The 254,012-nt window shown below is 40.9% G+C and overlaps 1 protein-coding gene across 12 annotated transcripts; it reads left to right on the forward strand.

The window, feature by feature from the left end:
* Positions 1 to 2,508: 2,508 nt before the first annotated feature.
* Positions 2,509 to 165,225, forward strand: kirrel3b (kirre like nephrin family adhesion molecule 3b). Of its 12 annotated transcripts, none has more exons than XM_065960375.1 (16): positions 2,509 to 3,044; positions 99,399 to 99,548; positions 104,416 to 104,565; positions 117,030 to 117,199; positions 123,968 to 124,118; positions 133,134 to 133,239; positions 140,708 to 140,856; positions 141,024 to 141,151; positions 142,263 to 142,389; positions 150,726 to 150,826; positions 154,483 to 154,693; positions 156,039 to 156,146; positions 156,700 to 156,783; positions 157,114 to 157,229; positions 158,686 to 158,772; positions 160,274 to 165,225. In XM_065960375.1, the coding sequence occupies exons 1-16, from the start codon at positions 3,002 to 3,004 to the stop codon at positions 160,733 to 160,735; spliced, it is 2,343 nt and encodes a 780-aa protein (XP_065816447.1). In that variant the 5' UTR covers positions 2,509 to 3,001; the 3' UTR covers positions 160,736 to 165,225. The 12 variants fall into 12 exon arrangements, with proteins under 12 accessions (XP_065816447.1, XP_065816448.1, XP_065816452.1 ...); XM_065960376.1 differs by having other exon boundaries at positions 157,114 to 157,223; XM_065960378.1 differs by having other exon boundaries at positions 2,510 to 3,044; positions 154,483 to 154,681.
* Positions 165,226 to 254,012: the final 88,787 nt, after the last annotated feature.

Genomic DNA, 254,012 nt, shown 5'->3' on the forward strand with positions numbered 1-254,012 from the left:
CATCAAACTGTCCATCTGCTTTAGTTGCAATCGGGGTTATGTCGACGTCAACTTTTGATGAGGAAGAAGTATGCACGGAAAAGTATTTCAAAAACATGTCCGGTTATGTTTTTTGAATTGTCAAACTTAGTAAAAAAAGATAGTAAAACACATATTATTTATATAAATTACATATCAGCCTATCAAATATGGGTAAACTTTTTGTAAATATTATGACTCAAAACATGTTTGGGTGAAATCTAACCCCTTATTGTGGGTTTTTGGACCAGTTCAGGTCCTCATTTTCAACAGATATCGCAGAAATTAATCCACTCTATGTGGTTTATAGTACCAAGCAGGGGGTTGGGGATTGTGGACGTCAAATATTCCAATGTTTACCTCTTTACTAGCTGTATTCAACCTCCAGGCACTTAAGCTCCATTGTTATTCTTTGGCCCTACTCATCATGTTCTTAGGCAGCATGCAAATCTGTTATCCTCTGATTCGGCCGCACGGGGGTTGTTTTTGTGTGTAGCTGTTATTTGCACTGATGAAAAGACCACCTGTCATCCTCTGGCCCTTTGATTAGATTAGGAAGTCAAAGAGATGGATTAAATTAATATGTTGTGGACTAGAGCCTCATGTTGTGCTTACTGTGTCATTATCGGACTTCTAATCTAAGCACATTTCTGTACATCTTAAATTAATATTTGATCAGCCCCCACCACTCCAGTTTGTAATTTTAATAAATTCTAATACAAAAAAAAAAAAAAAGAGAGGGTAAAGCCTAGCAATCATGTTGCACCCCCCATTAATGGAGGCTATAGCCCATGTTGGAGCAGCTGTGGGTTCTAATCCGACCTGGGTGCACTGCTGTATGTCACCCCCCACTCTTTTAGCTGTCCTGACCAATTAAGGCAGAAATGGCCCAAAAATTAAGGGAGTTCCTCTTACAAGCAACATTTATTTACTCATGCTTTAGTAATGGCGCTCTATTCTTCCAACCATCCATCCATCCAGATAGATAGTGGAGGGGCGGCAGTGGGTAGGTCATAGGTTTGATCAAAAGGGTTGAGGTGTCCTTGAGGAAGACCTGTGTCCTTGTATGCATGTGATTTTTCAATACTCATGGATACTTTACATAGCAACTTCTCCCATCTGTGTGTGAATGGCCGGAGCTGGCGATCAAACCCCTGACCTTCATGACCGAGAGATGACCGACTCTACCACTGAGCCAATGTCGCCCCTATAGATAGATCTATCCATCTATAGGCCTTTTTGGACTGCAGGAACTTTTTCATAATTCTAGGAGCTTTTGGAACCCTCCCCCTTCTTTATTCATTCAACAGAGCAGGAACTACGAACTATTTAAGTTCCTAGAACCCAGTTAAGAGGAATCTTTTTAGCTTTGCTTCAGAGTAGATACTCTCCAAGAGCAAACGGGACTTTAGGTGACATAAGCGCACAGTGATTGGTCCATATTTCATTGCATGTTGAATATACGAGCCAATCCAGTACCTCCAACCCTCCATTTTTAAATCCCACTGTAAACACAAGCAAATAACAGTTGGTAAAACCTCTTCAAATCATTAAAAGTGGAAAAAAAATATGGACAAATGGACCAACGATGTGCAGGCATTATTATATCTTTGAGAGAGCAGAGAGAGAGAAAAACAACTCCCCATGGTGTGTAGTTCTCAGGGAAGTCTGTAATGGATAGTCTTCAAAAATTCACCAGAACTCTTCGTTCCAAAAAACACCTTATCTGTCTGTCAGTCTGCTGATAGGTCCGTCTATCTAAGTCTTTAACTTTCATAATGAAATATACAAAACTGAATGTGAAGTGCAAATCATTTGGTTATTTCTCTATAGTTTTATAAAATCAAGCATTGTGTTTGTGTAGTCAGACACACAGCCGAAAGAAAACCCCCTCTTTAATAAACATAACCAGGAGGAAACCTTGTTACTAAGTATGCAGTGCATTTAGCCTTTTTATGACGTCTTGCATCATGGCTCCTTGAGTGAGTGACTATGAATCTAATTCAGCCCTGATAAAAAATTGGATAGGAATGAACACTATGGCTTGGGTCTTGAATGCTAATGTAGCCTTTATCCATTTTCAGCTCACGGTTTCCAAAATTCAGCTCCGTACGTAGATTCTTAAAAAAGGCAGGGGTCTTTATGGGAATGGAAGGGAGTGGGGGTGGGGGGAAACTGCACTTTTTGTTAAGTGGACGTCTGTGTTATTTGTAGCTATAGATGCCAAGTTGCACCTATTCTCATTCTAATTGGAACTTCAGCCTCTCTGTTTCTCCCATGGCAGCCCTCGTTCCCAGAGTGAGGATCCGAGTCTCCCAGCCTCACAATCAGCCACAGCCACCCAGACAGTCAGCCTGAGAGCGAGAGAGAAGAGAGCGAGAGAGAGAGAGAGAGAGATAGGGATAGAAGGGAGGGGGGGGGGGAGGAGTCTCCTTGTTCAGCTCCATCCCCTGACTGTGTCTGCTATACGTGAGTGGTAGAGCAAGAGAGGGGGGAGAGAGAGAGAGCATGAGAGAGAAAGAGAAGGAGGAGGGGGGGTAAGTGTGGGATGAGGAGACTGAGGATGGATAGGCAACGGGAAACTGTGCGAGCGAGAGAGAGAAAGAGTGAGCGTGTGTAGGCTCAGAGTCAGCAGCGGAGACACAGAAAGTCTACAAGCGCACATCAACAAGAGAGCATGAGAGAGCTGACCACCGGCAACTCTGAAGACTGACACGGACAGAGAGACACAGAGAGACCAAGGACAAGAAGAATCAAAAGAAGAAGGACTGAAGACTGACTAGCTGCCTTCCACTATAGGGTAGTTAAAGGAGACACCACTGAGGGACTGTAGCATCCGCCCCCCCCCCCCCCCCCCCCCCCAGCAGCACAGAGGAGCACTGTCTCATCTCGTGCATGCGTTAGTGCCTGCCAACTCCAATTTCACAGTCGACCACTGTTTTCTCGTAGGTTTTGCCCCCCCCCCCCCCTGCACTCCCAAGTCATGATCCCTTGGGTCCTCCTGCTCCTGTGGATCTCCGGACATGGTGAGTTTTTTCCCAGATTAAGTTGCTTGTTTATCAAAATTTCATGTGCTTGTGATTTGCTATGTGGCTTGCTGGCTGGGATCTGTCTCTGAAAATCATTCTTGTACTGTCTGAGCTTGTTGCTGCCATCTGTGTTTTTTTAACTGTTTATAATAAAACACAGTTTACTACATCTGGTGTCATAGAAGAAATGAGGAAGAACACGCCTGCGTGGTTGTTCTAGAGCTGAGGAGATGTGAACAGTAGTCGACACTTTTCTGTCATAGCTTTGAGACTTTGAGAGTTAAATACTTCCTATGCGGGGGTTAAAAACGCCTGTCACACACACACAGACACACACCAACAGCACCCTGTGACCCTAGTCCAGTTCAGTCAAGCGTTCACTCCTGAGTCACATTGTTTGGAACTGACAGCCCTTTCCCCTATTGAGTCCAACTACAGGGGGTCTGCTTGGAAGAATAGAGAGAGGAAAAAGTTAACAGTGAAGTGATTCAGAGGGCAGACTCTAGAGCTAAGCTTTTCCATCTCGAGCCCTTTGGAGAGCCTCGGCTGTTGTTATTTTTATTCCTAGACAGTCTGTTTGTGGACAGAATGAGGATGAATTGGTTGTTTCCCCAGCTTACCACCAGGTGGTTGTCTTTGGAAAACAATAGAGGTGAGGAAAGTACAGCGAAAACTCTTCCCTCTGTTGTGTCTGAGCAAGAGAAGGACACACACTGAATCAGACAGTGGATGCTTGTCTCAGAGCATCATCTGCGTCCTACAACATCGCCCTGGTTTACTACACCCCCCCCCCCCCCCCCCCCCCATAGGGTTGGGGTCACTGACACTGCCGCCACCTCTTTTCAAAGCCTGATCCTGTCACATTGGACTACATCCTAAGGAGGTCATGTCTGTGTCTCCACATATGTGTGTGTGTGTGTGTGTGTGTGCGCGCTGATTTGTACAGCCGTGTCCCAGAGGGAGTTGTAACCATTTCATTGAAAAGAGCACAGAAAATGCTAAATTAAGTTTGTTGACATGTTTTTGCTAAAACTGACAACTTAAGACTTTGCAACATGCTGCTGACACAGCAGCAACAAATGAAACTCGGTAAACAAGCTCATTTGCTACATCTTGGAATTTAGCTGTTTCACATTTTGATTTATTGGATGCAATGAAAAAGAAGGGAGCAAACTCATCAAATTGCTGTGTTTATACTTTTTTTCTGCTAACTACTTGTAGAAAGAAGATTGTCACAACGGACTATTTTTAACTAAAGTGATGTCGCTTTGAATTCTCTTCAGCAGCCGAGTTTTAATGTGTAGATCGCTTCCATAGAGGGTGTCAGCTGTATTTTCTGTTTTATCACGACTGTGTATGACTTGGGATTGTGACCCAAGTTGTGTAAGTGGACCCACAGTGAGTCGAGACATTTTAAGCTTCTCTGTCTTGATCACATCAGCCTTTTGTTACGTTGCTGTGAAAGGACATAATTCGCTGTACTGCTGATGCTGTAACTGTTCCTGATGTTGAGGCTTTGCTCTGTTCCTGTGATTTTATTGTCAAGTCTTTCTGCACCATCTGTGCTTACTGCGATGCAGAAATACATGATCAGTCATTAGTTTTTTTTTTTTTTCTCCTGCACTCTGTTAAGCATCTGCTATGTTTTATAACCACGTCTGACTTCTACAGCATCTCAAACACCCAGCACTGTATTTCTCTATCTTTGCAAGAGGCATTAAAATCTGTAGGAGAGGGTTGTACTCTGATTTGGGCTTTTGTCCTGGGTCCGTCACATTTACATCCACATGCCTTCACGGCATTAAAAAAAAGTTCTATAGGGAAAATCCCAGACCATATTTTAGACCGTATTTGCTGGAATGAGGCGATTGCAACAACTGGAAAGAGAGCCGATTGCTGTGCATTTCTGCACAGTTGGTTATTACCATAATATAAAATAGTGCTTTTTCCTGCCAGGTAAACAGGGGATAACAACCTTCCTCCTCTATGCATGCCTCAGGGGAGGAAAAAGTGCTTCCCTGTAGCTTACTGTTGTTGTACAAATTACGGCTCTGTTTATGTGCCAAGCCGGTGTCAGCAGAAAGCTGCGGAAAACAATCTAGTTTTTATGAACAGGGGGGGACAGAGGGGAGTTGTGGCCATAGCTCTCATATACTTAGACGCAGCAGCTCTCCTGCGAGAGAGAAAGAGAGCGTGAAAATGAGGGAATAAGTAAGAGAGAAGCAGAGAGAGGAGTCAGTTCATATGCAGAGGCGCTGAGCAATTTATTTTCTCACAACTTAGAGGAATAAATGGTCCAGAGTGGAAAAAAAGATGGAGCGGAGGAGAATAAGGGGGAATGAAAGCCGTTGGGAAATGCTCTCCAACCCCGACTGTGCTGCTGGCGCGTGGACCGTACTTTTTTTTTTTCTTCACTGTCACGTCTCCTGCCTGTGACAGATGACACTGCAACAGTCAGGAAGATCTGGGACAGCCTCCAGATAAACATTCACTTCAGGCCAAACTTGTCTAAGACTGGGTCCATTCCTTTGCAACACCTCCTCTCGATACCTCCTCCCATTCAATCTACACAGTGTCGCAAACATCTCTCACTTGATTTCACTTTTCTCACAATCTCTCTCTCTGTCTCCCAGACCCGTCCCCCTTATTTGTCCGTCTTTTCTTCTCTTTCGCTGTGAGATGCATTGTGATTGAGAACCCCAGCCTGTGTCAGGCAGAGGGTGAAATATTTGTGAAAGCATGATGTCTCGGTGGAGGAGGGGCAGTTTAAGAATAGTCTTGTACTGAATGTGCCGGGCGCTAAAGAAAATGTGCTACAGAAAAAATAAATCACACATTGTCAATGTTAAGCGTATGGGCTCCCTCAGTCTCTTCCCCCTTCCTCTCTTCCCGTGTCTCTCCAGCTCTCCTTTTATTGTCTCTGAATGACCCTCATGAAATTAGCATGCAAACTGCCTTGGCTAGTGGGTTTCTGGACTACTTTCTCAGGGAAGTAAGATCTTGTTTTGGGGCTGTCTCTAACAGAATTCGTCCACTAGGGGCAGTGTTGCTGCACAGGAACAGTATCCCAATCTTGTCTAAAAAAAAATCTCCTAACCCCCTCGAGCCACCCCATCGCCCTTCATTATCCCCCACCCTCTAATATATCTTGTGTCAGAACTCCTGATTTCAGCACCCAGCCAGACTAAGCTGTTTCTTAGTCCTGGAAAGCATGTCTTAGTACCCCCAACCGCCACTATTTCATTTACTGCTGTCTATTAACTGCTGTCTGACGACTCTAAATCCGCTTTTCATGGGCGGCAGGCTTTGATACATATTTCTCAACCAAAGTATAATTAAATGTCTTTCCAATGTCATGTCTAGTTGTGTGGATTTTTTTTTTATAGACGGAGAAATCATTCTCGCTTTTCCAAAGGGGAAAAAAAAATACAAGAAAGAAATACAGCCCATTACATTGCAAACAGAAATACCAATTTTCAGCTTCATAATTATGAATGGTTATTTGTAAGCAAGACACAGTGCTGTGTAATGCACAGATTATGACCATAATAACTCAGAGGTAATTAATTAATTTATTGCCCTTAATGGGAATGCAACATAAAATCTTGCAGAAGTCTGCTTCAGGATATTTAAGATGCCTGTTATAAGAAACACAAAAAAATGTCCTTGTCCTGTTCCTATGACTTACCCAGTCACCATTCATGACACTTGGCTTGAGTAATAACTAACCCTGGCTGGATCATGCCATGCAAACACAGTGAGTGACAGATGATGTCATCAGTTCATGATTGAGCCTGGTGGCGTGCAGTTTGTTTTCTTGTTTGTGCTGCATGTCCCATCAAGGCTAGCCAGCTTAAGTCACCTCAGCCGCCGTGACCCCTGCTCATTTCTGTGCCACGATAAATTAAGCCTACTGTAATCCCCCTGAGCCGAGTGCCCTGTTGGATATTTATGGTAATAAGTAAACATATGAATAAATAATCTCAGAGACTGCTGCTTGACAGCTGGAATTTCTAAGTCCCTATGTGTGGCAGTTGTTTTGTCAGTAATGACTAGAGATGCTTTTTTCAAGAAAGACTGGTGGCTTTTCTATGGATTTTCAAAAAACAGAAAAAAATCTATATATTGCTCATGAAATGCATAAATAGAGCTCACATTACAGCACGTTGTTCCTCTAAAGCACAGAATCGAGTTCATGTTTTATTTGAAGAAACCATCAAAATGAGAATGCCGATGTAAGTAAGTACAGAATATCCAATGAAAGCAGTTTGGATCAAAGCTTCATTTGGAGTCTGTCAGGATTCAGGTCAGCTGGGGAAAGGAATATGATTGGTCTGGAGTGTTCTTGGAAAAAACCAGGCAGTGATCTCCCTCGCCTGTAGTCAGTCAGGCAGTCAACAAAATCAAGCTGTTTACTGTGGGGCTTCATTATCCATCGAGAAGACTCTCTTCTCAGCCCCAACAGTCTTCTTTAGTACCAACCAATCAACCCCACAAGCCCCTCATCTCCTCGCTCTCTCTCCCCGAGACTCTGCCGCTGGATCTCATTCCTCGGGGGATGAATTTATCCAGATTGGAGCACTCAGCAAAAGGGCATTATCCCGGATTACATGTCTGTTGGGCGGCAGTGTTAAAGTAATTCAAACAGATGCTGTAGTGATCACTAGGTCACCTGTGAAGGCAGGGTTAGCATCTGCAATATCTCACTCAGTCCTTATTGTTGCTACTTCATCCTTCTGAGATTGTGTACATGGAAGACAGCATTAAAGATCTTTTACATGGGATGAATAAAAACAAAAATCTTGATGTAGAGATCTGTTGTTAAATGTAGAGACATGTTTGGAAGCCCTCTCTGATCCCAGTCAGGATTTTATTTGGTGACGGATTATGGGATGGATTAATGGCTTCTAAATTGCAGTTTAATGCACAGGAAACAGGAGACTGTTTTTTTCCCCAATAAAGTAACTGAAGACCAGCTCCACATGGCTGTGTGTTCAGATGCTACGGGTGCTGTTAGTAGAGTAGTGGAGTATCATACAGTGCTGTTTTTCCTTTCAGAGGACAAAGCGTCGACACAGCATGGACTAAAGGGAAAAAAAATGGTGTTTTGTGCTTTGACTGTGTCCTTTGTGTGCTAATCTCGACTCCACCTAGGCAAGGCTCTGATAGATAGATTATTTTTTCTTGCTACTGAGATTTGTGATTGTTTGTAAGACACAGGTGGGTTCAAACAATGAAGGACACAAAGTTTGTTCCTTTCTTTGTCAAAGCCCTGCTTTAAAAAACCTGAGGAATTAATAAGACGTGATGTTCATTTTGTGTCACATTCAGCCTTGCACATCCATCCCCCCTTTTTTACAGACCAATTCAATAACAAGGAGGATTAAAATTATTTTTTATTTCAAATACATTTTGTCCTGTCAAGTAGTTTTTGAAAAACAATATCCCATTTCCAGAAAGGATTCATAGAACATAGATATTCTATTGTAAGACGTCTGTTTTTAGAAATACAGTGCATGTTGTTTACTCTGCATGGGTGAGACCACTGTGCTTGACTCAACATCTGTCATGGAAACAGGCAAACAAAACAACAACACAAGGTTTTGCAGGTGAAAATGTGAAATGTGCGAACAAAAGGATGCAGAGACATTATCTGTGGCTGTGATGCAAATAGTATCTTATCTATATAACTCTTAAACTACATTTATGTTGGTGGTAATGACGATAGCGACTTCAATCAGGAGAGACTGAAGTAAGAGTTTAAGATTATGTATTTAACAGTTTAAGAAAAGATAAATATGCAATGTTTTTGTGCATTAGACTCCGTCATGATGACTTCATGCAGTCAGAGGGGTAGAGAGGCTGACAGCAGGATAGGATATCCCCCCTGTGGAGTGTAGAGACTGGTGGTGGTGATGATGATAAAAGAATGCAGGATGTGATGAGGAGTGGGTTTCTGAGGCTGTATCTGAACTCTGCTGAGCTGGAATGGAGGTGACCTGGGTGGAGGAGGGTCACAGCGATCTCACTGGAATGACAAACTGACTTTAGTAGAGAGAAAACAGGTTTTAAAATGTGACAAGCAGCAGGATGATTGGGTGAAATAGGTTGATTTATTACTTAAAGAGTTAACGACCAAAAACATCTGATCACCAGAGCAGGTAGACGGTGAAGTCGTAGAGAGGGAGTGACTAAATTGAATGAATGTTTGAGAGAATATAACCAGTCTCCCTGCTTGAACTTACACTGAGCTCCATATGTCAAGCTTGCGCTAAAATGTTAAGTTCTAAGTTAAGAGTTCTATGCAATTAATTCACCATGAATATACCTGTTCTGTGGAAAACAGCATGTAGGACAGTTGCTCAGATGCTCTCCATTGTCCTGGTTCACACCAACTAACTTGTCATTGCCAATTTGGAAGTTGAACTTAGGGTTATACATCCATTTAAATGTATCTAACTAATTGTTCAATGGCAATTCACTGCATCCTGTGTGCAGACTTACATATTGCAGCTTCAAAAAAACAAGGTTTTCCTAGTTATGCAATATGCTTAAATAATTAAATGTATCAGCCTCACAGAAGTAACTGAATATGCTTCACATTTAAATTTGACACCTGGGCAAATGCAGCTTTTAGTGTGAAGATTAAAGTTAAATTCAATTAGGTGCATGCCCTGTGTTGCTGCTGGAGCTAAGTAATATTCACTAACGTCCTACCATATTATGAAATATGGCCACTAATGTATTTTGCTTTACTCCTGAGGTTGAAACATGTCCATTATTGAACATGTAACCGATGAAAAGAGCTTTGCAGCTAAAAAAAAAAAAAAAAAAAAAAAAGCCAGATAGACTCATGTGTATGTGGAAGAAGGTTCATTGACTGTCCTGGTCTGAAACATTCTGTCCCATTTCTTGGGTGGTTGGTGCCATCTGTGCTGATCTACAGATAGACGAGTAAAGTCTCATGCAAGTCTTGCTACAGCACAGTTCTGCTACCAAACTCATGCAACATGTCCCAGTATTGCTTTAATCACTTGTGAGTAAATCATGCTGCGAATGCGTTGTCATGATTGTGAAAGGCTGCGTTGGATAGAGCCCAGAAGATGCATGCGGTGCTTCAGCGCAGGAGGCACTTGAGAAATTGGGTTGCAGATCTGATAAGGACCTAGCTAGTGTTTGGTGGGAAGTTTCTGGGACAGCTCAATATTAAACCTGGATGAACTCATCCCTTCCTCCTCTCTCTCTCTGCTTCTCAGTCCAAAGATTCATAACAATATGCTCATGTAGGAGATGTTCATACTGCCCGCTTTACCAAAAGTATGTGTTTGTGTGCAGGTGAGCTTGTGTGGTGTCTGTGCATTTTCTACCGTGCCACGACAATTACAGCTGCGAGCCTTGAATGGCAATATAAATGCAAATCAGCCTTTTAACTTGTACAAGCAGAATCTGTGGAGGTAGAAGCTTCTCACCTGTGGATGAATGTGGTTGTGTCTCTGCCTGCCATTACAGCTCCTGTGCATGTTCTGACAAAGGCAGTGGCATGTGCAATACTTCCATTTTATTAGCAAACCTTGAGGCTGTTGTATGTGTCTGGACTTCAGTATAATAAAAGGTCGATGGTCACACAGTCACACATAGTGATGCGCCTCTGGCATTACCTCCCTACTTGTGTGCTTCCGTTTTGATAGTTAACCAAATTTTTTGCTCAGTATTCTCAAATGGGAAGCCTTGGTGGCCTCTATTTATTAAACTAATAGGAAAACAGTCATCTCTGTGGCAGCAGTGAGAGACATGGCTTTTTGAAAGGCTATTTGATCTGGCACTGATACCAAAAGATGTTTTATTCAGCAAGGCACATCAGTCACAATAGTAGCACAAACTTGCTCCTGATCCAAGCCAAAACTTTTTTGAAATCTGCCAAGGGGGGTACTGTGTAGCTTTGAAAATGAAAAATGCAACCCTCCCCCAACACTCCCATGCACTATGTAGATGTGATTTTTTTTTTCTTTTTCACCAGATGCCAAATGAGGCTTTGAGCCACCTGCCTGTCCCACTAAGACAATTAAGCAATTGGGAAGAAAGGGCCATTCACTAGTCGGGATTGCAATGTTAGCATAGGAGCCAGAAACTGCCCTGCACACTGCCCCTCCCCCCACAATACACTCTTTCAGCACCACTTATGTTGGCGCTGTGCCAACTCCGTTCCTATTTGAGTATTTGTTGCGGGAAATGAGGGAGCGTTTGACACCAGTCTTAGGAAATCTCTGACATGAAATACTTGCTTTGAATGTTGATAGAAAAATCCTTCTATTGGTCTCCGTGCCCATTCAGTGCAAGGCCTGTTGCTGTGTGTCATTATAATTGTTTACGAGGCAAAGCTTTATCCGGCACAGCCATCATACAGAAAGACATGCCGTAAAAGACACACACATACATTCATACCGTCTCTTGCATTACCAAGAGCAATCTGCCTGAGCAGAATAATAAATGGAAAAAGCTACCGAGAATGTAGACAGCTCAACAGTATTAGTGAGCCCTATACCATGCTATAAATATATATATATATGGACTGATCATGAAACATTAATATCTGTATGAAGGACTGAGGCTGTATTGATTGTGAGCTGTTGTTTCTGATGCTTCTTTAATATGGTGGTGCTTGGAGTCACTGTGCCTACTTTAATTCATGGCCTATTTTTAAATGCAATAATAATGTGGTGTCACAAGCAGGATCAGCTGAAGGCAAACCTAAAATATATGAGACCGAGTCTCTGCCGCTACACGTATTTCAATGCCTTAACACCTGGTATCTTCAGTACATTAATTTTCAGCTGTGCTCTTCAAGTAGATATCAGAAACCTGGTCGAGTAAACAAAGAGAATTAAAGAATAATGAATTATCTAAAGGCCACTCCAGTATTCACTTGGCTGATTTGGAAGCTGAAGAGCTCTTGTCGCACTCTCTGATTTTTTTATTTTATTTTATCAAGTGCGATTTAATATTGTGGAGGCTGGCCCGGGCACTGAAAAAAAAAAATGCTAATGCACATTGGGGAGTTTAAATGATTTGCTATCCTTTCAAATGTGTTGGCAGGGGTTTTCAATCTGGCTGGCGTCCTGGGGGAATTCGCAGTGGTCATTGCTCAATCCCTAGGGGACATTAGTGCAAATCACAAAGGAGCACAGAAGTCATTTCAGTTTTTCAGCTTTTCGTTTGGCCACCGCCCAATACTAAATGGCAGAGGAACCGCTCACAATACTGGGCAGGGCAAACCCCATTGCCTTCTTCCGTCTCTAACCCATTAAACCTGATTTAATCAAATCAAAAATACCACAGGGCAGACCCATTTGAGACAACCTGAAGACAAACAGTTGAGGAAGAACCAGAAGGCCTTGGGGTGAACCAAGGGCACGGCCATCCATTACTTCTCTGTGCAACGAAGAGCGCAGGGACATGGCAGATGCCTGCGGTGCACAATGATGAACAGACTCCACATCAAAGATTGGATTAGAGTGGCAGGAGAGAGAACCCTAAAAGCCATGCGTACTTATTGAACCCTTATCTAAAGCGATAATGTTTCAGGAGAAAGGCCCATGTAACGACAGATGAGTGGACAGTGACCTGTAAAGAACTAACATCAGGTAAAATGGAGACGGCGGCTAGACAGGTCCGGCATGGTCAACTCATCTTCTTTAAAGAGCAGGAAGCAGAACCAGAGGATAGCTGCTGCAAAATGGACTGTCAATTGCATTGTCATCATCACAGGTGTGTCTATTTTAGAGTGGCTTGGTGCTCTGGTTCACTGTCATTTTTGTCCCATTCATCACTGATGCATTTTGGGAAAATAGCTGTAGTGTTATTTCTAAAAATGTGGATTCTCTGAAAGGACTGTTTAGTGTAGTGGTTGGGTTTGTGATGAAATCTAAATTTGACCGTGCACTTTGTTTGTATGTTAAAAAAATGTAATTTCAAAGGAGTATTGGGAGCACAATTGTCAATACTGGTGCAGATAGCAAAACAAAGGGAAAGAAGTTGAATATAAATAGAACGTGCATCTGAAGGATTTCGTAAAGTCACTGGAGGAAAGCAAAGCAGCATTTAGGCAAAGTCCTGCTCTCATTTTTTTTTTCAGAATGACTAGAGGATTTTCTCCCTGCTGGAAGGCAATGTTATCTTATATTAGATGGATGATGGTAATGACAACACAATGCCTTCCAAGGTAAACAAAATATATCCAGCGCTTGGGAGAGTAAGTGAAAGGAGAAGAAAGCACGACAATGAGAGAAAAAGCAAAAAAGCAATCTCAAAGGGAAAGCATTCTTGTCACAAATTAAAACATATCTGCTTCTTGCAGCCCTAATCCTTAATACCAGTGTATTAGCTGTCTGAGAAGTGCATATGTGCAAACAAGCACAAATGTTATTATTCCTCACTTGCGTTGTATGCTAATTTTATTACTTCACATTGTTTGTCTATTGACTCCAAAAAGCTTTGGTTCAAAGTGCTTATCAATGTTTTTCTTTTTTCCAAAGGACTCCAAGAGACTCTTTTCTAGAAGAGTAGTAGATTAATACTGTTTATGTATTTAAGTATTTTGAAAAACGGTGAATGGATTGCACTTAAATGGTTCCTTTCTTGTCTCCCAACCACTCAAAGCTCTTAACACCACTGCCACATTAACCCCTTCATTCTCAAACATTCATACTCTGATCAGAGAGGATTCTATGTGAAGTGCCAACCCGCCTATAACAATAGAAATCAAAATCACAATCTCATACTCATATACCAGCTTGGGGTCCAATGTCTCCCTCAAGAACACCATGATAAGTCGAGTGGAGGTGCCATTCATTGTACTGGATCTACAAACAGGTGGACAACCTGCTCAGAAAGACAACGTGCCCCTGTGTGACTGTTAACTTATGTCTCACTGGGATCTACTTGAAGCAGTCAGTGTCACTATCCCAATAGTGTGTGACATCGCCACAGCGCAGAAAGGAATCTAAAGATGATCGTGGCAGCACACAGTGGGATGTTAAAGGGTGTCACCATTACCCCCCATCACCTCAACTTAAAATTGTTATGAGATTGAGTTATTGAATTATTTACAAGGCTATGATTTAAAAAAAAAAAAAAAAACACCAAAAAACGGTTGAATCTACAAATTCGAGCACAGCCTCATTTTAAGCACGGTGAAAACGATCTTGTAAAATAATGTTGTATCTCCTGCCGCCCCAAAGAGTGTCCTCCAGATGGGTGCACTTCACATTGAGTGGAGAGTTAATGGCTTGGAATCTACTGTCAGTCCTCATCTGCAGGCTCTCTGTAACTGCTTAATGCTATCATATTTCTCTCTGTCTTTTTTTTAGATGTCTAAATAAAAATGGATTGGAGGGATTGATTCTGTTCAGAAGAAAAAATATGCATTTGAGCTTATACATCAAGTAAAAACTATGAGATATAAATAACACAATTCGCAACCACGAGACATTATTACGTTCAGAAATAGTCCTATGTGCAGTTTCTCGGGCATTAGCTGAAGGACAATCATTAAATGAGAGCCCGGTGTAGGTCCAGGGGATTGGTATTGTTGTTTACTCCAAAGCAGACATATTTTAGCTTATCCCTCAGCTCTGATCCTTTTGATCATCACCTTCCATATTGGATATGAAATGGAGAACGAACAGCTCCGCAACACAAGTGACTTTCAGAGTTCTGTGACTCTTTGAAGGCTGCCAAACAAGTGTCTTTCATCTCCAAAAACCAGCAACCGCCTTCTACAAAAGGAGAACAGGACAAAATGAGAGAGGAGGAAGTATCCAGGGCTTGGAAATGAGAAAAAAAAAGAAAAAAAAGTAAAGATTGTGGGGTCTCTTTGTGATCGTATTTCCTCTAAGGTCTCATGTGAGGGGAATGACATGTACTTCACACAGGCACAGTGATTCTCGGGCATCCGTCAAACATCGTGAGCTGGGGGGAAAAAAATCCGGTTTATCAGGACTTACAGACTTATTTACTCGCTGAAAAGTCAGGCTAATTTCTTCCTTGATTAATGAGGTGACAAAACGGAACGGCGCTGATGCATGGATGAGCCTCAACAGGAAATCTAGAATGAATCTCAGAGGCAAATTGATGCTTTTGAAATCTGTCTCTAATTTGATTCACCTGCCTGCTGCAGCAGAAGCCATTATATCCTCCCCTTTGTGTCAATTTACGAGGGGCTATCAGGCTTTTAAGAATCCAATACTGTTGGGTGGCTGATGCATTAGGCTGCATGCATCATGTTGATCTCAATAAGAAGGATCCTGAGCATTTTTATTGAGTGAGAAAAAGAAAATAGGCTGTGAATTCTAAAGAGAGAGGATAAAGAAAAACAACGAATGATCAAGTTTTGTTGTGTAGGAGCCTTCAGTGGAGGGAGGGAGGGAGGGAGAAGAAGAAAAGACGAAAAAAAAGGCCTATACTTCCTGAATCAGTTATCCTTGAATTAATGATGGAACGGGAGCGATCGTGTCTCCCCACAGAGACATGAACCAGATTTCAACCCAGAGCTCCCTAGAGGTGGAGGGCCAGCATCTCTCTGACAGGACATCTGGTCCCTGAGCATTGGCCACTAGGGGGTCCATGTCGCCACCTTAATTGTAATGTCTTCCTCTCGAAAAAAACTAGGGCAGCTTTCCATAAAAAGGGGAGGAGGAAGAGGGGAGCCTCTATCTGCTGGGGCCGTGTCGGCATGCCACATCATTTAAGCTGAAAGCTCTAATAAATTACAGCAACAGATCGCTGTGAACAAACAAAGCTTAATGGAAATAAATAGAGAATTATCAGCCGAGAAATAAAAGGGAAAAAAAAAAGAATTAAATTAGTGCAAAGAGGGTGGATGAAAGGATGTCAGGCCTACATAACACAAGCATTAAATGGGCAAATTGCCACTTTAAGAGATAGGAAATGTTTCGTTCTCATCATTGCTTCTGTTGAAAATGGAGAATAATGAGAGAATCCCTGAGCAGGCCTAACACCCTCATCCCTTATCTGACTCTTTAAAAATGTCCCTTCTCCATTGCCGTTCTCCTCCCTCTCTCCTTGTTTTTCCTTCACAAAAAGAAAAAAAAATGTCTGCAGATTGTTCTGCTTGAGGACCTTTTGTTCCATCATTGCAGCCAGGCTAGAGAAAGCCTTGAACTTTCGTGGTTTAAAATGCTTAGGCATGTGGAAAAGACAGAAAGAGATGGAAGGAGGAGGAAATGTCTGTCAGGGGGAAACGTTAGTCAGGTGCCATCAGCATTAAAACTGTCCATCTAGGGAACCCTTGAAAGAAATGCAGGTCCCTGAGGCTCTGAGCCAACTTTACTCCAACTATGTGACCAATCTTTTTTGGGGAAAAAGCCAGAAGCAAAGGCATGTACAGCCACAGCCAAAATGTCAAAAAAGGCCCCGAAATGTGAAACAAGCCAATCAGAACCTGAACTGTCAGGTGCACAGTACATGCAGTTAAACTTAATTTAAAAGCCTGAAAGCTCCCGGCCTGCAGGGTGAACACACCGCCTCTGAGAGAAGACAGGGATCAGACTCTGAACTGTGGCTGAGTCATATTCATCTGATAGCATACAGCTAATTGAAGCTGTCCTCGTTGAGTTTAATAATTTGGCTCCATGGAGATTGAAGGTCAATCACAGAGGTTTCAGTGTATCCTGTGTAACTTTCTACAAAGACGTCTTAAAGCCTCCCTGTTACTCATTTATGAAGTTATTGGGTTTGAATTAATAACATTGTATTGGTTACATTTGAATTAGTTTACATTTAAAAAAGGGCGATCCTCAGCTTTGTTAGAAATTATATCTGGCCTTTTAGAAAAGGCTCACTGTCTTAAGTTTAATCAGGTCCCAAAAGGAGAGGTCGAGGTATAGTGCCATTTTGCTCTCCCTGACAATAAAAAAATCGTATGGTTTCTGAGTTTAAGTGCCACAGGGGTGCTGTTGTGTTGCTGAATTAAACAGCGTAGCATCTTTAATCCTGCAGGGAGGTCCTTAACCACAGGCTGAAGTTTTCTCCATCCCACTTTGCTGTAGCCAGAATCTATTGGACCTGAGCCGAGGTTAGACCGTGCCATGGACATAGCATCCCATTGCTTTTATAATGAGCTCTAAAAAAAAAAGGAACTCGAGAGGTCAGACACCACGAGACTCCTGATGAAAACTAATTGAGAGTGTCACTCAACAACAATAAACCAATAAGTAGAACTGCTTTGGCTTTATGCATGAGAGCTATTTGAGTAAGCACTTAAAAGAAGAACACGGAGCATCACTAGGGGAGAGGGGTGTGAGGCATAATAGCTGTATCTGGGGGATCGCACGCCCTGCTTTTCAGACATACTTTGTGTATCTATGTTGCCGCAATGCTCCCGTGTTGGTGTGTGTTTCTGCATGTGTACCTGTGTGCGTGTGCATATCTTGAGTGTGGTTGTGTATTCTCTGGAGTTGGTGCACTTAGGTTTTTGTGTATGCTCGTGTGTTGAGTGTGACGAGACCACAGAGGGTTTGTCCACAACAGAGAGCAGTGCATTTTTCGAAAGGTGCCAGAATGAGTTTGTCACAGAGAGCGTAAACTTGAGGAGAAAGGGGGACTGCGTAGAGAGAGAGAGAGACTTTCCCCAGGCCCCCAGAGTCTGTCAGACTGATTAAGTCACAGGGCTGGAGTGAGTGTTGGGAAACTGAACCAGAGCATGCTAGGGGAGCATGCTATGACAGCAGGGGGGGAAATAAAGAAATAAATAGCAACATGTGAGTACTAATATGGCTGCACATGTGCACTTACTTATACCTGACCCCTGGGACTCACGCTGGGCACACTGTACACCAGCTTGCATCCCTTCATCCCACCCCCCCCCCCCCAGCCTCTACACCCCGAGGCGACATAAAGCAGGTCAGGGGCGTCTTAAAGTTCACAAAATGCGACATGACAGGACAACTCCAACATATGCCTCTGTGACAGTGAAGCAAATAGATGACGGATGGCAGTGTACTGTGTCTTAAGGGGGAAGAGGAAAATGCAAAAAGGAACACGTAGCCTACCTTATCTTCCCCCTCTCGGTTGCGTTAGATCTTGCACGGAGACAGAACACAGAGGAAAGAAAAAAGGCTAAAACAGTGCAAGTTTTAAACTCGAGAAAGTATGGATCTATACTTGTTACTGAAATAATAAACCATAGAAAAACCTCAGCCCACTCGCAGGCCCTGCCTGTCTGTCACCGCTGCTTTATTTGCCAGAAATGCCAAGTGCCTTTGAACCCTCCAGAAAGAAGGGCAGACAACCATTCCACGAAGCACGATCATCCACCAGACTAAAAGATGAGCTCTCGTTCTTTGTTCAGGGGACCCCGGCTGCTCTGAAGTGCCCTACTTGCTCTCTGTCTCTGTATATCCATCTCTCCCTGCCACACAGAGGCCTGCTGCAGACTTGTTGGTATATAGCAGAAGGGCAGCATCATTAGCTATACAGCAGGCTGCCCACATAGGAAAACTTTTGGCAGTACAATCACAAATGACACAAGAGCTGTAGAGGATTGCTTCCCCGTAAAAACCATCAATAAACCCAGGTACTGTACGTGGTGGTTATTGCTCACTAGCTGGAAATGTTAAAAAAAGGCTGCCATCTCAACTTTGTCCTCCCACGACTGGCCACCCCCGTACTGAAATTAACATCACTCGTCCTCTCCTCCACAGGCTCTACAGTCCCATTGCTATGCCAAAGCACAATCTATAGCACCTCTAGCAGCACATGCTAATTGCTCGCTATTCGCAGAGAGAAAAGGGGCTCCCTGAATTAAGAGTCATTTAGCGAGGGACTGAGTTGAGCACAGCGCTTTGCGATGCCTACGAGCTAATGTCTCTGCTATCTCGCATAAAGCTCTAAAAATGTAGTGTCGAGTGAAAACTGGCTCTCTCCACATTATGATGCAAATTCAAACCTGTGCTTAGCTTCATGGGTAATTACTGTGCCAGAACAAAATAGCACAGCTAATAGGTTCAAAGTAGTCCATCAAACAAGAAACAAGAACACTGCCTTTGTGAGAAAATGTTGCTTTTGTCTGTGTTAAGGACCCAGAATCAATGTGTGCTAAACAACACTTTGGTCTTTGCACAGATTTTTATTTGTCAGACAAGAACTTGATTTGGCTGTGTTTCTTTCAAAGGCAATTCAAAAAAATAGATTCCTCAGTATTGAGGAGCTCTGCAGGAAGTATCCCCCCCCCCCCCCCTTAAGGGGGGGGATAAAACAGTGCAAACAGTGGGGGCAGTGTGCCCCTTTGATCAAGGGCATGTCTATGTTGATGACAATGAGAAATCTGCGGGCTGTCCCAAGAGTGTTGTAACCCTACCTTCAAAGTACACTTGTTTTTCCTTTTTGCAACATCCTCTTTTCTGCTGCTTTCTTCAACTGTGTTAACTGATGCTTTTATTTGTTGAGATCAGACAAAGCATCAAATAACAGGAAGTCCTGATTAAACATTTGATGCATTGATGTTTTTTTTTCAACTTGCAGTGCAAATAGACAAAAAAACAAAACTAGTGGAATTGACCTACTAACTGCACATGCCATTGACAATATCTACATGTACATTGAAGCTATAGATGTATATCTGCAAATGTTGTCACTAAGTCTACAAAGCGTCATTTTGAATATTCCAGTGAGTGCATGTGTATGTGTGAGTGTTTGGTAGAGATCTGATATGTGAGAGGACAGCTTCTCTTTCTGGTCTCTCCCCGGTTTTCTTAAGGCCATTCACTGGCACTCCACTGTGCCTTCTGTGCGAGCCATATCAGCAAGACGGGCATAAAGAGCAATCCTCTATGACTGGGACCGACCCCGGTGCTGTTGCTGGGTCAAGGTCTGAGCCATTGACACCAGCTGGGTCCCTCTGCCACTTGCAATACATACTCAGATAGCATCATGTTGTGTGGGTCTTTGGGAGACATACTTGTACATCACGGTGATGCTATCATAGAGTTCTGATCTGATCCATCCATCCATCCTTTCTTACTTTCATCCTTTCCGTCCGTCCATCCATCCATCTTGCTTGCTGTGTAGCTATCTAGGTATCTATCTGTCTTTCTGTGTGACTTTGAATTTAATTGGATATCCCCTCTAACTGACAATAGCCTAATCACCTGAATTAGGCAGATACACTGATGTGTATCAGTGTATAATGTAGCCCATTGTTTTCAACATATAGAGGCTTAATTAAGAACCCTTCCAATGTTAGTGCCTTAAGTAAGTGTTTAATTGAGACTACAATTAGGCTTTAAGTGCTTGCAAATTAGAAGTTGCTCAAATATAAAAATACAGGTACCCAAGACTTAATGCACCAAGCACCATTTAACAAGAGCTTTTATTTAACTACAGAAGGAAAGATTATCCAACCATGAAAATAAAATAAAGCCATGCTCTTTAAAATAAACAGAAAATAGATATTGTGATCAGATAAAGTTGTCTCTAGAGACACACCAAAATTCAAACCTGTGGTCTAAAGAGGATGTAATATTCACTGCAATGGACAACACGATAGTATCCAAATGGATCAAATAACAGTCTGATTATTCCTTCTTTTTGATTTTTAACTTGTTAATTGGAGATAAGACAGTAGAATGCATTGTGCATAGTTTGAACTTATTGGACATGAATATATGCAGCACAACATATCTGACTGGAACTGGCCTGTTGGATAATGTCTAACAGTGTTGAAATTTGGGGTTTAAATAAAAAATTGTCAAGGGTGCATTTAAAAAAAAAAAAAAAAAACATTGCCAGAATTGTTGAAGTACTGTGGGTTGCTTTGGTTGAACAGTCCAAACAACACACATAAATAGCATAAATAGCTAAAAACATTACTATCCCTTGGCTTGGGCAGAAACATGGATTATCATCAAGAATGAGAAGAAAAAAATCAGTCTGGCTTGTGTGCCTAGTTAGGCTTATTATTGACGTATAGGTCTTTCAAACATTTCAAACCAATTATGTTCCTCGACAATTTAACATAGCGTGCAAAAATATTGTTTCAAAAACCTTCGAGTGGCGCTGCACTGTATATTTACATGTTCAGTTTCACTGTCAGCTGGTCAATAAAACAATAAAACACAGCAGTGTAATGAAAAGAATATGCCCACTGAGCCAGACACAGAGCCACAGAGCCAACTCCACTCTTTAATCCAGACACCCTCTTTTCTCTCGCTTCTCCTTGCAGAGTGCTCTGAACCAGCTGCGAAATTGAATTTTCCACCCCTGTGTGTACGTGAACCAGCCAAGCACCGCATTGTCAGAGTACTCAATTAGCTCCCAAGGCGGAAGCCAAAATGTTTTCCAACAGCAAATGTATTCTTCACAGGGCAAGCGCTCATTAGCATAATGCTTCTATTCCTATAACGCACTGAGTAAGAATGCCTTCCCAAGGTTGAAAACAAAACCTGCAAAAAAAAACAAAAAAAACTGCCTGAAGTGTTAATATCGGTGACCCTCCATGCCATATCATATGAAACTTTGGGGGTACTGCAGCCTTCAGTGAAGAGATGTGTTAGCCTCATGCCTAAAATTGCTTATTAATACTGCCCTTCCTGGTGAGTGTAGCATCTAGCGGAGGCATTCTGCAAGGGCCTGCATTTCCTCCTTTCCTTCTCATACTGAGGTTTGATCTAAATTCACATGATACAGTGAGCACTCCGAGGGCTTCCTCATGAAAACAAATGCTGACATGATGTTGTCCTATTTTTCACTGAGAAAAAGCCACATATAAAAGAAGCACATCCTTTTCTTTTTTTTAATCTGGAGAACAAAAAAAAAAAGAGCCAAGCTTTAAAGACCTTATAATGCTCAGTGAAAGTTGCTGTAAGTTTGCGGAAAATGAATCACGTTGTTTACTGAATGTGCTGACATTGAAACAGTTGGCTGAAGCATTAGAAATAATCTGCACTGACAAGTAGCTGAACAGTTCTCTGACAAAGTGACATTGAAGTCACACTACATAAACTTTTTTCCCCCCCCCTTTTTTTTTCTTCCCGGCTGAACTGATGAAAGGTTGCACTAGCAGAGAAAAAAACATACAAGCAAAAGTATTTCTCAGCAACTGCAGCAACTCCAGAGCAATGGCGACTCATCTCACTTTGAATCTACGGACTCGCTTTAGTTTGACTTAAATGGAAGTGTGGCAGTGTTCAGTGTAGGCGAGCTAAGAGTCAGGGGGTTGTAATCTTGCCTGCCGGTGCCCTATAGTACCCTCTCACTCTCATTATTGAGGTGCCACCGAATCCAAATTTAGAGCTCCTGTTTGTCACCTGCCCTGGGCCTTATATATCAGCCCTGACACACACACACACACACACACACACACACACACACACACACACACACACACACACACACATTCCATAAAAGCTCCCATCACACGGACAAGTCGTGGATATCAAATGGGATATGGGGCTTTTTTGATAATGGTTTTCGGTGGTGGGAGTCTCAATCACACCTTACGCTGGTGTTAATGTGCCGACAGCCTTACTCACAAAGGGTCCTGTCACAAAGATTGGGCCGATATCAAAGTGAAGTGAAGTGTCGCTCTGCCAAAGAAGCTTAATGCGACAAGTGGGACTGCAGGCGAAGCAAGGTGACATGGGAAACCATGTTTCATGGGGGTTTTTGTTTTCCAGTTCGACTTTTTAAATCCAACCTTATCTTTCACTTACGATTGTGTCACATTTATTTTAACAACATTTCTAAAGGAAATAAGACTGTGTGTGTGTGTGTGTGTGTGTGTGTGTGTGTGTGTGTGTGTGTGTGTGTGTGCGTGTGGATGAATGAGTATCAAACTCCAACACAAAACACAAACAAACAAGTGCTAACAGCAGAATGCAGGAGAGAAGAGAGTGAGTAGATTGAGCAGGTCTGCTTTGTAGACTCCCAAAACCAGCCTGCTCAGGTGTGCTCCATTAGAGTCCTCCCTGACTCTGCCCACATCTACCTGCAACAAGGAGAACACATCCAGCAAAGGGAAACAAACAGGAAGAGGCCAACCTTAAGGCCGTCACAAAATTTAAAAAAACTGTTAATGACTTACATTAATTCCCTCACAATACTTAATGATAATCCTGCATTTATTTATTTTGAAGTTATCAGATGGAAAATAGCGTAAAAAGAAAGAAAGGATGGACTGCTTTTTCATCCTCGGGAGAAATCGGAGCCTTAACAACATTTATAAACTCTGAGATTTTAAACCTAGTGAATTACATTTGAAAAACATTGTCCTGTCTGTATTGCTGAAGGCTAAAGCGTTGATACACACTATAAAAAATTAGGTGTATGTGTAAATGTGTGCTTATGTAGGCATGTCTTTCAAAGCAGGCGTTTGTGTCTGTACTAAAGCCTCTGAGTTAACCTTCCCGAGGCTTTTAATGGAGCACTCAGATTAGTGCGCCCTCTATAAGGCGAGAGACAGCACCGGGATTAACCTTGTTTTAAATGTGCCGTTCGAGAAAGATTGGTTGACCTTACTGTGACCTAGGCTTTGGACCAACCATCGCACTTGATAGAAACTGGCTGTTAATGGACTTCACAGTGCCAAGAAACACCCTGACGACATATGCTCATGTTTGAGATTAATATCGTTTGCCTTCCAACACTCACTTCTTGCTATAGCTTCAAATTAATTTCCTTCTTTGGCAAGTCGCTTTGGCCCCTGTCCCTTGGCAGACCTTCTCCGAGCAGTTTTTTTTTTTTCTTCTTTTCAAAATGACTATGATCTAATTTTGTGATTTGCTCTGATCTCACCTGCCTTCGCCAGGAACTAAATCTCTTTAGCTAGGAGTCAACAGTTTCTGCACCACTGGGGTCAAGGCTGTTATTCTATTTTGAAAAGGAATGTCTCAGGATACAAACAAACCCCCCAAAAAAAGGACAGGTTTATTCGATCAGAAGGCTTTCACGTCATACCGACTCCAAGTGATGACTTTGGACCAAAGACGACCCTCATGAGGACAGGAGAGTAACAGAAGCATGCAAAGAGGTACCTTTGATCCCTCCATTAACACAGTCCATTGCCTGAGATTGGGGCGGTCGGACTCTGTCTGAGATGAGCCGCACTCCCTGAGAAAAAGAAACAGGATGATGGAGATCAGTGACAATACCGGCTGGATAATCGTGCCCAAATCACAGCAATCTGCTCTCAATCTCCACCCAGATCCACACGCACTACCGTCAATCTCTCCCCACCAAATCCCTAAATCCTGACAATCTGTAGCACTCAGCTTAGAACCTCTGTTAATCCACCTAGCAAACCCACATTACTGGACAGGAAGGTACATGATCCTCTGGACCCCCACCTCCCTCTAGAAACCAAATTTGGCACTATATGTACTATTTTTATACTCAGAGTCACTGACCCATTACTTTTTATGGTTGCCTAAGGCAACCAGTTAAAAACAAAATGAATATAGTCATATCTACACTGATACTGTACATTAACTGCAAAACAAAGATGATGATGATCCTGTAACTCTTGAGCATCTATTTATTGACAAAAAAACTACTGGAATGTCAAGTTAAATACAAGCAATGTAGGGTGAAAATGCAACATGAGCACTTTCAGATTACAAGAAGCCTTGACAGCAAGCCTGATGTGGGTGGAATATGTTAGGTTTATGAAAAAATGTGTACTTGTGGATGGTGTGATCTAAATACATATTGGCAACAGAGGATAAGGGAGTGCACTGTATTTCTACTACATGATCTTTTTTTTTTGGGCGACAAAGTTTAACCAACAGTGTTGCACGTCACAAGAGTGATTGTATTGCTTGTGCATTTGTTGGGAACAAAAGGTCCTTGCCTTGTGGCTAAAGGGCAATTTAAAGGAACCTGAAATACCAATTGGCTCACTGTTGAGTTTGATAGGATGAGAAATCTTGATGAATGAAATGCACCTTGACTTAGCCTGATGAATCCACTCGGCTGCAAACCTCAAAGCCAGCACCTTCATTGCCTTGTAGCCCACTGTTTTTGATTGGTGTGACCGCCACAGAGGTCAGCTAGCAATAATTCTCTCCCAAGTGTTGCGAGATCCAAGATCTTTTTGACATCTAGAACATGTTTTGATGTAATAACTAGAATATCTTTCCATGGGCTGTTTTTTGTACAATATCGGACAGAGAAAAAAAAAGGATCAGTGATCAATCTGACAACTTGTCGGTGCCAACCATTCTCATTATACTCTCTGTTAATGCTTATGTTTAAGTGTTTAGGTGTAAATCTGTACCCATGATACAAAAGGCTGACTGCAGCATTTTGTGGCTATATCTTCACTGGGGGGCCATCTCAAGGTCCCTCGGGCCATGTTCATGCCATATAGCATGTGATGTGTTTCTTGTACTACTCTCAATAGTCGGTCCTTTAAAGGAACATCAGGAAACAATAAGCCAGCTCTTTTCACATCTTCAGTGCTGCCACTCTCTGATTGGGAGGTCAAACCTTTTTAGCACAATAGCACTGCTAATATTGCAAAATAGCATTATACAAAGAAAATGGAGGTTAGTAATACACACGTCATGTAGGTGCAGGGCAGTGCAAAAACAGCAGACTGACGAAGAAGAAGATAGGCCTGCAAACCTGCTCAAATGCAATAAAAAGTTTTGATCGCAACGTGTCGACCAGAGGTCTTCTTCAGGTGATAATTATTGAACAAAAAATTTGCACCTGAAGAATTGCATTTGAGCAAGTGTGCCGGCCTATCTTCTTCCTCATAATAGCATTATACCACATATGGTGGTATAATGTGATATAATCTATCTTGTTTTGTTATTTTTCCACTTTTGTGTGATTTGACAGATAATTTAAAGTTGCAGATTTTCACCGGGGCCTATGCATGAATTCCTCAACCGTCTTTATCAAGCTGCTTTTAATCACTTGTAATGTATCACAGTCCAGTTAGAGTGTTTGTGGTTTTTTAACCACCTTTAAAATTGCCAAATTCTTTCCTTTAAATAATATGTTATTTATATCACGTATTGAGTCATCATGAGTGCATTATAGATGTTTTCGTTTCATCAATATTTAATGTTCATGCTCAAAATAAAATGGCAAACTATCATTAAAAATCTCTCTCATTTGAAGTGTAAGATTTAACACATTTTTAATCTGCATCCAAATACTCCCTGCTCACTCCTTCTGGGGACCTATTTTTCCTTTATACTGATAAACACTTGTGTTAAGTTCCACTAGATTTGTTGCCTTGTTTATTCATCTTAACTTCAAACACACAGCGCTATCTCAAGTGCATTCTGCAAACTTGCCGGAGATAGACGGGTTCTTGTCCTTGCTGAATAAAAGCACTGACCGTCTCATTGAAGGGAGCTTATACTCTTCACATCTTCTTTCGAGACGGCAGAATCTCAAAGAAACTGGCAAACATCTATTGTTTCTTTTCCAACAAAAGCACCCCTAGAGCATTGAACTTAAGGAGGATTAGACTGCAGAATACAGTCAAGTTAGTTTATGTGAGTCCTCGCACTGAATGGAAGGAAGTGTGCTTTGTTAGAGTCAAGGAAAGAGTGAAAACATCCTTTAGTAAAGAAGTCTTTAATTGCAATACATCAAATTTAAACACATAAATATCATCTAAAAGCCGAAATTTTTAACTGCATTTCCATCCTACACCTTGGTTCATCGACATGATATTTGGAAAGTTTGAAAATGTTACATTTTTGGGGGTTTAAGTATCGAAACATGTAAATTAAATGAACTGTTGTGTAGCTGCTTTGTAGTTGCTAATCAAAGCTTTGCTTGCTGGCAATCTTTAAGTTGGCTTTTAATGTTTTTCTTGAATAGCATAAAAGAACATTATAAAAGATTCAAACAAAGAACATATATATTAGTCCTGCAAGAAATAAATGCAGTCATCCAGAAGGATATCTTAAAATGTAAAGCTCATAAACAACAGATTATAAGTTGTGTCTGTAGAAAACTTGTTACCAGAGGGTTGCATTTGTCCAATGGTAAATACAAGTTCTAAGGTTTTCACTAATACATTACATAAAACCGGCTGACTTTTTCATTTTTGGCCAATGACCCTGAACAACAGAGGCTGTACTGCACTAACCTGATATTCTGTACCAAGAAGCACATGTGCTTCAGGTGTCCTGAGACTTTCCCTTCCAGGCATATATCAGGCAGAGTTCAACCTTTTAATGTGAGCCTTCCTCTAAGACGAGACTTTTCACAATACTATCTTGCTCTTCGTCTTGCCAAGTCGCAGTCGCTGTCACTAAATTGAAAAAAAAAAAAAAAAACTCTGCCATTCAACAAATGCATATCATCGTCTTTTGAATCCTAAAGCTCCATCTTGTCTCCTTCACAGCTGTGAGTTCAGCAACGCTAACCCGAGATGACAACCCAAGTTACTTGGTATCTTTTGTCAGTTTGTCCCAGCATGTTAGCTCTGCTTTTGATCATTTAGCATGCATTTTTCAGTAAGAAAAAAGAAAAGTAAATCGTAAGTGCACCCAATAATACCATCTGCAACATCTGCTCCATGTGTAAACAAACAGCAGCTGCCAACAACTGCGGTGGATTAGTCTTGAAACACCCTAAATGCTGTGTGGAATAGGGTTGATTTTGATGTGACTGTTTGAGGGAATCATTTTACACTTTATCTAGCTGTGTGCAGTGAATAAAGTCGATATAAAAGAGGCAATATTAACTCCACATTAGTCGTTAAGGATTTGCTAGTTATCGCCGGCTAGCGTTATCTGTAGATTTGTATCTTTGTGAAGCTTCAGGGTGCTCAGTCTTCACATTTGCATAAACTATCTAGCACGAGACAAGAAGAGTTTGACACAGTATGTTTTAGGAATTATCAGGATCAATTCTGGGGTTTTTGCTCAGTAAATTATCATATGCTTATGAAGAGGATATGGAACCAGAAAGCCTGGACTTAACTTTGTAGACACCAAAATGTTCACTGTGAGTGAGGGAGTGCTTTAGTGCAAGTTGCCATGGCAATAAGCGTTGCAGGCAGGCATGTTGTTGGGGGAATTCAAAGTGGGGCGCGATATGGATGACTAACATGTTCTGTGCTCAACTGGCTTTGTAGATGCAGAGATCATATCCTTACGCAAGATTGGGCCTGCCTCCATTAAGCATGAGCTGGATTAGAAGGGTGCAAATACATAACCCTTCCCATTTGATGGTACTCAGGGGATGATGTGTGGAACATGCTTAAAAAAAACCCATCTGATAGCTTAAATATTTTGCACATATTATTTGAGTGGACTATAGTACTATCCATGGAGTTATGTTTTTATGCCTTAGATAGAAACATATAGAGAAAATGTTATGTAAGAATGCAAAGGAGCCTAGAACACTGTCTTTTTTTTTCCTGCGAATTCAGTCATTGTCAGTTTAAAAATGGACCTTATTTATTTGATGATTGATTTCTTTGTTTTAATTCAGAAGAACACAACTTTGTGGCTTCCTTTCATGTGACTTCAGAACAACCAAGACTACAATTAAGCTGCAAACCTTTCTGGCATTGTCAAATCTACTGAGTCTTATTTATACCCACTGGTCATACTACTTTAAACCTTGCAAATAACTGCAGCTTAGGCAGAAGCAGCATGCAATCAAATCACTTAATAAAAAAGCAGGAACGTTTTATTTGCTTGTCATGTTCTTCAGGAGACAGCCCAGCGTGGTTTAATCAGCGCTCACAGATGCACAATACAGAAAGCACTCGTTCTAATAAATTGACTTTCATATTTACTGTTCTCTGCAACATGCATCACAGGGGTAGTTACAAAGTCAAGGTGAGCATTTGAAGTAGTGGAACACCCAACGACTGTTCTTCGGTTGAAGATTATCACGCACCAGCCCAAGAGCCATCCATTTAAGTGACTTTATCATTACGAGGCACGGAGTATGGATCCACAGAGCGAAATGGAATAGCTCGGAAAACTAATGGCACTTGACAGATACTGGTGCGAGATAACATGCTTATCTTTTTTTTTATTATGTGAAAAGAAGGCATTTTCACCAGATTGTAGTGTGTGCGGTGGAATGTGGGGGAAGTTGTGGTGGGTGGGTGGGGGGAGGGGGGGCGAGGGAAGGGGGATGGCAAGAAGAAAGATATAATGGAACATCCCAATTTGTCACTTTCAAACCAGTGATTTGTAACGCTTGGTTAAATTTGACTTACTATCCATTCTCGAGATGTTTTTTTTTTTTTTTCCTTTTTTAAGATGAAACATGAAACCCAGTAAAAAAAAAAGTGTTTTTGCTTCATAAAATTGCAGTACATCATCTACACTACATTTCTTATCCCGTTTTTTTAATTATTATTATTTTTTTGTGTGTTCACTTGAAAGCAATCAAACCCCCACTATGGCTTCCCCCAGAGCAATAGATTTGTCTGTGATGGTGTAATGTGAACATGGGTTTAAAAAAAAAAAAGGCAGAATCCAGTCAGAGGTAGAAGCAGTGTGTTGAATGAATTGGCCTGTTCCCATTAACATTTAAGAGTTGATTTTTTTTTTTTTTTTACGAGATGTGTCATCGCTCCTAAAGCAATAAGTTAACGTATGCCTTATTAATTCCGCTGTATGCATAAGATGATTGATTCATTTTCCATCTGATGAGATTGACGAGCAGCAAAAGTGACAGCGCCGACGGTAGATGTACTACTCTCTACAAGGTGGGTGGTTCCACCTCTTGATTGCTCATTACAATTAGTTACAATTTAATTACAACAAGGTCAGTGACTAAATCAATCTCTGGCAGACTCAGTTCTGTGTCAGGCTCTTGACGTAGGGGGTACAGCTCGACACAGACAGACGTGTTATTTTAATATGTCCTCCGCATCTGAATCACCATATGAAAAAAACCTACACAACTGTCATAAATAAAAGGAGGACGGAGGCTGTAATATATGGGCTTTCCTCTCAACGTCACCTCTAAGGGTAGCTACTTTGTCATGAGTGATGGACTGGGGAAATGGGGTGTGTCGTTCTCTCTCTCTCTCTCTCTCTCTCTCTCTCTTGTTTTTTTTTTTCTCACCGATCTGAGACTTGAGTGAGCAGCACCGGAGATTGCATTACCTCCCCATTGGCTGTTTACAAAGCCTAAGTGATAAGAGAAATGACTTAGTAAATAACTAAGACGTCCCTGTAAGCTCTCCTCCTTCTGTGTGTGTGTGTGTGTGTGTGTGTGTGTGTGTGTGTGTGTGTGTGTGTGTGTGTGTGTGTGTTTGATACACTCATCTACTAAACTGCTCTCAATTAACTGGGTGATTGTTTTCACCAGATTGGCCTCCGTGATTAGACTTGTGTATCCTGGGTTTGCGTGTGTGTTTGTGTGTACACGTGGGTGTGTTTGTGCTTTAACAGTTTAAAGGATGCTCTCTCTGATCAAGGTCATTCTGGAGGAAAGCCTGCTTAGAATCGTACAAGACGATACATATATATGACATTTCAGTAACACTCCCCTATATGCCGTCTGTGTTGCCTACTGAACACTGTCATTACAGTGAAATCTGCTTGTTTTGATTTAATAAACTGTGAAGTCAGGCACACTGATCTTACTTAGATATCGCTGATCATTCAATGAAAAAGCTCATAAATCTTACACTGCTTTATGAGGTCATTTAAATGCATAGCAGGACATTCTGTTAAACACCCAGAAAATGATTTTCAGGCTCTCTGTGTGTGCAATGCATAATGCAATTCCACTTTTACTGCAGCCATGTGTTATTGGCTCTCTAATTTAAAGCTACTTAGACTGACCATTGGTTCCACAACACATTTTTTTTTTAATTCAGCCTGACTAAACGTCTTTCCTCTGAAGTAATTGGCATCCATTATTGGTCTCTTTGCCATCATTGCTTTTCAATATCATAACTTCTTGGACTTCTCTTTATACCTGAATGAATTCCCCCCCCCCTTCATTTTTTTTCTGTTCCAGCACCTCCTGTTCGTTTGCGTTTAACAAGCAGCGTGGTAACAATTCACCCAAAATCAAAGCTCTCCTATTTCTCCTTGCTGCACAGATTAATCTGAGGCACTCAGCATGAAATTAAGAATTGATTATTGTAAGACGATTCTGCTTGGTTAACTCGATTCAGTGACATTCTTACGCACTGACACGCCATCCTGTCCCTGAAGCCCGAGCATTAATTCTCTTAAATCTGTGCAGGTGACCTCACTGTTTAAAGATTTACACTGGTAGAGTCTTTGCACCCAGTGTCCTTGCCAATGAGAGCGTTGCAGCTCACGAGTGACGTCCGCTGCTTTTTGTTGCCACAATATATAAAGAGCCGAGGAGTCAGCTGCGGAGGCTTTCATACATCTCCTCTTCAATTACAGCTGGGTATGCTTGAGATGCACTGCATTGTGGTGGCAGGCAGCCAGTCAGTGAGAGGTATGACAGCGGTGTTCTCAGAAGTTACATTTTCAGGATAAAGCTGTTGCATCTTTGATGAGTTGTGGTACCTCGCTCACTGTTGTGGCTCAAAACTCTGAAATTCTCAATAAAGCAGATGCCTCTGCGGTGATGAATGACTGCAATCAAAGTGACATTTCTCTCCCCCCCCCGAACGTACAGCTAAACTTTGTCTGGTTAAATTACACCCTGCACGAGTTAGTTTGTGTCTGCACATTTTTGAAACTGCAGCCCCAGAACTCTTAACACAGAAAAGCAGAAATAGGTAGCAAATATCTCTACATGGATAAGTCAGGCTGAGTGTGCCTGTCTGTCACCCTCACCTCATATGTCTATTAGTCACAGATCATCCTCACACCTTGGTCCTAATCCTACACAGCGTGTGGTTCAGACAGGGGGCTAAAATCTTGAGATAAGTCTTTACGGGGGGTTTTTATGGACACACACAGAGATCCATCCAGGGTGCACCTTACTGGTGTCCCTAATTCTTTATCCAACTATAGTCTTCCTTAAATCGCCATCCTTGAACTAATCTGAAGAAAATCTGCTTCCATAGATGATGATAAGCAGATTCTACTCTTTAAGAAGACAAATCAGATAAATGCTGACATGTCGATGAGAGGGGAGAGGGGTACACTAGAAAAACAAGTGAATAATCAGCCTGTCAGGTTATTTTATTTTTCCTTTATTACTCTTAATTTAAATCATAATAGAATCCTGTATCAGAATCAAAAATACTTCATGAATCCCAGAGGGAGATTCTGTATGAATTTAAATGTTTTATTTTTATTTTTTTTAATATTCTGATAAAAAAGAATATGTAAGGAAGATACTACTGCATATCAAAGAATCATATCTACCATGGGGCAGTCTCAATGACTACACAGTTTTAATTGAAAGGATTCCAAGTGTCCCCGCAGGTAAACTAGCTTTGCATACTTTACGACAACCGCATACTGTCAATCATATACAGAAATTACCAGAAATAAAAGACAAAGAGTTTTGGCTCTGAAGGCTTTCTTATCTGACTATGCATTGCTTACGTGCGGTCTAAAAAGGATCCAGGCACACAGTTTTTCTATTGTTCTCTTGTGTTTTTTTGTCTGATGAATAGTGAGTGGCAGGTAAGCAGGTCTCCAAGATGATTGACGGACTATTAATAGCAGCTTAAAGTGGATGGCTCATTGACACTTTTTTTTCAACGTCTCCTGGACCACATAATGAAAACCTCTGGTGATCATTTTTCACATGTCCATCCCGACTGATTTTTTCTTGATCCATAACTGTGTCTGTATCTAGACCCCCATCCTCTTTTTTTCCTTTGGATTCCCATCTTAGCTCTCCCCACATTCAGGTAAGCCAGTCATCAGATGACCACCCGCTTGCTGTGTGCTCCCTGATACAATAATTCCACCCCATGCACTGGCCTGATATTTGTCGGCTTAAGGGCTATGAGGGGGCTCAGTCTGTCATTTATCATGACAGCAGTGCATACTTATTTTCCATTCTATTTTGAGGTTTGATTGACGGGCTAGCAGCCTTGACATTCTTGCAGGCGTTGTGGAGCCTGTTATTATGCATACATTAACATTCTGATAAACACATGGTTGGCCATTGAGGAAATAATTACATGCCATCACTCTACAGTCTGGAAAGAGTGTGCTCTGTTGTGTGTGTGTGCGTTTGGGCGCACACACATTCATCTCCATGTTTCATCCCATAAATATGATCTCTGTTCCTCTTCTTCCTCCCCGTCCATTAATTAGTTCAAATTCTGCACCTCTCATTTTGAAGGCACTCTGCCCAAAGCTCATCGTGTACTACATGTCTCTAAAACCGACGCAAAAATACTAATAGATTCCCCCCCCCCCCGAACGCCGTTTCCAAATAGTGTTCTAGGGTAAAAGCACATAATGTAATACTTCACGTCATCAAGTACAGTATTTCTTCTTCTGTAACACAATACAATATGACAACTTTGTCAAACCCTCACGTTTCAAAACACATACGCAGATGAGAGTTGACAATTGACTCCCCATGTTACCTTGCCCCAGCACAAAAGGACCCACTGGGCTAATTATAGATTGGCAAGCAACATATTGACAAACTTCCCAGCGGCTTTCAGTCACCACCTAAATCGAATTCTGTTCACAGCACAATGACACATAGTATCAATCAAGCAGCCTGTATCTCCCGACACTTCCCATCTGATTGATGGGTCTTGGCAGTGAGTGATTATCAGAGTGTCAGTGGGCTGTCCTTAATAATCTGTAAAACCCTCAGATTATTATTTTTTAAATACCAGTAAATAAACAGCTCATTTCATATAAACAAGTGAAGACTCTATTATTGCAGTGTTTTCTAAAAAGTAATATTATTTGCCCCCCTTTCCTCCCTCGTCCTCACTTCTTGATCTGCAGCCCTGACACTTTGTAAAATATACATGTGTCAGCAAATGCACAATGCACATCTCCCACAGCACTCCTAAAATACCTGTATAAAAACCATGAAGCAAACAATAAAAAAAGGCCAAGAGTTGCAAGTCTGGCAGAAGGTGTCAGATTATGCTATAGTCAGCCAAGCTAATTTAGCGGTACCTCCTGAATTTTTTGGTGCACTTGCACAATGTTCCCTTGCTTGTGTATGTATGTGTGTGGGTGTTTACATAGATGATTCAATATGTGTGTGGTTGGTGCATTTGAAGGCTTGGGATTTGACTACAGCCTGGGGTCAGATGACACTTTGGCCCAATTTGTAATCCTGTGAAACCTGCAACACCGATGGATTCCCCATCCCTATGGAGCCTCTATAAAAGAGGAGAGCCCTCTGGAGGCCCCATAGGAAGAAAAACCCTTTGAGTAATAGTGCAAATGGCAACATTGAAGTATGTCAAGCTGACAAGTAGGACCCACAGTTCCTGAGGGAATCTTGTCGGTTAACTGCTGTCTACTAAGCCCGGTACTTGGTGCAGTTTGACTCCCAAGATCCTTTTTATCTTATGGGGCCCCCATCGGTAAATCAAAGACTGCAAACACTATCTCCCCTTTGTACCTTGACTAGAGCTCAGGCACTCATGGGGGAAGCGGGGGCTTACGTGAAAGAATATCTAATGCCTGTGTGCCGACAGGGGGCTGCCCGGCACTAGAGCGGAAACCGACTGGAAAAGTGAAAGCAATGTGATGTGATCGTCGAGCTCTTTTAACACATAGTCCTAGCGAGAGTGGGGCTTTCAATTATTCACCCTTTTGCTTTGCCCTTGAAGTGTACATTAGTCTTGTTTCATTCTGTGTGTGTTAACAAGCGATGTCTGGCCTGCGCCGGCAAGGATGTGGCTGTCACAAGCATTTCACTTCATCGCTTTTTTTTGGGTGTGTATGGGGGGGGGGGGTGGAATAAAAGGCTAAGGTAGAGTGTTGTCGTCTAACATCAGCTAAAAGCAGCCATGATGACAAATAAATGGAACTTCTCTTTTCATACATTAGCCTTCGGAATAATAATCACAGACACCCTGAGAAAACGCTCGAGAGGAACGAGACAATGGCTGTGTGTTTGAGAAAATAGCCATTCAGAATGTGTGCGAAGTATTCAAATCTCTGCTTAATCACTCAGCCAGGGGCCCCTGGTAGATACTGAATTGGTTATGACTGTACCATGATTTCTCATAACATGTTTACATTCTATATGTGATTAATTAAAACCCTAATACTACCAGAAAGAAAACATGTTATATATCAACCTATTGAATTTGTTCACCCTTTTACATTTTATGGAACTACTCCGGCTAAGTCATTACAGAGCATTATCTTGTCATCGATTGCTTTGATTTCAGAGTATGAAACTCAAAGGACATTGGATTTTCCCAACATGTCAGTTTCTTAACCAATAAACCGTTACATGCTAAGACATTCATGTAAAGGCAAAGTGACAATAAAAATTCTACCGAAAACTGATTTTATTTTTTACCAAGAGAGTATCCTTTTATAGAGTATATTTGTATATATACCAAGCTAGAAGAAGATTTTTTACTCATCAAATCCTATTGGTTTAACATATAGCAAAAACACATGTTTACCCCTTATGTAATAATCTTATATAAACAACAACAACAGTTTCAGCCTCTTATTTCAGTCATGCACCTCACTGTGGAACAATATTCATCTCCGTTAATGATCTTTTTTTTAATGCACAAATCAAATTGTGGAGAGTTAATTACTGTGAGGAACAGCTTATAGCTTACAGAAAAGCTGTCTCCTCCTGACCTGGATTTCAACATTGTCTCAAGACTAGGTCTTCAGCGTGTGCCAGCCAGCACAGCTTGAGTGCTTATATTTAGACAAGACTGCCTTCTGCCCCAAAATTACTCATGCTGTGGCTCCCCTGGGATTCCTGTTAGCTCATCCACTGCTTCTTTCTTTAAAAAAAAGGCAAAGGGGCTCTGACCTTTCCTCGCTGCCTGTGGTGTTTGTCCTTTGCATGGTGCCATACCTTGACCTTTTCAGTCCTTTTAGATTGCAGCAGGTAATCAATTAGCTGCTACTTAGATTATCACAGCCAAAGGTGAATAAGACTGCGCTGGTTTTGCTTTGTATGAAATATTGTTTTTTAACGATTTCTCGGCTTCTCTAGTCCCCGGGGTGTTCTGGGTGCACTGAGGTATGAAGTTTCTGTCTGTTACTTTCTGGTTGTGCACATGGATTAGGAGCGGTGTTGTGCTGAGATTCGTCCTTGAAGACAAAGAAAGGGCACTAAGCAAAATGTCTAAAGGTGTTTTTAGAGTAAGGCTCAGACTTGGCTGTGTTTGTCGTTGCTAAGGGTTTTTGGATTCAGGCAACAAAAATGGTCCAGTAAAATTTGGAATATTTTTCAGTCTCCGCTATGTTAATTAAGATCACAATCAAAAGCCTGATAATTCTATGTGTCGAGCTTTATCTAATGAGCCCTTTTTTTTCACCTTGAGAAGGCAGTTCTAGATTTGGCCTGTTTTTAAAACGCACTGCATGTGGTTGTTTTTTTTTAATTACTGTCCTTGACAGTCTCATCTTTAAACGAGTCAGTGGAGAGTCTGTAAATAATTTTGGGAAGCGACATTAGCTTTCTTTTGCTGGCTGGAACAACGCACTGATTAGGGCAGCCGGGCCTCTCTGGTGAGCACAAAGCCTGTTAGGTGCAGCATCGACCTTCAGCCTGTAAAGGAGGTCCAGATCTCTGTTGGGACAACAGAGCCGATACTAATGGCTGCTTCCTCTCGAGTGGGTGTGCTGGCTTATAGATTTGCCAATGTTTATATGCAAGTATGAAAGTCATTTTGCCTGAATAACAGTATGTGCACAATTGATGCAAAACTTGGAGGGGGAGGACAAAGCTCTGTGTGAGTTAGAGATTCATGGTGTGGCAGAAGGGAGAAGTCAAAAACTGCTGAAGTCAAATGGAAAGGACAGGTAGGTGGAGACTGGATCCAAAAACATGCCTGTTGCTGTCTGAAATCATACAATGAACTGGAAGAGTGTGTTTGGATGAGGCCTGTTGAAAGGTGTAACATCAGTGCTGAAATAAAATCTAAATCAGGTTTTCCACATATTGGGAGAGAATGCCAAATTGTCAGACAGATTGTCAGTTTACTTCGGTCAAGATTGAAATGTCTTAATCAGAATCAGAATCAGGGTTTATTGCTAAGTACATTTACACATACAAGGAATTTGACTTGGTGTATTGGTGCTAAACAATTAACAAGGAAATAAAGCAGAACTAGCAACAACTTAAATAATACAGTATAAGAAGATATTACATAACGCTAGATGGGCATATTACATTTTGCCACCCTTTGTTTCCAGAGGATGAACCCCAATAACAATCTAACCAGTAGGTTGACAATGTTAACCAACCAGTAGAACATATCAAAAACTTTGAAATGTATCGGCAAAGTTTTCGAGACGTTTGCGGTTCCAAGATTATGTGTCATAATCCAGGATCAACAATGGGCTAAAAATAAGTTTCTAAGCGTAAATTCTCATCATCAGTTGGTTGGATTTTTTATTAAATTAGATCCAACAATCAAATCCCTCACTAGAATTTGAACTGAATTATATTTAGGCTCTAGGACTTTCCTACTGCCCAGCAAGAATTCAGTAAGAATGTGATTTATGACAAATTATTGACGTCCTAATCAAACTGTATCAAACCTTTCTTTTAAATTAAGCGCATTATTAGCATCATTAGCATTAGCATGTGTTACTGAAAAATTGAGAAACAAATATGTTTACCCTCTTCCAATTAGCGTCATCATCTTGAGCTTTATTGAGGGATAATGTTAGCATTTAGCTCAAAGCACCCATGTGCCTTATTGTTTTTGCCCAAGGTCTTTTTAACTTAACAAGAGCAGACACAGTCATCACTGGTACGATCAATGTGCCAAGAGGTAAAGGCCAAGTCTACGCTAAAGTTCCCCCAACACCTATTCCTACACTGCACAACATTATTGATTGGATTCTCCCTATAAACACACGCTTTGAGTTTCAAGGCTCAACACAAACAAGTCAACACATAATATTCTATGCTCATGTGCCTGTCGTCAGGAGAGACCCTCTTCCCCTCTCATTTCATTTTTTTACTGTCTTTCTCACTCTTTCTGTCTCTGCATCTTAGACTCTTTTCCCTCCACTCTCCTGCCCGTCCCAAGGCTTCCTTTAAAGCGTACACACACACACTTTATCACACTGATGAATCTGGTGGGCTTCTCAAGGAGAGGCTGTCCGCCAGTAATGCAAAGACAAATGCCCCCCTGTCCTCCGCAAGCAGCTTCTTATGTTTAAGGTGATGCAGAGGGACAGGTTGATTAAAAGAAGGTTAAGAGATGCGCTGGGGCCTTCGCTCAGCCATCATGACGGATTGGTGACAAGCAGGTCAAGGGTGTTTCAGCCCAGCAATGGGTGGTAGAAGAATGAAAACAGTCCCCCATAGAACACCCCCCTTACCTACATACACACACAGAGCGTCCTCTCCTTTCTTTCCCCTCGCTCTCACCCGTGCCACCGCAGTGCAGACAGATTTACGATCGTACAGGTGTTCACAGAGAGACACCTCACTCGTGTTTTAATTAAGCCAGACATTTACTCAGGAACAGAGGCAAAGTCACATGGAGGGGAATGGGACCTGAAGGGATGAGGGTGTTGACCTTTTCTCAGTTTGTCTTACTGAATGATTCAAATTCAGCGTGTTCCATAATTCATGCAAAAATCATTTAGTATTTGGCATATCCCTTTTTCTTGTGGGTTGAGGATTACTGTTCCTGTGTCAGAGAGAAGCACATTGGAGGACAGAATTTGGCTTGATTTTTTTGTTTTTTTTAATGATACATGGTTGTGCAATCAGTCAGTATAAAAATAGGATAAATCAAAATACGGTCATTTATATCAACTGCTGCACCATGTGTCTTGTGTTTTATATTGGAAACTGTGACTGTTTTCTCAGGTACTTTGTTTGACCTTCAATACACATTTGCTGTGAAAAATAGCCTCGGTAAAAGAAAAAAAGGGAGAGGGAGTAATTCCCCCTGCAGCCATTCAACCATATCTGGACCACAGATCCATGCTGTCACTGCAGAATAACGTATACCGAGAGTCAAATGCGCACACAAACGTATAGGCATATAACTGTATGAGCATGCACTCACACATTCATATGAATAAGACGTGCAACATGCAAAAACGATTATGAGCAACATGCGTAGTCTCTCTGCTGAAGCACCCCATCTCAAACGGGCATAGGCTGAAACCTTGAAGAAATAAATTGGTTTGTGATTATTACAGTTTGCTCAACTTGAGTAAATCCAGACAAAGCAAAGAACATTTAAAATTGATCTTTTTATTTCCAAACAACTTGATGAAGTCAGATTAATTGAAAATTAAACCGTTTATTGGAGGGCATGTGATAACTGTTGGTTAACATTCACTGATAATAGACCGTAAGGGGTCCTGGCAGTACACCAGAATAAATTGATATAGAATATTCAAACTGCCCTACATCCAGCAGAGATAGTTTAGACTAATACAAGCAGACATTTTGGGCTTCAAAACCTCCAAGTATGCAAAGTTAAATACAAAAACCAAGGCTGCTGTCACTGTGTTGTTGTCTTGCCGAAGCTAATGTAATGATTCTTGCCGATGTTCTGCAGCTGTTTCCTTCCTGTCCTCATCACGCATTGGAGTAGACTTCGGGCCTGTTGTTATTTTGGAAGCGGTTGGCCTTGCTACATCAAACACGGCGACTTAAGGGAGGACGCAGGCAGCACATCCAACTCGTCTAATCTCAGCAGCCATCTGTCTGTCACAAGGCCTCGTGAGGAAAGAATCAAACCAGACAAAGACTGGATTGTTACTTTTCTGGATTCCAATTCAGAGCGGCGCGAGCGCGCACTCACATCCTTGTTTAGCACCTGAGAATTTCACAGCAGAGCCACACTGTTGGCTGAGAACAGTTTATCTAAGATTCTCATCACTTTTCTTGTATTTATTTTGCTACCGAGTTTCTCTCAGGGATAAACCCCCGAGTTGAAATTCTGAGTAAAGTTTTGGGGCTTATTGAATAGTAAAGTTGTATACAAGTTAGATGAAGCAGGCACCAGTCTAGCTCGCTCCGCTCTGTCTCAAATGACCACAACATCGTGCGTTCCACGAGCCTGGCTCTGGCACCAGTAATGTGGAACAGCCTGTCTGTGGATTTCCATGCATTACTCTGGGAAAAGTTCTCTCTTCATTTCAGTCAAAAATAGGAAAAGATGAGGAGGAGATCTATCTTTTTCTATTTTTTTTCCCACCTTTCCCAGTGGCATCTGAGGTATGCTTATCTGAAGCAGCAGATGCACGGAGCTCATGGGACCTCATCAGAGAGGCTCTGTGAAGGTATACCTTCTGCCGGTGAACCGTTACCTCCATTCCTTCCCTATCCTTTTGAGCCCCCTAACCCCCTAGCCTCCTGGGCTCTGGGACAGGCACACCAATTACCTAAACCAGGAAGGAAGCTAATGGCATATGTAGTGAAGTGACAACTTACCTAACATAAGAAAAGGTCCCCTCTAGCCTCGATCAGGTTTTTTTTTTTCTTTTTTTCCTTGAGCGCAAATGCATAACAAGTGGTGCCTCGAGAGAGAGAGAGAGAGAGAGAGAGAGAGAGAGAGAGAGAGAGAGAGAGAGAGAGAGAGAGAGAGAGAGAGAGAGAGAGAGAGAGAGAGAGAGAGAGCGGAGCAGTGATTGCTTATATGCCACCCACTTGTATACATCCCAAAGCTGCAAATTAGGAGAAGATTTTTGGGGAGTGTTTTAGGCAGGTAATTACTTTGTCCTCCGAGGGGATAAATTGTTTATATTCTTGTGTCACAACTCATATCAATTAGATCAGTGTCTGTATCGGGGTGGGGAGGGGCTCTTGGGCATGAGTCAAAGTCAAGCAGCTACCTCTGGTGCTGAAATACACACCCATTAGAAAAAGCCAGTTTAACAGCAGAACTTAGCATGTTTACAGCCTGGTTTGAAAAAATAAATTGGACTAATTAGCTCACATCTTGATCGACACACGTTGTACCTGAGGGTGATTTTTTTAATTTTTTAAACCCATCCATTTTGATTTGATGAAGGATAAGTGTTATTCACAATAAGGCGTTTAGCTGTCATGATTGACAGACTAGCACGGTGTTTGTCTAGAGACTAAAACTCGCCTCAGCTCCAGCTCTCACCCGGTCGTAAGGTTGACTCAAAGTTGAGGTTGCGATGGCATCTCCAGCAAGGCGACCGCCATCAAAGAGCATCCAAAGCCCACTCTAGTAACAGATGGGTGATGTCACTCAGGCTTCATGCATTAATATTCACAGTCTGTGGTCAAAGTGCTCATTTAACTTGTTCGGTGAATCCTAATGGAAAATTTAAATTTAGACATTTTAAAACCTTCCAAACCGCAGTATTTTCAAAAAAATCCTACATTTCCATCATTTGGTACGAGGATTAAACTAAACCCTCCAAATGGGTTGAAATGGTCTGTTAGGCATCTTGCTCCGTTCTGGTGCATTTTCAGTGTCAGGGAGGTCATGGCTGAAGTAGAGCACCAATCTGCTCACCCCCCGAATATAACACATTTTTCTCTTTGGACGATGTATATGACTATTGGTTGGTAATGTGTGTGCAGTACATATTTGTTTGGACACTTCTGCAGAGAAAGGATTGATCTTATTGTGAATAGTATTTAACCTTGAAGAAGATGGTCCACACAAGGTGATTGATTTGGGCCGTCATGGATACAAAAATCACACATCTTAAATGGATCTTGAACTGTGTATGGGGGTGAGAGGGAGCTTGTTTTAGCTTGACCACTCATGCATGTGCATGTTTGTTATTCCTACATATTACACATGTGACACTCATTTTACAGCTGTTCAACTGGCCAAGCCTTTCAGAAGTTCCCTTCTGACTTTCTCACTTTTTTTTTTTTTTTTGTGTTTTCTTCATCAAAGCAAAAAACTATGTCCAGCTTCCAGCCCTGCTCATATCACCCCACCAGTATGTGTTGTGATGGGGAAACAGTGGCTTGTTCTCTGTGCCACCATTATCACAATGGGAAACCACTGTGTTCTGTAAATCTCTGCAATCTCTCTTCCCTTTATCAGGAAATTGCAGGTATACAGTTCAGACTGTACGTCAGCACATAGAGAGTCTCTAAATGCTCGGGGGGGTGAAGAGAATGCGTTTGCTCCAATTATCCCGTGTTTCTGCGGGACTCGTCCGCACTCAGCCCACAACCGGTGGTGCAGTGTGGTGGCGATTGTTTAAAGGCAACTAACCTTTCTGTTGCCTTGAATAAAGCTGTCTTATAATAAAATCTACCGCCTGTGAATAGATATGATGGATCAAAAAAAGGCACTAAAACATAAATCACAGGAACAAAGCAATTTCATGAACAAGCAACAAAAAAAGCCCAATGTTTTTCATTCAACACAGGACCTAACAGTTTCTAACATCAGGTAACAAAACCATCATGGATTTGGATTATTTAGTTTTATTATGTGTAGCAGATAAAGACTTTTTTTTAAGCCTGCTGAATCAGGACCACTTTGCCCACAAAACTTCACACTTATACCTGTTAAATCCAATCTGATTTTCCAGGTCTATTCTCGGTCATTGAGTAGCTGTACTGGAGCATATCAGGGTTAAGTGCCCTGCTCCTGCTTTTCGCTCTAAGTTAGAGTCAATTTTTGAATAAGTTCAGTGTTTCTGAGTGTTACTGATTCACTTCCTCTGCACAGTTTTTTTCCCTTTTTTTCTCTTTCATTCGTGTTGAACCAGTGACCTTTACGCTAAAAACCTCTGGCTATCAGTGAACTGCTTGTCTGTGTGTGTGTGTGTGTGTGTGTGTGTGTGTGTGTGTGTGTGTGTGTGTAAATGTGCTTGGTAAAAATGAACAGGAAAAGAAAAGCACCAACACATCATACTTATTTGGAAGAAAAGATATAGTGAATACAAGGGAATGGTCTACTGTTGAAACATCTGCAATAGTAATTGTTTCTCTGCTTTGTGTGTGTGTGTGTGTGTGTGTGTGTGTGTGTGTGTGCGTGTGTGTGTGTGTGTGTGTGTGTGTGTGTGAGTGTTCCCTAAAGAGCCCTTTCCACTTACTGTAGCAAAAGCAAGACTCTTAATTGCTGACATTGTTGTGCTGCACTGCACAGGATTTGTTTAGACATTCTGCTTCTCTGGCAGGTGTGAACTGATCACCCTTTAAAATATATATTTTTTGACTCGAAGAAGAAAAAGAGAGAAAGTACAAGTTGTTACTGTTGGAACTTCTTTTAATTAAAATGTAACTTTTCTGGCGCTCTGCAGTCATTAAGAACAAATGGGGCTAAATTACAAGTGCTAAATAATGGCATCCAGTGCATTTGCTGAGCTGACGTGTTAATGGATTTGTTGGAGTGTGAAACAGGCAAGTTGACTTACATACATTAAAACCCTTAAAAAGGCAAGGGCTGTCAATCAGACAAAAAGTGTACTTAATCTTTTCTTAAATACTCTCTTGACATTATTCCTAAATTACATTTACTGTTCTGTGAAATGTGGCAAAGTCCATTTAGGTTTCATAATTATTCAGGTAAGAAAAATAAAGGTTTGGCCTACTGGCTGCTCAACATCAGAATCAAATAATTTTCTTGTCTCTTTTGGGAGATGAGAAATATTTGATCTGTCAAAACCTTAAAGGAGCAATACATGTATGTAACTCTGACACGTTGCATTTAAAATGGGTACTGCAGGGCAAATGTAAAACATTGAAGAGAGCTGTCCCCTCCGCCACCCTCCGTAGAGTCAATATGCACACAGGTTGCCATGTCGCGGACACCAAAGTGTTTAGCCAGCTCTGCATTGGACTTGAAACCTTTATGAATTCTAACCTCTCTCCATCTTTCAAAAGCATCTCCAATATTTCTCCTTGTTTTACCACGTTTCTGGTCAAATCAGGTCAAATCAGCTATATCTGAACCAGTTCACTTGCCCGCCTTCATCACTGGAACACTAGTTGGTTTGCAGTTTGCCTGGCAAACTGTGGGGAGTGGGGCAAAGCGCCTGTGTGGGGGGTGCCTTAAAACTGCTCACTTCCCTGGTCAAAACAAAAACAAACCATTCCGGACCTAAATGGAAACATAGAAGGAGGACATACTGGCTGCTGTATTGTTGTCAGAGAAGCCAGTATATCCTACAAAGCATGTTTCCTTAATGTCTGATAAAGTAAGGTCATTGTATGACTTAAATCAGTAGATATCTTACATATTGGACATTTAAAGGTCAAATGATTCAACAACCTATGTGGACCCCAATCTTGTAACCCTCTAACTGTCATTCCCTGTGTTTAATCCACTAGGATGTTCATATTTGGGAACAAGCACAAATCCAGCGCTAGCAAAGCCCTTGGACGGTGGGTAGTGGGTGTAGCTGGTAGCCGCAGAAGGTGAAGCTTAATGGAAGCTGGAGAAGGGGAAGTGGGAAAGCTGTACTTGAGATAGGGCCAAGGAGGAGTTGTCAGCTTTGATTTATTAAGTGCAGCTCCTGCTCTGACTGCTGGTAACTTGTCAGTCCCCACATAATGGATGGGGCTCACAGCTCACTGCTCAGTGATTGGCTTTTTTTTCCGAGGACCCTGTCCGTCGGGCTTCTCATCCATTGCTATCTTGCTCCCATTTCTAATTAATTTGTTATTCACAACCTCCTCTACTTTTCCTGTTTGCCCTGGTACAGAGGAGCCAGCAGGCTGCTCTGTTTGTCTCACTTTCTCTCTTCCTTACACTTTCCTCATTCAATATTCTCACCCGTGTTTGACAATGCTTCCCCATGGTGTCAAGAGTTGGCAAATGACTATTCCCCTCCCAGTCCCATTCTTTTTACATGGTGTCACTCCACAGCAATGCAACTGCGCTCATCTTTCACTCACCAGAGCTGCTTGGAAGCTTTTGTCTCAATCAAGTGATATCACAAGCTGAGAGCCACACAGAGCCCTCTTACCCATCTTATCCTGGGAAGGTATGTTAGTCCAAAAAAAAGAGACAAACTTCTTAAGATCTTTCCTGTGTTAAATGGGCCTTGAGTAAATCCAAACCTTGCCTATTATCCCAAGAGCTCTCTATAATTTCAAACATGGACCTGAGGAATGAAATACATATTGATGCTGGAGTACAAAAGGAGCATGGTGGCAGAAAAGGCAGAGGAAAAGGATATTGTTAAGTTGGAACGCCTTGGATTTTTTTCCATTTCCAGAGCCCTACAGGTCATATGAGAACAGGCTTGAGTGTCTCTTTCCAAACAGAATGCAGTGTGCGATGAACGCATAGCATGCTCATGATTGCAAGTCTTGTCAGCTCATGTAAGGGATGCTCTAAAAACATGCAAGTCATATAAAAAGAAAGCGACAATGTAGCCCAATTTATTCGGAATTGCATGTAGCCAAAGCGACAGCAGCGACTGTCGAGTCTGACTAATGTTGTTTGTCTTATGAACAGTCACTTACAGAAAATGGGCGAAAGTATGTCTTTTATGCTTGGTGAAGCAATCGCAGCTCTGGGTGGTCTTGGCTTTTAAGGCAAAACTTGCAAACACCAATACCTCCTTCCACAAAAAAAAAAAAAGAAAGCCACAAACACAAGATGCAAAGTCTGAGGTAAACCACTGTGATGTTTCTGCTATGACCCCCCACACTGAGCTCATGATCGAATCTGTGCACACACACATTTACACACACAAACATCACACCCAGCGTGAGCGTAGCTGCCCTGCGGTGGGGCCCATCCACCGCCATCCCTCACATTGCCGTCCTCCACGATTAGCTTTGTCTTTGGCCAGATGCAGTGCAGCGGGCCTGGAGGATCTAAAACAGTGTGTGGAGCTATTACTCAAAAACAATCAGTCATAACCCACTCTGATTTCTTGTTTTTTTCCCTCTCTCCTCTGTTCTCTGTACTTTAACTGCTTTGCAAGATCTGAGCACAGCAGGAAAGGCTTCCTTTGAGTGTACATGATTTTTTTTTTCCCCAATATAATGACACATTTGTCTTTCCAAATGTTATGCTTTGGCCCATATATCGGTTCCTCCTGACACTGTGACACACTTTACTTAAGACAGCGAGTTCCTTTGGGTGGTGAGCATCTTGGCCTCTGGTGCGTTCAGCTTTTTCTCTGGTATTTTACATTGAGGAGACCAGATTACCACTGCCACGACTGTTTCAAATGACAATTAGATCAGTGCTCTTACTCAATGCTCGGAATGTACTGTTTTCTTTTTTTGTGATCAGCTATATTTTATGCTATGGAACTTAAACTCAAATTCTGAAAAGATTTAGGCTAATTTCAGTCGAATGTCCTTTTATTAAGAAGGATTTAGACAATCAATTAATTTTACAATAACATCAACTTCATAAATTGGTGTTTTTGAGGGTTGGCTGACCAACTGTCCAAAACCAAACATATTGTATATTAAAGCAAAAAAAAATATATATATATTTGAATAGTTGAAACAAGACAATATATGGTTCTTGACCGATACAGGATTTTTTTGGGCAGATATTGATATGGATATCAGGGAGAGAAAAAATCAGATACCGATATATTGGCCAATATGTTTCTTTGATCGATGTTCATTCTGTAGGTCTGGATAGATATAGATATACACATTTCTAGTGTTGATCCCCTAAATGCAGTTATCAAACACTTCTTGAAAAGATATAACAACGACTACAAGATGGTCACTCAACTGGAAGGTAACTGCATATGTACATGCGTCCCCTCTTGACACTCTGGAGGGTGATATTGCTTGTTGTAATCCATATAGCGCCTTCTGCTGGTGACGGCCAGAAAGAGAACTGTAAGTGTAATACAATTCAACTCAAATGAAATGCTTTTTGCCTGGTAAATGAATCAAGCAATATTGGTGCATAGCTGCAATAAAATTAGCCAATACAATAGTCTCTTCATATGCTAATATTGGCCTTTATTATCGGCTGGCCGATTCATCGGTCAAGCTGCAGTTCTTAGGCTGAGTATGCATTTTCAAAAACTTGATTGATTATTTTATTAATAGCTTGGCATGATCTGTCTATCAACAATATCTATTATTTCAGCAGAAATATCTAATATGCAGCTGGAAGGATGAAAGTGAATGATGGTTTTTCCTGGATGGTTTTTACTTATTATACAGCAACCCAAACAGCAGCTTTAAAGAAGGCTTGGCAGGTCGTGCACTTGCAGTCACTTATAACCCACACAGTACATACATAAGATGGAGGAGGACAAGCCTGATATGAAAGTGACAAGGTAAACAAACAGAGGTCTCATTATCTGTCAGATCTGGCCCTCAGGGGAAGTCTTACTACAGCAGGACAGGAGTTATTGATTTGAATAACTCGACCCTATACCTAATTGGCTGCGTCATTTGGCGCTGCACCCAAGGCATCCGCAATCCATCTCTTATCTGTCAAACTGTGGCATTGTGGTGCACACCTTTTGTTTGTGTGATTTATGAAGAATTCCACGGCAGGGACAGTTTGTCAGTTAAGTGCGTCAGGTGGTTGGTATGTCGATATATACCCATGGTAGCCTCAGAGAGGAAGGATAAGAGAAGAAAGGGAATAGGAATGAGAGGATTTTAAAGTTCTGCGATGCCAACAAGGAAGCAGAAATCAATACTTTTTAATGCTCTCTGAGATGAAGGGCAAGTTCAAAATGCAATGATTTTAAGTTAGCCGAATAATGACCCAATCCACATAACTATTTTATCACTCATAGCATTAAGAAATCCACTTTTCCTCATTAGAATGACAGGAGTTTTCTTCTCACACTCAGATATCAGACTCTGTTTTTTGTCAGTATATGTTTAATATTAAATGGCTTCATAGAAAACTTAACACAAAATAAATTCTCTACAAAACAGAACAAGCAAAGAAGGTTATTCTTTCTGATATAGGTCTATTTGACACGCGAAGGTCAGCACACAAACTGCGGATTAACACTTGTAAGGAGCTTTTGAGGGCCGCCAGTAACTCTTTTGTCTTGCTTTCTTTTTTTACCTGCAAAAACTTTTTGGAGTACACTTTCTGCAGTATAAATGTTACAACATTTATTTTTGCTAAGTTGAAGACTTTTTGCCCTTAATGCAACACATAATTAACAATGTTAACTTTCATTTTACTGCACTGTCACTTGTATGTGCAATATACTTTCCTCTAAAAACCTGTAAGGCAGAAAGGCAGCAGCAGTTGCAACTTATGTAATTTGAACATCCTTCATGTTGGTTTATAAAGTGATCAATGGGAAATGTTGCAGGAATACATTTAGCAAAGGAAGTCAAAGTCAGTAACAAATCACTGTTTGGTTATTTTCTAACTGTCAGGTAAAATAGGTCTTTAATTGTGTTGATTGAAAATGTGAGATGTTTTTTTTCCTCGAAAAAGGAGAGAAACAAGACTCTGTTGTGGAAGGATTTCTTTTTCAAAGCCAAAAACTCATTATGGCATCAATTTGGACTTGGATGTACCCTTAAGTAAATGACGCATACAAAGCAGTCACACTAGGGACTAAGAAAAACCCTGAGAACCTCCTGAGAAACGTCACATAAAAGACATGATGTACAGTTGAAATGTATTCCCAGCTTTGGCAAACTGTGCTCTACTTCTGCTGTATGCTTACATTAGGCCTTGGAAATCCATAATAAAAATCAGAAGTTTTATGTCATAGCTATTTTAGCATCAGTTAGCTGACCAGGTGGAATTGATGGGCTAGTTAAGCGTTCAATGATTCATTGTAAGTTCTGTTGGATTGCAGCCAGTGAGGCTCAGACGGTATGCTTACCAATGATACCCCCATGCCTTAATGCACTTTTGAAAGATGCTTCCAAAAAACCTGAGAAACATTTTCTTCAAACAAATTCTTGGCTCGGCCATCAATCTCACTGAGTTATTTTACAAGTGGTCGACCTGTATGAGATTAAGATGCAATAAAATAGAAATGTTGAGTCTGAGTAAAAGTTTGAGGAAAAGTGTGACAAAGATACTGAGCAGTTACCTCATGATCACTGAGCACAAACTGAGCTTTTTCAGACACCTGAGTAATTGCTTTGGGTCCTGCACACGCTCAGGTGCCAAGCACTGCAATGCAACATGATGCCATTTAAATCCAAATGAATGCTTTTCTCCCCATGATGTTATTAATTCCCCTCTCCCTTCAACTGCCCCTTCATTTGCTCAGGGGGCCCTCCAATTTGATTAATACATGCCGCCCAAATTATTTCTTGGAATATAATCATTATTTAGTGCAGCTTTGAAGTGAGTCTTTTGGAAGGACCATTATCCCGGAAAAGCAGGATTTATTTCCCCACCTGAAGTGAACTGCCCATCGGTCACTAGTACAAGACCGTTTTACTGGATGACTGACTGAAGTGCAATCAGTTTGACCTTAGCTTGGGCATTTCCTCTTCTAGATTGAACAAATGCATAGACTCCCAAATCTGAGTCTGTAAGTTTAATTGCACAACTGAGAGCTTCAGGTGGAGAATTCTTTTCATATTGATTTTTCTACAATGAGGACACCAATTTTTCTTATCCACCATATCTTGTTGTTATTACTCCTCTCGGGGTTCATGCTATGCAAGGTGCGGCAGATACAATATCTGCCCCAGAATGAAGGATGGAAAACAGTGGAGAAATGCCTTAAATGGCCAGAAGGTTAATCTTTGTACACTCAAACAGCCCTCTGCGGGACAGATTCCTGCAACCCCGGTGAAACTCCCATTAACATAGAGGTTGCTGATGACACTGCATCTAGTGTACAGCGTAAAGGAGCTGAAATTAATCAGAGGGGGATAAAAGATTGTCCTATGTGTTATCGCTCACCGCTTGTCCTTGACTGGGCTTTCTGTTCTCTATGATTGCCTTTTGTTTTCATCGGGCTGCTTTTTCTTTTTTTTTTTTATCACAGTAATTTAGTCACATTTTCCCTGTATGGTCAGCAACTATCAGCACCTTAGTGGTGCACAACAAATTAGGCCCCAGTCCACTGGAGTTTTGGGTTTTGCTATGTTATTCTGTAATCTCCAATACTGCTAAAGCAGCCTTGGGAAATGCAAGGGAAGGGGCATTCAATTATGTGCTTCTTAAACAACCTCAAACATTATTAAGTGTCTGGGAAATGATGATTCATTTTGGTCTCTTATTGAACAGAGCATTGCTAGCAGTGAACAGAAAACTTGTGCAACATAACAGCATGTTTTAAGTGGTTGGATTTTCCTAGGGTCGTTAGGAAAAGGTCACATACTATCGATACAGAGGTGAGAGTAAATTAAATTCATTTGGCCACAGTCAATACAAAATTGACTGTCATGGGTGAAATAGTCAGTATATAAACTTCTTTTGTCATGACCAAGGACAAGCTGTTTCTGTAGGTAAACGGTGAAAATCAGAGACTGTAAATATTAATGGAAGAAGCCAGAGTGACTTCGCCCATCCGTTACTGCAGGGAGGGCTTTGGAAGCCCGCCGATGGCTGTCGCCATGCTGGCTCTCTCTTGACTTTCAGTCAACCTAACGAAAGGCTTAGACATGAGCTAAACAGGCCAAATTAAATTTTTGAACCAGGCTGTAAACATGTTAATTTCTACTGTAAAAACAGGCTTGTTTTGAATGGGTGTGTATGTGACTTCCTGTGCTTATGCAGCCAGCCTCAAGTGGACACTCAACAAACTACAGGCTTTTGCACTTCCGCAATCGGCTTCATTTTTCAAGATTAATTTCTCTTGTTAAAAAAATCGGAGGCAGCAACAAAAAACAGCATGTTTTGCCCCCTTTTCCTGCTGTTCACGCCGTTTTCCCTTCAACTCCTTCTCATCGCCTCCATTCCCCTTGCCCGCTCATTTGCCAGCCGCCGTTTATCTCGACAATCCAATAATTTATACTTAGAAGCGACCGGGCCAAGGGAAGCAGCCGAGGGTGAGCCAAAAGAGCTAGCGATAGTGGCTAATTAGCTACAGCTGCTGATGGGACTGCTCCTCGCCGGCTGCCAGAGAAACCTTGACAAAATTGTTATCAAATGCAATCAGAAAAGACGAGATATATTTTTTTTCAGCGTATTAAGATCCTTGGTAAATTGGAGATAGGGGATGTGAGAGAGGAATAGGATGACAAAAAGCTGCTCTGTGAGAGAAGACATTTGTGTATAGGTATGTGTGAGTGAGTGTGTGCTACAGAAATTGGCTTATAAAAACACTTTTGATTATAACATCGTCTTATGCTACTTTTACGTTTGCAACGATTTTCCATGCCATAATTGCTCATGATTCAATCTGAACGAAGAGCATTGAAGGCTTATCTACAACATATGTTCAGTGTATGTGCCATGTACACTTAAGCTGTCTAGTCAAGTGCATGATGAAGTATTGTCCGCCAACATTTGTGTTACCCAGTAGGTAAAGAAACCTGTTGCAGAGTTGAAGACAAGAGCAGCGGAAACCCAAAAAAATACTGAAGTCTTCATGAGAGAGATATCAGGAGCTCAGTCCATTTTGTTCTGCAAGGCGGCTGTAATGAGGCCTTGTGGAAGAAGAGGACCACTGACCTGTCTGCTGCAATGACAGCAAGCCTTCCTCTTCCTCAAGACCAGGCTATAAATAAAGTCTTTGCATACAGTGGCAGAGACAGTGAAGTGAAAACACAGTGAGATATATAGTTAGACGGTGCCACAAACAGCTTTGGGTTACAGGATGTTGTGCTCAGAGAAATAACAGGGTAACACTCTGGGTGACAAAATGTATCATGTAATTGCAGAGAAAGGGGTGGGACAACACTTCTTTGTGGCTTTAGTGGTTGTATATGATGTTAACTGTGAGTGGATGGATTCCACTTGCTCTAGCCTGAAACCTCACTTATTCTAAAATCTGAAGGAATCTGTGCATGCTTGCGTGTTTGAGTGTGGTCCATTTTGTATATGTATGAACCAGTGTGGGTGTGTGCTTGTGTGTGTCTGGGTTGTATTTCCCAGGTGTTTACTCTGGCGTTAGGTCTTGGTCTGGGGAGGTTTGCGAAGGCCAGCCTGCTGGCAGCAGCTGGAGAGTGTCAGCAGATGTGAATTGTCAAGCATTCTGTTTGGTTCATTAGCTGCTCTTCCACTTGCACCAAACACAGCTGTTGCCTGGCCCATAGAGCAAAGGGGAATGTGTCTGTGAGTGTGTGTGTGTGAGTGTGTGAGTGTTGTTGTTGTGTGTGTGCATTTGCATGTCAAGTCTGCTCGATTTTGTAGATACATAGCTGAGCCATTTCAGGGCAGTGACTCATTTGGTTGCTTCGTTGTTTTTCTCCTCTCAATCATCTCAGTGTGCCGGTTGGATCTTGTCGCTCCTCTTTTATATATCTTCAATATTTCCCAGCCAACTGTTTGCTGGTTCTGCCAGCTAAACAGCCAAAGTATAGATTCTTTTTTTTTTTTCTTTTTTTTGTACCTCCATCTGTCAAAGAAAACTTCTGCAACTCAACAGTTTGCTCTGTGATTCCTTATCTCCGTTGTGTGAAGCGAGTGGGCAAAGAGTATGTAGGACATAGGAAATACTTTTCCCTCACATTGTGTTATTTTTCCAAAAAAAAAGTTATCCATTGAAATACTTGCCAAAAAAAATAGTGATTGTTGTTGAACATGTTCATATATAGAAATAAAGGAATGTGCTGTTGGTTGAACAGTACAATGTAGTGTGTCAGAATAGAAGCTGCAGCGGACTTTTGAATATAGTGAGAACAAATACTTGATATTTGAACCCTTCTTTTTATTCTTTAATACACAAAAAAAGAGTATGGAAATCTACTGTCACATTTCATATAAAATGATAGCAGGTTTACAGTTATCAGCACTAATGAATCAACGATTCAGGAACCTTTCAGCACAAAAAATAAATAAAAAGTACAAATGGCAGCACATTAAGTTGAAATAATTATATTTCCTTTCATACACATACTTGTATATCTCTACATTCTTTGTATGTTACAGTTAGCACTGCCATATTTTCCTGAAGGTTGAGCACAATCTACTGAAATAAAAAGTGTCCTTGTCTCCATTTCTTTAAGTATTTGTGTCTTAGTGCTAATTAAAAGCCCTGCTATGCTCTTCACACACATCTTTTTATACAAAAGTATTATCACGTTTGTCATATTTTCTTTAACTGATGTTGTTTATACTCGCAGCATATCCCACCATTGTTCTGCCTGGCCAGGGCTCGGCTGTGCACAATATGCATGCAGATTGCTGTGCCCTCTGAATAAATATTTATTCAGAGCCAAGGTCTGCTGTAATTAACAGGAAGGCGGCTGGAGAAATTCTATTATCCTTCTCCGGGGAGTCACCAACAGCTCTGTGAGTCTCAGGTCAGCTGGTCCGGTTATGGAGATGTCTCGTTCACACATGTCTACACAGCATGTGTGATGAACGCTCATGAAATGTGTCTGTGTCTGCATACATGTGGGTATGTTTGTGTGTGTGTGTGTGTGTGTGTGTGTGTGTGTGTGTGCGTGCGTGTGTGTTTGACTGTTGGCAGAATCCAGATACAGAGCAAGTCAGTCAACAAATGTTATAACTGCATTAGGAGAGTGTTTTCTCTGCCAATAAGAGTCTAATTGGGTGTTGTTGCTTTTACTAGATAATGCTAGAGACACAAAATCAGTTAAAACATAATTTCTTAATATATTTGTATTTATAATCTAGTTCAGTGTGCACAGTAAACATGGTGACTGTCTTGGTTTGTGTTATGGAATTCACTGAAATGATAAAAGCAAATAAAATGAGTTTTTTGATAAGTGGTAAAGAAAGAATTGTTTGGAAAGAACACTTTGGCCCCCCAAAGGTCTCGCCAAACACAAGCAGTCACTGCAGCTTTAAAATGATACACTCATGCAATCAGTCCTGTCATACAAATAATAAAATAAAAGCAATGAGGTGACGAGAAAGTTTGAAAGCGGAAAAATCTGTGAAGTAGAGGACCAAGACAGAGCTTTGGGGTTATGTGTATGCCAGCTGAGAGTCCCCCCCTCCTCCTCCTTCCCGCCCCTTGCCTATGTTGTAGTGAAATCCCTCCAGTCTAATTAAGTGAAAAAGGCACAAGATGTTTATGAAGCATTCTAGGTGGCCAATGACAGCCACTAAAGAGCCATCGACTGCATAAAGTGGCGACAGCGTGGATCGACGTGCCCACAGAAGAATATGCCATGAGGGTATTTACCCTGAACCTGCAGCGCTTGCACAGATGACATCTTAATAAGCTGCAGCACTTAGATTTTTTTTTTTGAACAGAGCCAGTCACTCTCTCTGGAGAACTGTGCACCAGTGCTCACATCTAATTGGGTTTTCCCTTTCTTCCAACATCACTGTAGCGTTACATTATTGTTGTATAAAGTTATATCCTTATCCCCCCAAGTTCTTTACTGAGGATTGTCCAGCCATGACTCTTCTTTCTTTTTTCTTCTTCTACTTGCTCTTTTTTTTATTTTCATTAGCTTTCTGTCAAGTTTGGAAGGCATCACAAGAAAGAAACTGAAATGCAGAGTCTTTATTTTACTTATGTGATGTAATGCTTTACCTATCTACTGTATGTATTGCTGCAGACTTAAATCTGGGCAGAAGTGGGATTTTCAGCATTTTCCCAAAAAACAAAAAATGCAACAGGTGGTCATTTTGGAAAAAAAATGTGTTCTGCACCGTGAAGCTCACTTTCCTCTCCCTTCACAAACCAGTTGCGTAGGAGTCAGTGTGACCAACAAAATGTGTCATTACTTGAGAACAGGACAATAACTGATTCTCGCTGCCGGCGAAATAAAATGCATAAATATATGTCTGAAGGACAATCCCAGTTAGAATAAATATTTTCTCACCACCCTCACTTCCTGGAAACATGTGGAGGAGTGAGCTCTTTTTCAGAGAGTGTGTGTGTGTTTATCAGTAAGCAGCATTCAAGTGTTTCGGACATGTGCCAGAACTGGCACTGCTGCCAGCGTCTCTCACCCAGCGAGCCACAATGAGGAGGAAACACAGCCTTGATGTTTTTATTCACACAGCTTTTGTTTACATGTTTATTGTCTCTAGCTGTGCACGTCATGTCAAAGACACGGTCGCAGCAGTTCTGCATCAGACACAGCCTAGGTCAATGGGACAGACAGCCGAACAAAAAAATAAATAAAATCTAAGTCATTTTGTTTCCTGTCTCCTATGAGGCAAAGCAGGAAAGTCGTTTTCTCCCAGCCTCCACACATATTGCCTACCTTTTGAGGGGAGCAGAGTGGGAGTGGATCTCTGGAGGCCTGGTGGATTTCGCCAGAGAGGGGGGAAGCCATGTTTCAGTCTGCATGAGCTGCCAGTGAATCTGTTAATTAAGCATGCTAATAGTTGTAATTGTAGCTGGTGGTGAACCCAGCTGCTGAGGTAAATGCTAGGTTTAGCCCACTGGTTGTCAGGGTTCAACTTTGTGTGTGTGTGTGTGTGTGTGTGTGTGTGTGTGTGTGTGTGTGTGTGTGTGTGTGTGTGTGTGTGTGTGTGTGTGTGTGTGTGTGTGTGTGTGTGTGTGTGCGTGTGTGCATGTGTGTGTGTGGACATTAACTTCAGGCCCCACATTTTGTATGCATGAATGAAGAGAAAAGCATAGAGAGCGAGAGAGAGAGAGAGAGAGAGAGAGAGCAATGCTCAGCTGAAGAGAGGGAGGGAGGTGAGAGGTGAGTTAAAGGCAAAGGAGGTTAGGGAATACAGCAAGTGAAGGGAGAAAGATGTTTTTTTTTAACCTTATGGCTTTCCTCCTTCCTCCCAGCGTCAGGCATCATTCCTGCAGCTGCTCCCAGAAAAGACAAAAAAAAAATCTAATAGGTGTTTGCCCTCTGCCTCGCCATTAGGAAGCCAAAGAGGGTTAAAGTCAGGGCTAATGCTGATCTCACCAGATTTGGGAGCAGGTGTGCGGTGGCAACTTCTCTGACAGGATGTACTGTTGAAATAAGTTCAACAGTTGGTGATTCCAATTGTCAAGATATGGTATCTTCATTTGATTGCATGAGTGCATCAGAAGGATGTAAGTAAAAGCACCGCACAAAAAGGGAAAACAAGTATTTCATGAATGTGTTAAAGAGTTAAATTTAAAGAGACTTTTTAAAGGTACAACGTGTACCTAGTGTTGTCTTTACCTTTGATATTTTTACAGAATGTCAGGAGACTTCATCGTCTGTTGGGGTACATATTCATGAAAAAGAGAAATAATAGCACCAACAAGTGCAGACACTTGTCTCTCGACTGAAGAGTCCTCTTTCATATAAAATTCACAAAGGGCAGAAAAAGGGGCATTTGATTGGGCTTAAGTGGAATCCTCAGAGTATGAATCAGACTGGGAAAAAAAATAATAGCTTTTTCTTTTTGTGTCGAGTGATTGGATGTGTTCATTCCTTTTGAGGGAGTCCAAACTTTAAATTTTTAATTAGTAAGAGATGCAACTAGTAAGGTTACTAAAGTTGTAGTTTTCCAGTCCTATCGCTGCATTATCTCCTGCACGCAGCTCAAATAAAAGTTTGTTATGACCTCAGCAGGCTGAACATTTCCTGATAATCCTGCAATTCATCTCAATGAAATTCAAAACAAATGGAAAAACAATTTTTGAGAGTGCCAAACAGAAGTCTTTATGACTTTCATACCATACCACTAAAGTACAAGGTGCTAGTCATGTGAAAGTTCAATTATAGAAGTGTGACCTGTCTGTCTGTGTGGTAACAAGAGGTCACTCAAGTTTCAACAAAAGGAAACAATTAAAACACACATTAAGGGAGCAAAACTTGACTGGAGTGTCTCTACCTCTGAAGTGATTCTGTCAGGGTGCAGATTAAATCGATCAAAAGATAGCTGGTACTTTCTCGTTCTTTTTGAACGTCGGTCCAAAGGTGATCTGCTCCCAAAACAACATAAAACAGCATGTTCATGTTACATCCAGAGATGAGAGGGGGAAATCAGTGTGAGTCCTGCTGACTTGTCTTTGCTGTTCACACTTTGATCGATGAGTCGGTAAATGTGTGATAAGTTTACCCTGGCTGTGTCAAGTGCATACCAAGTGCAGCGGGGGTCAATATAGGACATGAGGGCAATGCAACATTTTGTTAACCGACTGTGATCCCTGCGAGGAGCCAGGTTTTAATAGCCTTTCTGTCAGAAACTTTTTCTTGTGCTGAAGATGAACTGCAAAGCGTTGGGAAGAGGAAGGCTCAGAGCTGTACAGCTGAGCATAAAGCTACTTTATAGCATTGATGTGACTGTTAGGTCCTGTTGCAGTTTTTTTGTTTTGCAAAATCCTTGTGACATAAACATATCATGGAGACAAAAATTGCCTGGGCGTCGCTGTGTTTATCCTTGCACTTGTCAAGTATACTCTGCTTGTAGGCAATGTAGGAACTGTATAATCAAGGCTTATTCAAATGATTTGCTTATTATAGTCGCATTGGGTACATGTGTCGCCTAAATACTTCAAATTTAAATGTAAATGCACCCTGTTACATTTACTGTCACATAAATGCATGCCCCTATTCTTATTGTCATGCCATTATGTGCTGCACACTGTGCAAAATGCAAAACAGGGGACATAATAGAAAAGAGGAAATGAAATCAAGCATGAGGTGGTAAATTTCTCCCCCCTTTTTTTGTTGACGAAACCTGTGCATGTGCTCAGGCCTAAACCTGTCACAAACGCTTGTTGCATGTGGAGGCCTGAGGGGAATTAGGCATTGATGTTACAGATAACCTCTGTTCAAGTCAATAAGCAATTTTGCGTTACTCGTCTGTTAATCACAGAGGAATGATTGAGGCAGGGGAAGGAGGGGGAAAGAAAAAAAAACTGTGATTAGCTGGGAGAGATGAGACTGTGATTCCTGCAGGTTTGTGTACATAAGGTAAGAGAGACAGACATAATCTAGCACGCACAGATAGAGAGAGAGAGAGAGAAAGAGCTGAAGTTGACTAACACACACAGACACACACACACACACACACACAGCATGTCCTTCCTCTGTCCTGTTGTCTGTTGCCCTGTTGGACCCTAATCCTTTTTATCTGTCTGCGCTGTGTTTGTGAGTCTTTGTGTTTGGTCTGGAATACACGTGTGTGTGTGTGTGTGTGTGTGTGTGTGTGTGTGTGTGTGCGCGACTGAGTGGCCATGTGTGTTTGCGTGTGGCCATTTGCGATGAAGATGTCAGAGGGAGCTGATTAGCCGCCTGTTACCTTCTCTCCCTGGAGATGGGGTCTTGCCACGGGCAGAGAGTGACAGATGCGGACCCATATCATTACTGTGGGAAAGAACACCGCCTTAGACTTTCTTTTCCCAACAATATTTTTTAAGAGATACTTGTTTAAATGTATGATTTTAGTTTTTTGTGTGTATCTGTGTGGTCATGTTTTACCTAATATATATGGTTATTTATTCTTTTTTTGGGGGGTGGGGTCGGTATGAAAAATGCCTCCAGGGAGTGTTTTTTGAAGATTCACCAATGTTCAAAGAAACATTGGCCAGTGTGTAGAGGGAGACGTGCAAAATATCTATGTGAACTCGTGACCTTGACAGTGCCATAAAGCGAAGGTGGTTTATGCACTGGAGAGTCTCAAAGGTACTTAGAACGCTGCAGAGAGCCCGAGGACACGGCAACAGTATGAGATCAGAATCTGTTTTCTTGGCTTTGGGATAGCTTCTGATATTGAGCTTGGAATTACTTTCATGTAATCCATTCATTCTCATAGCTGAATCCTGCAGGAACCACATTCTGATGATTACTCTGGTAATCTCTTCCAAAGGCTCCGGACTATATTTCAGTCAGTGGGGCGTACACTAGTTTGGACATTTCTCAGTGCTGTCGAGGAAAAAAAGACGACATCTACACCTGTAAAAGGTTCATCTTTTTGAAATCTTTTATCCAGCGCTCATATGCTATAAGATAAGCCCTCAAGAATCCAGAAGAAGTTTAAAATGTTGCTGCATTTAACCGAGAACCCCTGTTTTAATCTGTTTTTCATTTTTACTCAATCTGAAAAAAAAATCTCTCAGACAATAATTTAAAGTAATTGAAAGTAACACATTTTTATTAACAAAACAGCATCTTTATCTTTGATTTATTACTAAAAGATTGACATTCTTAAAATGATCAGTCTGATTCAAAATGTGAAAACACACATGACAACAGGTACCAACAACATATGTGTTGATAACTTGTTCCTCGTAACTCGTATTCAGATGATACCTAAACATCAGGATGTTGTGAAAAAATGTGACCAAAACCTAACATTAACGCTTATGTAGTGCACAACTTTCAAAATGAAAGAGAAAAAAACCAAGCGTTCAGCTCCCATGGCAACAATCAAACAACAATAATTTGGTTGTAACAATGTCCTAGTGTACTTAGAATAAGAAAAAGTAGATACACACACATTTGAAAGTCTATGACACTGTGATGTGCACTTTTCATACAGTTACTCTTGGTTCATTTTGTGATGTGACTCTCAGCAAATAAATAAACTCACTTTGTCTTGACAACATAAAGTATCTACTATAAATATATAGGTCTTTATTAAATCACTTTTTCTTATACACTAGAAAGGACTTAAACATGTCAGGCGTTTCTGGGAACTATGGAGGCTCCAGGGCCTTATGGGGTATAGAAAGTCAACTCTGTGTTTGAAGGAGGCCATGGCAAAAAGTAGTGCAAAACCCAACAACCGCCAAACCTTCTTGTTCTTGATGTATGTTCTGCCTCGAGGGCGTACAACAAGCACAGGAGAACAAGGGTGGGGGGAGAAAAAAGTTTGCATGTCACCTTGCTGACCCTACTGCACAAAACCAGCACGCAAAGCCAACAACTCCCCATGTGTGTGTGTGTTTCAAATCAGTGAGAAAGAACAAAATGTGGGGAGACAGAAAACTTCCCCCCATTGCTAGATCCTCCTCTGACATCAATCTGTGCTATTACTCCTTCTGACACCTGGTTCCATTTGACTAGATGACCTATAGGCTGGACAAGTAAGACAAGGAACAGGGGCAGCGGATACAAATGACCCCCCTCAGGCCATTCCCTTCATGCAGTAGAAGAGGAGGGGGGGGGGGGGAGGACAGAGAGAAAGGGGCAAACAGAGAGTGGTTCAATAAGTTCACATTTCCGTACACTCCATGTGGGAGGCGTTCCAGCAGAGGCAGCCAGTGTCTCTAAAAAAAAATAAAAAGGGCACTGGGATGTGCAGAGCTCCCTGCCTGATAATGATGGACCTCAGGTAGAGAGCATGGTGGTTAAACTAAGGGCTTTACCTGCCCTGGTATTCAATGATTATAGGGATACATCCAGCAGTAGTTTCTCTGTTCTTTGCAGCTTTCAGCTTTTCTCCTACCTAGCAACTCAGTAAAAGCATTAGCACACTTGCAGCACATTTCACCTCCATGTGAAAACAGAAGAAAGCCGTACAAAAAAGTTTCGACTCAGGCAACCATGCGGAAGAAAAACAGCGAGGCAACAGGTTTGCGTGAGGGGCCCATTAGGGGGAAGAAGCCTGGCCTCGGAAATGGAGGGTCTACTTTTAGTTCTTTTGAAAGATTTCTACTGTGACATGCTGCAGTGGGTAAGATGTATTGTGGAAAAGGTAAAGATACCTGAGGTCTTTCAACCAGAGCTGTGGGTTCCCCCCCCCCTTTTCCCTTTTCCCTGTAGCTGTGGTGGAAGTGCAGAGGCGTCTTCACTTCATAGTCAAAGTATCCTGCAATTTATATTGTCCAGCTATTTAAAAAGGAGGATGCATGAAGGCTTTTGTAACTCTTAAAAATGACATCATTTGGAATGTGTGTGTGTGTGTGTGTGTGTGTGTGTGTGTCTGTGTGTGTGTGTATTTCAGGTAGGTTTTTATGTGCTGATAACACTCCATGCGGCTCTACAGTCCAGCGAGGGAGGATGAGGAGACTGTGGGAGGGCGAGCGAGGATAATTTTTTTTTTAACAAAATGTTTTGTTATTTGCAAATCATAAATGTGATGATTGGGCCGGAGCACCCTGCAAAAAAAACCCCACAGAATGTCAACCTTATGCACTGCCACGGGAGATATAATTGGGAAAGAAATTACAGTCATTCAAACTTAGGCGACATTTCCTTCCTACTTTATTATTGGTTTCAAAAAACAAACCACCTGCACTTGAATCATTTTAATATTTCCTGATTCATTCCCCGACCTCCAAATGATGATATAAAAACAATCCAACAGGAAAAAAAAATTAGATTTTTCTAGTTCTGCTTTATTAGCAATCAAAGTCGACTTTAGAGAGACTAAAGGTTTTATTGACCTGACTCACTCGCTTGCTCGCCCACTCACAACGCCTTACAATGACCATTAGTTGAAATGTCAATTAAGCATTCATTGAAGCTCTGACGCCTTTTGAGGCTGCCCTCTGTCTGTATGTCAGAAAGCTTGTGGTGATTTCCTCACACTGCAGGGCTTATTATGTGAAGTATGTGACAGGTGTTCTAATTCTGATCACTGTCTTTCATTAGAGAGGTGCAAACAGATACACTGTGGTAGGATGCCTACACTAATCACTAGCCTTTACGTTGACCTTTATGTGAGCAACATGCATCGGGCTATTCTTAGGCTCATCATGGTGTAAGAGCGCTCTGTGTGCACTGGTAGAAAAATCATGTCCTTAAGACACATCTTTTGGTTGATGAACCGCAGAATTTACTTCTTTACAAGGGTCCACATGTCTTAACATTTACACGAGGATAAGCAGCAAGAGAGGATTTTTTTTTGTGGATAGCAAGGATGAGCAATTCCGAGGAAGACGGGGGTGTTTTTTAATCCGGCATGTCGCCACTTAAATCCCAGTCACTTAATTTAACCTCCTTTTTGTTTAATTAACCTCAGATTTCAGAGCTAATTAGGTGCAGGTATTAAAGACAGATTACTTTTTTTTTTCGCTCTAGCTGCTGGCAGAAGTGTGGATGTGGTCTTGCGTTGCGTCAGATGAGATCTGATCTGGCATCAGATGAAGCCTTCAGGGAAGATGGAATTCAGAGATCAGGTGTTAGCAAGCCTGTGTGTGTGTATGTGTGTGTGTGTGTGTGTGTGTGTGTGTGTGTGTGTGTGTGTGTGTGTGTGTGTGTGTGTGTGTGTGTGTGTGTGTGTGTGTGTGTGTACAAACGTGTGTGTAGGGTGTCAGTGATGTCACAATTTTCACCATGAAATGCTACAGCTTATGTGTTCGCATTCAGGAACCCTTCTTTTTCTTTCTTTCTTTTTTTTCTTACCTTGAGATCGACTCTGTAATGAACAATATCACAGTGCAGAACAATGGTGAGCCGAACAGAACAAAAGCTTATTTTTCATGTGTAGAAAAACTCATTAAGCAGAGTAAAAAAAGGATCAAAGCCGTCTATTCTGTTTCTTTTTTTCCAGTTCATTTCTTACTTATTTGGCACCTGGTGATTGTCAAATTCAATTACAAACTGCCTTTCCAACAAAGTATGTTTTTTTTGACAACACAAACACAAACACACACACACATACACAAGGACACACACATATATAACAGTGTAACACGAGGGTCTGATCTCATAATTGATGTCCACAAACATTCTCCCCTGCTGGGAGTGGAGGACCTTCAGTGTTTTTTCCTGAAACAAAAAACATTGAGATGCATAACAAAACTGTTGCACATTTGACCCCTGTTATTGAATAAGGCCCGAAAGCAGGACATCACCACTGACTGAGGGAGGTCGGCACCAGCATGAACCGCTCAGTGACAGAGTAGCAACAGGGAGCGTCCTTCGCAGTCACCAAAAGCTGTCATGCCGTGCCTCATTAGCCTGATGGGAGATCCATGGCAATCGCTCCCATATTTCCCCGAACCTCCACAAATCAATGTGCACACAAACAGGATGTGTTGAAGGAGGGGGCAGCGAGAGCACCCATCCCATCTCACACTCCATAATACTTGGGGTTAATCATTGAGGCGGTGATTGCAAAATGGCGAGGCCACTTATGAGAATGAAGCGTAAACAAAAGGCAAATTGGAAACAGGTATTACACAGCTTACATATTAGGCCTCCCAGAGGGCTCCGTCTGATTACAACAATCACTGCATGTGTCTCTAAGCAAGATGAGTGAGGCACCATGAAGTGGTTTTAAAGTACACCGCCCCGCACATCTATCCCTCCATCCATCTATCCATCCATCGCTCCTGCTTGATCCCTCCACTGCCACTTATCCATATTTGAAATTACAAAAGCCTCTCATATGGCTGGCTTATCACCCATGTAATGACAAAGTTCAAATGTGAATCCGTCCGCACGGCTCAGAAAAGCCATCGAAATCCTCTCTAAAAGGTGCCAGCGGCCACAGAAACTACTGTCAATTTTCAAAGTACCAGCTGTCTGAAAAAGAAAAAAAAAAAAGGATAGAAATTCTGTGGCTGTAGATTGAAAATCTGCAACACTCTGCAGAGAGAGCCCAATCCATTTTATAACATGGCCTTTGGAGAGGACTGATAGATATTGTTTTTTCCTTTTTTTTCTTCTTTTAGCTCTAGCATGTTGAGTTCCAGTATTTTATGTAAGCACAACTGTCTGTGAAGATGTCCTTGTTAGCACCTTTTGTGTTAGTGGCTAAACCATTCATCAAATTTTTGTCTGTATTGATTTCCACATGTGAGAACACGCAAAATGGTTAAATAGGATGTAAAGAAAAACATCACTGAAGTTTAATCACAGTAGGAAAGCGTTTTAAAGGCATATTTATGAGGGAAATGCTGTGCAAAAATCTGGATTACTTTAAAATGTGCTTGATATCCAAAACATGCCATGTCAGTATCACATATTTAAGCTGCATTAATCTTTGCTCAGATGTTAAAAACATTCAAAAGAAAACCGAAGGTGCTTTCATAGATTTGCCCAAATCTCATGTTACGCTTCTTTAGATCCAGCATCGTACGTTTGTGTGTATCAATACTCAGAGCAGAGCAGGGATTAAAAAAAAGTCTGTAAATCATTTAGAGTGTTAGCTTGGCACAGGTGACTTTTTCTTGAAAGGGACTCATTTTTTAGTTTTCTGACTGTGCCTCCTCTCATCACAAGAGTACCTTCCATTTCCCTCATGCACGAGGGCCCTGAAAAAAAAAACCCTTAAAACCTGCCAGAAGAAAAAAAAATCAGCACATCTTTTTGATCGAAGCTGTTTATATTTTCATGTAGTTTGCTTTCATGCCCCTGACAGTAAACAGAAAAGTTCTCACACACACACACACACACACACACACACACACACACACACACACACACACACACACACACACACACACACTCTTGCATACAGACCGTCATCTCGCTTGCAGCTGAAACCCTTGAATAAATAAATCATTGGAATTGTCAAAGCTTAACAGTTATCTCTCCAACTGAAGAAAATTTAGCATTGGATGGTTCTCACTGTGCGATATCGATGTTGTATTGGATGTGTTTCATGCTGTTTTTTCTCAGTTAAACAAACTGCGGCACACAGGCACGCACACACAAAACCTAAACCCAGCACAACAACATCAGCAACACAATGAAGGGCCTCTCATCCAGGGCCTCAGTATAATTAACTGGAGAGGCTGAGTTTAGGGATTACTCCAGGAGGGGCGGCGAATTAAAGCTCGGCTAATGAGTTGAAGTTTCTTAATTTGTTCTCCCCCGTAATTCCAGAATGGATTAGCAGTAGCTTTAGTCGCCTCTTCCCACCGATTAGCATGGCTCGTTCAGTTTAGCATTTAAAGGCAGGGAGGAGAGAGGAGAGAGAGAGGGAGGCAGTAGGGATGGTTACACAGCTTTATGAGTCAACTTGTTCAGCGGTAAACGCGTATCAGCGTTTAGCAGATAAAGGCATTTATCTACTTGGGAGTCAGAGACAATGGAGTAGGGTCTTTTGTATCCAATTAAAGTCAGTTTGATAAAGGATGAGAGAAGTTTTTTAAATGTTTAACCTTGCTTGGCCCGAGGTATTGCATTTTCCCAGAATTCAGTTATTTATTGTACCAAGATTGAGTGCAGTGTGTAGGCTGATTTATGGGAAAAAAAAGTGCTGGAACACATTAGTGGTGCCAGACTCAAACTTTATGGATTTCATTTTCACAGCATATTATCACTATTTCTACTGTATCTTTACCTGTTTTTCAGTTTCACCCCTCCCCCACCCCTTCTGTCTGTCTGTCTATCTCTTTGGCAGCACCAGGGTAGTGGACTTAAGACTGTCAATTAGGGTTAAAAGGCTCCGAGGGTGGTGGAGAGCAGCCGAGCATGACGGCTGGACCTGGCGCAGCACCTGATGCCTAATAATGAAAATTGACAGGGCTTGCTTTTTTTTTATTTTCCTGCTTCTCGAGGCCATATTGTTCAGGAGCACAATACAGCCGTAGGGTAAGAAAGCCACACCTTCAGGCAGGTTTCTCCATTAGCCCTATGCTCCTGCACACGCAATCGCCGAGTGCAAGTGTGTCAGTAATAAACAAACCTTGAGTGCCAGTCGAAGGCAGATAATGGAAAACATAGTGAACTCTGTCTTCGCTTTTTTTTTCTAATTCAAAAGAAACGGGGTCTTACAATCGATTGGGATGTGATCTCATACTAGCTTCCACTAAGAATCATCAGTCACCCTGTAAATGCTAAACCCTTTATGTTAAATTAAAGAGAAGCATCCAATCAAAGCTTTAATGGATTAGCAATGTTATCTTTCGGCAGCCAAAGAACGCGGCCTGCTCACTTCATTTGAAGGGTGCAACATCATTTCCAGTGTTGTTTGGATCCATAAGACATAAACCAAACAGAATCAGATACAAAAGTGAAGATGACAGAATTAGTTTTCTTTTTCTTGGACCTGTGGGAATCATATATTATTCCTCACAGTAATGCATCCTTAGAACTTTGCCATCTTTGTTTTATTATATTCAAGCTGTAGGTAAAGAGATACTAAAAAACATATTTTTTATTTTTATTTAATTTGATGTATTATTTTACTTTAGAAGAATAATAGTGACATTGAAAAATTGCAGCAAATGTAAGAACAGAATGTGACTCAACAATGGGATTAGAAACCTTGCCAGGCTGCTGGCAGTATTTTGGCTTCCACGCTGTCAAAACATTCAGTAATGTAGGTGAGAAGGTCCTGTAGCCAATTAGGGATCGGTAAAAGACTGGGGCTTTATATTGTGCAACATCCTCAGATTTATTTTCAGCCTCTGCCCCTGAGCAGAGGCTTGTGGAAGGTGTGTGAATATGCCCTTGCATCGCAAATGTCACACCCGCACCACAACATCAAGTGTTGAATTCAGTCGTAGCTTAAGGTACAAAGTCAAAACCTCTCTCGGTCTCGAGCCGAAACATGTGCACTCTCATTAGGATCTTGTGCATGTGTAGTGGGGGGAAAGAAAAGAACGGAAAACGTGCAGATTCCATGGCCTACGGCTGACAAATTAGTGGGCTGATGTGCTGCTGTAAGCATGAACAGGCTGTCTGGACGATTCGAGTGACAAAGGGATCTCATTGGAGGACAGTTTTCATCAGGTAATTTAATTGCCATGGCGACAGTCATGTGGCTCAGGATGGAGGCAGGCCTCTGACACACTGTATATTTTTTTAAGGCATCACATTGCTGTGCAGGCACTAATACTTATTGTTTGTTTGTTTATCAGTTGTTTAACCGGGAACTGTCCGAGTTGGTGGTGCTGAAATCGAGGACGGTCATTCTTTAAAATTGAGGACCTCCATTGTCAGTACTCAACAAATAAGCGGGTTGTTTATGTCAAGGTTTTTTGATGTGCAAGAAAATCTGTGAATGCTTCAAAATCCATTGCATCATTTACTGTATGAGGGCTCATAGTTTCTAACACAATCATAAAGGTTGTCAAATTTTCTGCCACTGTGATACTTTCCGATCTTCCATGTTTTGAAATGATCAGTAGTTTTGAAAAGTGCCGACATTTTCAAAAGTACCAACGTTTTCAAAATAACTACAGATCGAAATGTTGTGAGCAAAAGAAAGAGAACACAGTCTACGTTGCATTGTTGCCAATGTATTTGTGCGATCTAGGCAGTGAAACATTTCTGTAATTTTTGGTAATTACTCGATATTGGGTGCATAGGAGTTCTATTTTTCTAGCCCTGGCATTGAAACAGGTATGGATATTGTTTGATTTCTACTTAAAGTATACCTTATGCATCACAGATAGAGGGGGTGTTAGAATAGGATGAACTCGTGTGCATGGTAGGTCTGCTCATTGGTGCGAGAGGGAAGTGAGATGAAATTGCATATGTACAGTATGCATGGACTGAGAGTGAAACGAAAACCCTCCGTTCATGGTATCAAGTTTAAGGGACCCATTCTTTGGCCGGAGGGTTGGAGTGCCACTGACCTCTGCTGTGACCACAGTCATGTTGACAGCAGCTGCACTTCACACATGCTCCCCCAGGCCTGATGTGTCCACTATCTTTCAGTGAAGAAACCAGAATATAGGTAGACTTATGGAGTGCAGCCTGAACACTAAAAAAAAGCCCAAAGAGTTTTGTGTCACTTACTAACAAAGACCCACACTGGCAGGACCTGCCTTTCACAGACCCTTATTCTAAAAAAAAAAAAGATCTCAGCTGGTTAATGTACCTCTGCCAGGAAAACATTTGAATCCCCAGCAACAACAAAAAAACCTTCATATATTAAAGAATTTGACTGGAATTTGCTCTGCTGTCATGTCTGTTCTGTATTTTTTCTCACATTTCTGTTTTCATGAAGAGAATACACCATGTGCTCATTTAAGATGCCGTGCTGATTTATCTATTAGTCATTTTCTGCCAAAGCAACATAACTGAATGGCCAATGTGTTGCTATGGCACTTGATGTCTGACTTGTGAAAATTGTCCTCATAGCCAGCCATCCTGGCTCAAGCAGTATGTGAATTCTGATTATTTTGAGTGTATTTACGACCAAACACATTAACACTTACAAAGTGTATTTGGGCGTCCTCAAGGCTAATTAGTAAAGAGGAGCCAAATGTGCAAACAAATAAGCAAATACATCCAGAGTGTCATTTTTTTTTCTCCCATGTTGGCTGAACTTTAAAACATTTGGAAAGGTTTCAGTTCTGAATGGTATATAACTAAGCCTCGGGTAATCATATAGTATAAGTATTTCTCATGGTCCAGTGCAAAGGGTTCCCTCTACTCATTTTATGTACGTGCTTATGATGTAATGAATCCGGCACTTAATTTTATGGGAATCAAAGCTCCATTTTCCCAAGGTTACTCACAAAGTCATGTCTTTGTACTTTGGTGGCACTAAACCAAGTTGAAGTTGCTACCAGGGGTATCCGGGGTAATTGCCGTTGTTCAGTATAGTAAAACTGACCACAGGTGAGCCTATAATCGGGACAAAAGGCTTCCTTTTTTATATTCATTATGTTTTCAAATCAGCTCTTTTATGGAGGGATCTCGATGCTCTGTGGGGAGAAAAAAAGGGTCCTCTACAACTCCCATTATGCCGTTACATAATTCATCAAACTCACTGAATTTTTTAAGAGGGATCTGTCATCAGTTTAGATTTTTATCGACAATAGGCTGTCTTGTAGTTCACTGATTGGTTTCCTAGGCAGGCTGCAGCAGCGGATGAGAATGAACATGAAAGGCAGCGGTAGGATACCTGTCAAACCTGTCACTTCCCCAAACCTTGTGTGCATAGCACTCGTAATGATGAATTAATCATTAATCAGGATTTTGGAGGGGGAGAGAAAAAAAAAAACTCACTGAATGAGAGGAGAATAATGAGATTGTCTTTGATCATCTTATGTTAGCTCATCTCAGTAATTTGGTGGTAAATCATCTGAATTCAGCTATTGAGATTCACTGTAAGCTGCAAGCCCATTAAGCCCGAGTCATCCTCTAAGTCTTCCACAGTTACAGACCCCATCAGTGAATCCCTGATATCCCGGAAGATTTGAGTAACACCTCCCCTGCTCTGCAATAGCCTCTCAGGCCCGGCTCTGACACCCGATCCTCACTGTGGACAAACCATTATTATGTCCATGATTGGACTCCCTGTGTGGGAATACCCTGCACTCTCCTCTCTGACTGTGTGAGCCTAATGCTGTGTGGCAGGTCCGGCACTCTACTGCCTAAACACATCTGTCATGTTTTGTCATAGCGACACAGCAACCAGCCGACTCCCACCTCTGTGCCATGGTGCACTATATCACACTGTAGATAACATCGATGGGCATGGAAACATGTGTAGAAGATAGACAGGAGTCGTAGTCCTAATGTTACTTAACACTGAGCGATGTGGAAAAGACAATACTTGCCTCGCCTGGACAGAAGGGGTTGCAACACTTAAATGAGAAAATGTAAATATTGGGTTATAAATAATCTACACACAAAGCCTCAATGCTCCTGTCTGTACATTATTTGACTGTATAGTGAAGCAAAATGCAAATAAGTACATGAATAAATATCAATTGGTTTGCACCTTGGTTTGTATTTTGTTTCCTTAGAAAAAAAATCACTGTAATATCTGAGGATAATGAGGTCAAAAGACCCCCCAAAAAACTGCATAAAAAACAAAATTGCAGGTACTAAGCAAGCCGTTAAAACTGGCCTCATTTAACACCCTATGCAAGACTATTCTCTTTGATTCCCCCTTTTTCTCCAGTTGCTCATCCAGTATTAATGACAACAGGAATTGATTGGATAAAACCAAGACAAGTGAACAAATCGGTTAGATGTCTGCTGGCTAGTGTAGCATGGCATGTTCTTCCAGGTCTCGCTGTTTCCCCTTTTTGCATCCTGACTTTCAAAATTGACTCATTGCTTTAGCCGATAACGACTCGTCCAAGAAAAAGTTTAAAGTTTTGTTTTTTGGTTGTTTTTTTCTAAATTGATGGATTCGTTTTTTCTTTTTTCTTTTGCCTTATACGTTACATAAGACCATCTAAAATGGAAATTAAATCAACAAGTTATATTAAGAAAATAATGTGGGAATAAAACGCCTCAGCATTTCTGGACATCTAAGCGGAAAAAAAAAAGAATCAAAACCAAACTGTGTTTTTCTTTCTTGCTCATTCTTTGCCTAAAATACACACACAACCCCTGAGAATATATCTGAAAGCTGCAAAGAAGAAGTGAAAAAGAAAAAGAGTTGAAATGACTATGATGTAAAGTCTTAGCATGGTAAAGTGTATGTAAGAGGAAGCCAGCTAGTTATGAAGGAATACTTCTTTGTGGTCAAGATTCCCAGCAGGGTGTCCAGCTGAAATACGATGGGCTGAACTCCCATGGATAATATGAGCATGGCTACACTTTTGAAAAGTCGGAGCTGAAACATGTTATTGTTGCCTCTTGACATGCGCAACACACACATATTCTTAGGAATGTGTGCACCAGTATGTTCCTTGTGCTATGGTACTTAACCAATCACGGTGTGGGGGGAACAAAAATGTTAACGATGAAGCTTTTGCAGTGGTCACATTTGATGAAATCCAAGGGTGGAAATCTGAGAGAGGCCTCAATCAACATATTGCTGTGCAATCAAACAGCATGACATTTTTTATAATTTGAGCAACACTCCAGTCCACACAGAGCATGTGTTATTGTGAACATGTAGTCATGGTATTACATGTTTGTATTTCTTCTTGGTAGCATTTCTTTTTTTCACTTTTTTTGAGTTTTGCAACCAATTTGATCTTAACCCAAAGTGGGACATCAACAAGTATTGTGAAATTGGTGTAATTCCCTGAAAAACACATAAGAGAGGGGGTGGGGGCGGGGGGGCGGGTATGCCGTACTTCTTACTGCCCAGAGCTATACATCTGAATCTAAAGCCCCACAGATACCGTGACCCCCCTGTGTTTTTGATCATGGACTTGAAATAATCAATTTTAACAGGAAAAGTTTAGTGGTTTCAGTCGAAGCCTCAGGAACTACTGTGCCTGAGGCCAAAGGGAATCTGCTGGCAAAGGCTCTTTTGATCATTGCAACATCCATGAGGTCATTTACTTAATGCACAGTATAGCTCGTGGAGCCATTACTTTTAATGTCAGCATCAAGCACACAGGGGTTTCTGAGAAATGCACAGGGGGTGGGCATAATTCTTCACTGTCAATGCTGAGCACTTTTCAGCACAGAGACAACAAGCTAAGTTGAAACACTTGTTCCCAGTGGCCAGGCCGCGTGAGTGACAGGGATGAAGGAATGAAAGCCACTGTCACTCAAGGTTTTTCTTGCCTGTCATCAGAAATGTGGTGCCTGTCATCAAGTCGCGCGGACGACAGGGCACAGGTGGAGCTTAAAGTGGGAACAGCTATGGAGGAGAGCTAAGTGTGACTGACGGGAAGAACAGAACAATTACAGCCCCTGCCAAGGGTTTGGAGTTCAGCAGAGGTGAGGATAATTGAAGAGGCAACACGTATCACTCTTTGAAATCTCTCCATTTCATTCCCTGCATCTTTGAGTTGGACACTCACTCGCCACTGATATTCTCCCCGGCTCTGCAGTTTAGGTAAAAAGGGTTCATTGTGCACCCCAATTATCCAACAGTGCTTTGCAGTCTTGCCTTGGTACTTTTTTTACAATAGGAGCATTTACTGTCTAAATTGCTCGGAATTGCCTGACTTATTACCAACCTAAAATCATATTCACACTTCTTTACAGCCTAGTACTCGGCCATATTGTACTTCAGCAGGTTTTCCCTGTCCCTTACTGACCTCTTTGCTCTTTATGTAAAATAAGGAAAGGCCCAACATCAGGTTATTTTCCTCACTGCTCTTCACTCAGCTGAAATCATAAAGGGGTCACGTTCAGAGCGACGGCATCTCCAAGTGTATACAGGCTCTGTAAACAGCAGGAGACAAACATGGCCCCTCTCCAGGAACACAAGATGGCAGAAGCAGATGGCCAATTACATCCCATAATGCCTAATTGTAAATGATGAGGCAGGTGTCAAATTAGGCCTACCTACAAATGAAGGAGAACATGTAGCGCAGTGAAGAGAGGGGAATGCATTCGGTATAACTTGTGTGAGATAAACCACAGATACGACGGGATTATTATGAATTTTTTACAAGAAAAAGGCATGTACGGACAGTTTTATGAAGTAATCTGTTGGTGAGAAATGTAATCATTCAAATGCATCAGCTCCTGGAGAGTCCAATTACAGCCTGTGTGAAAGACGGAGGGGTATTGCACAGTTCACCGAGGTTCATCTCACTCAGACAGAAGAGGCTGCTGCTATGTGACTGAAGTGTAAATATCAAACCGAGAGTTTTTCTGAGCAATCTTCTGAGAGCACTGGCCTCTGCGCTGATGCAAAACAGGAAGTGCTCTCAGAAGAGGCACTTTGATGAATTTACAATAAGTCTCACATCAAATTAGCAACAAGTGTGTGTCAGAGTTAAAACTGTTTTTTTTAGCTTGGTGGATAACAATGAAACCACTAACATTGTTCTATTATGGACAAATTATAGACACATAGAGTATATTATATTTATATTGTGTATTTGTTCAGTTGCAACAAGTTGCATCCATGTCTTTGAGGGAATTCCGAGGAATTTTCATATTCATTCATTCATAGTCAGTCTCAAGTTACTTACAGGGTCAGACGACAAATTTTACAAGTACTTATGAGTTGCTGTTAAGTGCCTTTTAAAATCTAAGGAAATCACTCAGATGATGTCATGAGGGGCATATGAAGGCAGCTGTTTTAAAGAGAAGTGGAAGATTTAAGTTGTCTAATGAGAAATGAAGGCGACAGATTTTTAAGCTATGCTGATACCAAGGACTGGGGGGGTGGGGGGGATATGTCATCCTTTGCTACTTTAAGTTGGACCATTAGTTTATTTTAAAATGCTGTTGTTTCCAGAGAAAGGCATAATCGCACAGAGTGTACACTTTAATGGATCGCTTCAAACAAATAGAACAAGATGGTTCTGCACTGCAGTGAAGGTGTTTGGGCATCAGTGAGTCACTCAATGTCGTTGCTACACGGCCTCAGGAGTGCCCTTGTCTCAGCCAGTTAACTAAGTCTGCGCTGCTTTCCCCGTCGTCTCACTATTTGCTCATCGGTCTACCCTCTCAGGTCACCGCGTCCCCATTCTCCTCCTTGTCCTCCCAAACCGGATTATTGCCTTATACCATCCAGACGCAGTCACTTCTATTAATTAGAAAAAAACCTTTTAGTCATTGGACATACATCTTCTTCTTCTCTCAGAGCTAGCCAAGTGCTGGAGCAGACTTGCCACAGACCGTCATTAATTTGAAGTGTCTACCCTTTCTGTCTTCTCTCGACCCCCGCCACCTCGCTTGTGTGGTGGCAGCTCAGCTCCCCGTCCAGAAGCATCGAGCTGCTAAATGGCCACAGCAAACCGTCCGGAACGACCTAGCACTGAATATTAAAAATCCATCAGGCAGCAAATCAACAAGCCACTACATGGCAAACATTATTATTTTCATATGGTGTTACTGTCACCCCTGGCCCTCCATTAACACAGCGGTGTTATAAAGAAAGTGAATCAGCGTCATTATTGTGTCTGAGAACCAACAACCGATTAGGGACTTTTGACCTGCTGGTTCAACATTCTGTCATGGCCACATGATGACAACCATGATTGTGCATGTGTGTGCTTGTGTGTGTGAGTGTGTGTGTGTGTGTGTGTGTGTGTGTGTGTGTGTGTGTGTGTGTGTGTGTGTATAGGAAAGAAAGGGAGCTACTAAAAACATAGAAAACAAATCAAGAAACTTCAGAAGGACACCCACAGCCGTGGGGGAAAAACACAGGAATCCTGAGAGCCTTGGACAAAGAAAAAGATGTTGATTGCTTGCACTCGTAGCCAAAGGTTGTCCCTATAAAAGCTTGCCCTTTCCTGAGCAGCCTGGTCCCTCGCTCTTATGAGCACACTCATATGCTTTTAACGATGCTCTCTACCAACTCTGTGTTCAGCCTTCACCCCAGGAAGATGCTATTCCATTACACCACCCTCCTTCAGCGGGGCACACAAATGCATTTGATGAAGCTGCGCGGCACATAGAGATCTGCTGGGGGTTCCTCTATCGGCCCGGTGTGGTGGTAGGAGGGGGGGTCATACAGGCGATGCTTTGGGAATTCAGGTTGTACAGTTCAAACACACAGAGGGCAGGAAGATGTGGGAAACTGAAATAGAACCAAAAAATTTGGGCTGTTTGATGACCTCAGTGTCAGAGAGCGCTGCTGGAGACTGTAGAGAGAGACAAATAGAGGAGCTGGAGATGGAGTGATAAAGATAGATCAAGTGCATATTTACACACACACACACACGCATTATGCTCCTTTCTGTGATACTGTGTATTTACTGAACAAGAGGAAAAAGAGGGAAGTGTCAGTGATGGGATTGTAAGTGACTTCTGGTGAGAGAGGTAAGTATGTTTTAACTCTACGAGGTTGTTTTGCAGCACAGAAAAAGAAAACAAAGTTTGTGAAAAAAGTTGATAGAAGTTGTACAAGTCTGAATTAAAAAGCTAATATGATCTCTTAGGGCTGCGATACCCACAGCTCCCGAGGCACAGGCAGCACTGTAGTGCTTCTTTACTGTCTTACTTGACAAAAGAAAATCCTAATATTTTTTTTTAAAAAGGGGAAACATTTCCACACATAGACGATCCTTGGCCGTACGAACCAGTTAAAGTCTTTCTATGTGATTTTTCACACTTAAATGTAATATAAATCAAGTATATCCTCTGAAAATAACTCTGTGAGTCATGACTGTCTACAATGGGTGTAACACCCGAGTCCCACTGTCTGTGATGTTTTCAGAGTTTTCAGAGTCCTATCTTCACTTTGTTTACATCGCCCGGACAGCCGGCTGACTCCTCCCCTCGTGTATAAAAGTAGTTTAATTGAGGGACTAGAGAAAAGAAGAATAACATACTGTACTCACTGCTTAACTGTGTTTCTAGATCACGCTCATTTCAGGTAAATTTACATGCAGTGTGAAGATACGAGCATAATAAAGATCGCTAGCATTAGCATGCTAACACAACAATGCAGCGCAAGTTGTTTTGGTTTCATGCTGGTGCTTCTCCAGGGCGACATCTGCTGGATCAAAAAAATCGCATATAAAGCCTTTAATGTCGCCATCGCTTGTACAAGCAAGAGATAGAGAGGTAGTGAAAGAGAGAAAGAGAGCTAAATCCACTGGTAAGTCCCTCCAGTAAATGCAGCCATTGAGGTGTGATGTCTCTTGTTCAAACTGAAGCAAATCGTTTCAATATTGTTTCTGCAGCTGCATGCTGTCGATGCTGTCCTCCTCTCGTGTTTTATGATGATTGTTGTGGTAAGCATCATCCTCAATAAGCCTCCACACACGTAGATCACCTGATTTGATAACAGATTCCAAAATGTGGGCCATTTTATCTGCAGACTGCTAATGAAACACAAAAAAAGGCAATGTAATGAGGCGGGCGGGACAAGAGTAGTGAGGGGATTCGATGTGCAAGCGTGTGTATGTGTGTACCTGCATGTGTGTATGAATAGAATGAAATATAGTACCAGTCAAATGTTTGGACACACCTGATGCATTGTTTTATGCAGATACAAATGACTCTTTAGAGTCAAATGACTCTTTAGAGTCATTTGACTCTAAAGAGTTACACATGTTTGAACATCTTTTGAATAGCAAGGACAGTTGCTCCAGAAACCGCTGGAGTCACCATGAGAGTTGTGAATGTATTCAAATGGCAACTTAAAGAACAAGACCTTTTCTGGAATGAAAAGAGCACAAAGGTCCTCTTTTTACATTCACAAAAAACAGTCCTGTGAGCTCTCTTTTAGCAGTGCGGATCCATTCAGTGTCCCTTGTTAACCTCTGAATGTGTGATGTTTTGTATCTCTCAAGCCTCTCTTTGGATGGTTTGGTTTTATATTGGCTATAAATCGCACACATTTTCTACAATGCCCAACAAAGCAAACAGCGAATCCCTAGACAGCCTTGGGCAAAAGGACTACATCGCCCTGACCCACTCCACATGGCCAGATGAGCGCTTCACATTGCCTGCCCACTCCACAGCATATGGAGGCAAAACGCTGCCAATGGTGCAAACGGTGGTTTAGATCCATCTGAGCACAACTGTCACAGGGTGGCACCTGGGGCATAAGTCTCCTCAGTCTTAACTCTAGAAACAATCAGGCTACGGGTGCACTGAAGAGAAACTGCTGCAATATACTGTGAGCTTCCTTTTCCCTCCAGCCAACTTGATAAGTATTTCATCTCTCCCAATCTCCCAAACCATTTGCACTGTCATCTATAAAAAAAGTGAAATGATAGCCGTGAATTGTGTGAATTTTGGTATTATTGTTGATATATACGTCCAAGTCTCATCCTCGGACTAAATTGGATTTTGAAATGGTGACCGTACTCTTTTTTCTTATGCAAATAAATGAACAGCGGCCGCTGTCTGTGATGCTCCGACACTCGCTGCCACAGGGCAGACATTAGTGTCACACTCTCTTCAATAGAGGCATGTCATAAAAGACACATCAATAATCCAAGACGTCTCGATGTTTTCCATTATTATTATTATTCCTTAATGCTAGCAGAGGCATGATTTAATGCTTGACACATTTTTCTCCTGCTTGCCATTGCGAATCTTCAGAGTTTCATTAGCATACAAAGCCCTGTTTTAGTGGTGGGGGGGGTTTGTGGTAGATAGCAGCCAGCCAGTTAGCTCATCTCTCTAACCCCCTTTGTGTGTGTTTCTAGCTGCCATGGCTAAAGATGATGGTTTTGTGGCACGTTTGGGAGGCTCTGTCACATTAATCCTTCCCACACAGCGCTCTGTACCCAGCAGTGCACAATCCTATACTGCAAAAAATGCTTCAGATAGCCCCAGATAATTTAAGCAAGAGGTCTGAAGACAAACAGCATCTGGCAGGGCAAAGAAAGAAGTTGGGCAAAAGGTAAAAAGTCATTGAAGCATCTGTGCTTACTCAGCTGAGTTTGTGAAAGCGAGAGAGAGAGAGAGAAGATGTAGCAAGAATATAAACTCTGCTTAGATGGGCGGTTTTATTTTGGGGAAATCATTCCACGCCTTCCATAACAGGACTTATAAGGCATCGCCTCGTATTCCATCTGGGAGATGGTTCTGCCATTTTTTATATTTATTTGTATGCCACGCCTGTCATGCATGTGGAGGCTGCAGAGTAAACTTGCTGCCAGGCTTAGCCAGAAAACTCCATCTTTATGCAGGGGGGGACTGCTGCTGCTTCCTTCAGTAGCATGGCCGTGTCTGCCCTCATCCTTCCAAGTATCTCCAGCATCCTTAAGCCCTTCCAGCTTTCTATTTCATCATCTGCAATGTCGACAAGCTATTCCTTTTCCCTCAACTTTGACTTCCCAATTGTGATGTTTTCTTTCACCCTAACAGAAACAAGACAGCATGCACACACACACACACAAAATCATGACAGGCAAAAGAAAATATGGCATGAGTATTCAAAATTATACTGGAGTCCCTCCAAAGAGCAGAGGGAATTCAATTCATCATGAATAAGTCTGACTTTTTTTTTTCTTCGTCTGCTTCTTGTTTACTGAATCAGTCCTCATGCCAATTGATCAAATCAAACCAATACTGCACGACTCCTCAATAATACTATTTAACATAACTGTGAATAACATGCATAATAGAAAGCTGCACGTGTCACCCATATATGTAATTAATTCATATAGCACCTGGTATGATACAAGCAAAAACTAAATTGTCAGCTTGCAACCATGCGCTGTGATGTCAAGAGGAGGCGTGGGCGTCTTGCTTGTAAAGGTTGGGTATTGTAGATGCTTTGTTGGTCCAATGGGAATGAAAAAAGGCATTCATTAAAACGTGTTACCTCGCTCACAGGAAGAAGCTATATGAGGTGTGTAATGACATTCAGAAGTAGCGTAGAACACTGGAAAAATATCTAATTACCAGGAAAATTATCAAGGCCACTTTGGTCTTCTATGGCAAGCAATAGAAAACACAAAAGAGACAGAGCAATACTCAGAATAATATATATGCTTACATCAACACTGAATGTTTACTGTATAGCCCTACACACACTCAAACATGTGGAGCGCACACTCACACAAAAAAGCTTCCCCATGGCTAATGCAGCTGTTTGTTTTAATAAGTTTCATTAGGGTAAGCACATCCCTGGAGGCTATAGTGCTCCAAGATGAAGTCTAATGCCTCCATCTCCCTAGGTCACAGCACCCTATCCTTCACACTGGCAAGGCTCTGCTTAAGACATGGAGTGAAAATCTAGGGCACGGCAATGCTCAAAATGTGATGTTATCAAACTAGTGTACATTTCCTTCAACGATGTAAAGTGGTGACTTAGCTGGCTCAGGGCACGAGGTGAGTGTGCAAGAAGCAGTTGCTGCAATGGAGTGTGTGTGCATGTGTCTGTATGTGTTCTTGATCTTTGCAGGGAATCTGACAGGCCAGTGTGCCTGCGGATTAGAGAGGCCTCTGTTTGGGTGGCTGCATAATTAGGACAACTCTGTTGACAGTGCTCGCAAAGTGGCCTGCTTTTTCAACCCCGCACATTCTCCACTTCTCTGTTCTGTCCCCAACACTTTTGAGCGCTCAACACAATAAGCACAAAAAGAAAAAGTACTACAAAAACTGGTGTTGATTGCACCACCTTCAGTTAGTGAACCTCAGCTCCCTCTGACCTTCAGGTGGGAATAAGAAAACATGTGTAGAAGGGATCCATGTTGGATTAAGTTTGACCCGTATGCATACACTGAACACTAAATGTTTGCAGTTGAATTAAGACATGATTCTTTTTTTTTCATCCACTGCAAAACACTGAACATCTCATTGAAATAGGGATCTTGGCACAGACAAAAAATATCTCTTAAACCAATTTGTTGTGCCTTTATATTACTGAAGGGTGTAGTTTTCACTTCTCTCTTTGAGTTTTCCTCTAGTTTATTGTGTTTATTTTATATATTTTTTGAAGTACAGAGGAGAGGCTATGACAGTTCCACAGGGAACAGTTGTCATGCTTACTATAAACTACAACAACATGTTTAATTGAGGCACAGAGCTCAGTACCATCCTCTTGCCAAAACCAGTCAGGAACTGCTCAATTGAACTGTAAGTTGAGACCTGTGTGGGTGTGTGAGTGTGTGTGTGTTAAATATTGTGTGTGTGTGCATGTGTGGGTAGTTAGCTGGCTGTAAGAAGACAGATCCTGTGGCTGTGCTGGAATGCTCTGTGTCGAGGTCTGTCGGCCTGTTGTGCTCCAGGTAATAGCTGACATTTCTTCATTTGTGCACCTAATTGCTGATTTACACTGCCTCTAATGGCATGTGAAGTCAGACCCAGACTCTTTAATGGGCAAGGGAATCTAGCCAGAAGTGTCCAAATGGTTCACTCTTCCTCTCGGTCTCTCCCTCTCTGTCTGTCTCTTCCACTCTCCTGCAGAGGACTGACATCTTCTCTGCATCCTTTATTTATGCACTCTTTCATCAGTATGGCGTTCTCCTGGCAAAATGCCAAGTCAAATTGTCACTTAAGATCAGAGATGAGTTTATCTCTCTCTCACTCACTTTTTTCTCCTCTTTCTTTTTCTTTTTTTTTGCTGTCTTCACATCTCTCCAATTCCTTCATGGGATGGCTCGCGCCGTCCCTGCATGCAGAGGCTAACAAACGGTTTAGAGATCAGTTGAGTGGAAAGAATGGAAAGCAGGCTGGCGGAAAGCGAGTCAATGGTTTGGCTCAAACTGACACTAAGCAGAATAACATTGTACACCATTTTCCCCCCTTGCATTTAGAGAGGATTATGAATTTGTGAAATGGGACACAATGTGTTTTGTTTATGATTAGGGAAGCAGAGCAATACAAAATGAATATTCTCCGTATGAAATGCATCTCAATCACTAACACAATAATGTTACCAACATTCCTGCCTGGTCCCATCTTCCCTATATTTTATGTGCTTATGAGGTGGAAACAAAGAGATGGAGGGAGAGATCACCCGTTTATTACAGCATACGGCCCAAGTCATTTCCCGGAAATGAACACACACTGGGGTGTGATATATGGGATACCTTCTTCCATGTAATGGCAATCTAAGTGTCTTTTATGATTTCATTCAAAATCCGTCGTCCTTGTGTGGTGCAACTAAACACATTAAGGCAAAATGATGGATGTTCCCTGCGAGTGTAAGGAAAGCGGATGGAGGATACAAGATGTATCCTCCACCCGTGGGGATGGGGGGATGGGAGAGTTTCCTATTAATTATGGTGAAAGAAATTTGCCCCTCTGCATATTGTTCGGGTCCACTGGCTGAACACTGCCATGGTTGCATGCATGTGCAAGTGTGTGTGATGGCTCAAGTGTCCCACTGTGGCATGCTACTGTTGCGCTAAGCGAAGCTGACTTTAATGGCTGTGTTAATAAAATGCCCGGGCCCTAATTAGGCCTTCTCCACATTGTTTAGGACACGCTAGATTCAGCCTCTCTCTCTCTCTCTCTCTCTCTCACTCCGAGTTCCCTAAAGGCCTCTTCCATTTCCTCCTCTTGGATGCGTTGCCTTGACATCTAAAAGCTTCCTCTAATGGCTAAAAGTGTGTCTGGCGTGTATGTTTGTCTGAGCTAACATATGCTCAAGTAACACTGCTTTGATAACACAAATTCTGCTGTCAGCTACTTTCTTCCTGCAGAACATAAGCAGCAGACCAGTACACATTTCTGATTTTTGTGCACATCAGTGAATTCTTAAGATGAATATCTTTGATTGGGGTACAGTCAGGGGCATCTCAGCCGTGGGTGTTGCGACACCCACAACACCCACTATCTATTAAGATAGTTAATCACCCAAACAGATGTTTACAAGATAAATCCACCTCAGAAAACCACGTAAGTGTAAAATGTTTTCCTCTTGGTTGTTCTTTTAGCTGTATTTATTTACTCCCGTAACTTTACGATGTAGCGGAAGTCCCCTTTGCCGTTTTTCAAAATAAAAAAACATTTTATATGAAGACCGGAAATAAAGAGACTGAGGCATAAAGCAATAAGAAAAGCAAAATAAAAGCATCACAAAGAACAGTTTTGAATCTCGTTTTTTAGAGCTAATTGGGTTACTCACAATGGATGTTCATAAAGTTAGTGTCTAATTATCTTTTGTAACTTTGTCTTGTTGTATGATGTGTCAGCTAACATTAGTTATTGGACATTAAATGAACCAGAATGTGTTGAATTGCTTGAGGGTGGTAATATACTAGCATTAGAACACCCGCACTTTTAAAATCACTGCTCCACCACTGGGTACCGTACAGCGTTGTCTTTGCTGTACATGCTCAGAATTAACATCTCGGTAAAATCAGCAGGCTGAGATTTCGGTTAGAAAGTTTATGATTCGTAACATGTCTGTCTGTGACTCATGCACTCAACCTTTGGGATGAGGGAATGACTTTCCCCAAACACAACACTAAGAAGATGAGAAGCTGACCTTCCAAATGTTCTTTAGCAATGTGACACAGTGTGCTGACATCTAGACAAAGTGACTCTTTTAGACATGAAAGGTTTTGGACATGCGCACATGTGATTAATGATCCCTCTCTTCTCAGCTGACAAATCATATCTCATGCACCTACAGTGTGATATTTAATTATTTGCGAGGAATATCTAAAAAAGGATGTGTTGCTGCAGTATGGGCAAATCTTCAGTAAATACAGAATAGTGTGATAAACAACCCGTTTCTTTCTCTTTCATTTCAATTGGCAGCTATGACCTTCAGCTGTGTTGAAGTGTAAAGCAAACATTTGATAAAAATCAGTCCACATATCTTAGTGGCGCTGTTTCTTCTCGTCTCCCCGCGTATTTCATTTGGCCAGCTTTAATCATGTTTTCTCTGCTAGCTGTCACAAGTAAATAATGAGTAGACTCAAGATGTCTTTGATTTGCAAGGCCCTAGCCGGGTCACAGCTCAATTGGCACAGACAAGGAAAAAATCTGCCCATTTGCCGAGGGCTCATTAGGAGCCTTGCAGCGTGAAGCCAGGGTCACTGGATGATATGGAGTCTTTTTATTCCAAACCCCTTGATCCTGGAGATCACTGAAATATGCTCCACCATGATGGCAAAAGAGAGAAAGAGAGAGAGAGAGAGGAGGATATTTCTCCAGATGAGAAATTACATGCTTTTTGGGTGAAGAAAAGAGAGAGACAGAGGGGTGGGAGTGAGAAAGAAGGAGAGAACATAATCTATACCTATGTGTCTCCAAAGCCTGTAGATGAAAAGTCACATCATGTCAGACCAAAATTTGATGCATGCTGCCCACAGATGAGGCAGCTGGCAGATATACTGTGGGTAAGAAAGCTATTCTATCAACATTTCCAGAGGGATATCAGCATCAGTGTTTGACAGTGTCCCATAGAGATGAAAAATGCAAATAAATAATTTCTATCTCCCGGAGCCAACTGTGAGAATAAATACAAACAGCCATTAGCTGTGCAGAAGCACAGCATCTGTCCTTGTTGAGCAATGATAACATTTTAAAACCTTACATCTAGCCTCTCTGTTCATGTGCTCTCTATGCTTTTACTGCGTATAATACCACTCATTGGGTTATCCTTATTTAAAAAAAAAATATTGGCTTCAAGCAACAGTGATTGCAATGGATCCCTGTCTAGACTTCCTTCACTAATATGATTTACATGGGTACTCAACTCATATCACTTCTTAAGGTTTGTTTCGGTCTGCCATAGTACAACAACAACAACAACAACAACAACAGCAACAACAACAACAACAACAACAAAAAAACATGCTCAAAATCTGTGCCTGCGGGTTTTGCTGTTCTTGAATGCTTATATGAATATGAAACATGGCTTATAGGATTAATATTGATCAATAAATCTGGTTAAGGCTTAACACTGGACACATGGTATCATCCATTGCATCATTTGGCACATGGTTCCATTAGCTGAAAAATATCAAATCACGTTGGGCAGGCCACAAGCTATTTTCCCTTTTTTTTGAGTTCCTGATATTAGCCGGATTAGCCGGATGCATAGAAAGTCAAGAGGATGGATTCTCAGGGGCGACATTTTTTTTTCAGAGTTATTTTCAATAGAAGTGGAACTCGGATGAGGATGACTTCTATAAATAATGCACTTTTGTAAGAATCATAGGAAGTGTCTTTTTCTAAAGTTATCGCCCTTCTCCTTAGAGCTGTTTCCAGTGGCTTCAGCCCCCCATTATTCTTGCACATCACATCCCTCTCATCCCTCTCCCTGCCAGTTCTCTGCACAACGACTTCATTACCTCAGACATACAGGGATACCGGCAATAATTATTCATAAAAAATATGCCCCTTCAAGTTAATGGAGAGGCATTATGCATACTGCGATTTTCCTGGCGATGTATTTGAAGGTATTTTTAACACATGGTAACACAAGGAACACAGGTTAGGACCTACCACCTATTATTCATATTCAGCACTATTTCACCCAAGGTTAAATATGGTATAAAAGTACAAAGTGGTGATGATGGTGTCACTGCAAGGGATATATGTTAATGTACAGTGCTCATTTCAGTCAGAATTCCCGCTTATAAGCATCACTCAAGACTGTTTATGTCAGGCAAATGAAGCAGTTTACAAATCAGAAGCAACGTCCTTAAAGCTAAGTATTCATGGTTTAATGCCAGCAACCATTAACCTCTATAAATATCACAGTTTGAATTGTGTATACCTCTCAAAGTAAGGATTCTGACAGCGTATGCGTGCAGTCTTTGGTTGAGTCTGTGCTTTAATTTCAGAACAGGCATGACACCTGCAGTCCAGCACCACAGAATTAGCTCTGGCTTTTCAGTCATGCACTTGGCAGCATGTTGGAGAAAAGCTATGCAAAGGTCGGACTATAGATGGAGATGCAAAAAGAAGAGAACTGAGACACAGGGAGTCAGAGGAAAGCATAGGACAGAAGCTTCAGGTTGTGACATGTTAATTGCCCGCTGCAGCCAGGTGCAGGGAAGAGAGTTGTCATCCTGTATGGGCTAAAACGACCTGGTAGCTACACTCTTCTTCATTCACACCTGAAAGGTAGCACTGACACGAACAAATAATCGGCCACACAAACAAAAGCTGCCTGCAGTAGCATGACAGAATCCTGCGGTTTAATATCCCAAAGGGTCTCATGTAACATCAACTAGTTCAAGCTAAGTCAAACAAACTTGCTAACTGAGATGCTCCTGCAGCAGACCTTGGTATGCTGTGTAGCTCTTTTCACACATAAGGTAAGGTAAACCTACCTTTCAGGTTTATGTTTAGTTTAAATTGAGTGCCTGTATCTCCAGACCACCAAAACTCTCTTTCTACTTATCTACTTTAAATTCAATAAATGTTAAGCCTCTGCACCTTTAAGAAAAAGCTAAAGACCCAGCTCTTTCATGAATACTTACTAACTTAATGATGATGGTCTCCATATTATTGATGATGATGATGGTAATGACGATGGTTTTTGTTTGATAATGACGACTTATAAGATGGTTTCTATACTGATTAGAGCTCTCAAGAACTGCACTCAATGTTGTGCTTTGCCTCTGGTCACTTCCTGTCAGCACCTGTGTGTCCAATCAGACTCAAAGCTGATCGTTTGCTCTTACTGACATTGTTCCCTTTCTTCTAGATCCTTGCTTGTGTTGTACTTACTCTCTGATGTACGTCGCTTTGGATAAAAGCGTCTGCTAAGTGAATTGTAGAATTTTAGAATTGTAGAATTGTTAACTAGTTTGTCTCCAAGTTGGTCACAACAATGTTTTTCATACTTCTATTTTGGTCACAATAACCTCGCCCCCCAGCCCCCAGACGTAAGCGGTTCTTTCTTGTAAACCAGCAAGGAGTTGGCGCTCCTATGGAACCAATTTTTCTTTCTTGTTCAGAACCAGAACCTTGTTTGGTCAAAATACAAAGAACTAGTGCTACTTTAGGCATTGGCTCAGAACCGACCCCTGGAACTGGCTTGGTGGAAAAGGGGTTTTCTGTCCCCATTGTGGTACATTCTGATTGTCCAAGAAATATGTTTGGGATGCAGGTACGGAAAGTTGCTGTTTTTTTTCAACCTTGAAATGGTCTATGAGCTAATATTTGTAATGATTGAATGTCTAGAGTTGAGGCATCTGGGCTCTGTAAGTAAGGCAAAGCAACAAAAGAGAGCACACACTGTGAGGACTACCTCACTGAAGGTCAGACTGTCAGTGCCGGGCGGCCACTCTAATCTCCCCTGACCTGACCTTCAGTAGTGTAACATTATCTCCATTATTATCTACAATGGGGCACTCCACTTCTGCATGAAGGCAAGTCCATATCCATATGCGAGTATGTTTGTGTGTATGCCTGAGAGTGTTCGTATATGCTTGTGTGTAACTGTGTGAGAGCCTTACAGAGTTGCAGCTGGCGTTCAGCCCAGCAGTGGGACAAAGGCTGTGACAACCCAGGCAATAGCAGCCAAAGGGAACAGCCAAGGTTAACTCCACGAGTGCTGGAGTCACGAAGGCAGTTCAGTGACCAGGCAGGGAAAGCGAGCTCTGAAGAGCCTGTAAGTGCCCGGTAAAAACTGCAGAGGACCGTGACTGCTTCTTGTTGCGAGGAGCTTTAATTGGTTTAGAAACCGTGTTATCACCGCTTAGAGCGGTTTAAGATATGCCTCCACAACCCAACAGCCACGCACGCTAAGTGGAGAGGTGGTTGGGACCTGCACCCTGGATTATGAGCAGGTTTAAAGAGAAGATCATTTGATATAATGAGGTATATCATGTTTCTAGAGAGAACCCTCCAGAGGGTTGCACAGTTTTTTTATCACTGCTTTTCATGCATGGCATTCTCACTGCAACAGCCGATACTCCCAATAAGCTCTCAATGAGGCAAAGGCAGTCAAAGATTGTTTCCACTTTACAAAGCATAGAGCTCATTTGATCTTCGTTCTCACTATGCGCTCTATTTGGTTTGTGGGGCCCTTTTTAAGAGCTAACAATGAGTTCGGAGCATTGTCAGTAACTTGACTTTTTTTCCTGTAAAGTTAATGAGATACAAAATGTGAAAGGCGCTTGTCTGTCACACACTTCATTATAGCTTGTTGAGCCAGTGGGAGTCAGTAAGTGAAGTCTAGGTTTTAAAAAATAGTTGCCAAATATGTCCTCAACTCCTGAGTGATAAATGCAGCCTGTTTTAAAACCTTGTCAGAGTCATTAGTCACATAAAACCCACAGCTGAGTTAATAGTGTGGAAAAGGCAAAAGTTCAACCAGAGAACCTTGTTGATTTTTCTATCTTTCATAAAACATGTTTCTCAGAGTATTTAAGCTCAACCCAAATTGAAAATTGGCAAGAGAAAAAAGCTAGTATCAAATTAGAAAAATAAGAAAAGGGTAAAATGTAGAGGCAATGTTGGGTAGGGGTTGGAGGTAGCAATGGGAGGAGAGTTGGGGGTTCAAAGCTCTTCCCCTATCTGGAGCTGAATTATGGCCCAAGGCAATGCTGTCGGCAAATGAAAGTTCAAGAGGTGTGTAAAAAAAAAAAAAAGAGAGAGAAGGAGTGTTGGAGGAAAAAAAAAGTCTTTCTTAGGCTTTCACAGTCTAGTAACCAAGATGCTGAGTTGGATGTGGCAAAGTGCCCCGAGGGAGGCCATGGGCACTGAAAGACAGTAACCTGAGATGAGAGGTACCTGAGCCTCAGCATCAAACCACTCCTGTGATCCAGTGAAGACTATGGTTCCTACTTCTCCCTCACTGACTCCCCAACAATGGCCAGCCAGACTGGCTGCTAAGAGTCACCAGCCAAGCAGGGATGCATTTCTTTGATCAGTTTTTTCTCATAGAAAGTGCTTTTGTAATCCCTTGCCACTTCAGTGAAAAAGCATTATATTTTTGTTTATGACTTTAGATTGTGTATTTTTTTATTTTAGATTCATTGCTTCTGTTGAACTTATGTTTGTATGAAATACGTTTGACTATGGTTAAGGTCTTTTAAAACAAAACAAAAAAGAACGGGGAAAAAAAACTACATCTTGAGTGGGGCATATTTATCTTCGTTTTACCAAAGTGGTTTGACAAACAGCTCTTTAATAAAAGTGCATCTACTTAGAATATTATGAGCTTTGAAAGGGGAAATGAATAAAGTAAAAGGGAGCATTTTCAATTAGATTTTAGGCTTTTTGCCTGCCCGAGTGTCTAGCAAACATTTTTTCTACCATTACCCTCCCATTTATATCACTGCCTTAAGTCCCCTAAATCCAACGACGACTGCATCTCGCACAGCTGTGCACTTTTATGGCATTTCCTAATGTACTGTAAATGACATAAAATACGACAAGCTTAGTTTTCTGCCAGCTCCGGCGTTTATATCATTTTTACACCATTTCCTAGTCCCATTTATTTATTTGAAGGCAGGTGTGATTTTATGTCCTCTCCATGGCTGTAAAGTGCTACTTTGAAATGCAAATGAAGCTTTGATTGAGAGATTTCCATGGAAAGGATGCTGCATGCGAGGGGGACAGCGTGAAAGCCAAGTCCAAGGGGAGATGTCTTGTGGTCCCATTTGGGAGCTTGGTGATGTATTGCTGTGGAACTACGTAGACTTATAGAGGACACCCTAGGACATGCGGCTCCTAACTCAAATGTCATTCAGGATGTACAGACTTTACAAAACAAATAATTTTGTCTGGCGTTCTGACTGTAAGCCACACCTTTTTGTGAAAGCTGAATTCCTAATCCTAACACACTAAGACTTTCTAACCTATTTTTCTACTTAAAAGGCATTGCCTATACAGCTTTCTGGAAATAATGCTTTTGTCCATTTAAAGGCAGATTTCAAAGAATCCAAATGAAATTACAGGATAGAGGTGTCTGCTTATTGCCTTATATGCACTTAAAGGCAGAGTGTACACTTGAAAGGTAATGGCTTTCTACAGTTGAGTATTACGGTAGCTTCCTCACTAAAATGAATCTCTTTGCTCTTGTCCTGACAGAGTCCTCTTAGTGAAGGTGTGGCATAACATAGTTCTGACTGGAGCCTCTTATCTTGTGTCAGTGCTATCCTGCACACCTTGATAAAGCCTCCTTTCCTTGTCTTGTAACAACATTCCACTCGGTCTGACAGCTACTGTAGCTAGCAGGAGTCTGCCTCTCATCTCTGGGTACACAGACACACACAAATACGCACACGCGACACACACACATATAGGCTTTCTCCACTTTTCCAGAAAGCCCTTTTCACTAATGTAGCGGATAACACTTGCAGCGATGGACGTTTTATGCATTTGGCTAAATGCAAAGGGTGTTACATTGTCATCATCACTATCGTCTATGTCCAGAGCAGCTGACACCTTTCACCTGCTTACCACACAGGAGTCAGAGAAAATACTTTCTAAAAGCACAACTGAGAATGATCGTAAAGGCCTGTTGTAGTCAGAAGGTGATGACAGTGCCCTATCAGTAGAATTTAAACATGATCATAATTGCTGTAGTATGCTTTGCACTTGTATAACTGTGAATTTCCACATACTCTGTGCGCGCCGCAGTCCGTCAGCACCGCACACTATGCCGGCGTTTCACTACCAGTCAATGCTTCTGTTTCTATGCAGTTCCACTACGTTCTACAGGAAGTCAGTCGAGGAAACACTCGGAGCGTATGTCCAATTTCAAAATAAAACACAATATACAGACTCACAATCGTATTTTCAATCACTTTATCAACCCTCAAGTCAACACAGGCACCAAATAAAATCAAAAAAATGAACCACAGAAAGACAAAGCTACACAACTGACCCAGTGGGGCAGGCTGCGCGGACTATATAAGGACATTGGCAGTAAGGCAGAGATATGGCTTCTCAGGTGTCTTGCCATTCCCTGCACATACTGTCTCAATTTCCTGCATAGATAACTTTGTCATTCATTTTGTACTTGTATATACCCCCTATTTTTATTTATCTTATCTAATCTATTCTGGTGAATGTGTATTTTGTATTTTGACCATACTTGTCTGCGCTGCTGCAACGCCCGAATTTCCCCTCAGGGGATCAATAAGTACTATCCTATCCTATCCTAGGTCCAACATATTAGCCCTTCCTTTGAAAATGAAACAACAGGTCAATAGCCTTCTCTCTTGCTGTTAACAATCTTGGTATGCTGTCATGTGTGGTAGCTTCATCACTCACAGCCTTAGTTTTGATTTGATTTTCAATTAGGCTGCTCATATAACAAATGTAATAGGAGCTGTAAACTAACCTCTCAGGTCTGAATCAGCAGAATGACTATGACTGAATACCACTTAATAATTTTACTTTTTCCTGTCTGGAGTTAAAGGCAGACGTTCCTTTACTTTTAATGCTACAAATGAAAAATAAAATTAATTGAGAGACTAGACAACCTAAAACAAGGATTAACACTTAAATGCCTCTTAAAAAATAAACTGCATACAATTGTACTTCAAGTCTACTTGATAAAAGAGATGGCAACGATTGTTATTGCAACATTTATGAGCATTTATGGCACAGGCTGAATGCCTGTAATGGCCAAGGCTGAGCAGCTGACGTTGTGATATAACCTGGCACTCTGGCGGTAGCGGGCGGCTCCTCCAAATCAAGGCTAAGTGACGGATTCATCAGTGCCCTGTCGAGATAAAACACTCGGCCGGTGGTGACACGGAGATGAGGCCCCTGATTGGGACAAATACATCTCCCTCTGGTGTCAGCTCTCATTCACCGGCCTGAGCGCATGGCTGAAAGAAAGACAAATGTTTTGATTAGGGGTCTCTTTCAATGTCACAGCAGCACCAGTGAAGAAGAATGAGGCGCGGCTGTTTCCAAGGGAAGCAAATAGTTGAAGAAGATGAGAGGGGAATGGATGTCTTCCACTGTCTGGAAGATGTCAAATGGGGATTTTATGAGTCAGAGAAAGCTTAGTGAGAGCATCTTTTTTTAATGAGACTGGAAGATCATTTCAATGTCTGCTGTGTGACTGTAAACTTCAGTATATAATAAATGAAATTTTTCAAAACAGCCACATTGGTTATGTAAGTTATTCTTGAAGAGATGGGGGGGGGGTGTTTTCGGCTTTGTCTACACTTCTTTTAGAAGAGGGTTTCTAAGCTGAGGCGAAGATGGTTCTCAAAATATACTGTTTACAGCACTGTGACTTGCTCTCTTTATGATTTCCTCATACTGTTCCTATTATGCTCACAGAATTTGATTGCAATTAAGGCAGACGATTTCAAGTTGCATATTCCACTGCAGATAATTATAGCAATATAAATCACTGGAATATGATCGTTATAAATCCATCCCAAATAAAGATATTTAAGCATTATTTGCTAAGTGACTTGAGAGAGGGTCCGAGAAGGACTCAGTCGCTTATTTCACTCTGAAGTCAAAAGGGAAGGTGCTGTATTGAGCCATCACAGACGATAATAATATGAAATGTTCTTACACTTCTATGTTCCTGTCTTTTTTTTTTTAACTTTAAACTTGCAAATCAGCTAAAGCAAGCTCGCTGAGCCTCCATTCGTCCTCCACATCTAACAAACATCGTGCTGCACCTTTTGTTCATCCTGCCTGCGATGATGCAGACTTATAACACACCCCGTCTTTTGTTGCTGGATATTTTTCTCGTAAAGAACAAAAAAATGTCGATGCCTGCGTTTCACATCTTGTGTTGAATAGAGTAAGGGAATAAAAAAAAACAGGAAACACAAGAGAACCTTTTGCGAGAGAGAGAGAGAGACCTTGACAGAGATGACATGCATTACAGTAGGAAGCTGAAAAACAGCCAACATCAAGTGCCATCACTGGTGTATACTGTGAAAACCTCATCCTGGACCAAATATTTTCTGTGTGAGCTCGGCTTATTTATAGTGCATCTTACCCCCTAGTTCACCTTTTTCATGGGATGTCTACTGGAATAATTTTTATAGCCAGAGCAATCTACATTGATTTCAAAACTGCGGTTGAGTCGGCCCTCAGCATCTTCCTCATACACATTTCAAGAAGAATAGAGAATGTTTCCAAAGCAGCCTTAGATATAATGAACACAAGTTTTCTAAGCTGTGTTTATTCCTTTACAATGAAGCTGTGTACGTATTGGTAAAATGAGAATATTTTAAATCACAATGACTGCAATGAATATGAAGGTAACTGTGGTTTGAATATACTACATGTGGGTTTCCTTCTGCTGGTTTTAATTAAAGCAACCACTCTGAGGTCAGGTAATTCAACCAACATGTTTTTATTCTAAAGCTGGTAGACTTGTTAGCATCTCTTTTGCCTTATTGAATAGTTTGGAGACATCTTTTAAACCTTCCTGACACAGAGATACATCCCTGTTGCCTTTTATTTCCCAAGAGCTTTGATCTATCTCTTGATTTAATCTCACTCAAAGGGACATAAAAAAGGAAAAAAGGTCTTGAAAGTCAAGGTAGACCTTTATCTTGTCAGCCTTTACAAAATGTGAGTTATGTGCTGGACAAACGGCAGCTTAATGTTGATTTTCTGTGCCTGTGACATATCATGGAAGAGAAAAATGGGACTCTCCTCTAAAATATGTGATATGCCCTATCGGACTAAGGCCCCTCTCTCTATACACCGCATCCATCAAATCAACCACCTGAGTCTGTTTCTAAAGCTCATCACTCCGTAATGAACATGATCAATCCCAATGAAAGTTTACTTTGAACACCCTCCAAGGTCCCCTTTGCACAAAACATGTTCCCTTTTTTTTTTTGCAAATGCTCGAGTGTCTTGACATCCATACACTCAGTTAAGGCTCAAGTGTTTATGTGTCAACAAAGAGACAATGGCAAGGCCGGCCTTCAGCTCTGAAAACAAGCAATCAAACAAATACTTCAGTGACAGGGAGACACTGAAGAGGCAGGAGGCGATGGAGTGGTGGAAAAAAAGTTGACAAAGAAAAAGATGTAATGATGGCGTCGAGGAAACAGAAGGGTCCCTTCCTTTTCAATCAGGCCCCATCTGAACTCCCAAACTACTTCTCTTCTCCATCTCCCTCGCTCATTTGCATCTCTTTTATGTCCCTGCTTCCCATTATGCAAAAGTGTACGCTAAAAAAGTAGTCCAGTTTGCAAAGCAACTCGCTCCATTCCCCCACACTTCTTCTTTTTTCTTTTTTTTTTAATCAATACCGGCCATGGGAGCAGGGTTATGTGGTGTTCAGTTGCATTTATGCTAACTAGAATATTTGAACGCTTCTCTTTGAACTGTAGTTACCTTGGAAACCAACCCACAGGAGTTTGCAGCTTTATAACAGTAATTACAATCAGTGGTCAGGGTAGGTCTTGTGTTTCCAGAACAAAGCTCACATATTGTACATAGTACAGTGAGTAGGCAGCTTTGCTTTGATTTCACACCTTTTGGCCTGAGAGGTTAACATATAAGACCTTTACCCTTTACTCTATCCCTTTATCCATCACAGGAGATGTTGAAACACATCTTTATGTTGTTATACTGGTGTGGATTTTGTAAGAAGAGTAGGAATTCATTCCAAGGTTCACAGTGCATCTATGACCTTTGAACCTCTGTGACCCGAATGAAAGAAAAGATGCAGCCAAGAGAGATATTTTAAACTGTTTGTGGCCCCTGATACTCCGGCTTCTTCTGGCCATAAAAATTGCACTTCTTCCGGCCGTGGAGCTGATGATAAAGCAAGTGCCCGCGAGGCCTTCCCGCTGTTGCCATTTGTAATTTTTTTTAGAAGTCATCATCGGAGGCGATCTGTCTTGATTATGCCTTGGCAACTGTCATGCTTCACTAATGCACAGTCTGAGAGGGGGGGGGGGGGCATAAATACAACGTCTTCCGGCAGCACTGATGTTTATCTTCCCTGCTTCATGAATTTGCATTCTCACAGACACATTTTTTTTACTCATAATGGCAGCCATCACTGCAAAAGACAGGCTTGGGGTATTATCAGTCTGCACACAGTGTTTGTTTTACAAGTGGACAGGCAGAGAGAAGGAAAATGATTTGAACATTCTGATGAGGGAGACAGATTGATAGTAATACAGGCCTTGTCTAATGGGCCTGATAGAGATTCATGAAATATTCATTATTGGTAACTATTGTTGTAACAATGCCAGCAGCATCTGAGGGATTACATTTTTGTACTAATGAAGTAGCCCATGTAACAAAAGTCAAACCGCTCTGAGAAATAGGGCATCATTCCATATAACAATGTTGTAGTGTAACCTTGGAGAAAGCAGCTTGTAGAATGTAGAATTCCAGGAGAAAATAACGACCTTTTCTAACAGCACATACCTGTTGCTTCCTATACTGCATACTTGGAGAAATATGTGTTGCTTTGTCATTGCTGCTGTGCATCCTTTCTTTAAAGGACGTCTAGTCTCATGTTATTTCTACTTTTTGGAAAACACTCAAAGCAAAAAAAAAAACAACAAAGATCTTGAACTTGAAACATTTTCTTTGTAGTGACCCAAAGTGTAGACTTCCTTCCTTTGTAACAACATGCTGTAAAGTTCAAGGATTTTCTTCTGTGATTTATTTAATTTTCAGACACTTTCATCGGCCGAGTCAGTGCCTGTATGCCCTTCATTCTTAAATCAGAGGGAAATGGTGCTATGGTACTGGGACGTGTATGTGAGGATGTAATGATCCGGCTCAATATGTCAGGCAGTTATTTTTAACATAACTAAAGTGATCAGAAATGTGCCATGCTGTGGTTTGTATAAGGTTAAACTGGCAATAGTCAAGAAATAGCCCTTGTAATAGCCTTGTTAATCCTGAACAAGCAGTAAATCAATGGCAGCTAATCAGAGTTATTGGGTGACTTGTGTACTGACCCATTGCTTCTAAATTTACATCATGAACGATTTGAATTATAAACCATAGGTGACTGAAGCTGGATCTCCAGAAGCCATGCCTTATAATGAGTCATCTGTTTGTTTTAACTCTACCAACTGTTTGTCAAACATCTGCTGTAATATCGGTTTAAAATTGCTCTTTCTTTCTTTTCTTTTCAAATTGTACCAAATGTTTCTTTTCGAACGTTTTACAGAATCAATTTATCACTTAATTACAACCACAGGCAAGATAGAAAATCCTTCTATTGTGTTTTTCTTTTTTTTTTTTTTATCCTTTTAACAGATTGATGAATCTCGCAACACCATGCTTCACTGATAGTGTCGACTCAATGATTTTTGCTGCAGATGATTAAAAATGCAGAAATCAGTGCCATCATGTCCATTTGTGAGAAAGAGAGAATGCAAGCTGGAGTTGTGGGCTCATGACTAAACGGGGTCCGGTGACGAAGGACAAGAATGTGCGTCATGCCTCTGAGGAGTAGGAGGTGTGGGTAAAAGATGGGGGGGGGGCAGACCAGAATTAACAACAAAACTGGAGCAGTTCGACAAATGTTGAGTATGACTTTATAGTGTTGGAAAGGCGAGAAATGAGCAAGTCTTGACATGTGATTGGATTTTTTTTTTCTGGATCCTGTGGGATGCATTCTCTCTTTGTGGCCTAACAAATGGACTAGTGAACTCCCCAGCAGAGTGGTTGAATTATATTTGTAATCTAACTTCTGTCCATTTATTTATTGCCTTAGACTCTGTAAGAATAATTTCATTAAAGTCTCTTTACACCTCAGCCTAGAAGCTGTCACCTATGGCAACACCAGCAGTGGATAAGTAGAAGATAAAAATACCCCCCCCACACACACACACATCCCCTCCCCAACACACAAACACACACACTTGTGTTTCTCTCTTGCCTCCATTTACTTAGACACCACTGAAAACTACCAGCAGCAAAGCCACAGAAAAAGAAACGGTGTGTTTACCAAACTAACCAACATATAACTAACTCACCCACTCCTCATTATTCTCAAGCCCCTCCTGTGCCTCTAAATTGCCAGTATAAAATGCCCAGGCCAGAGGGGTAATAGTTTCTGATAATGATCCCAGGCTAAGCTTTGGTTGCTGTGTGGCCACATGCCGCACAGACAGCATGCTGATTATTCCTCTGAAGTGGGCTGGATGTGTGTCCGCAACGGTAATTTCCAGGCCTGATTGGCAAAGAGCGATGAAATTGGGGGCAGTTAGCACTGAGGGGGGAAATAGTGCTGGAGTGTGTGGAAATGCAGCAGCCGTCCAATGGTAAACAAATTATTTGAAGTGAAATGACAACATTAGGGGATGCAGAGTGCCAGTCCACATTATGAATATGGCTCTGTGCTCAGTTTTTAACGACCTGCCTTTTTTTTTTTTCTTTCCTTCCCCCGTTTTAAAACAACTGGGCAGATCGTACCAAATATCCCTGGCCTCATCTCTCTTAACTGCAGCAGATTCAATCAAAATGAATCATTTTATGATTTGACGCACATAAACATATCCAGTGAGTGTAAGGGGTTTGCAAGTGGATTCAGCATTTCCAATAAATAAAACATATGGAATATAGATATATAAAGGTACAAATCCCCCCCTCCCCTTTCAATAACCCAAGCTTTGTTGAAAGATTTCCATGCAAAGTCTGTACAGCCAGGAGTGTCTATTAAGGAAATGTGCATTACAACCTCCTGCTGACAGATGTGCTCTCTGTGATATGTGGTGTAAGGAATCCGGTCTCAAAGATATACCCTGCAGTTCCCTTCTTTGGTCATTATTCAAATTCCATCTTTTCCATATGCTGAATTAATGCCAACATGGAAAAATAAATTACCCTCCTTTTTCCCCATCCAACATGCAGAATCTTATCGTAAATCTTAACATCATATTGTCAAATATGGCTTTAAGGAGAGGCAACTGTTCAAAAATGGGTGAATAAGCTCTTATGAAAGGAGCGCACAATGCTTTATTTAGCAAATCTAAAGTGCTGAGGTAAAATATTTCTCTGTAACTGTCTCTTCCCAGACAATATATGAAGAAAAAACTAAGTGGTTACATTTTTTTTTTTTTAAGTTCTATTCATAGAAGAGGTTTGGCTGTTGCTGAGAGAGAAAACCCACGAGGCTGTCTGTTGTCTCTAGCGACAGACAAAAGGTTTCTGCTCCGTGTGCCCACACATTTACAGAAAACTAACCCCAAAAGTTAAGGTCTGTTTGTCTCAAGGCAAATTGGAATGTCTAGACAGTTTTTCATTTCATTTTTCTTTCTTTTTTTTTTGTTTCACCAAGCACACCACTGAACCCCAGTGGAAGCTTAACAAAGTATTATTAACATGGATCTTCATCTCTCCGGTCACCTGAACTCAATCACTGTCCTGCCCTCACATTACTGTCAGTGATAAAGTCTTTACTGAGGTGCTCAATTCTTAATTGGCCATGTTATTTATAAAAACATATTTGTCATGAATAAGTGAGGGGACAAGGGGTTGTCATCACTCTGTTGCGTGTCAGGCCTGGCACAGAATAAAGAAAGAGGTGGATTAGGGAGGGGCAAGCGCTCTGCCAAACACTGTGATGCCCAGTGAAGGATAAATTTGGCAGATGTGACAGAGATTTATTGGGTGCAGAGGGGATGGATGAATGAATGTAGCCACCTTGATGTGAGCCCCAGTCATCTCAAACACATCGCCCTTATTTCTGCACTTGCTCCCCTCCCCATGAAGACATGTTTGTTGCAAGACTCAGCCAGGCTTCAAATTGAATGAGGGAGGTCACTTTTTAACTGCTGAAGAGACAAGTAAAAGCTGGTGGCAGTAATGACTTTGATTCTGTCTATCACCAGTGATTTTTTTTTTAACGTCCCTTTTACTGCATAGAGGCTTAATATGATCCAGAGGTAGGAGCAAGGCTTCCGACAATCATCAGAAATGCAATCCAAGTCTGCTATGTAGCATTTAGCTAACTGTAGTGAGCCATTTGTCTTTGCTTTGGACTTCTGTTAACGGGCCATTGTAGTCGTTTTTGCATTACCACAAAGATGACTCCAGTTTAGAATGACATCTTCTTTCTTCAAGAAGTACACTCTGTGTCATGTAGGGAGGCTTAGTCCTCTAAAGCGGGGCTGTTTGATTCCAATCTTTTACTTTTACTGGATTTAGTTCCCCAATCACTAGAATAAAGTCATAAAAAGACAGAAAAATACATCTTTAAATAAAAAAAGAAGTACTCCTTGTGCCTGATCTTGAGATGCAAATAAATATGCAGTGGCCCTTTAAGGCATGCAGCTCAGGGTCAATTATAGCTACAGGTAATGGCCCAAATTTGTGTATTTTTGGGTGAGACAAGTCAAACTGTTGAGTAGAATTTATTGATATTCTTCAGGAGGCCATCTATCAGTCCACTTGAAAGGTCATTAAAACCAAGAGTTGAATCATCAAAACATGCACTAAAACAGCTATGAACCTTTTTAAAATTTAAACGCATTGGCTGCTGGTCTCAAGCTGACATTGCACATTGCATTGTCAACTCCAACTCGTTCTTTTTTCTTGATGACAAAAGGGGGCATGAGGCCAAGTCCTGGCAAAGAGGACAAGCAGGCGAGTTGAAGAAAGTTCACAGGTGCCTGTTTTGCTGTCAACACTAAGATCCTCTTCAAAGTTAAATCAATCCTAGCACAAGCTGAACGGATTGATAATATCAGTCATGTGTGTGCAGATGCAAGATTCCATGGCGTTAACAATGTTATTTTCCAGGAACATGCCAAGAGGTCTTGTTGAGAAGCTGTCTATATGTTAGCACGCTTCTGAGGAAAGCTGAGATAAGCTCCTCATGTGGGAGCACACTGAGGGCTGAACAAAGCTGTCTAGGTTTTGAAGGGCAATACATTTTGGTGAGATAAAGACTCACCTAGCGAGAATCAACTACAATACACATCCATATACTGTGTGACTGTTTTTTTTTTATTAGATGCATGTCGACAGTTGAAACAGGAGAGAAAGAGTGCATGAATCAATAGTAGAAAACATAAATTCTTAAATTTTTACCAAGCGATCCATCATGTGGAATTCAGTTCAAGGCTGAAAAATGACTGGTGGGGATTGGAATGCCATTTTCTGACTCAATTAAAATCACTTGCTTGTATGACAACAATCTTTTTTCTCTCATGTGGCTGGAAATTGTTAAACAAAGCTAATCAATTTCCCTCTGTTGCCATGGGATAACTAATTTCCTTTGAATTTTAAAACCAAGCATACAAAGAACCACAGTAGATGACTGCAAATTTGTATAAAAGATGTTGTAAGATGAAAAAAAAAACAGGCTTTCTCAGTGCCGTCCTTGCTCTGCTTATTACTGTAGTTATCTACTTGTGATTAAGCTGTCAGGTTTTTATTTGCATATAATTAAATGGAAAAAAAAAGCGCATACATGAGCCCATTAAAGCAACAGAGTAAATGCAATGAGACTTTTTTTTTGTGGCTCCTGCAGAAAAAAAATATATATTGTGTTGTAAATGAGAATGGAAGGTGTTCTAATTCAAGCGTGGGGATGTCTAAAGTTTGAAAATAAGAACCAGCTGTGAACAAAACTGTCTCAGTAAAGTGTCAGAGAGGAGGTGACACTTCTAAACCTTTGCAGCAATTCATGCTCCACTGTCTGTATGAATGCATGTCACTGTGAAAAGGTGTGTGTGTGAGTGTGTGTGTGTTGTGTGCATTTGTGCAGGATTTAGGTGATAGGCAGCCTGCCAGAGTTTCTAACTACACATCAGTACCACTCTCTACCTTCCACTCTGCTCCACAACACTAACCCCCCCCCCACTGCCACCGTGCCCCTCCCCATTAACACACCCTCTGCCTCTAATGGAGTTCACTGCACACCACTTTCCGCCTGAACATGCGGGGAGAGGAGTGCAGCTAATAGCGGTTGCACAGTTGGAATACATGGGTGTGAGGTGGAGTTAATGTATGCCACTATGAGCAGTGTTGGCAGACGAGATCGTGTTATGTGCTGTGGTGTGTTCGAGCCCAGCCCATCTGTACAGTGACATCCTTCATAAATGAACCGAGCCGAACTGTGACGGCTGTCTCTTAGCCCCGCGCTTCAGTCCTAGTGCTGCGTTGACACCTCTGGTGCGTGTACAGTATCTTGTCTCTGTATCATGAATAGTAAAAGAAATGTGCCACACTTTGTATATTACCCTTTAGGGTTCTTTCAACGTGAGTTTGACAGGGGGTTTTGAGTGAAATTGGTGGAAATGGGCATATGGTGTGTTTTCCCTTCATTCAGCACTTGAAACATTGAGAGCCAGGTGTTTGTCAAATCACATCCTGTCACTTCTTTCAAGCAGAATGTTGTATTCCATCATTTCTGATTGTAGTTCAATAAATGTAAAAATTGAAATAGGTTATACTTAAATTTCCTTTTCTTCTTTCGTTGTTCTGCAGGAGCTGAGGCCATGTTTTCCCAGCAGCCACAGGACCTGGTGGTTGTTGCAGGCCAGCCTGTGACGTTACCATGCACAATTCCCGGTTACCATGGCGTTGTACTGTGGATCAAGGATGGCCTGGCGCTGGGAGTGGGCAGAGACCTCGCTGGTAAGTAACAGCTTTTTATCCCCTTGAGCTTGTCATCCTGCATTTCTTCATCATCCTCTGAAGCTCCTATTTAATAAACTTTTATAGTCGAATGGCAGCTTTTTTTTTTGTTTTAAATCATCTAAAGCGTCTCTCCATGCTCACATCCTGCCCTCTCTGCAAAATGTCTCATGATAGTGTGTCACAAGAGAAGTGTTACATTACAAGTGGTACATGAAATATCAATAAGCACAACATTCTACAGAATCAAAAATTCATTTATGTCTCCGTGTTAGATGCATTTTTTTTTTTTTACTATCTGTTTGGCAGGGAAGCACAAAAAATCCAAATGAAATGTGAAATCAATAGTTGCACTAGTCTTTCTCTGGTGCTGCAGGCTGCAAAATGGCTTTTTGAAGAGTAGCTGGCATCCTCTAATTACACTGCACCTCATGTATAATTGCCTTAATTGTTTAATTTGGAGAAAAAGTGGCTACTGCAATGCCATTTAGTAGCCCATTGTTCAACCAATCAAGGCTTTATGTATATTCATGACCTTGATGAATTTCAAGGAAACACATCACTCCTCTAAATAAACATTTACAACCTTTTGAAGCACTGAGCTACTGAATGAGAAAATCCATAAAAAGCCACTATAAAAGTAGTACGCCTGCATCATTTACTGAAATGATCATTAAATTCTTCCAAAGCAGAGATGCATTTGAATCTACACAGCACTCAATACAAAGCAGGATACATTACTATAATGGTAAAGCCTTTATTTTTTAAGCTTTTAACCTTGCCTCACACACCAACTTCTGTGTGACCACTAAGAATATCCAAAAATGTCAATTCAAGAAGCATTGACAAAATATTCAACAGCAGCCATTTTTAACACACAAAGGTCTCCTTTGAAAAAAACAAATGATTAAATATGTATTTCACTTAAGACTGAGGGTCTTCCTCCCCCTGACCTTTAACAAAGATACTGAGAGGCCCCTCCGTGTCGCCAATGTGGTCTGTAATTAAACCTCAGCGGCTGATAGAGCCCCTAGTAAAGCTGTGCTCTTCCCTGCTCAGGTTCTTATCAGGCCCAGGGGAGGATGAGGAGGATGCAGTAAACAATGCTCCTGCAGCCTCTGAGTCTCTTTTGGAGGAAGATGGGGCAGACAAGGAAAAGAAGAGCATGGTTGAATTTAGGGTTAAAAAGAGCGGAGATGTCCACTTTGTTGTATCCTCTTGCATTTGTATTGATTTAAGAAGACAAGACAATCAACATATGATCTCATTTCAAAAAAGCCAAAGAAAGAGGAAGACATGGAACAGAGAAAACAGAGAGAACATTGGGTCACAACACTCAAGGGATCCGCAGTAGAATGACCTTTAATAACACATTTGTGAATACTTCAACAGTCATGGACAAAATGCACTAATCCTGACCTCGACCTTCCCCCCGGGGGGGCCATTCTGTTCTTCTAAATTTGCTGAGTGGACAAAACCCAAATGTAGAGTTGGAGTGCTTTTTCTCCTCTTGACCGTGTGGGCAGGAGAAGCTGCATGCTTGGAAAAGATAGGTAGAATCAACAGTATGACACAGACAAGGGGGCTGAGTGCCTTCCATTGAGACTGATGACACTTTTTTTTTTTCAAAATAAAAGCGCCGCGCAGCTGTCCTTTTTATCACCCCGTGCCTACATAAACAAGCAATACATGCAGCAGTAAAAAGAGTGCACTGCAAGATGTACACAATGAAAGGAAAGTGGCAGCTGTATACATAAAAAGTGTGACGAATCGAATGTTGCATGGAGCATTTCAATAATATAGGTCTGCTCGGCTATTCATAGAAAGAAGCTGTGTCGGCAACGTTGGGCACCGCCTGGGACCTGTTTCCCATTCACGGGAGCAGTGATTAAACCGAGAGAACTCTTTCACCATTCAGCGCAGAGAAATCACAGCACAAAAGCCAATGATTCCTATCTGTCTCTGGATTTCCTTATTCATTCCCCTTTTGTGTCATGCTTTTCCACTCCAATTAAAGAAAAGTAAAGTAGCCCCACAAGCGCTCGGAACATACCAATCAATGTCATGAATATGCATGACAGGAGAATGTATCTGCTGCGCGTGATGATAATTACAAGAGACAAAGCGGTTATAAGTGAGTTCTTCTGGTGTGCACACAGTAAAGACGGGGAGAGAAGTGTTTGTATACATTAAGCCGCAGCACTTAGGGGTGTAGGCGAATGGGTCCTTAGCAAGATATGCGAGAGTGGACAACAGCAGCGAGCCGAACGTCTGGCACTTGCCTCTCATGAGAGCAACTTTGAACACCGGTCACCTGTTCACAGCTGCAGCTAACGTGCCTCCGAACAGTGTGAAACATGTGTTAGGCGTGTGCTATAAATTACAAGGCCACGCCTCAAGTGTCTGTGTACTTATATGCAGCCACACATGCACCTTCACCATTGATCCAGCCTCAAGACAAATCCATTTTCCCCCCTGATGGATTCATTACTCCTTAATGGCTCTATTTTACATTGTTTGCTTTGGCTAACACATTGTGTCTTTGAAACCTGCTGAGACCCCTAAGATCAATGGTCCTTTATAGGTACACATCACATGTGCAGAGGTGATCAGTCTTCATGTGAGCCATTATTATCGCAGCCATATTGACAAAACACATGATCCGGGTGCTTATGAGCTGACAAAAACACATTACAGCTTGCCTCCGTTGTTCCCAATATTAGATTAGAAAATTCTTGTCAGCTACTGTCCACCACAAATGCAAATGACTCTTGGATGGCGCTAATGCACACCGATGGAACTGGAAGAGAGCCACATCCTCACACAGTCAAATTATTCTTAGTTCGCCAGAGGCAACAGATGAGGTAATTGGCAAGATGGTCTGTTTGTGTAGCAGAGAATTTACATAGCATACCTTGCTACGATTAAGACAAGCAAAACAAAAGCTGCGAGGAAAGTGTGTCCTGTCTCAGAGGTACAGGGCACAATAAGAAGTACTCTAGGTGGACTGCTGGAGTCAACCCAAGGTCACATCTTTCAGAATGTGCAATGATCATTACCCTCGTGATCCGCAATGGCATTATTGCTTTGAATCTCATCAATGAACATAAAATTGAAGCAAAGTGGCTCTCTGGGTGACCTTGTCCACATAATTGTGTGTCCTTTTATACGAGGAATCACACTTAGCATGAAAAGACAAAAAGCTCATTTTTTTTAATCAATGGTTATCAATGTCATTAATGGAAGCTTTTAAATCTACAGGTCTCCCTTCACCCTGATACATTTAAAACCTTTTGCATTCACATTTACTACACTGCAGTAAGTTATATGCATATCACTGAAAGGGGACATTCATTAGCTGTGTGGCTAGTTCACCCACAAATATCTGCTGGTGCAACTTCCATTTTCTGCTTATTTTGTGAGCCAGCTTTCTGCTTTTTTTTAACGTTCCTCTGTTAATCCTTTCCCAAGCTGTAATATTTATGTTTAGGCGTTCTTTTGTCCAACATGTCCTCCCACTGTAGACCCTTAAGATTAAAGGCTACAAGTAGGAGGATGGCTTAATCTGTTCTAACTCACCCCACCAGCCTAAAATGAGGCCCACTTCATGCTCTATTAAAGGCAACTGGATTCAATGAAGCAACAGTCAGTAATTGGACTTATGATGGGTTCTTTGCACCGCACAAATGCAAGAATGTGAAAGCTGTTAAAAGGATGCCCAGTCTTTTCATGCTCCTTTTGGGTGCTAAAAAAAAAAAAAAAAAAAAAACAGTCTGTAAAAGCTTTAAAGTGAAAGGCGGACGTGTTTGGGGAGCTCTGAAGTGAACATGAGTCATTGGCTTCCTCTTACTGAGAAATCAATATTTTACTCCCCAACATTTGTTGGCTGTGACCCAACAGATGGATGGCACTGTACTGATGGGCTTCTTGGAGAGGAAATGATAAGTTAGTGAGTGTGAAGTGTGAAGTTTTCTTTTACAGAGCACAAAGCTGAGCGCAAGGCTTTATTAAAAAAAGCTGGCTCTTTTCTGCTGCTAGAGTTCTCCAATCCTACCCACTTGTTTCATCGCTGATCAATTACTTACTACTTTGGAGCGAAAAACTATTCTTTGTGCAAAACTCTAAACACACTTTTTGGATTGCATTTATTTTTATAAAGAGGCATTCTCATTTGAGTCCAAATACTGTATCCCCAATAATTAGAAAGATGGAGCGAGAGGAAAAAGCAAAAGGGATCTTCAGAGATGAGCAATTGGGAAGGCATGAGAAATACCCCATAAAACTACCCATTCTTCTTTCGGCTTATTCGCCCCAGTGGAGGGATGCACTCCGCAGCAATGCACTCTCAATGCATATTTCGATCATGGCTGAGGGGATATCTGTAAAAATCTCGCTTGACTTGTACAAAATGCCCAGGTCTCTTGATATTACTCTGCTTTCTTGCATTATTAAACTATAAATCATTTCACACAGCAATGCTGAAACAACTCAAAATGTAGCTGTTTTATTGTTTGTGGTTGCAGTAAAACATATTTCTCTAGGATGCAGCAACTTCAGAAGCAGCTTATTAACTGTGCCAGGAGTGTTATAAAAACATGTGCAACAAAATGAATATTATGACATTGAATGAAAATGCATTCTTTTTTTATTATTATTATTTGTTAATGCATCTCAATTAATTAAGATACTTGAGCCATTGATGAAATGTGTTTGCAGATGACATCACATTGAATATTAATCTTGTTTTCATCTTTTGTGGTGTTGTTTTCTGTATGTATAATATTCAAAATGACAAATATATCTCCTTGTCCATGTAAGCAGTGTTTTGAAAGTGATTAAAAAGCAGAAATGTGTGTTTGTGCTGCAGGCTATCCTCGTTACACAGTGATTGGCGACCACGGTTCAGGAGAGCATCATTTGCGAATTCAGCGTGTCGAGCTGATGGATGATGCTGTGTTCGAGTGCCAGGCCGTCCAGGCCGCCATGAGGTCCGGTCCTGCCCGCCTCACTGTGCTGGGTGAGTCCGAATTCAACACACACACACACACACACACACACACACACACACTCCAAACAACACCAATGTACCAGCCAACTACCTCCAGTCACTGAGGTGCAAAGCAGATTTATTGGCATCACTGGCTTTTCACACTATCGTCAGTTTCCCATTCTAGTGATAAAATCACATCAGCATCATCTAACTTCTCGTCATTGTTCTCTTGGCTGTGTGTGTAGAAACATCTAATCTTTCATTAGAGTAGCTGCAGCATTTTCCGGTTTTTTTTTTGTTTGTTTGTTTGTTTGTTTGGTAGAATACTGAGATTCACGTCCAGGTTTACAGGCATCATCCCAAATACTCCAAACAGATGATCCCAACACTCTTGATGCTAAAACCTGAGCAGAAGCACTACCACAGCTCAATGGGCACTTACAAAAGTGGTGCTCCGTGATAATGAGAGTACACTCTATGGAGTTCCACAGAAAATATGTGTTCCTGAGAACACAGGATGTGTCTTCTATGGAAGCAGTTATGTCAATGCAGATTTTTCCCATTTGGCATACAGTGTTAATTTGACTAAACCCTACACAGACCCTTACATTTCCACATTAATTTCCTTCCTCTGCATGTAGCCTCCATTTTCATTAGCACTATAAGCTTGAGAGGTTACTGCTTCTTAATTAAACTGCATTGGGTTATCATTCAGCGTTGCCATTTTCTGCTGCACTATGGTGCAATCGCTGGCTCACGTCATTTTCTCAGGCCCTTCGAGGCCTCACAACTCCATACTTTCTCTTGCGAGCTACTTCACTGGAGAATTAGAACAAGGGAGGAGGAGTGAGGAGTGGGAGTAACAAAAAAGTAGTTGAAAGAGGAGGGGTGTCTGCCAAGCAGTATCCCCACCACAAGTGACTGATCCGCCTTATTGATCCAGTCTAATGAAAAGTGAAGCTAACGATTTTGTAGGGGGGAGGGAGTAAAAAGGAGAGAGGGGAAGACAAATGGCGGCATAACGTTTCTTCGGCTGCCAAGACCCCTGCAAATGGATTTGAGTAAATAATTATGGATATTTCTTCTGAGAGCTCAAAATGTTTTGTTGCGACTGTGCTTTTCCTCGATTCAGACACCGTCCTTCTATCTCCTCTTGTGTTTGGATTCATTTTTGCCCTTCTTTAAAAGAATACTGTCTTAAACTTGAGGTGTCAAGGAGCAATTCAAGATGCTTATCCTTACATTGTACAGTAAGCAAGGTCGCAGATTTTATCAATGCATCCTTCAGACAACATTCAACTGAGGACCATTTAGGGTTTCAACAATACCGCCAATACAATATTTAAGGTTTTAAGTTTTACAGCCTTCCTAGCATTCATCCTTGAGAGTTTTTTTCATTGAGGAAAAAGAAGCTGTGTGTGTGGTAGTGAGCAACTGCGACACAAAGCCTATACAAATATTTAGTGTTTTTGTTCATACCTCTTGACGCTGTGCTTTTCCCAATTCCATTTTATTTTTTTCGTACAATGACTGCTCAGAGTATTTAAAACAAAGACGTATTATTCAGGAAGGCTTGACTCTTTAGACTGGGTGCAACACACAGCAGCAGAAAGTGCAAATAAGCTACCAGAGAGGGAAAGCCTTTTATTACCTATTGGGCTGATTGAGGGTGAGAGAGTTTATCATTCGTCACCATAAGCCTGAATAGAAGGTGTTTGTTTAATCCCCTGTCGAGCTAGCTGACTCCTGAGCACACTGCCAGAGAGAACTCCGGGCTGACACACACACACACACACACACACACACACACACACACACACACACACACACACACACAAGGTAATGGAGGAAATATATGCAAGGCCTGTGTCACTGCAAACTCCTAGCTGTCAATTTACTTGCCAGCGGTGACAGAGTGTGTCTATTGACTTGGAAGACAGCTACGACCCCACACACCTATCTGCTCGCACACGCACACAGATGCATAGACATAAACAAAATATACATACACAAAATCCTACCCACATCCACCAGTGCACACACACACACACACACACACACACACACACACACACACACACACACACACACACACACACACACACACACACACACACATACACACAGCCTGCTTTCTCGGGGGCTGACAGCAGAATAAATCTACAACTCAAACCTTCCATCTTTCATAACTCAATATCAGCCCAAACTCCTGCATGTGCCATATCAGAGGAACTTCTCCCCTCTTGACTTTGATGGGTTTGGAAGTAACATAACATAAATATTTTCTGGCACACAGAGAAAACCCTTTATCACTGCCAAAGAAAAAATACTGTACCTCCTTTTTTTTTTTTTTTTTTGCTTTTCTTCTCCATGATTTGCTGAGTTTGTCCTTGACAGTCAGATAGCTCCTTTGAGACTGACACCTTACCTGACCTGCACATGGTTCAAGTTCAAAAGCTTTGTTTCAAGTAAATCATCTAAGCGTATAATCTGGAGGCAACAGTGATAAAACTAAAATAAAAAGTAAGCATTAACATTCAATAAATGTGTAAAAAAAAATGTTCCTTTATCAAGAAGCAGTGTGAACAAAAAAGGCATGAACTTAACTTGTGCGAGTATTTGAATGGCTTGCAGGCTCACCCTCCAATGCCAAAGGAGAATCAAGGTCTTGTGAATTAGTCATGAAGGAAGAGAATGGAGGGTTTCAGGTCCAAAAAAGACCCTCGAGGCTAATTATATGCCTTGCAGCACGTTGGCATCGCTCCAGACCTTTGCTCTAATCTTTTACCTCAGGTCTGGGACCACTAGAACAAAGGGGATGAAGATCACTGTTGTTTGATTAAGGTCTTTGCCTAAAAAAATCTTGTGTGTGTGTTTTTGTGAACAGGAGTGTGTCATAGAGTTATGTCATGATGAAATATGGTGCCATTTTTTGGACTAATTGCTGACATTTTAATAGATCAGTCTGTCTTAAATGCTTTTGTTACTCTGTCTCTATCATCCTCCGTCTCACTTTGTCTTTTTTATGCCTGTGTGACTCATTGCGTCATTCATTGTTAATGCACAGGCAACGGCATTCTTTTATTACTGAATCCTCTTCATTTTAAATGTTATGGGGGATACACAATTAATGAAGAGCCAATCGGTACATCCATCTCTCTGTTAACTTAAGTTATAGCCTTGCTCATCAGCTTTTTACTTTACTATGGAGACACTTTCAAGGTAAAAAAATGTGGCTAAGAGGACTCTTCTATGTTGCACTCTATTTTAAGTTAAGTGGGCTGCTTCATCTTCAGTTTTTTAAAGCAACAATATGTCACTTTTTCCACCTAAGTAGTTTCATTTAATTTCCACAGAGCACACAGCACTATATTACTTTTTTAAGGCCTATGTTTGGTATTTTTTATGCCTTTATTTAGGACAGGACAGTGGAAAGAGTCAAATAAGGGAGAGAGACAGTGAGGAAAAAAAGGAGAAAGAGGTCAGAGTCCAACCCAGGCCACCCGCTTGGAGGACCACAGCCTCCGTAACATGGAGCACACAAACTAACCACTAGGCGCCCCAACTGTGTTACCTTGGCAGCGAGCTGCCGTTCTCTTCTAATTCACAGACCAGCCTTCAGTTATAAAAAGGAGCAAGTTAGCCCGTCTCTACTGTGCTGTTTGATACAATGGCTGAGGCAAAGAACCGGCAGAGGATGAAGATAAGAAGAGAAAAAGAGATTGACTGAGCAGGAAGCCAGACTAAAGTAAATACTGGACCTTGTCAGTCCACCTGGTTCTTTGGCGTCTCTTAACGTTTTTGAGAGTGTTCTGTTGAGATGTGCTGACTTGCTACCAGACTGCAAAACGGTAGCAGATTCAAATAATGCTCCCTGTACTGCCAGAGCTGCATAGCACATCTCAATGGGTAGCACTATTGGATATTTACCCTCTGGTTGTCAACACATGCACGTTGTCCATGAGGGTGACAGCACAGAGGGTGTGTTTTAGGACAGTGCAGCTACATTCAGAGATCTTCTTTGGGCTCCAAAGCGCACCAAACTGAATTATTACACATTGTTTTTAGAATTTATCTCATACTTGATTAACAGTCCATTTATCTTGCCCAATGTGGGGTCATAAAGGTTATTTTGCAGAACATGCTTTTGGGTTCTGACAGAAGTGGAAAATACGCTTTAAAAGGTTAGCCTTACTAAAACAAATACAGAGGAGCAACAAAGCTTGGCACTTAATTAAGGGGAAAATACATCACATCATAGAAGAACAAAAAAACATAGTTGTCAGGATCTGTAGCAGCCTGAAGTTCTAGTACCATATTGTTTATATGTTTTAATCCCTTAACCATGGCGCCACTTATAACGATACAGGAAGTGTTTCTTCTTTTTTGTTCCAGAGGATATTCCAAATGTGTAAAAGTGCACTCATACCAACCTTTACAGTAAATGACTGCAATAGTTAATTAGTAATAGTTAAAAAATCACATTTTAGACAATTATATGTGTTTCTCAAATACTTATTGTTTCTATACCCTCCATATTAGTGCTTTTACTGTGTTTGACAGTCTTTCAACATCAAATCTTTACTGTGTAGCTTCCACAACCTTCCACGAAAACTGTCAAACTCAAAGGCGTTTTTAAAACACAGTGATGACTCTGGTCCCCTGACAAACATAATGGAAAGCATTCTGATGAGCCATTGTGTGAAAGATATTGTTTTCCCTTTTTTCTGCATTGTTAATGTTTTGGACCCTTGCTTCAGCAACAATATTCATGTAAACAAAAGCCCAAGGGTATCTTTTGTCATCATTGTTCACAACTGCCAAAGCTGAATCAGCCATTCCTTTGGATAGCTCTGAATTCATTAGTTTTCAAGGCTCAAGCTGCCATGCTTTTTTTTTAGTAATGGAGTTGAACTTTGAGGGCTACAGAAGGAATTAGAAGTTTTCACACTGGAAACAAGACAGATAATGTCGCACGCGGGCACACGACTGTGTAGGATGTCTAAACTGCTATCTGTGACACTGGCCGTGTTGTAGCTGTTTCACAGCTTCTTAATTGATGCTGTTCAAAGTCGGAGCCGCTGTTCTCAGTCAAACTGCTGTTTTATAGCTTTTCAGGGTTAAAGTAAGTTATTTAGGCTGATAAGAGGAACAGTTAGCTGTTTTATTATCTCTTAATGAATAATAGAAACTAGGAAAAAGGGTTTTTATGTCTGAAGCTGCACATGTTTTTTCTACTTTTTTTATTTCATCATTTACGGTTATATAAATCAGTAATATCCTTGGTATTGACTTTTGACATCCGCTCTGTGAGAGACACATTCTGAAACCCTTAAACATAATTTCAGTCTAATGTTAAAGTTTTTTTTAAAGAAGCTTTGAGTTTCCTGCGTAAGTGCCCAATTTTTCTCGTACAAAAGTGAATTTAGATCTAGCCAAACATTTCAGTCCAAGTGTAAGGAGAGACGACGTGTCTCAAACTTAAAAAAATATGATTCTTAACGCTTATATTTCATTTCCTTTCCTGCCATTTGTCTGAAACATGAGATGGAATGATAACTACATTCTATGATATCAGAGAAGCTGTGAACAGGTGCGTGATTATGGCAGACAGACTGCATGTAGGATTTTTTTTTTTTTTTTTTTTTAACTTTCTCTCCGTTTCAACAGAAGGAAGAGAAATGACACCAATACATCTGTGCTCTGCAAAACAACAGAACCAACTGTTTACAGGTGCAAAGCTGATTTGAATTCACACTTCATCGAAAAATCTTTTTCTTCTTCTTCTTCTTCTTCTTCTTCTTCTGCTAACTGTAATTGTTGTTAGCATGAGGATAAAATGTGAAAACAGTGGAGGCTAATAACTGGCAGACCCTTCTCTGGTGTTTAACTGTGATTATAGAACCCTGAATCTTGGTTTCACTGGCTGAAACACACAAAAAAACACACAAAGCTATAAAGCGGAACACAGCCGGGTGGTGAGCAGCAATGTCAGCACACTCCCCAATCTGTGGAGAGCAGCTTCTGGAGGGGCTGCACATGGCTGAGCTGTGAAGGAGCAGGCTCGGCATTCCTCTGACAGCTCTGGCATCTCTCCGCTCCTCATCTCATCTTCATCCTTCCTTCACTCCATTTATTAGGCTACTGTTCATTTGGTGGATCATGACACCAGCACCACAGGAAAAAAAAATGAAAAAAATTACAATCAGTTTTTATACTGCAAAAGAAAAAAACTGTGTATATCTTTACGTCAGACTTTCAAATGTTGTCCATTAATTTCCATATGTACCTCCCTTTCTCCCACTACACCTACCTCCTACACAAAGCTGGCTCTCCAGGACATCATTCCTGCCCCATGTCATTGCACACACACACACACACACACACACACACACACACACACACACACACAGGTTCATTCTTTTTTTCTGTCTACACTTTTTAGTCTACCATGCTCTTTGTGATTGCCATCTTTCCACCCTGTTTGTGAGGGGAAAATGGTTTTGTGTATTTTCTCCCATTTTTTTTTCCTTCATTCACTTATACTTCTCCTATCTTGTGTGTGTGTCTGTGTGTGTGTTCTCATGTGCGCACACATGGCTGAGGCTCTTCTGGCTTTCAAACAGATGTACAATGACAGCACTTGAAGAGGGCCGGTGATTTTTGGGCCAGTGAGCCACGCATGCTGTGTCTTGTTTCCACCTGTGTTGAGTATTCCTCTCTTCTCCTTCTTTTTTTCCTCTACATTTCTTCCTGATCTATCTATCAAAAACTCTGCAAGCTGTCACAAAGGGAGTGACAGGCGACCCCGTAAGAGTTTTCTTGTGAAATAGACAGCGCAAGTCAGGAGAAGCTCATTGTTGTTCAGTACACGTCTTCTGAAGCACGGCGCTACAGCTGCTACACAATGCCAGTCTCCTCTCCTATACACACCATATAGCCTCGTTGAGAGGAGCCCACCCCTCATCCATTCGCCAAATTGCTTTTTTTCTCCCGTGCTCCTGGAAGGCCGGGATGCTTGCAGGATTTCATTGGCTGCCTGGTAGAAGTTCCTTCAATATTGGTTTGGTCTGAAAAAGCCAGCAGGTTCAACATCAGCAACACAGCTTGTTATCAGACTGAAAAAAAGGACGTCTTGGCTAACTCCTTCACATGTTATCAGCACCCCCTCCCGTAAATCCAAGCTTTATGCTTTCTGTTTAGGGACTTTTTTATGTCAGGTGTTTGGAGAATTCATATGTACCCTGGGAAAAGAGGCAGCTTCATGGACCCGGAGGTTTATTCAGGTCCCTCTTGGTGGGGACAGACTTACTGCCTTCCACTGTTGAGTTAATTACACATCAATACTTGGACTCATTTATAGATATCTTTGATTATGCAGTTAAAGTAAATGATGTCACTAAAGTGCAGGCTTTTATACATACATTAATCTTACGTTTACGTTTTATCTCAGACCAGGTACAGTAATGGATCTCCCAAAATGCTTTTAGCCTTAAAACAAAATACTGGAAAGAGGATAGGCTCATGTAACCAAACATGGTAATAAGAAAGCTTGGAGCTTATGATCTCACATGCATGAAGCGGTGTGACCAGAGAAATGTTAAAAGTAATGAACTGGCTGTATTCTCAGGCTTTTTTAAAGTTTTTTTTAAAGTTTTCTCTGACTGAACCACATGTCTTACATCTTTGATTAATACAGACATGCAAACGCCGAATCCCTTTGGTGAGTTATCTTTGATTTGTAATTTTGAAAAAAAAAATGTGTGAATTTGTGCGACTGTGTTCTGGACTTTGCGGGGCACAGGAGATTGCAAATTTGTGGAAGTGATGAAAAGGATTACATTATTATCCTCAAGGAAAAAGAAAAAGTAGCGAGTGGAGCAGAGTTTGCAGTGAGTCAGCCCTGTAATTAAACAGGAGCGATCAATCTGTACCACTGACCACACTACTTATGCCAAGCCCATCGAATGGCTGCAGTAAAGAGCTAATTTAGAACCATTAGGGACTGCCGAGTTTGCAAACAGCCCAGTAATGATGATGGCTGATTCAAGTTCAAGGCTTGGCCTCTGTCAAACCTGGCAGTCACGAAGCAGGGATCAGTGGAAGATCTTGGATAAAGAGAAAAAGCACATTTTTCCTTTTGAATTAATTTTTTCCAAGCTGGTCATTTGTATTCAATGGATGTTGGCTTATTGGTCAAATCTGCGCAGGAAAAAAAAAAGGGGCTTTCACCTGGCAGGGAAAAAGAGCACAAAAGTTCCCTCTTTTGATGGTCTTATTGTGTAATCAAGTCCAAGTTCCCTTTTTGCCTAGAAGAGTGTTTTTTTCATGTCCTTTCTGTGGTGGTGATTTTTTTTAAAAAGCTAAAAGAGCCAAAGCTGAAAGCCATGTGCAAGTTGCAGGAAGCTGCTTCAGTCCAGGCTGTCATAGCCTGTCTGTGCATACAATAAGACCTCAAACACAATGGAGGACAGGCAGATACAAAAGGTGTGGGTGCAAAAGGATGGAAGCAGCCAGCCATGTCCTTCTTCTTGTCTGTTCACTATTCACCCTCAGTGCCTCACTGGCAGGCAAAGCCTCCAGGGGGGGACATGACCCCAAAGTGTAGCGGTGCTCTGTTTGGTCTTTCCCTGACCTCTTCTCTCCCATGTAGCTCCTCTATGCACAGAATCATAAACTCATTTTGTGCACTGTTCACTCTGACAGCCCCTTAAAGGAAAACATATGGCTGAATAACAGCGGACAACTGAGACCATTAAAGGTCAAAGGGAGGCAGTGAGTTACAAAAACAATGTGCGACGACATCACCTGGTTCATTAGTGGTGTCACCTTCTGACCCTTGTTGCAACTATTTGTGTTCATTTGTGAATAGGAGGAGAATTTCCTTCCAGGGAGAACTTTAAAAGCCTCTCTGCAATGTGAAAAAGAAATATCATCTCACTTGGATGTTTGGTGAATTTTCAAGTCTGAATCCTATCAGTTCCATACTGTCAGATTTCTCTTTCTAATCTTCTCCCTCTCCATAAAAAAAAAAAACCTTTTATGGCTGCCCTATATGCCTGGCATTTATTCAAGTTTCAGTCGTTTTTTGAAAGAGAGTACTGACAGCAAATAAATGACAGTGGGTCTTTGCAATCATCTGCAGTTTGTTCGTTTTTCTATAGAATGGAGGAGCTGTGCGAAACTCCCAGTTCATTTTGTTTTACATTCTCCCTCTTTCATGTGCATACCTTTCTGTGGCTCTTAAAGGATACACTAATGTAATCTGCTTGACCTTGTTTCCAATATAGAAGACAAGAAGGTGACCACATTCTCACAGAGACTCTTCCTTATTTGCCTAGATCAGCACACTGCGAGTGCTGACCTGAGATTCCTCGCATCCAACCCTCTGCATATTTATGAAGACCAGATGAAAGGCAGCCAGTCAGAATTAACACTGCATTTCAAACTCAAATACAAAATAGGAATTAGTGAGTAGGGAAAAAAAAAAAAAGCTGATTTACCGGTCTAGTCGGTCAGAGCTATTAGTCTCGTCAGGTGCAGACTTCACTGTCCCCACACTTGTATGATTCACTCCTTACTCATTGTGAATGTGGGGGGACTGATGGGCATGACTGATAATTTGGACAACCATTGGTCTTTTTTTGTTGTTGCAAGGAACAGCGATTAGTCATAGGCTTGAAAGAGAAAAAAGTCCACCCCCATGCATTCATCAACCACAGCAGTTAATGATTAAGATTAGCTGTGATGTTACTGTGCATCACCAGTCTTAAAGTGGTGAGTCTTAGCTGCATCTTAAAGTTGTAGTCCCCAGTTTTTTTTCTGTTGAAATGAACTCACACAAACTCTACTTTTCATTATGTCTTAATATAATATTTTTGAATAAACATTTATAAAAATAATACATTATGTTTTTATATATGAAAAATGTCAAACTGCCATCAGAGTTCACATGCAGATGCTTTATCCACTCCTCAAATGTCATGTTTTGTAGCCATTTTTGGATGTGTCTTGGGGTATGAAGTTCATGGTTGTTGGTTTTTTAATGGCGATTAATCTCATAGTATTTTGTTCCTTCAGGGGCCCCGTGGATAGGCCTCCCAGCGTCTTCTTGTAGTGACAGTGATGAAAAAGAACGATACTGCTGTATTTTTCTCAAAATAAAAGAAGGGTTGAATTCAAACAGCAAGTCAAGTACTCTTAGCTTAAGTCTGTACAAATATCCAAAATACAATCCTAACTATAGCCATTTTTAAATGTGAAATAATGGAATTTCAAACGTAGAAATTAAAAATTAAAATTAAACTTCAGGATTAATTATGATTCAAAATTGTAATCGTTTCACAGGGCTGGCTATATAGAAGTACTTGTTAAATGTATACATTTTGAATGACTGTGGAGGAAAAAATGATAATTGGCATTTTTATTCATTGGATGAATACTTAAGGTATCATTAAAACATCTTTGATTATATCTGAAGAACAAACACGATTTTCAGTTTGATCATTTTAAAACACATTTAGAGCAACATAAAACCAACGCCAAGTTTTATAAAGTGACAACATGTCAGTAATTTTATTTAAAGGCAGAGAACATAGAATGCTAAAGACACACTTTTCTGACACAATGCACTAATTTATGTCGGCCATAAAAGAGCCTTTTTATTCCTATTGTCATTAAATGTACAAAACAATATGCCAAATTACATTTTCTCTCCTTTCATTCATCTCAGTCCTGTTTGACAGCATAAATCTAGCTCATAACAGCCTTCCTTCCAATCATGAGGCTTTTGCAGGGGAATATGGCAGCTGCCTGCAGCCTTTGATTTCATCTTGCCCCAGATCTGCATTGTAATGAGCACTCAGGTCAATCAATAATTCACTGCAGTTTCAGTTATAAAAAAAAAAGTGTGGGGGGGAACAGAACAGCTCATGAGGAAAAACAGGAAAAGAACTTTGATCAGTTCCATTCAGATACACATATAGCACTGCTGTGATGCTTTCTTCTCCGTGTAGTATTTGTGAAAGCTGAGATGGGGAGAAATCCGCCGAACATGTGTACATATGTGTGCGTCTGAGGGGGCTTATACACCAAAGCACGTCTAATACTGACATTGTAGGTCTAGCTGGGAAAACCACAGCTACCCACACTGATGGCAGAGTTGATTGTTATCTAGAGAGTCACGCTGTGGCGGCTTGTGCAAAGTGTTTCAAGCCTTAAAAAACACAGCAACCGTAGTTTTTCGATTAAAAAATGGTAAAATCTTTTTTCCCACTGTGAAGTAATTTCCCTCCCTGTATGAGTAGCTGTGGCTTGTATTTACTTTTTTAAAGAAAAATAAAGTGTATACAATGAACTAAAGTGTCATCCCTGTTTTGCATTGTAAGCACTCGTTAAATGCTAATTGACTGTGTGATGAGGGTTGGTGTCACGCAGTCAAATCCTTGCTGGTGCCATTTGTTGGGTTTTTGGTTCTCCTTATGATGGGTCAGGTTTTAAGCTTAATTTGCATTAAAAAAAAAGTTATTAAAAGCCTACGTGCCATGAGTCTGCCTTCAACACAGACTGTTAAAAGGAGGTGATAAATACCAACTATGAGTTTGTGAACCTGTCTATTAAAGCCAGGAGCTTGACATTTAGGCCATTGATATCTTGCTGACCAATGACCATATTTAGATGGATGATTATTATGCTATGTAACATGTATTTCCTGGTTGACAAGAATTACGCAGTAGCGACTTGTCAATGCCAAGGCAGCCACACTTTGTTGGGTCGGGACTCAGAGGTGGGTCTCAGGGCCATTTTCAGTGGGTCGCGAATGTGTGCTTGGAAAAAAAATGTCTGTACTTTAGTGACATCAACGTCTTTGTTTTGTTTTGTTTCTAGCTCCTGTCACATGATTTGTACCAACTGAGGTCTAAACTGCACAATTTGAGTAAATAAATCTGTTTGTTCTAAAAATATCATGAATTTGGGTTGTGATTTTTCATGGAGGAGTTGGTGGTTGGTCCTGAGGCTAGACAATTTGAGAATGTCTGCTATAAAGCATACCCAGCTTCAACTTTTGTTTCTTCTGATAACTGGGACCATTTAAACATATATACAGTATATCATACACTAAATTACTTGGGGTTGTGTAACATGCTGTAATAAATGTTCTAAGAAGTTGGTCAATCTGATTTCACACAATTCAAATTAAAACTGGAACCACTAGAGTCATCCCTTGAAAGCCATTAGATACAATGCAGGTTCAAGTGGCTTTTCTTGACCAGATGACTGAATCTCTTCTAAAATACAATCTATGGCAAACAAAAACAGCCAAAAAGGAACACAAACTGCAATTTAATACATGTATAGATTATTGGATGCTTGTGCACATTTAATGTAAATGTTGCAATACTCCTTGGTTTCTGACAAATGTGCTACAAATTCATTATCATATGGTTACATTAAAGCTAATGGCCTCTCTTTCTTTGTGTCTGATTCAACAGTTCCCCCAGAAGACCCAATCATCAGTGGAGGGCCCGTGGTGAGTCTCCGGGCTGGGGACCCGCTCAATCTGACCTGCCACGCTGACAACGCCAAGCCAGCAGCTTCAATCATCTGGATCCGCAATGGAGAGGTTCTAAATGGGGCCATGTACTCCAAGGTAAGCATAGAGGTGTGTGTCATACCAGGTTTGAACATTCACCGGGGATAGAGTGGGGGGGTGGAACGACAATCGAGGGTTGCTGTGCCTTCATCTTTGAGACCACTTTTTTTCATAAAAGTAATCTGTGAAAGGGTATAAAAACACCTGTTACTTTACACATCTGTATGCCTTGATCTGCTATAAATAACAACTGCGACTCCGCTAGACATCCATGAGATGCATCAGAATGACTGCCTGAGTCATTGGTGGGCGTTTTTCCTCAGCATCCAGACGGCTTTTTAAAATGCAGCTCCTTTTAAAAATCCAGGTTGTGTTTTGATTACAAAAAAGACGAGTGGTGTTTTTTTTTCTCTCCCAGTATACAAATGGGCTCAGACAAGCAGATGGCAAGATCATGGATCTTTCAGTGACTTTACATTTCTCTCTGGTGTTTTGATTTCCTCCTTCAGTGACATTTGTCTCTCTTCATCTTCCCGTCTTGTTATAAAATCCACCATGTCACTTCCAATGCTGGATTCCGCCTGAACCTTTTTCATGCTGAAGTATGATTCTCTCCGACAGATTGTGTTCCCACTTTTGATGCCACAGTTAGGCTGGAGCCACTGTTCACACCAGCCCGATGGCACGATCATCTGACCCCACAGACTCTCGACTGACAATCAACCTTTACACTAATCATGCAATCAACACTGTCATGTTCTATATTCATTTAAGCTGAGCACATAGAGACCAGGCACTTTAAAGCACTAACACCTCCCCCGCCTTGCTCGCTCGCCTCGCTCCCTGTGCTGCCTCATCCCATTATCGGCTTTTTACAGAGAGCAGATAAATGCCATTGATTGGACCGGGGTACGGCACCAGGCCGATTTGAATAAAGTGATTGCTGGAGGTGCTGCTCGCTAATGGTGGGCGGAGAGTGCCCTTCCTGCCTTTACTTCCTTCTCAGAGCGAGAAGCAGATATGAGGACAGTCTGTGCTGGTGAGCTGATGGATGCTCACATGTCTGCACGGAACCCAAGTGTGTCCCTCTTACCTCTTATCTCTATTGCCTGCCATTAAAAAGCAATGGCTTCGATTAAAAGAAGATGACTCTTTTTTTGGGTCCAAAGAGCAGTGCGGGGACATTTTGTAAGCATAATCATCTGCTCTGATGGTCATCTCATATCCTGCAGATGAAGAGGTCTTAATGTGAGCAGATGTGGTGGAGGAGTCACAGAAATGCCTTTTCCTGATGGTGTCATATCTAATGACATTTCTGACCTGAAGATAATTTTCCACTAAGGCTTCCAAAACCTCAGCTATATGACCTCTTAGAAAACTATTTACTAGACCAGTGGTTAAAGAGACAGTGCATGATTAAAGCCTCACTTAAAAAAAAATAAAAAATGTGAGTTGGTTCTACTCTATAAAGAGTCACCCAAGTGATGGATTGCTTATCATTAGTCATGGTAGCTTTCAATAAACAGAAGCGCAATATTATGTAGGGGGGCATCCAAAATAATTAAGTGGCAGGAACCCTCGTCACAGTGAGGGTGAACGGTTCAAATATCAAGGCTAGCTGTGAAAACGTGGGCAGAGGGAAAAAAATGAATAATGTTCTCTCTTCCCTCAAACACTCATCTCCCATCTGCTGTGGTGGAGCTGCTCAGTGGCAAACAGCAAAGGACTGTTTGTCATTTGCAGCCTCCAGGTTCTGAGCTGTGTTTGGGAGGTGTGCACACTTGCTCTGTGATACTGCACCTGAATGGTACAACAAATCATTTGAAAAAACATGATGCATTCTCCTCCCCTATGTGCTACATATTTTTTGCTGAATGCTCCGGTGGCATGCTGAGAGGGGGAGCAGGAGACTGGGGAGTGATCTCAGTCTTAGGAGGTTTAGAAAAAAAGAAAAAAGACAGAAAGAAAGAAAAGAAATAATGACATTTGTATGAGCTGTTCTTGCTGGCAAGAGCAGAATAGTGCTTTTCTTTTTTATTGTGCACCTTCTCAGCGTTGCAGTAAAATCGTGTTGCTGTTTAATATCAGGGAAAATTGCTAAAAGTTGACATGAGGCTGCTACTGTTGATGGATATCATTTTCAGCAGAAAAAATAATTATCCATTTTCCAAACCTGGTTTTTCACTTCCTCTCTGTTATTTCCTCCAAGTGTTCTAAGCAGCTGCGATTTCTGCCTCTCAGTTGTATCATTCTTCTCCAATCCTTCATGGGAGTTTGTGAACTTTTGTGTGTGCATTTGTGGGTGTGTATGTGTGTGTGTGTGTGTGTGTGTGTGTGTGTGTTTGTAATTTCAATTAGAGCAAAGTATTTCATTTGAACCATTACACTCATTGAGTAATGTGGTGGGGAAATACTTAGAAATAAAGTAAGCAATTAAAATCTGAGTGGGCATTTAATATGTCAACTTTTTTTTTTTTTTGCCATTTGGAGAAAGGTGTATTTTTCCCAGCGGTTCAAGAAAACATTTAGTCAAAGGACTCATAATTCAGTGTGCCAGTTTTAATCGATATCAAAGGAGTCTGTCAGGCTAATTAACCTCGTTTTTCATCGTTTAAATTAACACTTTGTTCTGAAATAAAACGATCACTTTACTGGTTATAGAGAATTTGGAAAGGTTCATTTGTGAAGTGCAGCGAGTTAGGGTTTAACGCAAGACACCTCAGTGACCAAAATTAAAAGTGATAATATATGTATGGTGCTGCACAGTGTTGGTATAGTGGTTAGCGCTGTTGCCTCACAGTGCATGCCTTGGTTCTCTCTGGGTACTCCGGCTTCCTCCCACATGACATGCTTGTCAGGTTAATTTGTGACTCTTAATTGTCCGTAGGTGTGAATATGGGTGTGTCTGGTTGTCTGTCTCTGTGTGTCAGCCTTGTGATTGACTGGAAAACACTCCAGGGTTTACCTCGCCTCTCACCCATATATACGTCTATATATATTCTCTAACTCATACATACTCTGCAGATATTTTGTTCTTGTTCAGGTTCCTTTATTACTACTGAGGTAAATTGCTTTTGCATTCAGTGAGGTGATGCCATCCATTATAACACACAGTTACACAAATTATGTAACATGAAACAACATATTCAAGAGAAATGGAAATATTTAAAATATCCTCAAACGAGAAAAAATCCTGAAACGATGAATAAAATGTGCAGAAGAACACTTGAGAAGTAAAGCATAAAAATGTCTGAGTATAACCTAATGTACATTTGCAAGTCAAAGCTTGCTCTATTGATTGTCAGTATATGAATGATGTATTTATAAACACATTTGTCCTATTTGGTAAATGTATCACCATCCCCAGGGGGCTTCATTCCTCCACCTCCCCTATAACTGACCCAATCAAGGCTTCCCCTGCAGGTTTTTGAGGATCACTTTCATGTCAGTCTTGAGGTTGAAGGTATAATTTCCAGTAATTTTGAGTTAAACGACCATGAAATGGGTCTTAATGTTTCCATTTCCTTCTGTATATTGACCCAATGAGAGAAGTGAAATAAACAATTTAGATTTATAATAAAGGGAAAACAACATCAAGGTCATAATTATATAATATAACATAACATAACTAATACAAATAGTTCCAAGATGGCATGTCTTAATTGCATTCCTGACTCAAAGCCCAGGTTCTTTGGTTTCCTCTTGTTTGATTTCCAAAACCATATCCACTAAGAAACATACATTTTCTGAAGGTTCTTAATGCATTGTAAACGTTCATACATGCTTTTACAGCTCTGTTACGGCTTTAGAGACTTCAGTGAGAACACAGTGAGGGTTAAGGGCTAAAGGTGATTTAGGTTTTAAAGGCACCACATCAAGTTTTTATTCAAGTCATAATCCATTTGGTTCAGCTGCTTTTAATTAGTGGATAATTATGAAGGCTATATGTGTCTCTGACAGGTCAACAGATTAGGTTAAAGTGTTTCTTGGCAGTGGCAGGCTAGCTTTGTACGCTTTGTTTGCTGAGCAGGCTAAGAGCTTTTGTGTGTAGTTAAAATCAATCTGACAGTAATAAAAGTCAAACTGAGAGAAGAAGTATACCCTCAATATGACAAGAACATGATGTTTAACAAGCAGCCCAAACCAAAAAATAAATGCATGCGGAGATCTTATTTCAAGTGGCTGGCAATGAGATACAGAAAGAGAACGCTTATGTTCTACGGTCTCTGGTAATGTTTGTTAACACTTTAATAAGGAGGATAAGCGATACATTTACTAGTGTGTGCCTTACTTTTCCCACTTTCGCCTCCTGGTGTCAGAAATCACCTGTTCTATCTGAAACACACCTAAAACACCCTTTGTCTTAATTTGGTACATTTACTGTACGCCTCTCCCCAGAAGGGTTAACAAGTATTCCTCACATAGCTTCCAGGCAGTGATATGAAAATGTATCAAATTGTAATATGGCATGGTGTTGAATTGAATGCAGCAGCCTGCTAACCCCCTTCCTAAGATTAATGACTTCAGACAGGTCCAACGCGATGAGAGAAACAATCCTGATTGTGTCAGAAAGGATATTGCATTGACATATCCCGCGACTGACAGCTAATGCGTTCTGCTTTTGGAAGTGACTCACGCTCAACTTCGAATTTCATCATAAGGTTTCTTCAAGTAGACAGCAGATGGACTTTACAGAAACATGTATGCATTTCACAATATCTTTAACCCCCCCCCCCCCCCCCCCATACATCACTGTACTGCACTTTCTCACTGTAACGCCATGTCTTTTCAGGATTATAGAAACATTCTTGCTATACTATCAGATCCATTACAACATCTTGTATCCAGCTCAGTGCTCTAGTTCCAAGATCCAACACAAGTCAGAAACCCAGTTCCAGTCCCAGTACTGGCTTAAGAAACAGCTATGGTCAGAGGTCGTTCTTTCATACATACACTTAAATCTGGTGGTTATATCAGAAAAAACAATCTCATTAGACATTTCAAGCATGCATATGAACACTACCTGATTAATGAATTACTGGTATAATGTTAATTTTTAGTTTTTTTCCCAAACCTCTGATTGTCTGTGTTGCTGATAAGTCTGATTTTGGTTGGTGTCTTTTGGCTGACGTGATCTTGGTTTTTTACAGCATGTTCTGCAGAATGGGAACTGCTTTAAACCAGTTTTAACTGAGGCAGGCCTGTGTAACTTGTATTAATGTTACTTTCAATGTTTTCCTGTAATAATAAAATAAAAACCAATGCTATTCATGTAAAAATGTTGATCTCATACCACAATTTCTGAGGTTATATTGTGACCAGAAGACATGCCCACTTGCAATACTTAATCTTCAAAGTTGCAAAGATGTAAAAATATGTCTTTTGAAATGTCTATTCAAACTTTTTTAATAGCATCTTAATGATATCATTTAGAATACAGCGTGCTTAAGCGAGAAGGGGGCAAAAAGATTACCGTTTTTATTAAAAAGAAAATCTTTGCATTAAGCGAGAGAAGTGATGAGATAATTGCCGGTGGTTTGAGCTGCAGTTTGACTCACCTAAGGATTAATGGGAAGTGATTACAGCCGTGGAAATGTGCTTCTCCATTTTGTTGAGCTTGGTGAGAACATTTTAATATACAGTGATGCACGTGGTGAAGCTTCAGACAAGAACTATTGCCTTATCTTTGATACCTTTGGTTCATATTTAACCCTATTGTGTAAAACTGAAGAGCCAGTATAGCATAGCATTAAGCACTAAACGGTTGTATTGTTTAGTTCTTACATTCATATTTCCTGTTTCTATATGGGGTGCTTTAAGAATTCTAATAAAGGAGATACCCATGAAGCATTGTGTGCAATTGTTAGGCTAATCTAAAGTTAGCAGTGCAGTAAAGCGAGTCCACAGTGAGCTCCCTCTGGTCAACACTGTAGCTCTGTTTCTATATTAAGCACATGTTTGATGTACTTCACTATAACAGGATCTCATTTTCTTCCAAAGCACAAAGCAGCAGTGAGCCTCTTTTAAAGCCATGGCAGGGAAATGCATCTTGACTTTTGTGGTTGACCACACTGTGCCCCGTTGCCCACGCAATTTGTTCTAGTCAGTGACTTTGTTTCGCCCCGCACTGGTTAACATACACTCCCAGAGCCCTCCCCCGAGTGTTTTGGGGAGGGCGAGAGATAGTGAGCGCTACCAACCGATTCCAGATGGCTTCCACAATGTAGGGCTCAGAGGATGAGCGCTGAAAAGAAGATTGATTTCCTTTGTGGAGTATGACAAGCCATGCACTAGAGCGCAGCTCTCCAGACACACAAAAGAGGCTCAAAAAACATATTTCTACTTTTTTTTTTTCTCATATCAATCAGCTTTGGCAGTAAAACTACAGGGTAGAGTTTTCTCATGGTTTGCTTTGGTCCCTCGAGGGAAATGATGTGTGTATTCATGCTCTTTTTTCAATCTTACACCTTCTTTATCAAAGCTTCTCTGGTAAATGTTTGCTCCAACATTTATTTATTTTTTCTCTTTGTACATCGTTTTAAACAGTTTTACGTCCCACCTTGAATGTCAGCTATTGAAGATACAATCCAAAGTGTATTTGATTCAAAAACTTTTTTGGTGCACATAGTTTGGAGTTTTTCCATTCTAAATCAAAATAAATTGACATTTTGCTTATTGATCATGAAAATCGACATCCAAGGTTGCAGCTAAAACATCTTTTTTTTTTAGACCCTCCCACCATACCTCGTATAGATAAAGACGCCTGAACATTTGATCGACACAGCTACCTGCACTTCTACTTTTCAACTTTGCTAAACTTTGCCTCACTTCTTGCAGACCTTGCTGCGGGATGGCAGGAGAGAGAGCACCGTGAGCACCCTCTACCTCTCACCTTCCAACATCGAGACAGGTCAGCAGATCATCTGCAAGGCGTCCAACAAGGCGGTCCCCAACGGCAAGGAGGCCAGTGTCACCATCGACATCCAGCGTAAGCTTTTATCCATGACTCTCTCGTTTCATTCTGTTCAGTATCTCTCCCTTTCCTCTCACTGTCTCCCAGTTTTACATCAAAGTTCTGAAAGTCCCTACGTATGACATGCATTACTCAGATGCTCAAGGTATTTCTCACATGTAGAGGCGTGAAACTGCCAAACTGTCAGACGTACGTGACTAACACTCTGTAAACATCAAGAATTCATTTTAGGCTCTGATAGATATTTATAATTGCTTTCCATTTTTGCTTTTCAAGCCATGTAGGTAGGTGGGTGGATGGATTGATGATGCATCACATTTTTTTTTTCTTTGTTCACTATGATGAAATATCAAAGGAGCTGTCCGTCTACAAAGAATGGGATTGTCTGTTTTGGTCCGAATACCTGCCTGCTATCATGGAACTATGCACACTGATTCCACCTCTTTTATTTTCTTGCACATACCATCAATCTTTTTGATAAGAGCATGCACAATTCCCCCTCTTAAATAGGCAAAGTAAGCCCAGCGTGTAAAACACATTCTCACCTCAATTGTCAGAGTCTTTTTTTTTTGAATTTTTTCGATCAAGATGTGTTCACAGTAAGAGAAGGGCTTTGAACAAAGGGATTTTTGCATCACTCACAGCCCCTTCAACACCATTAAGTATGACTAATAAAGCAGAAAATGCTATTTAGAGAGCTGATATGACTGACGGCTCCATTCTTTTCATTATGTACACCACAAGAGGCAGGCATGGCGAGAGAGCGGGCAACGCACGATCAGGCCAACTCAGGCGCGGGAGTTAAAAATGATTAACAGTTGTTAGTGTTTGCACCCGTTGCAGTTTGTCCTCGTCATTTATTTTTTGTCACGCAGTCAGAAAGGGGAAGTCTGCCCACACGTTAACTGATTTGTCAGCAAGTATAATGATGTGTCTGTGATAAATGCTCGCCATCATAGCATCATCCTCGCTCCTGAATGTATGATTTAACCCTGAAGAATGAGACCAGCAGCTTTCTAATTAGCATTCCAAAATGTGCTCTTTACACAATTACAGCTCCTGACAACATTTTTCACAGTGTGAGATCAAACCGAGCGACAGCAGAGACTAATTGTCAAGATTCAAATTGTCTCCCATAAGGCTTAGCCTCTAGTCTCCCCCCACCCCCCATCCCCCATCACTCCCGAAACTTGACAGGTAAAGTGTTCAGCACAGTTCAGCAAAGCCTCAGGAATTTGTGCAAAAAAAAAAAAACCTTTCTCCAAATTAAGCTGCCTTTGAAATGAAACATTTTGTAATTGAACTGTGATTCATCCGTGTTGGGTATCAATTTGTTTAATTTCAATGCTGCCTAATTCGATTACAAGGTTCTTGGCACAAAAACAGCATGTGTTTCTTGCAGGAAAATATCAAAATTTTGAGCTATTTTTCACAGACACATGACATCTTTAAGAAAACGCTCAACTGTAAAAATGTTTTGCAGACACATTCAGACAAAGTGAATATGCTGCTGCTGTAGAGACGTGCAGATTTCAGCAGCACTTCAATAGGTGTATATTTAAACAAAAGTCTTTCAGGCTATAGCAATACATTTTTACTTACTACAATAAATATTGTGAGAATGAAGAACTGTGGGGTTGGAAATCAGGAAAGCTTAATATGAATGCACAATTCAAAGACATTGTTCAAAGACAAGCACCTAGTCTTATTGTTGCAAATAAAAAAACAGGAGGCGGGTGCATAAATAACAGGAAATTGGCTCGGGGAATAGAAGCATATGAAAGTTGACCTCAATCTATTTAAGGACTAGACCTTGCGTCGGTGGTCTCTTTGATTGCTCCTCCACTGAAGACCGGCTGTTAGGACAACTGAGCGGGAAATGGGAATCCTGCAAAGAAATCAGCGCCCTGCATAAATCTAAAGACTATGACGCTATGCATTTTCCAAATCTATCCTTTACCAAATAGCTGTGCCCTGTTGACATCTCAGGCGGCTGTGACTCACTCGGTAGAGTCGGTTTGTCTCTCAACCGGGAAGTTCTGGGTTCGATTCCCTTCTCCTGCAGCAACATATTCGATGTGTCCTTGGTCATGACACTTAACACAGTATTTGTCACCCTGCTTCGTCTGCGGCGTATGAGTATGTGCCATCAGTGTGTGAATGTGTAGGTGTGACATGCGGTGTAAAAGCGCTTTGAGTAGTTAGTAGCCACGTCCTCCCTGTGTGTGTTTCCCTCCCTTTTTGATTGCCTTCATCAGTTTCACCTGTGTCTTGTCTGTCACACCTGTATCTGATTGCCCCCTGTATTGAGTCTTTGGGTTTCTTCCCTTCTCTGTCAGTTCATTGACAGACATTACCCTATGTTGTGAGCTTATTTGCCTCTCAGTGCTTGGTTTGAAATTGAAAGTGTAAGCCTTTGTGTTTGACTTTTGCCGTTTGTTAAAATACATCTTTAGTTTGAATCTGCACTTGGGTCTACCTTTTTCTTTCTGACTTTTTTGACAGAGTATGTTTAGAGAAAAGTAAAAGCCATCTCCATACCAACCAAAGCCTACCTTCCTTCAAGCATTTCAGGAGTCTTGTGAAATAAACGTTACCTGACCGTCTCTTCTTACCTCCCCTCAACTCAATCATGAGTCAGAATGAATTATTTAGTTTTGGTTTAAACACATGGAGAATATACTTTTTTTCCATAAGTTGGATAGCATCAATCACTTACAATTTCCCCCATTGCCTTCTACCACACAGAAGCCTTCTTCTTCTGAATGTCAAAGTTTTCCACCATTTATGCATACATATGCGTCACTCGGGCTCGTTCTAATCAATGGCTTTAAGAAACGACACTTTGTCAAAGCAAGTTGAATAGTTTTGATTCATTGAAAACACTTTCTTGTGTGCAAATGTTCAAGGTTGCACACAAAGTGTATTGTATGCACACAATGCCTGTCTGCCATCCTTTATACATCTACACTCTGTACACAATATAAGCATGAACAATACATGATGAAAAATAAAAATTGTCGGGACTGAAGTTATCAGCAGAAAAGTAAAAGAAAACTAGCCTAAGTAATTTGAAAAAAAAAATAAATAAAGCCATATATATATATATATATATATGTATGCTTGTATATTTCCTATTGCATGATTCACTGTGCGTGAGACCCATTTATGAGAATTAAAGGTCTCACCAGCAATATCTATATGGTTGGTGCTTCCGGCCATATTTGTGTGGTGCTACAATTTGCTCCAGTCCTGAACAAAGACCGAAGGATAAATGGCAGTCTCCTGTGAATAGTTGCTTGTAGTCGTAGTGGCACCCTGGTGAGTTCCGGATACAGCATGTCACAGAGGCTAAAAATGCACACTCTTAACCACTTATGTCCCTTCAAGATGTGATGGAATGACAATATAATTCGCTGGCCTTGAGCTCGCTTTTGAACTTTGGTAGTACTTTTTGTTCAGGAGTCTGCGTTCAAAGATGGAAGTTAAACAAGTCCAACCTGCCTTTGCAACGAAATACATGCAGTCTTTACCGGATTAGAATAGGAAATTTGTATTTGACTGCTATTGAATGCAGAGCTAATGCCTTTACATACAATTCCCTGACACACTCAGTGGTAGCTCTGTATTGGACACAGAGTAATTGAATTGATATTGATACTCTCACCTAACCCTCAATAAAACAGCAAACAAGCATTTTTTTCAAAATGATTGTGTATTCACTAAAAGTGGGGATTATGTCCACTGAGCATCCACACTCTGAGTTCTGAATATATCCTGGTATAGTTCCTACTGCATGGTTCACTGTGTGTGAGTCCCATTCATGAGAATTCAAAGTCTCATTTATTTCCCTGCCCAGACCTTTCTAATTGGCAGCATTAGAGAGATAATATTAGTAGCTAACAAAAGTAATTAAAATGGTCTCAGTCCTTCTGCCCTTCTCAACATTTGGTATTCCGCTCACCTCTAAGCTGAGGCGCCCTTTCTCTCCGCTCCACACTTATAGCAATCCAAATGAGTGTAATCTAAACACAGCCCAGCACATTGCTCTACATCTTAAACCGGCCTAAAATCCAATGCATTTCACAACGGTGTTTTATTTTATCATCACTTTTAATGCTTATGATTTACATCCTACCTCAGTGATTTCATTCCCCACAGAAGTTCACACAGAGTTATCTGACCTGAGGTTAGACAAATTAGCATCTAAATACAGTATGTAGTGGTGATGTTGCCAAAATGAGAGGGATTTAGAGCCAGCAGAGGTGATTCAAAACCCTGGATAGACTGCTGACTTCAGTTGTCCATACCAGTCCATTAGCAGGCTGTAATTATTTGATAGCAGTGGGGCGGCTACCCCCTGATGCTGTTTTCTCCAGCAGCATGACTTAACTTGCATTATGCCCTTTGGACTAATAAGTAACTCTCTAACTACACAGCATAAATCCACCGCAGTGAATATGGTTCTGATACCACAGTTTCATGTCCAACTTAATCCCACTCATCACACAACTGGAATTATGCTTCAGATATTGTTCTTTGTCCAGCTGCATATCTGCAGAGCGTTGGCCCACATAGGAACGCACATTCAAACGAGTAGTCAGAAAATGAATGTGCCAGGGACAGACAGGCAAAGCCAAGGTTCTGCATATGTTTGCATTGCAAACAAGCTGAGCCATGTGGGAGGAAAATGAATGCCATTTGTTGAGACTAATTAATAAAGAACATGCAGATGTGCAATCGGGGAGGATTTGTTTTTTGGTAGCAGCAACATGCTCTCCCTGCCTAATCAAGCAGATAATGGCAAATTCATCAGAAGGCAGATAACAGATGAAAGAATGTGAAGGGAAGAAGGAAATAGTTTAGTCTTAAGGGGTGATAACATGCTCTGATTCTTCTGTACATTAGATTAAGCTCTATGCATGCTGCAGTCTTGAGTTATCTTGTGATCTTATTTAAGACTGCATGAAGGAATTTGGTTTCCAATGACCTAAAGATCAATTTAATGCTTTCTAGCTAAGCTTTGCTGTCTTTAGATTTGATTAGTAAAAAGAAAAGTCATTAACATGCACACATTTACATGCATACAGATGTGCTGTGCAGACTGCAGAGCTCCTGAGCTGCTGTTTGAGTAAAACATCTGTCAATTATATTCTCTGTTGTTGCACAAGAAAATCTCATAATCAATATGCTGGACCTCAGTTTCTTAGGCAGTCTGTTCTCCCCTCAAGTATTCCACTCAGCCAGCCATGTGACAGCGTTCCCATATTGCTAAGGCTAGAAGCCAGGAGCGGATGGCCTACAAACAGCTTCCCCGCATCCTTCACAGAGAGCAGACATTGCTGGAGTTTGAGGCTGGTCCTACTGGAGAACAGCTGTCTAAAGTGACCTGGAGAGATAGGAAATTGAGCTTTAAGAAAGGGGGGAGGGGAAACAGTTTATGTTGGCAGTGTCTCTAGGAAATAGAGTGAAGTTGGAGGATTGTTCCAGAAAGCACCATCTGGTCTTTACTTTGAACTAACCGACCAAAAGCTGTCGGCCGACTTTAACCGTAACCTTCTTATTCATGCTGTTATTGTCACTGGAAATATTTTAAGTTCTACTATCCTACTTGAAGTCTACCCATCAGTCCCTTCCATCAAAATATAATATATTGATGTCCTAAGGTACTTCACATAATTTAGCTTAGCGTTTCATGCATGTGTTTACCAAAGTGACACATGGTCCTAAGGACGAGGAATCTGTCATATCTGCAGGGTTAAAGATGAGTTAAGTGACAGTCCCGCATGCACACCCAAAGGCTCGTTGACCGACTTATGACAGCTGCTGCTCCCATGGCTGTCTCTGCTAATGGATCTGCAGGGATCTACACAACAAAATTGCAAGTCTGACTTAGAAATGAATGTCAAGTTGTCATGCCCTTACTTCTGGCTGAGAGGGAGGGTCAGTTTCTTTCCACCTCAGTCATTGGAAAAAGGCCATTAATTAGCTGAGCAGTTGTGTCCTTAGAAAAAAAATGCATTGAAGGAATACCACTGGTGATCAAAAGCTTGTAAATTAGCGTCTACACATACACTGTATCTATTAGCACAGACACTTACTCCAGACCTCCCCTGTGCTTCTCTTATGTCCTCTCAGCTTCTTGCTGGATTGTATTACTGACTCCACTGCCACATCTGTCATTTTGCCCCTAAGGTTCCCTCTCCCTATATTTATGTCCACACACTTAGCCACTCGCAATGCAACAATCACCTTCTGGATAGATACCACTACATAGAGAGAGGTTTCCAGTTTTATTATGACTCTCACGCACATGGCTTTTCACATGCACACATATGCAAATACACAGACACACAGAGACTGTACTCAGTACCTGGAGAGACTTACTGGTTCACAGTGGCCTCCAGTCATTCATGATCCATAATATTGTTGTTTTCTCTACTGGCCTGGGGAGAACTGGCACAGGTGGAGCTCATGGATTTGAAGGTAGAGTGGTTGGTGGGGACGAGGGAGGGGGATGGGGGTGGGGGCAAACTGTCTAGGGAGGAGGTAAGTCTGCTGATGGGGAATATGGTGTGTGTGTGTGTGTGTGTGTGTGTGTGTGTGTGTGTGTGTGTGTGTGTGTGTGTGTGTGTGTGTGTGTGTGTGTGTGTGTGTGTGTGTGTGTGTGTGTGTGTGTGTGTGTGTGTGTGTGTGTGTGGAGGAATATGGCACCTGGACCACCCCCCCTCTCTGGGGCTTTGTGGCAGCTGAGCCAGCCCAGAGCATCTGCACAGCCACAGGGTAAAAAGCAGTTTCCCTACACTTCATGCCCACACATGCACACACACACACACACAAATATGCACTCACAGAATCACTCTTCATAACTTTACACAGTGCTGTTTGGCTTCATTACAGCAGTGTTTGTGTGCTTCATTAATGCTACATGCAACATCTCTAAAGCCCATCACTTCTCTTCATCTGCATCCAAAACACAATCCCTGGTTAGTACATTAGTTTTATTGAACACAGAGCAGATATACTTAGCACACCTCTTAAGCAGATGGCCGCAGCAGCATCAGACCCAGAACCAGCTTTTTCCCCTGAAAGTAATCGACTGTCTGTTACGCCTTACCACCAGTATGCCACTTCTTCTTCTTCTTCTTCTTCTAAAAATGACACATAGCTAAGGGGTTGCAGAAGTTGAGTCTCATTGGTATCTCCCTAAAAAAACCAACCTCAACTATTTACCCTGCAAGGCTTGGGGAATATTGCTGCCTTGGCAGGACAGGTGTGCTGTAAAGGGTTTTTTAGCCTTACAGTAAAACGTTTTTTTTTTTTTGTTGCATTATATGAAAAAAGAAACTCCCTGTAACCAATTGTGAAAAGAAAAAAAACATATCAATAGAAATTAAGAGTAGAAAAAAGGCTCCCCGAGCACGAGTTGACAGCATAACTCATAAATAGAGCACATGCACTCAAACCTGATTCCTCACCATTAGAAAAAGCCAGGTATAAGTCATCTTAGTACTCTTCTCTTGCTATATTCAATGCTATACACAACATATACCCAGCCTCTTTGTTTAGAAACCTTGACAAATACCTCCTCCTACTTGATATTCACTCTCTAAGTCTGAGGTAAATAGCTGCTAATTTCACATGGGACCTGGTAGAAATGGAAATGAACACGTATCTTCAAAGAGAATCCCACCTTTGTCAATTAGGACAAATTAAGTTGTTTATTAAATTTGCATAATCTGTACGCTTGTTATTCCGAGACCTGTTTACTGTATCACTGAGGTTGTTCATTGTTCTAATTGGGCCGTGGACTATCCTATGTTTTTTTTTTTTTTTTTCAAATTGCCATTTACAGGAAGTAATTATCAAGTCAAGTTTGCCTTTAATTCCTTAAATGTGCTAATGGGTATGGAATGCTCTGGTTTAAAAATAGCATGTTCTCTTTTTACACCTGTGAAATAAACAACAGTGTTATCCAGCATCTTGGCCTATACAGACACTGGGTGGGTGGTTGGAAGATAACACATTATAGGGCATCAAAATATTCAGAAGTAATTGTTTATTATGTGGGTGAAAATCGTACCACAACCTGTGAGAAGTTGTCAAAACTGTGTTTTTTTTCCACTGTTTATTTTAAAGTAATCCTAATCAAAGAATTATACCTTGTGTTTGTCAGTGAAACATGTTTACCTGCAGCACTGTGTGGTACAGCAACATAACAGTGTATTCATTTTGCATGTTTGTTGTTTGTTTCTGTCCTTTTGAAGACATTTTAAATGGCTCTGCATTGTCCTATGTGTGATTTTTTCCCCCTATAGTTATTTTCTAACCTTTCTTTTTTTTTTTTAAAGCTCCCATATTCTTCTTTTTCTGGTTTTATATGCTATTTAGTGTGTTTTCCATGTCTCCTGTGCATGTTTAGGCACATCTATGTGCAAAAATTCAAAGTCTGCGGAAACGCGGCTTCTCCTACGTCCTCCTGTTAGCTGTAGCATTAGCTACATGTAACGCTCGGTTCTAGCCCCCCTCCATAAAAATGTGTCAGTGTGACGTCATTGTCAGTGTGAGATCACTGATCTAAGTCCATTGGCTCGTTGTGTCAAGCCCAGCAACTCATGTTGAAATTTCCGAGAAGTGTGCTGAGCAACTGACCAATAACAACAGAGTGGATCGGCAGACCAATCAGAGCAGACTTGGCCCACGTGGGGTCTAACAGTGTGGGCTCAACAGAGTGTAGCTGACGGACTCAGAGCGTAGAGGGAGCAAGGAGGAGCAGTACATGAAAACAGACACTTTTTTAGAACTTTAGCTATTGTGAACATACAAAAGTAGGTACATAGATTAAATATATGAACCCCAAAAAGGGCAGAATATGGGCTCTTTAAGTGACAGAACTTGTCAAGAACACAGTGTTTGTCTAAGGCTTAAAGTTTGTTGCATAATGTTTTTAAAAGAGTGCCAGTTTTTGAATTGGTTGCCTTTGTGTCCCTGTTTTATTCATTAATTAATCTATTATTTATTTATTTTCAGATCTTCCACTTGTCAATCTCTCCGTGGAGCCTCAGCCCGTTCTGGAGGGGAATCTTGTGAAATTCCACTGCTCTGCAAAGGCCAACCCCCCTGTTACACTCTACAGGTGAGATAAAGTCATGAATGTCCAAAACATGTGTCTTCCTGTCATTCAAAATGCAAATAAGCAGTGTTACAACGACCTACCTAATGGATATTTACAGTGGATAATATGTTTTTTCATATTAAGGTAATTTAACACTTCATTACTGATAGCATTAATCATTGCCAGACACCAGACACACATCATCTGATGCCCATGGCAGCTTCAGAGCTGCCCACATTCTGAAATGAAGACAAGAAAAACAATGGAACACTGTCATGCTGAAAAATTTAATGAAAATACATCTCAAAAAATCATTTGGGAAACCTTGTCATGTGCCACTGGGTTGCAGCAAGGCAAAGCAGTGTTTTGTTGCAAAGCTCCTATTTTTTCTCCCCTTCCTTTGTGCTCCTATCAACTCCCTTGAACATTAAATGTCCATCAGCGTTCTGAAGGAAAGCTGAAACATAATGTGCATGACATCTGATGAAGCTGTCAAGATTTCAGCTTTTCTGAGATTAGGTTTTGCTCCCAAGTATACAGTAGATAGGCAGGTTTTTTTTTTTTCCCCCTAAGGGATGTGAGAGTGTTTTAATACGTGTGTGTGTTGTGCAGTCGTTTTGTAACATGGCATGCAGTGCTACCGAAACTTAAAATTTGAGCTCCTGCATTATGCTTGTGTTTGTTTTGGTTTATTTTGAACTGATTAAAATGTTGTTGTTTTTTTTCGTAATGGATTTTACAAGAGCAGATGAGCTCCATTGTCAGGAGAAATACAAAAAAAAATATTGCATGCAACTAATCTTAGCAAACAGGCAAAAAATAGCACATGACCAAGATGCCAAGACTCTTATCTCAGCAAGGTTAAAAATGCTTCTAGTATGACATTTTATACCGAGGTAAAAATGAATTAACCAGAAGGGCAACAGAATTACACCTCACTCCAAAAACATTCACCTCTTAAAAACACATATATAAATATGTTTATAACATGGACTAAGCTCATCATGCATCATTCCCTCTGTTATGTTTTGTGAGAGATGTTTCTGAGTGGAGGGGAACAAAGAAATAAAATGTTGATTTTTATGTTTCAAAAGTACTTGCATGAAGTTGCAATTTAAATATACTAGTTTCAGAGCTAGGCTAAAGGTTTGTAAGGGAAAGACTAAAAGATGAATCTTCAAAACGTACGTATAAAGCTTAAAAGCACTAGTCAGAGAATCGACATGATATTTTAAGTACAGTACAAGGAAAAGTGCTACGACACATGTTCAGCTGACGAAAACTTTGATTTTTGCACTGTACCTACAGTATAAACTTCCACAACGTCTACACAACAGGATGTGAGGTTAGGCCGGTAACTTGAGCATTAACCTTTGTTTTACAGGACTATAAAGGTGGTTCACTTCTTAACAGGTAACATGGCCAGGGTAAAATGGTCACTGGAGCAGGTTAATTTCAAGATAATACATGGATGTGAGGTTCTAATAGGGGAGGGGCGCAAGGATCAGTGTCAATTAGCTTTACCAGAAGAATTTCCATACAAGAAATTGTCTTTGTGCTTTTTTACTGATATCATCCTGCAACATGCTTGTTGAAGTTTCAAGATATGCAGAAGTTATCCTACTTAAAGCCTTGTCTTGTATTCTTTTTTTTTTTTCCTCACTAAACTTAAGATATACATAACTTCAATGGATTCTACGGCTTTCTATCGTTACATGCAGCCGGCTTTGTTTTTCTCCAGCTGTTTTTCTTTCAATTGTCAGAGACAGCTGTGTTGCTTTTGGCCCTAATCATGTGTTTCTCCAACTTTATTGTTTGCTTTAAGTTAGTCAAAATATGTTTCTCTGCAGACGTCTTTTTGAACATAAGGTACAATTGACTGTGGGGTTGCTTAGTGGGAATCCAGGGCACGTTGAAAACAAAGGTAAAGTCCATTTTTCACTGTGAACCAAACCAATAATTAGATGCCAAACAATAACTAAAAAAAACCCTGACAAGACAAATGATGTAAAAAACCTGCCACATCTCAACAAAAGTTAGACCAAATACAGAAAAAATACAAAGTATATACAGTACATCTTCCTGTACTGCAGTTTTGATAACTTGTTTACACCTGAACAACCAGTTGAGTCCCAGTCTTCCCAGTCATTTCTGTTATTGATAGGAGAATTCTCACTTGCACTGGTTCCAATAAATTCTCGTTGTTTGATTACCAGATCTGTGATTGTGATGAAACAACAAAGTGTAGAGTCATTATTTCCATAAAAATCCTTGATAGTCCCTTTACCAGTGTATTACTGAAGTGATTTGTCAAGAGATGGTTTTCTGTGTGGGAGGCTGGAAAAACCCAGTGTAAAATAAACGGGAGGAAATCGATAGCAAAGAGGATTGTTCGGCTCTGAATCTTGTAATGGTACTGGGAAATGAAATGGATGTACAACACACTCACAGGTGGCGAAACAGAGATGTTGCCTCTCTTTTTTTTGTTGATGGATTCTGCCCTTTTGAAAAAGAAAAAAAGGAGGGAGGGCAGTGATATTGTGGAAAACAAGGTTTGTATTTGATTGTATAGGTGCACAGCATAGACAGGACCTGCAAAGGGATTTCACCTCTATTGTTATGGGACTGGATCAATGTTAGAATCAGACTTCTCCTCCCCCGGGGGATTGAGAGCTAAGATGCAATGGCGGTTGAGATGACTTTTTCTTTTTAGTTTGACAAACTGCAGAATGAAAAAAAGGTTGGAGGTTGAATGTTCCCTCTGTGTAATTTATTTCTCCTTTCTCTCTTTCCTTCTGCCGCCCGGCCCTCTGTCATTGACACAATCCACTGTAGAACGAGATAATATCCGTACCGAATAACTTCAGATACTTCAAGGTTATAGTCTCCACCAGTTCACCTGGTTTCATAGCCCCCCATTTAGATTTATCTGCAATTTATACGAGCGCTTCAGGACTCCTGTGCACCATTGGAGTTCATGGCATGGAAGAGTGGGGACTTTTGGGCTTCATAATGCCTTGCCTGAGAGGTTTCAACCAAGGGAGAGCCCCCCCACAAATTCCCCGAGAGAGAGAGAGAGAGAGAGAGAGAGAGAGAGAGAGAGAGAGTGAGTGTAATATCACAGAAGAGAGCAGGAAGCTGGTCAAGCAGTGTGGGGGCCATTTTTCAGTGCTAATACATTCTGTCTACCCCAGATCAGATACAGCACAAGGACAGAGTAGTTCTCAGACAGATAGCCTCTTCTCAATCCTCAAGAGAGCCATCCATTCCCAATGTGCAGTGCAGCGCCACTTTGCCATCGAATTCAGTGGACGCTTGAGACACAGACCCGAGATAGTGGGGGCACTAGTCGGAGGGCATGGTTCTCTCGCTTGCCTGCAACCCCCTCTTGCTTGCAACATCGGTTCCATAAAATCTAACTTTAAAGATGAAAATGGAAATAAGATGCATTTTTACCGATGCCTGAACCTCACTTTAAAGGGATACTTCACCTGTTGAAACATGAATCTGTATTGACATTGGGTCGTATATGTAGTAGAAATGTGAAATACATTTAGAAGTTGGTGCCTTCTTGGCCGAGAAAAGACAGAAAGTGTCTTTTTGGCTCATGTGGATGAAAGACACCAAATCCCAGAATGCACAGCACTGCAGGCTCCTCCCACTAAGGTCCTCTATTTCAAAATTAGAATCAGGAAAATGAGGGCGGGATGCACGACCATTCAAAAATACTACCAGGTTTCTACCAGATACAAAGCTTAATGCAAATGGGTGAAGTATCCCTTTAAGGAAAGAGGAAGGAGGTGAGGAGACTGGAGAGAAGGTGTGGAGGCAAAGGGGTTTGGAAGAGAAGATGACAAGGGGTGATGAAAGTGTGAATGAAGTAAGAGTTAGTGGGTGTGTGTGTGTGACAGTATAGGCACTGCAGGGATTCAACACTCTGAGGGGGACGGACGAGTGGGTCGGAACATCTTCATTACCGTTTGTAATGGTAGGAGGGCTAACTGGCATACATCACAGTCACTCAGCCCCCCACCCCCCACCCCACCCCCCTCTGATGAAGACACAGAGGCTTTCCTCAGATCTAAACAAGAGACCCACCAGAGACATGACAAACAATAACAAACAAAACAAATCAGGCCCCTTGTCAGCACATACAAACCATGGGTAGAACGACAACACCCCCCCCCCCCCCTTTCCTTCACATGATGCTGCTGGAAATAACACCCTGATCTTCCCCACACTAATATCTGCGGTGCTGCTCTTTAATGTGTATTGTTTGTTTGCTTTTGACTGACACCACAATCAACATACTTTCCCATGTTTGCAGACCTTGGAGGTAAAGCTAATTGAAACATGCTGCAGTCTGTTGTTTTGGATGAGACATGCTATTCCCCAGCCGCATGCAGCTGCAGACATACAGCGCTTTAAATCATGTGAGAGAAGAAAAGTAGGGCCACTTCATTTAAAAAACGAATTTAAGGGCGTATAAATAAACCGTGAAAAAAACAAAGCTTCATCTAAGACAATTAGGGCCAATCCCAAATCAAAATCGAAATGTAATTAGTTCAGTGATTCCCATCAAAATTGCTGAATTATAGCCCTAATGTGCACCATTACAGCAAACATACAAATCAATATGACCTTGACAAGTGGGGAATTACAACGGAAAGTTAGCACAACACATAAAAAGTACTTAACTCCATGAGTTTGGAATAATTCTCCCCTTCCCGAAAACCCCAAATAGCTGTTTATAGTTTTCTGAATAGATAATTGACATGACTCTTGTCTTTGTTTTCAAAATGATATCAGTACCAATCTGTAAGTCTTACTGTAGAATATAAAACCTTTGATTTATGGTCCCTGTCAAAGTGACAGCATGCTATTACTTAACAAGCACATTTATTTTATATTCCACCGAGAATTCAGCAGTCATCACTTTCAATGTGCAGGTGAGGGAGGGAAAGAAACTGCACCGCGCTGCGCCTAACCATGCTGATAATAACTGTGGGCTCTGATTTACTGCGGGCCTTGATGCTGATGGCACAGATACCTGCCTAATTTAATTGTTACTGTTTTATGGCCTTAATCACATTCAGCAAATACAAAACTCCCCACCGCCCCCGCGTCTCCTTCATCCTCTGCCTCCATTAACGGCAGACCTGTTTATCTATTACAGTGTTAGCTTACAGATCCATGCACACCCAATAACACACACACAAAAAAACAATAACACGGCAACCCACTTACAGTGTAGCGTGCAATGTTTTCACCCTCCGTCTGAATCAAATCCCTCAGTAGGATACAGCAGTGCAAAGTGAGTTAGCTATTGAGTAAGCTCACACTGGCCCTTCTAACCTCCCAGAGGGAATGCAGGTGTTTGTGTTACCCTGGGCCAGCTATGTTTAGACATGAGTCTTGGACAGGACCCAGCACATCAACAGAGCTTCCTTTGCTCCCAGTGGACGACGGCGTTCTGTCTCGGTTTCCTCTAACACTGTCAAGGGCTCCAAACCTGGCAGCGGCAACATCCACTCAGGAGCAGCCGGCTGTCCTAAACATCTGTGCTTACGCCTACAGTATCAGCTGATAATGTGGAGGCGGAGACAGTGGCACTCTGAAATATATATATATATATATATATATATATATGTCATGAATCATTACGGTCATCATACTAATAGCCATGATTTTCACAGCCACCGTCAGGAAGATAAAGCTCCCATCCCAAGGGACGTTCATCATCATTTTTGGTCAGTTTATGAAAACGTGCAGAGGTTACAGGTGTTGATTCTGGTCATATCTAAGAATGTGTGGAGATAAAAAAAAAAAAAAAAAAAAAAAAAAAAAAGCTTCACAACTGGGATACATCTGTAGCTGTATTCTACAATGCAAAAACAAAAAAGTCATAAAATTCTTCATATTGTACGTTGAAGAGACACTGGTATATCGCACCTTTAATGTTTGCACTGACTGTTATTTAATGTCTGTTTTTTAATAATTTTCTTATTTTTAAACATTGCTAAAAACAATTTGATTCATCTAGGGGTATTCTTTAAATCTTTTTTCAGGTTAATATGTATGGGAGGGGGACGTCGCTTTTGTGGTTTAATTTGTAACAAATGTTTCATGTCATGTACGTCTTTGTAACCTGATACTGGATGCTTTGAATTTCCCTCGGGATCAATAAAGTATCTATCTATCTATCTATCTATCTATCTATCTATCTAACTTAACTTTAATAAGTCTAGTTCCATACAATTAGCATACGATTGATTTTCTGTACTAACATGTTTGAGATATGCTAATCTGCATAAATGCTATTTGCAGCTATATATAGTGTGGCTATGGGGTGTTCATCTGTTTATACTATCTGACGCACACAGACACTTTTACAAGGGGGTACTTCTTCTAGATCAGACAGACCAAAACTCCAGTCTGCCCTATTTTCAACATTTTTGGAAACACAGGTGTTGCAAAGCCCTCAGCAATCTCCTTGTAATACAAGACGAGAAAAACTCAGAGAGAGAAAAAACTCTCGCTGCTGAATAAAAGTGCAGAAAAAAATCCCATGAAGCCCAATTAGAATTCTGCTTCACTTCACTTACTGATTGAATGAGGTAATCTGTTCTCGTTTAAATGATAGCATTTCAGTCAAGCAAGGGACCAGCTTAGTCATGGAAAACAAATGAGTTCCCCTATCCCGTGAAAACTGCTCTCGGCGCTGCTAGGAATGTAAAAACGAAGACAGGCAGCGGGGTCTGTTGTCATTGTTTTCATTTGCAAAAAATCAGCATGCAGCCACGTCTCTGTTGTGCAGGATGGCAGTGTTAAGACGGGTGATGCATTGTATGTCCCAGAGCACTGTCTAAAAATCTTCCAAAGAGACCCAAGACATCCATAGACGCTGTTGCTTCACTTTTATAAATGGGCCTTGTCTGCTGTCGCGGCAGAGAGCCATCCACATCAGGCAGAGCGAGACATAACTGCCTGTGACATCACAAAAATCCTCACCTAAACGTGCAGAGAGTGCCTGTATGCCTGTCAAAGGAGCTATCACTCACAAACACAAACAGATGTTCTTTATGTGATCCTGTGTCAATTTATTAACATCAGCTGTTGTGTGTAATACAGTGTGTGTCAAACAACGTCTTCATAGGTGAGGGGAGCATCCCATTTGTCATTCTGCGGTTTTTGTTTTTCTTAGCTGGCACTCTTGTGCTGCACTCTCTGCCTGCCGTAATGAGGAACGTGCTGTCTGCTCCCATGTCGCCAGGGAGCTTGTCACAGCATGGAGGGCTGCCACAAAAATATGCTGAAGCCAGCAAAGAAAAAAAAAAACCTGCCCAAGAATGATGATTTATTCACACAAAAGAATGCTATTGACATAAGGAGGTGTGAAAACATGTCTTAATGCCGTTTCCCCCTTTCCCTTAATTTTTCCATTTCTCTCCGTCTCGGGCTCTCTCCCACTTTCTAATCCTCTCACCAGGTGGGCCAAAGGAGGAAGTGTAATCAAGGAAGTCTCCGGAGACACATATGAGGTTATTGTGGACCATTCATTCTTCACAGAGCCCGTTTCCTGTGAAGTCACCAATCCTCTCGGCAGCACAAACATCAGCCGCAATGTCGACGTCTACTGTGAGTGGCCCTCTTTAAGCAGTACTGCATTAATGCAAGAAACGTGATAACGCATGATTATGGATTTTACTGCCTCGTGTGTTTTGACACTTAGCTATGAGGAGGTGACACTTTAAAGCTGATGCTTCATTATTAATTTTGTTATACACCCTGTTTGTTTTCAACAGTTGGTCCTCGAATGGCCGCAGAGCCTCAGTCGTTGCAGGTGGACCTCGGATCTGACGCTGTGTTCAACTGTGCCTGGACAGGAAACCCCTCTCTTACCATTGTGTGGATGAAGAGAGGGTCTGGAGTTGTAAGTACAGCTTCAGTGTATTTTTAACACATAATTATGTTGCACCCTTGAAATGAACCGGTCAGAACTCGTCCATCTTCACTTTTAGCAACTTTTATTAAAGTCTTTCTATGTGATTTTTCACACTTAAATGTAATAGAAATCAAGTATCTCCTCTGAAAATAACTCTGTGAGTCATGACTGTCTACAATGGGTGTAACTCCCGAGTCCCACTGTCTGTGATGTTTTCAGAGTTTTCAGAGTCCTATCTTCAGTTTGTTTACATCGGTGGGACAGCCGGCTGACTCCTCCCCTCGTGTATAAAAGTAGTTTAATTGAGGGACTAGAGAAAAGAAGAATAACATACTGTACTCACTGCTTAACTGTGTTTCTAGATCACGCTCATTTCAGGTAAATTTACATGCAGTGTGACGATACGAGCATAATAAAGATCACTAGCATTAGCATGCTAACACAACAATACACTGCAAGTTGTTTTGGTTTCATGCTGGTGCTCAAGGGCGACATCTACTGGATCAGAAAATTGCATATAAAGCCTTTAAAGAAATGCCCCACAGCTTTACACAAGTTTTTCAGCCTACACACATCTCTGTGTCTTCTTCACTGAGCCCCCCTTAAAGGGCCAGTGTCCTAATCTTAAAAGGTAGATAAAACACACAGTATTTACTGTTTATAACTTTTTTTTCTTTTACTAATGATCTTAGAAATATAAATTAACTTAAATACTTATGGAAATTAAATTAGTTTAACTAGACACAAGCATTGTCAGCGTGTTACACCTGTATTAGAGAAATACCAGTACCTATCTGGCCTTTATGAAGTAGAGGTTTCAAGGCCAGACTCCATATGCCCTGCCCTCATATAAGATCTGTTGATTTGATCTTAAAATTCAGACTTATTCCACCTTTCCTTTTGTCAACATCAAAGGCCAAAGCCAACCCCCTATACTCCACTGAGCTTAGACCCTAAATTGGATTTTAATAATTGAGCAGAGGTACCCTTTAAAGTATTAAATGGTCCATGTGCTGCTTTTCCTGTTTCGCCAAAGGTGCAAAAGGTGCCTTTGCCTGTCACTGCATTCCGATGATCTCTGACTTATTTTTTGCCGCAGGTGCTTAGCAACGAGAACCTCCTGACGCTGAAATCCGTGAGACAGGAGGACGCGGGGAAATATGTGTGCCGCGCCGTGGTCCCGCGCGTTGGAGCCGGGGAGAAGGAAGTTTCTCTCACAGTCAATGGTAAGCTGAGTAATTGATATGTCTTTTTAATCAGATCCCAGAGAGCCCTAAAAAAACAAGTTGTCTTAATGCTTGCTCATACAAGTGTGAGTCTTGAGGTCGGAGGTCATCAGCAGCAAGAAGAAAGCAATTTGTCACATGGGTCGATATTAATTTGTTTTTCTGCCTTCCCAAGGACTACACAGCTTTTAATAGCGTGACAATATCTTGGAGGAATGTCTAATTTTACAAGGCATGGGAAACAACAAAAACATAAGGCATGACAAAAACAGAAAAACACAAGCATATGACACACAGCCTGGCCATGCACATTACATTTACTCACAAAGGTAATGTGATAAAACAGACCTGCCACCATTGTAAAAAACAGCTCTATATATAGACAGTCTTCTAAGATCTGGTGACACATTTCATAACCAGGTGAGTTGTACTTAAATGCTAATCACATTCCATATGAGTCAAAAGAGAATGCTGCCTTTTCTGAGGCACCCACTGACTAATGAATAGCAGCCTTGGCAGGAGACCTGGCAACTCTCAAACAAATGGCTGCATTATCAGTGCTTAATATTCAGGGGAGCATGCTTGAATGATGTGGCAGAGGTTCTTAGTTTACATGTCTCTGTGTCCATGAGAGAGAAATCCAGGCCAAAAAGAGAAAAAACATAAGATGTGAAAAAGAAAGGACAAAAAAAAAAGAAAAACAAGAGAGGAGGGTTTAAGAAGCTGGCGAGATGATGCGAGTTAATGCTGACAGTGTATCAGTGCACATTTCAAAAGCTAACAAAGGAGTTTGCCTGTAAGCAATTCTGGTGCTGATTCGGGGATGAAAATACATCATGTAGCAAACAGTGTGTGTAAAGATTTTCTGTTTTTTTCTGTTTTTTTGGAAACACAGACTTTAGCTTTGCATATCAGAGAGAGAGAGTGGGATACCAGAATTCCCTCCAGCGCAAGATCAGAACCATGACTTTCTATGAACTGCAATGAGCCCCCCCCACCCCGCCCCCACCCCGCTCCTCCTCCTCGTCCCAAGAATCCAGCTCAAATCAAGGCAGAAGAAGCTTAAGGAAGAATCCTGATTAATTCTATTGTCTCCCTCGCTGTGCATGTCAACCTCTCAGCATCTTCACTGCAGCCTTAATATGTTCACAGAATTCATACAATCCAATGAAACCAGAGCTTTTTTTGATGCTTCTTATCCCTGCTCATGTAACTCTTGAGACTCTGGGATGTTTTCTGTAAAACGACGCCGTGAGAGAAGGGAGACGGATTGTTTTAATAAAGAATATAGCACAAAACAAACTCTGAGTAACCTGGGGAAATGCACAACAAAGCTGAAATGGCATGTTTATTTAGTCTCCGCAGACTTAATTCAAGCAAATTCTGAACGTCTTTTTTATTTGTGTTGATTCTTCCTCTCTTCTTTTTTTTGCGCCTTGCTCTTTCGTGTTGGAATTGGTATATTTGACATTCAAAAGCCTCTTCCTCTTCACCCTTCTGAATAATTGAATTTCAGATTCTTCAGTTTTTTTTTCTCTCCAAAACCACACAAGGAATCCTGCGCCATTTTTTTTAATACCCAGGTCCTTGAGGCGCATCAGATTGTCTTAACTTGTGAAAGTGCAAACACTGCGGTTGAAGTGGAGGGTTTGGAGAGGGGTGCACTTTTTTCCGCTCTATTGATTCTCTCTTGCCAGTATCTGGACTGCAACGTCTTACCTCTGATCAGCTTATAAGCCCCACAACACAGACAGTCAGCGAGACGCAAATGATTCTGACACTAAGTAACTTAAGATAATGGATGAGTTAGCTTCGGGGGGGAGAAGGGGCGGTGATATAGTAAATATCAGACAATACTTTACATATTCAGCGTTTTCATGATGCAAGGTTGTCTGCTGCACATTTGAATGCCTTCTTTTTTGTTTGTTTGTTTTCCCTGCAGTTATCCCCCCCAATTCCTGATGTTATCATTTAAATTACATGTGTTTATAATTTGTCATTCCCTCTGTCTCCCTCTTCTCCACCGTTGTGTGTCACTGGCTCCCACTGCGGCATACCACACAGACATGAGGATTCCCGCTTTCCTTGGGGAAGAATGTAATTTAATTATAATCAAACAGCTAGCAGGGGAGGCAGTTTGGGTTTAAGTCACTAATGGATACATATTGCTTACTCTAGTCAAAGATTTTCAGAATGGGGCGCTCCTCAACATTTCAAGTGGCTACATGCCACGAAGAGGGTCTGTGTACATTCATGCATGTGATTATTTACATAGTATACAATATATATGCATGGGTTGTTTCACAGTCCTGCAGAAGTTGAAATGGAGAGAAGTTATCTGACATGCTTCAGGGGGTCTTGCTTGCGTATACTTATAGATCATGTACATAGAATAAATATTCATTAATATACGTACAAGTGCAACCAGATCTGAACTGCCATTTCTGTTTGTGAGCATGCGTGTGACTTTGGGTAAAAGCATATGCGTGTAATGACACACATACAGCTACTTGGACAGCCTAGGGAGAGAAAGCCCATTACCACAGTAAGGGAGAGGGAGGGTCGAAGAATTCCCACAATATCCCACAGAGCACTGGGTTGTTATAGATCTTTTTCTTTTCCTGCCATTTCTCTTTTCTAGACAGCCTTTATGTGCCTCGTTAATTAGCATCCCAGCCTTCTTTAAAACCGGCAATGACACCATATAAGAAAGAAAAGTGCAAATTAATGAAGGAGAAAACTGCATTTAAGATGCAGCACATTTTAATCCAACTAGCTAAATTTAAGCATGAGATATCATATTGTGCGCTTCCACAAGACTTTCTGGAAGACTTTGAACTCACTTTTTGTAATTATACCTGCCACACAAAAATAATATATGTGAATATGTTACCTAATTTATTCCTCTTCCATGACATGGATGCAGGAAGTAGGGGTGCTAAAATCATGTATTAAAAAAATGTTTATACTGATGCTTACCCTTATTATATTCTAGTCCTTAATGACATTCATTGACACAGGTTAACGTTTTTTTCAAGATGTATTTTTGAGCTTTTAATGCCTTTATTGAAGAGATAGGACAATTGATAGACTCGGAAATCGTGAAAAGAGAGTGAGGAATGACATGCACGAATGGAGCCACAGGTTGGAATTGAACCTGGGCCGCCCTAAGTACATGGGACGTGCAACATAACCACAAGGCCATTGGTGCCCAACCTGTGATGTGTCCTCTTCCTTTAGTAGTCGGTAAATTGTTTCACAATACAACTCACAGCTAGATGTGCACACATTAAGGTGACTCAAAGTAAAGCTGCCTGCATGTCCTGTCACACAGAGCAGCCTAACCGGACCTTCCTCTAGAATTTGGAGTTCAAATTGAGTTTTGGACTGACTCCCAACTCTCCGTCATGCATGCTTACTTTGATGCTCCCTGTCTGTAAATACAAGCACTCCAAAGCTTGCATTTAACTCAATGCTAGATTTGTTATGATCATCAAAAGCAACTAAAAGTACCACCAACCACTGAACATACACACTGTGGTTTCTGTTTGTAGTGTTAAATGTTCTAGAATGAGTATGAGCTGCTGTTAAAACTCTAACAAGATATTCCTGAACATTTAAATTCATTAATAAAAGATGAAAGACGATGGTTGATTGCAGAAGTTTGGGCTTGGAAATTTGATTTTTGGAGCATAACAGCTCCAAGGTGTCCTCTGTCTGACCGTGGAGAGCATAGGGCTTGAGAAATTCCCCCTTGGTACGTCTGCTGAGGTGGAAAGGAGGTCCAGAAATAAACAGCTGGCACATTTAAAGCCAGCTTCCAACAATAAAGAGGCAATAGGTTTTTACAGGAATCTTGAACTGGCCAAATGATTTGAACGTGGCAGCACATATATAATGTCCACACCAGCACAGACAATTACAAAAGGGAACACACATATTAATTAAAAATGGATTACACCTTATGTTTAAGGCTTTAGGTCTGAGAAGCTTGTTTTGTGAATTGTCAAAATCGCATTATTTTTGTTGATACTTTCTCCAGTTGTTTTGCACCACTGACGAGAATCCTGCTTCTAGTAACCTTTCAAAGTTTTCAAATTTGATTAAGCAGAAACGTAGCAAACAGAAGAAAAGGATTAGTGTTTTCACATGTGCCATCTGTGCTGAGTTATTACTGTAAATGCATTTCACAGTGTGACGTTTAGACAGTATGGCCAACGCTGCATGCAAGAAAAGAGACAGGGAGGAAATACAGTCTGGTCCCTGTTGTAAAGACCTACTGAGGCAAAACAGGCAAATATAGCGAGGCTGTCGGAGCGTTCAGCATAGAGAGAAAAAAAAGTGTTTATTCCTGCAGAAGTCAAACGTGATGCTTTTCCTCAGCTGACCAATTAAGGAGGAATATAAATGTATTTGTGATTGTGTCTCCATATCTACTCAAAAATCACTTCTGTTAAGGCAGTAAAGCATAGTTGAAATAAAACAGCAGGGGAAAATGGCTTCGTGTAAGCAGTAATGATTCTCCCACACTTTTAAAGACACATGCAGTAATGATAATGTAGATGGAAAAAGGCCTTTCATAAGAATATCCTCCCCCTCACCAAATTGTGTCTGATGAGCAATATTACAAAACGACCTAACCGGACTGTGTTTAATATTCAAATCTTTGGAGAAATTGGTCAACTTTTTTGTTTTTGGATCCCGATTTATTCCATCTTTAAGTTTGAGACAATGTATTTCCATCTTTAGAATGGAAAATGGTAAATGGTATGGACTCGTATAGCGCTTTTGTAGTCTTCAGACTACTCAAAGCAGTTTTCCACCGCGTGTTACACCTACACATTCTCACACTGATGGTAGAGGTTGCAAAGTAAAATGACCATCAGAAGTAACTAATCCCATTCATACACTGTCGAAGCAGCGGGAGCAACATGGGGTTTGGACATGTGGCTGCAGAAGCTGGGGATTGAGCCCCTGACCTTCCGGTTGAGAGTTGACCGACTCTAAGAACTGAGCCACAGCCGCCCCAGAAAACATTGACATGTTAAAACACACACTAAAAGATCTGTCCCTTGCAGCTACAACCAACATACACGGTCCCCACACGACGGACTTCTTCAAGGTGAAACGAATGGCCACCTGTGACCACACCAGGCATTGCTCTTCAATCTCATTCGCCCTGTGGCTTGTTTTGTGTTCTCTTTCATCATACATGAAAAATAGAGAAATCGAAAGAGATGCAATGAGGTTGTATGAAAATGTCAGGCTTTTTCTTTTTTCTTTTTCAAAGCCAATGCCTCACAGGAAGGGAAATGTAAGTCCTGGCCTTTTGACACCCACACTAATATTATGTAATCAGTTTGCAAAACGTCCACTCCAGATTTAACAACTTGTCAAATGAGTGAGCAGAACATTGCACCCAACATTTTGATTACCTCCCCTGCTGCTAACATTGATGTTGTAGAGCCACCCACCTCCCTGATACCAAAGGTGTTTGTGCTGTGATCACATAGTGTGAGCTGCAAACACGTACTCATACAAACACAGCATACATACACACACACACACACACACACACACACACACACACACACACACACACACACACACACACACACTTACTTTCAACTCAAGCTGAGCCAGTGAGATAAAGCTATTTAATTATATTCCTCATTTGAAGCTCTGATCCAAATAATAGATCCTCCCCAGTCACTACCAACGGCCCTTTGCAGCCGGCAAGCCATTGATCTAGCTGTGTTTTGACAGTTGTAGCTCATATCCACCACCTATTTTTCATCTCCTAATCACAATATAGTACATGTGCGATGTGTCCAGCACATACATGCCGTACAAACACTGTCATCTTTGGATGTAAAAACACTGAAAGAAAAGTACCAGTGTTTCCTCCACTATCTGCATTCATTCATTCTGTAGCAGTAGAGCAGCCTTCCAGCATCCTCCAGTAGCATACCAAGACACCATCTGGCAAAGTCTCATTAAAATGCTAATTCATTTTAATAAGAGACAGGTAATAAACTGCAATTATGTACCGTCAGAGAGAAGGCAGAGAGCGGGAATTTGAGGGAAGTTGATGAAGAAAAACAGTGTTTTCTCACTAATCAAGAAGCTGCCTTACTTGCCGCCCCCTTAAACCCACAACCCTAACCATAACTACCACAAGGGATGCGCTTAATGTTTTGTTTTAATGGCTTTATAAAGGGATTGTTTGCTTATTTTCAACCTTATCTGTGTTGTTGGCACCGTTTTGTGTCCTTAGGGCACACCTGCAAAATATATTGCTTCCCCCACTACAAGCCTATTATTTAATGTCGTTTCTGACCTGTAAGAATTCCAGGCAGCTTCAATTCAAGCCTCAGCCAATTAATGCTGCGATGAAACTTTGCTGCAAACAGCAACATAGCATTTTAAAATATATATGCTGAGGCTGTTGTGCTGTATGAGGGTACATTCAACAATAATGTGTCTTTCTTACATATTTAGCTTTATTTATTTGGCAGGAGAGGGCAGGTTCAAAGGTCAATATAGAAAGCACTGAGGAATATATAAGGCAATTGGCTTTATTTACCATGAACAAAGATTGAATGTTCTCAACAACAACACAAAACCTCCCTTTATAGGATGTTTTAATGAGATAAGATGGACAATAACTTTTTTCCTTTTTTTTAAATTTGAAAACCCAGCTCATAATTTGACGATTTTTATCATTTTAAATTGAACAGTGCTCAAAATGAGATACTAAATTATCTGATAACCCCAATAAAAACTACTGTAAAAGAAGAAAAAGCTCATTTGAACAAATGTGTTTGATATTGTGTATTTCAATTGTAAAGAAAATGCATGGATGACACACACGTCATGCCTCTGCAGGTCTATGCTGTATTTGCATCTATTTAAATATGAAACAAATGTACGGTGACTATAATCAGTAGCCTCTGTACTTGTGCTTTCCTGGAATTGTACTTGTGCAATGAGCTCTTCAGGACCAAAAGGAAAATAGACTTGAAAGACAGAATTGGGTCATGTGTGACATCTTGTCTTCATTTTACTGCTGTCACCTGGTGTGAACAGCCTCCAAACCAGATGGCAGGCAGACCAGTCGTTTAGGCCGGGCTGCCCTTGTCAGGCGAGATCATGTAGCCTCACCACAGTTTAATACGTATTGGCTTATTGTCCGTTCCATGCACCTCCTGCTTCCATATTGTTTTTTAATTCAGAGAAAGTAATTCCATTACATATGATTTACCTTTGAAGTAGCCTGAACTGTATGATGTGTATCTTTAAGCTTTTATGAAATAATTAATGATTATGATATAGATAAAGAATAAGACATCTTTAAGGTAGAAGAAGAAGATAGACCTTAATAATTCTGCGAGGGAAAATTTAATTTTACACTCAGTTGTTGAACATGCTACACACACATACTCTGAAATACACACACATGCACAAACAGGATCCTGTGGACATGCACTAATGGAGAGATGCCAGAGTGAGGGGGCTGCCCTGAGCTGTTAGGGAGAGGGGGGGTTCAGTGCCTTGCTCAATGGCACCTCAGCAGTGCTCAGCAACTGAACTGGCAACTCTCCAGCTACCGGACCAAATTCCAAACTTGGTCCTCACGGGTTCCCAGCCCAAGTCCCTTCAGTATGAGCTTCTGCCGTCCCAAGATGAAGCAAACTTTACTGTCTCCTTTACATTTTCTTGATGTGTGTCCGTTTTTATTCATGAAAGTCATTATCAAATTGTATATTTATAGAGAGGGATAGCTTTAGGTTTGTACTAACCTGTTTGTTCAGAGAAATTAAAGGCTGCAGGAAATTTCACCGAGGTGACACACAGTCGACAATGTGATACCACTTCACAATGGCATTTATTGTTCTTTCCATCTGTGTTTTCCTGAACGTGCTCCAAACAACTATACTGTAGCACTCTCCAGCTCTGTTTTTTTCTCCGTGGGAGAAATCCCTGCCAGCAATAAATCAGCAATTTCTTGATCCAAAACGAGGTCTGGGTATACCCACTTATTCCCTGCTTTGTGCAGTTCTGATGTCCTTGGGGTGACTGTACTAGGGGATGATGCTTGTTCATATTGCACTGCAATATGATCTTACCCAGGAGTCCCAAATTACAGAGCGCAGTTCAGGTGTTACTGCTTGGAACAGGAGAGCAATTATAATATAATGTGCCCTGAAAACGAGATTGTGCAGAATTGTCATATGACCTGAAACTAAAAAATTAGTTTAATTATTCATGTTTCAATTTCTGTGACTCATCGTCAAACTTAAAAAAAAAAAAAAATTATGATTGTTCTCTTTCAGGGCCGCCCACTATCTCCAGTACTCAGACTCAGCAAGCTCTACACGGAGAAAAAGGGCAAATCAAATGTTTCATTCGAAGTACACCTCCACCAGATCGGATTGTAAGTACTGGCTCCTCGGGACTATCTGCTGTTTTTTTCTCTGATCTCTTCTTTGTCTCTTTGTTAGCTAGATTATTCAATATCTTAAAAATAATCGTAAAGAGGGTTTTTTTATAGATCCTTGGCACTCGTTCAATGTTAGCCATATAGTATTATCCCCTGTTTTTATTTCTGTGTCCACATTTATTTTTACTTGACTGAAATGTATATATTTACCTCACATGGAAAGCAATGATAAGGTAAAGATAAGGTGGAGAATTATTTCATTATAGCTACAACATTTGTGTTCATATAAAAATCCGGATATGAAACTACAGTTTGAACCCTCAGTTCCTCGTTTAATGCACACTTTGCTCTGTTAACACTGATCCCATCAAGATTTATGGACCTTATATAAACAGCCTACTCTCTCGGCTCACTTTGTGCTGATTGTTATTTCAAGTGTGTGTGTGTGTGTGTGTGTGTGTGTGTGTGTGTGAGAGAGAGTGTGTGTTTGTATGCTATATGTCTCAGAGTAATTGCCATACTCCATCATCTAATGTGTGTTTTTTTATTATATTAATGTCAAGCATTAACTAGCAATGTAATTAATATGAGGGTTTTTTTCAGAGGGCTGTCTGTGGAAGCCGCCTTTTCTGGGTCTCCTCGATGATTTTTAAACTCCTGATCAGAGTATCTATCCAGATGTCCTTACTTTAGCTTTGTGTCTTCAGAAATGACTAAAAAAGATCTGTTTATGTCCATTTAAAGTAAATCAGTTACAATTACAGGAGAACATCCAAATTTTGTCTCAGACTTCTTTGCAGCCTTTTTTTTTTTTTTTTTTTTAAAGGTGCACTATGTAGTGTTTGGTAGAGAAATGTGAAATTGTGTGAATTTGGTCCCTGGAACACTGTCTGAAGATAAAATGCTATGTGAGAAGTTATGGTGAGGGGGCCCGCAACAGTGAAAGCGTAACTCTCCTGGTAGCTTTGAAGCTCTAAACTGTGTTCAGGGACCCTTTTTTTTTCTTTGAGTAAAGTTTGTGTATTCAGTTCAGAAAATAGAGCACAGAATTGTTTCACTTCTCCAACTTTCAAAACTTCACTACCAAAACTCCATAGTGCACCTTTAAAGTGAGCATTCCCCCAAAGATTTATGTTTGGGCTTTTAACTTTATTCAGTAGAGTAGTGGCTAGAGTATGAAACAGGGAAAAGAGCATGTCGGGAATGACATGCAGAAAGGAGAGCCTCAGGTGGGACTTGAACCCGGGCTTCTGGCTTAGAGGACTTAAGCCTCCATACATGAAGCGTGACCTCACTGCTAGGCCATCAGCACCCCTGCATCCCTTATTTTAATGCAAAACAAAATCACAGAAGCTTCATGAATAAAAGCAAACTACGTGTCCCAGAAGTCAATTGAAAGCATTCTTTCACTTAAGAATGATCAGAAAATACTTGAGCAAAGTCAAAGCGTGCCAATATGCGTGCCATATTTCACAACTCCAATTAGCCACCTGTTCTTTGTTGCAAAGCTTGAAGAAGAAAATGTTGTTTATCCTCTAAGTACCAAATCATATCTCTGGCTTTTTATCCAGTATAATGAATTCCCTCATCTGTTAGTTAGAAATCTGTAAAAATGGAAGCATGTTTTTTCTCACCACAGTCCCTCAAAACAAATGAATTCTGCAGTAAAAAAAGAACCTCGAACAAATGTGGCTACTAAATGGCATGTGTTAGATTTTTATTGCACTGCATAAATAAATCCAGAGTTATGCAGACATCTATTGTTTTCCTGCGTTTAACTAGCCACATCACTGTAAGTGTCAACATCACTTCAAGGGAGTCTATTATCAGTCAGGGCCATTACTTGTTTATTCTTTGTATACTGCAACAACTAAAAGCCACCTCAGTTTTTAGACATTTCATGATACTATTATTCAAAACACATGTATTTCACATACCCTGCTTCGAGCCACTGAGACAAACAAGGACACCAATTGTCAATTGATTAGTCTGAATACAATAAGGACCTTAAAGGAAGAATGTGCAACTTTTTGATCCAATAGATGTTGCCCTTCAGCACCAGCATTAAACCAAAACAAACTGCTCTTTAGTGACCCCTCAGCTATTCTGAAGTCTCTGCTCTCCTCCAGCAGCACACCTCCAACTCCACTCACAAAGTAGTTATCAATTAGAACACACTATAATTAAGCACCATTAAGCACAAACGGCAGAAAGAAACGTCCTTTGCTCGAGATGATCGCCTGTGGCCTGCGTTGTTGTGTTAGTATGCTAATGTTAGCACACTTTGGTTAACTCATAGCTTCATGCTGCACATACATTGACATGTAATGAGTGTGATTTAAAAACACTTACATGACATCCAAATAATCAGTGTTATTCTTCTCTCTAGTCCTTGACTAATAGTGCTTTAAACCCATGGCCATCCCGTCCATGTAAACATGATGTAAACACGGCTCTGACAACAATACAGCTGGCGAGACTCATGCTTCTCACTCATTGTAGACAGTCATGACTCAGAGAGACATTTACAGATTATACTTGATTTCTGCTGTATTTATGTGTAAAAGTTGTACATTTCTTCATTTAACTGAAAAATTATCATTGGCCTATATCAGTGATCTTCAACTGGCAGGCCGTGGGCCACATCCGGCCGCCTGAAGCTTCCTATCTGGCCCCTAGAATATAATTAAAATCATAAAACGTGACGAGGAAAAAAACATGTTCTTGTATTTAAGGTTGTCTTTTAAAAACTCCATATGGCTATTTAAGCAACCAAAAACATTTGAGCATGAAATATAGGTTTGTTCAGTTTTACAGAAATCCACCTGTTAGCTGTTACTGTGTTTGCTTCTTCAGAGCAATTAAAAAAAAGAAGAAAAAAAACTTTAGTTCAGAGAAAAGCACTACTCTTATAATTATTGCTTGGGGATTCCCAGCGGCAAAATCAGGGAAACACAGTAATTAAGACACTTTGCTGGGAAGAGATCTGCCTCCAGTATTTGCAATGTGATATTATCTCCCAGACATTTACTAAGTCTAGAGACGGCAGATATATCTAACTGGCAGGCGGCAGCTTGTCAGCTGTAAATGGCAAAAAAAAAAATCACAACATTCTATTTCCATCATAACCTGCTGTTCTAACCAATGTGTTAACCATGCAATATCGTTATATATACAGCTACACTAACCTTGCAAAGCGTATGCAATTACATGTGCATCTTTCCGCATTCTTAAGTACATCAGATGCAAAAATATCTATACAGCTTTATCTTGATGCTGTTGATTTTATATGCATGCCGTTCATTATCATGTTCACATTGATTTGCTAGATTTTCCTCCTCAATATGTTTACATCAGTTTGCGCACAGCACTTTGTACACCATAGCCTTAAGCTTCACACCTGCCTTCACCGTCTTGTTTGTCTTATGTATGTCATCTCTCTGTTCATTGGTTGCCCATTGTTCTGTTGTGTGCACTTCTTGTCTTAGCATCTGGTCCAGAGTTATATATTTCATTGCTGTACATCTTGTATGGGGATGAATGACAATACAATTGAAAAACGTAAGGTATGCATGCAGCATATAATTTCTCTTGTCAAAAAAAAAAGAAAAATAATATCACACCATTGGTCCTCTTGTGTCATCCTGCAGGCCTGGTCATGGAAGGAAACTGTGCTGGAGTCTGGAACATCTGGACGCTACACTGTGGAGACGGTCACCACGGAGGAAGGAGTCATCTCTACGCTGACCATGAGCAACATCGTCCCGGCCGACTTTCAGACCATCTACAACTGCACTGCGTGGAACAGCTTTGGCTCTGACACTGAGATCATACGCCTTAAGGAACAAGGTGGGAGCCAAGGTTCGACAGGTTCCACCTTCCTCTTTTTAAGAATCACACCACTGTGGTTTAACCACATGTAGTGATTGATGGTAGTCAAAAAAGCTGTGATTTTATGAGCCAGTCACGGTGTTTGTTCTCTCCCTGTGTGTATGTGCTATTGACATGTTTGTGTGTGGAGTGTGTGAGTTCACATATGCACTTTATTTCAAAGCACATGTGTGGTATATAAGTAATAAGGATGCACATGTACAGGTTAAAACAACAACACTTTTAACAACTTATTTGTAAGATTCATGAACATAAAATGTCATGTGGTAGCTCGAGCATTTTCAATTATATTTAGAACTTATATGTACACTATTTGCTTATTTTTGAATTTCTCAGAGAAAAAAGTTTTTTTTTAAATTTGCTAGTTTGGGACTGCTAGAATGTAAATTGCTGCATGGCCTAAATTCTGAAGCGTTTGATGTACAATAAATGTGGCATTGAGAAAGAAAAATTCCTGACAAATTAGTTTTCTGGTTTAACATAAAGTGCAAATCCCTGGTAATTTGAACTGGTGACCCTTAGCATGCTCTGCACACTGAATTTCAAATACACCGTGTCTCCTGGTTTGCTTCTATATAAAAGACAACTTTTTTTTTTTAGAGAAAAAAAAAGTGCCTTTATCTGCTGACCTTTTCCCCTCTAGCGTAGGAGATGCCGTGTTTTCCATCCACTTAATCGCAAATGATAAATTATAAGCTGCTTATGTGAAAGTGACATTGATCAATGAAGACATTAAATAGGCTTTAATGGTGTACGGAGAGCACTTGGTTGTTTTGCATTTGTTTAAAACGGGAGAAGGTCATAAATGTGGGCTGGTAGCTGGGATCATTAAAGTGTGCTTTAATGAGGACCTTCAGTGTAAGGGAAGCATGTCGAAGCAGCTTTAAGCTATAACGAAGCACACAAACATGATTATGCTTAATCTAATGCACATAATGAGAAGAGAAAACCTTTGTGAAGTTTGTCTTACATAGTATAAGACAGTGGGATGATGAGGTAACATGAGGAGGGGAAATATCAACCTTTACTGAAAACCAAAAGGTTGGTTAAGTTTTAGATTTGATGTGATTTAGACTGATGGTACATACAGAATGATTTGTCTTTGCCTTGAACCTGTGTTTTTTTTTCATCGCCTAATACCTGAAGCACAATTAAAAGTCAATTAGAAGGATATATAAGAGTATACCTTCCCTTAGTTCCTGTTTGTGACAGAAACAGAAAAGAGAAATGTTTACCTACATTGAATTTAACGTGCACTTGAGATGTCCGTTGCACGAAATTGTCGATCAACATTTTCTCCGTTTGCTCTCTGCAGAATCACTCCCCGTGGCAGTGATCATCGGCATCGCTGTGGGAGCATTTGTAGCCTTCATTGTCCTCATGGGCACTATCGGCGCGTTCTGTTGCACCCGATCCCAAAGAAGTAAGTCTCCTCTTCCCCTTTTTACATCAATTCAAGCATGCATGCCAAAGAACTGTATTTCAGCCAAGCACATAAGAAAAATGTCCATCTATTCATGTAGAGATTATGTTCAGTAAATCAACTAGGGGGGGGAGAGATCAGGTAACTTTTCTTGCCTGTGTATTTTGACTTAAGGTGTCTTAAAAACTCCTTTGTAAAAAAAAAAAAAAAACATAAAAATGAAGATTCTCAGCTGCTTCAACAAATTTCTGAGTCGTATTGAGCTTCTGGAACATACTGGGGGTACCGCACTTAATTCAAGATGCAATCACTTGCTAAGATGGACATCTTCTGTGGTGCAGATAGCCAGATTGTAATGAGGGCTCATTTCATGCAATCTCAGTCTGGCTCCATTCGCTTTTTGAGGTTATTTACATCCTTGCGCTGTGTTCACTGCCATCCACCCATGTACCAAGTGACTCAGGTTAGAGGCAGACCTTCACTGTCTCTACCCGAAAGAACCAATTTTATGCTACTGGTTCCCTTCAGCATGTCTATTGTCTGTATACTACAGAGGAAGCGCACCTGGTTATGCCCTCACTGCCCGTCTCCATCTGTGCTCACCAGAGAGAACTTGCAAGCAAAATTAAGACAGAAAGTAAGACTTTGTTATATGACAGTATCATCAGCATTATCCCAAACAGAATGAGCCACCGTGGAAGGATGTATGAGATTGCATATGTATGCAGAAAAAAGAAAAAAGATGATCTCGTGTTGGCAGGAAACAAATGATTAATAATGCTTTGTATTGTTTTTTCTGGGAAACGGGGGGGGAGCTCTCACAGACCAAACCAAGGGGATCTTTGCTAAATTCTGTAACACTGCACACTACACTTGGGGGGGGGGGGGGGGATTAAAATGTCAACAAATACAGAATGGTGTTTATCCAGCTTATTGAGATATATATGTGTCGTCTGTTTTCTGCCAGATCTGAAAGGAGTGGTGTCGGCGAAAAATGACATCCGTGTGGAGATTGTGCACAAAGACCACAATGCGGCGCGTGAGAACGAAGAACACCAATCGATGAAACAGCTGATGGTGAGTGTGAGTGTCACAACGTACTACTTTTCACTCATTGGTTCCTGATTTGAGAAATATCATATCAACTTTATTGTACTTTTGCATGCCCTTGTTAAACGGATGGTTCCATGATAAGTGCACCCTGTTCTTGACTTTGCTTTTGTGGAATGAGTAAAAGAACAATAGGCATGGTATATATAATAATAATAACTTTAACTAATAACTAATAGCACCTTTTAAAAACACAGGTTTACAAAGTGCTTTGACAAACAGCAAAAACAAGAACAAACTAAACCAAACACAGAAGAACATAAACAACAGCAAGAACATAACAAATGCTAAATACTAAAAATAATTAAATACAGTTCAACAGAAAAGATCCCATAGTGCATGATACCCAACAGACATATATAACCTGACCATCACAAGAACCATCATAAGAACCCAGGCAACACAAGAACCATCATAAGAACCCAGGCAACACAAGAACCATCATAAGAACCCAGGAAACACAAGAACCATCATAAGAACCCTGGAAACACAAGAACCATCATAAGAACCCTGGAAACACAAGAACCATCACAAGAACCCAACAAGAACCCAACAACACGAGCTGAGACCAAGAGGAGCAAAGATTTAAAAAGATGTAAGAAACTAAAAGAGCTAAAAGCAAATAAAAAGAGAACAGCAATAAGAAGGTAAGAGCAGTAAAAGAAATAGAAACAAGTGAAGAAATTATCAAAAAAAAGAAACCAATAATATTAATGAAAATAAAAAGTATATATAAATATAAAACATAAATAGACAAAGTAAGTAAAATAAGAAATGACCTAGTTAAAACATAAGAGGAATTAAGATAAGAGCATAAATAAAAGGACAGTAAGAAGTAAAAGAAGATAAAAATAGTAAAACCAGTAAGAAAAGACATATGTGTTGCACTGATCTATGACTGTGCATGTTAAGGTATAGGGTCTATATTTATCTATTTGATGCCACCAGTCCCATAATCAGAAGAGACCCCGATGCTTTGTAACTATGGAGATGCTGATGCATACCGGTTAATCCTACAGTGGGTGTATTTCTCTATATGCCTTCAAGATAAAGGATTGTTTCCTCTTTGGAACAGTACCAGTGTTTTGGTTTTTTCATGCAGCTCGCTCGAGGGCTATAGGCTATTTGCAGTGTGAGGTTTTAGATTACAATTTCTTTAAAAAAATACTTAATACAGTCGAGTACTCGATGTTAGAGCAGGCAAATGAACTTACCTTACAAATCTGCATTTTGTTAAGAAATCTATATTCATTATTACATTATACATTATTAATGTTCCCCACCTGCCTGATTGAAGTCAGAACACGTGTGACAACTATCCAAACAGACTGAGTGAAGGATAGAAGTGAAATCCTTTTCAATCTCAAAATGTCTTTTTCTTTGCCTTTGACACGGGCACTTAGTCTACTCTGCTTGGTTTTGTACGCAGGTTGAGCGAGGAGAATTCCAGCAGGAATCTGTTCTGAAGCAGCTGGAGGTATTACAAGAGGAAGAGAAGGAGTATCAGCACATTAAGGTACGACTCATGAGCGATGACGGCACGGAGCTGTTAACGTGGGAGAAGGGGGAGTTAAAGGTGGTGTGAGAGAGAGAGAGAGAGAGAGAGAGAGAGAGAGAGAGAACGCCTGTGGGGGCTGAGGGTGGTCTTAAACTCTGGGACTGAAAATAGCTGAAAAGCATTAATCCTTCTCCTGCTACACATGATTTTCAGAGGATTAATCCAGGGGGCAAAATGACTCGTGTTAAGAGGTGTGATTTTTTTATTAATTAGTCTTTCATCAAAGGTAGTTAAGGAAATCAGAAGCTGGTTGGCCCTGAGCTGTTATTAAAGTTACTTGAGGTGTAACGTATACCATATAGAAGGGATTAGAAAGAACGTACTGCGAGAGATTCTGGGTACTTGTTTGATACTGGCTGATCTCTCAGCAGCATATCTGATACATTTCAGTTACATAGTGAACCTTCATTCAGCACTTACTTTGCAGTATAGCTATCTGAAAAATAAATAAATAAATAAATCTTCACCCTGGTCATTAGAGAAACATTGTGTACCCATTAGTGTGTTATCTGTCATATCAGAACCACTGGGAAGAAGAAAAACCGTATATCTCATCCAGACACAAATTGTCACTGTGCAATTTGTCTTCTCAAACAAAACCAGTGTTGCCACTCTCTCCCTGGAGTGTGCAACTGTTGTATCTGCCTGCTTACCTGGTTCCTTTGGGGGCCCAATTTCCTGATCCTACTTAATGACAGTGTGCATGAAGCGGGAGCAGAATGATGGGGGGGGGGGTTGAACAAGAGATAAAGGCCAAACATGAACAATCTCCCTGTCTACTGTCTGATAATGACAAGCATAACGAGGATCCTCTCAGGTGGTCGCTCTCTCATTTTACCCATTATGAGCATTCTTCTTTTGGGAATTTGCCGCCACGCTCACTGTGCTTGACATTCACATCCATTCACAGGAGGATGTGAGGGAAAAAAAAAAAAAAAAACACACTTACAGATACACACTCGAGCACCAACTAGACCCTTAGCAACAGCCGCCTGTGCCTGCACGCCTAACCAGACAAACGAGTGTCGCAGCTGTAGCCTCAGAAGCTATTTCAGTGCGTACATGAAAATCGCAGACAAAACAATCTGTTTAGGCCCAATTAAAGCCGGTATGTGAGTGAACTTTGTGGTGACACACTGGATGCCTAACTATGAATCATCAAGGCCCGTTTAATTAGCATGAAAGGGATTTTTAAGGTTAGCATGGGGGCTAACTATTTCCTAGCACTAAGGACTGTTTTTCTTGGGGTGTACAGAGCAGCCTGTTGCCTTATTTATTCTAAAGTCACTTTTTTACATCAAAAAGTGACCTTGATTGAGGAAAAAAACACCTAAATGAACAAACGGGGGGGGGGGGGGGGGCTGTTTTAATCAAATAGCCTAATAGAAAAACAAAAAAGATTAATGCTGACAAAGTCTAAAGTGATAATCTGTTTTTTTTTTTTTCATCTTCTCAATAGGACCCTACAAATGGCTACTATAGTGTCAATACCTTTAAGGAGCACCACACACCCACCATGGCCGTGACTCAGTCTGCTGAGGTGAGGAACCCCACCAACACAGCAACCCTGGGCAAGCAGCGGGTGCCCACGGGCATGTCCTTCACCAACATCTACTCGACTCTGGGAGCCGGTCCCAACCGCCTGTACGACTACAGCCAGCGCTTTGTGCTGGGCATGGGCAGCAGCTCCATCGAGCTGTGCGAGCGGGAGTTCCAGCGCGGCTCGCTCAGCGACTCCAGCTCGTTCATTGACACGCAGTGCGACAGCAGCGTCAGCAGCTACAGTAAGCCGGACGGCTACGTGCAGTTCGACAAAGACAGCAAGGCGTCGGCCTCCTCCTCGTCCCACTACTCCCAGTCCTCCTCGCAGAACTCAGATCTCACCCGGCCACTCCAGAAGCGCATGCAGACCCACGTCTGACCACCAGGGGAGGAAGGGAGTGTGAACCGGTGTGACAAACAGCCAGGATTGTAAAACTGTGACTGAATTGGCCCCTTAAGTTACAATGCAACTGGACATCTGGAGATGCATATGGGCTGGATGGCTTTAAGACACTCTCTGACTTGTTGAAATCCTTAAAAAGCGGATCAAGAAGCCTTATATTTTCCCCTCATGCTTAACCTATACACCACCTCCTTCTTTGACCTACAAGCAGAATTGTGCCATGGAAAGGTTATTTTGCCAACACAGACAACACCACAAGTTCAGAAATTGAAGCATTCACTACTTTGTGTTCTGCAGTATTGACCGCAGGGGGCAGGCCATTAAAAAGGCTTTTGTGTGACAATCAGTTCCCCTGGCAAAGACCATTTTTTTGCCTTTTGAAGATTGTCATTGATAAAAACTCAGCACGATGGACACGATAATGAGTGCAAGCCAATGTCCTGCTGCTCTCTTGTAGTTTGAAGCACAAAAATGAATGTGCATGTGTTTTAATTTTAATTTTTTATTATTAGTTGTTAAAGGGATTACCCCTCCTCTCTCCTACAACCTTCCCCCCTCGAACACTTTATGTTAAGCTTTCTTGTTGAAACTGGTCTCCCGTGTAGGTGGAAAAGAAACTTTCTCCATGTGCCCCCGCAGACGCCTCGAACATTCAAAAAGGCTGTGTTTTTTTCTCCACAGTCAAATCTGGGCCACAGAGGCGGGCAGATGAAGATGGGCTGAGATCTCATTTTAAAATCCCTGAGTCATTTATTTTTACTGTGACACTCTGCGATAAGGAACGTCAGTGTACATATGTGACTGTAATTTCTTTTTCTAGCATCTAATTTCTCTGTTTTCCCTCCTGGAGGACTGTAAATGAGACATTTGTGTCCTTATCTTCTTTGCCTTGAGGGTGTGTTTGAACTGTGTCAATACAAACTTTGACTAAGCCAGATAGACGTGCACTCTCAGCTCTTGTGTTTGATGGGGAGCTGGATCCTCCGTAGTGTTCCCCGCACACCAAACCCAGCTCTTGAGTGATGCAGCAGAAAGCCCACAGACTGCAACACGTGTTGCACTTGTGAGTTTCTCCTGCAGGTCGTCAGCCATTATACTTGAGGGTCCCCATTCAAGGAAATGTCAACATTATATTTTAGCTGAGCTTCCTATTATGTGGTTTTTCCCCATTGCTATGGCCAATATCATTGTTGACACAGGAGCTTGGTGCGACCTGACTGCCGGTCATCAAGAGACATGAAAAGCAAATTTAGAAAATGTGTTTTGTTTTGCTATCTGCGGCTCATTTTTGGCTACTGTGGAGCTAATGTTGACACCCTGACTCTTTGAAGTGCATTGTTTTAGTACTTTTTTTAAATTTTCTGTACTCTATGTGACATATGATTTTGGATTTGTTATTTAATCACTGGCATTTGTTTTTAGTTGAGAGTAGAGACAGAGAGTAGTGATTTAACATGCAGCCACACAACACTTAATACCTAACGTCAAAGTTCAGAGCCTGTTGTCAAAGAGTGTTGTCGTCATGCTTTGGGCATGTGTTGTCGCAGAACAAACTTTTTAGCTAGGGTTCTGATTTTTTGCGTCAAAGAACACTCGGGATCGCAATGCAGATCGGTGCATAAGGCAGATAATATAAGATAACTGGGCAAAAATACTTTATAATACTGTGTATCCCCTACCTGTTGGCTCTGACACACCTCAAGATGCCAAGTTTGATCAGGACCTTAAAGTATGATTTTAACACAACCAAGTTCGTTTTGTACGAGCAGGCTTTTAGTGACTGGAGGGCAACCTTTACAGTAAACAAAGATCATTTATGTAACAGCAACATTTACACAATAGGCTACATTATATGATATTTGATGGAAGCTATCAACAGCCTCAAATGTCCGCGCTCAAGGTCTGCTCCACCCATGCTTTATCGCATCAATTTGGTTACTAACATTCCATTTTTTTAAACATTTTTTTGAAGGATAAAGAAAAAATCCTGGAAAATAAAAGCTTAGTTTGTTGTAGAGCCACACTGGAAGCGCTTGTTCACAATGTCAAAGTCGATTTTTTTCGTATTGGTCAGATGAAACAAAAAAACACGAGTTAAAGGTTTATTAGGTTTCAATATGTCTTACTGAACTTGATATTTTGACAGTATCCTCCATTGCAGAGTAGTCAATTGGTATGAAGTGAACTTGAAACTATGAAATCTGCCTCTCAACCTCGTGAAAAAAATCAAGCACGGCATTTTCCAACAAAGGCAAGTTGTTGTTTTTTGCACTTTACATATGAGTATATTCAAAGCATTTGAATGGGGTTTTCCACTTGAGTGGCAGTGGTTTGGACTGTAATTTTACAAAATGGATTGGCGCCCATTGTACAGCTTAAGACAAAAAGCTCTGTTTCAACGCTGATAATCCAGCTTGGCACTTAGTAGACTGTATATAAATCTCTAATGCTGTCTTTCTCTGTATATAATTTGTCCTGGCTTTTCCTTCTTCTTCTCCGTCACATTTCACTGTATTAGAGCTCAACAAATCCATGTGGCATCAAAACTGCAAGACAGACAATCATTTTCTCTTTGTTTCCCTTCCAAAAAAAAAATTTCATCAACCTCACTTGTTTCTCACAAATTACATGAAAGGCTTGTGTGAGCAGTTTCTCCTCGCGCAGATCTCACAGGGAACACTCAGGCTCTGTACGGCGAGCACACAGGGGGCTATAGGATGAGAACTGAGCTTAGCTGGGACAGCTTTGAAGTGAGATGCAGTAAGAGGTTATTATACCTTCAGAACCTTCTGACAGATGCCCAGCAATATATTGCATTTGGCACCGGGAAGACTGTCAAGTATGACTTTTTTAAATGTATTTTCGCTAGCATGTTTGAGTGCAGGATGACATTTTTTCACCGTAATATCAGCAGCAGCAGCCAATTACAGAGTGAATTACAGTATTTTTTTATTTTGCATATATTATGCATCATTTTACATGCAAAGCCTCAGAAGTCAAACAACTCTCCATTCAAGATTCTTATTAACGCCTACATTTAGCATGCCTCTTAAACAAAACAAATTTGCTTTCTTGTCCAAATGGTCCATTTTTACTTTTTTTTATGGCGCTCCTGCACTGATCCAAGCATAATGCATTTCCCCTGTGCACAGCACACAGCAAACAGATAAATATATGATAGGCCAGCCTTCTGTCCCCCCCCCCTCATGGCAGCAGCCACAGTGGGCATGAGAGTACCACAGGAAGCGAGAGCCATGTCAGTCTTTGGGAATCAAAGCCCATGAGAGGGCAAAGTCTGGCCCCGTGTGCACCTGCGGACGCCTCTCCGGCTGGTGCTGGCGGGGTTCTGTTTGCCTGCACGGCACAGATGCCAGGGCATGACAGATGAATCAACACAGAGAACCCAGAACAATTACAAGAGGTTGCTGCCCTTTCCCTAATAGAACAAAGAAACCCTCTTAGAGTGGAGGATGCTGGGTAGTTTATTATTCAGAGAATGCTAAAGACTAGCCTGTAAAACAGTGGGCAGTTGTGAAGTCAGAGGCAGAGGTTATGAGCAGGGTGAAATGAAGACTGGCTGGAAAGCGTCTGTTATGACTTCTCTGCCCGCTGGCCATATTATATTTATTTCTGCTCAAAATGTTGTTGTTTTTTCTTGGTCTAAATAAACTGGGGGAAAAAATGGATGAATAATGGCTGAGCAATAGTGTTGCAAATATCCTGCCTATGCCTGCAAAAGGGTGGTTTACATGAGGCTATTCAAAGTCTCCCTCTTTGTATGATAGCTGTTTAGGTCAGCGGTGGAATGCATTAGGTTGGGTGCCATATGAAAATCCAATTGATCATAATCAAAATAACCCTTTCTCTACTGTGTAAATGCTTTCCGTCACGCTGTTCCTCTCTCTTTCTCTCTCACTCCTTTTTTTCTTTTCTACCAATCAATACCTTGTTAGTACTTTAATAAGAAACAACGGAAAAGGAAAGAGGCCTGGAATAAATTGTATTTGCAAATAAACCTCAGAGTTTGCTTTAGCCTGCAGGGCACTCTGAGAACTCATGCAGTTTAGTTTGCAGCGTATAGTGTACGATAAGTCACAGAGAATTGAAAGAAACACAGAAAGGCATTTGAAAGTCAAATGAGTACGCTTCTCTGTGATTGGTTGACTTAGTTTTGTAATCCAAATAATGCAAACTAGTTTTGCAAATACTACACAAGCCAGGTCTGAAAAAGTACTTCAATAAGATGGTCATTACAAGAGTTTGTATTAATAGTAAACCATACTGTAAGCATAATTGTAATAAAAAGACAACATGTAAATTCTACTGGGTGAACCGTTATTTTCAGGCAGTGGCCCTCCTGTATCTAAGAAAAAAAAAAAGAGAAATGGTTGTATTTTAACTGTACTGGTCTGTGAATCTATGATGCTTTTGCTCTGTATATTTGGAGAATAAAAAATGATGTTTGAGTTTGTGTTTAAGCTGCTGTTTCTGTCAGGGAAAATGAAAGCGATTCAAGTCGAGGATTCACATGGGACGCATGCTTTAACTGCAACATGAGCGAACATGTTCATGTACATGAACATTGCTCAGATGTTCAGACAGATATATCTTTCCTGATTTACAAAATCGCAACTCAAGACTTCACAAGAACTTCAGCGGTTCTCACTGAGAGGGAGATACTACTTTAGTAGAAAGCATATCTGTAAAAGGAAAGTAAATAGGTTTGTTAAGAGACCAGAATCAGAATCAGAATCAGAATTGGGTTTATTGCCAAGTACATTTACACATACAAGGAATTTGACTTGGTGTATTGGTGCTAAACAATTTACAGGGAAATACAGATGCAGTTTTACTCGTGTGTTTTCTCTGCAATGACCAGCCTTTATGAAAACCCCTAACCATCGCTACAAAAAAATACAACTTACAACTAAATTCTCATGAATATTACACCAGAACATGCATAGTTGATGAGAGAGACAAAAAATAAATCATTAAAAGCCAAGGTGAGACATTTTACAACACCTTAAGGGAGTGCACAAAATGTATGTGCTTCTGCTTCACATATACAAGAAAAAATATTTTTATTGCTTCAACACGATCTGAGAAAAAGTTCATTAATTAAAATTTAAAAACTAAATTTTAATACCTACTGTAGATATGTACACGCATACCATGGACCGCTTTTCTCTCTTAAGCCTGGATAACATTCAAGGTCATGTTTTTGCATTGAGAGTGGACTGTGTATTTATATTTTGTAAATTGAAAAAACCTCAAGGAAAGCAGTTCGAAGGTTATTGAGCCACAAAAGTCTTTATGCAAACACAGACCTTAAATCTGGGGAATTGAACAGCTATTTTAAGTGTAAAAAGTTATATTATTAATGGTACACTACGTACAAAGATCAGCGTTTATGCTTAAACTGCTTCATTTGGGCGCTGGTGGCCTATAGGGGGTTCGTTTGCATTCCCCATGTGCCGGGGGCTTTGGTCCTCAAGGCGGCCTGGGTTCGAGTCAACTCAGTGGCTCCTTTCCAACATGTCATTCCCTACTCTTTCTCCCCTCATTTCCGGCTCTATCCACTGTTCTAGCTGTCTAATAGAGGCATAAAAATACCCCAAAATAAATGTTAAAAATGACTATGCATCATTGTTGTTTTCTGGTCCAATCAGCAGTTATCTAAAGGGACACATTATACTGTATGAGTCACCACTGGGCTATTTCAATTGCAGTCACTGTAAATTTGGAAATGGGAAATTTGTGTCAATGAACAATAATATCTGCAATTCTGCCATGACACTGTGTTGCATGCCGGTGATAATGGTGGTGAGACTGCTGCTCAATCACCTCCCCCCCCCCCCCCCCCCCCCCCCCCCCCCCGATATATTTTCCCAAGCAGTCAGCAGATTCACATCATTACATTTACAAGCAGCCCTTTAATCCATTAATAGGGCCGTTGCAGTCTTACTCCAAATGAAATGCACACACATAAACACCTCAGTTTGTCTCAAGCACTGGCTCCATTCCTGCAGTATACAGAGAAGTGATTTGAATCCCTCCATGCATCGAGTCAATACAATGCAAGGGCAATTTCTCTCTGGCTGGATTAATCCACTTGCAGGCTGCCTGGAAATGTAGCTTTTCTGAAGTCCCACATCAGAAACAATGCTTTCATTTGTGAACACTAGTGTGGTTTGGAAGAAGAAAAAAAAAAGTGTAAGCATTTTCAGTGCGACACATTAAACCAGAACGCAAGACAGACAAAAGGACTGAGCCTACAAAAAGGTTACCTCAAAGCAAGTGCTATAACACAGTCTTGGTCTTGATATTGAGAATCCATCTGCCACTGACATGATTTCCCTGGAAATGCTTTGCATGGCGAATTAAAAAAAATGCTTGTGTTTTGCAAACATTATACAAATAGCAGCATTTGTGATGGATTTGACTAATCATGGAGATCCAACTCATTACTGAACAGATCTAGGCCAGACATTTGCTTACAGTATCGCTTTAAACACTCTCCTTGGAACTAGTTATTGGAAGGCACTAATCATTCATCTGCTGCCTCGCCTGACAGAGTGAAAAGCCTGCTGCGCTCCCTCTGTGCCTCACCTCTTCCAAAGAGATACAGTATTACTCCAGAATGACACCTAAATGACTGCATCCGTTTTTAAACGAGCAGCTACAGCAGGCTTCCCTGTCATGAATTACCTTTGCAGATAATTGCATTCGGAATCCAATTTAGCAAAAGCCAAATTTTTTTTAGAGGGAATAGCAGACTAAGCTTTTAGTGGTGCCGACACACTTCATTACAGAATTGTCCAGCTGCAGGTATTCACTTGGCGCGAGGAAACTAAAGTGATAGCAGGTACGGCACAAACTGTCTCCGACTAAACAATCATCTTTTGTCGAGGTCATCGCGCCGTTGTGTTTCCAGCCGAACATTAACATTCAGACTAAATGTATCTTGTTCTCGCTCTGCCTTGGCAGTCTGATTGGAATGTCAGTCAAACTTGTTTATAGTCTCTCCACACTGTAAACCATATGGTCTCATCGCTAGCTGAAAAAGTGAGTTGAGTGACATGCTGAAGCAAAAAACTCCCCACTGCTGCTTCCTTGATGCAATTGCCTATGAAATGCCTCCTTTATAGTTGTTTGTTTATTAGAGACAGCTGTTTCAGCGGGGAAACTCATTCAACCAACATCTGTCTTTTAGAGACATGTGCCATCATGAAAGGATCTGCGACGCAGGAATAAAACATTCCATCCAGTAGCAGCACATCAGGTCACTGTACAAATTACTGTGGTATTACAAGGTGTTGCATTTAAATCTAATGCCTTCATTCCACCTGTTCGTGGCTTTTGATGGGGAAACTTTGTATATCTTCCAGTCTGGGCAGGTTTGTAGCATTTGGGCTAACGTAGCCTCTGGATGCTGTCACTCATCGGAGCTGCATTATTTAAAACAAGAGGACATGTTTCTGTCTGTGCATCAGACATCCAGGCTGTGAGCACTGCAGGAATTAAATAACCCGTAAACAGTAATAAGCAAGTTACAGTTACTAGTTACTACTACCTAACTTAAGCATTACTTTTTTTTGCTTCAATCCTCATATTTATGTGCCCATTATTTAGTGTTGCCGTGACAGTGTGAGAGGAAACAACTCTCACATTCATATACCGTATTTTCCGCACTATAAGGCGCACTTAAAAGCCTTTAATTTTCTCAAAAAACGACAGTGCGCCTTATAATCCGGAGCGCCTTATATATGGATCAATTGGTTAATTGGTTGATCCATACTGGTTGTACACGGCGCTCAGCGACACTGACTCGGATAATGACGAGAGGGAGCCGGGCATGTTGGATGCCGTACTCGCCCAACTGTTCAATTCGGACACTGAAGAAGAAGAATTCGAGGGATTCGTGGACGGGGAATGAACTGAAAAAGTGAGCTTTACGTGTTATACGTAACTGAACAATGTTGAGTTATGCACTAACGCAGGGGTGCCCAACCTTTTTTGAACCAAGATCTACTTTTAAAGTTACCAGTCTGCCGAGATCTACCAGTCCACATAGTGAGCCGTAGCCTTTACCAACAGCCTACAAACGCATTTAATACTCACACAACAAACAGAAAATAATAAATGAGAGTTCTGTAAAAAATAATGCAGACTACAGACTACAGCAGGCTGCTGTGAGATGATGTTGCTTTTGTTAAATTAGCTGCAGACACGGTGAGAGTGAACGGAGTAAAGTCCAACCGACTGTTTGACCGGGTCACGTGTGTTCCCACCTTGGTCCGTACGGATCACGGATCAACTGTGTGTTGTAGCACTAAAAGTAAAAAGTAAAAAGGTTCGCGTGGTGGCTGGCACTCCAGTGCAAGTGTGTGTGTGTGTGTGTGTGTGTGTGTGTGTGTGTGTGTGTGTGTGTGTGTGTGTGTGTGTGTGTGTGTGTGTGTGCGTGTGCGTGTGCGTTTGCGCTGTTTGTTGGTGTGTCTCGTCCCCCGCGATGCTCACAGTCATGACAGCAGAGAGGAGCAGAGAAAAGTAGCTGCAGCTTCATCAAATGCGCTTAATACTCGTAGCATAGTTTCTATATATGACTTTTTGGTAAAACATTTACCCCCCCCCCCCCCCCGGTTTTACCTGCACGTCATTGCGCATGCCTGCACTCTCTCTTGCGCGCTCTCTCTCTCTCTCTCTCTCTCTATCTCCGCCGCTCGCTCTCTCATGCACGCAGCAATTTCATGAATAAATGAAAAATTAAATACACACAGGTCGGAAGTATACTTGGGCTCCCAACACAGGTATCGTGTGTGGGAAACAGTGCAATGAGATGAAATTGAAATCACTTTTCTATTTTACAATTGTATTTTATATTGACAAAACATCTCGCGATCGACTGAGAATCAGTCAGCGATCTACCTGTCGATCACGATCGACTGTTTGGGCACCCCTGCACTAACGTTTGAATTAGCGGTATCAGACTGTGTTTCTTTTACGTGTTTACAACTGAACAAGGCTGGGAGATATTGTGAATATGCACATTAACGTTTGAACAACGTTGAGTTATTGTGAATGCACTACGTATAAAACTACGTTTTGAGAGTTAAGAGAAACGTCAAAGAAATAATTTATTATTTGGGGAAATCGTCTTATGTACTTTTGTTTTTGTAGTTTTATACGTTACGTTTTATACGCATTTATATTTATATATTCACAATATCTCCCAGCCTTGTTCAGTTGTAAACACGTTCTATTCTATGCGCCTTATAATCCGGTGCGCCCTATATATGAAAACAGTTCTAAAATAGGCCATTCATTGAAGGTGCGCCTTATAATCCGGTGCGCCTTATAGTGCGGAAAATACGGTAACATTATAGCCATTTTCAACATATTTTGCTCATTATTTCTGTGAAGGCTACAGACTCAACAGCTGATATGAAGCATGTCATCAACAAAATACCTGTCTATCAGTCTGTTTGGTCCTGGCTTACTCATCATGGAGCTGGTGGTGATTTAAAATCAAGCCTCGGCCTCGTCTGTTTGGATGGAGTGGATCCTTCTTGGTCTGCCGAACTAACATGAGCTGACCTGGGCCTTGAGTTGATGTCAGTAAACCTGGGTCTTATGTTGACAGCTATTTGACGTGAAGTGACGAGTTACGGGAGCTTTTGAATGTCTATAATTGTAAAGGCTTTCTTGCATTTTTTATTTTTATTTTTTAAAGATGTATTTTTGGGCGTTTTATGCCTTTATTGTAGAGATAGGACAGTGGATAGAGTCAGAAATCAGAGAGAGAGAGCGAGCTGGGAATGCGGGAAAGGAGCCACAGGTCAGAACCTGGGCCGCCCGCTTGGAGCGGGCATTCCTCCTTTATTTTTCCACAGCATAGCTTTCTTAATGGATGCTAAAGTCAACAGTTGTAGTAGTATCAAAGAGCTGCAGCACCATCCTTGCTCCTGGGGGGTGAATAAAACTGAAAATCTCATGGCCTTGTGATGGCACTAAAAAAAAAAAATCGACCGATGGGGCACAATGTTTTTCCTTGCGTAGGAACGTGGATTTAAAGTTGGTTAAGATAAATAAATCTCTCCTCCTGATTACAAGGCGACTGCAGAGTCAATCCCAGGGAGCATCTTAAATGAATTATTGATCCTATGACCTTTCCCTGTGTTAAGGTTTTCTCTTGTTTGTTCCAGCGCTGTTGACTGGACTCACACTACGGGCAATTCCAATTGATCAAAATGTTTGCTCTCCATATTAGGCTGCTAATTATTCTGGATGTATACGCACATTATCATAACAGGGGGAAGCATGGAGGCTTTAGGCATGTATCATTAAAACGCCTCACTACACACAGGAAAGAGAATGTATGTGAGCGGCTGAACACTTACTATTTGATTTATTGTCGATTTGATTGAAGGGATGTTGTTTTTTTCAGCAACATAATTGTACGCCGTCCTTGACATGTAGACACAAAGAAAGGCAAACAAAGTCGGAATACAATCTTTCAGAGTTCTTTGGTGTAAAGAAATATGCTACAGATTTTTCACTTAATTATATTCTCCATCATGCGCTTGTGTTTGGCACGGCTTGTTGACAGAGAATCGTCTGGATCAGGTCCTATTGTTGCCGATCTTGCGGAGGGAAATGTCAACCAGTTAATCTTCTGCCAGTAATGATGTGATAGATGTGTCTTCTTTATAGAGACCTGCTTTAATTTAATCTCTGGCACGTTGACATTTTGCAAATGTAGACAGGCTGAAGTATATAAATTGTCAGAGGGTGGTATAAAAAAAAAGAGGACTCGGCCAATTGTAAAGCAAATTGTGTGAGCGTACAAAACAATCATCATTTTCCTAATTAAGGTTTGGTTTGCACTTCAGTGGTGAGGGCTCTTTCTAACGGTTGGAGCTCTTAAATTGCTTTTCATTTGGAGTGCATTCAAAACAAATGGAACAGCCTGCAGCAGACGTGACATTTGGAGAGCAAGCCTCTCTCCTCTACTGCGAGTCCATTTGTCAGACGCGTCTCTTTGAGTTGGAAGCATTCAAGGAAATGTTAGCGTGTATGAATATTAATAGCACATGGACGCTGGACGCAGGGAGAGCTTCTAAGAGAATAACACGAGCAGTTGTTTGGGCAGCTTGAGACTTGGCTGCCAAACGCGAGCTTATCTAGTAAATTCCGGTGTAATAATGAAACATTGTTTATTGCAGCTTGATGAAAGGCAGCTATGACCTTTATTTCAGCTAATCCTGTAAATAAAAGAATTCTTCCCCCAAAGCTAGAATACAGAAAAAACAAGACCTTGGTCTCTGATGTTATCAAGAGAGAGGGAGTTGCTACAGCGATGAAGAATAAAAGGGATGAGCTTTTTGTTCTCTGTTGATCAGCTTGGGAGAGAAACTGTTTGCACAAATATTGACTCGACTCCGAGGATTTATTCCATAGATAAACTATTTTTCGAGTAGGTTACTTCTCCTGAGCTAACAATTTCTCATGCACTCACGCCTCAGAGTTGATACACTCTTTGTAACTAACAAGGCACATTCAGTGGGAGATTCTGCAGCAAAGGAAGGCCAAAGAAACGTAATGTGAAGTTTATTTAAAGTTTCTTTCAAGGATGCTGAACATACATCTGTCTATAAAGTAAAAAGAAAGTCAGACAAAACTTGCATTAAGTAGATTTGATGAGAGAATTAGTTTCCACGGTTGCAGATCAGTGCATGGTTTCATTCTGTGTGTATGTAAAGAGGTGGGTGGGTGATGGACAGGCTCAGAGTGCAAAGTGTCACAGACGCTCTTGCAGCCTCAGATGACTGGCAGTAGGCAGATGGCCTCCTTCACGCAGAGCCACAGGAGAAGAGTTAAGGAAAAAGACAGTGGAGAAGCCCTCTCACACACACCACCCTTCAACCCCTAACGAGGCCCCCCCACCCGCGACTGCTGGGCCGAACGAGCGGCCCACATGGTGCCCACTGCACAGCTGCAGCTGGCACTGACGTGACTCACGATGCCATGTTTCAGCCTGCTGTATGGAGACAACAGGGAGGCAGGGGGGAGTGTGAGCGTGTCAGACGGACCGTTTGTGTGTCTATGCAGAATGGGGGCACATGAGGAGTTGTAAAATGGGTCAGGGAGAAGAGTAGCCAAGGCTTCGCAGAAATGGGGGGGAGACTGGCCAGGAACCTTCTGCCCCCACGATTCACCCTGGAGCGAGAGGGCTCAGCGGAGGGTGTAATAATGCCTTAATTGTGCCATGGATGGGAGTTATTGAGTTATTCACACAAGCGAGGAAGAAGAAGGGGGGGGGGGGGGGGGGGGGGTTGGACCCAGGGGTTGAGACCGAGCCTGAAGTCAAGAAAGGAACGGAGAAGGGACGGAACACAAGAGTCATTTCTTTAATGAGCTGAACGTTCCCTTTAAGTGTCTCTTGGTCAGTGAGATGTAAAACCATTTAAAAAAACCTCTTTGATGAAGTTGAGTGAACTGAAAGTTAGGAACTACTTACATGAAGCAAACAAATAAAACTTAAAATGTCTTATGCAAGATGCTTGTAAGTGTTTAATAATGGGGTCTTTTTTCCAATGTATGATTATTATCTCTGTTTTGAAGCTGACATTTGCATTAGAAGCAAATGCAGAAACAGCTGAAAAACACATCGGGGACCGAGTGAAAATGGCAGATTGGAAGCTATGGCAGAGATCAAACATTTAGGATCAGATATCAAAGACTTGCAGATATTCTGTTTAGAAAGCTTAAACTCTGCTCATTTGTTTGAGGACGTCACTCAGGGATTATGGTTCCACACTGCCCCCTTGTGGTCACAACCTAAAACAATGTTTTATTTTACCACAGTGAGTCTGTGGTTCATTTCTTTTGGAATATTAATTTGAGTTTTCTTTAAAAAATCCCACAACAGTGACTTAAATTCTTCATCTGTAACTTGCATGTAACTTATTCTATACACAGCTGTAGCCTACACTCCTATTTCAAATCAAACCACAATTATTATTCATGTGTTATTACATAGAATGAGTCATGTGTTGTGACTGTTTGTCCTCGAGACATGTGAGCAACCACATTTGCATAATGAAGAAATGTTGGAACTCATTTGCATATTTGTGGAAATTTTTTAAACTCAGGAGTTAAATGTCAAGCGTAATCAGGGTGCAGAATTAAGGTGATTGAAGAACACCTCCGTCTGTGATAATAATTAAGAAGTCTATGGATGGGAGTCAGCCCAAATAGGATTCAGGTGCCTTTAAACTACTTCATCCACGAGGAGCAATTTTTACCCAAAGAAGCCTCTTAATTAATAATCTCTCGTATAATCAGACTAAGTGTATCATTCATGCCCCCCCATCAATCTTATTCACCAAGTCAAAGAAATGTCTAGTTCAGGCTGGTGTATCACTCTGTGCCAAAAGTTATTTATTTGATGCCGTTTCATGGAAAGGCGTTTAAAAAAAAAAAAAATTAACATTAATGTGCCCTAAATGTTAAAACATTCTAATTATCCAGAATCCCGTGTGGAGAACAGTCGGGGTGAGATGAATTGATGAGTCCTTTTGATCGCTGAGTGGAAAAGAGAGAGAGAGGCAGGATAGACTTGGTTAAACTAAAAAGAGATGGGAGATGATGGATAGTGTTGGCTCATATTTAAATGAGAAATCATTTAAATGTCATCGATGGGTGATCAGGAGACCTGGGGTAGACTGCACATAAACAGACCTTTGGTTATTTAAATTCAGTTTGTAGTGTTCTGAACTCAGAGCCAATGGCTAAAAACTGGTTTTGAAAAGAAGCATGCGGCTACATCCTCCTGGATGAGGTTAGATACTTCATTGTCACTGAGGGGGAATGTGCCTTGTTCAGTATAGTGCTGTAGAATACTGGCTGTATGCCAAACGGTGAAAACCGTCTGTATGCATTTTGTGCATACAGACGCTTGTACAAAAGCGATGCACATTATGCCTGGTGCTTTGACTTCTGGGTCAAAGCCTGGCATGGAAACTGCAGAGCATGCGCATAATGCCTAGGCCAGTTTGGGCCCAATTGTGGCGTAAACATGCATGGGAAAACCGATCCCCAACCGCATTGTCTACATGTGTTTGTCCAACTTTTATTTATAAAAATGTATACATGTAATGTAAAACATGTACATTTTAAAAGTCCAGTCTTATTAAAGTTATTCTAAAATGCATGTAAACCTACTGAGTGCTGGTATTGATGGTGAAAAACTGTGCCAAAGTAGCAGAAACCAATGTAAGAACCAATGCTGACTATAGAAGCCAGTTGCAAAGTGATGCTTTTTATCTTTTGCTGTATGAGCTGAATGAATCATTGTAATTTATTTAAAAAGGTCTATATCCCAAAACTTGCATAAACTCAATGTGTGTGTACATTTAGTGTATAAGTCTTACAGAGGTCAGTAAGTGAATACACACCAAAAAACTGAAACTGAAGAGTAAATAAAGTTTTTGATGCTTTCAAGTCATTGGTTGCCTTCGCTTTGCTACCAGTCTGAACATATCTACCTCTCTGACCTTTCAGAAATGAGTTTGTTTTGTTGCCTTGTTGACAAGCCGTTCTATAGGCCTGCAAGAAAGAACGCAAGAGTTATGTCACTAGAAGCAAGGCTGCATTTTTTATCTAACCCACACACGTACGCACACAAAGAAAAAATAATAAAAAATGGAGCAAGAGCCAGTAAACTCAAAAAGCTGTTGTATTTACTGTTAGGTAAGTACAGCGGGCAAATTGGATCCTGATCAAGTGCAGCATTATTGATTGGATTTCTGCGTGGGCCAAGATCCTGACTTTGTTTGCACATTGACACGGTGAGCAATATCATGGCGAGCATTCCATTACGCAAACAAACTCATGTACACACACATCGCAGCCCCGAGGCAACTCACAGTTATATTTCAGATGTAAGATGTGGAAATTTGAGGGAGAAAATCCAATATCTACAGTTGGAGGGGACAGTATTAGACCTGAGGAGCATCCACTAATTCAAACCGTAGAGTGCAGTGGGTGTGAGGCAAAGGCAAAGCCGTCTGAGAGCGATACCTGTCCAACCCTAAAGGCCGAAAACTCAATACTGCCAGAGGAGAGGTTCTGTGCGAGCCCAGAATGAATTAAGAGGTGGTGGAGAGCTTGAAAAGGAGGCAGAAAATGGAGCGCGGCTGTATCTGACCAAGAAGTCTGCAGCAAGAGTCCTTCACAGTAAATAGAAATTCATTGGGAAAGAAGTCAGGTGGAGACTATCAGAGAAGCTGAAGGAGTTTCAATATAGGCTTGTAACCTATAGCAGCCTGTCTTACTGAATGTGCACCAGTTATATGAGAGTAACTGTTTCTACACAGATAACACAACTCTTTATTTTCTCTAGCAGACTGCATTGGAGATTTTTAAGTGTTTAATAGCTCCAAAGCTGTTTTTTTTCCCACTAGTCATTTAGGTTGGCCGTCTTTTTTTTTGTTTTAGCACCTTAAAGGCTTTATATGCGATTTTTTTAACCAGTAGATGTCGCCATTGAGCACCAGCATGAAACCAAAACAACTGGTGCTGCATTGTTGTGTTAGCATGCTAATGCTAGCGATCTTTATTATGCTCGTATCGTCACACTGCATGTAAATTTACCTGAAATGAGCGTGATCTAGAAACACAGTTAAGCAGTGAGTACAGTATGTTATTCTTCTTTTCTCTAGTCCCTCAATTAAACTACTTTTATACACGAGGGGAGGAGTCAGCCGGCTGTCCTGACGATGTAAACAAACTGAAGATAGGACTCTGAAAACTCTGAAAACATCACAGACAGTGGGACTCGGGTGTTACACCCATTGTAGACATTCATGACTCACAGAGTTATTTTCAGAGGAGATACTTGATTTATATTACATTTAAGTGTGAAAAATCACATAGAAAGCCTTTAATTACCAAAATGACTAAACTGTACTTCTCTTTTTTCTACTCTCCCTTTGCCAAATGAAGATTAATAAGAGTGAATCTAACCATTAAGCTGGTACACTGGCCATGTTTGCTATTTTGTTTGTGTGAGCTTCGGCTGTGTCTCAGTTGGTAGAGTCGGTCGTCTCTCACTGGAAGGTCAGGGGTTTGATCCCCAGCTCCTGCAGCCACATGCCCGGTGCATCCTTGGGCAAGACACTTAACCCCAATGTGCTCCCGCTGTTTCTTGGCGTATGTATGGGATTAGTTTATAATGTCATGATTTGGTCTTGTTTAGTTTTGTATTTTGTATATTTTCAGAGTTTAGCTTTTCTTGTAGTTTTTTCTCATTCTTCCATGGTGTTGCTTGTTTCCCTTGTGGGTTTCTTTATTTGAATGTTTCCTGGTTTTTGTCATTTCTCATCCTTGTGTTTCTTTATGTCCTAGTGTGTATAGTTACTGTTACATTCTTCAGTCCTGCATTACACTCCCAGTCCTTGAGTCCTGTCTTTAGTGTTTCCTGTTGTATTTTGTAGTTCTTCTCCCCAGTGTTTCTTGTCTTGTCTTACTTCCTCCTGTTGTCTGGTTTCCCTCCCTTTTGATTGCCCTGATTGTCTTAACCTGTGTCGTTAGTCTCACCTGTGTCTGATTACCTGTGTGTATTTAGTCTCAGCAGTGTTCTCTCCCTCTTGTTGTCAGTTCATTGCCAGATTTTCCCCGTTATCAGACGTCTTCCTACCTGTGTTCTCAGTTGTTCTTTGTGGCTCCTCGTGTTTTCCATTTTCTGTGCAATAGAAAGTAAGAGCATTCTCCTTCTTTTTTTTAGAATCTGCATGACAAATACTGATGGTCACTTTACATAGCAGCCTCTGCCATACAAGCTCAAGTCCATTTACCATTTACTTGGTAAATAGTAAAAGATATAGATGATAATAAAGGGGAAAAGGAAAAACGCACAAATAATATTAATGAGAGAAGATTGACTCTGGGGAGAAAAGAAAAGAATGTCAGAAAAAAGATCTTCAGTCGATCTATTTGATTGTTACTCCACTTAGAAACATGATTATCTCCCACATGAACTGGGAACTTGAATGTATCCTTCATTGTGACAAGAACCTGAATCGATGAGAAGTAAATCAATGACCAGCTGTCTGCGAGGACTTGAATTCAAAATACAGCCCTGTGTTCTCATCATCAGAGTTGATTAGCTTGACAGAAAGTCTGACGTCAAATGATTCTACTGGGTCTCATCCCCATTCAGCATTTGGGATGGTTTTCCTCCTCTGCAACTCCCTCCGTTTGTTAACGACAGAGTGGTGTAATTTATTACGTCCTGTAAAACAGTTCCCTTTGGCATCTTTTGGAAGCAGTAATGTTCTTGTGTAATGCTACTGGCTGCTGTAATCACAGATTAAAAACAATGTCTTGTGTCCACACAGCCAAATAGCAAGCAAGGAAGAAAAATCTTAAAACTTAAGTTAATATTTTAACTGATCCTGAATTAAATTCAACTAGCAGCGCTTCTCAAGGTTTTAGAAACCTCAGAGACAACCTGGTTTGTGGAATGTATTGGTCGTTTAATTCCAGTTAAAGCTGCTCAAAATTGTCGGAAGTCTACTGGTTAGTGCGTGCGCCCCACGTTTTGAATCCAACCTGTGGTTCCTTTCCCGCATGTCACTTGCCACTCTATCTCTTCTCTATTTCTTACTCTATACACCTTCCTATCTCTCAATAAAAGCATAACAAGACCCCAAAATAATCCTTAAAGAAGTGCCCAATACAGTTTTCTTAAAACAACTCATGGATTTTATTGTGTATCATCACAGGATACAGATTAGCTTTGAGAAAATTAGCTTGAGTGGACAGTAAGTGATATAGTGATACCTTTATAGTTATATTGTATATATTAGTTCTGTTGTTCCACTACTCGCCATGCACCTTATAACTTATCATTTAGTATTTGCCTACTTGCATATAGCTCTGTATATATAGATATATATATGTATTTCTCTTTTACTGCACATAGTTCTGTTTACATCTGTTAGTCTGATCACTGTCCACTTATATCTACTCTTTTATATTTTGTATTTTAAGTTAAGTTTAAGCTTTAAGTTATATTTACATTGACATAAAATGTATATTTTAGGTTTAAAATGTTTCGTCTACCTGCACTGTTCATTTCCCGCTCTGTGTGCCTTTGAATTGCCCCCCGGTGACAAATACAGTTCTTTGAATTTGAGTGAGTACCAGCATCACATGAGCATGTTGAATTTGTGAAATGAGGTTAGATCACATAAAAGAATAATCTTTGTTTCCTGCAGCTTGTTTCATCTTGGGGGCCAGAACATGTGAGAAGCAACGGCTGTGGTATGGCAGATAATTATCTGTAACAATGAATAAAAATGTCGGTTAAATTTGTGGTATAAAAAGTAACCAATTGCTGCTGGAACTCAGAGGAAAAAAAAGTAAAGGTGGATTCCTATACAGTGCATAGACTGGAATATGCATCTCTTCTCTAGCCTTGGCATCATTCAAGTATGAAGCTATCTGCAAACTGATCTTTCTGCCTCCTTCTGAACCAGAAGAGGGTTCTCGAAAGTGAAAGTTCCATTGCCAGCCCATTTTAAGGCTGTCAGACATCTCTGTTAAGATAACAGAAAATATTTTCTGAGAGTGGACTGACCTCATTTCAAGTGAAAATGACATAAGAGGCGCAATCTACCACTCGCAGCCACGGCCCGGTGGTTGTGGTGGTGTTAGCCGAGTGGACGGAAACATTCGAAAACCGATGTTATCTTACGCAGACAGACTGGGGAAGGGTTGGAAACTAGAATGAATGTGAGGGTGAAGAAAATGGAACGCCCTCCCCTCGGTGCTTGTAATTAAAAGCCAGGGAGCCATGTAGGCTGGCAGATATTGTCCACCTGTATTTGCAGGCGCCCACTGTCAGTGTGTTTCAACAGCAGCACTCCCTCTCTAAGGTTAATTAAAAGGGGCCACTGTCTCCCGGGCTGACTCTGCCGCGCTCCAACAAGAGGACACATAATTAAAGTGGCACCTGTTCGTTCCCATTTGTGGGGTCCTTCACTGCAGCGCAACACTGGACTTGCAGTAGTGAGGTTCAGCGGTGACAGAGAACATACAGCTGTGGAGCATGAGTGGGATCATTTTTAATGTTCAGTGGCATCTTCAGGATTCAGCCACGCGGAAAGATGGCAGAGGTGCTGCAGGCGGTCCACTGTGGAGTCGCTGGTTGGACAGCGTGACTCACCTGCGCTCACACAGGCACAATTTTAAGTACCTTTTGTGAAGTATGGAAACCAAAATAGTGTTTCATGCATCATTTGCAATTACAGATACACACTGTTTCAGAAATGGTTTTACTTTAAAGGCTTTCTATGTGATTTTTCACACTTAAATATAATAGAAATCAAGTATATCCTCTGAAAATAACTCTGAGTCATGACTGTCTACAATGGGTGTAACACCCGAGTCCCACTGTCTGTGATGCTTTCAGAGTTTTCAGAGTCCTATCTTCAATTTGTTTACATCGCCAGGACGGCCGGCTGACTCCTCCCCTCGTGTATAAAAGTTGTTTAATTGAGGGACTAGAGAAAAGAAGAATAACATACTGTACTCACTGCTTAACTGTGTTTCTAGATCACGCTCATTTCAGGTCAATTTACATGCAGTGTGAAGATACGAGCATGATAAAGATCACTAGCATTAGCATGCCAACACAACAATGCAGCGCCAGTTGTTTTGGTTTCATGCTGGTGCTCAAGGGCGACATCTGCAGGATGTGAAGTGCCACATATAAAGCCTTTAAGACCTTATTGTCACCAGTGATGTTTGGATTATAACTGTCTTTGAGAGCATTGTAAGGGGGGATTTTTTATAATAGCAGTATGATGCATCCATTTCTTTGTGAATTGTTATTATTGTTCTTTCTCCTTTGTTCGGTTGATCACACTGACACCTGACATCACAAACTGTCAACTATAATCTCTGAGGTGTCAGCTAATAGTCTCCATCAAGTGTGTTTTGTCAAATATAAAGAGGATATTTTTCCTTTCCTGCCATAACATCCCTTTGAAAGCCATCTCTCTATGACAATATCTCTTGACCTTTCCTGCAAATCTCAAACCTCTCTTTGACACAACAGATTGTACTCTGGAAGACATTTTTACCATCGCGCACAAATTGTCATGTTGCTGCCGAAAATATCCCAGATGTTAAGACACATTTTCCTCATGTCATTTCCCCTCACGATGGCCCCCTTTGCATGCTGCCAGGGATTGTCGGGGTGTTGGCAGTTTAAGGAAGGCTTGGACTCGTGCTGTGCTGTCATGTCTCACCAGTCCCCTGTGTAAGATACCCCCTGTACTGTGTACAGATCCAGTGACCCGGGCTGACAAAGAGAGGCCCAGTGGGAGTCCCATGCCCTACTCTCTGCACTACAGGTAATTATCACCACCATCAGCTGATGAGTGCTTCATTCAAATGAGGAAAATTGATATGTAGATTAGGTGCTGAGCCTGTCACTTCCACATGCATGCACACATTTGCCACATGCATAAACAGGAATGGGAACATAGGCATGTTCATTTACACATGCACTCACGCACACACAACTCATCACTGATATATTTTGTCAAGTGCTGCAGCACAAACATAGTGAATCTCAGTCATACTTCACACACACATGCACAAAATCACTTTAATACCCGCAGATTAGGATGCAGAGGACGTCATGCAGCGCTTTTTATTAACATATGCCATCACACTGGGGGGGGGGGGGGTAGCATTGCTAAGCAGAGCATCACCAGTGCCGCAAATTTTTTTTATCAAATCAACAACCACCGTTTTAAAATCTCATTACTTCCTGCTTTGCCATTTAGTTCCTACTCCGCAAAAACAAATCTGACATTTTAACAAGGGAGTTTTTTCTTCAAGAGGAGCATTTCACTCTTCTGTCAAACCTTATAGCGACATACAGGGTTTAAAACGGAAACAGTTGAGCTCCGTTATACAGCTCAGTGGGGGGGGTCTTACCCTCTTCTCAAGATGGATCCAAGCTGGAGCCTTCTAGAGGTTGTGAGCTATGCAGTGTTTTCTTCAAATCGTTGCTACTCTAAAAGAATCAATGCTTTTGTAATGATGACATTCTAATGAGAGTGGTGCCTTACAGGGTAAGGCTACATACTGTAGGATTATCAGGAGAAGTGGTGTCTTCACATAACTTTGAAATGGCTGATAGCTAAAACGTCACTGTTCATGTTAACTCGTACAGCAATAGAGAACAAACCATATGACGTATTTTTGTAGGCCAACCCTGAAGTAGCATCTCCATGGGGTCTAACGAGGATTCACCTATGGGTTTTTTTCATTGGATTTTGGATCATTGCAGAAAATAAGCTCTGTGGTAAACACACGTTTCTGAAGCGTAGGCGTTTTGTTCAGCAGGATAATCTTCACAGATGAACACCATTTGTATGATGTTTGAAGAGTTAATGTGGCCGACAGAAGTAAAAAGCTAACGTTATGCTAAAGCTAACTACACCACAGTCGGATGTTATTGACGTCACTACCGTCAAAATTCACAAGTGGGGGTATTACCTAACGTAGTTTATGTGGTCTAACAAAACGCCAACATTTCTACAGCTCTTTCTAACCACAGACCTTATTTCAGGAGTCTAACCACAAACCCATTCATAATCCCTGTTGACTTTTAGACGTTAGACCCCATGGTGCTCAAATGCTAACTTACTTCCTGGTTTTTGGACTCATTCCTGTGGCGCTCTATAGTTAAAGTACAGAGAAAAGGTTGGGGTTGATGGTTAGGACTCGGAGGATAGAGTATTTTTGAGTGTTACATGACGAACCCTGCTTATCCTTTTACTAATGTTGTCCTTGTGTGTGACTTTTCTACAGCACAGTAAGAATACAAATAATGCGGTGGTTCTTGGTTATTTTGCAGCCTGACACTCAGAGTTCGACTACAGCCGGCTTTGACTATCGGCTTTGTACTCCCACAATGTCTCTGTATTCATTCACCTTTTGAGTTTGAAATCAATTAACTTTCATTCGAGATTTCTGTCTTCTACGGGTTTAATACAATTACTTTTATTTCACTCGATTGCTGGAGCATAACATTTTGAATTTTTTACCAAAGATGCCCAGATGATACATGTTTTCTGCAGCTTCGATCTTCCCCCCCAACAAGTATCTGCCAGGGAAGAATATCTTATTGAATTTCTCCTCCTTTGTTTTTGTTTTTCTGCATACATTTTTACTGGAAAGTGCAGCGTCTGTTTTAAGACAAAGCACTTATTTTAAGCTCTTACAATAATACATCTTTGTGTGTAAAAATTCCTGACTTCATTTTACTCTATATTTGCAAAGATGCTTACAGTTGATGACCTGTAATAAAACCTAAGATAGTTTGTTCTGGCAGAGAACAGAAGAAGAGAGGCAGGGAGGGGACTACTGATGATGTATTTGTTTGACTATCGATATGAATAAAAGACATGATGAGAAATCAGTGCATATTGTCTACAATAACATGGTCATTGTTATTGTAGATATGTCATTGTCATTGTTATTGCCACAAGGGCGCAAATTCTCCTTTCCCTGAAATACTGGGAAATAAAAGAGATATAAGAATGAAACTTTTTGACAATGTTTACTTAAAGGCAGGGTTGGTCATTTTCAAAAACTAGCATGATTTTGAAAGTAGCATTCCCTCAGTGCTCCATCTGCACCCACCCTCTCTATTGGGGTGGGTGCTTGTCTCATTCAGCGTTAAGTAAACACTTAACTTTATCATAATACATGTAAAAAAAACTTGACAAACTCGCATATAAACTCTTGTCACCTGTGATGCACTTTGAGTGCGGGCTAGTGCATGACACTGTTACATCTAATTCAAGTGCATCCACTGCAATGCATAGGACTTCTAGCCATGGCTAATTAGCTGTCCTTGTCCCTGGTTAGGCTTTTAGTAAAAAGCACACATGATAAAACAAACCGTAAAAATACATAAAACTGACAGTTGCAGCAGATATAGAGAAGCAGCAACATAGATGCATAAAAACAAACAGAAAGGCAGATCGACGACAATGACTAAGAATGACAATTAAGAACAATTTAGAGCAGAGCTTTCTCTAGAGTTTATCACAGCTGTGAACCAAAATGTGAAGGATGTTGTTGGTTTACACAACCCAAGGCTCAAAAGAATAGGAAACAGAAAGACTTGAAATAGATTTTGTGTTTTCCTTCAAACTTTTTGCAGACAGAGATGCTTCTTGAAATACTCAGAAAATAAGAATACTATTCAGTTTTTCTTGGATAACCTTGTTGGAGCTTTCTGTCTGATGTGTGGTGCGTATGTATTTATTTATTTAACATTTTCTTTAATTGTTTTTAGTGTGTGTTCAGCTTCTGTCACCAAACACAGTGTTGGAAATGCTTACATATATTTTGTCTTTGTGTCCTTGGTTAAGTGTGGGAGCCAGAAATCCTTTACCTTCTGACAACAGCTTACTCCGGTCCATGGAAAAGTAAATATCGATAATCTTTTGCATGTCCCAGGGCCAAGCTCTTTGCCACCTGAATTATTCAGTTTTCTTTCTCGTTCAACATCCCCCGGGGTGGGCCCATAAAAATCATTGCACCGGGGCCAGTCATAACTTTCTGTCACTGAGGGTTGGATTAGTATGAAACATTATCAGTTTGGTGTGGGAGTGTGGGGGGGTGGGGGGACACATCAGTCATGACCAATGAAATCTTCCCCATCCCCTAACGGCAGTTCACTTTGTTCCAGGGCATTTTGACAGTTTTGTGATGGACGGTTTCATCCAAGATACAGTGAATCCACAGAGCCTTGAACTTAACCAAACTGAGAGGAAAAAAAACTGATTTTTAGAATCAATGGCAGAATACTTTTTAGCTGTTATATAATGTAGCTTAACCCTCTATTATTCAATGCATAAAGACATAATGTTACTAATAATATGTTGCTGAATGCCTTGTGTAGTCATATTGTACTTAGTTTTATTCAAAATGCATAAATTTTATGCAACATTTATCGATGAGTAATGGCGTTCTAAAAACAACAGTGAATTAGGGGCGCTGGTAGCCTGGTGGTTGTGACTGGTGGTTGTGACCAAAGACTCAAACTTGTGTCACTGTTAGTATAATGGAGGAGTTTCATCAGAAAGAATACAATTCACTGAGAACCAACAGATTCTGTAACTTGAAGATAAGACTTGTATTTGGAGTGAAATAGAGTGTGACATCTAGCAGATCTTTACTCTGCAAGTATCATATTGTACCTTCTAACTCTATGCTTTGTGCAGTTCTGTTCACAGCCCTGCTTCAGAAATTCTGAAACAACTCCGGCTTCGATTTCAGTAAACTCAAATTACAAAGCAATGCTAAATTAATTGTATAGTACCTTTTAATAACAAAGGTAATTCAGTGCAGTACATCAGAAATGAAAAGAGCCAAGTTATCAATATTGATATATGTTTCTGCAGCAGAACAACAACAAATGAAACTACAGATATTACAGAATAGAATAGAACAGAATTACTTTATTGATGCCAAACTGGAAAATGGTGGTGTTATAGCAGCAGGTTATCGGAGCAAATAAAACAATATAAGAATAAATAGAAAGTAAATAAGAATAAGAAGAGATATATATACATCAAGGATTTAACTTCACATTACTGCTAGTCTAAAATGTAAAAAATGAAATAGAACATTTGTTCAGGCCTGTCGACTGAATGTAAAATGTAAAAATACTTGCTGGATGTAAGAGATGTAAATGTGCAAAAACAAAGATGACAGGAAAGATATTGTACTTTTATCAATGCATTGATCCTCCCCCTGTAATAGAATTTAGATTCTTTATGTCTGCAAAACCCCAGGTAGAATACATATCGTCTATTCCAAGTTTCTAGATTTCAAATTAAGAAAGCATCATAGCCAGCAGGTGTTTATGTCTGAAAGGTAAAGATATAAATGTTATATTGAGCTCAGGATTTACTCGCACTTCCAGATAATATATCATAAAGTTTCTGCTGCCGTTCATAAGTTTGTGTCTCATTACAGGTTTCATGCCTAATTTGTCTTGCCTTGCTCCTTTACACCGACCTCAAGTTTACTTCCAAGGATGTATTGACTTTGATTAATGAGCCAAACTCTATTTTGCTGCCTCGAGGATATACAGAATAATGAACTGAAGATGAGTAGGCCTGTTCTGTCATTGTATATTAGAATGTTGCTTGAAGTTTTACCTGTAAACTTTATTCCACATACCTTCTCTCAAAAAGGGGCCTCATTAATGCTCTGTTAGATTTATGTTAAATGTCTTTGATTATTACCTTGATCATATTAAATATGGTTAACCCATCACCTCTCTGTAACCTCCTCTACTGTGGAAAAAAAAAGGCTGTTTATTTTCTGCTTATTAACCATGGCAGTCTTGATGATCCCTCCAGAGAAAACCCACCTGGTTGCCATGGTTATTTACCACATGTCTGTGGTGGCATGCCGCAAACCCCTGGATGGTCTTCAGTCCACAACACAATGATGAGCTAGAGGGAAAAAAAGTCTCTTTGGTCAGTTGTTAGATCTCTCTTATTTCTGCCATTACATACCACCATATGTTGTATACAGTTTGGCCGATATGGGGAATTCTTAAGAGAACTGTCAGATTCTACAGCGTGTGTGTGTTAGCGTGTGTGTGTTAGCGTGTGTGTGTTAGCGTGTGTGTGTTAGCGTGTGCGTGTGCGTGCTGGAAGGGGAAGTGTCTTGAAACAGTGTGTCACCCTACACAGCAGACAATGAGGACAGAGCAGGGCACAATGTGTTGAGCTAATACAAGCCTAATAAGGGCTACAGAGACTTGTTAGTCAGACATGAGGCCCTAGCGGTGGTTCGACTAAGGGCGTCTAATGCTCATAGTCCATGCCAAAGCTTTCCAGCTAGAGGCAGTCTAATCTGACTCATGTAACTGGAATGAATGTGTTGCCAGGGCTATTGTCAATGTGGGAATCCTGAGACTGTAACACTATTATGACTAGTGTAATTCAGTCGACAGGAACTATATTCACAGTAAGTGTTTCTCTTTTCAAACACATTAAAATAAATCATTAAACACACAGAAGTTTCAGGGCAGTAAACTCGAGAACTCCACCGCCAGCCACAATTGGAGATGTCTCCATGGAGACCTAATTGACCCTCGCCTCTCGTCGTCACTGGCAGTCACAAAATTAATTAAAGCAGGGCTTCTCTCAGGAGCATATTCGCTAATAAGTAGCTCATTGCCCCTCTGACATTTGAGAGAGTGCGTGTGTTTGTGTCCCTGTTTGTGTGTCTGTGTGTGTGTGTGTGAGATGTATCTTTTCATAAATAGCCACAGAGTGGGTTTTCATGTTTTGTCAGTTGCCAAGAGCAGAAAGGAGGTTCATTACAGACATCCAGGGTGATGGTGTCAAGTTGACATCCATTTGTCATTGCTGTTCAAATGGACCACACTGGAACGCTATAAACTGTGTCTATAAATGTGAGGAGCTTCAAAATGAACTCATTGTTTGAGATTGAGTATGCAAGTGGAAAAGTCTAAATACGAGTGTTGGCACCATTGCTTACAAGAATGCTGTCACAGCACCTGCTCCTTGACTTGAGTTTGCATGTGTGTGTTTCTATTGAATTTCTGAGTATGTTTTGTGTGAGTGCTGAGTGCTTGGTTGTGTTTTTTTTGGTTGTGTTTTTTTCCTTCCACTCTGTCCTCTTCACTCTGCTCACCTGCATTGGATCTGCAATCAGCACACCTGCCCGCATTCAACTTCACCTACAAGAACCCTGCACCAACACTCGGTCTCTGCCGGATCATTGCGCCATTCATGGTTTGTTTAGTCACAAGTCCAGCTCCCGTTTAGCCCTGTCAACTACCTTTAAGACTTTGTTTTGTTGCCTGCCTGCCACTGCTTCTTACACCTGTTTTTTTTTTTTTTTGTCTCCAGGACTTTCTTCTGCCAATTCCACCTCACTGCCAGCTAAGCCTGCCAGCCAGCCACTTCCAGCTCACTTGCCTCACTCCCAGACATGGACACCTCACCCCTGCAAGGTCTAAATAAAGTTATTTTAGACACCTTACATGTTGGCCTGCATTTGGGTTCAGCCACGTGTGACAAATGTGATGCATGTATGAGGTATTTTACCTGTTTTACAAAACACTGGAAAAGTTGTTTTCTTTGGTTTTACTGAAACTTTGCCACAAACAGACTTTTAAGCATCTAAGATAAGGTCAGAGCAGTTCTTGCAACATGTCTGCTAATGTGTTTTTCAAACAATCAACCTAATTGAGCTTAACCTGACACAGAACATTGCATGTCATTTCCACACACTGTTTCCCACCTACACATTAAACACAGACATGCCCGGATGGCTTCAGCAAGACCTTGGTTACTATGCATACTGTTCACATGCATCATTAGCAGCAAGTCAGATAGTAGTGGGTGGTATAGCTGTCGAGGAGAGCAGCTTGTTGTCTTCACTTAGCTCCATAAACAGAAAAGCCAGGCAAACATGCAGAGAATATCAGCAAGATCACCAAGATACCTCCCCTGAAAGACAGACAATGTCAAATTGTTTTTTCTGTGTCAAAATCTCTTCAATTTTCAACAGTTCAAAATCTAAACTAAATATGGGCTGCTTCTTTGTTATGGATGTTTTTTCATAGTTTTTGCACGGATTAAATAGGTTTAATTATTTAAGCTGTATATGATTTGGACCTAAAAACACAACATGGTATTATAAAAGCAAATTGTAAGAATAATAAATGATGCAACTGTCATAAGGTGTGTTTGAGGCGTGTTTAATCTTCATCATCAGTGGTGTTAAATGAGAGAGAGAGAGAAAGGAAGCTGGCTTTTATATCCTGGGAAGAGCGATCAGAATATGACCATCAACTTGAGGACTGATGGGTGCCCTGTGCACAGCCGTGCTAGTCATCCAGGGTGCAGCTAGAGCATGAACAGACACCTTTCAAGATCAGAGTAATCCAGCATACACCAGGATTGACTTCAAAGTTTAATGCATATAAAACACTGGAGCTAACATAGTGGCTTCCTCAGGTTCACTCTCCCTTCAATTTAACTTCCCTGCACCTCGAAGGAAAGACATAAGTACATAAATACACCCAGACATATACTCTGGGCAAGAGCTGTCACAAAAGGAATAATTCAAAACAGAGAAGAGAATCATCTAAAGAACAATTCAAAGTTGGTTAACACAGGGACAACTTGTCTGCAATATCACACTTAATAACAGAATCTTTCTGAGAATATGACGTTTTTAAAGCATGAACTATTAGGAAAACACTGTTTTCTGTTGAATCCAGTCACAATGTGACTTTTCAGTGTTTGAATCACAATGCGTGTGGATGTGTGTAATTGAAGTTCTCTAAGATCCAAATTGTTCCCATAAAGTTACTGACCTACATACAAAGTGACTTGTATTTACTTCAGAAATAGCAGAGATCTTTTCATTAAAAATGAATAATGTACTGACTCTAGAAATAGTCCCGTCAACTTCCTCTCCCGGCCATGTCGCAATTACTCGAAGGTGATGTTGATGACTTTAAGGAGTCAGAATACCAGGTAGTATATCCAGCTGATCTGTGTGATGGCTAATCCCTGTGCTGTGGCTCACACCCTTCCAGCACGGGCCCCTGCAGGAGCTCCCAAAGACTTTACAGTTCAGTGGTCAGAGCTTGTTCATTGACTCGTGTCCTCTTAGCCATGCTGACATAAACCAGAGGCAGAGGAGATGTCATAAGATGTCACATGGTGCTGTGTTTCAGAGGCGGTGAGTCAAGGGAGCAGAGATTGTCTGTACTGACTGCCCTGGAATGGTACACAGGAAAATAGCACTACAAGGAGGTGAAGGAGAGGAGAAAAATGGGGCTTGAAGAAAGATGGATACAAATAACCCAAACAATGCAACTCTAAAGCTTGTGCATGTATGTCCGGACAAATGGCTGAGTGGATCATTTGATTCCAAAATGTGGCCACACAACAGGGATTCCTATAAGCTACTTCACATGCAACAAAAAAAAGAGACCTTCAATCTCTCCTGTAACCCACGGCAACTGTCACGCAATGAGACAGACAAACACAGACAGAAAGAAGAAGGCTGCAGATAATCCAAGAGATTCACCTTGTTGCCAGGAGAAGCCGGGCAAGCCAAAGCAATCATGCCAGAAACACAAATGCATGGATGATTTGTGCAGTAGGGTCCAGTTTTAAATCTCTTTTGCAAGGGAGTGAACAGAGCCCGTGGTGGGTTTATTTCTTTGGCATTGGCAAAATCCTTTGTGAATTGATGTGCCTTAAGTGGAGAGAATACTCTTAATCAAGGCACTGTCTTGGGAATTTTACGACAGAGCTTGAGGGAGAGGATGTTAATTATTAATGGTAAATCAGCCTATAATAATAAGGTACTATCTACTGCATGTGCAAAAAAATACAACCTCCAAAGAACTGACTACAATTAATTCAGAGGCTTTATTGCTTCTTGTTTGTCTTTTGGGTTCCTGCTGGATGTAAATCTTTAGAAATTGGCCACAGCTATTGTTACATACTGGCACAGAAGAATAAGCTGTAAGAGTCAGAAATAATACTCGTAATTAGGATTAGTTTGTTGTTGGTTTTTGATTCTGAGTGTCATTTATTAATGATTCAAACCAAAAGCTTAAAGGTCACATATTATACTCCTTTGCAACAAGTTTGAATAATTATAAGAGCTCTGCAAAATATGTCTATGATGTGCCAGAAATCCACTCTAATCCTGTATTTTTAGCATACCTAATAAACCTCTCTATTTCAGCCCTACTCAGAACAGGCTGTTTCTGTGTCTGTACCTTTAAATGTAAATGAGCTGTGTCTGACCACGTCTGGAAGGACTTGGGTTTCTCTGGCTTTCTCGCTCCATGTCCTATTGTTTTTGGTGAGAAGGCAGACTCAGAGGGCAGAACAAACACCTAGCTGTGGGAGTGTCGCACAAATACCTGGGGGAGGGGCTACTGCCCTTTGTGATGTCATGAAGGGAAAATCTCCAAACAGCTTGTTTGAGCACACATTTTCTGAAAAGTGGAGCAGGCTAAAGACGGAGCGGATGGACTTTTCTCATAATTGGGGGGTTTGGCAGACAGGTCACATATTAGTGTTAGAAAACCATATATTTCGTATAATATGTGATCCTTAAGATGTAAAAAAAAGTAGTGATTAATATGGTTACATTTCTCTCACTTATCCTGGGGTGCCGATAGCCTAGCGGTTATGACTCGACCCCATGTACGGAGGCAGTTATTCCTCAGCGCTGCGGCCATGGGTTCAAATCCAATCTTGGCCCTTTGCTGCATGTCATTACCCCGCTCTCTACCCCCAACATTTCCTGTCTCTCTTCAGCTGTCTTGTTCAATAAAGGCAAACAGGACCAAAACATATCTTAAATAAATAAATAAATCATCTCACTGATGCTTTCTTTATTAAGAGTTAACTTTATATCATCCTCCTGATATAAATGCCAAATGGTGTCTGAGCCTAAATGCAAATGATGGTTCACAAACAAGTCAGTTCATAAAAGCACAAACTAAAACTGCAGGGGAAGATTAACTTATATACTATTATGAGATTCTTTCACAATGCACATCAAATTTTGTGGAGGCAACAAAGTTTAAATTGGTGGTGTGTGGGGATTTGTGACAGGCATATTTACATTGCAATTTCATTCTTAAGATATAATGAAAATATGTTAAAACAAGTCAGACAACAAATGTTTAACACAGTCTAAGAGAAGGGGTTAGCAAGTAACAGCCATCTCATTTGAATGTGGAAGACAGGGAGGCTTTTTTTCCCCCTTTAAAACAAAACCCTGCCCTACAGATAAATGATCATATTTTAACTAATGAGCAATGTATGTGTGAAAGATTTCAAAGAAAACATCATAAAGCAAGGGGGGGGGGGGGAAACAGCACCACGCTCTCATCAAGAAGAGACAGCGAGTGGATGAACAGCAGAGAGAAATCCCACATGGCCCAAAAGAACTCATTAAGAAACAAAGAATCGATAGCCGGATTGTTAGATGGAAGCAAGGATGAGTACTGGACAAGGCCAGTCCATCGGCTTACATTAGATCACCCCTTCAAGCCAGTTTTGACTTTAAGTCGATTCCTTTGCTTTCCTCAACCTGTGTTCATCCATCCGCATGACTAACCAGCTCTGTGGTTTAGACCTCATCTCTTGTTAAAGGATCTGAACACAGGATAGAGAGTGTCCATGTGCAGAGGACGTTTTGATCCACAGTCAGCCCTGCCGATTCCAACTGCTTTGAGATATCTTTAATGAAAACCCACTGCCCCTTCGATATGGAAACATAGGGTACAGTTGTGTAGAGGAAGGAACAAAATAAATTGTTGCTGTCAGGATAAAAAATATCCGTAAATGTGTTAATTTAAGCCTCCTTCAGACTGTGGGATTTTTGGAATCTTATAAGTTTATTGTAAGCTCCACTCCTGTGAATCCAAGGCTGCGAGGTAAGTCAACAACGCAGCATCATTAGCGTCATCAGTGTGCGTCAACCTGATTGAAGTGAGGTTGCCATGGCGATCAGCAGAAAGCGGCTTTTGTTGTTTTAGCGTCCATGTTTATAGAAAACAAAAGAATGAAATGTGGACAAGGTCGTGCAAGGGAAAAGAAGCCAAATTCGGATGCCAGAGATTGAGATACCTTAAAACTTCATTGTATAGCCCAGACTTTAATTAACTTCAGTCTATGAAATGACCCTGCCTTTAATCGAGACCAGCTTTTAATTTCTTCCAAACAAAACTGCAAAGCAAGGATGGGAAAGACAAGATATGATTTTGTAAATTTACACCAGAAAGAATATGAAACTGTTTGCAAAATTAAGATACTTATGAAAAAAATAATTAAATCACTAATTTCATCTTGCTTTGTAAAACAGCATGCCATCCTGCGACACAGCCTTTACAGTTTTGAGCATTAATTCTGTGTTTCCTGGATAGATGTTGTGCTTCATCTAGTTTTGTTTCTTGCTGCTTTTCCTCCTTATGTTTGATACATAAACTATTGCTCCCCTAAATGAATAGGGGTCTGTAATTGAGACCTCCCTCGTTTTGTCAAATCCTATTTCAACATCAGGCTAGTTAAAAGGGAGTTGGCCTTAAATTGGGTTGCACTTATATTACAAGTTTTACAGTCTTTACAAGTCTTTAAGTCTGGCGCCTGGGTGGTGGGGCTGATCAGTGCGTCGTTTCATTCTGCATTTCTTTAGGACAACTGTCTTGGAGTTACAACCGCAGATATCGCCACGATTGATCATCTTTCATCTGGGACCACTCAAAATCCTACCGTCTGTCCGCAACTTTGGAAGTGTTTGTCTTCATTCTGAAGCCCTGCCTTTTTTAAGTTTCTGAAAATCCTTTCCTGTTTTGAAGACAGAATGAAAGGGAGCTTTGAAATAAATGTGTAGGTAAATGTATAACACACACACTTGATAGGAATAAAAATAGGTAAACATGGCTTGTCTTTTTTTTTAAAGGGGAACTCTTACTTCTACATTTGCAGTGGCATTTGTATTTATCTGTTACCTCAGCCTCAGGCTACATGCCATCTCAACTTACACAGCCCATCATTATGAGTGGCAAGTGTTAGAAAGGTGAACTTTACTTACTGAACGCGAGTGGAAAAAGGACTTTATGCTTCGTGCCTGAAGGTGAAAAGTTGTGTTCTGTTGCTTTTAGAGTTATCTTTCAACAGTTTTTATTTTTTTGTTGAAAGCAGGTCATGAAATGTTCCTTCACCCTCTTGTTCAAGTGAACAATGGGTTTTGTTTTGCACTAAATGACAAAATGTGTGTGTTAGCATCGATCAGATGGAAGACAGCTTTCAAATTTTCACCTGCTGGGGGTCAGATTGCTTCAGGTTTCATCATGTCTTAGCGTTCACCTTGACTGAGTCCCTTATGGGATCAGGAAAAAAAATGGCTGTGTTCTGCAGTTAATCATCTGTAGTAAGTGCAGGACCTGTCCATCAATCGTGATGCCTGTTTCATGGGATGACTTTCTGTCTTTTCCGTCTGTCTCTTTATCTGCTCAAGTCACGTGTGTTTACTGCTCGGGTGCCTCTGATTGTTCTTGGCCTCTTGACAAATAAAAGGCTGCATTTGTTTGGCATGAAGAAGAGCGGGTAAAGAAACGGGAGAGGGGATGAAAGACGAGAGGTAATGAAAGAGTTGGAGATGAAAAGGCGATTGGAGTAAAAAAGAAGATGAAGACGGTACGTGTACGCCGAGGCTTCTGTCGCTGCTAATTACCTCCCAAGCCTCATTTAGCAAAGTTTCTAACTGAACGGAGAGGGTGGGTGATGGGTTTTGGGTTCTGGGACTTCAGCATGGTAATCAGAATCGCAAACCATTCTCGCTCTTGCTCTCTGTTGAGTCATGAGCAAGACATTGCAGCCTCCTTGACACTTAGTTATTCCTCGGGTCACGGCCAATCAGGAAGGGCCCAGCCCAGCTTCTCCGCCCGTGCACTTTGCTTAAGAAGGAACTCCAGTCCATTAAGCTCACCCTGCCCGTCGGCTCCGGTGCTAAAAGCTTACCTTGGTGACCCGTGCATGCCATTAAGCTGTAGACAAAACTGAATTTGTTGGATATTTACTGCCAAGGCAACAGCATTAAACGTATATGGTGTCATATACAAATGCTATATTATCACCTTCTGCCTACATAACACACATAAAGGCATCTATGCTACTCGAGGATCTGGCTGAGTTGCTCGAGGATTTAGCTGCTGACCTCAGTCAACTGAATATGATGTAACATATTTTTCTGGCACCATCAGGCGAAAATAAGAAAATGCTGATGTTAAAAGCCTACTAACCCATAAACACTGACTGTAGCTGAAAGGGATTGAAGATACCATTTTAAATGTGTGAACAATCAAGCTAACACAGTTCATTATAAGGGGCTTCAATAACAGGCATTGTTTTAATCAATCAATTAGTTCAGTTATAATAATAAGGATCTAAAATGTGCATTCGTTTGTATAAAGCATCTGTTTTAGGTTCCAAATCTAGCTAATATCTGTTTTTGTTTTGTGTTTGAGTCATCATATTTCATATATTCCTCCCTCATTCAAAACACCACATTCGACACAAAACATTGTATTAAACAGATTTATCCTCCATGTGTGGAGTAACCTTAGGGATGGATGGTAGATGGTTGATGGACTCGTGTAGTGCTTTTCTAATCTTCTGACTACTCAAAGCGCTTTTACACTGCATGTCACACCTACACATTCACACACTGATGGCAGTGGTTACTATGTAGTGAGAGAAGAAGAAGTAACTGATCCCATTCATACACATACATACTCTGACGACGAAGCAGAGGGAGCAATTCAGGGTTAAGTGTCTTGCAAGGACACATCCAGTGGTGTAGTGGTGCCTAAAGAAGTGGGTATACTCTTAATTTATCCCCAAAGTGTTTTTTTTATGGCCCACAACAGGATAAACAGCCTGTGTAAGACATATACATAATTAGTTTGTTTGTACAATTAGAGGTGGAGTAAGGAGAGTTATCCCTTCACCATCAGGGGAAAACAAATTGCAGCATTCTACTTAATATTGTCAATCAATCAATCAGTGGTGTAAATCAGAGGAGATTTGGAACTGGGTATATCCTATAGAGACTGAAAAAAAAGTGTGTATACTATGTATACCCTGCACAACACCACTGGACACATCAAACATGTTGCTGCAAGAGCTGGGGATCAAACCCTCGACCTTCCAGTTGAGAGACGATAACTCTACCAACTGAACCACAGCCGCCCCTTATTTCTATCAAAAAAAGACTGATTGTCAACATTGCATCATTGCAAATGAAACATATTCTAACCTATCAGTATGTGTTATGTTAATCGTTGTATTAAAAAAATGTCATAAGTTGACAAAAACGTTAACCAGATCTTGCATTGTTGGTCTGGGAGCTGTATCTACATATTCATCCATTTAATTTAATTTGTTTGTGAAGCGTTGCTAACCCTTTATCTAAAGTTGATATAGTACAAGACATTTACACTGAACACTGAACTGCCCTTCCTTTACCTAAGACACAAAGAATCTACAGTCATTAATTATCATACGAAGTTCAAGTAGGAGTTCAACATGCAACTAGATGGGATCCCATTGCTCTGTTGTTTTCCAACTGGTCATTCTTTAATATCATATTTCTATAAGAACATAAAACACAATGTTCAACACCAACATTCTGCCCAGAAGACATAAAATGACCAGGTAACCCCTGACTCTGTGTGGGAGGGTTGATCTAATTACATCTGGTATGTAAATAGGGGTTTATGTAAGTCAGACCACCACAGACCCAAGTCTTGCATTACCATACTACTCTACTAGTCTGTCGCTCAGTATGTTAATGTATGAAATAAAGGTGATCATAAAAAGCGCATGTCAATCTCCACTACTGGATACATTCACACACATGTATCATTTCCTACACAGAGATAACTGAGCTTCTGTTAGTGATGTGTCGGTCATGAACGATTCGTTCAAAACGAACGAATCATCTGGGTGAACGAACTGAACTGAATCACTTACTGAAAAGAGTCGTTCATTTCTCAACTTCAGTTGCGCTCTCCTCTCTCCCTTCTCGTGTCTCTCTCTCCAGACCGTAAGAGTCGCTCAAAGCCCGCCCTCCCTCTCCTTTCATGTCAGTGATAGTACTGACTAAACCAACAGGACGGAGTCGGTCGGGAGCTCTGTGTCTCTAAAGCCCTAAAGCTCTAAAGCTTTTTATATCTGCCGTCAGTTTACAAACGGCTTTTATATCCAACTTAATTTCACTCAGCTGACTGTTTTAACATCTACTAACGATCATGTTTCAGTCAGTACAGTGTGTGTGTGACTGAGGCTGGTGATTCGCAGTCTTGCTCGTTCATGTTTACTGAACGAACTGAACATCGGAGAGCTCCGATGTGAATCACTGAACGAACTGAACGAGAGCTCCGACGTGAATCACTGAACGAACTGAGAGTAGGAGCGGAGCTCTCGTTCAGTTCGTTCAGTGAACGAACTGAACGAGAGCTCCGCCTCCGAGTCGCTCTCTTTCTCTCAGTCAGTCAGTGAGTGATTTGTGTACTGAACGTACTGAACAGAACGGTCGGGGAAAATAAATGTGTTTGTTTTAGCAGCTTTCAGTTTGCAAACTGTAGCTTTATCCAACTAAATTCTCAGCTCATTGGCTTATTATTCACCACTGGCTGTTCTCAGTACGATCGCGAGCAGAACTAAACGTTCGGCCGTGTTTCAGCTTATTAAATTCTGATTCACAGATAGAGCTGCAGAGAAGAACTGAACGATTCGGTGAACAAATCTTTTGAACGAATCACTTTACTGAACTGATTCTACTGATTCAGTACACTGAAAAGAACTGCTTTTCACATCACTAGCTTCTGTAGTAGATGTGGTCCTGCCCAACACATGAATGCCAGTTATGTTATATTTGTAGTATTAGGTTAATACTTGGGTAGGAACCTTTGCCATGTACTGTGTTGCTGGGGGGACGCAATAAACAATGGAGTCAAACTAGTCAGCATCAGCCTCGGTGTGCTTGTGTACAGTCTTCGGTTCAGGTTATTATTGTACCGATAAACAATATAACATGGTGTCAGAAGTGGGATTATAAAATCCCAAACAAGTTAAACCGAATCTGCAGGGAGCGGATAGCGTCAAGTTGTGAGTTGTGTGGAGGCTTCCCGCCGATCGATAAGTTTTGGCTAAAGCTAGTGGACTGAGTCGGCGGCAAAATGAACCAGTTTCAGGTCTCTCCACCGGAGAAGTTCACATTAAGGGCTGATGACTGGACAAAATGGATAAAGCGCTTCGTAAGATTTTGCATCGCGTCCGGGTTGGAAACGCAAGCAGATGAGAATCAAGTGAATGCACTAATTTATACTATGGGGGAGGAAGCTGAGGACATTCTGGTTTCCTTGCACCTGAGCCCTGAGGAATCCAGTGAGTATGAGACTGTGAAGTTAAGATTGGATGCTCACTTCGTTGCTCACCGGAATGTGATTTTCGAGAGGGTAAAGTTTAATCAGCGGCAGCAAGAGTAGGGCGAGTCGACGGACAGCTTTATAACAGCGCTGCATTGCCTTGCGGAGCACTGTGGATACGAGGCTCTGCACGACGAAATGGTGAGAGATAGACTTGTGGTGGGTGTAAGAGATAAACGCTTATCAGAACAATTACAAATGGACCCTGAGCTGACTTTAGAGAAAGCGGTGACGAAAGCTCGACAAAGTGAGCAGGTAAAGAAGCAGCTAGAAATGCTAAAGGCTAATTTCAAAACAGATATTACCAACACGCAGCTCGATAGCGTGAACGCACGGCAGCGCGTCCCATACAAAACAAACCATTGGGCAGACAGACATTTAAGAGAACACTACAGGAAAGACAAACTTCATGTAAAAGGTGTGGTGACACTAGAGGACATAGTCTGCAACAATGCCCAGCCAGGGAAGCAGCATGTAATCACTGCAGAAAAATTGGACATTTTGCTAGAGTGTGCAAAACAAAAAAACTGCACAAAGTAACAGTAGCTACAGTGACTGAGGATGAAGATATTGATGTTGCATTTCTGGGTTCACTGTCGGCTAATGCAAAGAGCAGTCCTTGGACGACCGAAGTCAATGTGGACACATGCAATGCAGTTTTTAAAATTGACACCGGAGCAGATGTCACAGCAGTCCCAGAAACATTGTACACCCAGGGCCAGTTTGGCAGGCTGGAGAAACCAACTAAGGCTTTGTTTGGACCAGGAGGACAACCTCTGAAGGTTAAAGGTCAGTTCAAAGCTACTCTTAGCAAAAACAACAGGAGAACTAAGCAGGACATTTTTATTGTAGAGGGGTTGTGTACGCCACTGCTTAGTGGGCTAGCTGCCATAGCATTACAGTTGGTTGCAAGATTGGATAACCTCAACCTGGACTCCAAAGAGACAGTGAAACAGGAGTTTCCAAAGCTTTTTGATGGTATAGGTAAGATGGAGGGTGAGTACAATATCGTACTGAAGCCAGGGGCACAACCATTCTCTCTCTCTCAACGCCCAGACGCATCTCTCTTCCTCTTCTACCAAAGGTTAAAGAGGAACTGAATCGAATGGAGCTGCAGGATATCATCTCAAAGGTGGAGGAGCCAACAGAGTGGTGTGCACCTATGGTGGTGGTGCCCAGGCGCACAGGGAGGTTGAGAATATGCACTGACCTCACTGAGTTGAACAAATCAGTGTAGAGAGAAAAACACCCTCTTCCTTCAGTCCACACTTTAGGACAGCTAGCTGGGGCCAAAGTCTTTCAAAAGCTTGATGCCAATGCAGGATTTTGGCAGATCCCACTGTCCAAAGAGTCTTCCCTGTTAACCACCTTTATAACCCCATTTGGGCGGTATTGTTATAACCGTCTGTGCTTTGGAATCTCATCTGTGCCAGAACACTTTCAGAAACACATGTCACATATCCTCGAGGGCCTGGAAGGTGTTCTATGCCAGATGGACGATGTGCTTATCTGGGGAGCCACACAGGTGGAGCATGATGAGAGGCTGCGGAAATGAAAAGTGTGAGTTCTCGAAGAGCAGAATAAAGTTCCTGGGGCAGGTTATTGAGGCATCAGGGGTCAACGCAGACCCAGAGAAGATAAGCACCGTGAAAGCCATGTCGGAGCCCAGCAATGTCAGTGAGGTGAGACGTTTTCTGGGGATGACAAATCACCTCAGGAAATTCCTGCCTCACCTGGCAGAGAAAACACGTCCTCTCGGAGACTTACTGAAAAAGTCAAACATGTGGGTCTGGGGCTCACAACAGCTGCAGGCTTTCAACAGTATTAAAGAAGAACTGACAAAACCCCCAGGACTAGCACTGTATGACCCTAATGCAGAAACACTTGCCTCTGCTGATTCATCCTCGTATGGGATGGGGTCGTGCTCCTCCAGCAGCAGGCAGGTACAGACTGGAAACCTGTGGCATATGCTTCAAGAGCCCTCAGTAGCACTGAACAGCGATACGCTCAGATTGAGAAGGAGGCGCTAGCTTCAATTTGGGCTTGTGGGAGGTTTTCAGAGTTTCTCATCGGGAAGTGTTTCCATAGCGAGACAGATCATAAGCCTCTGGTTCCTCTGCTTGGCTCAAAGAGCTTGGATGAACTTCCACCTCGCATACAGCGTCTACATATGAGACTGATGAGGTTCTCTTACACTATATCACGTGTCCGGCAAAGATGTCGCAACAGCAGACGTACTGTCCAGAGCTCCTCTCAGCCATAAACCAGAGGGGCTGCAAGAAGAAGAAATCAACCTGTATGTTGATTCAGTCGTAGCAAGCCTGCCAGCAACTGAAAAGAGACTTAAAGAAATACAGACACACCAGGACAACGATGCAACAGTCAAGCAGTTGAAAAAGTACTGTTTGGACGGATGGCCAGACAAGTTCTCAATTGAAAGATCGTTTCAACCTTACTTGCCTTTCTCAGGTGAGCTCACAGTTCAAAGTGGTCTGCTACTTTATGGCTGCAGAATAGTGATCCCAACCTTGCTCAGAGCAGACATGCTGACCAAGCTGCATGAGGGACACCTTGGGATAACCAAGTGCAGAGAGAGAGCTAAACAGTCTGTGTGGTGGCCAGGCCTCAGCAGGGAGCTGACAGAGCTAATAGAAGACTGTGAGACCTGTAGCCGCTTGAGAACAAACTTTAAAGAAAAAATGATGCCCACAGAGTTTCCATCAAGACCTTGGTCCCTTGTTGGAGCAGACTTGTTTCAGACAGACAACAAACAACACCTGGTTATTGTTGATTATTTCTCAAGATTCTTTGAAGTAGCCAAACTGACTTCCACAACGTCAGAAGCAGTTATTGAACACTTCAAGTCCATCTTTGCACGTCATGGAATACCAGAAGTGGTATGCTCTGACAATGGACCACAATTTGCTTCTGACTCTTTCAGAAAGTTTGCACAGGAGTGGTGCTTCAGCCATGTGACATCCAGCCCACACCTCCCACAGAGCAACGGTGAGGCTGAGCGGGCTGTAAGGACAATCAAAAATCTCCTCAAGAAATCCAAAGATCCCTACCTAGCCCTAATGGCATACCGTGTTGCTCCTCTCCAGAATGGATATAGTCCTGCAGAACTTCTCATGGGGAGGAAAATCAGGACCCCTGTTCCTGTCATTCCTTCTCTACTCAACCCAAGATGTGCAGACTTGGTGGACGTGAACAGGTCAGAACAGGAATACAGACAAAAACAAAGACAGAACTGCAATAAGAGACACAGAGCACGAGACAAGTCACACCTGCAACCTGGTGATCATGTGTGGATTAAAGATACGCTGGAGAGAGGGACAGTTGTATCGACAGCCAGTGCACCTAGGTCCTACATCATCGAGACACCCAGGGGCAGACTGAGAAGAAACAGGATCCATCTCTCGTCATCTTCTCAAGCACCCGTAGCTTCTGCCATCTTACCTGAGACTGCACCCGAAAACACAGATCCTGATACAGAGAGTGCACCTGTCACACCTGAAGTCCAGTGTGAACCGGGTCAACAGACTCCTGTGTGTGAGAGACGTTTTCCTACAAGAATCAGAGAGCCTCCGGCTTATCTGAAAGGCTTTGTGTGTTCTTAAAAGATAGAACTGAGTGGACAATGGGGCAGAATAATCCCCACACTCAGGTGAAGGGTTTGGACAGTCTACTCCATCCCTCATAACGGAAACAGTTATTTGTTCAAAACAAAAGCATATATGTATAAATACAATATTTGGTGTTGTGCGATGCTAAAGTGTTTACAAAGCATTTGTTAATGAGTTAGGGTTTAGAACTAAGGTAAAAGAAAGTATAAGCTATAAATGTTCTTATTGATGATGTTGAGTTTCGTCTAAATAACATTTGACTTACAAAAGTGTTATACCTTACAAATTAGAATCAGGTGCTTTGATATACTGTTGTTTATCTTTGCATCTCTTGTCCAGAAAGGGGGATGTAGTATTAGGTTAATACTTGGGTAGGAACCTTTGTCATGTACTGTGTTATTGGGGGGACACAATAAACAATGGTGTCTAACTAGTCAGCATCAGCATCGGTGTGCTTGTGTACAGTCTTTGGTTCAGGTAATTATTGTACCGATAAACAGTATAACAATATTCATCAAGACACAACCCAGGAGAGGATCAAGTCCTTGGATGTGTGTGATTAAGTTTAACAGATACTCTTACAAAATACTCTGAATACTCACTTATGGTTGCACTTTTTAACCTTTTTTTACCATCAAACCTGAGTTATACGGTCCATCTCAGTGTACGTCTATGATCAGACTGAAGCCTTTGTTTGTTCACCAGTCAATCCTATAACTGAATATGGTGTTGAATCCAAGATCAAACGTACATTGAAGGCCTCTGAATACATATCTGGTGTTTGAATGGTGTGTCAAATGCACACATCTTTTCATTACATTGTGATCAATCTGTTTGGTTTTGCTGTAGGGTTTTTTTTGTGTGTGTGTTCTCTCTCCTTCACCCCCTTCCCCTTTCTGTTTTCTTTCTCCGGCAAGTAGCCTATGGCCGTTTTCGAAACCGCGTACTACATACTACTATCTAAATCAGTATGCATACTGACAGACTGCATACTGCGTTCAACACTAGTATGTAGTATTACTGCCAGTTGTCAATTATTTTGCAGTATGCTTGGCCCCGGTTAAACTGGTTTCCGGTCCTGGAATGCATTAGTAAACAACGGCCCATCTGGAGGTAAACGCCGCTACGGTGTATTGAAATAACCTGACAAGTGCTTCATTTCGATTCTCCTTATTTTACATGGGACAAAAACATTTACCTGTGACATCGGGTCTAAGTTAATTCAGCGGTATTTGATTGTCATCTGGGCGCAGTAAATGTAAAGGAGACGGATCTCATTCATCTGGCGGAGGCTGCGTTCCATCATTCTTGTAATTCTGCTTTAATCAAACTGGGTGCCTTTTCATCAACTTATTAATTGGTAGTATGTTTGTGTGTTTTACTCTGACTTTGATTATCGACCATGTAAAAAAATAATTAACATAGTTAATTATGTTATACATAACACCCGTGGTTGAAATATGATTAGCATGCTAATATTATTAGTAATTTATTTCATTAGATTATGAAATATACTATTAACATTATAGTATACTTTTTAAGCATTCAGGTTTAATTTTTACACAGCTATGAATAATATGTATTAAGAGAGCAAGCCAAGGACCCTGTAACTGCAGCAGCTTGTCCACATGTGGCACATGCATCGTACAGTCAAAAAAGCAGGAACATCTGAGGTGGTAAGACACATAAATATCTGAATATGTCATTTTTATCATTGGTTCATGCACACAATCTGGCATGAAGGAGACAAGCTGCCAACAGGAGAAGCATTCTGGCTATCCTATTACAAAATGAAGACCATGCAAATAGGACACATTAAATATTTGTAAGGGTAAACTGGGATTATGTAAGGAAGTTAATGTAAGCTCCTCACCTCAAATATTGAAGGTATATACACTCAGATAAGTCAATAAATACTATTGTGTGACAAGTATGTTTATTAGTAACCACTTCATTTTTTAACATTGAACTAAATTCAAACAGTGAATTTCACAGCAAACTGACAACAGTATTATATCGGTAACCAAAAAACACTTAATGAATGATAAAACACTTTTCAATTTGGAAACACAAGTTCAGACAACTGAAACATCCTGTCCCTACTCATCGTGGCCTGTGAGGACAATGCCTCTAATTAAATGGCCACAGCGCTACTGTCCGCCTCTACCTGGGAGATGGAGAACTAAAGAAAGACTTCTGTCTGTCAAGGCAGACAGTGAAGGCCTTGGTGGACTGTCTGGGATACACCAAGGACCATGGCTGGAGCAAAGACCTCGAAGTGTGGATATATTTATACTGGCTGGCCAGTGCCACCTCGTATCGGGTGGTGTCAGGAGCCTTTGATGTCCCCATCACCACGGTTCATGATGTTGAGCATCGAGTCGCTGGAAGTATCATCAGCATCATGAAGAGGGTGGTTCATCTCCCTGCTGCTGATGAGCTAGAGGGCTGGCAGCATTGATGGGACACACATTAGAATCAAGCCACCTGCAGCAAACAAAGAAGACTACCTTAACAGGTAACCTGCATACAAAATACCACTTCATATAAACCTGATTTTAATCCCATATCAATGTGAGTGGTTATCAATTACATTTTGTGTTGTTCAACAGGAAACTCTTCCATTCCATTCAGCTGCTGGTGGTGTGTGATCACAAAGGCCGCTTCCTTAATACATATACAGGTAGAAGTGAAAGTCAGAAATGTATTAGTACAGCTTACACTGCTTAAGGGATTGTTGATCTAATAAATAATTCAGTCATCAGTTACTGACATTAATACCTATGGAAGGTTGGGTTAACTTTAAGTCCACCTAACACTGCTGGAGTTTCACAAGAAATGGTGTTGCAGTCATCTCACATACAATTAAAGTGAATGTGGACCAGGACTCACACTTACTGTGATTTGTATTTGTCACCCAACAACTGCAACGTCATTATGTTCATGTGTGAATTTCTACTTATCTCATGATTGTAACCATTGTAATTACTTTAAAAGATATTGTATAATCACAATTGAATTTGTGATGTCACATTACAGAAGTGTTTGAGACGGGCATTTTCAACATAATCTGTCCTGTACCATGTCAAGTACAATGACATATTCACAATACATCACCCTTGTTCACAGAACTTCCAGGCTCTGTCCACGATGCCAGGGTCCTGCGGTGGAGTTCTCTATACGTACACCAACTCTACCCTCCTCATGGCTGGTGTATTGTTGGGGATGGGGGTATCCCTGCCTGGCTGCACCAATCAGCCTGATGACCCCATTCAGGGAGCCGGTGCAAAGCCCTATTCATGCACAATACAACCGGCATCATGCCAAAGCACGGTGTGTGGTGGAAAGGGCAATTGGCATGATGAAGAGGTGGTGGCGCAGCATCTTCCTCAAGGCCCTGGAGGTGAATCTAAGTACACACTAGTTGAATAAGTGCTGAGCAGTGGCTATTGAATATAAGCAGCAAAGTAATACAGGTATGGACATTCTGAGACAATAATGAAAACAAAAGAGCAGCGTAATGCAAGCTATTCAATCATGTTTACTTTCATTATACAGCTACATTAAACTTTTTTTCCTGTAGATCAAGCCAATCTTGGTTCCAGTAGTGGTGTCGACCTGTGTCTTCCTCCACAACCTCTCCATCAACAATGGGGATTTGGTGGAGCCAGAGGTGGAGGAGGGGGCCTTCCATGACCAGGGTGATGACCACTCGAACCACCCTGATGATCAAATGCCAGGGGAAATAATGAAGAACAGGCTGGCAGCAGAAGTTTTTGCACCATTTGGGGTCATCCAAGCACTGGAGGACCATAACTACGAATATATATATATTTTCATTTCCACTACTTTTATTTATGGAGATTTAGGTTTTGCTTGTTCACAAATATAATTTTTCATGAGCATGCTCACATTGCATTTTCTGTTAATAAAAGTGCCTGTTTCACATTTTGCCTATTTGGAGTTCACTTAGAAGTGACTGTGTTTTAGTCATTTCTGTACAGGGGAGGGAGGAGAGACCACCACTACATCCTGGCCTGAAGAGTCAATGGTGACCGGACGTGTTATTGAAGCCCTCCAACCCAGTGCCTCGTCTATCAGGGTATACCATTTCCAGGATGCAGCGGTGGCCTCTCCTCCCTCCGTGTTCACTCCCGTTTTGGGGACACACACACACACAGACACACACACTTGTGTAAAGGCTAAATTAAAGTCATTGCAGGTGATCTCACACTTTTGGAAGGCAGCAGCTTACTTATCCTACCTTGTATTTTTGTTTGAGGTTCTCCCACTTGTGCTTGATCTTCCCCACGTCCACTTTCCCCACCAGAGAACGTTCTTTCACAAACTCTCTATAACAACACAACAGTAAAGGCTTATTTGTATAAGAACACTGGTACCTCCAAAGATGTAACTTTATCAAACTACTTTCTGTAGATAAGTGAACTTACCTAGCAGCTAAGCTCACTTAACAACAATAATAACTTAACGTCCACTTACCCTTTTGGGCTGCATTCCTGCGGCCACTTAACAGGCTTTGGAAAAGGGCCTCTTGTGTCCTGTTCTGTCCCTTAATTAATTTAATAAATATACGTTAGTTTGGCGTAATAGTACAGCTGCCTGTGTATATACGGTGACGGCATGCTAGCGTTGCTGTCGTTGAGATATTTAGCATTACATTAGCATGCATAACTTCATTACACACCAGCTTGACGTTCGTTAAGGGCCCAAATTATAATGTTAACCTAATAAAAATGCTAAGTTATTATAATGAAACAAAAGCAAATAATAACAAATCTTGTCTGGTAATTGGTACTTACATTTATATTCACTCTCTGCCGCTGTCGCTCCGCCATTACGACTGTAAATATTGACCTGCCGCTTTGCATTCTGGGAGACAGTACGCAAGGTAGACTGGTCCGATGCATACTGTACATTTTTCCCGAATCAGTATGACATCGGGGTATTTTTGGCATACTGCGGATCTCGCATTTGTTCGCATACTGCATACTGCATACTGCATTTTGGCCAAATCAGTACATACTAGTAGTATAGTACGCGGTTTCGAAAACGGCCTATGTGAGTGGCAGGGGGTGTGGCTGTCTTCTGCTCTCAGCACCTAGCTCCACTCAGCTAATCAGCTTGACTATAAAAGCCTGGAGCCTGTATTCACAAACATTCTCAGAATCCTTTCAGAGAGCTCATAACCTAGCTTTAAAAAAATCCTAGCAATGAACTTTAGCTTAAGAGTGATTTAGGAACATTCTCAGAGCGACTCTGAGAGAGGAAGAAAAATAATAGTCTATCTTAGTAAGGAGGTGGGGTTGACCCCATTACTTTTTTCAGAAGCTGTGATTGGTTAATCCCAAAAAAGTCAGAAAAAAAGTCAAACATATAATCTAATCATACATTGTGTAATAATATGTAAGATGTACTTTACACATATAGAGCCTACGTATGAAATCCCATGCCCACTTGTGCAGCAGCTTCTTCACATGCTGATCGTTACATCATCAGGTAAAGAGTCTTAATTAGAGATTGGATGCACCAGTGGAGGTAACCACATGCAGAGGAACTCAACATGCATGTCTCACTTTGTACTGAAAAAAAATCATAGATGGATTGAAATGTCTGCACAAAATATTTTTGTCTGTTCTGCCCGACTATGAGTCAAAAATATTCTTCATGTTGTGTTTAAAGAACATTTCTCAGTTTTCTCCTCAGCTTGAGAAACTCTTCATCCTGTTAAAAGTCCTCCTCACTACTCCTAATACTTTTACACCTTAGGAGCTCTCTGAAGGGATAAGATGCTTTGTGAATAACTTTCATCTTTACAACGATCTAGTCCTATCTTTCAGGGGAAATTCTTACTTTATTCTGTGCCTTCTTACCGGTGAAATAATCCTAATTACCACAAGGTTGGGATTGAAATAAAAGCAATATAGGCTACCATGCTACAAGTACAAAAAGTGAAACCATCACCTTCGTGTCCACTCAGAAATCAACATCAAAATAAGTAGGCTATTATTGTATGAAATTAATTGTTACATTTATGTAAGATATAACCTACACATGATGATTTAAGCATACAAATGTACAACTGCACAAAGCATTCTTAAGTGACTGAAATATGTTGAATAAAACATCATCTAGATAAAAATGTCCCTTCCATGATTTGTGTCCCTTCACGGTCATCGTTAATTTTCGAGACCGGTCAGATGCGCGACTCGCTTTAAATTTTGCGGCCGCAAGGAATTGTGGGACAGCATATCTCATCTCCTTTGGTAAAGGATGGTCCAGTGTATCCTATGCTAAAGGAAGCATTGACCCACCTGTCCTTAGCTTTGAGAGAATTTGAACGACTCTTATCATGGCTGCCACTTAAATGCTTCCAGGTCATTTCACTCAGTAAGCAAAAATTACAATTCTGATGCACCCTGAGCCTCGGAGTGATTTAGGAACATTCTCAGAGCAGCTCTGAGCAAGGAATGGACAGAAACTTTTATCATATTGAGGAGGCGTGGTTGACCCTGTTGATAGGTATGAGACATTTTTTCAGAAGCTGTGATTGGTTAATCTAAAAAAATTGAGATAAAAGTCAAACATAAAATCTAGTCAGACATTGTGTAATTATAAACACTATGAAATGAACATCTCTTTGTGATAATATGTAAGATATACTTTTAATGTATATAGCTTATAAGATGTTTAGAATAAGATTAACTTTATTGTCCCAGTGGGAAATTTGTCTTGGACTTCACAGAGCTCTGATGCAGTAGCAAAAAATAACAAAATACATTCATTCATCAGTAAAACATGTCAGTTAAATAATCAGTCAAGTAATCAAGTGAATTACTAAAACCATAAATATGTAATAGTTATGAAAAGTGATAACAGTGCAGGTACATCTACACAGCTTCACACTCACCACCTCATACATGCACACGTATACACACACATTACAGCTTAGGTACTGTTGAGGGCTTTAATGGACAAGGGAACAAAGGTATTTCTGAAACGGTTGTTCCTCCCTCGGGGTACCCTGTATCGTCAGCCTGAGGGGAGGAGCTGGTACTCAGGGTGAAGAACATGAGATGGGTCTGAAATAATTTTTTGTGCCTGTCTGATTATGGTTTGTTGAAAGATGTCTTGGAGGCTGGGGTGTTAATGAACTCCCATGATTTTCATGGCTGTCTTTGTGAGTCTGTTGATTTGGGCCTTTGACTGAATGGTCAAATTTCCAAACCATGCAGAGATACCATATCGTAGGAGGCTCTCTACTACTGCATGGTAGAAGAGAAGCTGCACTTCCCAGGACACACCAAAGGTCCTGAGTCTTCTCAGAAAGTGAAGCCTCTGCTGCACTCTGGAGCAGACAGCTTCCACCTGGGACTTCCACACTAGTTTATTGTCTATGTGGATGCCAAGATATTTGTAGGACTCTACTTGTGTTATGGTGTGATAATGGATGACCACTGGTGAGTGGTCGCCAAGAGACAGAGGGTCGAACACCATCTCATTTGTTTTTTTTGTGTTGAGGAGGAGATGGTGTTCGTCACACCACTGCACAAAGTTGCTGATTGTTGATGTATATGTGTGAATGTCCGAGTCTGTTTGCATAAGGCCCAGGATGGCCGTGTCATCGGAAAATTTAACAACATGTACGTTTCCACTGTTGCTGGTACACTGATTTGTGTAGAGAGTGAACAGCACTGGTGAGCTAACACACCCTTAGGGCGCTCCGGTGCTGATGGTTGTGAGCTCTGACACAGTTCTGTTCACTCTGACTTGCTGGGTGTAGTTAGTGAGAAATGAATGATACCATTTAATGATGAATGGATTGACCCGAAGCTGATTTAATGTGTTAAGTAGAATGTGAGGCTGCAAGGTGTTAAACATTGAACTAAAATCAAGAAACTAAAATCAAGAAACAGTAATCTAGCATAGGCCTTGGGATTCTCCAGATGTTTGGTGACCATGTGCACTAAGCTATTGATAGCGTCATCAGTACCTCTATGCTGTCTGTATGCAAATTGGTATGGGTCTAGCTGTGGGCCTACCTCCCACTTCAGCCTGCTCACCATAAGTTTTTCAATACATTTCATTACAGCAGGAGTTAAAGCCACTGGTCTAAAATCATTACAGTCTTTAGGACATGACATTTTTGGGATAGGTGTGATGACTGCCTTTTTCCACATTGTTAGTACAGTGTTTGTATCTACTGACCTCTGAAAGATGGGGCACCAAGCAGGTGTCAGTTCCTCTGCACACATCTTTAATAAGAATGCAGAAATGCCGTCTGGCCTTGTTGACAGTGACAACAATCTGCCCCGACAGTGGGAATGTTCTCCAAAACACTACTACACTCTGCTGAGAAATCTTGTTTATCAAACCTAACCCTTAACCCTAATAACATGCTCTGTTGTGCAGCAGCTTCTTCACATGCTGATCATTACATCATCAGGTAAAGAGACTTAATTAAAGATTGGATGCACCTGTGGAGGTAACCACATGCAGAGGAACTCAACATGCATGTCTCACTTTGTACTGAAAACATTCATAAATGGATCGAAGTGTCTGAACAAATCCTTTTGTCTCATGGGCCCAACTATGAGTCAAAAAGATTCTTCATTCAGTATTTGAAGAACATTTCTCAGTTTTCTCCTCAGCTTGAGAAACTTTTCATCCTGTTAAAAGTCCTCCTCACTACTCCTCACAGTTTTACACCTTAGGGGCTCTCTTAAGGGTTAAGACACTTTGTGAATAACTTTCATCTTCACAAGGATCTAGTCCTAACATTGAGGGGAAATTCTTAGAAAATGTCCTGATTCTAATAATCTTCTTAAGTTTGTCACTAGGAGCAAATCTTAGTACTGAGGAGGCTTCATGAATATGGCCCCAGGTATTCAAGTTTACCTCACTGTTTCACCAGTCTCAGTGGCCCTCACTTATCAAATGTACGTATGACAGAAAATGGGTGTATGGTCATTTCCACGCTAAGATCGACACTTCTCAATCTGAAAGTGATCGGAAATATGCTCAAATCCTTCCCCAGGTCTCAGCTCATGTACACATATTTTCAAGTCAATGTGGACTTGCTAGAATTATTAGATCATATTAGTGCAGTGCTTGTTCACAGATGTCTCAACCAGTTGAATTTATAGTAAGATTAGATTCGACATCTATAATGTATTTTACATTACGCTCCACCTCAAACGATGCATGTAGGCTATATTGCTTATGCAGTCACTCTAATATGTTCCCCTAAGAAGAGGTTTTCCAGGACAGCAGAGATTTGTTCATGTAGAGTGATGATTGGCTTCTAAGTTGCTTTTGACTACCAAGTATCTCCTTTTGGAGTTACGGCAAAAACTGGAACCCCAGTTGAGGTGGGAAACCCGGCGCTCCAATGCCATACCAGTGCCAGTGACACTGGTGCCTAGTGGTGAATCATCTGGAACATTGATAAAATGATATCAATAAACTTTGTAACTGTGTAAGTTATTTTTTATATGGACAGAGCACATTTAAATTCTGGCTACAAAATTCCAGAATATTATATTATATATATTCCCGTTGTGTGCCAGTGGTGACAGTAACTAATCAGACCTATTTAGACCCGTTTTTTGTACCAGGCTGTAAACATCTTAATTTATACAGTAAAAACTGCTTTTTTGCCAGTCATGTGTATTCTACTTCTGGTGTTCCTGGAGCCAGCCTCAAGCAGACACTCGACAAACTTCAGGATTTTGCTCTTCCGCATTGGCTTCATTTTTTAAGACTGGAGACTGCTGCTTGGTTTCTACACCAGATTGATAAGTGAGGGCCAGTGTCTGAGTTTCTTTTTCACCCAGAACTTTTCTGGCCAGCCGGCTCCCTGCCTCCACTGACTGCTCTTTTTCTTTATTAAACAGTCTTTTTTAACACCCAACTACTTGAGATTTAAACCAAAACCTAAAAGAAATCTTATCTTTATTTGTTATGCTGTAAATGGAGCTGCTTTGATGCAAGTCAATAAAGTCATATGTATCCTTAAAGACCCTTTATGATTGCTGTGATGTCCAGTTTTGGTGAATATTTAGAGCACATGGTTATTATATACATAGCACAATATATAACAATAACATTTCCTATATTTTGTTATTTTCACGGCCATCTTGACTGTCAGGGCGCCAGGAGGGACAATTAAGACATATACAACTCTCTCTTTGTTTGGGGTGATGAGGTGATGGGTGGATAAGGACGTTTCTGTTCTCCACTCAAAAACCCCCCAGACACACCTGCACCCTGATCTGCACTCTCCTCACTGCACTTTTCTAGTTGCTCATTTGAAGCTTACAACGTCTAAATGGATGGTTATTTCACAATTACAAACAACAGTGTGTTGGAGTTTCTGTCAGAGTTCATCATGCCTGCAGTGTTTCATTTGGCAGCCGGTGAAAATTGCTCTATAGGTCAACTGCCCTCTGGTTATAAATGAGTAAAATTGCTTTGCAATCAGATATAAGCCAGTTTTCAACCGAACATGGAGTCTTCAGCTCCTGTTGTATTTTGTTACAGACAGAATTCTATTAAAAACGTACATTATGTTTTTATCAACATGTATTACAGACTGTGTTTATCTTCAGTAAACTGCTAAATCAGGAGAGACAAGTAAACACATTTTTGATTAAATATTCTTGTAACACTTCATATTTGATTTCCAAATCTTTTCATTCAATCTTTGTTGTTTAGAGTCTGCAGAAAGATTCTGTTATTGAGGGTAATTTGCCCTACTGCAGCAGGATATAACATCCCCTCCCACTACTGAGTCCTGGAGAGATCATATTGAAAAAAACAAAGACACAACAAGAGATAGGCTAACAGAAAGGGAATATCACAGTGCAGTGTGATAGATATGACTAGCTGATATGGGAACAGCTGGTGCCTCAATTTGACAGGCATCCATCCATTATCTGTACTGATTTTCCCTGTTCAGGGTTGTGGGGAGCCAATCCCAGCTCTCATAGGGCGAGAGGCGGGGTACAACCTGGATTTGTCGCTAGTCAATCACCGGGCTGACAGACAACCAGTTACCCTCACATTCACACCTATGGGCAATTTAGAGTCACCAATTAACCTGACAAGCATGTCTTGACTGTGGCAGTAAGCCGGAGTATCTGTAAAGAAACCGTGCATGCACAGGAAGAACATGCAAACTCCACTCCTTGGCTCCTGTTCGACGGGGATTCGAGTCAGTGACCTTCTCTCTCTGAAGCAACAGCGATGACCACAGCATTACCGTGCAGCTCGTTTGACAGGCATGAAAAGTGAAAAATTATTGATGAGCAAGAGGGTTCTGAAGGGCGGTTAGGTTAATTTGTGACTCTAAATCAAAAGTAGGTATCGGTGGGAGTTTTCAATATATTTGTCAGCCTTGTGATTTACTGGTGTCTATACAGGTTGTACAACACCTCTGAAGCAGATGTAAACTGGGATTGACTCCAGCTATCAGCAGCTGCCACAGAAAAAGCTGTGGCTATGTATGGATGAAATTTGGGTGTAGATTTTATTTTTTTTCTGACAAGTTTTACCCATAATATTACAAAGTGCACAATAATAAAAAGGTCAGAATGCAGGAAAAAACATTTTTTGATTCATTGCCAAAATTAAAATGACTTCCTTTAATGTAATGTTTAATTGTCATTTGATTATGTCTGCTCTTATCTTTTATGAGAACTGTTGCATGAAAGCTAAAATCTGGTACAAGCCTCAGCCACTTCCGGTGTTCGATCTGAAAACAGATACAGATCATTTTTAGGGTTGAACAGATGCAGACAATGACGTCTCTGCACACCTCTACTATCAGGCAGGATGTGTTGGTGATGTTCATCAGATCGGTGCTGATCTCTGAGAGGCAGGTAAACATGAAAGCCTGATAATGATGACACAATATGATATTAATGATTTGAACAACTATATTGTTTACAACCACTAACAGTAGTTGTATTAATCATAATTTGTCAGAGCAATGTGTCAGATTCAATCAGTTAGGCTTCTCTAATTAACATTATAGAAGTAATCTGATGAATTGAAGCTACAAAAAGAATTAGCACTTTAACTGAGCATTATTTAACTGAAGTTTCCCAATATGAAAGTTTACTCTTTAAGCAATAATCCAACCTGACTCTGCCACAACCCTCTCTCAACCAATCATCCTGCTGCTGTCAAATTTGTAATTTCAGTGAGATCGCTGTGACCCTCCTCCGCCCCAGTCACCTCCATTTCAGCTCAGCAGAGTCCAGATACAGACCCAGAAACCCACTCCTCATCACATCCTGCATTCTTTTATCATCACCACCACCAATGTCTACACTCCATAGGGAGGTATCCTATCTTGCTGTTGGCCTCATTAACCCTCTGAGTGCATAAAGTCGTCATAATGGAGTCTAATCCCTAAAGACTTTGCATATTTATTTCCCAAATTGTTAAATAAATAATTGTTCATATCTTAATTAAGTTTCTCCTGATTGATATCCTCATGGACCAATACCCATTAGCTATTGACATGTCTACACACTTAACACTTTTCCTCCTAAATGATCTTTTAAATACTCCAACAGGTCACCTTCTTTAAAAATGTGAACTCAAAAAGTTGGTAGGACAGAAGGGGGAATGACAGGGGTCAAGGGTCACTATGTACCAGACTGAATTAATTGATAATGATTGATATCCTTTCTTCTCAGAAAGGACGTTTGAGGTAAGAGATCTATCTTAACCTATCCAATATGCCAACAATTAAAAGATAGACAATCACTGATGTTGTCTGTTGAATAACTTGCTGGCTGGGTGAAACTCTGAACATGATGCTGATCTGTTGGTGAGTCTTTGCAGATCCAAAGAAACACATGGGGATGAAAGGGAATGGTTCAAGGAAAGCCACCACTGACTCATCGTTTGGTGTTTATTCAAATCTTTGTTATTCACTGATGACATGCATTCTCTTGAATCCCGTTAGATTGCCATGTTTTGATTAAAGACTTCACATTTCAACAAAGAACAAGTTAAGTGCATTTCAAAACTTTTATTTCTAAAAAGAACGTGTGAGAGTTGGTGGAACAATCTCAGCAAAAAAAACAGACAATTAAAAGTTCCATAAAGGCAAGATATTTTTTGAAGGCCTGTGGCTTCAGATTGCATTACATCGCTCGCGCAGGTTTTATTTTTTCCTCTCACCGACAATGTTTCAGCCTTGGCATTTTTATGACATAGCCCAGAGCTTTCACTCTCCTCTCTGCACACCTCCTTGATAACATGAAAATTAAACATCACAGCACACTTTTTCGATCCAAAGGCACTCATAAAACTCTGCCAAAATTCTGCCGCATTCATTTCAAAGTTTGTGTAATAAAGTGTGCATAATCGGTCCATCATTAATAGTTAATAATAATGTAAAATGAAGAGATCAGGTCGGGAAGCTGAAATCCAGTTTTTAAACAGCTTAGAAGCCCGTTGTAAGCTGAATATATTTGAGGTATCGGACAAAAACATTTCTAATTTCAATGATCTGTTGATCATAGCTAAAGCCCTATTTGCCCTATTTTATAATTTCATAGGAAGTCTATATTTGGGGTGTTTCACCGAGTGAGGATCCGATCTTAACGTCCAGTTCACTTGATCAGTGTGAACCCAAACGTACTGTACTCTTACCATCCTTGGGTAACGTGCCCGAGGTAGTCTCGGCACGATTCATGTGTACTTGAGTACGGTCTGTGGATGATGTAAACACCACTGTGCTCAAACAAGGAAGTTGACGGTATGATGTAATTCTAAACAGCTCCTGTTGCTTCAAAACTGTCGTATTCTCGCAGCACGGGAGATGTGTCTGTAACAAGACCGTCGTTGTTGGTGTCTCAAAAGTAACAAACAGTTAGCAGGATGGACTTGACCATTAGGTGGTTTCCATGGTTTCTTCTTCTTTGTTCCATTTTCTACAGATTTGCAAACCAACCATGTGCATACTGCCAACCGCTTTATCAAGATTTGTACATATGCAAGTGTACTCAGGTACGGAAAGATGTTACTAACATAAACCCAGACCAGCGTTGGAGAGGGGAGGGGGAAGCAAACATGCTCAGGCACAGTACAAAACAACGTGCCTAATGTAAAAAAAAACAAAAAACTTATGTTTACAATACTGTGCAAAAAAAAAAAAAATCAGCAGTGAACATTGCTTCATATTTAAAGTAGATGCCATCCATACACGTTTCTAGCTGTGGCTAATTTGCAACCCCTGTCCCTGGATAGGCTATTAGGATTAAAACAGAATTATTAGACTTCATATCAGTGATGCTATACAAATGCAGACATTATAAACTCAATACAAACAAGAGACTTTATCTACATTAGTGCAAAACGTTTCACAGTGTCAATGATGCTGGCAGTTTAAAACCAGTTAGTGGATTGTTAGGTGACCAACTTGTCATGATTAACATTTGTCTTGTTAGTTTATTCCTTGTTTTGTTGCTTCATTGTAATCTTTTTTTTTTTTGTATTTGTGGTCATGTTCTAGTGTATTTCCTAGTTTAGTTATTTATGTTTTCCTGTCTTACTTTATAGTTCTTGCTCCTGTGAATCATGTCAAGTGTTACTTCTTCCCTTTGTGTGTTTTGCTTTTTGATTGCCTTTATCTGTTTCACCTGTGTCTTGTCTGCCACACCTGTGTTTGATTGCCCCCTGCCCCCAGGCTGTGTCTGAAATGTCACACTCATTCCCTACATTCCCTACTCCCCACTTGCTATATATTGAGTTATATGTAGTGGACTATATAGTGAATAGGGAGTGATTTCAGACACAGCCTCAGTGTTCCTTCCCTCTTGATGTCAGTTCATTGTGAGACATATATCTACCCGTGTTATTCTTCCTCATTCCTTTGGTGATCCTCCTTTTTGGACTTGTTTTTTGACCTAGCCATCAAAAATTGATTTGATCATCTATATTTTTGCATACATTGGTATTAACCTTGGAAAAACCATTGAAAAAACATTTCATAATGCACCAACCTTACACTCAAACCAGCCTTTTCTGTGGCATGTCTTGGAAAAAACAGCACTACCTTTCTTTCTGAAATGTCAGCAGACGAAAGGAGCTGCTCTGTAGAACACATTTGTTGGATGCTTGAAGAGATTCAGAGCCAAGTGGACAATGACAGTCTAAATTAACCTCTGATGTCCAAGTTTCATCTTCTAAGTGAAGTCTTCTTTAACAAAGGAATCAGCTGCCAGTCTAAAAGAAAGGCATAAGTTGAATGGACAATAGACAAATATGCCCTTCAAGTTTGAAGATTGAAATCTATTGATGGTTTTATACACTTACAGACCCATCCACATTCCCAGCAAGATGAGGACCAAACACAAAAAGACAGTTATTTGAAAATGAAAAATCTCCAAAATTAAAGAGGCAAGTGAAACACTCAACATCTAACCTAAACCATGACCCCAAGAGTGTTCCCCTAGGCTGAGAAATACCAACGGAAATTACAGCATTTCGTCAGTTGAATACTTCATCTGAATGCTTATCAGAGCAAGTGTAAGCCCATGAATCCTCCTTATACTTCCTTTTGCTCTTAGCGCTGAGAGAGGTTGTCAGATGATGCAAAGAAAACCCTCCTAAAGGGTAAGCATTAGTGACAGAGAGGGTTAGAGAGTACGAGAGAGAAGAGGGAGCAGGAGATAAAGAAAGAACGCCTCTATGAGGTTATTAAGAGAAAAGAACAATTGAGTCTGACAGAGGGCAGCGTGTGGTGCAGGTGCTGGCAAGGAGAAGCCGAGGCTGAGAGGCGCTTCAAAGCACGATTGGTAACTGATTCCCTTGACTTCTCATCTGCAAATTAAGTTAATGCTCCAATTTCTGCAAGACCCTCCGAGTAAGCCATTACATATACTCTGAAGTGCTAGTCTGCGAGGGTGCACAGTTTATCGAGAAACTAAACATGATCTCCACCGTGACATTTTGAGAGGATGGAGTTCCAGAACACAGCTTAGTTGGACAAACACGATGTGAGCATCAGAGTGTAAAACAGCATTATTTCGCTTTTTAAACATTCATTGTTAGTGGACTCTCTCGCTCTGCTGTTGCTGCTTTAGAGCCCTTTAGGCAGAATATAATTTGAATCAGTTGTCTGATTAGCACGACCTTGGGAACTGTCTTCATTCCGCAGAGTTACTGACTGCAGTTGAAGATTGGTGTTAAGTTTCGTCAACACTCCTCGGAGCAAGTCTAGAATATGTTAATTAACTCATTGATTGAGGTGGGCGGTTCATTATAAAAGCAGAAGTTGAGGTCTCTGGTGTGGGAAGACAAAAAAAACAGTGCTGTGCATATCAATCGCTATTTGAGTAGCTTCTGCAGTCCATATTCTTTCACTTCAAGGACACTTTTAATATCTGTTTCTCATCGAGGCCGTACATGCAAAATAGACTAACTAAAAGTGTTTTTTCCTTCAATACTCTTGCATTAATTACTGAATACATTGTACTTGCAAAGGGGCGGGGGAGGGGGGGAGTACAACTGGGAGTTTTGCTTTTTTTAACTCATTTAAGAAACTGGGTTAAGCTTTTAGCATCAGTGCCATTGCGCGCTTACGCAAACATAAGGACGACAGCCGCTTTGGAAAGACAGTCTGCCATTATCGAGGAGTTTCAAGGCTTGACAAATGTATTCTGTTTGTTGTCTCAGGTATGTCAACGTATAAGGTGCTACGCATGCCTTCTTTTATTTTGTGTCAACAGGATGCATTCTTTTCTTTTTTTTTCAAACTCCGCTGCTGCTCTCTCCATCCTTGATTTGGCACACTGTGTGGGTGATGGGCTCCGACGTCAAGTAAGAGGTAATTGAAAAGTGCAGAAAACAAATCTTTTCAATCAGATTCTGAAGGCTTTGTCCTCTCGCTGTGCAGGCAAATGTGCCCATTGCAAAGCAAAGCACGTCACATTTTTCGCATCAGATAAGCAGTGCATGGAAAAATCACCAAAGTCAGTCTTGGTGGGATTGTCACAAGGCGTGTACAACTTGTTTGTTTCCTGATATAAAAACAATATGCACAGCGAAGGAAAAATCAAAATCCAGTCATCCTAGATTCCCCTTCAGCTGCCATCGCACTCGGTTTTCTCTTTCTTTCGAGGATATTGTTCATTATCACAGAATAAAGATTAAGCAGTGCTCACCGTGCACAGCTATAATGAAGGATGCTCAGATGTCTCGCATTACTCAAGGTCACAAAACTTCATATCTACACAAACAGTCGCACACTGGCATTTTATTTTTAGCTGAGATTTCATCAGCTTTTCACAGACGCTCCTTAAGGGTTACCTGAGTTTCACCTGTGTCTGTTTTTTTTGTTTTTTTAAGATATCATCGCGAAGAGACACATTTTGTTTGTGGCATTTTTGTTCTTTCTCTCTTTTTCTTTTTTTAATACAAAATAAACACGGGGGATAAAATGTCTAGCAGTTGCTTATTTCTTGAGATGTCTGTGGTGACTGCTACTATATATTTATCTGTATGATTCTGGCCTGATCAATAGCCAGCTGCCAGACGCTGAGACACAGGCAGAATTACAATCACATTTTATTCAAGTGCACACATGCACATTTGTCCCTGTGAATAAAAAGAAACATAAGACTGTACTCTTTGATATGAATACAACAAAGAGTAAGGTCTAGACCTGCTCCTTTTTGTAAAGTGTCTGGATGTAACTTTTGTTATGAATTGCCGCTATACAAATAAAGCTTGCTTGAGAGTGAATGAAAGAGACATAAAATGAAGAGCAATTTGCTTCAAAAATACAGCAGTGCAGATATGAATTGTTTTCTTTTTGCTATAAAGGAAGGGAAGGGGTGTCGGCCGCGTAGTGATAATTACACACAGCCCATGTATGGAAGCTATAACGGGCGGCCCGGGTTCGAATCCGACCTGTGGCTCCTTTCCCAGCTGTGGCTCAGTTGGTAGAATCGTCGTCTCTCATCGAGGGTCTCAGCTCCTGCAGCAACATGTATGATGTGTCATTGTGCAAGACACTTAACCCTGATGATCTCACTACATAACAACCTCTACCATCAGTGTGTGAATGTGTAGGTGTGACATGCGATGTCAAAGCGCTTCGAGTAGCAGAAGACTAGAAAAGTGCTTTACAAGCTCAAATCCATTTACCATTTGACTATTTCACGCATGTCATTCCCAACACTCTCTCTCCCTGATTTCCGGCTCTATCCACTACCCTATCTCTACAATAAAGGCCCAAAAAGCCCAAAAATAAAACTGCCTTATTGAAGATGGTGTTTCTTCATTTGTAGCTGAGGGTTTTTTTCATGTGTGTATGTCTTTTCTCTATATCTCCATTTGCCTGACAGACAATATTAGTGAGTGGAAGATGTGCACTAAGTAACATAAATCCTATCATGAAAGAAAATTTAAAAACCGCAGACATATGACTACATAATGTAAGGAGACAAGGCAGGAGGCTGAGCATTGCTAATTTGCTATCAGTTTATTAAACTCCCATGGCAGCGAAGGAATTGCCTCAAATCAAATGCTCTCATGTTTGCCGGTAAATGTTGTTATTTTACAGCATTTACAACACGTAACAGAATTTGTGTGTGAGCTACAAACAAATATTTACTCGTGTACAGTCCATCTCTTTTCACACTAATTAGCTTAAAGCTGGAGACATGGTAGTGCTCTGCTTTGAAGCACACAGTAAACAAGGTGGTAGTGTGGATTAAAGGGGGAAAATGAGGTATCACATGGAAAAAAAAACAATGTGAATGCACAAGCTTTTGTGTTCACTTTGACCATCTGGGAAGATGCTGGCTGACAGCAGAGCCCCGGCACAGCTCTGCAGTGCAGCGCCAGCGCCATCTGTTGGTGCAGCGGAGGAACATCTCCTATAGTCTCAGAAGCATGTGTCTCTTGTAAGCATGTTTTGAAGACTGAAAGAGGAAGAGAAGCATGGTCCATTACGGTTTAATGCAGCCTTTTCAAACTGTAGGAATGCTGTGGTGAATAAAAAAAAAGAAAGGTGGCCATTTATTATAAATCTGTACCGGTATATTTTATTTAGACATGTCTATTGCTGCTACTGTGTACAGTATATTAATTGTATATAACTTGTGTTTCTTATTTTATTTTTTGTGTCTGTGTGCTGTTCTAATCTTTGGTGTTACCTGCTGCTGGAATCTGAATTTCCTGAGGGAACCTTCCCAAGTTCCTATCTATCTATCTATGCATCCTAAGTTTTATCACACCACCCTGATCAAGTACAAATAGTTTCTTAAGACACAATATGAGTACACATAATAAATATACAATTGAGTATATGGCTGTTTATATATTCATTGTAAGGGACGCTTTGGGTAAATCCTGCAGTATCTTCAAGGGGCATCATTGGGCTTCTGTCCATGCTTTGGGACTCCTGGTTTTAAGGATGAAAAAACGAGTGCTCCACAATCCCTTCAGCTCTAAATCTGCCACTGTAGTGTAGTTTAAATCCTGGCCCTTTCACATCCCTGACTATTTTGACCAAAGTCTTACCCTAGTCAGTGAGGAATATCTTCTCCATAGATGTCCTGATTTGTGTTACTTGTTATGTATTTATATATATATATATATATATATACATCTGTTACTTATGGCCATTTTTAATAAGGCTCTCACACCAAAATGGCAGTGACAACATTTATTGTCAACCACTGCTCCCATTAAGATGAATAACAGGCTTTAAATGGAGCTCAATTCATAATTCCTAAGTGTTCTACAATATCATAATTCAGTACCTGTCAGCTCTAGTAGAAAGACGCAGGGAGAGGAAAATCCTTGCTTGGTGCGTTTGATCTGCTCTTTATTCTACGCTTCTGAGGGGATGATCAAGGTCAAGCTTTTTATTACGCTATGGTTGCAGAGAAACCTGTTTGACTGCTCAGAGATGTAGTAGGCAGGGCAAGTGTTCCCATGTGCTTTCAATAGCTGTTGATTTTGTATTGAGGTTCTCATAACCCCCAGTACATGCTGCGGCTCATTGAGGCACGCACCATGTTTAAAGACAAATTATACAAGAAGATGCCGTTCTTTTGAGGGTCAGAAGTCAAGCTGTGCATTGTCACTTTGTGTGTAATCTGCAAGCACTTACTCCTGTCCTTTAAAGCCCCTGGTATCAAATGCAAACCCATCAGGATTGGTCTTTTCGTAGGCACTTAGTGGTGGTGGGAAATAATAACAGACTGCACAGTATCTGGCTGTATTTGGAGGCTATTGGATATCTATCATTAATTAAATTATACCTATAATTCATAATAACAGATTACAAGTGATTTAGTGGAACTGTCTCACTGGAACTGAAAATCTCACCACATAAGGATTCCCCTTGTGAAAAAGACAGGAAGGAATTTTAAGGTTATTTGGATGGTTTTCCCATCAATTTCTAAACATCCAGGGCTACAGATAACTGGCTAAAATCCAGCGATGTCTGTCTCGGTCTTACAGTACATGGCTTAGCTACTTCTCCCTGGTGCTGCTTTTTAGGCTGAAACAACAACTGATAGCACGAGCACTGCATCTGCTGCCTGAGTGATTGTGTAATTCCTGGGAGGAAGACTGCTTTTTGACAGTTAGCTTTTTTTTAGGAATATAGCTCCCACAGAGTGTACGTCTATATATGTGAGAATCCAAAATACATTTGGCTTATTCCTCTATACATGGGGGTGGCTGTGGCACAGTAGTAAAGTCGGTTGTCTCACCAGAGGGTTGGGGGTTTGATCTCCAGCACCTTAAGTCCTAGGGTTAATGGTAAATGGATTTGAGCTTATATAGTGCTTTTCTAGTCTTTTGACTACTCAAAGCGCTTTTATACTGAATGTCACACCTACACATTCACACTGATGGCAGAGTTTGCTATGTAGTGAGACCATCAGAAGTATCTCATCTAATTGATATGCATTCATAAGCAGATGAAGCAGCAGGAGCAATTTGGGGTTAAGTGTCTTGCCCAAGGACACATCGGACATGTGGCTGCAGGAGCTGGGGATCAGAAGCACGGCATTCCGGTTGTGAGATGACGACTTTACCAACTGAGCCACAGCCGCCCCGGCTGCCCATGGGCAAGACACTGAGAAACATGGCTCCTGCTGCTGAGTCAGCAGCGTGTGAATGTGTATAAATGGGATTGGTTAGTACTGATGGTCACCTTACAGGGCAGCCTCGACCATCAGTGTGTGACATGCATCAATTTGTTAAATAAATTATAGGTTATTTTAACAAGTTCTACTCTCTGTGATGTTTATATGTGAAAAAACTGAACATTTTGTTGCAGAAATGAAATAAATCCATTCATGCCCAAGTAACCTTAAACAGGCAAGTCAACCAGCTGCTTGACCTGCATATCTGCTTCCTGATTGGGTAATCTAAAAAATATAACCTGAAATGTTCCTTAATGAAGAGGCAGGAACACAATATTACTAACCAATATTTTTTTGCAAATGGATTTCTTAGTGTGGAAGTCAAAGGGTTAAGAGCTTTGAGTAGTCAGAAGACTAGAAAAGTGCTATACAAGCTCAAGTCCATTTAGCATTTATATATTGATCATGGTGTTCACCTGTTCTTTTTCAGTCATGTTTCTTGTAAATTTGAGAATTTGTAATATTGTCATCGTAAGGAATCATTATAATAACGTATCAAACTACCATTATATAGTGTCTCTGTTGAGCTACATTGAATACTGCATAGAAGGGGGATGTCTTCAGATAATGAGCTAAACATTTAGTAACACTAATGTTTCCTATGAACTGAAGTAAATGAGAGATGCCTTGTTTTATAAAGCTGTTATACTGTGGTGCAGGTTGAGCCTAGTTTCTGAGGATTAGAGCCTAGTTTCAGGGGATTACAAGCCCTGCAAATGAACACCCCACCTCAAAATAGATAAATCACAGAATTAGCCTGCAGGGAGGTGTGCATTTCTAATTAAACATTGCAGGTGTAAAAAATCAGGCTGCACATCTGTTTACACAAATTACAACTGTTTACTCAATTGAAACCAGATATTGCTGTTTGCTCAGCTCTGTCTTTCCCACTAATGATTGTGAAGAGCTCCATTTATTGCTATTTCTACAGGGGGGGCTGTAATTCTGTGATTCAAAGTGATAATGTCTACAGATGTGTAAACACAGAGTTATATTTGCCGCTATAAACAAAACAAAAAAGAAACACATCTTGCCTTGTCCTTTAGCTCGTCCTTCTGGAAGGGAAACATGCAGCCGGTGTTTGAAGATTTTTTTTATGGCACGATATGAAAGAGAAATCAGTGTATGGCTTGTGCTTTAATTGGACATATTGACAAAGAGAAGGTAGAAACTGTTTGCGCTGCAACATGGTTTTCAGTTTTAATAGATGTTATGCTGTTAACAAGCTACTACAGAGGATTTCTTTAGACATGTGTGGTATGAGTCCTCCTCTGTCCATGAATGTTGTTTTTATCTTTAATTACTGTTCTGCTTAGGGAGCAATTTAACATAAGGTTTGCACAGACATCTCTTACTTTCATATGTAAATGAAGCATGTGAAGACTTGTGCATGTAGTGTGCAAATGATGCTAGCCAGCGAGTGTGAGCAGAGTTTGCACAGTGGCTGAAGACATCAGATCACAGCTACGTTTAAGGGTCTCAGTGATTAATTTCTGCTTCAGATGGGTTCAAATGTGTTGAGTAAAGGTCCTTGTGCTTAGAACAAACTGTGTAACAGGTCATTAACAGGCTATTTGGTTGCATATAAATGTGGAAACTGTCGTCCTCAAAGGTTTTTTATTGGGCCGTTCACAACAATAGGCTCCGGTTACATTATCTCCTGACTGGAGGCAGACAGATAAACTGCTATACTGCAAGGCTTGTGGTTTTAAAGGATTGTGCACTGAAAACCACAAGACAGCTGGTGTTTCAAAATGTTTTTTCTAATATCTTCTGAACAGCTGAGAGTGGCAAGGGACTGTTTGTTCTCTTCAGTGGCCACTAGATGACAGAGCCACTTTGTGGGCCATACGCAGCCTAATTAGTCCCCGTCCTCCTCTCCAGAAGGGACCGAGGCTCCATTAAAGTGAAGATAAACGACTGAGAGAGCGACACTGAGAGTCTCTAATGTGAAAGATGATGCCTGCTCTGTTGACAGGTGAATCTTAATCAGCCACAGAAAGAAAAGAAAATAATGATAAAGGCTACATTCAGTTCAAAGGTTTCTCTGTTTTGTCCGTGAGGTCGATTCCTCCTCGGGAGTAAAACAGCATGTAGCCAGTAGATGGCAATACTGAATCACTCCTTGCAGCCGCAAATGTTTGTTTCATGTCATACTATTCACATGTTCTCAGGTTTAGATCTCTTCACTTGGACTGGCTTTGAGGTAAACACACATTTTGATGTTTGATAATGTTTTTAAATGAAAAGGGGAATTAAACTCAAACAGCTTTTACTTTGAAACAATACTTTTGAATCCAAGTTTCTTATTTTTATTTTAGGTGCTTTCTAATCATTGGTTTGCACTGGTCTAAGAATAGAATATGTGAGGGAAGTCAGTTTAGACAAGCACGCACCAAAGACATCACTTACGTCCATATTAACACAATATAGTCTTTTTTCTTTTTCAATAAAAAGTGCCCAATTGTTTCATGACAACTAGATTATTTATGTCTCAAAATCGCCATAAAACGTTGGATTGCTGCAAATCATGGGAGCATTGAAAAGATTGATTTAGCATTCACAGGATCAGCACAAAATGAATCCACTATTGCACACATTCTTACTCAATCAATCAGTCTAGTGGTTCCCAAAGTAGCGGTCGGTACCTCTGGGAGGTTGTGAGACACTGATAGGGAGTTGCACGATCCCTTAAAAAAAAAAAAAAAAAGTTTAAAATTTTAAATGGCATATTTTACCCATTTGTGTAAAAAAAAAAATATATATTTAAAAAAAAGTTCAATTTAAAATAAAACCATATTTGTAAAGGGAAATTTATGCTGAAATTAAAGTTGTGTATTAAATGTTTTAAATGATGCCTTACCCAGCTCCAGGGACCATGGGGGTCCCCAGTCTCTATAGCACTGTTACTTTGTCGCAGGCCTAAAAGTTTGGGAACCCCTGATGTCGGTAAACTGAACATAGGATTAAACCATGGCCAAAACAATTGAGAGTTTATGTTGTAGTGTAACAGACTGAAATTAACATGTATTCCTTTACATGGCCTTCAAAAAAAGATCAGACAAATAGGAAATGCCACCAAGTCAGTGTCAGACGGTGTTTAAATCTTCTTCAGCAAACTTTCACATGTGTTGTTTAAAGGAGGTGACACAAACACACAGGATCAGATAATAGTTCAGACGAACCAGTTTGTTCACCGAGGCCACCAAAGTCGACCCAAACTGACCCCGCGGTTGCTTTAACGACATTATCTTTTTTTCTTTTCCTGAGGATCCTGGACAAGGAGGCCGCCACAGCATCCTGTCTGTTGTGGATTTAACAATTTATGTTTGACAAGATGCGAATTGAATGTTCAAATCAATGATTCCCCGTCTAGCTCATTCCACATTTTGAAACACAAAGGGCCTGACAGAGTTGGCACGGCGGGGCCTGTGCCACAGTCCCCCCCTAACATTTGGCGATGCTATCACGCCCAGCCCTCCCCTCGTTGATCAGAGACAAAGTTGCCGACGCCACTGTGTCGCATTCTGGGGATAGCTGCACATAGGGACGCTGTGATGTGCCACCTGGCCCCTTGGCCTCGTTGGTCAGGAACTCTCCCTGACCTCTCCATTAAAACTCGTTTGCCATTGAGAGCCATGTCAGGGAGAGTCTCGGAGGGCCACTTGTGTGCATTCTCCCCGGGATGAGGACAGACTAGAGGGAGATTGCCGACACCTTTTTTTGGGGGGGAGCATTGTGGGCCTTTTTTTTTCCTCTCAATAGGCTCGTGAAGCCGCCTGGCCCCAAGAACTACACAGTTGCAGATCAAAGATTGTCGATTTGGGCAGCAGCCAACAGACCACTCTGTGCCTCCTCGCCCCATTACTGATATATATAAATATGCTCCAGAACAGCATGCTGTCTGCAATGTCCAAAGCCAGAAATAGTTGGAAGAGAATAATTGTTAAATCTGCAAAAGAATAGGAGGATTTTTGTTAAACCTTTCAGCATAAAAAAAAATCCAGAATATTGCAAATAAAGAACGACCAACAACTAAATAAAAAAAAACTGATTTAACAATTTAGATTGGAATTATATACATTATTATTGCTGCACCGCTTCCATGTGCTAAAATGGGTCACATCACATCATATCTACATGCTTCAGATGAAACACTATTGAGAAAGTCTCTGAGAAACTCTGCTTTGCCTCTGCACCCCCCCATTTCTCAAATCAAATTCACAGTATTGAAGAAAGTTGTAAGTGTAAAACAGGTGTTTGGTTTTGTTTTCCACATTTGATCACCTAAACTAGACCCCCTTCTAGTTCCAGACACAGCATTTACATGCACGATAACATGTGCCACTCGACCTCCCATGTAGTCGACACCGTGTTTGTCAGAGTCGCCCTCAGCAAAATGATAATATTTGTCTGAAGAGCTGAGAGTGGATGCTAGAAAGCCACTGACACTTGGTCTGACTGGCTAGAAAAACACTGTCTCCACCTGTTGCAGGTCAGGGGTTAATGCTCTTCGGTCAAAGGTTGTTTCCACAAGGCTGCTTTGGAACTCTTGCTTTCTCTGGCTGTAACAATTCCCACCCTGGGTGCTGAATGTTTGAATCAACAGCTAGGACCAATAAGTAAGATGTACTTATGTCATTCATCATGTACATTAGTATACCATTATCAACGACTCATCTACTTTTTGTCCACATAAGGGATAATAATGGCAGTATGAATGTTCCCATTTAAAAAAAAAAAAAAAGTGATAAAATTGTTATCCAGGATATACGACACACTGTTAGTAAAACTTGTTATTATTATCGTCACAGGAGTTGGCCTTATAATCTCTTTAGCTTAGTTCCAGTTTTAAATTGTGGGCAAGACAATGTGCGTTGGCAGCACAACAGATAAATGACAAAACAAAAAAACAACTGTTGTGTGGTCACTGGGCTCCCAAAGTCCTCGGCTATGTTCAACAGTGCATTGTAATGAGCAGAGAACTAGGCCATCATATAACACATCCCCAAATACCATTGACTTGTAAGGCTTGTTTTTAATGGTACCAGGGACGTATGCCACTTTTAGCTCCATTTAACTCCACCTCAGAGGATTGGTCACAGGCTAATTAGCTTGAAAAACAATAGCTCCCTGATCACCATTCCATTGTCCCCCCCTTGCCCCCCCACCACCACCACCACCACCACATTGTGCCGCGGATCTGATTACAAACTTGAGATAAACATGGAGCTAAATTAGATGTGCAGTTGTTGCCATTGTCCCCGATTTCTGATACCCCCTGCGTCCTTTGTATGCGTTACACACAAAGCCTAAGCGGACGAGCCTGGAAGAGCCACCAGTCCCCCGATGGAGTATAAATGTATGGCAACTGACAGAGAGTGGGAGCTGATACAGTCACTTTGTTCTCCAGCAGTCACCTTCTGCTGGCAGGGGCCTAAAAGGTAATTAAGACCATGAACGCAGTCCAAGTAGTGGGCTGCTCGAGACAGAATATTAATGTAGCTTTGATGGATGGAGTCAAAAGTGATTTCTTGCAGGAGAGCGTGGGTTGGGAGCCAGCTGGTCTTAGGTCAGAGATCTGGATTGGTGGGCAGATGCTTACAGGCCCTCTTAGCCTCTGATGATGGAGCACAATTGATTAATGCCCCCCCAATTAGGGAAACATTAAAAGCCACGTTTTCAAAAGCACAATGCAGTGTCACATAATGCATGTGGGGCATTTTGTGTATTCCCCGGCCAATACTGGACACGGCCAGCTCAGTTTGCATGGAATCCGCACTTGGCAAATTTCCACCACATTAACTGCCTGGTATGTGGAGTGTTTATTCTTAATGGTTCAGCTTTTAGAAACAGCAGTGTAGCGGGCATTTAGATATAAAGACATCCATGTCAGCAACAAGGATTAGTGGTATCATTTTCCTAATAGCTTAAGAAAATGTTTGTTTTAAAGCATGTGGCAAACCTTAAACTTCAAGTCCTTGAACTCAACTGATCCTAACACACAGCTGTTAAGTTTGTCATGCATGTTTTGTGACTTTTATCCGGTATTTTGTAGAGCTATAGATTTTTATTAGTGTTTTGAGGTTACCAAAATTTCCCCTGAAGTGTACCTCTCAGTTAAAAAAATAAATAAAATACACCAAATGATGATTTTGGCAATTCATAAAACTAAAGTTGGAAAAACATTAGCAAAGCATGTCTCTCGCTTTTTTTGTTCACTTGAAATGTGAAAACATTTATCACACCGTAGGCCTGTCAGGCTTGGGCTTGAACATGGCATTACATTTTATAGCTTCAAAACATTTAAAAAATAAAAACAGTCGTATTAGTCATGCCTCGTTTAATTTACAATCCTTTTGACTTCAGCAGTCAGACAATGTGCATGATGTGCACGGTGCCAACGAACAGCTTCTTTTGATTCAACTATGACTCAATGATTTAATTTTAGCCGTGTGCCTTTTTGAAGGATTATTCTGAATATGACCTTTTTATAAAACAGCTCAAATCTTTTTTTTTCTTCTTTTCTTTTGACACAAGCACTTCACAAGCACCCCTTTTTTTCTTCCCCAGACCCTCTTAACATTAGCAGCCTACATGACTGATTCCCCGTACGTGATCCACGGCCTCCCAGTGGACATGCACGGAGCCAGGGAATGTGTCCTTGTTACTCACCGAGCAAAGTCTGTTAAGGTCTTGTAACAGGAAGCCCCTGAGCTGAGACATCTACCGGCCTGCCTGACAGAAGTCCCCAGACTTTCTCCAGGGAAGAAGCCGCATGAGAAAAAGGCATGAATAAAAAGTGATAACTGAGCAGCGTTAATAATTGTTTTACCAGTTGAATCCACATCTCAGGTGCCCATGAGTGCTGTCTATATCAGACGGAGAATGAGCAGATTTATTACATAAATGACAGTCTACACCTGCTCTATGTATAACTGTTGTAATGATTGGTGCTTAATGAATAATGTGGATCTATTCTTGTTTTTTACTTGTATGTAAAATATCAGTTTAAGTTTTAACTAATCACTAATGTACCTGACCTGGGCTGCACATGAACTGTGAGCACACTCACATTTTTTTTATGGACAATCTCCTAACATTATTTAACATTATTTATCTATTTATGTCACTCCTGTGATTGTGATGTGATTTGAATGCAGCTTATGTCTGTCTTTTGAGTGTGATTTGATTGTGATGAGAGGATCTCTGAGCTTGTAATGCAAGACACATTTCTGTGCAAACAGACAATAAAGTCTTATCTTATCTTATCTTAACTCAATTCAAGTAAAAAAAATAAAAACTGGCTGATTCCGTCTGAATCTGAATAATTTGACAGCAACTGTTAAATAGCAACTTTCTCTAGATGTTAAAGCGTCCCGCACTATGTAATGGAAAAAAGCTGTTATAAAATACTCCTATTAGAGATATTCTTATCGTATGACAAAGTGTAATTGATCATGTCCCTGAGGCTCTCCCCCTGTCTAAGCTCCAAATGTGTCTTAAGACGAGACAGGGTCAAGGCCGGGGACAACTGCAAGGCGCTTGTTAAGTGTCGGAGGCTCGTGCCGCTGGGACCCCTGAGCCATTCCTGGCATCCCGCTCGAGCAGGCCCCCTGCAGCACGCCTGGGAGGTCCTGTCTCATGCTGTCCCTCTCATCCATTGCCGCCTTCGTATTATGTCTAGGTCTCTCCGCACTCGCAGCTCAAGAGACTCTTGATTGTATAGAAACCAAAAATAAACAAATCAACAATACAAAAGTGGAAAAGGTGGACAAAGGGTCCGGGGCTGCACGGGGCAGAGGGGGCTTTTCCATCTGTTTGGAGCTGTCAGCTCTTGAGCTTTTGGAATGATTCCACTCACCAACCCTTAGCCACACACGCTGTGTATAGCCACAGCTCTGCTTACTAAACTGTGACTGAGTATGTAGTGTTTTCACTGCTGCAATACAAAATAAGTCAAATATCTGAGGTCGGCTTAGATCACCGTCGCGTCCTTTCATCTTACCTGCTGCGATAATTGAAATACTGCGCACAGGTGATGGAAAAGTGTCTCTTGAAGCATGCCAAGTGTTAGAATCAAAACAAACACTAAATGTCTGACATGTAATATAAGAGGGGATTTCTGCATAATGTTTTCATGAGACGATATGTACTAGGATGTTCCATTGTTTTTAGAGTACAAGATTCAGTCCTCTGTGTGATGGAACAGGACATAAATTATCAGTCGTGGAAATCCCGAACAAGGGTTCATATTGTTCACACATAAAAATAAATAGTGTATCCCCCAGCAGATTTGGTCTAGTGATAAATGGGATTATTGATATGCCAGGATTTAAAGTAAACACAGCTGAAGGTTTTATCTCTGCCGGCACGTTACCTTTTTATTGTATTGCCCTTCCTTCATCTCCGTTAACAAAATAATTCGATCCCACAAGAAGATTAAACATTATTTTTGATGCCGTCATGTTAATTGTTGCTGACACACTGAAGTGTTGTGTCTGTTGCCATGGCAATGTAATGAAGTTATATAGCAAAATTGAAAAAGTGTCCTTTTCTACTTCTTTTTTTTCTTTTTTCTTTTTATTTCTTTAACAGTATGCTTAACCTGACTATCTATATGCTTGTAAAAAGGAGGCACAAAGCTCGCTCTGGATGCTGCCTCTGTTATATGCATTTTGAATCTGCATACTGTGTATATATTTCTATGTATTGTTTCCTTTTCACCACTGGGTGTTACAAATATGAAAGAAATGATGTGTAAGTACAATGATCGGAAACGTTAATGTATTGCAATAAAAGTATTAAAAATAAATAAAAAATTGAAAAAGTGGTTGAAGCCCAAGCATGTTGCAGGGAATATCCTTTGACAACATGTTTTCCTTAGATGCAGGTTTACTCCTCATTGTGCAGATTTTCAACAGAATATTTTGTTGGATCATTTGTATGTGAAGTAATGCTTTTTGTGTAACACTTTGTATTTGTGTAAGGACCCCCTTGAAAACCAGATAATGCATCTGAAGGGGCTATCCATTAATACAGTACATTTAAATTACCTCAGAATAAGACAAATAAAAAAATAAAAATAATTTTTTTACGAGCTTCATTCATCATTATATGTTTTGTTTTCCTGAATCAAGATACAGTTAGAATCAGAAGTTGAATAGTGACCCTTCCTTCAGCATTCACAGCATACAGCTTTGCCTTTTTAATCTCCTGATGATGGATGACTTGACATTCAATATTCCATTTAAAACTTTGAACATAACTCACCCCAGAAAGGTGAAAAGTACTGTAAGCCTGCCAATAATTGTGCATTAGTCCTGGAACGATTCTTCCGTTTGTGAATGAAGTGATTGTAAAAAAGATTTTGTTTACTTGGCACTAAGGTGTCATGTAAAAATGTACTACTGGTATAACGGAGCCATAAAGTGAACTTTATCTTCAGAGATCGTCATTTTTTCAAACCATGCCGCCGTCTGTAGTACAACAGAAAGACCAAATGAATCCAGTGAGTTATTGGGGAGATTGATAATCACATGGAGATGGATAGTTTCAGGTCATACCCCCCGCCTCAGCTGGATGCCGTACACAGTGTGGAATCTTTAATGAAGGGTTATCATGCTCCATGTTTGTTACCGATGCTGCACACCTGGTAAAGACCCCTCCCACTCCATCTTTGCAGGCCTGCCATTATTAGACACCTGCTGTTGTTCTTGTTTTGGAATGACTCAAGAGCATTACATCAAGTAAGCGCATGAGAAATTAATGAGCAAAAGGAAAGGGGGGGGGGGGGGGGGGGCATCCTGACTGTTGGCACATTAACATCTGGCTGTAGATTTTTAGAATCACTGGAGCATGACAGCATTGTGCATTGTGCTTCTGATGATTGTTATCAGCGCAGATAACTCGTGTAATAACGGAGACGGGCAAGTGTTTTTTTTTAACAATGTTGTTTACAATCCATATAAACACAATAGATCCAGCTGTTCAATATGGACTTGTTGAGCGATGAGGATAGGGGCCGTGGACTGTTGCCCTCTAGTTGTCGTGACTTTCCTTAAAGGAAAGGCTAAAACCTTTTTTACTGCTGGTGACCAACTTACCTATCAAACAACAAGCTTTTGAAATGACAGAAGTGGTGAGGGTATAGCAGCAAGCACTGTATTTTGTTCCCCATTAAATTAGTGTGCAGGTCAGAGGATTTAAGGGCTGTTAGGTTTCAAAATGCTTCTATAAATTCCTGCTTCATCACACCACGGCTAACGAGCTAATAACACCCCCCTGAAATATTGAGCAAAGCCAGCAGAGCAAGACATCATTACAGGAGTTTATTGACCAGTGATCTCCAAATGTATACAAGTACATTCTCGAATGTACAGTTTCCAACTTAAATAAAGTTGCTGATTAAAGTTTCACACAAGCAGCATGAAGCTTCTGTTCACAGTGCCTTCTTTGTTGAATCTGTTGGTAATGATTGAATCCCGGACCTCTGACCACACAGGCTGTTTGTAACATGACTGAGCAAGGGCTGAAAAGCTTATACCACGCTACAGTATGAACATGCCGTTTGAAATGTGCAGCTTTCAGAGGATTTGCTCAAGTAACGCAAATCAGCTCTATTCTCAGAGCCAATCAGCTGTCTGCTGATATTATAGCCTCTGGGAGCGACAGCCGACTTTTCCCAGCTTCAGGTGTAGACAGAGGTTAGCGATCCAGGATTTCCAGCAGTTGCACCGACTAGGTCTGTGTTGCCATTGTTTGCAGTCTGAATTGCATCTTCAGAAGTAAACATGGAGTTTAGTGTCGAGAAACAACATCTAAGGTTGGATTATTAGCTGCACTTTTATGTTTTAATTATTAATCAAAGTTACATTTTACATTGCCATGACGATATTGTTGTGTTGTAGGATTGCATTATTGCTCATTATGTTCAGCCTCCATTGCTCTCCAAACGGACTGTTTTCCTGTTAAGAAAATGCGAGTTGGAAAACAAGTGAATGATACTCTTTGTACATCCAAAGTTAACCCGGAGTGGTTTGATGTCAAAGTCTGGTCCATTGTATATCTATGCATTGTTGTGCAGGATCTTTAAAATAAATTAAATTAAAACCCATCATGCAATAATTTGTGATGCTTTAAATAAAAAGGAAAACTCTAAAGGTTCACACTGTGCATGAACCTATATATAAGGAAAGCTTAAGAGGCTAATACAGTAGAAAAACACCCCTTCCCCAGATCACATACTAAAAAGTTTGATGTGATTGCAAATCTGTATGGGCCTCCCTCTAAAAGATGCTCAGGACCTCGATGCTAAATCCCTATTAAGGTTTATTTCTGTTATCCAGGCTTTACATTTCCTTTACTGTGTACTGAACAGGTAACATATGTCAGCTCAAGGAGTGGATGCAACCTGCAATGTATCCTTATCGTTCCTACGCTTGCAACAAACAGGAGTTGGGTTATGTGTGTCACAGGGAATTCTAGATGTTTAGCTTTCCTTTTGAAAAGGATTCGGTCTCTGAGCTGTTCTTGACGCCAATGTTAGAAATGTTTGTTTTTTAAAATTCTACAGCAAAAAATAAAATAAACATTCAAACTTTTTTTTTTCATTTACATAACCGATAACAGAGCTGCAGGTTTATTAGGAATCACGTTTTCCCCCCAAAGTCTCTCCATCTGTTCTCTCTCCAGTCTACGCTTACGTTTCTGTACAGGTATAAGGAACTAGATCTACTTGTTAAAATGTTCCTGTATGTATTGCCATCTATGTATTTATATATGGCAGAAAAAGATAATACAATGACTGCCTATTTCCCGAGAAGCCAGAATTTAAACTTATACTGCCAATGACTTCCAGCTTACGTCTTGTAAAATGTGTCATATTTAGTCCAGTTTTTCTAGTAATTATGTATACTTTAGTGCAATTTTTTTCTTCCCATCCACCAACTCCCTAGTGGATACATTTTTTTTCTCTTTTTTCTTTCACATTTTAAACGTTATTTATTCAACATTGTCTTTTCTTTTTGACTTTTCTGTTATATGATTTGAGTTTAGTGTGAGCAGATGGCGATTACACAGAACACAAATAATACGCAAACAAACAGCATTCTTCCATCATCATAAAACAAGCAAAACAAGAAAAACAAAAGCAGACAAAAATGAAACTATGTACTTCATACAACACAGGGACCAATAGTCAGACAACAGAAATTCCAGAAAAGCAAAACAATATCCCAAACTGGCTCAACTGTACAGATTGTCAAAAAAAAAAAAAAAAAAAAGGGTAAAAGGCCTTTAAATAGATTAGAATAGAGACATATCACTGTTTTAATCGGGCAGAAATTCTTTCCTCAACACTCATAGCTTTAATGAACGTTTCCTATCGATCTTAATAATCTCTGTATGTAATGTATACTTTAGTGTTTGCAGATATGTTTCTGAAATTAATTAATTAAAATCAGTCGACATTCATTTCTAAAACAAGTGAACCCGCACAAGGGAAGAGTCACAATTGGTTATTGTCTGTCTTTATAATTAGCAGCAGGATTGAAGTTTGAATATGACAGTACATGACTTTGGTTGTAACCATTTTGCATTGGCATGTAGTGCGTATAAATCATATTAAAGGGAATTAGAGGTGACTTTCATTTCCCTTTAAACAATACGCTCCTCTTTTATAAGCAGGAGACATGTTAGGACAGCATCACGCGGTTGTCCCCGGCCCCCTGAAGCGCCACTTGTACTAATGGCACACAGGTGCTACATGAAGAAGCCAAAGAGAAAAAAAAAAGGGTCCTCGGTGAACAAGTGATGCCTCAATTTGATCATCACAACGGCATGAAACAATGCCTCGGCCACTTTTCCCTTTCGGTCCACTCAACTGATGGGTAACTGGAGTCGCCTTGAGAGGAGCCCCGTGCAGCGTTATCAGGGGTGGGAAGGGGGTGTGAACAGCGGCAGAGATGCCTCCGAGGTCAAGCCTTTAATAATGATTACAAACTGGAGCTGGCTGCTGGAGCGACAGGCTGCAGCTGTGGGCCGGCCGCCCTTTGAAGTGCCCCCCGCCTGTTGCAGGGTCCCAGGCCCCCTTGCATGAGGAGACGCTGGAACTATGTGGCTGCCTGTGGGAAAGAATGTCATGCGACGCCAGGGTGACGGAGCGCAGGACGGCTGAAGGGTGGACGGCTCGACTTGGTCCCGCTGGTGGGCTTGTGGGCAGAGCGTCGGGGACCGCTGGGGATGGCACAGTGGGATGAGGGAGAGAGAGAACAAGGCTGCATGCATGTGCTGCTGTGGTTGGAGTCTGTGTTCTTTGGTTACACACACACACACACACACACACACACAGACACAGACACACACACACACACACACACACACACACACACACACAGACACAGACACACACACACACACACACACACACACACACACACACACAGACACACACACACACACACACACACACACACAGGGTGGGGGGGCTCAATGAAGTTACTGACAAAAAAGACATTTACTATAAAAGTCAATGGCTAGCTTTAGCTCATGAAATCTTTTTTACTTTTTAACAATTTGTTGATTTGCAGCACTTCTTTTGAAATGGTCTTTAATATGAGTTGTAATGGTTTGCTATCTCGGCTAGGTCCCTCAAAAAAAAAAAGGTTTCATCTCAAGGGATTTCCTGCTAAAATAATGTGTAACAAAGTAAAAGCAATCTATGTCATTTCCTGTGGAGTTCAAACTCTTATCCTTAACTGGAACTTGATATTTTATAACAGTTTGAAATAGTAACCCTGTTTCCTTTTATGATCAAAATCTGAAAAAAAAACAGCACTTAACTTACAAAATTGTGCCAAATAATTCAAATCAAGTTTTAAAAATAAGCAAAGTCCCCAATAAAAGCTCTCCCAAAGATTTACTGTAAACATGTTTAGGGTCTGAATGTAACTTTTGTAACAAGCTGATTTTTCTCAAGAATTTAAAACTCACATCACCTTATTTCTAAATTACTCGTGTTCAGATGTCACCCGTGCATACAATTTATTGCATCAAAACAGGAAGCAGCAAGTAACATACACTTCTTAAATAATTTATGGCGTTGGACAGGGAAAGAAAAATGGAAAACTTTTAACCTCTGTTACGAGATGCTTCTAACATGAAGTTCATGGGAGAAGATTTATGGCTGATGGACTTAATGACTACCTGCCTGATGATGCTCCGGGTGAATTATTATACACACATAGTTTCTAACCGTATCAGAGCTACTCGTCACAATTATTACTTGGCTTGCAAAATGAACTTTGACAAGGAGAGTATACAGTGAATTGCTTTTAGAGATGATGCCGTTGGGGGAAATATGTGATTGTTTAATTGTTCTGCAGAGGTGTCTTTAAATGCAAGCATGGTGTGTACCTCAGGCGTGTTTTCATGGTACCTTAAAGATATTTCACAAACGTATATTTTACGAAGCATTCATTCATTTACACTGAGTGTGAGAGTGCTTGTAAGACCTGGGATAGGTCCCCCCACACACGCCCTCCTGGAACATATCAACCCTTACATACTACTCAGATAAATTTGTTTTGTTTTGACATTTGACAGCAGTTCTTAAAAAATTGTAATGTTGTTGCTTTAGTCTTAAATTTGATGACTTTTCCTAAAGTTAAACGAATACTGCAACAAAAAATCTCTCCAATTGCCTCGTTCTATAATTTGTACAGATTATTCACATTTTTGTACATTGAGGCTGTTCTAAATTGACCCATATCAAATTAAGAAAATGCACAAAGGTGTATTGTCTAACATGATTAATCTGTCTTGTTTAATGTTGAGGTTTTGTGGTTTTCTTCCTCTGTTTGTTTCTCCTCCTTTTGTAAAACACTTTGTGACTCTGCTCTTGAAAGGTGCTATATAAATAAAAGTTATTATTATTATGTCACTTTATTATGTGTTGTTTAAATTTGTTAGAAATAGAAAACATTTGATAATACAGACAGAAAAAATAAGGATTAGTAAATTTTACAACTTTTGTTTGAATGTATTTATTTGATAGGGACAATGCAATTTCACAGAAATTTAACAATTTCAAAACAGAGCAAGAAGCTGATGTTCTGTACAGAGACTTTATAGCTATTGCTAATTTCCAATTCTTATCCCAAGTTGGGCCTTAAAAACTGCTGAAAATAAAATCCACTTTTTCAACAGATATGTAATTAATTTAACATGAAATGGCCATCCAATCAATTTGGATCTCATGTAGATTAACCACTTGTTTGTGTAATTAAAAAGAAAATAGAATACAATATATAATAGCATGCACATGCATGGTAACACCAACCAGGCCTGTCCACTGAAAGGCCCAGTGAATGGGCCCTCCCAGGATATGATTTAAAACTACACATTTGAACAGTAGTGTTAGCGCTAGCCTTCTGTTAGCCTCTGTGTCAACTTCCATTGGTAACATTACAAAAAAAGTTAATATCATTTTAAGAAGAGGGGATTTACGTTTTTAAATAGGGTATATTTTACTATAGGAATACTAAATAAAAGGTGTGTTTTTGTTTCTTTTAGAGGTAAAGTCATTGCTTTAAAGTAGGATGGAGCATGTTTTTGCTAACCTCCATGTTCCCTCACCATGCGACTCAGCCCCAGAAAGCTTTCTCCTTGATCCCCCCTTATGGGTGGTCTTGATACCAACCACCAAACTGTACAAAATTGAGGGTGGGATCTGAAATATTGAATTGAGTCATTTTTTCAAAAAGTGATTTCAAAAAGCACGTTTGTCATTTTTTATGACTTCTAACAGTCACAGATTTGTAAAAGGGCTTCATTGAATAGATGTGACATCATCAAAGATACATGGAGATATTATTTTTTTCATTTAAAGACATGACAAAAAAAAAAGGAAGACGAGCAGAACTAAAGCGCAGAACAGTAATGACATCATCCATTCCATAACAATGATCCATTGTCTTGTATAGACTTCTGCTCCCTGGCAATGGCTGTCCATAAGTTTTATTTGGCATTTTATAGCTGTTAGATCACAGCAGCTCAGTGCCATGCTCAGAGCTGGCCACTTGAACCATAACGCAGAGCCAGGGAGATGGAGGGTGGGCTGTGGGTGAGGGGGGGGATTGGGTGAAGGGATTGAAGGGGGATCCACTTCTGGCAAACATTATCGAGCGAGAGTGAGATGTGCGAGCGGGAGGGATGAGAGAAAATGAGAGGGAAGAAAAGAGACCACCACGGCTAGCGCAAGTCTTGGGTCTCAGCTCAGTCCCTCTGATGCAGAGCCGACCTTTCATCTCCTGCACGAGGATTTCCGTCCTATTTCCTCACAACAGACGCGTAATTGCTAAATGACAGTGGAGCGAAATGGCTTAATACGCCGAAAAACCCTGGCTTCTCTATAAAGGGGGAAAAAAAGGTCTATTGCTCCGTCTCATGTCATGCTTATTAGAAATAGAACTCTGGCTTTCAGAGGTGATGTTTGAAATCATTGAGGACCTCAAAATAATGTGTGTAATATTATAAAAAGTGTGATGTCACACATTATATCCACTTATAATGGCTTTTTTTATTGCTTTAAATGAAAAGTAATAAGGAACCAGAGCCTCACTGCAGTAATATGTATGAAGGATCAGTCACTATCCAAGCCTCTGCAAATATGGCTTTAAATATAAGAAACGCATATATGATAGATTATGTGCATTTGACAATCAGGTTAATCAGTTTAGCTGCCCAATCATTTTGTTTGTGTCATCTGTGTCAGAAAAAGCATGAGCCCTGAGATCTGGAAAAGATTCAGTTCAAAGTCACCAAATGATGAGATGATGAGTTACAAATTGCTGTGCTATCCACGTGGTAGCAATGCAATGTTCTTTTTTTCAGATTGTGCCTTTATTGTAAAGAAAGGACAGTGGATAGAGTGGGAAATCAGGGAGAGAGAGAGAGTAGGGAATGACATGCAGGAGAGGAGCCACAGGTTGATTTGAACCTGGGCTGCCCGCCTGGAGGACCACAGCCCCCCGTACCGGCACCCCTAGTAATGCAATAGTAAACAATATCTTTAATGAATAAAATCAGGCAGCCAAAACCCGTAGACAGTTTAGACACCAGTGTTACTGTAAAGAGACTGCTGCCATGTTACTATTTCTATTATTAGTTTGCAAATGCCTGATTTTTTTTTTTTTATAAAGAGCCAAGCTCCATTAAGGTTACTTTAAATCAAAAAACAAAAAGGCTTCAGAAACTAAAAAAGACAATATTTAAAATTTGTTTGAAACTTTCTTTTAAAACTTTAAGATACCTACAAGTGTGTATTTAAGACACTAAATTACATAATAAATCTATTGAGAATTTTGGTTTTGATTTAATTCTAACTAAATGAGATCTGCTCTTTTTTAATTCATTCAACAAAACAGCTGTGGCTTCGTTTTTGAGGTTGTGAAATCTTTTGTTGTTGTTGTTGTTGTTGTTGTTGTTGTTGTTGTTGTTGAAGAGAACAAAAATCTGTCTGTGTTTGCATGTGAAAGTGAAGCATTGTGCGCATTGGAGAAGGACAGTAAAGCCTTACAATCACATGGAAAATTATCTGAATCCTGAGGCCAATTGTCAGAAAAGGGAATTATTGACTGTCTTGGAGTTGGACTCTATTACTAAAATTTCCATCATCCTTTTTCTCTCTCTCTCTCTCTCTCTCTCTCTCTCTCTCTCTCTCTTTCTTTCCACTGTTTTTACAGGTCCACCTACAAGCTGTCAGAGGTCTGATCAACATGTTTTTTTCAAAATCCAAAACTCAATATATCCAACTGTGATCCACTGAAGGCCATGACTGTAACATAATTGAAAAGTAAACATACTTCAATGCAGATTAAAGGGCTAATTTTAATACTATTACAGCAATAACGTTATTTTTACATACCCTGCTGCACCACCCCCAAACCCAACGTTTTTATGACCCGCTCCATAAATGAAACCATTCTCTGTAAATGTGCCTATGTCCTCTCCTGTGACCAATAATAATATGAACGAGCCATAATATAATTTGGATATTACCCTGGGTTAGTTGCATATATATTGGCAGACCTTTGGTCTCTGAGCTTGATCCAACCACAGGACTTAAGGATAATGTTTCCCTTTACCACCATTAATATCAGTGTCTTTAAATACTGCTGAGGCTTCGACCAACAAGTCATATTGGGCTACCTGGCAACTCTCTCTGTTGACATTAAATCCTTTTTTTCATATTCATTCTTGCATGCCGTCATTTAAAATGTTTCCCTAGTAACTTTGACTGTTTTGTAACACGCTGAATAGAGTTGTTTTTGAGTCAGAAGGAGAGTCGCTATTTGACAAAGAAGTCACTTGATGGCTGTTTGGGAGGTCAGTTTTAAAAAAAACAATCACTTATTTTCAGCTGCAGCAGTGATCTATTCATAGAGCAAGCAGAAACCTTCAGTGTTGATCAAATGAAGTCATTGCAAGTGTAAAAAAACTGCAGTTCCTATAGTGTCCACTTGAGGCTGGCTCCAAAAGAACCTGAAGTTCAATGCCCAGCTCATATTAAAATGTTCATTTTGACAGCAGTGATAATCATGATGTCTTTCTCGGCTCACAATGTACAGGGGGTTATTTATTTTTAACTCACCTTGATTTGATTTTATGAGGGTTATGCATAATTTTGGTCTGAATTGAAGCTGTCTCTCAGCAAGCTGCACCTCTTTGCCTGTTACTAGGGGAACCAAAAGTTTGAGATAGCATATTTTAATAATGCATTGTCCATCTACGGCCTTCAAAAGAGTGCTTCAAAAACCAATCAGAGGACGCCCTTAAGACTACGTCCATGTTTTATACATCCTGTTATCTAAACTAGAGATGCAACGATTGGGAAAATCAGGACCGATACCAATGTTTGGAAAAAAAACTATTTAGCCCATTGCCCATTCCGAAACCGATGTTTGTTTCATGACTTCTTTAGATGTAAGACTCCCACAATGACACAATGAAATCAAGTCAGAGTTCGTTCAACAGGTGAATTCATCTACACAATAAAAAAACCTCTTCTCTGAATCAGTAGTTAGGTGTACTTGATGTAAGCATTAAATTAATTTGGTACACCAAATAAACATCAGCTACTTACATTGAAATCATGCATTATTATTTTCAGATGTGCCGACATTGCTGAAATTGGCCGATACTGATGTTGAACCAACGCATTGGTGCATCCCTTATCTAGACCCCTTGAATCCACTGATCCTTTTCAAAAGACAAAATCAATATCAATTCATTCATTTGCACATTGGAATAAACATCTACTATCAGCTGATCAAACTAAATTGGAGGGGATTTTAATTCATTTTCCTGTGAGAAGTTGTTTTTAATCATTTAATAACCTGCTGTTCAATCACACTATGCACGTTGTAAAGATGTAAGAGAAGAGTATTGGGATGCGGTGGCACCCTACAGTCAGACAATGTGTTCTCAGTGACTGTATAAACAGATCACAGTGTGACTCATTTGATGTGTACTGTGTAATTCAGGTTGGGTGTAAATACTCCCTGTTCACAAACTGACGCTGACCAGCTTTCATGACAGAGCCGGATGCATTATCTAAGCACTGTAACTCAACAACAAAATTACAAGGAAGAAAGCACACTGTGAAGGGGTTGTTCCTCGTGTAATTCCCACATTAAACTTCATTAAAATCAACCTTTTCATTTCTTTTGTGGGTTGCCTCTGCCACCTGCAGGAAATGCAATCATAGATAATAAACGCTTGTGTTGCGAACACATGTAGCCTGTTATTTGTCACTTGTGGATTGATTGATTGATTGATGCGATGATGGACTGACTGAGTGAAATAATGATTGGCCAGTTGATTGATTTATAGGCAGAACAAGTCGTTGAGATTTTGAAATGTTTCACTTGTGGACTCTATGCAATGCACGTATGGTATATGTAATATCAGGTGTGGGCAATTTCAGCACTGAATGTACATGAGCTCAGACTGTAACCACACACTGTTCTGTTAAATCCTTAGTGATGCACCATACTAGATTCAGATTTTGTTTGTGATGATTTTGGACATTAAGTTCTCTGCCAGTTATGAATGAAGCAGCAAGTATGGATGACTGACAATGGGTCTTAAAGCACACCAGCTGACGGCAGGATTTTCTCACTGTGACCGTGCAGGCTCTGAACAACGGTTAAAAAAATGTAGAGACAAAGGAAATTTAAAAAAAAAAGAGCTTTCCTTTTCAGGGCAAATCTGGGAAATGAATCCAGCGATTGTTATGTTTCACCTGCTGCAAAGTCGTCCCCAAAAAAAAAAGAAAACCACAAAGCTTGCTCTCCAACTCCTAACTCCTGTAGCTCGCTGAACTACTTAACCCACTATTACATCATTCCTGTTGGATGTGTGCCAGACAGCACTTGGCTGCCTGCCAGATTACTTTCTGTCTCTCTGACTTTTTTTTTTTTGCACCGCACACACATGCAAACATTTCTCGCAGTTTTTCTTACATTTCATTTTTTTTTATTGCCCGATGGCCACCATGTTTGCCCCGCGTTTCAGACAGTTTGTCAGACCTCCACGCAAAGCTGACAGCTCGTACCTTTCTTATTTATGCTCACCTCATGTATGCCACTCAAGACACAGATGGACGTGTGTAACACCAGATTCCCTGAATGCTGAATTGTATGTCTCTCTAAGTAAGCCCTGCAGGAGAATGCATGCTGAAAGATGCCCTCCTCCTTATCATTCAATGGGCATAAGTCTATCAGCAACTCAAGCCTGGAGGAAGAGCTCTGTTTTTTAACTGTTATGAATAGGTGCTTTTCTTGCTTCCTTTCTTCAAACCCCTTTGCCCCGAGGCAGATCCTATAGATGTTTCTGCTTGAACTTAACAGAACTCTTAAGTGAGTAGTGCTGAGGGAAGTGAACCTGTGGTGCTCAGTGAGTGATTCTAAGCTTCAGTGTTCTTTCAGCTTTTGTATTTTTACAAACAAGTTTTATTGTTGAACTTGTTAAATTTTAGTAAACTTAGAACAACTTGCAATCGAGATGATTTAATGTTTCCTGTCAAGCGCTGCCAAAGATGACTGAAAAGTTTAATGATTTTATTTAATGGAATATTTCTTCTTCCAAACAGGAATAAATTATAACAATTACCATTGTTAGGATTAACAGGTACATTATTAAAAACTCATAGATTCATTCATACAGACTCAACTCCTCAAGTAACAAGAGTACCAAGAGAAGAAAAAGTAATTTGACATTTAACCCATTCATGTCCACATGGAATTCTATATCATTCTCAGTACAGTACCAGCTGAGCCAAGAACCAATCAGTTAGAATTTTTGAAATATATCAAGATATGAGGCTATGGCAATTTTTAGTTGATGGTCAAAATGTGTTGCAGGGTTTTTGATTGTTTGAAGAAAAACCTCTTAAGCAATAGGTTAGGATTTTTTTTTTTCCATAATGCTTAACACACATGGACTTTCACAATATATATTCTTCAAAAAGAAAGACGTTTCTGACATTTCCTTTCATAATGTGTAGGGTTTCATACAGTATGGGGTTTTGCAATGTGAATAAAATATCTGTTTTGAACTGAATCTTTTATCCCAACTCTCTGACAGTGATACACACACTGACACACACCTACATGTGCATGCATCAATGCAATACTTCTCTCCCTCTGAGTGTGTGCATGTGTGTGTGAGCATGTGTTTGTGTCTGTGTGTAGGCTTGTGTATTCATTTTTATAAGTGGTGAAAACACTTAAAAGGGAGACAAAGATTTTTGTCTAATCAGAATCCAGTCATTCTTCTTCGCCTGCTAGCGATAAGATAGTCAACTTAAAAAAACATCAAAGTGAACAGTAGCTCTGATAGAAACAGTCTATTTCTGCTGCTGCATTTCTCTTTATTTCTTCTTCAAAATCAATTAAAACAATGATTTTTATTATTAAATCTTACTTGAGTACATCTGACTGTTAAGTTCAAAGAGTTTTGAACATGTGATCAGAGGAACCTTTATTTACTCAAGGCTTATTGTGTAACAAAAGGTTGTATGTTACAAAAACAGTTTTATCTTAAACCTACAAGCAGTCAAATCAAATCATTGGTATCTTTGGATTCATATAAATTACAAAAATAATTCAAAAAGAGTCGTCATACTGTGTAAATGGAATATTTCACATGGCAATCAAATGCTAATGTTATGTTTGTGTTGTTGTTTTTTTAAAACTCAACTTTGTCTGCAAATTAAGATATGATAAATATGTCATATGAATATACATAAAAACATAAAAACATATGCTTTTATGTACCAACAAGTTTTTCCCGTTTCAACAGGAAATGTTGTGTTTCTACCTCCAACAGAAAAAATGATGTAGACTTTTCCTTAACATAGTAAATTTGGCTGCTTGTCATTGGTTTAATTCACTTTAATTCAAACTTAGTAAACTTATCAACTCAATGTAAACAATGCATTTCAGATAAGGAAAGTTATTGAGGTAAAAAAAAACTTGTGTCACTCATGCAGGAAGTCTCCATCTGTAAGAGTTAAATATATATCATATATGATTGGATTTATAATATTTGAGCATACATAATAAAACAATGTATTGTGATGGCCCTATGGCCTGTTATAGGTTGTGCCTTCTCTTCTCTTGTTGCAGGTACATGTAATTAGTCGGTGTGGCTGTCCAACCAGCCTGACTGAGCGCACCTGGGCCCAATCACAGTCACTAAGCCACCTTAAGCGGGGTACACACTACAAGATAATCAGGACAGTTTTGGGCCCAATTCCCCCCATCTGACCAAAGTCAGCAAAGGCCTGTTTATCTGATGGTTCCAAAGATTATCTTGCCAGATTGTCCTGAGTTGTGTGAGGTGTGTTAAGAGTGATTTTACCCTCCCCGATCTGATCGGAAGACGATCAGGGAACTGAAACTGAAATCGTAAAAATCAAACTTGTTTTTTACAATCAGAAATCCTCTTGTGTGTGGGAGAACACAAAGTACGGCCGAGCACAGACACAAGTAGAACAGAGCATTAGCCAATCAGGAAGCAAGCTGACTGAAGCACGAAGCACAACACACATTACCATGGCATTACCAAGTTAGATGGATATCATAAATTCAGGACTAACTTGTTTATTTGTGGCAACAACACAAGTGTTTATACAACATGTCCTGTAAAACAAACCACAATCTAACTGACAAGGAGACGAGTTGGACCAACATGTTTACTGTAATGGATGTACCAACTCACAGTTAGCCACATTTAGCTTGACCGCCATGTTTATTTACTCTTAAATCGTGTCTGACCGCACGAGATTACACGTTTTGATAGTTGAGACTCTGGTTTTTGGTGAATGAATCACACTTTTAAAACACCCACTCACTTACTCTACTGACTCTACTGACATCCAAACCTCATCTCTTTTGCAATCTAATTAGGTCCTTTTAAACAAATCAGCTTAATTAAGATCCATTTTGATGTCTCTTCCTTTATTTGCCATGGTGTTTGAGCTGGTCATGACAGTATGTATTCATGCATGTAACCATTTGGTTTACACAGCAGAGGTCATTTTGGCTCATTTTGACAATATCTAATATTTTTCAAGGTGGTGTCCTTACATCCAACTATCTCATGAGGTAGGTGCGTAGGATGACAGACTATCACTTGAAAAGAAAACCATGAACACACTTGACAAAGGTTCAGAGGGACCGAAACGTTGTGTTTTTGTCTAATGAATTGGTGATAATTGGCAAAAGTAGAGTGCTTGATTTTTTTATCTTCAGAAAAAAATCCAATATCCAATGTGTCATATTTCATAGTTAATTGTTAAATGTTTAACATTAAGTGTAAAATATATAGTTGTACTGTCTAATCTAAAATCTTATAAGTGACAAAAAGTTTTTTGTAGCGCATCACAATAAAACTTAAACTTCTTTAATTTAACAGAATTCCTAAATCCCTCACACCATGGTGAAGCTACAAGATGATGATGATGAATGTACCTGCTGACTGAGGCTAAGTCTTTACTGTAGTCTGTTTGCACAGCGAGATGTCCAAGCATCAATCTGTCCACGAAGGCTTTATCAAATGTTCTGTACTAAGTATTAACATTTAAGACTGTATACACTGCTGTCAGAGGGTTAGACTTAATCTCAACTGTGTACATTTACACAAGGCACGGCGAACATAACTCATTGTTTGGACGAGACTGATTTTTTTCCCCTAACATATCATATAGTACAGATCATATTTGTGCAACCTTGGCTGATGCCTCCAGGTGAAAACAGGTTGACAACACCTCCAGGGTATTTCCTTTTTGTTATGATTCTCCTGCGTCGCTCCTTAGCAACAGCTTGTTAATTCCACTCCATCTTTTTTTGTTTTGGCCTATTTTTCAGTTTTCCGAGGGATTTAAACCTGAGTGACTTGTATTGATAGGTAAGGATCTGATCCTCTATATTTACTGGGAAAATTGGCCTCGCATTGACAGAGGAAAATAACATTGACAAGTGGAAAATAACAGCATGCCCGTCTTGTAAAATAAAGACACAACCTCTGATTCACCTGGTGAGGAGGGAGGAGAGCATGTCCGCTCCTGAGGAGCAATGCCAACACGGTGACTTCACCTGTTTGATGGAGCATTTGGAAAACAGTTTATGCTTCGTTACAGATCGCTTCAAGGTGTTTCATTCAAAATGCAGACGGCTGACTTTCCCTGTAACGCTTTGATAATCTTTATAGACATCAGATGAACAAATAACTGTTAAACTTTGATATGATCTGAATTCCAAAAAAGGGGGGAGGGGATTTTTTTTAAAGCTAATACCTGTATTTTGAAGAAGCCAAAGCTCTACACATGATTACAAGCATTGCACCCCTCTCTTTCTCCAGACAGGATGATTTACAAATCCCCTTTTACACCCTTGCCTCAGCCGTGCCTCATGTGTTGACAGCCATGCCAAAACGTCAAGCCTCACACAGATGCACAAACTTTGTGCTTTGTCAACCAGTTGTGTAATTGCTATTTAATTTATAGACATAAAACTCCTTGCAGGCAAAACGCAAGCTGCAAGAGCAGGCTGCAAGGAGTTTGCGGGGCATAGTGACGAGGGATTTTATGCATATAGACATTTCACATACACCACGTATCTCTCTCCAAGTGTAGATGATTGATGTCCCTGTCCTTGTAGAAAATATAAATATCACATTACAGGCAGACAGGTGTCTCAATCCCCCATGAATCCTTTCATTCATTTTTACAATTTCTCTATGGTTTATGGTGCTTAAAAAGTTTGTACAAGGTCCTGAAACACATGCCTCCTGGTGTGTGACTGTGTGGGGCACACCTGGAGGCAAAAACACGAGTACCTCAGAATTTCACTGCACTGCAATACTTCTGTTTCTATTTTTGGGCTGAGTTCCCAGTTTTTAGTTTACTACTGTAACTAGAGGGTTCAATATTTTCCTAATTCACTCTTTCTGCTGTTATTAGACAGAAAAAAAAAAAACTCATGCATTTTGATGACAAGAGCCAATAAACCATTCAGAGTTGACTTTAGTTCTGATTGAACACCATAGCGTTTTGAAGATTAAAGGGTAAAAGTTCCACACACTGTTCAGCTCCAAGTTGGCACATTTATTAAAACAGGGCCACATTTTGATATGCAAGATCCTTCCTCTGGGGTTGCAGATCAAAACGTTCTCCATCGGGAGCCGAACAGTGCACAGACATTTTCCTTTTTTTTCTGTAGTTCGTACATTTCTTGTCCTCTTGTGCATTGAGCCTGGATTGTGCGCACTTTTAAGTTTCTCTTTTTAAGTGTTAAAGATTTGTTTTAAATGACCACAAAAATCTAGACAGGAAATCAAGTTATTACTACTTTGAAAAGTCACTTTAAGGGCTCGGTGGAGTATCTAAATAAGCAGCAGAGAAGTGAAAGCCGGCTTTTGAAGGCCACACCTGGGCCTTTAGCAAAGACTCTACTCACAAGTAGAGCCATTAATTCTCCAGGGATGCTCTCTCTCTTTCTCTCTCTCTCTCGCTCTCTCTTTCTCTCTCTCTCTCTCTCTCTCTCTCTCTTTCTCTCTTCTGAATGGCTTTATTAGTGCCTCTGCAGTCATTCCGGCTTCTCTTTAATTGAGCAACACTTAGAAGTGCGATGAAGTAACACAGGGCCCATTAGCTCACTTCTGCAGCACGGCACCGTGCCGCTGGTGCCGAGTGATATTGCCAGCAGCTGGGGTGACAACATCCAGCAGCCCGCATGAGGCTCGGAGCCATAAGGTGACCGAGAAAAGCAACGACACAGAACTACTTTCTGTGTCGTTGCTTAGACAAAAACAGTCAAATTAAAACGTCTGGTCAAGATTTCAGTGATAAATACATTTTAAGTGATGTATTTATTATTTTTCTTCAAACGTCTTGTATGCCAGCCTTGATCAAATCTACCATTATCCTGCCTATAAATAGAAGGTGCTAAGTATTAGTAGGAGGTATTTCTGTTATGACTGCACCTCCCTTTGCTCTCGGAGAATTAACTTCCTTGAATTTGTATCTTGATGAAACTTTTTTTAATGTGTGTCAAAAAGATATTTGGTAATCAGGGTCAGGATGAAACCTTTATTTTTTTCCCCTTCGAATGTGTGTTGTGAAGTTTATGAAATAAATTCATTACATATAGTTCCTTTATTTAAACTGTTGCTGCACAAGGATACAAACAGCCACACATTCAGCACTCACTGTGAATGTTGTAAGAGGTGCGTGCGTGCGTGTGCATGTGGTGTATGTATGGTCATTAATGTATGCCTGTCACAGTGAGATGATCCGGAGGTGCTGAAAACAGGCCACTAAGCCACGACGAGGCCTTTGCCGTCCCTTTTACGCGCATTCCTCAGCTTAACATGTCAAGTGGAGAAACACATTATGAGATGCTGCTGTCCCCGTGGGTATGAATTAAGCATGTGACAGGGGCGTGTGCGACTATGTTTAAGTGTGCCCTGTTCATTTTGAGGAATGTCCCCCGTCAACCCGGTCGAGCGGAACTGAATCGAAACCGGAGAGCAAGTATCACCTCAGCCCAGCAGTGATACTGAGATGCTTCAGAGCAGATACCTACATCTCACCTCACTGCACTTTTACCCTTTTAACTCGTCTGTCATCCGCCCTGAGCAACTCGAGCGGAGAGAAGATTGCACAGCGCAAGCCGAAAGTTTTGACGCTTCACGTTGAGTTCATGTGTGCTCTGCTGCGTTTGCACGTTCTCAGATTAAAAAAAGCACGTCTTTAGCTACAAGGGGTCAAATGAAACGGTTAACCTTCCACGTGCCAAAGTGGAAAGAGGGGGACAGAGCAGTAATTAAAATTTATGGTTTACAAGACAGGCCAGAATAAAACTGTCACTTTTCTTGGAAAAAGATTGGTATTAGAGGAGAGTTGTGATTGCAAGTGATAATCATTTGCTATATTAAACGAGGAGATCAACAGTCCCTCATGCATAAGCACACACGTTTACAATCGGCCTGATGTGCAAAGCTTTGCAGGCGTTAACTAGTTGAGTGTGAACTTCAGGAAAGCAGCATGGAGAAGTTTTACAAGTCAATATTAAACTGATGTAAAAGCATTTTAAAATGTTAACCAAAAAGCTTAGAAAATCTAATCTAATAATGATGATGAGTCCTGCTTCAGTGCAAAAGAATAAAGAGTCAGAGATTGATGGATAACAAGAAAGAGAGAGAGAGAGAGAGAGAGAGAGAGAGGAGGGAAAAGGTAAACGATTAGTTGCTGGTATTTCACGCTGGATGATACTTGGCTTGGCCTCCCTTGTGAAACAACCCTCTGTGCTCCAGCGACTGGGCTCTTGTCCCTTCAGGCTGATTTACAGCCGACCTCATCTCTTCTCTACTTTATTTGTTTGCCAGTTGCTAAGCAACGGCAGGTTGTTGTCCTAATGCACTGTTACCTGTCCTGTTTGTCTCCTGACATGAGTTGGAGGATTGTCTCATCTTATTTATTGCCACATAGCATTGTTCTGTTTGGGGACAGTCTGACTTGTTACATCGTTGTTTCTGGGTAAAGAACAAGCTTTTGTCTGTCTGCAGTCAGAAATTTAAAGCACCAACCCTGTGCACACACACAGTACAGATGCACTTCTACAAAGCAGCTGCTTGGCTTTGGGTAATTGCAGTATTTCAGCGAACATACGCCTTGTAATTTGGTGTTTTTATAAGAGCTTTTACACTGAAGTATCTGTCTGGTTTCCTTTTTATTTCCCCTTATCAAAACAGAGCGGAGAGCACAGACGCTCCCGACTGACACGCCGCGCAGCTCGCTGATTCAACCGCAATGCTTTAATGCTAAACCATTACATGCTTGCTCAATCCATCTTGGCATGACTAAAGGCCTGTCATTGTCCGTGTAAATACATCTTTTGGAGTTTTTTTTGCAAGACTTAGGTGCGGTCATTCCAAGGCTGAGTAATCTGCCTGTGGACCTGGGAAAGAAGTGGGGGCGTGATCAGCGTCCCGTCTAATCCCTTTAATGCTGTTATTGTTTTATGAATTAATCTCACACTGGAATCCATCTTTCCCATAGTTTTCCGGCTCGGCGAGTTTTCACTCAGCAGGACACTTATGTGAGTCCACTGAGCTGTGTTTAGTTTTATACGGCATTATGTCAACTGCATAAAAAGCGCTCCAATAGTGTCATAAGATGTTATAAAAGCAAGTCATTTAAGCAAACAGTGACTTCTCATATTTTATTTCCACAAGATGCAGCACCATTAAGAGGGCTTTTGCATGTTCCACCTGCAAGTCGGCAGCTACTTTTAAGAGGGGTAGTTAATTGTGAGCGCCCACTCATGCCTCCCTTCCATTACCGCAGCATTAGCAGTTATTTGCACACTTATCCATGTAAATAACTCCCCTTTTTTATTAACTTTTCTTGACACCGTTTTTCTTTAAATTGCCTTTTTTTATGATCTACTTTTTCAAGATAATTGCATTTAAGTGAATTACTAAACACACTGCTGGTTGTAAAGTGCTTGCAGGGACAATAAAGAACCTCATGGGTTATACACACATTCAAGCACTCCTGGAGACATCTAATGCCAGGGTATGAAGTCATGTTGTAAAATCTAAAACACATTTCACATGTGGTGTTTTTAGAGTGGATTTTGCTCTTTTTTTTCTGGAGGAGAAATAAGAAAAGTTATAATAACAAGTGATTCCACTGAATAAATTCTCCTATATCTTTTGAAATCTCCAGGCTGAACCCTAATTTGGGCCCAAGCTGTCCCCGTCCATACGGCTGTGAGGCAACAGGTGCAGTACACTGTCTCCTCTGATGGATATAATAGCTGCTCTCTTGCCGGGATTCTCAGAGGCAACGTAATCCAGGCCTAATCTCCCTGTAATTCAGGGAGGATTGGGTTCTTCAGATGAGCAAGTGGAAACCTTTCCTGGTGTGTGAGAGCTGAATATGTCCATATTTGTTCGACATGCTTTTTTCACCCATGTCTCCCTCTCCTTTTTTTTTTTTTTTTTTTTTTAGCTGTTTCAGTCGATATCCATAATCTATTCAGAGCTCTGCTTGTAAAAACAACTACTGTTATAGGGCTGCTACTGTTGTAGTGTACTTTTCCACTCTGTGACAAGCTTTCACTTTTACATTTCAATAAGTATTCACATGATATGTTTGTTATTTACGCAGACTATCCCACCTGTGAATCTTTACAAATTGTATTATTAAAGTATCTTTAGTATTTCACTTTTAAAGAGGCTTTTGGAATCATTCAGGATGTGGTCTGAGTGTAAAATCCACAAGAAATTAAAAATATTGGCAACTCTAAATACCATGTTTAAAAACCATATTTTGACATCAAACAACTACTATTTAATAAATAATTCTTGACGTGAGGAATTCTGTCTTTCTTGGTTTAATGAACGCAGCGTCACTCTTTCTACTGGTGAGATTGGTGAAGGTGAGAGAATCAACTCACTGCAGTCATGTGTGTGTGTGACTGATTGGCTCCATGTGAGGGGAGTTTATATAGTGCATGCGTGCATGCTTACACAAACACATTTCTGTATACATCTACGTGCTTGCCATTGCCAGTCTCTCAGAGTAAAATTTGGGCTGCTGGGTAGTTTTGTTGCTACTCCAGCATTTAGTGTTGACTATGTTGTAGTCAAGACCACACTAACAGAGACCAGGAAATACCCGAGACCAGAGTGCTCAATAAGACCAAGTAAAGACCAAGACCATGACCATGAAAATCACTGTAAACTCTTCATCATGTGTGCAGTGGGCATGTCAATCACTTGTGACCATATCACTGGAAAGGTTGCAGCTGTAACCTGGGGATTAAAATCAAATTATGAGTGAATGGCAGTTATTCGTTCAGTTATTATCACAGTAATGACGTAGCCTTTCAGGGGTGGTTTTGAACGGTCTTCATTTAAAATCAAGAGTCTGCTCAGTCTGAGACCAAGACCGAGTTATAATGTATTTCAATTCTGAGTTGAGACCTTCCAAAAGCGTCTCCCAGGCTCGAGACAAAGGCCGATTTCTAGTACTACAACACTACTGGCAGCCTTTGCTTTTCTATAAGGGTTTTCTGGATCTCCTGGACAATTTAGTTTCGAGTCAGCAGTGGTTTAGTTCCTTATTTTCTGTGGATTTTTTAGTTTAGGAAGCTTGGTTAAGCTTTAGAGCCCATATTCTGCCCTTTTTGGGGTTTTTATATTTAATCTATGTACACAATAAATAAAGTTCTAAAAAAAGTGTCTGTTTTCATGTACTCCTTGCTCCCTCTACGCTCTGAGTCTGTCAGCTACACTCTGTTGAGCCCACACTGTTAGACCCCATGTGGGCCAAGTCTGCTCTGATTGGTCTGCCGATCCGCTCTGTCGTAATTGGTCAGTCACTCAGCACGGTTCTCGGAAATGTCCCGCCTCTTTTACCATAGTGGGAATGCAGCAACTGGCTCCGTCTGAGGGGAGCATAAACATTAGCACCTTAGCACTACTGTGCTACCGCAGGCTACGGCATATCGTGGGCGTGCTACAGAAGTTAATGAGCATGCAACATGAGCTGCTGGGCTTGCCACAACGAGCCAATGGATCAGTGATCTCACACTGACAAAGACGTTGCACTGACACATTTTTATGGAGGGGGGCTAGAACCGAGCGTTACATGCAGCTAATGCTACAGCTAACAGGAGGACGTAAGAGAAGCTGCGTTTCCACGGACTTTGAATTTT

This window comes from Labrus bergylta, chromosome 11, assembly GCF_963930695.1.
Source record: "Labrus bergylta chromosome 11, fLabBer1.1, whole genome shotgun sequence".
Taxonomy (NCBI): Eukaryota; Metazoa; Chordata; class Actinopteri; order Labriformes; family Labridae; genus Labrus; species Labrus bergylta.

Bases quoted from the DNA above. Each gene is read 5' to 3' on its own strand.
- kirrel3b (XM_065960375.1), top strand. From the start codon at position 3,002: ATGATCCCTTGGGTCCTCCTGCTCCTGTGGATCTCCGGACATG. The intron at 133,240-140,707 runs GTGAGATAAAGT...TCCTCTCACCAG, and splicing joins CCCCCTGTTACACTCTACAG to GTGGGCCAAAGGAGGAAGTG. The intron at 150,827-154,482 runs GTAAGTACTGGC...GTCATCCTGCAG, and splicing joins CACCTCCACCAGATCGGATT to GCCTGGTCATGGAAGGAAAC.